The 228913-nt window shown below is 40.1% G+C and overlaps 2 protein-coding genes across 4 annotated transcripts; one reads left to right on the top strand and one right to left on the bottom strand.

Moving 5' to 3' along the window:
• Positions 1 to 80975: 80975 nt before the first annotated feature.
• Positions 80976 to 114729, bottom strand: PTCD2 (pentatricopeptide repeat domain 2). Of its 3 annotated transcripts, XM_049865399.1 has the most exons (10): positions 114547 to 114729; positions 111603 to 111695; positions 107953 to 108082; positions 103236 to 103353; positions 99692 to 99770; positions 98981 to 99072; positions 95925 to 96038; positions 94832 to 94906; positions 87357 to 87470; positions 80976 to 81911 (listed from the first exon to the last, which is right to left on the bottom strand). In XM_049865399.1, exons 1-10 carry the CDS (start codon positions 114656 to 114658, stop codon positions 81687 to 81689), a joined length of 1152 nt encoding a protein of 383 aa, XP_049721356.1. In that variant the 5' UTR covers positions 114659 to 114729; the 3' UTR covers positions 80976 to 81686. The 3 variants fall into 3 exon arrangements, with proteins under 3 accessions (XP_049721356.1, XP_049721374.1, XP_049721365.1); XM_049865417.1 differs by lacking the exons at positions 103236 to 103353; positions 111603 to 111695; positions 114547 to 114729 and having other exon boundaries at positions 107953 to 108043; XM_049865408.1 differs by lacking the exons at positions 103236 to 103353; positions 107953 to 108082; positions 111603 to 111695; positions 114547 to 114729 and adding an exon at positions 100892 to 103229.
• MRPS27 (mitochondrial ribosomal protein S27) lies at positions 114697 to 210779 on the top strand. Its single transcript, XM_049865383.1, has 11 exons — positions 114697 to 114907; positions 121915 to 121992; positions 137262 to 137332; positions 141717 to 141775; positions 193053 to 193167; positions 196237 to 196315; positions 197214 to 197329; positions 201893 to 201995; positions 203567 to 203709; positions 205821 to 205991; positions 209351 to 210779. The coding sequence occupies exons 1-11, from the start codon at positions 114835 to 114837 to the stop codon at positions 209588 to 209590; spliced, it is 1248 nt and encodes a 415-aa protein (XP_049721340.1). The 5' UTR covers positions 114697 to 114834; the 3' UTR covers positions 209591 to 210779.
• Positions 210780 to 228913: the final 18134 nt, after the last annotated feature.

The following is a 228913-nucleotide window of genomic DNA, read 5'->3' as shown; positions in this document are numbered from 1 at the left end:
ATTTGCACAGATGAAACGGAAATATAACCTGAAGATCTGAATTGCACTCATTTAAAATAATTTGAGTATTATAAATTGGGCTCCAATAGTATCTTTGTGTATCCTATCCTCCTCCACAATTGAAGTTTCCCAGAAATATCCTTTCCATAATTCTCTGCATCTTTCACAACTTGCCTAAATCGCTGGTGGACTTAGACAATTTGATCATGAAAGTCAGTGATGCCAAGAGGTGGTTTGAAGGCTCTAGCCTCTCCATACCTATCAGCCCCATGTCCAAAACCTCCTTTATAGGAATTGTGTCCCCTCAAAAGATAAGTTGGAGCCCTAGACCCCAGTACCGATGAATGCGATCTCATTTGGAAATAGGGTCTTGGAGGATGTTAGCAATTATGTTAACACGAGATCATACTAGAGTAGGGTGAATTCTAATCCCATCTGAGTGATAGCCTGTAAGAAGAGAAGAGACACAGAGAAGCAGAGGGACAACGGCCATATGACAATGGAGTTTTGCTGTGGCTGCAAGCCAAGGAATGCCTGGGGCTACCAGGAGCTGAGAGAAACAAGAAAGGACCTTCCCCTAAAGCCCTCTAAGAAAATGTGGCTCTGGTGACACCCTGAATTCAGATAACTAACCTCAAGAACTATGAGACAACAAATTTCTGTTTTTATATGCCACCCAGTTTGTGGTATTTCGTTATGGCAGTCCTAGGAAACTAGTACATTCCTTGAAGCTTCCAAAAATAAATATACCATATAACTAAGTCTAGCTTCAGTTAAACCCCTAACTGCCTCGTCCAGCAACATTTGCATCCCTGAAACTAACCTATATAGACATCTGGGGGTGACTGCTGGCTTTGGCATACCATAAAGCAAGTCTACACATTTTGACTTTTTGACTTCTACTCAATGAGGGGAGCAGCTCCTAACTAGGGATCTAGAAGAAAGTCTCTTGATTTTTACTTTGGTTGCCAGGTTAAGAGAATGAGGGATGTTTCTTTCTTTGGAAACTGGGTTCTAACTCAGTCTGCCCAGCATTGTTAGCACAGGCTTCCCTATGCATGCCCCAGGTAGTCCTCATACAGAAGAATAGCGACAGCCTACCAGCCCCATTTGTAGTTAAAAAGGGCTTTCCTTATTCCTGTATTTTCTACTCTCTTCTTATGTTGTTCTTGAATCTCCGGACCATGAATTTAGCTCTTGTCCTTTTGACCCTTAGCACTCACTTCCTTAGACATTTCATCCTCAGCTTCTTCCACATCTAAATAAACCCAGAAAACTACTTTGCCCAGTGTTATGGATTGAATTGTATCCCCCCAAAATTATGTGTTGTTTTCATGAGTTGGAATCTACTTGTTAGCAACTAACAACAAACAACATACCTGTGGATGTAATCTCATTTGGGAATAGGGTTTTCTTTGTTATGCTAATGAGGCCATATCAGGGTAGAATGTGTCTTAAGCCAATCACCCTTGAGGTATAAAAGGAATAGGTTAGACACAGAAACAAGAATCAGAAACAGGGGACGATATATGCCACAGGAAGAATGCCAAGGAACCTAGGACAAACCCTGAAAAGAGACAAGAACCTTCCCTCAGAGCCAACAGAGAATGAACAACTTCCCCTAGAGAAAGCGCTCTGAATTTGGACTTCTAGCTTCCTGAACTGTGAGAAAATAAATTTCTGTTTGTTAAAGCCCCCACTTGTGGTATTTCTGTTATAGCAGCACTAAGAAACTAAAACACCCAAGACATGCCAGAGCCTGGGAGCCATCTTGTGGCTGCTTGCTTGGCCATTATCATATCTTGTGATATCATTAAAGACAGCTGAAAGGAAAGGAAAACTGAGTCATGGGTAAGTTTCAAATTTCCAGAAGAGGGAGTCTCTGAAATTAATAGGGCATTCCAATGGTAAAATGCAATGGGGCTCTTAACATATCTTGGCAGCTGTGACTTCTCCAGAGTCACCAACTTCTCTAACAAAATCCAAGCCTTTCTGGAGTTGATGATACCTGTATATGACATTTATTTAGGACTATTTGTGTGCCTGCCTTAGTTTCAAACACAGTATCTGGAGATTAGATGACTTTAAAAAAATAATCTCCCAGCTCAACTGTAATTCTGTTAGACAGAGAAGATCTCCAGAGTGCTATGAGAAAACTGATTAACAGGAAAAATTACAAAGGATTTTTGTTCTTTTCTATTATTATGTTACCTCCTTAATCATAGCCTTCCAACCACTATCTTTACTTCCTAAGATTTTGTCTTTGAACCAATAATCCTAAGAACTGTTCTTAACTTTTCCAATATCTATATGCCCAATGATTTTCTAGGCAGAAAATGTATTTTGTGGAACTGGTGGTCCCAGTGAGGGATAAGGAGAAATGACAACCCTGAAATGATGGGGGTGGATGGGAGTGGAAAATCTAAGAATAACTCTAAAATCAAACATTATAAAGGATACCAAGTATGAAAGAAAAATGAGACAGAGTATCAGGTGGTACATAGTCAGCACTTTTACAGAAGATGTTAATAATGCTATTGAGGGAGGAAAATTAATAATTGCAAGAGGAAATAATGGGAAAGATTTAGGAATCATATTTACAATTTCCAATGCATATGTATATATATCAAAGCCCAAAATATGATAGTGAAAGTAACTCAACATTTTGGTATAAGGTAAGTGCATTTGTTTGTCAATATTATTTCAAAAGGATTTGGGGCCACAGAGTCAGTAGAATCTCAGATACTGTTAAAACCCTGTCAAAAAGATTACTGGTAGTCCCAGGTCATCTGCTATTCACATACCTGCAGGAAATCTCATTCTGCTAAAACCAGAGCATTTCATAAATTCCTAATGCCTCTTACTAACATCTTTGCTCAGAATGCAGATGAATCAATAAAAGCAATACAGGCCCAGGCTTAATTCTGAGCAGAAAGGTAGAACTGATCAGTAAATTGGAAGTGAAGGGAACCTTGGGAGACAGTGGCTATAGTAGATATTTATTGTTCTTCAGCATTCTATGATGTATTCTCCCTACTACAGGTAATGACACGCCAGTTTCCTCTGAGGCATTACCGCCTCCCCATTGTGTGCAGGCTCATCGGACTTGTCAATTAGGGTGCTCTGCCTTCTCCTAGCCAAGGGGTGAACATTTGGCCTAAATTAGGCCATCCAGACTCACTGTCTCTCCTGGGATTTTTAATCTTAAATACATTGACTGAAGGATAGAGTAAAGCCTACTGAATGGACTCCTGGAGCCACCTGGTTCTGTCTGTGCAGAGCCTAGTTCTGAAGCTTCCCATCAATCTATGAGCTTCCTGATAACCTTTACAAAACTTCCACTTGTGTTTAACTTGGCCATAGTCTATTTCTACTGCTACCAACCTAATAACCTTATTGAATATGACATTCATACACTCTACATTTTGTGATAGCCCAGAGGAAAATATAGGGCACAATTAGGCATCTAGCTGAGGTTGTGAAAATTCAAAGAAGTTGATATGAATAGAGTCACTTAGGGTAAGTGGCCTAAGACTCTACCAAAAAAAGAAGAAAAAAAAAATGTGATAAAAATGATCTGGTGTAAAGGAAAAGAGAGAGGAACATAAGGATGTCAATGAGTTGCTAATTGGCCACTTCAGTGACATCAGATTATAAAAGATCATACACACACAAGATCAGAGAACAGTACATTACTAAGAGGGAAAAGAAAGATTGGCATAGAAGAGTAAAAATCATAGCTCAAAGCTGAACGTCAGAAAAAATGAATCAAAACTTACGAAAAAATCTAGAAGCATCAAAATGGCCTTTTGTAGCTACGACCAAAGCAAAAAATGTCTGGGACAGTGTACTGAGACTAATGTTCTAAGGCTAATGGTTGACAAGCGGAAAAATAGAACTTTTCACAACTCTCATTTTGCTTCTATCTTCTCTATGAAAGAGAAAGGTCTTCAAACCTGAAAGTGCAGAACAAACATGGTTAAAAAATAATTGAAGTCCAAGATAGGGGCTGAGAGAGTAAGAGGACAGCAAGCCTCTGTAAAAAAGACTTCAATTCTTCAGCCCTAGATGAATTCTGTCCCAATGTTCTGAGCCAACAAACCAAAGAAACTGCAGAAATGTTGTCAGTAAGTTTTGAAAAATCAAAAAGAATGAAAAAGATGCCTGAAAATTGGAGATAGGCAAATGACTTTATTTCTGAAAGGAGGTAAGGTAGTACAATATTGGATTTTGGAATCTAGGAACAGTCACCTTAAGGCAGAATGTCAGATCACAAAGCTGGTCACTGGCAGAGCTAGGATTTAAACTCTAGGTTTAAGTAACACTGGTTATTTGAGTGTTACAAGGCTTAGATTGTCACATCTGTGAACTGTATAGTGCTTATCACAACTTAAACAGATAAAACCCCTCATGCTATCCATCAGAATGAGATGAGGATAAAATGGGCTGAGTAAGAGTTCAAATATATGAATTTCTAACTGGTTGAAAAATGCTACCCAGTGAATGTTGAAAGATGACGCATTGCCTTCTGGAGAGCAGGATCACCGACTATGTCACAGGATTCTATTCTTGGCCATCATGTACAACATTTATCAATGTTGTTAGTTGCCGTTGAGTAAGCTCCAACTCATAGTGATCTTATGTATAATAAATGAAACATTGCCCAGTCCTGCGCCTACTTGATGATTATTGGTGTGCTAGAGTCCATTGTTCTGGCTACTGTGTATTTTAAGTGTCTGCCAACTCAGGGGGCTCATCTTCCAGCACTATGTTGGATAATATTCTGTTGTGATCCAAAAGGTTTTCAGTGACTAATTTTTGAAACTAGAAAGCCAGGCCTTTCTTTGTAGCCTGTTTTAGTCTGGAAACTCCACTAAAAACCTGTCCACCGCGGGTGACCCTGCAGATATTTAAAATGCTGGTGGCATAGCTTCCAACATCATTGCAACATACAAGCCACCACAGTATGACCAGTTGACACAGACAGGTGATACAAAAAGTTATACAAAAACACAGAAGCTACTTTATGGCTGACTCAAAACGAGGACAAATAGTTAATATATTGGACATAAAAAGAAATCTAAAAATCATCTCTAGGGTAATTTATATGCAGAAGTTTATTTATGGATAATTTGGAAAGATGTTTATTAAGGTTCTGGAAAGTATATATACCAAGATATTCAAAATGATTAACTCTGAGTGGGTGGTATAATAACATTTTTAATGTTTTTCTTTTTGTTCATCTGTATTTTATATTGACATTGTTTGTTGTGACAAGTATTCCTTTCATAATAAGAAACAATAATAAAAGAGATTTATTTCAAAAATAAAAAAAATTTCCCCATTGGTTGGAAAACGGAAAATGTAAAAACAAACCGGAGTAAGCTAACATAAATAACGCTCAAGTCCTGTGTCAAGTAAAAAATAGCTGTTACATAAGCATAAAATGGAGAAAAGACGGGCTCAAGAACAGTTTATTTGAAAAAGTTTTGGAATTCTTAATTGGACCTAAAGTCAATATGTGACAAAAGGGTAGACTCGTGCAACGGTAGCCAGTGTTGTTGTTGTTAGGTGCCATCAAGTTGCTTCCAACTCATAGCAACACTGTGTAAACAGAAGGAGACCCTGCCTAGTTCTGCATCATTGTTATGCTTGAGTTCATTGTTGCAGCCACTGTGTCAGTCCATCTCATTGAGGGTCCTTCTCTCTTTCGCTGACCCTCTACTTTACCAAGCATAATGTCTTTCTCCAGGGATGGATTCCTCCAGATAACATGTCCAAAGTATGTGAGATGAGTCTTACCATCCTTGCCTCTAAGGAGCACTTCGGCTGTATTTCTTCTAAGACAGATTTGTTGATTCTTTTGGCAGTCTGTAGTACATTCAATATTCTTCACCAACACAATTCAAGGGTGTCAATTCTTCTTCAGTCTTCCTTATTCATTGTCCAGCTTTCACATGAATATAAGGGGACTGAAAACACCATGGCTTGGGTCAGGCACACCTTAGTCCTTACAGTGACATCTTTGCTTTTTAGCGCTTTAAAGAGGTCTTTTGCAACAGATTTGCCCAATGCAATGCATCATTGAATTTTGTGACTGCTGCTTCCATGGGTGTTGATTATGGATCCAAGTAAAATGAAATCTTTGACAACTTCAATCTTTTCTCCATTTATCATGATGTTGCTTATTGGTCAAATTGTGAGGATTTTTGTTATCTTTATGTTGAGGTGTAATCCACACTGAAGGCTGTAGACTTTGATCTTCATCAGTAAGTGCTTCAAGTCCTCTTCTCTTTCAACAAGCAAGGCTGTGCCATCTGCATAACACAGGTTGTTAATGAGGATTGGTTCATCCAATCCTGATGCCACATTGTTCTTCATATAGTCCGGTTTCTCTGATTATTTGCTCAGCGTACAAATTGAATAAATGTGGTGAAAGAATACAACCCTGACGCACACCTTTCCTGATTTTAAGCCACGCGGTATCCTCTTGTTCTGTTTGAACAATTGCTTCTGTCTATGAATGGGTTCCTCATGAGCACAATTAAGTGTTCTGGAATTTCCATTCTTCACAATTTGCTATGATCCACACTGTTGAATGTCTTTGCATAGTCCATAAAATACAGGTAAACATCTTTCCAGTATTCTCTGCTTTCAGCCAAGATCCATCTGACATCAGCAATGATATCCCTCATTGCATGTCCACTTCTGAATTGGCTTGGATTTCCAGCAGTTTCCTTTCAGTGTACTGCTGCAATCACTTTTGAATGCTCTTCAGCAAAATTTTGCCTGTGTGTGATATTAATGATATTGTTCAATAATTCCCTCATTCGGTTGGGTCACCTTTCTTTGGAATAGGCATAAATGTGGGTCTCTTCTAGTCGATTGGCCAGGTATCTCTCTCCAAATTTCTCGGCATAGACTGGTGAGCACTTCCAGTGCTGCATCCATTTGTTGAAATATCTCAATTGGTATTTCCTCAATTCCTGGAGCCTTGTTTTTCACCAATGCCTTCAGTGCAGCTGGGACTTCTTCCTTCAGTACCATCAGTTCTTGATCATATGCTACCCCTGAAATGATTGAAAGCTGACCAATTATTTTGATACAGTCACTTTGTGTCCTCCTACCATCTTTTTTTGATTCTTCCTGTGTCATTCAGTATTTTGCCCATAGAATTCTTCACTATTGCAACTCGAGGCTTGAATTTTTTCTTCAGTTCTTTCAGCTTGAGAAATGCTGAGCATATTCTTCCCTTTGGGTTTTCTAACTCCAGGTCTATGCACATGTCATTATAATACTGTTGATCTTTCAAAGTTCTATCACGCAATCTCTGGCATCGTTTCTATCTCCAAGGCCAATCCTTTTTTTGCAACTTTCACATCTAATGACCAGTAATTATCAATGCATCTTGATTGCATGTTTGATCAATTTCAGACTGCAGAAATTGGTAAAAATCTTCGATTTCTGCATTTTTGGCCTTAGTCGTTGGTGCATAAATTTGAATAATAGTTGTATTAACAGATCTTCCTTGTAGCCATATGGATATTATCCTATCACTGGAAGCATTGTACTTCAGGATAGATCTTGAAATGTTCTTTTTGATAATGAATGCAATGCTATTCCTCTTCAATTTGTCATTTCCAGCATAGTGGACCATATGATTGTCTGGTTCAAAGTGGCTAGTACCAGTCCATTTCCACTCACTAATGCCACAATATCAATCCTTATGCATTCCCTTTCATTTTTGATGACTTCCAATTTTCCTAGATTCATACTTCGTACATTCCACATTCCAATTGTTAATGGATATTTGCTGCTGTTTCTTCTCATTTTGAGTAGTGCCATGTCAGCAAATGAAGGTCCCTAAAGCTCGATTCCATCCACATCATTAAGGCTGACTCTAATTTGAGGAGGCAGCTCTTCGCCAGTTGTGTTTTGAGTGCCGTCCAACCTGAGAGGCTTATCATCTGGCACAATGTTTCACTGCTATTCATAAGATTTTCACTGGCTAATTTTTTTTTTTTTTTTAGAACTGCCAGATCCTTTTCCCTAGTCTGTTTTAGTCTGGGGGGTAGCACATCTGAAACCTACCCACCATAGGTGACTGTGTTGGTATTTGAATACAGGTGACATAGCATCAAGCAACACACAATCCCCTACCATACAACAAACTGACAGGTGCGTGGGGGTAGATAGTATTACTAGAATATAAAAGCCTGGCAGAAAGGAGGTAGTGATCCAGTTGAATTGTGGTCACACCCCATATGAAGCACCGTATCCAGTTTTGAGCTCCATATTCTAAGATGGACATTGATAGCCTAGAGAAAGATCAGAGAACCATCTGAACAGTGACAGATTTGGAAAACATCTCTCCTGAGGACATCTGACCTAAGTTAACTGTTCTAGGCCAGAAAAGGCTTAGGGGGTGGTATGTGGCAGCTGTCACAGTTCAGTCAGTAGTTGGTCAGGCCAAGCTAGAGTCCAAAACCAGAGAAACCCACCATGGAGTGGCTACGATTGGGGAATTTTCTGGCATCTGGGAGCTCAGGGAGGTCAATGGAGAACAGAAATATCTTGCAGATGTCAGCAGGCAGTAGTCTAGGAAAGCAAGTAGTAATAGGGGCACCTGAGAGCTGGCACTGAAGGCCCAGCAATAATCCGGTAGATTTAGAGGGAAAAGAGAACTGTCTAGTTCCTCAGGAGCTGGGGTAACAGGCAGGGAGCAATGAAAGCAACTCAAAAATAGGGATCAAGAGAAGAATTCAGTTAGCACTGAGATAAAAGTTGGGATCGACTCGATGGCAACAGGTTTAGTCACAAGGTATAAGACAAAGAATATAACTTAGTGCAGTGGCTCTCAAATATGGTATTCAGACTAACAGCATCAGCATTACTTAGGATCTTGTTAGAAATGCAAATTCTCAGGCCCACCCAAGGCTCACATGATCTTTGCGATTCCAGTGGGCAGTCAAGTTTGAGAACCAATGACTTAGTACTTAAGCACATGGACTCTAGAGTCAGAGTGCCTGGCAGAATCCAAACTCTGCCAGTTAGCTAGCAGTGTGACCTCAGTTTCCTTGTTTGTAAAATGGGAATAAAAATAGCACCTACCTTATAGGGTAGTTGGGAGGATTAAATGACATATATGTGTAAAGTACTTAGAATGGTGACCGTGGTACATAGAAGAATTATATAAGTGTTAGCTAAAATATTGTTCTTATTATTAGTCATTAGAACTAGGATACATAAGTGAAATAGAACCACCCGTAATATTGCTTGACTAAACCACAGAGGTTGGAACTCAAGGATCTTTTTAGCTGGGCCCCTCACTGTAGACCAGTAAGTTGTTGTAATTGTAGAAACCGGAGAAGGTGGGGCAGGGAGCCACAAGGGCAGGTGTAAGAACTGGCTTCAAATGTTTGAAGGGCGGTGCTCCCTTACTCCGTATTTCTCCTGAAAAACACTAGGGCTAAAGGATGGAATTTAGAACTTTTTTTTAGTTAATATAAGGAAGAACTTTAAAGCTGTTAGAAATGTCCAGGAATGAAATGAGCCTCTTCCAAAATAAGAAAACTCTTTCTTACCCTATGTACGTAGTCTGAGACTGGATAGTCGTTTGCGAAACATATCATAAATCAGATTTCTAAATGGGGAGGAAAGTTAGAGTCTCGAAGATTTCTTCCACTTTTTAGAATCTAGGAGTCTAGGTCTTTGAGCATTTAGAAATGCAATAGATCCCTGTCTCCTCCTGATACATGTCATTTCTCTTAGCATAAATTCTCTTCCTACCCCCTCTCCCTGCCACTTTTTCCCTTTGGCTCACGTTCGGCTCTGGAATTCGTTTCAGCTCTGGAATCCAGATGTGACCTGATTTTGAGCCTGGAATGAGTTATTATGTAACAGGGTGAGTTATTATAATATTAATTTTTGCCTTTTTGTTTTTATTCTCATCACTCCAGATTTTTTGAAAGAAACAAAAGGGATTTTACCCTCCTCTCCCCACAACTAAACGCTAGGCAGTCAAGCCTTTATTCTTACCTTCAAGAGGGAGTATGCTTCAGTGATTCAGTGATGCGACTCGCACGCACGCACACACACACGCACACAAGAAAAGCTGTGAACACAAGGAAGGCAACCCCAAAGAGGCCTTATTTTCAAAGGTCTCTGGGGTTGCCTGCGGGTGCAGAAAGCACTTTGTGTTTTGAAGATAACAGAGGGGAGTGTTTCTTAAAGCAGGTCATTGCTTCCAGGATACTAGGAAAGAGGACACAAGGATACTAGGAGCCCTAGCGGCTCAGTGGTTAAGAGTTTGGCTGCTAACCAAAAGGTCGGCAGTTGGAATTCACCAGCCGCTCCTTGGAAACCTTATAGGGCAGTTCTACTCTGTCCTATGTGGTCGCTATGAGTTGGAACTGACTTGATGGCAGATAACAACAATAACAGGAAAGAGGCAGATTCATCGGGGGAGGTGAGGTAACCCAGAGTTTAGGAGTGAGGCCTTTACCACCCCTGTGAGCACCAAGGGGCATGGGCATCCAGTAGAATCTAGAACTACAACAGCCCATTGGGCAAGAGCTGGATCCTCAACAGAGATGTAGTAACTTTCAGAGGTGCCACCAGAGGTAGAGAGAGAGAGAAGACCCAGCTTCTTCCCATCCCCAGCTTCCCACCAGCGCCTCACAAGGGCCAGGTGACCTGGGAGCCTGAAACAAGAGATCTGCAGGGATCAGCCCACTGAGATTCAGAGCAAAACAGGGGGAGGCAGAGCAACTATCCTGAGGACAGACAGACCAAGACTGGCACAGGTGGCGTGGAATATTAAGGGTTTTGATACATTGGTTTCCAGAAAGGTCTGCCAATTTACACTCTACTGTTGTAAATGAAAGCCTGTCTCATGACACCTTTGCTAGTATTGAGTATTTTCATTTAATAAATAATATTTTCCTCTAATTACCAAGGCAATACATATTCATTGTAGGAAAATTGGAAACTAGAAAAATACTAAAATCCCCTCTAAACTTACCACTTAGAGACAAACAGTATTAATATTTAGAGTCATATTCTAGTCCTTTTTCTAAGCGTATATTTATTTCCAGACCTCTCCTTCTCTTTCTGTCTCTCCCTGTCTCTCTCTCTTTGTGTGTGTGTGTGTGTATGTACAGTCATGTGCTGCATACATCCTACCACATACACATCCCTGATCTCATAAGGTTTTTTTTTTTTTTTTAAGGGAAAGCAGCTTTCCTTTTGTTTATTTCCCCCAGTGGTTTAAAAGACACCAAACCCAGAGTGAATGAGCAGTCGGGCTCCATGTTGCATCCCAATCGCCCGCAGCTCCTTCTCCTCCACCTCCTCCTCCTCCTGGCTTCATTCAACCGCCCAGCAGCGGTGCAGCAGTTCACTCCCTGCTTAGAGCAGCACCTGCCACGCCTCCTACGTTCTTGCCAGTGGTCCTGACAGGGGCAGCTGGCCAGGCCTGGAGGGCTCATGGGCACCCAGCTCCAGGCAGTGGCAACTGCACACGACCAGGAAGCGGCTGCACCAACAGGGAAGTTGCAGCCAGGGCTGCCATCGCCAGCAGCGCTCCCAGCACCCACACACCCTCTCCCCTCCCAGTCCCCGCGGTCACCTCTCCATGCCTCCATGCCCCCCCGCCCTGCTCCCAAACCTGTGCAAAGTCCCAAACCAGCTGCTAGAGCCGCCCCTGTCCAGCTGGCAGTCGCACCTCCTGTATCCAGTGGATACAGCTCTCAGGCTTTGTCCTGCAGCAGGCAGCAGTAGGAACTGTGGGGGCACTCCTGCTCCTCGGGCTAGGGGAACAGCAGCCAGGGCTAGGCAACCTGTGGTATTGGCACAACGACCAAATCACCTGATGTCCTTTTTCACAGAATGTGTCACGGATGTTAAGCAATGCATGATTGTATATATACTCATATGCACACATCTATACATATATACACATATAGTATAAAAACCAGTTGCTGTCAAGTCGATCCGGACTCATAGCGACCCTAAAGGACAGAGTGGAACTGCCCCAGAGAGTTTCCAAGGAGCACCTGGTGGATTCAAACTGTTGAACTTTTTGGTTAGCAGCTTTAGCCTTAGCTCTTAACCACTATGCCACCAGGGTTTCCCACATATAGTATACACACGTATATTTTTAAAATTTTATTTATCCATTATTGTACTTTAGATGAAAATTTACAGAACAAACTAGCTCCTCATTAAACAATTAGTAAAGAATTGTTTTATGACATTGTTTGCCAACTCCATGACACGCCAACACTCCCCATTCTTGACCTTGGGTTCCCAATCACCAGCTTTCCTGTCCCCTCCTGCCTTCTAGTTCTTGCCCCTGGGCTGGTGTGCCCCTTTAGTCTCGTTTTGTTTTATGGGCCTGTCTAGTTTTTGGCTGAAGGGCGAACCTCAGAAGTAACTTCATTACTGAGTTAAAAGGATGTCTGGGGGCCATACTCTCAGGGTTTTTCTAGTCTCTGTCAGGCCAGTAAGTCTGGTCTTTTCTTGTGAGTTAGAATTTTGTTCTACATTTTACTCCAGCTCTGCCTGGGACCCTGTATCAAGAGCAGTCGGTGCTGGCAGCTGGGCACCATCTAGTTGTGCTGGACTCAGTCTGGTGGAGGCTGTGGTAGTTGTGGTTCATTAGTCCTTTGGACTAATCTTTCCGTTGCGTTTTTGGTTTTCTTCATTCTCCCTTGCTCCAGACAAATTGAGGCCAGTGGAGTATCTTAGATGGCAGCTCAGAAGCTTTTAAGACTCCAGACACTACTCACCAAAGTAGAATGTAGAATATTTCCTTTATAAGCTATGTTATGCCACTTGAGCTAGATGTTCCCTGAGAACATGGTCCCTACAGCTTTCAGCCCAGTAATTGGGTCCCTCAGGGAGTCTGGATGTGTCTATGGAGCATCCACGACCTTGCCTTGGACAAGTTGTGCTGGCTTCCCCAGTATTGTGTACTGTCTTACCCTTCACCAAAGTTACCACTCATCTTTTTTTTTCTTTTTGAATTGTGCTTTAGGTGAAAGTTTACAGCTCAAGTTAATTTCTCATACAAAAATTTATACACATTATAGTGATCAACACTAGTTGCAATCACTATATGAAATACACCCCCCTATCTACCCTTTTTTTTTCATCTACCCTGGTTTCCACTTCTATCCAACCAGTTCCTGTCCCTTCCTACCTTCTCATCCTGCCTCCAGATAGTACCTGCCCATTTGGCCTTGTACACACACATATTTTTTATGAAGTTATATGTATTCTATACATAATATTTGGTAGCTTCACTTTTAATCTTAACAATGTATTGAAAAAATAAAATAAAAATCATTTTAACATTAAATTACATTTGACATCTGTTTTGGCACCCCACGTGGCTCCAGAGCTGTGCTCTTTATACTACACTGTATTCCTTTCATATTCGGATCTGTAAATAGCCCATAGAGCCTGACTGTAGGTCCCCTGAGGGCACACACTTCATTTAATTTATCACTATAGCCCCTACAACTGTATTTCTCAAATTGTGGTGCTGTACCCACTGTTTTCAAATGGGTTTTTATAGTATAAATGTCTATTTGGAGCATCAATTTATTCAAGATTTTAGAGAAAAATACCATTTTATATTAAAACAGAATCTGATATATTATGGAATAGAATGAAAAATTGATAGAAATATTAAGATAAAACAGAACTTGAGTGAGATATCATGCTTGCAGCAGTCACCGTCAATTAAACACCACCACCTCCAATCTGTGTGGCTTCCCTTGACTCCTCTGTGACCTTAGGAGTACTTCCCTGGGAAATTTTGAGAAATATTATAGCACTGCAAAGTGCCTCATACACACAGTTGGTGCTCAGTAAACATTCTAGGAATGAATGGAATTAGGTATTACAGTAAAACCTGTGAGAGTTGGAACTTGCCTTGTTTTTCCAGATCTCCCAAGTTTTCTGCCTTTGAGAGTGTGCAATCTTACCACTTTTATTGTTCTCTATCAGTGGAAAATATTTGAGTTTTCCTTCTCTGACAGGTTTCCACCTTATACTGGTTCTGGCTTTTCCAGATTTTTCCATAATTTCCTTATTGTAGGTAAAACAAAAATTGCTGTTTACAAGAGTGTTCATTTTATTTCTGAACTTTAGAGCTTCTCCTGAACTTGATATTTGCTTTCCTGGATCCTTGAACTTACATCACTGTTAACATATATAATAGTACAACTCAAAAACCCAGCAAGGGACTACCACAGACCCTGTCTGCTCATCCCCTGACTTAGTGATTCAGCCTGCTGGGTGGCAAAATTTGGGAAGACGGTTTCTTCCCAGCTTCATACCCTCAAGTCTTGCGCAGTTCCAGGCTTGTTGTAGTAGGGACTCGATAGATAACTGTATTTTTGAATGGTTAGAGAATGAGTACACAAATGCTCTCTATGAGACTACCCACATCAGCACCATCAACATTATATTGTTGTTGTTGTTAGGTGCAGTTGAGTCCGTTCCAACTCATAGCGACCCTAAGCACAATAGAACGAAACACTGCCTGGTCCTGTGCCATCCTCACAATCATTGCTATGTTTGAGCCCATTGTTGCAGCCGCCGCGTCAGTCTATCTCGCTGAGGACCTTCTTCTTTTTCACTGGCCCTCTACCTTACCAAGCATGATGTCTTCCTCCTGATAACATGTCCAAAGAACGTGAGAAAAAGTCTCACCATTCTCGCTTCCAAGGAACACTCTGGCTTTACTCCTTCCAAGACAGATTTACCTGTTCGTTCTTCGGCAATACATGGTATATTCAACATTCTTCGCCAATACCATAATTCAAAGGCATCAGTTTTTCTTTGGTCTTCCTTATTCATTGTCCTGCTTTCACATGCACGTGAGGCGATTGAAAATATGGCTTAGACCAGGTGCACCTTAGTCCTCAAAATGACATCTTTCCTTTTTAACACTTTAAAGAGGTCTTTTGCAGCAGATTTGTCAAACACAATACATTGTTCGATTTCTTGACTGCTTCTTCCATAGGCATTGATTGTGGATCCAAGTAAAAATAAAATCCTTGACAACTTCAATCTTTTCTCTGTTTATCATGATGTTACTTATTGTTCCCGTTGTGAGGTTTTTTGTTTTCTTTATGCTGAGGTGTAATCCATACTGAAGGCTGTCGTCTTTGATTTTAATCAGAAAGTGCTTCAAGTCCTGTTCTCTTTCATTCAGGAAGCAAGGTTGTGTGATCTGCATATCACAGGCTGTTATTGAGTCTTCCACCAACCCTGATGTCATGTTCTTCTTCATATAGTGCAGCTTCTTGGATTATTTGTTCAACATACAGGTTGAATAAATATGGTGAAAGGATACCATCCTGATGCACACCTTTCCTGATTTTAAATCATGCAGTACACCCTTGTTCTGTTTAAACGACTATCTCTTGATCTATTCACAGGTTTCACATGAGCACAATTAAGTGTTCTGAGATTCCAATTCTTTGAAATGTTATCCATAATTTGTTATGATCCACACAGTCAAATTTCTTTGCATAGTCGATAAAACACAGGTAAATATCTTTCTGATATTCTCTGCTTTCAGCCAAGGTCCCCCTGACATCAGCAATGATATCCCTTGTTCCACATCCTCTTCAACATTAAATAGACTCAAAAATAAGATATGGAATAATTTTCTCACAGATGAAGACAATAAAGTTACTATCCCTGACAGTGTCCTCAGAAGCAAGACTTGTTTGTCTCATGTTCTAAAAGATGGCACAGATGCTGGAGTTTACTTTTCCTATGGGAAGTAGCTTCCCTAGATCTGTCTTTAAACACATTTCAAATAAAAAAAATTCATTAACACATCTAGGATTCAAACTGAAGGCCAAGATGGCCTTAAGTAAATAAAAGCCTATAGGCTCCTGCAGAAAGGAAGCAGAGGAAGTGGTTTGCTTACATTTATTTACAGACATTTGGGCCAGAGTAGCAGCTTGTCCTTGGCCCTAGCACTCAGGCTCCTTCTAGGCACAGTATCAGAGGTTCAGGCAAATCAAAGGCAAAGACTGCCTTTGAGTTTCTATCGCTGGACTCCTGATTTGTATTTTACTTCCCCACATTCGTAAAGTGATGACAGAAAGACCTCATGGTCACTACGTGAGATATGAGACACTTTGCAACTTTGATGAGCTTTTGAAATAATTTCCAGCTACTTGTTTTCCATGAAACATAGCTACAGTCTGCCAATATTGCTTGGTATCATTGGCAGACCAAGCCGTAGCCACTTACCAATGGAAATAATATGGGAAATGGGTGCTTTCAGGTATTTCATAGGTAAGGAGGGGCTCACAAGATCGACAAGACTGGATAAAGGGACATAGAATCAAGATGTGGTAGTTGCAGAAATGTAGCTCACCAAAAGTGAGGGAGGAGGACCAATGGTGATTTGTACTTCTGATACCCTCAGCTGTTCTTTTCTGGGTATGACCTAGAGTTAGCTGCTCACACGTGTTTTTTTGTTCTTCCCATTTTTAGTCTAAACTGTTCAATGGGAAACATCACCAATCAATATCTAGGCTAATAGGCCCCCAACACATAGACATAGGTTGGAAGTGCTGGGGCCTTTTCAAGCCAGTTGCCACTGTTCCATGTTCCTTTTTTTCACTCCAGCATTTCTATAATTGACTGAGACTCCCAGCAGAAGGAAAATATAGGTCCTTTTCCCTGTCTTCTCAGTGAAAACATCACCATTAACCATTTCCCTCCACCCAAAGATTCTAAGAATTAAGAGAATGTAAGAAGGGTTCCACTTTATAAAAAAAAAAAAAAAGTCTTAGACTAGGCAATTCATCCTTTCCACAAATATTTATTGACCGCTTGTCCCATCCCAGGTTTTGTTCTAGGTACTGGAGGTGCAAAAAGCGAACAACATAAATTTCCTGCTCTCATGGTGCTTACAATGTAGTAAGGAGAGACTGGCAAAACTCTTAATATTCCATGCCACCTGTGCCAGTCTTGGTCTGTCTGTCTCTCCTCAGGGTAGTTCTCTGCCTCCCTCTGCTTTGCTCTGAATCTCAGTGGGCTGATCCCTACAGATCTCATGTTTCAGGCTCCCAGGTCACCTGGCCATTTGGAGGTACTGGTGGGAAGCTGGACATGGGAAGAAGCTGGGTCTTCTCTCTCTCTCTACCTCTGGTGGCACCTCTGAAAGTTACTACATCTCTGCTGAGGATCCAGCTCTTGTCCAAGGGGCTGTTGTAGTTCTAGATTCTACTGGATGCCCACACCTCTTGGTGCTTACAGGGGCGGGTAGAAGCCTCACTCCTAAACTCTGGGTGTCTCATCTCCCCGTGATGGCTCCCCAGCCTCTTCCTGCACCTGTGTAATCAATTCTCTGCATTAATCCCCCACAGTTATAAAAACTTTAGGGTGTTTTCTGTTTCCCTGGTTGGATTCTAATTGATACTGTAACTGATTCATATTTACTTCTAGTCATCTATTACAGAGAAATAATCAGAGAAGGTGACATCAAAAATTTATGTAAAAGGACACTCACTGTAGTATTACCATTTGGAAAAAAATAGAAATGGCACAAATGTCCAAAGGAAGCCAATGATTGATAAAGTGTGGTATATTTACATGGTAAAATAATATATAGTCATTGGAAATGATGTTTCAAAAGAACTGGAATTATCCAAGATAACACTCATATATACATTTTGTCTATCTAAATATTAACAGATAAGTCTTAAGGAGAGAGCTTGCAGGTTCCTGGGCCCCGCTGTACATATTCTGATGCAATAGGTCTGGCTTAGCACCCAGCAATGTTCCTAGAGTGCTTAGCCATCCACCATCAACAGGTGACTGGCTTCTCAGCCAATTACAATTGAACTCTAATCTTGTTCCCTGAGAAAGTTTAAATGATTTAAGGAGGAGAGAGCTGAAGTCACGTTTCTTGGTTTCCACTCTCAAGTAGCCTCAGACTTGGAAAGAGCCTTAATTTCAAGCTAATTGACCCGTCAATCTTACTTAGAAGAAATTGGTTTCCTTTGATCAGAGATGGGAAGATAGCATTGAAGCTAAAAGAGGCGTTTGCCAGCTTCTGTCTTAGATAAGGCTCTTCTGGTGCCAAATTGCAGAAACCAACCCTGGTAATCTTAAACGTAAGTAAGTAAATAGGTAAATAAACACACACACACAGACAGACAGGCAGAAGTTAACACACAAAATCCAAGGAAGATCTAAACAACCAAGACTAGGGAAGGGCTGGACCCTAGGCAGCTCCAGTCATTAACATTAGCAGCAGTGCTAGGCCTCTACCCTCACTCCACAGTATGGACTTCTGAGATCTGCGCCTCTCAGTTCAAAATTCCAAATTCATCAGAGACAAAATCAGATTGGCTCCACTTAGGCCTTGGGACCCTAGACCAATCAGCTATGGCTAAGAAAGAATACGGCGTCGAGATTCCAACAAAACAGTAGGGGCCCATCCATGTGAAGGGGGAGGGGGCCAGTTCTCAAAGAAAGAGAAATGAGAAAGTGATAACTGCCCCAAGAGGTCTTTACTCTCCTGAATCCCTTCCCCAGACTAAGTCAGCAGTAGCACAGGCCGATTTGTTGACTGTCCTAGCCCTTAGTCCTTGGCTCTGAAAACATATCTAACCATTTCTGTATTTTTTTCCCAGTCTTCTATACTACCAATTCACACTCCTCTAGACCAACCTATTTCTCATTTGTCTCCTGGGTTTCTTTTCCCCACAAGTCCCACCCATATGAAATCTGAATTCTTGTTTATACTGCACTTATATGCCTCTGTGAAATCCCCTTTCTGGAGGGGAACTCCTTTAGGATCAATGAGATGATAGAGCTCTTTGAATAAATGACACCAGGAAATCAGTCAGTAAGTCCCGGTTTGGGTTATTTTCTAGTGGCAGTGATGGGTCAGGTTGAGTCATCCATATTCTTGTTCAGTTTCCCGTGTGACCTCTATTGTACATTGGCAAGTGAACTGACTAATGAGGGGGAGAGTATAGTTTTTGTCTACAAAATAAAGCTTTATCCAGTAGAAAAGCTGGGTGGCCAGTACAGGGAGAAAAAAACTAATATAAGCACACCACCACCAGACTCTAAACAGAACTAGTTACCAGTTCTGAAAATAACTTATGTCTATACCAAGTCAACTCCCTTCTCCCGATTTCTCCTTCAAGGGTGAGCTGACTACATTGTTAAAAACCAAAGCAGTTTTCTTGGGTACCTCCATACTTTATTCTTTCTCTTAAGAGTCATGATAAAAAAAAAAAAAAATTTTTTTTTTTTTTTTTGATAAGGAGACACAAAATTTGGACATGTTATCCTCTGAACTGAAACACATAATAGGAGATGTTTAGCTTGCACTGACTGTGTGATATTGGAGCCAGTTACATAACCTCTCTGTGACTATTTTCTCCTCAGTAAGATGGAATAATAGTCCCTTCCTCAAGTGAATGTTGAAAGGATTACATAAGTATTTTGAAAAATTAAGTGGTTTCTGGCACGTGGTTAATTGCTCAATAAATATTAGCCATTACAACCATTCCCTGGCACCCTCTGGCAGTGTTTGGTACACCGTTTCTGTGGAAGTGTGCTGCATTGTAAATATTAGTTTACACGTCTGCCTCTACCCCTAGACCAGGAGCACTGTGTGGAAGTACTTTGTTACATGTGTTCCTAGCACCCAAAGAGCCCATGAATGCTGAATGGATGCAGGAAAGATTGCTGGAGAACCAGGATGTGTCATCAGGACTGGCATATAGTAAAGAAAACTAACCCCAAGGTTCTGTAGCCTGTGTAAAGAGTGAATGTGTTAACTAGAGAGTTTGCCCAAAGATATAGAGAGGGGATGGAGAGGACACTAGTGAATCAGTATCCAGAGAAATGGAACTAATAGGAGATATATATAGATATAAAAATATATATATATATATGTATAAATCAAACCTGTTGCTGTGGAGTCGAATTCGACTCCTAGCGACCCTATTAGACAGAGTAGAACTGTCCCAGAGAGTTTCCAAGGAGTTCCTGGTGGATTCGAATTTCTGACCTTTTGGTTAGTATCTGTAGCTCTTAACCACTACTCCACCAGGGTTTCCTATATATATATACACACAAGCATATATATATGTGTGTATATATACATATACACATATGGAATGGTTAAATATATTAATTTACTAATATGTTATTTTTAAAATTATATATTTAACCAAGGACCCCTACTGGCACAGTGGCTAATTGTTCGGCTGCTAACTGAAAGGAAGGAGGTTCAAACCCACCAGCCACTCTATGGGAGAAAGATGTGGCAATCTGCTTCCTTAAAGATTACAGCCTTGGAAATTCTATGGGGCCGTTCTATTCTGTCCTATACGGTTGCTATGAGTCGAAATCAAATTGACAGCAATGGGTTTTATGTATTTAACTATATATACAGAGAGAGACAGAAAGAGAGACAGAGATATTTATTTTAAGGAATTGCCTCACTCAGCTCCGGGGTGGGGTGGGGAGGCTGGCAAGTCTGAAATTTGTAGGGCATGTCAACAGCCTGGAAACTCAACTAGGATTCCTAGGTTAAAGTCTTGAGGCTAAATTTTTTCTTCTCCCGGAAACCTCAGTTTTTGCTCTTGAGGTTTTCAACTGATTGGATGAGGCCCACCCGCATTGTCAAAGGCAATCTCCTTTACTTAAAGTCAACTGATGTAAAACGTTAATCATGTCTACAAAATGCCTTCACAGTAACATCTAGATTGGTATTTCACTAAACACATTGGGCACCATAGCCTAGCCAAGCTAACAGATAAAATTAAGCATCACAAGTAATTAGGGATGTTATACGACCTTGGACAACAAGTAACCTTGGTAGCCTATGGAGAGGGGAGGAGCTGGGTAGTTGATGGATACGGGCTGGTGGAAGACTCAATTGTATGCCCTTTGAAACTTTATAATATTGAACCATACGAATATATCTGCTTGTTCAAAAAGCACATTAAGAAGTTAAACAAAAGAATTCCTTACTTTCACATTTAGTGATTTCCTGAAGTCTCTTAGATGCCTATGGTTAGTTATATTCACGTTTGTGACCAAATCAGTTCAAAAATTGCATTCTAGTTAATCTATCCTTAAGGATATTTACTTTCTAATGCTCTTTTAAGCCTCTTCCCACTCGATTATTGATTTCCACATTTACATTTTTTAATCGCGATAAATTTTTTTTAGGGAAACATCTTTGAGTTTGAAAAGGAACAAGATAGTTCCAATGATGGCCGTATTTTTATTTTCCTGAGAGCAGGGAAGTGGGAGACATGAAGCAAAAGCAAAAAGAAAAGAGGAACTTCTTCCAGTACATGCTTTCTGTTTCCATTCATCGTGAAATCATCCTGAAAATTGGTTGAACTTTTTGTTATTGAACTTTGCCCTAAATCTCTAGTCACCTAAGTAAAGTAAGTGATTCTTATCTCAGATATTTAACAGACCATTCAATTTATAGAAGACTCTGTCCTGATGCCATTTCATTCCTTGGCATGGAGTGTGTGGTCTACAGCCCCATCTCCTTTGGGGCCTCAGGGTGGGACTGAGACAAACAGGGAAGATCAAGAGTGAAGGTCAAGTGCTTCAAGGTCGCCCGCCTTTACCTCCAGTAGCCTTCCCCCTTCTCATGGTGCCTCCTGCCTCATGCTGCCCCTCACTTCTACCCTTCCAGGGCCACCCCTCCCCCCAACATCGGCACACAGATACAGGCACTCACACGTGCGCGGTGCCTCCAGCCTATAGCAGTGGCTGTCAGATGTGAGTGTGCATCGAAGTCACCTGGATGTTAAAACACAGATTCTGGGCCCATCACCAGAGTTTCTTCTGATCCAAAAGGTCTGGGACAGAGCCCAAGAATTTGCACTTCTAACAAGTTCCAGGTGATAGTGATATTGCTGGTCTGGGAATCACAGTTTGAGAACCACTAATTTATATCTTTCACTTCTACAAATCTGGTCGTCACTTAGAAAAGATCTGTATCTCCTGAGGTTCACCCTTCAACCAAAGATTAGACAGGCCCATAAATCAAAACAAGACTAAATGGGCACATCAACCCATGGGCAAGAACTAGAAGATAGGAGGGTACAGGAAAGCTGGTAATGGGGAACTCAAGGTTGAGAGAGGGAGAGTGTGGACACATCATGGGGTTGGCAACCAAAGTCACAAAACAGTATGTGTATTAACCGTTCAATGAGAAACTAATTTGCCCTGTAAACCTTCATCTAAAGCACAATATATTAAAAAAAAAAAAAAAAATCCTTATCTAATTAATGAATTAATTCTAGTATAGTGGGGCGAGCTTGGGTTTTGGCAGAAGGTAAACCCAGGTTCACAGACAGATGCTGTCCTTTATTATCTGTGTGATGCTGGATCAGGAGTCTTAACATCCCTCAGTCTCAATTTTCTTATCTGTAAAATGGGAGTACTAATACCTACCTTGTATAATTAAAAAACATGACTTGTGTAATAGATCTAGACCACATTAGATATTTGGCGAATGTCAGTTTCTTTTCATCCACTCCCTTTCCTGTGGTAAAGGGCTGGTTACCACTCAAAGTGTTATCCCATGAGGAATACCCAGAATGACAATACCAATTGCTTACATTTGTGCAACTCTTTACATTTAAAAAAAAAAAATAAGGTCATATACATTATCTTCTGAGGCCTGAGAATCTACATTTTTAACAAACACACAAGATAATTTTTATGTACACCAAAGTTTGAAAGCAACTAATATTTCATTTAGTCATGAACAGAACCCTGAAAGATAGTATTATTAATCTGATTTTATAGATGAGAAAACTGAGACTCAAAGAGACTTAAGTGATTTGTCACAATAACAGAGGTAGGTCCCAAATCTTTGGTTCCTGAATCCAGTTCTTCAATACAAAGATAAAAATCTTTAACAGGGGTATTTTAGGCCTCAGAGACAGGAAAATGGGGTAGATTATTTTTGCCTAGAAGACAGCTATTGTTGGTACCACCTAATGCCTGATGGGTGATTTGCATGGAAAGTTGGAAATTGCTGATTGGTCAGCTCACATTTGGCATTGTCTGAGTATGTGGCACCTATAATGTTAACAAGAAAGGATGCACCTGATCCAAGTGTCCTGCGGCCTTTCAACTCTGAATGGCTGAGTAAGTGCCAATTGGCTTTCTGGGATGGAATATTTAGTGATCCTGCTGATAGACAAGCTTCCCCCTTTTTCATTCTTCCTTCTATAGCTCGATCCTAATAAGGGAAGGATGCAGTCACTTCTAAATGTGGTTCTGGAAAAATTTTAACCCAGGAAAGAACAAATCCTGGCTTAGACCTTTACAAGTAGGGATGGCCATCAGCCAACAAACCACCAAGTTGGGTTATTTATACTGTAAAAGGAAATAATTTACTTGCAAGCTACCTCATTGCAGCTTCTGCCTAATCCAAAACATTATCTAAAAAAAAACTAAAGCCAGAGTTGAAATTAGCAAAACAAAATATTTAGTGGGCATCCACATGGCTTTCTATCATAAATGTGAAATTCCATGCAGTTACCTAAAATAGAGGCTCACTGTTTAAGTGGCCATTTTCTTTTCATTTTTTTTTTTTTTTATTGTACTTTAGATGAAAGTTTACAGAACAAACTAGCTTCTCATTAAACAATTAGTAAACATATTGTTTTGTGACATCTGTTGACAACCCCACGACACATCAACACTCTCCCCTTCCTGATCTTGGGTTCCCTATTACCAGCTTTCCTGTTCCCTCCTGCCTTCTCATCCTTATCCCTGGGCTGGTGTGCCCCTTTAGTTTTGTTTTATGGGCTTGTCTAACCTTTGGCTGGAGGGTGAACCTCAGGAGTGACTTTATTTCTGAGCTAAAAGGGTTAAGTGGTCATTTTTAATTGAGATTAACTTGATTCTCTCCCTGACCTTCTCACCCCGGAACTCTTCTTGAGCACGTGTAAGGAATGTTCCTCTGGAGTCTGTCCATAGAGTTTTTGTATTTACTTATTTTGAGTAAAGGATGCTTAAGAGAGAAAGCTAACTATACACAAGGGCAGAGAAACTAGCCAAGGGAGATATTAATCTCAAAATCAGTACAAAGAAGTCTACAACTAGAAATGAGTTTTTTGTATCTAAGGACTCTCAGACCTACATGGTTGTGACAGCAAAATCACGTAAGCCCAAAATTTCCCCATGAGTTTTGGAAGAGAAGCCCACTTTCCCATCAAAGAAATGGAGCATATCCTCTTCTATTTCCATCTGGAGCCAGACACACGGTATATATAAATTTTTTTTTTTCCTAATGCAATTGCTCCAAGAATTCACAATAAGCCACACTAGGAATATGAGAAGTTAGATCCAACGCTTATGGAAAGACCTTGAATAAGGTTACTTTTGCTAGACTGTAAAATACTTTAGAGTTCAAAACCACTTTTTTACCCTCTTTTTACAGGTGAGCATGAGCCTAGATTGAAGTGAGTAGTAATGGCCTCTTGAGGGAACTATTGCTGTTGCTGTTGGTTGCCGTCCAGTCTATTCTAACTCATGACGATCCCATGTGTGCAGCATAGAACTGCTTCAAAGGGTTTTCAAGGCTGTGACCTTTTGGAAGCAGATTGCTAGGTCTTACTCTGAGGTGACTCTGGGTGGGTTTGAATCACCAACCTTTTGGTTAATAGCCCAGCGTCTAGCTATTTGCATCACCCAGAGACTTCTCTTGAAAGAACTAAAAAATAAAAAAAAACCATTGCTGTCAAGTTGATTCTGACTCGTAGCAACGTTATAGGAGAGGGTAGAACTGCCCCACAGTGTTTCCAAGCCTGCAATCTTTAATGGAAGCAGACTACCACATCTTTTTCCCATGGAGTGGCTGGTGGGTTCAAACCAACAACCTTTTGGTTAGCAGCTGAGCACTTTAATCACTGCACCACCAGGGCTCCTTTGAGGGAACTAAAAACCAAAAAAACTCATTGCTATCAAGTCAATCCCAACTCATAGTGACCCTACAGAACAGAGTAGAACTGCCCCATTGGTTTTCCAAGGCTGTACATCTTTATGGAAGCAGGCTGCCACACCTTTCTCCCAGAGAGCAGCCAGTGAGCTCAATAGCCAACCTTTGGGTTAGCAGCTGAGCTTTAACCACTAGGCAAACAGGGCTCCTGTTGAGGGTACTAGTAACTGTGAAATAGACCTTTTTTTTTTTTCACAACATAAAATCAAAAACCAAACCCATTGCCGTCAAGTCAATTCTGACTCATAGCGGCCCTACAGTAGAACTGCCCCATAGGGTTTCCAGGGAGTGGGTGGTGGATTTGAACTGCTGACCTAACATAGACATGGCTAATTTGTGGTGTTCACAGGCCATGATGAAATCAAATCAGAAACATTAACACCAATTTCTGAAGTCTAACTGAAGACCCAGAGCAAGAGTTTATGAGCCAGGTGAGAGGATGAACACAAAGACAAAGATACCACCTGGGAATATTCTTAAGATCATAAAACTATAAATCACAAGCTGAATTTTCTTTACGCATTGTGAGTTTCTCCTGTTGGAAATGAAAGTTTGCAAGAGGAAAGCCAACCAGCTCAGTCGTTTGATATTCAAAGTAGAACTTGTCCCAAATGTAGACAAACCCACTCATCTTGAGCTATCTCCTTAAAGGTGTGCTGCTCCCTAACCAAGAGGGTTACATAAGCCATTGAAATCCAGTCAGAGAATCCAAGAAAAGAGGTAAGTCAGGGTCTTTCTTATTGATTTCAGAGCAATTTTACTTACACCTGGACCTGTAATGATTTGGATTATAGAATTCTGGACTTAAACTCAGGCCCAAGCAAATCTGAAGCATACCATGACAAGGAAAACAAAAATGGAAAGGGTAGGTGTGTTGGACAATACAAACAAGCAATTTATGTGTAATCCATAAATGCGAGCAATGGATTCATTTATTCATTCACTCTCTTGTTCCTTCATTCAATAAATGTTTATTGAGTTCCTGGTCAGAGCAGAATCCTAGGTTGTGATATTCATAGATATCTTCATACTTTGTGTACAGCACTAGGGGTACAAGGTACAGTCCCTGCCTTCAAGGCGCTCACAGTGTAGTGCAGGAAAGGGACAAGTGGTCATTGATCACATATAGAGTGGAAAGAATTAAGATGGAATGGTAAGCACCAGCTAGTAGTGGAGCTTACAGGTGGACACATCCCAGCCTAGCAGTATCAACAGCACCCACCTGGAGCAGATTGCAACTGAGAAGGCTCTGAAAGAGCAGACAGAATTTAGCCAGGCTGAGAGGAGGAGGGAGAGCAGTGTAGTGTGAGAATGCAGCAAATGAAAATGCAAAGAAATGACAGAAGAGGCTAAACAGGAGGAGCCATTTTGGATCAGCTGAGTGGTCAGGGGAAAGAAGAGAATTGCCAGGAAAGGAAGAGGAGAGAGGGGCAGAAGTGAGGAAAGAAAAAAAAAAAACCATAAAACCCATCCAATTTCCATAGAGTTGATTCTGACTTACTTTGACCCTATCCATGTGTTACAGTTAGAGCTCCTTTTCCCATGGCGCTGCTGGGTAAGTTTGAATCACCAACCTTCAGGTTAGCAGCCCAGTGCAAACCGACTGGACCACCCAGGGACCAATGGGTAAAAAAAAGGGGAGAGTAAAGAAGGAGAGGAGAGAGGAGAGGGATGGATGTAGCCAGAGCCCTAAGCTGCCTTGGCTGTCATCCTCCCCGTGGCCTACTGATCATAGTCCCCTGGGTTTCTGCATGTGGGTCTTTTCCTGTGTTAGTATGTGACTGCAGTTCCTTACAACTAAAAAAATTCTGACCAAAACCGTTGCTTCATGCCATATTGAGTTGATTTTGACTCATGGTGACCCCGTGTGTTACAGAGTAGAGCTGCTCCATAGGGTTTTCTTGGTTGTAAGCTTTTTTTCTTTCTTTCTTTCCTTTTATTGTGCTTTAAGTGTAAGTTTACAAATTAAGTTAATCTCTCATACAAAAATTTATATACACACTGCTATGTACTCCTAGTTGCCCTCCCCCAATGAGACAGCACACCCCTTCTCTCCACCCTGTATTCCGTGTCCATTCAGCCAGCTCTGTTCCCCTCTGCCTTCTCATCTGGCTCCAGACAGGAGCTGCCCACGTATTCCCATGTGTCCACTTAAGCCAAGAAGCTCACTCCTCACCAGTATCATTTTCTATCTTATAGTTCAGTCCAATCCCTGTCTGAAGAGTTGGCTTCAGGAATGGTTCCAGTCTTGGGCTAATAGAAGGCCTGGTAACCACGACCTTCAGACTCCTTCTAGTCTCAGTCAGACAATTAAGTCAGGTCTTTTTACGAGAATTCGAGGTCTGCATCCCACAGCTCTCCTGCTCCATCAGGGATTCTCTGTTGTGTTCCCTGTCAGGGCAGTCATCAGTTGTAGCTGGGCACCATCTAGTTCTTCTGGTCTCAGGCTGATGTAGTCTCTGATTTATGTGGCCCTTTCTGTCTCTTGGGCTCATAATTACCTTGTGTCTTTGGTGTTCTTCATTCTGCTTTGCCCCAGGTGGGTCGAGACCAATTGATGATGCATCTTAGATGGCCGCTTGCTAGCGTTTAAGACCCCAGAAGCAACTCACTGAAGTGGGATGCAGAATGTTTTCTTAATAGATTTTATTATGCCAATTGACCTAGATGTTCCCTGAAACTATGGTCCCCAAATCCCCGCCACTGCTATGCTGGCCTTTGTCTTGGTTGCAATCTTTATGGAAGCAGACTGCCAGGCCTTTTCTTCCACAGTGCCACTGGGTGGGTTCAAATTGCTGACCTTCTAGTTGCCAGCAGAGTGCAAACCATTTGCACCACCCAGAGACCTAACCAAAACAGGGGTTCTTGATATTCAACAGACTGAAATGCAAGTAGGTCTCTTTATTTTTAAATCAGCTAGTAAGCACATGGTTTATAAAGAGCTGTTCAACTAAACTTTGCCATTTTGATAATCTGGGTACAAACAGCTACTCAGGACTGGGGTTGGAAACATCTAGCTTTGCCACTTTATTTACTGCCACTTTGGGGCCCTGGTGGCATAGTGGTTAAGAGCTCGGCTGCTAACCAAAAGATTGGTAGTTCAAATCCACCAGCCACTCCTTGGAAACCCTATGGGCCAGTTCTACTTTGTCCTATAGGGTCACTGTGAGTCAGAATGGACTCAACAGCAGTGGGTTTTATTAAGTACTCCTCTGCTTCTTACTACTTGAAAAACGCTCGCTGTAAATTCCTCCCTTCAAGCCAACTCAATAGTTGAACATCCAAACTAGGGGAAATACTGGTTGCTAACTTTTCAAAGCCAGGCTTCAACCTAATGATGCAACATAATTATCGGGGAAAGTGCTGTGAAAGACATTAAAAAAAGTAAATAACAAAAAAGCATTATATCTTCCCAGATAGCATCTTTATCTTCACAACACCTATACGTCAAAAAAATCTAGTTTAGCCAATAATAACTGCTTAACAACAATAATAACAAGAACAGCTTAACTTTATTTTGGAGAATTATTTCTTTTCTCTTCGCTTTACCACTTCCTATTCAATCATTGTCTATTAAATGTTTTCACACCACACTCAGAAACCGATAACACAATGTAACTGAACGTAAACATCTCTAATCTACCCCTTTCTTAAAGTTTTGTTCCTCATTTTTCTTCCCACTTCCCCTTAAGGAGGATTTTTCTCTCTTTCCTAAATGGGCTTAAACCCATAATCAGTCCTGTGAATACTTATCCAGGATCTTTTTGCATGCAAAATGACTTTAATGCTTTAATCCCAACACAAGATCTCCAAAAATAAAGAGGCCATCTTTGAGGAAAGAAAGAAATTCTAGGAAGCCTAGTTACAAATCATTAAAAGGCTCTGCAAATAATTGTACCTACAAACTAAAGCACAGAATTTCCTTCGCCATGTCCTCTAAATATAATCATATCCCCAACTCTGAAGGATCAGCACTATATCCTTGGGATCACTAATGTCCCTCCTCTCAGGTCATGTTTTCTAGGGTCTGTTTAATCTTCTCTTAGCATCAACAACGTTTATCCATCTCACCGTTCACTTGCCTATATGTTGAATGGCTTGTGCACAAGGGCTTATACTTGCACATCCAGCAACCAAATGTCCCCAACTGTCTTCATTTTCACTGCCAGCCGTGGGAGACATTTGCCACCATCCTGCTGAAACTTTTCACATTCCTTCAGTGAACCGTTTCCCATGGTGTGTGAACCACATTCTATCGCTACTTCTCTCTGGAGGTTTCAATTCTTAAAATTTGGTAATACTGAATCTCTTCTTAATTTCCCCCCAAGAAATTGAATTCCTCTCTCTGGGTACACTTTTCTCTCAGAATTTTTTTTTTTAAAAACCTCGTTCCATGTTCTCTTTACATAGGCGTTATCCCTTTCTACCAATTTAAAATAGCAAGGTAGAGGCTAATTCTCTTTCTCCAACTTTCCTTTCAGATCTTAAAACAGCTGAAGAAATTTTGTCCTGTTTATTTAGTTCTAGTCAAAATATGTTTAAACCAAACTATTAAGCAGTGGTTACCCCCGAGGAGTGAGAGATGGGGGTGGTGAGGATTCTGAAGGGAGTGAGGTGTCTTTACTTTTTATTTTATCTATGTATCTATTGCTTATAGTTTTTATTTCAATATTGTATTACTTTTGTAATGAAAAATATTTCTATTATTTAAAAATACCCTTATATTATTCAAAAAGGAAAATAATTTCTACCCAGTGCTTTTAAAACTCCTCTAAATTTTTTTTTCTAATATTATGATGGAGTCCCCAGGTGGTGCAAATAGTTAACATGCTCAGCTGCTAACCAAAAGATTGGCAAGATTGGCAATTTGAGTCTACCCAGAGGCGCTTCAGAAGAAAGGCCTGCTGATCTACTTCAGAAAACAGCCACTGAAAACCCAGTGGTACTCAGTTCTACTCGGACGCACAAGGGGCCGCCATGACTTGGAATCAACCCAATGGCAACTGGTTTTATTTATTTATTAATGTTGATGTTATGGTTATATTATAGTTAATGGTTAATGTTATGGTTATAAAAGTTTCCATAACTGAAGACTTACTCGCTGAAAAGGAGAGGGAACAGAGATAGTGAGAGACTGTGAGGCTGGGGAGGGAGCATTGCTCAAAGTCAGCATTCCCTCTGTTTGTAAACTGGAGCATCTGACCAAGCTCCATGAGCATCAAATGATGAAGGTTGAACATGGAGAGCACTTAGGTTCTTATGAGACAAAACTTTAAGTTACTTCGACGTCCCTTCAGAAACTCCTCATTCAAAAGGAAAATTTGGTTCTTAGTTTTTCCTCTATACAGTTTGATATACTCAGAAATTTTTTAAAATAAGCACGTTGCTCCTGTAATTAAGTGCGCATGCGCACGCACACCAATAAATGAGGAAGGGAAGGAAGAAATAGTCTGGAAGAACACATTCCAAAATGTCAGCTCTGGCTAATGGAATTCTAAGCAGTCTACGTTTATGCAGATACTTTATGATTTGTTGTTGGTGGACTTTTTGCAACTAGTGTGTATTATATTTATCTTCAGAATATATAATACAACTCATTAATTTACACACAGATAGACACACACATAAATAGTTCTTCATCCATAACACAAAGAGGGCTCTGGCAGGGGCCCCATTACCTAGAAATAGAGTCTCATTTATCTACTTTCTCCTTTCTCTCCCCCGAGGCTGACTTTTGAGTAGGCACAAGTATTATTTAAAGAACTCCCTTACATATAAAAACACACACGCACACATCCCAAACTCAACTCCCATTCTCCTGATGTTAGTAAATTTTACTAGAATTCTTTCCTAATATCTGGCACTAAGGTGGAGGCCCTGGGTGGTACAAATGGTTAACACACTCAGCTGCTAACCAAAAGGTTGGTGGTTTGAATGAACTCTGAGGGACTCCAGAGGAAAGGTCTGGAGATTTACTTCTGAAAACTCGGCCACTGAAAACTCTGTGGAGCACAGTTCTACTCTGACACACATGGGGTCACCAAGGATTGGATACACTAAGGTATCCATCAGGGTCCCAGCATGAAACCAGAGGGCAGGGAACCTATTGATGCAATCCATACAGGACAGCCTCCCAGGGCCCAGAGCAGGGCAGTGAAAGGTGAAGAAAGGAGATAGAAGAACAAGCAGAAAATATCCAGCAAAGGTGTGAATGGTGGTTATTTTGGTAGTTATATTTTTATAGAAAATCATATTCAAGCATTGAAGCATATATTTAAAACTCAGTCACAACTGTTATACACTCTATGAATAATTCTGGCTGTTGGGACTAAGCTGCTAGACAGTAACTAGATTTGCAGGCCCAGAGAATTGGGGGAAAGCTGCCAGTCTCCAGAATATTCTTTAACTGGGTCACCGTTTTCTACCAAGCCCAGTACCGGTCCAGGCTCTTTAAGCGATGTGTCTCTCAGTTGCCTTTTTGATTCTTATAACAAATTTGCAAACCTCTGGGCCTTTCCAAATTTTATCACTCTGTCTAACATTTCAACCTGAAAGTCACACATCCCAGTATCACATTCCAAAATACTGACTTTTCCTAAATTGCTATTTAAAGGAGATTGTATCTACAGAATTAAACTAGTCTTCATTTTTTTTCTTTCATATACATATATATATGTATATATATATATATTTTTACATGTGAATTTTTCACGTTTGCATGGGTTTTAAGGAAGGAATTTTTCATTTCTGCTTTCTTACCTCATTTAAAATGCCTTCCCTCTTGTAACTTTTGGGCATCTCTCCACCATATCAGCCACCTTCAGATCTCTTCTGGACACTCTCCCCCTGGCGAGTAGAGCCTACCTTCTAGGAAAAGCTTTTTCTCATAGTGGAATCATAAGCAAGAAAAAGCCTCACACATTATTTACACTGACTCCTTCATTTTACAGATGAGAAAATTTCCTCCTGCTGTTTTCCCTTGTTAATGGCAGGGCTGAGCTTCAACTAATCTCTTCCTTTTCCATTTGTTTCCTGGTGTCATTTACCTTTCAGTTAGAGTCTAAGATCTCCTATACTTCTAATAACTTAAGATTTTATACTCACACACATATATGTACTGCATGTGTGTGCGTGTGTGTATGTATGTATCTACACACACACGCACACACATATCGTTTTCTTCTTCCAGACAGTCTTTCCCATATTCTATTTACCAGATCAGAGGACTGATGATGTTGAGACTTCTCTTTCTCTTAGTGTCTGGTTAGGTTTAGGACAGGAATGTATAATTTCGCCATGAATCATTGTTTTAATCTCTAGCCTTCTGGGACATAATTGTCTCAAACTCTTGCCACACCTCAGTGTGATTGCCCCAGAACTTTCCTGGATCTGTGCGGTAGACTGCATTGTGTTCCTATGTGCAGCAAGCACCTTCACACCACCACAAGAATGCCTTCACCTGATCCTTACAAATTGCTGTGAATTGGAACAATTGTTCCCATTTCAAAGGGAAAATAACAAAGGCTTTGAGACCGAGTGACTGTCCCAGGTTAACTCAGCTAGTTGAAGGCAGAGCTGGGCTATAAGCCTGAATTTTCTGACTCCAACTTTTTCCACATCATTTTTTTAAAATATGTATATTATTTATTGGAGCTCTGTTTTTTCTTTCTTTTACATCCTCCACCATCAGGAAAGAGGTAAGAGAATGACAGGGAAAAAAAGACCACCAGTCCTTCCCCTTTTCTTACCTAAAGTCAAGGACCCCCCCAAAGGCCTCTGCTTTTTCTTTTCTTTTCCCCAAAAAGAATCAAGAGCATTAGTTTTTCCCCACTTCTTTTCTTCCTGCTCTAACATCTACCTGTTGATGTTCATTTAATGTTAGGTTTACTGTAACATTTCTCTAATAATTTTCATGCTGTGTTTTAGGGCTTTTCCCCCACCGTTATTCACCCTTCGTTTTTCTCCATTCTCAAAACAATGTACTAGAGATTATGCCTACCCGAAAACTCTTCCTTATTGCTATTTTGTTTCAGTAAAATAATTCCAGGCAACTTTGGGGGACAGCTAAGGGAATAGAGAGAAGTATACATTCCTAGATACCATCTGTGATATGCAGGTGACACCACCTTGCTTGGTGAAAGCAAAGAGGGCTTGAAGCACTTACTGATCAAAAGTAAAGACTACAGCCTTCAGTACAGATTACACCTCAACATAAAGACAGCAAAAATCCTCACAACTGGACCAATAAGCAACATCATGGTAAACAGAGAAAATACGCTGACGTTGTCAAGGATTTCATTTTACCTGAATCCACAATCAACGCCCATGGAAGTAGCAGTCAATACATCCAGTGATGTGTTGCATTGGGCAAATTTACTGCAAAAGATCTCTTTAAAGTGTTAAAAAGCAAAGATGTCACTATAAGGACTAAGCTGCACCTGACCCAAGCCATGGTGTTTCCAATCACCTCATATGCATGTGAAAGCAGGACAATGAATGAGGAAGACCAAAGAAGAATTGATGCCTTTGAATTGTGGTGTTGGCGAAGAATACTGAATATACCATGGACTGCCAGAAAATGAACAAACCTATCTTGGAAGAAGTATAGCCAGAATGCTCGTTAGAAGCAAGAATGGTGAGACTTCGTCTCACATACTTTGGACTTATTATCAGGAGGGATCAGTCCCTGGAGAAGGATATCATGCTTGGTAAAATAGACGGTCAGTGGGAAAAAAACAAAGACCTTCAACAAGATGGATTGACACAGTGGCTGTGACAATGGGCTCAATCAGAATAACAACTCTGAGGATGGCCCAGAACCCAGGAGTATTTTGTTTTGTTATACATAGGGTTGCTATGAGTCAACAGGACCTAATACAACAACAACAAGGCACCAGTTTATAATGAAACTGTAAAAATAAATTCAGTCACACTAAAAGTGTGATCCATATAAGAAAATATTGTAAGGTTAGTTCCCTGGGACATCCCAGTTAATTGGCCTAATAACATGTTTAGTGCTTCTATTCTACCTCCTAGTTTGTTGCATAGTGCCTGATGTTTAAAAGCTTGTAAGCTGCCATTCAAGACAAAACGATTGGTCTCTATTCACCTGGAGCAACAGAGGAAAAAAGAAAGTTAGGAATAGGAGGAAGAAATGAAATACATGGCTAATTGCCTCCATGAATATATGCTTCCTTTGCCATGAGACCAGATGAACTGGATGGTGCCCAGCTACCAATACTAAACATTTTGATCAAAGATTCTATAGAAGAATCCTGATCAAAAGAGGCAAAGCGCAGAATAGAATTTCAAATTCTCATGGATTCCAGACTTTCTGGGGCCACACAGGCTGGATGAGCCCCCAAAACTATTGCTCTGAGATAATCTTTAAACCTTAAACCAAAAATATTCCCCCAAGTCTTTTTAAAAACCAAATAATAGTCTAGCTTAACTCATAAAGAATGTCTGCCCTGAGAATTGTGCACTTTCAAGATCTATCTTTATGGGATCAAATTGACAACAGCAACTTGAAAGACTAGATAGGAAATGTAGGGAGCAGTGAGTTTATACCAATGAAGGAGGAACAACTTAGAAAAGGAAGGTAACAGTGATTGCACAACTTGAAAAATGTTATCAGTGTCACTGAATTGTACAAGTAGAACTGTTGCTCTGGTGTATGTTTTGTTGTGTATGTTCTCAACAACAACAAAATACATAAAATTTTTAAAAAAGAAGAAAAAAATTCTATCAGCCTCAGGATTAAAGAAAAGAAGAAGAAAATATTGATAAATTGGATTTCATCAATATTTAAAACTTTTGCATTTCAAAATACATCACTAACCAAATAAAAATACAAATCACAGATTGGGAGAAAATATTCCTAAATCATGTATCTGATAAAGGACTTGTATCTAGCCTATATAAAGAACTCTAAGAAGATAACCACATTAAAAAATGAGCAAAAGATTTGAATAGATACTTCACCAAAGAAGATATAGGAATGTTTAATAAGCATATGAAAAGATGTTCAATGTCATTACCCATTAAGGAAATGCAAGTTAAAACCACCGTGAGTTACTAGTTCACACGCACTAGAATGGTTAAACTAAAAAAGAGAGTGACAAGTGTTGGAGAAGAAGTAGAGAAATAGGAACCCTCATTCACTGCTCAGAGAAGCATAAAATAGTGCAGCCACTTAGGAAAATGGTTTGATAATTTCTTAAAAAGCTAAACATAAACTTACCATAACCAAGTTGCCATCGAGTCTCCCGACTCATAACAACCCTACAGAACAGAGTAGAACTACCCCATAGGGTTTCCAAGGAGTGGCTGGTGGATTCGAACTGCCAACCTTTTGGTTAGCAGCCAAATTCCTAACCACTGGACTGCAAGGAATCCAAACTTACCATAACTTACCATATATCCTAGCAATTCTACTCCAAAATATCCACCCTAGAGAAATGAACTCGTACATCTACACAAAGACTTGTATTAATGCTCATAGCTATATCATTCATAATAGGCAAACGTTATGAAACTGAAAGAAACCAGACACAAAAGAGCACATATTGTCTTTGTGCACTCACAAGAGCTAAGACAAACAAGTAGTGAAAAGAGGCTTCATATTTTGCCTCTGTCAGGGTCAACTTTTTTCGTCAAAACCTGTGTTCTCTATCACCTACCAGGTTGGCCTTCTTCCCACAAAGTGAGCTTTAGCCTATTTAGTTTGCCATCTGCCCTAAGCCCATTCAAACCTCAGGTGGCCTGCATTTAAAAAAGCCAAAAACCAAACCCAGTGCCGTCAAGTCAATTCCAACTCATAGCGATCCTATAGGACAGAGTAGAACTGCCCCACAGAGTTTCCAAGGAGCGATCTGTGCTGTTATAGTAATGAGAATTATCCGCCTGGAAAAGGGGCCAGTATGGCTGGGGAAGCCAGACTAGAAATGGCTGATGGACAGAGTCTCCCTGTTTGGGCTTTAAGTAGCTGGAATAACATTACATTTCCTTGTCAGACTATCTATACAATTGTTATTTGCACATAATTCATAACTGGGCTTTGTGCTGTACACCTGAGGGTTTACCTATCACTTACCAGATATGCTGAACCAGGTGCAGTCATTTCTAAGGGACCTGGAGTCACTCCATCTATTTAAGGATATTTTGGGTAGCTCTACCACGAAATATGATAAACTGATTTTAGAAGTTAACTTATAATCAATATGTTGAAGAAGAACAAACCTTATGATATAATCATCAAGCGAATTTGTCTTTGGCCACATTATCTCCTTAAACTCACTCCGTGGGGCTAGTTCTTCTCCAGTCCCTGAAAGAAATCTTAATCTCCTGACGTTTCTGGTTACTACTGTCTGAGACAGCTTATTGTCTCAACTCAGTGACTAAAATGTCCAGTCCTATATGATCATTGAAAATCTAAGTCTGGTTTAAAGTTGAGACCGTCCTCTCCCTTCCATGGCTGACCTCCAGCTTCTTCTGGCTGAAACCCTTCTTCCCCTCAGATAAATCACTTTGACAGAATGTATTCCATACCAACTCTCTGTAGTGTGGACCATCATGTTTATTGGAAACCCTCATGGTTCCCTTTACTTTCTTCCTTTTGAGTCCCAAACTCTGGGAGAACAGATCGATCACAACACAGCATGAAAATCATCTTTGCTTCTGGGGTCAGAGCATCTCTCACTTTTGGGTTCCCCCAAACTGCAGAAGACACATTTTTAGCTTTCTGAGTAGTGTCTTTGAAACCTGTCTCTCTCGAGGTGAAGGGAAGGGAGAATCAACCCCTTGGCCCCCTGTCCTCCTTTCTGGAACAGATATAGGGAATTAGTCCTCCATATTGATTCTAACTCTTCTGTGCTTTCCTGTGCTGAAAAATTGAAAACAATGATTTTCAGATTCCTTTGTAGCTAGGGCTCTAGGTGCAAACTAGGTTCTGTTGACTGAAGGTACTTGGAAGCAGAGTAGAGCTGGTGGGGACAGTTGGCGAAGCTCTTCCCACTGCATACAAGGTCATGGAGATGGAGATAGTATTTTTCTGCATCTGTGATCCAGTGTCCAAACATTATCTTCATGGACATTAAGTGACAGTCGCACAGTCATGGCAGAGGTTTTCTTATCCTGGGGTCACAGCTATGGCAGTATGATCTTGACATAAACAGTTCTAGTGGTGGCGTTTTAACTCCCCACTTTCTGGATGCTGGCCAAGGTCGCAGCTTCCTGGGAACCGTCGTCCTGTTGTGAAAGTCATTTCTATAGACTTAGCCTGAAATCCACTCCTCCAGCCCTTCTAAACTTTCCTCACACTAAACTTCTTGTAGTAAACCTCATTCTGATTAAAATACCTAAAGTGGTTTCTATTTCCTGCAACTGAACCCTGACTAAAACACCTCCCCTTGGAGAAGTGAGTGGAGAATATAATTTACATCAACAACTCTTTCCCCAAATCCTCTGGACAAATCCACTAAGAATAAATCTGCTGTCCTTTACCCCCATTTGTTTTATACTCTCATAGTGGATGAAGAATTTAAGATCATTTCATCAGCTTTGTGTCTTGGTCTGCCATCCCCTGTGGATCTTGATGCCTTTGCTGGAGCTTCCATTTTCACCTCCCCTTACTAACTCTCTGAGGGCAGTCCTTATTTTCAGCTCTTGTAGAGCACTTCTCTAGAGCTCGTATGTTTTTATCATGTTTTATTACATGAAAAGGACCCAATATATATTTTGCTCACAATGAAGATAACTTCTTTATGTATCTTTATATACACGCAAATCCATTGAGTACTTTACTGGATTAACGACAATGTTAATTTTCCTAAATTTTGTTGACTAGACGTTTAAGTGCTTGACTACTATCCAAAACGTTGGTGGGTCGAACCCACCCCAAGTGTCTAGAAGAAAGGCCTGGCAATCTGCTTTCAAAAGATCATAGCCCTATGGAACAGAGTTCTACTCTGAAACACATGTGGTCTCCACAAGTTGGAACGGACTAGACAGCAACGTTTTTTCTTTTTTCTTTGGCCCAGCCTCAGGAACAGGCAGAGGTGTAGGAAAATTTGAGGGATCTGAGAAAAACAATTTCCCTTCCAGAATTGTCACCCGACTAACTAGCGGTACACCCCTAAGAGACTGATTCCTTGTCTTGGGTTTTGTTCCCTGACAAAATGCAGATAGCCGGGTCATTGTTAAGCCATATTTTCCAGATGTACCTTATGTGAGTTCATTGGAAGCTGCCCTCAGAGCAAGTTTTGATGAGAAGGGAACAGAGAGAACATGAACTCCTCTGCAGTCAAAATGAATAAATGCACTGTTTGGAAGGATTTGGCTTCCTCCATTACCGCAAGTCACCCCCTACAAAATAAGAGGAATTGTGTTTAAGAGGAATAAGCTTTCCCTTAGTATTATGTAGAGTGTTAATAAAAGCATCTTTTGAAAACTTTGTTGTTTGCCTTGATTTCTAACATAATCTACTCCAAATGGTTTGCTTGCTTGACAGATGCAACATAGAGATTCAGACCTCTAGCCTCTCTTTCTAACCAACTTGCTGGCCCTATGTTGTTGTTGCTGAGTAGATTCTGACTCATGGAGACCCTATGGGTGCAGAGTAGAGCTGCTCCACAGGGTTTTCAAGGCTGTGACCTGTCAGAAGTAGATCTCCAGGCCTATCTTCCAAGGAGCCTCTGGGTGGGTTTGAACCACCAACCTTTTGGCTTGTAGTCAAGTGCTTAATTGTTTGTACCACCTGCCCCTAAGCCCCTCCAATATAAGAATTATAGATCAGCTGCTGTGGCTCAGGATATTAGAGGGTGGGGAACAGGTAGATGGATCCCTCCAAGGTGGAAGAAAGATGAGGATGGGGAAGGCTAGGACCTCCTTCACAATTGTGCCTGGGGCAACATACATTGTTTCTGTAGCCAGCATTGACATGAACCCCAAAATAACTCTGTGAAAAACTACTGCTCTCCTAAAGCTTGCAGCATGCTTCTTTTTTCTGATCTGAATCATAGCAATGTTCTCTGACTCATCTGCCAGCATTTAATCAAAGTTTCACAATATCCTTCCTATGTGAATACTTTCTGGCTTCTCCCTTAAATTTTATTTTGGCAACAGATTATCCTTTGAAAAAATGGCTCCAGGATCTCCTGCATTCCAAGGATATCCATCCAGTTCCTCAGCCCCTCTTGTGACCTCCCTCTTCTCTGCTGAGAGCCTCTGACAAAATCACCAATTCCCTTTGTCCTGCCCTCTTCCCTTGCCTGTTGTGTCACTTTCCTGCCTCCTTTCCTTGCATTATTTTCTCCACTAAAAGTTTCTTGCCCCTTTTGGCTCCTCTCTGATCCCCCAGGGGACAGTGGCCTTCACTTGCTAGCAAGCAGGGCTTTGAACCGGTTCAAACTAGTTCAGTCATGGCTAAACAGGAAGAGACCTGAATTTTTTTAAGTTTGGATGAAGTGGAACAATAATGCAAAAGGGAAAGCCCTGGAATGGGAGACTGAGAAGGGGCGTAGTGAGCCCTTTCAGGGGCCTGATGTGGAAGGTTGGACTATGGGCAGGGAATACACCAGGCTGAGACTCAGCCTGAATGCTCAGTGGCCGTGTGACCTTAAATGAGTTCCTCAACATCTCAGGGCCTCAGTTTTCTGTAAATGCAAATAGTTCACAATCATATCAATGGTTGGCTTAAAAGTATTCAGAAAAAATCCTATCATAGCAACTTCCATTACATAGAAAATTTCTGTATTTAAAAGTAATTTGCTAAATGTTTACCAGTGTTATTGCTGTTAGTTGCTATAGAATTGGCTCCAACTCATTCGACTTTATGTGTAACAGAACAAAACTTCGCCCAATCCAGCACCATCTCTGTGATCTTTGATGTGTTCTAGCCCGTTGTTCAGGCTATTGTGTCAACCCATCTCATTGACAGTTTCCCTCATTTTTGCTGAAACTCCACTTTGCCAACTGGTAAACTAAATGATGTCTATTCAAAGGACAAGCCCTGGTGACACAGTGGTTATGCGTTCGGCTATTAACCAAAAGGTCAGTAGTGGGAATCTACCAGCCGCTCCCTGGAAACCTTATGGGGCAGCTCTTCTCTGTCCTGTGCAATTGCTGAGTCAGAGTTGACTTGACGGCAATGGCAACGGGTTTGTTTTTGGTTTATTCAAAGGACAACGATGCAGTCATTAAAATGCATGCAGTGACTCTTTGGGCACTGACATGGAACGATGTCTAGAAAGTAAAGAAAGCAATTTCCAGAGCAATATGTCTAGTATAATCCCTATTTTAAAAAGTATATATTATTACGTTATCTATCACATGTAAGTTTGCCTGTGATTAGAAAAAATCTTAAAGGATACAGGCCACACTTTACAATGGTTACCTTGGGTGGAGGGTGAGGTATATGAACTAAGGAAAGGAGCTTTAATTTTCTTAATTCTCTGTTCCTATATCATTTGAAATTTTTACAAGCATTTCTTCAATAACTATATGGCACCAATTTTGAATCATTTTGAGGAAGCAGTTTCCATACCGTGGCTCAGTGTTCTGTTGATACATTTAAAATCCTGTAAAACAAATTGTCTAACATCATAAGAATTTTCCTTTGGGCCCCCTTCACAAAACTGTCATCTAGTCTTAAAAGTAGATACATAGGTAGATAGGTAGGGAGGGAGGGAGGGAATGAGGGAGGGAGGTAGACAGACAGACAGTCAGATAACTTCACTCATCTGCCCTATGGAAAAATGAGAGCTGAACTGATCCCAACTTTTCGTTCTGCCTTCAAATAGCAATCATTCTTCAAGCCTTCTGACTTCTCGCCACCCCAAATATCTCAATCACCTAAGCGAAATTGACTTCTACTCCCAAATCCTAACAAGCCAAAAATTTCAAGGCCCAGGGAGAGAAAATGGAGTTCAAGGCTGAGATGAAGTGGAGGTTCTGAGTTTTTTTTTGTTTTTTTTTTTTCCTCTTATTAAGTTCAAACTACAGTATGCTGTTTTATACGATTAATTCCTTACCTAGAGAACAGGCCCACGTTCTGCCTTATAGACTATAGTTTCAGTAGATTGATTTTTTCAAGTGATTTATTTCAACCCGATTATATTTGTTGCCAAGGAATTTAGATGTCACATGAAGTTTACTAGAGTGGGATTTTACTTATCTTATATTACCAAATGAAGCCATTTCCCTCTGATCCTATTCACTGGTGGAATTGCTGTGAACTCATTTTGTTCATGGCTAGCTAAGACAATGCATGGACTGTTAAAACAGTGACACACACACATACATGTGAACCCACACACATGTGAACCCACACACATATGCACACACATGCATACATACATGGTCTTCATTCATCACATCCTCCCAGGATAGTCTGATACATCTTTGGTAACAGACCTCTCCTGCAGCACCCAGTGCCCCCTAGGAGGAAAGGAGTAAGAATAAATTAGGAGTGTGATTTTGTCCTTCTTCCCTCATTGTACCATCCAGTCTATTTTAAGACTGCTGGACATAAACAGGCCTGGTACCCACATGACTCAGCCTCTTCTAATTACAGACAGCAGGAGCCTGTTTGGCAGGGGAATCTGTCACAGTTTCTGAGTTCCAATGGTTATGGCTGGTGCGGGTGTCCTCTCCTTCCCATGTATGAGGATTTGATGGAAATTACATGTCAATCGTGTGCATTTATGTGAAAATGGGACATTATTTGTTCCACAGGGGCAGTGCGCTTCTTGAAGACAACATCAACGTTAAAACACTCAATTATCTTTATTTTTAAAAAGCAGTTATTTGAACTATGAGATATTTTTATTTATGCATTTTTAGATTTACACCACTTTTCTGCCTAAGGACCCCCACCTCCCCTGTCACCACCTTTATAGAGGCCACCTTCTCATGTCTCACCTGGACTACTGTCGTGTCTCCCAACTGGTCTCCCTGCTTCTGTTCTGGCCCCACCACACCCCATTCTCCACAAAAGATGCTAACTATCATTTTAAAATGCAAATCAGGTCCAATCTCAAACTGGTTTACAAACACTTCAATGGCTTCCCACTGCACTTTGGATAAACTAGAACCTCCTTTGCAAGTGCTGATGGGTCCTGCTCCCTCCCCACAGCATTCGGGCTCTCTGACACTTCCTAGACCACATCAAGCTCTTCCTGCCTCAGCACTTTGCACTTCTTTCCTCTGCCTGCAATGTCATCCCTCTGCTCTTCATTTGACTAGCTTCTTCTCTTTCTTCAACTCAAAGTTCTCCTCAGAGCCGCGCCCTCCTCCCTAACCGTTAACCAAAGCTTCCGCCTCCATTACTCTCCTTTATAGCTTCCTTTTTATTTCCTGTTTTAATACTTTGTTTTTGTTGCTGTTAGCCACCACCGAGTTGGCCCAGGCTCATGGTGACCCCATGTACAATGGAACAGAATGTTGGCTGGTCCTGTGCTGTGATTCCCATAATCAGTTTGTGGATCATCAGACTGTTGTGATCCATAGGATTTTCGTCGGCTGATTTTCAGAAGTAGGTCACCAGGCCTTTCTTTCTAGTCCGTCTTAGTCTGGAAGCTCCACTGAAACCTGTTCAGCATCATAGCAACACCGAAACCACCACTGACAGATAGGTGCTGGCTGTGTCTATTACTTGTTTATTCTCTCTCTCCTCAGTTGACTGAAACTTCCGTGTGGGAGTGGACCATTAGTGCTTCATCCCTAATGCCTGGTTCAGGAATCCTTGAAGCTCCTTTGGGGAGTCCAGATTATGAACTTCTACCATATCATCAGCATGAGTTATTGCTAACAAAATTTGCCTTAACGTTCTCATTAACATCATCAAATTTTATTGACCAATTTGCCAACATTAGTCTAAAATCTGTTAACTCTTACTCAAAATCTATAAGTAAAGCTTTTAAGTAAACATCAAGGAAACTAGGATACAGAAAACAGCCAGTTTTAAGAGAAGAGTTTGCTTAGATTAGCTCTCCTTCAGTTCGAGGAGTGCGATAGCTGATTTTCGTGATGGAAAAAGATCAGGGAGCAGTTTGATAGGACAGGATGCAGACACATTACTCATCTCTCCCAAATCAAATGGTTTCACAATGACCACATTATTTTATTTCAAACAATGGGAATTCCACAATCATTGGCGCATCTATATTCAACAATAATAAGGAAAATATCTTAATGTTCTCTTAAAACTCTCTGTGTTGATACCTTCCATTCACATGAACAACACCTGTGATTTCTTTTTTGTGTTCACAAATGTAAACTATTAAAACAACCAGAGTTTAATTTTTTTTTTTTTTAATTTGTGCTCCATAGGTTTTCTTTTTCTTTTTAACTGTTCTTTAGGTGAAAATTTACAGCTCAAGTTAATTTCTCATTCAAATATTTATATACATATTTTTTGTGACATTCGTTGCAATCCCTATAATGTGACAGCACTCTCCCCCTTTCCACCCTGGGTTCCCTTTGTCCATTCATCCATCCTGTTCCTGCCTTCTCGTCCTCCTTTTGGATGGGAGCTGTCCATTTGATCTCATATATTTGATTGAACTAAGAAGCACGTGCCTCACGTGTATTAATTTTTTGTTTCATAGGCCTGTCTAATCTTTGCCTGAAAAGTAGGCTTCGGGAATGGTTTCAGTTCTGGGTTAACAGAGCATCCGGAGGCCATACTTTTGGGAGTTCCTCCAGACTCTGTTAGTTCATTAAGTCTGGTCTTCTTACATGAATTTGAATTCCATTCTACATTTTTCTCCTGCTCTGTCCGGAACTCTCAGTTGTATTCCCTTTCAGGGCGGTCATTGGTGATAGATGGGCACCATCTAGTTCTTCTGGTCTAAGAGTTTAAATTTCTTTATATTTCAACAGTAAAATTATTTGTGCTCTTGTGAGGATTTTGTCAAAGTCATGACTAAATTATTGTTATTTTATGGGAATTTATATTCAAAATAGGTAAAATTAAGCACAAAGCTCTTAAAAGACGTACTTTACATTGGCTACATAATTCCACAGTTTTGAAACAAAACAGCAATGAGTGTTGCCTCTGACATAATCAAAGGCTAAGTAAGAAAAAATTCTGTAGTGACTCCCACATAACTAATCAGTTGGACTGATATATGTTTATTGAGCTCTAACTAGGGCCTAAGCACTGAGCATCAGAAAACACAAGAAGCATAATCCTTGACTTCAAAACTTAAATTTAGGGGGAAAAGTTACACAGAGGTTATCACATTTTACATTTATTATTTTTCTAACTACTTATTTAATAACATTTAATAAGCTCTTGCTAGTACCAAATTCTCTGCAAAGATTTTACAGGCCTTATCTCATTTAATCCTCACAACAACCCGACATATACTTAATTACATAGAATTGAACATTTAAGACAACTGAGGCTCAGAGCAGTTAATTGACTTGCTTACTGACACATAGCTAGTAAGTGGCAAAGCTAGGATTTCATCCAAATCTGTCTGACTCAAAACCATGACATGGTTGGGGGGTAATATGTAGGCTTCTCCCAGGAATACGGAAATAAGATCAGATAATAAGATGAGAACATGAATTTCATAAGGGATTGACCGTGTCCGTTTCATTTCCGATTTTATCCCCAGGACATAGGACAGTGCCTGGCACACAATAGGTCTTTGGTGACTATTTTTTGAATGAGTAAGTGAATGAATAAATGATTGGCCTCTGACAATCAAGGTTTGAAAACAACAGATTCTAGCTCAGATCAGAGCGATATGTAAAATTTGGTGAAGATCTGATTGAGTGTATTATAATCTTAGAATAAAGATTTAAATCAGTTAGCAGAGGGGTTGATTAGTCTTGGAAACATTAAAAAAAAAAATCTGTGGAGACAAAAGATGTAGGCTCCGTTTGATAATCCTATTTCTAAATCAATTTCATAAGTTTGTTTAATGAAAAATCATCCCTAAAAGATGAAATATCCTTCTCTTGGTATGTAGATACAATCGGTCCTTGAGGTGGAGAGATACAAGCCTAGACCTAGGGCTGAAGTAAATTCACAGAAGGAAGTTTCTTGGGAGTGGGCATATTGGGATTTCCCCAAGAGATTCAAGACCTTGACAACTATGTCAACTGTAAGTAGTTCAGAGGAGAGAAACATCTAGGAAGCTGTAATAGAATGGATTGGCTATGTGCAGAAGATGAATTAGGTTACATTTGTAGGTCCTCATTCCCCAAGTCATCCTGAATGGTGGTCTTGAAATAGCAAGCAGAGTATTTAATACACAGTACAGATAGGTATACCCAGGGACTAGTAGGATGTAGGCATGGAGTTGGCACCCCACAAATGTTGGTGAAAATGTTTACTGGGCACAAATATTAACACAATACAGAGAGTCTGAGAAGGCTGTTGGTGACTTTGTCAAGAGCAGTTATGGAGAGAGGCCAGCCTGGTATGATGAGCTGAAGAGAGACTGGAAGGTGAACAAATGGTTATGAAGAGGAGAAGAGAGATCAGACAATAGCTAAAGAGAGGTGTGGGGCCAGAATATGACCTGGCAAAGTAACATCATCCTTGGGTCTAGTTAGCCATTTTAGTGCTAGAAGTAATTTTATTCTCATTCAGGGATTCCTAGAATGTCCATGAAAGAGCTTGGCAGGAGAAGGGGGGACTAGGAGGGTTTCCATTAGATATGTGATCCTCCTGAAAGTGTACAAAGATCTGGATTTGTGTGTATTTTTCTGGAGAGAGGATACATAGGATCATGACTCAAAAGTGTTTATGAGCCACTGATCTCATCTATTGCCTTCAATTACAATATGGGAAAACCAAGGCTCAAGAAGCGAAGTGATTGGTCCAAGGTCACACAGTTACTTAGGAGCCATAACTGTATCTAGAACATAGATTACCTGATCTTTGAACTTCTTCCTAAAAGCCGCCTGTGGAGAACAATGTGGTGTCCTACAAGGAGCAAGTCAGGCTGCCTTCTGAAATTCACATACACAGAGGTTACAGGGGTGTGTTTAGTCAGTACAGTTTCACTAAGAAAAAAACAATTCTCAAATCTCAGTGGCTTAACACAATTAAAGCTTTATCTACTGCCCCATCACATCTGATATGAATTGTGAGGCTTTCCTCCAAGTGATGGTGCAGGGACCCCAGCATCTTCTGTCAAGCAACTCTACCATCTTGGAGTCATTTATTTTCAGGCAGGCAGGTGAGGAAGAAGGAGGGCATGGAGGATCAAGAAGGGTGTTTCACGGTTTCACTTCCACCCACATTCCATAAGCTACACCTCAGTCCTGTAGTTTCAACCAACTACAAGGGAGGCTGAAAAAGTCATCTTCCTATATATGCAGTAGAGTGACCAACCATTCCAGTTTTCCTGAGACAATATTAGGTTTAGCATTGAAACTCCAACATCCCAGGAAACCCCTCAACCCTAGGAAAACCAGGACAGTTAATCACTCTGGTGCTGGAAGAAGTGGAAGTGGCTTTAGTGAGCATCTAACAATCATAGGGTATTTGACAGAGCCAATAAGTAGTGTTACTCATTCCCCATTTAACTTCTGAAACAATTAAATAAAACAAGAAGGAGATGGGGGCGGGAATCACTTTTATCACTGATAAAGCTAGATCAGAGAACAAGCCTTTATCTCTGGACAAAGGGGCTCCCTAATGCTGAACCCCAGAATGAGACAGAATTTCTCACCAGTCACAGGCAGTGCTGGACATTCCCACACGGGAAGCTGACTCTGATGGAGCATAGGAGAAATCTTGCTCTCTGTGAGCAGGTCTGTCACCAAAAGAACAATGGAGCTGACCTTTGTACATCCAGTTTATTTTTCCCAGACTTACTGCGAAGCCACCCCACTTCCCTGGGTGGTGAAGAAGGGTCAGGGTGTGAGTGAAGGCAAAGAGAAAGGAACGTTATAGTAATTGATATTCCTTCACAAGGAAAGAAACTCCAGACATGGAAAAGAAACATTCCCATGAAACAAGGAGTAAATTCTCAGTGTAATAGTGTGACTTGAGAGCTAGAAACACCCAGGATAGCAACCAAGGTGAACTCAAGATGATAGGACTGGAATGTCATTGTATTCTACTGAGCAGAAACTTAACTGTATCCTATGCTATTTGAAAATAGATGCATGTACAGGAAAGATCAGATGTTGTTAGTTGCCGTTGAGTCAATTCTGACTCATGGCCACCCCATGTGTGTAGAGTAGAACTACTCCTTAGGCTTTTCAAGGCTGTAAACTTTCAGAAGCAGATCATCAGGCCTGTCTTCTGAAGGGCCTCTAAGTGGGTTCAAACTGTCAACCTTTCAGCTAATAGTTGAGTGCTTACCCGTTCGCGCTACCCAGGGACTCCAGGTATAGACTAAAAAAAAGAAAATGACTTCCGAGCAGCGAGAAAAGCCCTGGTAGCGCAGTGGTTAAGAGGTACGGCTGCTAACCAAAAGACTGGCTGTCTGAATCTACCAGCCACTCCTTGGAAACACTATGGGACAGCTCTTCTCTGTCCTGTACGGTCACTATGAGTCAGAGCCAACTCAATGGCAATGGGTTTTTTGTTTTTGGTTAGAGCAGTGAGAAGCTGGATGAACCTATCTTAGTGGGCTGTATCTGTGAGGGAGAGAGAACGGGAGGCCCTTTAGGGCATCATGAACATTGATACTATGGAGCCAGTTTCTCTTGTTTTGATTCCACATCCAGCAAGCAACCGTCTGATAAACTATCCCCCACAATGATATATTTTTTATTACAAATTAATGAATCAGCATTCTGGCTTGTATATATCAGTCTGTATGACCTTGGTTAACGTCTGTGGTTCCAAACAGGAGAGATCCTCCATCAGTATACTGAACAAATCAGGCTCTGTGTCTGTAAGGCTGAAGGCGAGACCTTAGACCATTGTTAACTGCCTTAAGATAAACGCCACTTCGAAAGACCCCTGGACAGACAACCAGGAGCTCTCCTAGAGGTACACCACTGTGCCACAATGGAGCCAACCTTTTAAACTGACATTATCAAAGCATGCATAACTACAGGAAAATAAATCCCAGTTCTAGAGTAAAAGAAGATTGTCAACTACACAGTCCAACATAGAAGTTATGCTATGGTATGTGATGTGGAGTGGGGAGAGGAAAGGGAGGAGAAGCAAAATTCATTGGACACCTATGTTGTTTTATGCAGGTACTACGTACTTACCTTGGTTTGGACCCACCCAGCAGCTCCGCAGAGGAAAGAACTGGCAATCTGTTCCCATAAAGGTTACAGTCTACAAAACCCTATGGTCTGTTGTATTTTGTCACATGGGATTGCTGTGAGTCAAAAATCTACTCGAGAGCACCTAACAGGGACAATTATCCTCAATAATAATAGGAATAACCAGAAAACTAGAGGCTTGGGGAGGTTAAGTAAATTGGCCAGAGTCATACAACTGCTAACTCTCAGGGGTGGTATTCAAACCCAGGCTAATTCAAAGAGAAATAATAACAGTAAGAAGAGATAATTCGTGTAAAAATAGAAAAGTACCCTTGTTACCTAAAAGAGATTTTTCTGTCTTACCTCAAGTTCTTTTTAAAAATATTCAGTAGATTCATGCTGTTTGGAATGATTTTGGGGTCTTGCCTGAAGGTCAGGAAATAATAAGCTAAATGAGAAACTCTGGGATAAACAGAGGTCATAAAGCACTAAGTTTTTATGCAAATAATATACACTTTCTATGTTTGTTTGCCAACCGTGCCCTCCCCCCATGAAGTATTTTCATAAGCACTGCTATGCCAATTTTTTTTACACGTTTCTGTAAAAAAGAAATTAGCACAGTGGCCTCATGAAAATATCTCGGGGGGGAGGGCAAGGTTGGCAAAAAAACAGAAGGTGTGTGTTATTTGCATAAAAAATATGGTGTATTTCCTTATCCTGCCTCCCTTGCCACAACGTCTGTTTGAATAATCAATATATAGATAACGATGCTTGCAGAAGTGATGGAAACTCAGTATTTATATGAACTGGTTTCCCTTGTGGAAACTTGGGTTTGGGGTTTTGTAAACAGATTAAATTCCAAATTCAAATTGCTGCACTGCAGCTTATTAAATATTCACTTTATATAAATAAATAGATGCATTATTTACAACAAGGCAGATAAAATATTTACACTGTTTTTCTCAAGAGCCGCTGGCTGGAGTCACCTTCTTTCTGGGCCAGAGAATAAGATGAAATTAATCTTTTGGGGTGGATATCCTAATAGGGGCCTAACTTGAACTAGGAAGCCACCTTCAGTTTATGCCAAACTCCAGGGTGCAGCCTTATTTTTATCTAAGCTTTATCCTTGGCCTCTGACATTGTCTTGTCCCTCATCTATGTTCCTGAAACAGTCATCTGGCATTTGGTGTAGAATCACTTGGAATTTCAAAATGCAGATTTCAGTTTTCTGTCCCACCCACTCTGAAATCTGTGTTTTTAACCAACTTCCCAGATAATTGTGATCACTAAAAGATTCAAAGCTGTTGTCTAATTCTTTCAGGCTCCAGACCAGGAACCAAGTTTTTGTTTTTTCTCAAAGGCCAAGTCAGCTTATAGCTCTTCTTGGCATATCCAGTAAACTTCCTGCATCTGGAAGCAAGAGACAGGGCCTTTTCAAGTCCTTCTGTACTGGGTCAATTTTTGTGGGCCATGAACATTTTTGCGGCCCATGAACATTTTTGTTAACATTTGCGGGACACCAACTCCGGGCCCACATTCTACTAGTGCCTGGGTGTACCTATCTGTACTGTGTATTGCATCCTCTGCTTGCTAGTGCAAGACCACCATTCAGGATGACTTTGGGAATGAGGGCCTGTAAATGTAATCTAGTTCATCTCCTCCATAGCCAACCCAATCTACTCCAGCTTCCCAGATGTGTCTCTCCTCTGAACTCTTACAGTATTTACAGTTGACGTAGTTGTCAAGGTCCTGTGTCTCCTGTGGAAACGCCAATATGCCCTAAGAAAGAACATTATACAACAGACTTGGCCAACATGAATCTGATTCACATAAGTCAGGGAAGAAGAATTCAAAACTGTAAATTAAATTTCTCTCTTCCGTAGCAAAATGATTATAAGTCAGGAGTGCAAAATTTTCTATCTTCAGGAAAACATAAAAGATCTTTGGGGAAATGGGAACTCTAGTATATTGCTGCTACTCGAACGATGTCTGGTAAAAAAGTTGTCTTGAGCCTCATCCTAGACTCAATAGGAGTTTGGACTTCGTCTTGTGAGCTCTAAGAAGACACTGAGGGGTTAAAGCAGAGAAAAGGCTTGATCCCACTTTGAATTTTCAAACCTTAGTCCAGCTGCAAGGTGGAGTATAGACTGGTGGGGCAAGGAAGACCAGATACAAGGCTGTGGCCATGGTCCAGGTGAGAGAGGGTGTTGACATGAGGTGTATGCATTTGGGAGACACTTAGGACAGAGAGCAAACCCTGGTGGCGTAGTGGTTAAGACTTATGGCTGCTAAACAAAAGGTTGGCAGTTTGAATCCACCAGGCACTCCTTGGAAACCCAATGGGGCAGTTCTACTCTGTCCTATAGGGTTGCTATGAGTCGGAATTGACTTGATGGCAACAGGTTTGGTTTTTTTGGTTTTAGGACAGAGAATGGACAGAGCCTGGAGACTTCACTGGATTGAGGGGTGGGAGAGGTAATAGAAAGGAAGAAGTTAAGGACAGGACGACCCTCCCGTGTTGAGATGGGATGCACTATTATGAACATCACACATCACTGAAGAACTCAGATTATAACCCAGCAGTTCTGATGTCCAAGGTTTTTCAAATACATTATACTCCTTGGTTTGCATAAGACCAACTAAGTGATGGAGTTTTATTTGTTTGCTTCATTTTACAATTAAGAAAAGAAGCTCCTATGATTTTTTTTTTTTTTGGACTGGGGTGTTTGATAATATAAAGGAAATTAAAATTTTTATTTTCTAGGTACTTAAACACTGAGTTTCCACCCATCTGTCAAATGGAAGCTTGCATGTCGCTGTGATGCTGAACAGGTTTCATCTGAGCTTTCAGACTAAGACAGACTGGGAAGAACGGCCTGGTGATCTACTTAGAAAAGTCAGCCAATGAAAACCCTAAGAATCACAAAGGTCAGATCTCATTGCACGTGGGGTTGCCATGGGTCAAGGGCTGACTCAATGGCAGCTAACAACACCAACAATATCTAAGTTCCTACCGGACTTATTTCTCTGTTTAAGCTCTCTTAGAGGTTGGGCAATGAACCAAAGCTTCAACTTTTATTCCATAGAACTGAAAATATGTAAGACTCCAAACCTGAAATTTGGAAGTAAGCACTATATTTTTATCAAAGAGCAAATCATGTGCTCCTTGTCTTCTCTCACTCATTCCCTCCCACTCTAGGCTTTCCTGAGATGGTTTATTTGGAGAGTGTTAGTCCCCAGGTTGGTGATCTCTAACTAGAACCAGAGGAAATGAACCAAAATAGTAGCCCTGATTGCCTGTATTTAGTGCGTGTGTGTTTTCTTAATTGAAAAATAATTAAAATTATTATCATTATTAAAAATTCAAGCAATCAATGCATAATACAGAAAGGGAAAATATTCTGCCATCTCACTCCCAGAAATACGCATGTTAACAGTTTTGTGTGTACGTGCCCAGATTCATGCACTAACATAAGATTGCTAGGAATTAGTCAGGCCTTGAGTGGTGACCCCAGGGTTCCAGGCAGAGAGGCAGCATGTACTTGAGTTTGGAAATAAAAGAACAAAGGACACATTAGAGAAGCTGGAGGTTCAGTGTGCCCCTGGGTCATGGAGGGTGAGGCAGGAGTGGTGAGAAGCGAGGGGTGGAGTCAGGCAGGGACCTTGCAGAGCACCTGTATGTGTGCTTTCCTGTCTATGTACGTACGTAGGTGCGTATGTGTGCCTGCACGTGGGCACCTATGCACCTTCTGAACAAATTAGGCTATAGGTCGGAATCAACTCCACAGCAATGTTTTTTTTTAATGTGTTCTCTAAGGAGTCCTGGTTGCTCAGTGGTTAAGTGCTCAGCTGCTAACTGAAAGGTCAACAGTTCGAACCAGCCAGCGGCTCCCTGGGAGAAAAAAACCTGATGATAAGCTCCTGTAACGATTACAGCCTAGGAAGTCCTATACCCTACTGCCATCGGGTCGATTCCGACTCATAAACCCTATGGGGCACTTCTATCTTGTCCTATAGGGTTGTTGTGAGATGGAATCATTCAAAGACACATAACAACAACAAGGATGATGCATTCGCTAAAGGAGCCGTGGGTGATGCAAATGATTTGTTCTCAGTGACTGCAAATTCACCCAGCACTGCCGGAGAAGCCTGTGATCTGCTTCGATAAAGGTCCCAGTCGAGAAAACCGTATAGAGCACAGTTCTGCTCTGTAACACATGTGCTTGCCATGAGTCAGAATCAGTGTGAGAGCAACGGGTAGATGTTGTCTAACAAAACTTGTTTTCCACATGGGGAAAACATTGCATTTAAAAATAGTTCATCCTTTTTAAAACAGCTTGTCATATTCTATATTTGGATATAAAAAATTATTTGACCAATCTGCTGTTCATGTGAGTAGTTTCCAGTTTTTACTATTACGAGTAAATGAACATTACTGTGTACCATAGAGGTATACATGAAGGCAGGACCAATATTGCTAGGTCAATGGACATGCATATTTAAATTTTTACACTACCTCTTGTGTACAAGATTGCCTATTCCTTACATACCAGCACTGTTGGTGGTGGTGTTAGGTGCCAGGGAGTCAATTTCAAGTTCAAAAACCAAACCTGTTACCATCGAGTCAATTCTGACTCACAGCGACCCTATAGGACAGAATAGAAGGCTGTAATCTTTACAGAAGCGGTTGCCACCTCTTTCTCCCAATGAGAGGCTGGTGGGTTCAAATCACTGACCTTTCAGTTAACAGCCGATTACATAACCACCACACCACCAGGGCTCCTTATAGTGACTAGATGCTGTTTATTATTTGTTGTCAACCTAATGGCCAAAATATCTCATTTTAAACTTTAAGTGTTATTGAGGTTGAACCTCTTCAGCTATTTGTTGCCTCCAGGTTTTTATCTGCGAATTACCAGTTCATGCATTTTGTATCTGATTACTTTAGGTCAATCTTTCTTCTGCTTCCAATAAAAATGTTACTGTATTGTACTTACATTTTACCAGAGTGTTTGCGAAACAATGAAAATCAATGACCTTCAGTATCTTGGAGTCATCCATGTCTTTATGTTTTTAATGAAATCGAAGGGTTCTAATTTTCTATTATAAACTAGCCATATTTGCTCCTGGCCTTTTTCTTTTGGTCTGTACTGCCTTGGGGAGTCCCTGGGTGGTGCAAATCGTTAAGCTGTTCAGCTGCTAACATAAAAGTTGGAGTTTCAAATTCAGCCAGAGATGTCTTAGAAGAAAGGCCTAGTGGTCTACTGAAAACTCAGCCATCGAAACCCTATGGCACACAGCTCTACCCTGACACACATGGGGTTGCCGTGAGTTGGAATCAGCTCCATGGCAACTGGTTTTATTTTTTTAGTACCGCCTTGATCCAGGGAACCTCAAACTCCTAATTACCCCTGTTAACCTTTTTAAGAAAGGACATTTAAACTGCCCCTAAGGAATGTTTTGGGATTCATACTTTCTTTTTCTACTTATAAAACCAGTCGTCCCTGGAGTTGATTCCAACTCATGGTGATGCATGTGTGTCAGTGTAGAACAGTGACCCATAGGATCTTCAGTGACTGATTTCTTCCAAGGCATCTCTGAGTGGACTTGAGCCACCAACCTTTCAGGAGCAACCAAGTGAGTTACTATTTGCAGCACCCAGGGACTCCTTCTATTTATAGACTTATGGTCTTGTGGGAAGGAGACGTATTTTTTCTTTTGAATATGGCATGTCTTCCTGTTTAGTCATCACAGTTCTCCATTACCAGCCCTGACCTTGTGCCACCAGAAATCCAAATTAGTCCACATGTGGGCTCCGTTTTAGAGTTTACTGAAACTCATACCAGATTTCGTCCCACATTCTTTATGCTTAGTCTCTAGTTGGGCAAAATGGAAGAAGAAAGCTCTCCTAGAAGTTTGTCACATTGCTTTCTGGACTGTCAAGGGTGAGACAGAAAAGCAAGGTTAGAAGTTTTAAATACATATGTAAGGTTCCACTGGAATCGTAGATTGGAGAGCATTTAGCATTCTTAGAACACAGAATTTGGAGTGAAATGCCTTTTAGGTGAGGCACAAACCAACTCCCTCGTTTTACAGGTAAGGTCCAGGTCATATGGCCAGTGAGTGGCAGAGGTGAAGTGGAGGTTTCTTGACTCCTGGTCCAGAATCTTTCTTCTCCTAGGATGCGTCCTGTCCTAATCTAATTGGAACAAATAATTTACTTAGAAGATTCATATATTATTAATCCTGGAAGTCACGTTAGTGATTGCCTATCACAAAGGAGGAAACTCGGTCTCGGAGAGATGAAGTGACTTGCTTAGGGTCACAGGGCTACTAGGTGTACACTAATCACAAGGCTACTAAGTGGCACATCTTCTCATTGCTGAAAACGATGTTCTCTACCGAGTCACTTCAGCATCCCTCCCCAGAAGTGGCCTGAGTCCTCAAAGCAGGTGGAAACATTTTTTAAGTATCAGTGTGGTGGCTGCCTCAGAAGTGAAGTAGTGAGAGGCTACCTCCTCTGAATTCTCTGAGAAAACGCTAGTCTGCCCTTTACGGTGGGCTAACCCTGCACTTCGCATCTTATTGAAGAAGAAATAAGCCCTGTGGTCCTGTTGGGTTTGTTCCTTGTGTTTTCCGAGTTGATGCATTTTATTTTTATAGTAAAAATATGTCATTGCTTTCCTACTGTTTAAATTAGGTTCTTTTGTTTTTAAGGAATACTGATGTAAGCTAGCTTGAGAAAAGGGGGTTTTATTACAGGAACTGAGATAGTTCCAGGACTGAGGCAGCCCGAGGGGCTGGGAGCTTCAGGGACCCACTAGGCGCTCTATCTCTTTCTCATGGCTTCTCACTTCTCCTTGTGCTTCTGCCCAGTTCTCCTCTCTCTCCTAAGTGGCTGATTCTGCTCATTAGGGGTTTCTGTACTTACTTAACTCTGGCTTGCTCACAGCTTCTGCTGGCCACGTCCCTGATCCTCCCTCAGGGTACTCGTACAGTTTCTGCCCTTGCTGCCACTGGCTCATTCCTTTTGTGTTTTCTAGTTCCAGTTCTTGAAAGATAGAGGATCTGATTGGTTCAACTCATCTATTTGTACTAGGGCATACTAAAAAAATTTTAAAAAACCTCCAACCAGTTGCTGTCGAGTTGATTCCAACTCATGGTTACCCAGTGTCTTGCAGGGTAGAACTGCACTCCATATTTTCAAGGTTGTGACCTTTCAGAAGCAGATAGTCAGGCCTTTCTTCTGAGGCACCTCTGAGTAAGCTTGAACTGCCAACATTTTGGTTAGTAGTTGAGCTCTTAACCATTTGCAACACCTAGGTGCTCCATAAATAAATAAATCTAAGTTTCACTCTTTGGATTCATACCTTAGAGTTCATGGTCGGTAAACGAGGGAAGAAGGAGAATATTCCAGGTGAAGAGAATGGAGACCATCACAGGTAAAGGTGTAACAATAACAAAAAAACCCAAACCCATTGCCGTGGAATCAATTTTGACTGGTGATAACCTTATGTGTTACAGAGTAGAACTGCTTCACAGGATTTTCTTGGTCTTTACAGAAGCACAGAAACAGATTACTGGGCCTTTCTTCCACAGCACCTCCAGGTGGGTTCAAACCACCAACTTTTACGTTTGTGGCACCCAGGACCTAAGCAAAGATGTAAAGTTGGGCAAGTATAAAGTGGTGCAGAGCCCATCAACTGCAGGCACAGATTCCTGCTGGGGCTAGGAGGAGATTAAATATCAGAAGCAGCCAGATTCTTGCACAACATAGAGACCAGGCTAGGGTGTAACTGATATTTTTGGAGGCCTTGGGGACTCATGGAAGGCAAGGTGCGCTGTGACCAAGGCAGCTGTTTAGATTAGAAGGATCAGCCTAGAGACAAGTGCCAGATGGATTGGAATAGGGAAAGTCTAGAGATGTTTTATAGGCACACGGAGCTGTAGTGGCCCCTGTAATCTAAAGAAATGTGTCACAGCTGGCTGCATCTTCTCAAGCAGGGACCCCTTGTCAAGTTCTCTATGTTTCCTTCTTCTCTGTGACAATCACAAGCTTGGCAGTGTCAGCCCCCTCGATGAGAACTGAGTTCTGCTATAAGCCATCACTTTTGATGGAGAGAATGCTGTTAATGTCCCTTACTACATCCTGTTCGAAGCTCCAAAATGCTGCATTTATTTGATTTTTAAAAACAGAACTACTCCAAAGGGTAGTGAGCACTGAGAGGGTAAGGCTGTGGTAGAAATTTCCCCTGAAAGTCTTAACCGCCGGTGAGATTTTTGTGTATGTATCAATCATACCATTTCCATCCTCATTCTCTGTTCCTGTCACTCCAAGTATGAGAAGAAAAAGACTGCGAATAAAGGAGAAGTTCCTAGGACTTTACCTTCCATTTCTCCTTTTTCTTTTCCATAGTACACTTACCATGAAATGACTTGTAAGAAGTTGTAGTCAATTAGGTTAAGGTATTTGTAGCTTTGTCTTGGGAAGAGTGGAAATCAGCAAACTTTATCCCTCTCCCTCCCCTGCATTTTATAGCTATCGAGAACATTTATATAATCTGGGCATGTCGATAACACGACATTGGCTCTGAAACATGTCGTTCTGCCACCAGAAGTTAAGCGTCAAGTGTGGAGGTGAATTACTTCGTCAATTTTATTGTTGAGAAACTGGAGAGCGAGTTTAACCCCTAAGCCCTGAGGGGGTCAGTAATAACATGGTGGAAAACCCAAGGGATAAAAATGATGACACATTTGCCTGCCTTTTCCTTTTGCCCCAGGCTCAGTTTGAAGCCTTTCTTCCTTGACATCTTTGAAATAATAAAATTACAACCTTGATAAAATCAGAGAAAACTCCTCTGTGTAAAATTTAAGTTGGTGATCCTCCCCTCAACCAATGAAATACTAATCAGATCAAATACCTTAATTTTTTTTTAATGTGTAAGGCACTGTGTTAGGAGCACAAACTGAATTATTTGGCCTTAAGAGTGTTGTTGTGTGCTGTTGAGTTGATTCTAATTCATAGCAACCCTGAAGGACAGAGTAGAAGTGCCCCATAGTGTTTCCCAGGCTGTAACCTGTAGGGGAGTGGATCGCCAGGTCTTTTCTCCCAGGGCCTCACTGAGTGCTTAGCCTCTGCACCACCAGGGCTCCTTCCTTAAGAATGTAGCGACAGAGAAATAGTCAACAATAGTGGTAACAGGCTGCTTTGAAACAGAGGTGAGTTGTTAAAATTTCAAATTCTGTTTAATGACTCCAAGGCACATTTTACCCAGTAGTTTTTTTGCCAAGTGCTAAAATCAACTCATTGCATTCTCCAGGGCTTAAAGCATAGGCCATTAGATGTTTCAAACAACACAATGCCAAAGCATTCATAAAAAGACACAAAGCAGGCTCAGGCTATTAAGTCATGGGGCTTTGCTGTCAGGCATGGATGAAGGCCAGATGCTGGGAGATCCTCAAACTAGCTATAAGGTGCCCTGGCAATTAGGAGTACCACGCCCTCCTTTTGGCTCCATCAGCAGCTGGGTTGGGTGGACATAGGGTTATTAGGGTCTCAGACTGAAATCGTGAGAGACATACATGCCAAACAGAATTTAGTTGGTCAATGCAAGCTTTGTGAAGGGTACTGTTTACTATCTAGTTCAAATTCAGGAGGATCTTGGTGGGTCTAATCTATATATTTTAACCTCTGGGAATTCTGTAGGAGCACTGGTGTTGCAGCAGTTAAGATCTTGGCTGCTAACTGAAGGTCAGAAGTTTGAACCCATCTGCTGCTCCATGGGAGAAAGATATGGCAGTTGCTTCCATAAAGTTTACAGCCTTGGAAACACATCGGCAGTTCTACTCTGTCCTGTAGGATCGCTATAAGTCAGAGTCAACTTGATGGCAAGGGGTTCGGGGGTTTTTTTTTTTGTCTGTTTATTTTTTGGTGGAAATTCTGTGAGCCAGGACTGACTGGCTACAGTTGAGCTAATAACTCTGTGGTGTTTAAGCTTCCTGGAAAAAAAAAGTGGGAATGTTGGGATTTGGGAACAAAGAGAGGCTAAGTCTGTGCCAGCGTTTCAGGAGGGAGCGCTCCAAGTAGGCAGGGAACTTACTGAGGTGAAGGAGGGACAGCTATTCCCCATCTTGCGATACTCATTTTCATAGTCAAGGAATGTTTTGAGTATCACAGGTCTATGTCTTCCTGCCCAGGAACTTGTAAATACCTGCATATGGGCCTTAAAAGTCTGTAGTAACTTGAGGGTAAGACAATTCAAGATTATTTGGGAAAAAAAAAAATGTATTTGCTTGGGGCCTGGGTACGAACCCTCTAGTTTTAAGAAGAATAGAGCAGAGCATGGACTGCAAGAGAATTGGGGACAGCAGGAAAGAATGAAAACAATTCTTGAGAAATGGAGCACCCGAAGCAGCAGCAAAGACTCTAGGGAGACACCAGGGACCACTGGGGAAGGGAAAGGACTGGGGGCTTAGAGTTACAGTAACACAACCCTGTGGGAGCTCTGGGCCAAATACCTCTGTGCCATCATCCAAACTTTGAATATCGCCAAGGTCTGTATAGCCTGAGAAAAACAAGGGTTTCTCTCAATACTTGGTGAAATATTGACTAAAAATGTCACTATTTTCATCAAAATTTTGTGATGTGACAGGCTTGGGAAGGTGAACACAAGAGCATGGTCGGGGGGTATGCTAATTGCTGGCATGGGGGGCAAAAGGAGAAGAGAGTCTAAGATTATCTCTTGGAGTCAGAATTTGGGGGGAATGACTTACATGCCTGACACAGTTAAATAACATTAGAATATCTGATTCTATGTCCAGTGATTCTCCAAAGTTTGTTTGATGTGGCAGATAGCCCAAGAGGACTGTTTCACTTTCTTCAGGTCAGATGTGGATCTTAAGACTCTAAGGAGCTGAGAAAGTCTACCTTAGTTACCTCCTCAGCTTTGAGGAACAGGAGGACCCAATTTGATCAAACCCAGCCTTCCTGCCTCAAACCTCCTGTGAACTTAGATCAGTCGAGAACCAGAATTGGCAATGTAGGAGGTCTCTCTTTACTGATACTCATACAAACACTTACAACAATAGTGCATTAGTTATTTCCTGTTGTGTAACAAATTACCCCCAAATTTAGCAGCTTAAAACAACAATAAACATTTCTCTCACACAGTTTCTGTAGGTCAGGAATTTGGGAGCAGCTTAACTGAGTATTTCTGGCTCAGAATTTCTTATGAGGTTGATGTCAGCGAGGGCTGCAGTCATTTGAAAGCCTGGCTGGGGCTAGAGGATTCTTTTCTAAGATAGCTCACTCATACAGAAGGTAACTTGATGCTGGCTATTGGCAGAAGCCTTAGTTCCTTCCCACATGAACTTTTCCATAGGGCTGCTTGGGTGTTCTCTTGACATGGCATCTAGCTTCACCCAGAGCATGTGATCCAAGAGAAAGCAAGGCAGAAAGAAGCCTCAATAATTTTATGATCTAGCTTCAGAAGTCATACTCTTGTCATTTCTCTGATGTCCTACTGGCTATATAGATCAGCTCTATTCAATGTGTGTATGTGTCGGGGAAGCGCTACAAGACGGTGTGAATACCAGGGGGTGAGTGTCATTAGGGCCCATCTTAGAGGAGGCTGGGTATCATAAAAGACACCATCTATGAGAGCGTGCTGTGAGACAGGCACCTTGCCAAGCACTTTGTATACGATACCCCTTGAGGGTCATTATCTTATTATCTCCATCTTACAGGAGAGGAATCTGAGGCTTAGAGATAGTAAATTACTTACCAACGTTTTTCCATGTCCAGCTTGCCCTCAATTTGCACACCTAAGGAATTAGGTTTAGGTCCTGTTTTCATTCTGCAAACAAGCATTGAGTGCCTAAGATGATGAGACAGGCCCTGTGCTAGGCTCTGGGAACACAAAAACAGACCCAGGCCCTGACCTTAGTCTAGAAGGGAAGGCTAACTTGTTCTGAGTAGTAAGGGCATCAAGGCATTTAGATGAGTTACAAGCATAGAGACAGCACTGCGTTTAAGGTATAGCGGGGCTCATGGAGGGAATAATCTATTGTCGGTAGGAATGGGTCAGAAAAGGCTTCTTAGAGAAGGTGATGCTTGAGGTAAGTCTTAAGAGGGGTCAGGCACATTCTCAACTGTGAATGCACCACTACGTTTAGGCCTAGGGTAAGACTGGGAAGTTCCAACTGATTCCTATGGAACACACCCATCTTTATCTCCTATGTTTTTGTACATCTATGTTTGGTGAAGCCAGATGACACTTTACAATATGGTCTGCTGAATGGAGCCATGGGGGTCTCAAATCAGGAGACTCAAGTTTTACTCCCTGTTTTTCCATTAACCCCTGTGTGGCCTGCATATTTACATATGCCTCAGTTCCAAGTTCTCTTAAATTGGGATAAAATGATCTTCCATTAAAACATCATGGGAAGAAATGGTTGTGAGGATCCAATAAGATCAAAGGTGTAAATGCTGTTGAAAACTTCAAAGCTTTATTTTCAAAATGATCTGAAGTGGTGAACTAGTTCCTCTGCAGCACATTTCTTACCTCTGCCACCCACCCTACCCCCACCATACAAAGAAGGGACGTCATTTTTAAAATAAAATCTTTTTCTTTTTTATGGTGATAGATATATACATAACAAAACATTTGCCATCTCAACAGTCTTTACATGTACAACTCAGTGACATTAATTTCGTTCATCATATTGTGCAACTATTACCATTATCCATTTCCAGATTTTTCTTTCACCTTTAACAGAAGCTCATTGCCTCCTAAGCAATGATTTCCCCTTTTCCCTGCCTTCCCACCCACCTCTGGTAACCACTAATAATCTTGGGTCTGTATACACTTGCCTATTCTAGATATTTCATGTTATTCTAGATATTTCATGTTAATAGAATCATGGAGAATAAGGAATCAACAGCTCTGGAGAATGTGTGATGCACTAGACTACCTCTGAAAAAATTTAGAGAAGCTTCAATTATCCATCTGAAGTTGTGTTGCTGAAAAAGTTGGATGATGGGGGGAAAGAGAGACAAGTATAATATTTGAGATTGTGAGAGTGTGCTTTGTACAGCTCTCTCTGGACTAATATCAGATGGATAACACTTTATGATTCACTGTTACCATACATTTCATTTTGTTTGAAAGGTTGAACATATTCTTTTCTGATAATGTGCAAATCTTGTGCCTTATTATTATTGCAAAGCAAATGAGGAGCAATATTTTACCTATGACTATCCCTTTAATATATATATATATTTCTATACACATACATACATACATACATACATACATATATATATATATATGAAAACCACAGTTTGCAGTTCTGGGGAAAAAAAAGATTAGGAATGCCAAATACTCTTAATCTGAACTAGATGCTTATGGGATACAATTCAACGTAGAGGTGACCACTACCGTCCCCCATGTCTTAGTTTACTGCTGCTGCTATAACAGAAATACCACAAATGGGTGGCTTTAAAGGGCAGAAATGTATGTTTTCACAGGTCTGGAGGCTAAAAGTCCAAATCAGGGTCTTGGCCATGTTTATCTTTCCTTGTTGGTAGCCCAGACTGTTCCTTGGCAATCCTCACATGGCATCTGTCTTCCTGTGTGTGTGTATGTGTATGTGTGTATCTTTGTATCTAATCTGCTCTTTTTACAACCCAAAAATGATTAGTTTTAGAACCCATCCTACTGATTATGTACAGAGACAGCTGTGCAGTTGTGGAATTCACAACTATTCAGGCTGGCAAAATATAGACAGCTTCAAAGAAACCCAAAACCAGAGCATCACTCTTAGCTGCTGCAGAGAGACTGCCATCAGCTGTCTTAGCAGTCTGGCCCACCCCTCTGACCTTTACACCGAGGAGTGTGAGGCTCTAGTTGTGAAGAAGCTACAAGAAATTACAATGCATGTTATCTGGGCAACGCTGGTATTTGCAGCTATTCAACTGTTGGGCGTGCCATGTGTATGCATTGTGTTGTGCAGAGTAGAGATCCTGCTGATGAGCTCCTCATCACCGATGGAACCAATACATAGCAGCAAATTCAAACCTGAGCTTTTTAGTCTTATTCTGATTTGGAAGGTGAATTGAGCAGGTCTGCCGCTCTTAGCCTCCTGGGTTGTTTTGGTTAAAGCACAACATGTACTGATATTCAACACAGCAGCCTGGCTCTTCCTTTGCCTACCTACCTACCCTTCTACCCGGGCCTTTCTTTTCCCTTGTTCTGGCTGATTATCCATGTCCCTAAGTTTTTAAGTATGGTGGTAAATGTTCTAATTTCAGAACTATTTGCGAATTGTATAGTGTGGTAGAATTAAAGGAGGATGTGGGCCTGCTTTTGTTACCTCCAAGCACTAATGGGGCTGATTCTGAAGTACCACTGGACCTGTTCAGTCTTTACAATGAAGAATTCTTGGCTGAAGGTGTTGGAAGGGAAGGGGAAGAAGTCAGCTGTCTGGTTAGAATTAATACCAGATAGTACCCCTCATCAGTGTCCTTTTAAAAAATGTATACTGTAGCCCAATAAGATAGCAATTGTACAAAATGGGTAAAATAGAGTTTGGAATCATATGGTATATATCTTGGTTCATCTTCAAAATCAGAGACTGATCTTTGAAACTAGTAGTTTTTAATCAAAGCTAACTTTATAGGAGGAGTATAATGTACACACTGTTTTAAAACAATTAGTGTGTGTGTTTTATGATTGAGTCCATTCATCATAAGTCTTAAACTCATTTGGAAATAATGTACCCATGTAGACTAGCAAAATAGTAAGTAGATGTGATCTCAGTTATAAATAGAAAATTTTATTTCACTAAATTCTGTATCACTCCTCAGGGTGAGGGGGGAAGAAATGATTAGATTTAGAACCCACCCTACTCATAACAAAGAAACTGCTATTTCTAAACAGGATTACATCCACAGGTATAGGGTTGGATTCTAACACACATTTTGGTGAGAACACAGTATAGTATCATGCATACCCTGGGTCGCCATCATCATGACAATCATCATTATAGTTGAATGACTAGATATTTAGGGCAAGTAAAAAACTCTCCGCAATAGTGATTATTTCATGTAACTGTGAATCTTGTGGTATTATTTGTATGAATAATACACACAGGATATTGATTTCTTTTAGAATCAAGTCACTTTCATCGTATTATGCTCTCTTCTCCTTCTCTTAGCTGCAGACTGGCAAAGCTAGCCCCACAACACTGTTAGGCTCTCCTTTACCACTTCAGTGAGGCCTTTTCACCTACACAAGGGCGTCAGACACAATGTTATGCCTTGTATACACCTCAAAGCACACTGGCAAAGCTGCCCCAATATCCCTCAAGTTATGAGAACATTTTCTCTTTTCTACTAAGGAGGCTCAGCCAGTTCTGGGGTAAAATCTGGTAATCCTGGATTGGGAAGTGAAGATTACCTTGTTCTGTAGAAAGTGAAAGAGGAATTGAAGCAAGGAAGGTGAAGCTGTACGTGTACTTCCAGAGTATGGACTTTGTCCTCTTCCCTTGAGCACTCCTTCTATCATGAGTGGTCAAGGCCTTGTTGCCTAGCACATTTTTTAAAATATGGCTTTAAGGACTTTACTATGGTTAGAAGAAGACACGGGAATCCATAATATTCTTCAGATACTACTTTTTTGTTTTGCTTTCTTTTTAATTAACATATAGTAAAATTAACTTTTTTCTTGGCATACAGTTTCTTGAGTTTTAACACATGTATAAAGCCAGTTTCTATCAAGTTGACTTTGACTTGTGGTGACCCCATGTGCGTCAGAGCAGAACTGTGCTTCATGCATATTCCACTCTCTGCCTGCAATGCCCTTCCCACTTCTATTTACTTAGAGAACTCATCCTTAGAAGTCACCATCTTTGGATGGGACAAGGTCTTTCCTTACAGTTTCCATAGCACCTGGTGATTACCTGTAACATGGCATTCTTGAGCGCCTTTGAATTTGTTGTTCTCTCATCATTGCCATCTTCTGCACAGAGTCCAATGCTTGGCACAAGTTGGTGCTCAATAAATATTTGTTGAATTAATAAAAACATTTTCCAGATACATTTGGATTTCTACAGTTAAGTATGAAAGTAGACAAAGACAATAAGTCAATGAATGAGAGTGGCTGTGGTCTAATAAAACTTCACAAAAACAGGTAGCAAGCATGATCCGGCCCTCAAGCTGTAGCCTGACAATTCCTTTACTAGAAAGAAGACAATAACAAACAATAAAATAATTAAATAAATATAAAATTCAAATAGTAAGAAGTGGTGTTAAAAGGGGGGGGCAGGATAAGGGATACTGAGGAAGAGAGGTGCAATTCAGACTAGGTGGTCAGGGAAGGCCTTTCTGAGAAGATGGCATTTGATCAGATGCCTGACTGAAGTGAAGCAGCAACCCAGAAGAACATCAAGTGCAAAGGCCCTGAAGCAGGAATGTGCTGAGGGTCTTCAATGGACAGTAAGGAGGTCTGTGTGGGAGAAAATGCAAGTAAGGGAAAGGCAGAGGTTGGAGAGTTCAGTGGGGCCAAATCATGTTACCATATGGACTTTGGAGTTGATTCTCAGTGGAATGGGAAGCCAATGGAGGTCTTGAAAGGGAAAGACATGTTCTGAGTTTTCACACAGATCAAGCAGAAGGGGTCAGGGTGACTTCTCACAGCTCCTACTTGTCCACACGGTGAGTATGGCTGAATTAGTAAAAGGTGCCCCTTCCTATGGGAAGAGCAGCCTTGGAGTTTAGCCTCCACTCATTCCCTTAGCCAAATGCCTTTGCCTGGGTTATGACTTGCACAACTGTGTATCATGATCCTTGGTCTTAGGTGCTGCTGAGGTTATTTAAGAAACCCAAACCAAATGGTATTCATGAGACTTTCTAAGACTTTGATATATTTGGTATGCAAATTATTGACCTTAAGGCAGTCATTTCTGGGGCCACAGCTTAGTGTTTCAGGGCAAATGGGAGGGTACTTAACTTTAGGGGTGCCCCTTCTCTTTCACCTGGAAGGAGACTCAGCCAATTCCTGAGACCTTTCACCACTAGGACAAGCATTTCCCTTTATTCTTCATTTTGAGGTAATGCAAAGAAGCATTAAAAAAAAAAAAAAAAATGCTAAGAAGCATAGACGAGGGAAATAGGGCAGAGAGTAAGCAGCATAGATCTCTCTCTCTCAGTTATGGAAACTTGTATAAAAGGAACCTTGTGGCAATAATGATAGTTTTCATTTCCTGTTCTCTGTTAAACTACAGGTTGCCAGGAATGCATTGTCCACATTTGCATACAGGTTAAATTTCTCAAAATTTGAGTCACTGCAGCGTAGTAACAGTGGGGAATGTGAAACAAAGGCTTGAGCTTCGCTGCCATACTGTTTATTGTCTATGGGTAAATTTCTTTAGAAATTGGTGTGGTCCTATCAGATCTGATGGGAACAAATTCAGTTGTGAGCTCCCTGTTTGTTAGCTGGTCTTCCTTTCACTTATTATTTTGTATGGAGAGTATGATGGAGAAGAGGAAGAAATGAAAGGTATCATGAAATGAAAGACATCATCATCATTAAACACAAGTGATAATAGATGACTCCAGGGACTTCCATAATAACTTTAGACAAACTCATCAGGGACCAACATCTTTTACTTTCCTAATGTGCTTCTGAAGGTTCTGATACCAGGAACAAAACAGTACTTTCCAAACACCGTGGACTTCACCTAAAAATGTTATCAACTGAGTCGTAATGATCATTGTGGTTAATGCTTTTCCCAATGTTGTCTTAATTAGTCGTACAATTTCCCCTAGTCTCACACGCATGTAAACTTTTACTTCTTACTCAGGAATTAGATTGAGCATCATTTATTCGTTTATTGATTCCAAGAATGAGAGAATGGGATCAATTTAAAAATGAAACTTTTTCTCCTAGCTGCTACAGGCAAATACAATCTGGTTACAATCCGGTTACCTCAATTTAAAACAATAAGGATGAAAATGATGGGATAATATGATTAATTTAATGGTAATAAGCATTTCTAAACTTTAAGTAGAGGGTGAGAGATATAGTCCCAGAGTTGGACTTTAAACCTAAATCTGAACTTAATGGATGGTAGGAGGTATCTGAATATCAAGCTAGAAATGTTGAACTGGCAAGCACATTTTGTTATTTTTAATCTGCCCTCTCTGTTTTCCAGGCAAAATGGATCCTTGCCAAATACTGTCCAGGTACCAAACTCTGTCTTTGTTATCTAGTGCTGCTATAAAAGAAATACCACAAGCGGATAGCTTTAACAAAGAGAAATTTATTCTCTCACAGTCTAGTAGGCTACAAGTCCAAATTCAGGGCTTCAGTTCCAAGGGAAGGCTTTCTCTCTCTGTTGGCTCTGGAGGAAGGTCCTTGTCATCAATCTTTCCCTAGTGGAGGAACTTCACAGCCCAGGGACCCTGGGCCCAAAGGACGCACTATTCCCCCGGCTCTTGTTTCCTGGTGGCGTGAGGTCCCCGTGTTTCTCTGCTCGCTTCTTTCTTTTATATCTCAAAAGAGATTGATTTAAGACACAATGTAATCTTGTAGATTGAGTCCTTTCTCATTAACATCACAGATGTAAGATTCACAACACATAGGAAAATCACAGCAGATGACAAAATGGTGGACAATCATACAATACTGGGAATCATGGCCTAGCCAAGTTGACAGATATTTTGCGGGGACACAATTCAATCTGTAACACCTTCTACAGGATATAGCCCATGCACAGCTGGTGAGGAAAATTGTTAGATTGGTTGCTTGCTTTTCTCAACTTGGCCTTTTCAGATCTTCTCCCCTGAAATAAAGTAAAACCCAGAGTTTTATGGTAGAGGGAAAACAGGACTGAAAGCAAACCTGGCTTCTCCTAAGTTCCAGTAAAGTAGCCTCCACTCTGAGTCAGTGAGTGAAACAGCAAGAACACAGGAAGCCAAACTCCGTCACCAAGGAACCTGAAATAGGGACCTACAGTGTTTTTTCAAAGGGAGACACATTAACAAAATGATGGGAAAACACAAAATACAAGAACAGAGAAAGAAGAAAGAGGAAGTAGAATTCAAGGAGGAAAAAAAAAATCATAAGACATTAGTTTATTGAAATGTGAACAAAAGGCAAAATTGAACCCAGCCCGCTCCAGCCCAATTTGCTTGCTAAGACATCAGTCAGCTCAATGACATGCAGACTCATTTTACCTACTTTTCTCAGAAACTCTAAAATGGAATCAGAAAATTTGCTACTTGGGGACAGCAACAGTGTGCTGGTCATTTTTGTATCCCCCTCTGTACCTACCTAGGTGTTCTGCGCATAAGAGGATTTCAAGAGTTAAATAATTGATAACTTGTAAGTGATATCTATACTTGCCCAGTGACAGGTGGAATTTAGATAGTTTGGAGAATAAAAAGAGGTTTCTAAGAAGTATCTGCATAGTTCATATGAATAAAAGATTATAACTTTGAGTCCAACCCATGGTCCACTGAGTTCAATATTGTTACTCTGAGGGGTATAACAAAGGCCGTGGAATGGCAGCAGTACAGGAGTCCAGAGCTGCCATTCATATGAGTTGATTCACTGATGAACTGCTCTACTCTTCACTCTGTCAGGACTGACCCTTCATGAGTGAGCTTCATGCTACTGATTCTTTACTTGCAAAGTAGGCGCTATGCCTTAGTGATAGCACCTACTCCCTGTGCAATACGGTAGGACACTGCCTTAGTAAGGGCCCTCCCACCACCTCTAACATCTTAATGAGATAAAGTGAGACTTGGTTCAGGCTGTTCAACTCCCAAATCATAAAGGAGTTTGACCAAAGGACCACCCACCAGATTTTTTTTTTTAACTTACAAGTGAAATAAATCTCAGAAAATATGTAGAGAATAAGCATCTACGCAAGAGGATTTTTCCCAACTCTGTCTCTCAATACTTTTATTCCTGACCTGGTACACTCAAGTCATACGAACTCAGTGGGTCCCATTTTGAGTAATTAGCAGTTTATTTCTTCTCTTACCCCCACCAGCTATTGTAAGAGTCTTTTCCAGGTACTTCTGGTGGTTCCCACGAGTTATCTATTGAATATTCATCAGCAAGTCATCTTTACTACCAAGGGCATCTGCCATTTTCCTCCTCCCTGGCTCTGGTCTCTGTCAGGGATATCTTTCTTGGAATCCCAATCTCACTACAATTACTACGCTGTGAAGTCTCAATGTATATTAAAGGTTTGTGATAATGGAAAATTTATCTTCAATCTATTCCTGTTGTTGTTGTTAGGTGCTGTTGAGTTGGCTATGACTTATAGTGACCCTATTACAACAGAATGAAACACTGGCCTGTCCTGCACCATCCTCACAATCATCGTTATGCTTGAGCCCATTGCTGCAGCCACCGTGTCAATCCATATTGTTGAGGATCTTCCTTTTTTTCACTGACCCTGTACTTTATCAAGCATGATGTCCTTCTCCAAGGACTGATCCCTCCTGACAATATGTCCAAAGTATGTAAGATGCAGTCTCACCATCCTTGCTTCTAAGGAGCATTTTGGTTGTACTTCTTCCAAGACAGATTTGTTTGTTCTTTTGGCAATCCATGATATATTCGATATTCTTCGCCAACACAATTCAAAGGCATCAATTCTTCTTCAGTCTTCCTTATTCATCGTCCAGCTTTCACATGCATACAAAACAATTGAAAACACCATGGCTTGGGTCAGATGTACCTTCGTCCCTTAAGTGACTTCTATTCCCATGAACAGGCAATGATAAATACACTAAGATATCACAATTTCTTTCACATAAAATGAAGAAAGTTCCAAGAGTTAGCACATTCCTGAACATGGTCAGGTTGACTACCATCTGAAAAGGGTAGAGAGGCAACTAAATAATTAAAAGCCTAATTTATTTTCATTTCTCTCACATGTCAATGTGATTTATAGCAAATAAGGGCAGTTAATTGTGGTTTTTCTCTTCTTAGTTTAGGAAGAAACCCTTTCCCAAGTGGGACAAATGACTGTCCTTTTCTTTCGTAAGGAGCTGAGTTGGGTGTTTTCAAATGAAACATCCAGCACACGCGCACCCACACAAACACACTCGCATTGGTACAATTTCTACAGAGGATCAACCTCATTGTTTTCTTCCATCTAAACACATCCCTCCAACACAGGGTAATTCTAAACCTGAGTGAAGGTGATATTCTTTGTCTCCCATCAAGTCTACAGTTCCTGTCTAGCGGGCAGTAAGAACCTCTGTTCTCTCTGAATTCTAGAAATGGAAGATGCATTTGAAAACCGGCACCTTTTAAAAATAGTGTCTCTAGGCGCCCTCTGCTGTCTACTAGTGATAATGCAAAGCACAAGGTCTGCCAAGGATTACTAAACACACACGCACATTTACATACATCACACATATATTTTAACGTTTTTTTGCTCCATGGTCCCTTTGAGGATCTGCTGAATCAGCACTATGAGCTGCCTGCCCTGGAAAGTGTACACACAGGTACACACAAACATACATACACACATTGCAGCTATTTGGGTAGGCCATGCATTCAAGGAGATGAAAACATGAGCTCTGGAATCAGACCGCCTGGTTCAAACACTGTGCTTTCCCACTCCCTAGAGTCATAGCCATGAGCAAGTAATGTCATCTGTAAAATGGGGTAATAGTACTTCACGGGTTTTCAGGAGGATTAAACGAGATAATGTACACAAAGTGCTTTGTACAGAGCCTGGCAAATGGTCTTTTTATACGTTAGCTTTCTTTTTCTTTTATGAACCTTAGCATAAAAAGCCTTGATTTTATTGTCATTGTTGAATTCGTTATTATCCACATACCAAAGCAGATTATGCTAATCTACATTGGAAATGAAGTTTCTTCTGTTTATTATAGACAGAGGCAAACCTCTGGCCCCAAAGTTTCATGTTGAGTTGCTTGGTTCTCTCCCGGCTTCTCACCTGGCAGCATTCACAGGTGGCCACCCTATACCAGATGCAACCAGAACATACTCTTCAAATTACCTTTCATTAATCCAGTAACTCCCAGCTCTGAAAGTGGACATTGCCTTAACCCCCCTGAACTTTAATGGCTACATTATATGTCACCTGTGATGCGGTGGGATTTCCCCTCTCCCCCCAAGGTTCTGTTGCTTAGTTGCCAGGAATGTGACTTGTGTTCATGGATTCAAAGTCAAATCGAGGTGTAGGGCAGTCAGTTTGCCTGGGAGAACACCTTCCTTCATGATGTCACACGTAATTCCGCAGGATGATCTTGCTGTCTGGGAGTGAAGGAGATTTGGGGGATTAAATGACGGGGTGATGCTGGGCTCTTTGGTGTGGACAGCTTGGCTTGACCTGGGACAGGAAAAAGGAATCAGAGAAAATGAAGGATTTAAGCATCCCTCCACTGGGTGGCGCAAATGGTTAAGTGCTCGACTACCAGCTATAAACGTTGATGGTTCAAAACCACCCATAGGGACCTTGGAAGACAGGCCTGGTGATCTGTTTCTGAAAGTTCACAGCCTAGAAACTCTATGGAGCAGTTCTACTCTGTACACACTAGGGTCACCAGGAGTCAGAATTGACTTGATGGCAACTAACAACTATTGCTCTGAGAATGCACTTCTCAGGCAGGCCACCATTCACAGGCCATGCTGCTTGCTGTCTGGCAGGCTGACTTAGAGGTCCTGGTTCTCCTCTCAGGGCCTGATCAAATGTGGCCCCCTCTTCCGTCCCTAAGCAGCCAGCTTTGGAGTGTTTCAGCTGCAGGGTAGTGATTAGCAGCCAAGAGTGTGGTTCTTTTCTTTCCCTCTGGGCCTTCTCTCCCCAGTCCTACCTTTAATCCATGAGGTAATCCTGCCTCTGAGCCCCTGGAGGCTATAGCCCTTGAAGAAGGACCCACTGAGCAAGGCGGGCAGGTGCGTAGAGTGAGCAACTCAGCTGTACTTTGACGCTCGTTCATTAGCAGCTTACAAGTTTCACCTGGCACTTTTATACCCACCCCAATCACTTCTTTCTTAGATTAGTCGAGTGCCTGGATTTCCCCCCATGAATTCAGAACTGGAAGATAGAGGGGCTCTGGTCCAGGATATTAATGCACTAGTCCACTTAGGGGCCCCGGGCCTACAGGCCAAGTCAATCTACTTGTCTTGAGTCTTGACTCTGCCTTATGTAAAACTGGGATGGAAATAGTCACCAGTTTATTGAAAAGTTGTGAAGTTCCTGAAGTATATTATGGCAGATGGTACATATTAATTAACATGTGCCATAATATACTAATTCATTCTTTAAAAAAATATTAAGGCCCTATTATACAGTAGTATGCTAAATAGGCGTTTTGGGGTCAAACAAAAGGAATGTAGGATATTTTGTCCCAGGAGAGGATAGATATACTTAGGAGGAAAATGTCCTGTAACAACACAAGGCAATGTACTTTAAGTGTCAAAATGTGTCACGTACACAATTGTTGTTGCTGTTAGGTGCCATCAAGTTGGTTACAACTCCTAGCCACCCTATGTACAACAGAATGAAACACAGCCCGGTCCTGTGCCATCCTCATAATCATTGTTATGCTTGAGCCCATTGCTGTAGCCACTGTGTCAATCCATCTCATTGAGAGTCTCCCTCTTTTTTGCTGACCCTCTACTTTACCAAGTACGATGTCCTTCAGGGACTGATCCCTCCTGATAATGTGTCCAAAGCATATGAGACAAAGTCTCATCATCCTTGCTTCTAAGGAGCATTCTGGCTATACTTTTTCCAAGACAGATTTGCTCATTCTTTTGGCAGTCCATGGTATATTCAATATACTTTGCCAACACCATAATTCAAAGGCATCAGTTTTTCCGTCCTCCTTATTGTCCAGCTTTCGCATACATATGAAGCAATTGAAAACACCATGGCTTGGGTCAGGAGCACCTTAGTCCTTAAAGTGACATCTTTGCTTTTTAACATTTTAAAGAGATCTTTTGCAGCAAATTTGCCCAATGCAATGCACCATTGGGTTTCTTGGCTGCTGCTTCCATGGGTGTTGATTGTGGATCCAAATAAAATGAAATCCTTGACAACTTCAATCTTTTCTCTGTTTATCATGATGTTGCTTATTAGTCCAGTTGTGAAGGTTTTTGTTTTCTTTACATTGAGGTGTAATCCATGCTGAAGGCTGTGGTCTTTGAACTTCCTCAGTAAGTGCTTCAAGTCCTCTTCATTTTCAGCAAGCAAGGTTGTGTCGTCTGCATAATGCAGGTTGTTAATGAGTCTTCCTTCAATCCTAATGCCTTGTTCTTCTGCATGTAATTCCGCTTCTTGGACTATTTGCTCAGCATACAGATTGAATAAGTATAGTGAAAGGATACAACGTTGACCCACGCCTTTCCTGACTTTTAAACCACACGGTATCCCCTTGTTCTGTTCGAACGACTGCCTCTTGACCTATGTACAGGTTCCTCATGAGCACAATTAAAAAAAAAAAAAAAAATTTTTTTTTTTTTTTTTTTAAGTGTTCTGGAATTCCCATCCTTCACAATGTTATCCGTAATTCGTCACGACCTACCCAGTCGAATGCCTTTGCATAGTCAAAAAAAACACAGGTAAACATCTTTCTGGTATTCTCTGCTTTCAACCAGGATCCATCTGACATCAGCAATGATCTTCCTGGTTCCATGTCCTCTTCTGAATCCAGGTTGAGTTTCTGGCAGTTTCCTGTTGATGCACTCCTACAGCTGCTTTTGAATGATCTTTAGCAAAATTTTACTTGAATGTGGTATTAGTGATATTATTTGATAATTTCCACTTTCAGTGGGATCACCTTTCTTGGGAATAGGCGTAAACATGGATCTCTTCTAGTTGGTTGGCCAGGTAGCTGTCTTCCAAATTTCTTGGCATAGATGAGTGAGCACCTCCAGCGCTGCATCTGTTTGTTGAAACATGTCAATTAATATTCCATCAATTCCTAGAATCTTGTTTTTCGCCAATGCCTTCAATGCAGCTTGGACTTCTTCCTTCGGTATCATTGGTTCCTGATCATATGCTACCTCCTGAAATGGCTGAATGTTGACCAATTCTTTTTGGTGTAGTGACTCTGTGTAGTCCTTCCATCTTCTTTTGATGCTTCCTGTGTTGTTTAATATTTTCCCCAAAGAATCCTTCAATATTGCAACTGGAGGCTTGAATTTTTCCTTCAGTTCTCACCATATATGTCTTCTTACTATATATGTCCTCATATCCCTCTGGACTATTCCATTAGAACTCTGCATTTATCCCAATTGCAATTATGTAGTTATTTGCCTAGTTATCCATTTAATGTCTGTTTCTCTTATAGAATGCAGGTTTCATAAGAGCAGAGGGCATTTCTTAATACCCTTGTTTTGACTTCATGTTAATGAATAAAAAATATTTCAATCATAAATACACCAACATCAACCATTTTTTGTTGAGAAGATATCTTTGAGCTAATGTCATTTAAACCTATTTAATTCCTTGATCCATTTTGTATGCAATAGTCAAACCATTTCCTTTTTAAAAATACCATTTTTACTTTTTTCTGACATTTCCATTGGGATCAATTTTAAAGCAAAGTTTTGGTTCACCATACAGTTTTCTATGCATATCAAATTTTACTGAACATAATTTTAGCCACTTTTTTTTTAATGGCTATTTTGTCTAACGAGTTTAATTTCTCAAGTCAAATTTGTACATGGAAATGTTATAAAATAAATTTGAATCTTGGGTTATTTTAGTCAAGCCCTGTGCAGTTTTAGCCTTATGTTGCCTGAGTTCGTACGGATTTCTTTGCATATTTACTTTTTAAAGCAATAAATAGATATATTTTTTCACTGACCTTAAATCATGATGCTCTGGGACTCCTACTTCAATGAATTCAGCAGAGGGCTTGGAGTAAGAGTGAGGCAACTGCAGGGTGAGGGAACTTGTGAGTAAAAGCAAATAATAGAAGCCGCAGACCTCAGAAGTGGGTGGCAGCAGGACCCTCTAAAAGGCCTGCTAGGACTTTCCACTGCTCCTTCCTTCCATAACCAAAGGCAAAGATGACCCAGAGAATGGCTCTGAAGCCCAAACCTCCCTTCCGTAGGAAGAAACTCAAACTCCTCTTAAACCAGTGGTTCTTAAAGTGTGGTTTCTGGGCTAGCAGCAGCAGCAGCAGCACTTGAGAACATATTAGGGACGCAAATTCTTGGGCCCTACCCCAGATCTGTTGTTGTTAGGTGCCCTTGAGTCAGTTCCAACTCATAGTGACCCTATGTACAATGAAACAAAACACATTGTCAGTGTTGCGCCATCCTCACATTGTTGCTGTTTGAGTCTATTGTTGTAGCCACTGTGTCAGTCCATCTCATTCAGAGTCCTCCTCTTTTTCAGACCCTCTACTTTACCAAGCATGATGTCTTTCTCCAGGGACTGGGCCCTCCTGATATCATGTCCAAAGTATGTGAGACAAAGTCTCACCATTTTGAATCAGAAACCCTGAGAATGGGGCCCAGCAACCTGTGTTTTAACAGGCTCTCCAGGTGATTCTGATATGTGTAAAAGTTTGAGAACCACAGCCTTATATCTGGCTACCATCTCTGCTATGAAAGGGATGGATTGAATATTTACCTAAAAGAAATCGAAGACTAAAATATCCTTAAAACAAGATCAAGTCTCCCATTGATTCCCGTCTCAGTTTGTAAATACAAACAAAATTTTCTACTGCAAAGACATAGTGGCATCTACAATTTGCCTACCTGAATTATAGCAGTAAATCATTGCCTCCTGTCATAGATTGAATTGTGTCCCCCAAAATATGGGTATCAGTTTGGCTGGGCCATGATTCCCAGTATTGTGTGATTGTCCACCATTTTGTCATCTGATATGATTTTCCTATGTGTTGTAAATCCTATCACTATGATGCCAATAAGATGGATTAGCGGTGGTTATATTGATGAGATCTACAAGGTTAGATAGTTTCTAAAGCCAATTTCTTTTGAGATATAAAAGCGAGAAGTGAGCAGACAGGCATGGGAACCTCATACCACCAAGGAAACAGCACTGGGAGAAGACTGTGTCCTTTGGACCTGGGGTCCCTGTGACTGAGAAGCTCCTTAACCAGGGGAAGATTGATGACAAGGACCTTCCTCCAGAGCCAACAGAGAGAGAAAGACTTCTGCCGAAGCCGATGCCCTGAATTCAGATTTCTAACCTCCTAGACCGTGAGAGAATAAACTTCTGTTTGTTGAAGCCATCTGTTTGTGGTATTTCTGTTATAGCAGCACTAGATGACTAAGACACCTCCCCACTACAATTTCCCGGTAATATTCATTATATGAATTGGTTAAAAGCTTGTATTTATTTCTTGAGTCATTCTCAACAAAACTGTCAGCAAAAATTGCCCAGGATTGGTCTATTCTTCGGTAGGACTTTGATCACTCTGTAATGAATGCAGGTGACTGGGCCAAAATGTCCTTGTTGTCAAAATGGCAGGATAAAAATGTTCTGCCTTGGAAAGGGATCTTGTTTGTCTTTTACCTGTGGAATCTCAAGCGCTTCACAGTGCCTTGCCCTTTGTAGATGCTCAGTATAGACTTGGTGAATGAATGAATGAAGAATCCTTGAGCATTGGAGCAGTTTGAGAAAACCTCATGGAAAAAAAAATGACACATAAATTGGACCTGGAAAAAGGAGTAGGACAGGACGGACAGAGAGGACATTTTCGGTGATGAAAAGGATACATAATGGGCTGAGCAAAAACTTGGAGTTAGGTCTAAATGTGGAGTGTTTGGGACTGAGTGAACAATACTGGAAAAAAATTCTGTTCACGGGGGGATTATGATGACCACCAACATCAGTAAATAACATAGCAATAATACAAATAAGTTAGTGAATGAAATGAGTGCTAATCCTCTGCTATGTTTCCTGCCGTATTAGGTACTGGGCAAACAATGGAAAACAAGAGAGACATGACACCTTGAATCTAGAAAAGAACAGAAAATGGGCAATGCGAGGAGTGTGAGAAGGGCTTTGATAAGTGAAGTGCTGGGGCATATAGGTAACTCATCTAACCTGGACTTGGGGGTAGGTTGGTACAGAAAGCCTTCCTGCCTGAAAAAATGTCTAAACTGAGACCCAAAAGATGAGGAGGAGTTTGCTAGAGCAAAAGAAAAATTCTGTTGATATTTCTGAGCAAGACGAAGAGCTCATTTGTTTACAGAATTCCTCAAACAGGTCCAAACATTCTGAATGCTATCGACAGTAACAGTAACAATAGTTAAAAGTTGTATAGCACTTACTATGTACCAGGCACTGTTCCGCTTACTTTACAATTTATCATCTCATCTTATCCTCACACCAATCCTATGATGTAGTTACTACTATTATCCCCATTTAACAACTGAGGAAACTGAGGCACACAGAAGTCATGTCATTGATCCATGGAAACATTAAGTGGTGGGAACCCTTAGTATGGTATCTCTGAAGAGATTCTCTTTCTTCCCCTTAGTGTCTTAGTACTGGTGTAATGGAAATACCACAAGCGCATGGCTTTAACAGAAATTTATTTTCTCACGGTTTAGGAGGCTTGAAGTCCAAATTCAGGGCACCAGCTCTAGGGGAAGGCTCGCTCTCTGTCAGCTCTGGAGGAAGGTCCTTGTCTCTTTTCAGCTTCTGATCCTCATTTCCTTGGTGATCTTCATGAGGCATGTATCTTCCCTTCATTTGTGCTTCCTTCTCTGTGTCTCATAACAACTCATAGCAGCCCCATAAAGTAGAACTGCTCCATAAGGTTACCAAGGAGTGGCTGGTAGATTTGAACTGCTGACCTATATTGGTTAGCAGCTAAGCTCTTAACCACTACACCACCAGGGCTCCTATGAGTTCGAATTGACTCAATGGCAATAAGTTTGAATTTTGGTTTCTTCTGTGCCTAATCTGCTCTTCCCCCATGTGTTTGTCAGTTTGTCATACTGTGGGGGCTTACGTGTTGCTGTGATGCTGGAAGCTATGCCACTGGTATTCAGATACCAGCAGGGTCACCCATGGCAGACAGGTTTCAGCTGAGCTTCCAGATTAAGACAGACTAGGAAGAAGGATCTGGCAGTCTACTTCTGAAAAGAATTTAGCCAGTGAAAACCTTACGAATAGCAGCGGAACTTTGTCTGACATAGTGCCAGAAGATTAGACTCCAGGTTGGAAGGCACTCAAAAGACTGGGGCAGAGCTGCCTCCTCAAAGTAGAGTCAACCTTAATGATGTGGATGGAGTAAGGCTTACAGGACCTTCATCTGCTGATGTGGCACAATTCAAAATGAGAAGAAACAGCTGCAAACATCCATTAATAATTGGAACCTGGAATGTATGAAGTATGAATCTAGAAAAATTGGAAATAGTAAAAAAATGAAATGGAATGCATAAACATTGATATCCTAGCCATTAGTGAGCTAAAAGGGACTGGTATTGGCCATTTTGAATCTGACAATTATATGGTCTATTATGCTGGGAATGACAACTTGAAGAGGAATGGTGTTGCATTCATCGTCAAAAAGAACATTTCAAGATCTATCCTGAAGTACAACGCTGTCGGTGACAATACCTATACGCCTACAAGGAAGACCAGTTACTAAAATTACTATTCAAACTTATGCACCAACCACTGTGGAACAGACCATCAGTTGCTCATATACAAGTTCATGTTGAAACTGAAGAAATTAGAACAAGTCGACAAGAGCCAAAGTATGACCTTGAGTATATCCCATCTGAATTTAGAGATCATCTCAATAGATTTGACGCAGTGAACACTAATGACCCAAGACCAGGCGAGTTGTGGAATGACATCAAGGACATCATACATAAAGAAAGAGGTCATTAAAAACACAGGAAAGAAAGACCAGAATGGATCTCAGAGAGACTCTGAAACTTGCTCTTGAACGTCGAGCAGCTGAAGCAAAAGGAAGAAATGATGAAGTAAAAGAACTCAACAGAAGATTTCAAAGGGTGGCTCGAGAAAACAAAGTAAACTATTATAATGACATGTGCAAAGAGCTAGAGATGGAAAACCAAAAGGAAAGAACATGCTTAGCATTTCTCAAGCTGAAAGAACTGAAGAAAAAATTCAAGCCTCAAGTTGCAATAGTGAAGGATTCTGCAGGGAAAATATTAAACGATGCAAGAAGCATCAAAAGAAGATGGAGGGAATATATAGTCACTATACCAAAAAGAATTGGTTGACATTCAAGCATCTCAAGAGGAACTGATGGTACTGAAGGAAGAAGTCCAAGCTGCTCTGAAGACAATGGGGAAAAACAAGACTCCAGGAATTGACAGAACATCAACTGAGATGCTTCAACAAACAGATGCAGCTCTGAAAATGCTCACTTGTCTATGCCAAGAAATTTGGAAAACAGCTTCCTGGCCAACTGACTGGAAGAGATCCATACTTATGCCTATTCCGAAGAAAGGTGATCCAACTGAGTGTGGAAATTATTGAGCAATATCATTAATATCACACATAGGCGATATTTTGCTGAAGATCATTCAAAAGTGGCTGCAGCAGTATATCAACAGAGAACTGCCAGAAATTCAGGCCAGATTCAGAAGAGGACGTGGAACCAAGGATATCATTGCTGATGTCAGGTGGATCGTGGTCGAAAGCAGAGAATACCAGAAGGATGTTTACCTGTGTTTTATTGACTATGCGAAGGCATTCAACTGTGTGGATCATAACAAATTATGGATAGCACTTTGAAGAATGGTAATTCCAGAACACTTAATTGTGCTCATGAGGAACCTATACATAGGTCAAGAAGTAGTTGTTGGGTCAGAACAAGGGGATACTGCATAGCTTAAAGTCAGGAAAAGTGTGCATCAGGGTTGTATCCTTTCACCACACCTATTCAATCTGTATGCTGAGCAAATAATTTGAGAAGCTGGACTATATGAAGAACAGGGAATCATGACTGAAGGAAGACTCATTTACAACCTGCATTATGCAGATGACACAATCTTACTTGCTGAAAGTGAAGACTTGAAACACTCACTGATGAAGATCAAAGACCACAGCCTTCAGTATGGATCACACCTCAACATAAAAAAAAAAAAAAAAAAAAACCCTCACAACTGGACCAATAAACAGCAACATAATAAATGGAAAAAAAGATTGAGGTTGTCAAAGATTTCATTTTACTTGGATCCACAATCAACAGCCATGGAAGCAGCAATCAAGAAATTAAAAGATGCATTGCATTGGGCAAATCTGCTGCAAATGACCTCTTTAAAGTGTTGAAAAGCAAAGACGTCACCTTGAGGACTAATGTGTGCCTGACCCAAGCCATGGTATTTTCAATCGCATCATATGCTTTTGAAAGCTGGACAATGAATAAGGAAGACTGGAGAAGAATTGACACCTCTGAGTTGTGGTGTTGGCAAAGAATATGGATTGCCAAAAGAATGAACAAATCTGTCTTGGAAAAAGTACAACCGGAATGCTCCTTAGAAGGACGTGGAGGCTGTGTCTTACATACTTTGGACATGTTGTCAGCATCAGTCCCTGGAGAAGGACATCATGCTTGATAAAGTACAGGGTCAGTGGAAAAGCGGAAGACCTTTAATGAGATGTACTGACACAGTGGCTGCAACAACGGACTCAACCATAAAAATGATTGCGAGCACGGCGCAGGACCATGCAGTGTTTTGTTCTGTGGCACACAGGGTTGCTATGAGTTGGAACCCACTCAACAGCACCTAACAACAACAACAACAACCATCTGCTCTTTTTAAATTTTAAAGGTGATTGCTTTAAAACATACCTTACACTGGTATGTTCTCACTAACATTAACAACAAAGTCCTATTCCGAAATGGGATTATATCCACAGGCATAGAAATTCAGGATTCACAACACATATTTTGGAGGGAGACACAATTTAATCCATAACATTCCACTCTTTGGCCTCCCGAAAATTAACGTCCTTAGTATAGTGTCTTTGAAGAGATTCTCCTTCACCTCCAATGAGACATAATGCAGTATGATGGGAAGGACTAGTAATCTGGATTTTAATCTCAGTTCCACTTCAATTTAGTTATGCCAACTTGAAGAAGTAATTTTCTCCACCTTAAAAGATGAGGGATTACTCCTACTCTAAAATTTGAGTCTACGAACAATCCTTGCCTCAGAACAACAATGAAGTTAAAGTAAGCACCTCAGTTTTCGAAGTAGCGCTCAAGGACGAGTGCAGTATTCTTGGCAGATGTATGCAAAGGCTTTGAACATCACTTTGGGCCTTCAGAAACAAAAGGCACAGCTGAGGTGGGTTCATTGTGTATGTCTCTTTAGCACATCAGTGACCAGATATGGTGACACTCACCAGATACTATATTTCAAACCATCAAGTGATGAACCCACAGGAACAGGAGGAAGCTTTGTCCTGTTCCTGACACATTTATTTTTACAACAAAATAAGGCATCCAAAGAGAGAAAACATCTTTAACAAAGGAGATGAACTACAGGAACAAATATTTATGACCCACAGAGAGAACGTGGCAATACAGAGGCACTTATTTTTACTGGCACTTATTTTGAAAAGCACAAGTCTTGCTTGTGACCAAAGCAGTAATCATTTAAATTGGGCTTACTTATCAGTTCTGAAAGCTAAATTCCAGTTCTGTTTGTGTTTCTGAGAAAATAAAACAAACATCATCCCAGGAAGTTTTTTAGGAACCTTTTTATTTCTTATTTTTGAGAAAATTTGACCCGACTGAACCTTGATGAAAATTTTAAATCAATATACAGATATACACAGGCACTATTATTTTGCAGCTGGAAAAATGAGGAACCAAGTGCCTTACACAGAGTCACTGATATAAATAGTAGAAGCAGTGAGAAAATCCTGGGCTATTTCCCAACATGGTACAATAGGTTTTGCAGATTTGAACTGCCGACCCCTTGGTTAGCAGCAGTAGCACTTAACCACTACGCCACCAGGGTTTCCAGTAGGGTTTCAGATCTCCCGAATTAAGCAAAGGTATAATTTGCAAGGAACTGCTCCCCTGAAAATCAGTCAGTCAGAGTTGGCCATACTCATAGCTGGATGTGAAATTCATTCCTGATAGTGCTTGCAGGGCTCCACTCTAGTACAGGAAGCTGGACTGGGAAACAGGTCCACATTCCTTCAAGGATACTCGGCACTTTACACAGGCAAAGCCTCGTTTCTAAGGGAGCTGAGTTTTCTGCATGCTTGTATCTCGGCTGCTCACAGTGGCACACTTATTAACTTCTCAGATCAGCATGCCAGCATTTAATAAACTTGGAGATTTAGGGAGAAGACCAACTGTCAGGATAATGTCCACTGAAGATGAGATGCCTGATTTCTTAGGAAGCCAATGACTGACTAGAAGCAGGGGTCTCTCCACTTCGGTGGTTTGAAACTAGGGTTACTCAGCCAACAGGGACTGACTGAGTGGCTGGAAAGTCCGAAGGTTGAATGTTCTCTTGTTTACCAGCACCATGTGGGATGTCCTGCCCCTGGGGGTGTGGCACAGCATAGCATCCAAAGTGTGCGTGGTGACCCGGCCAGATATGTGCAGTTTTCTATAGATCTCATCGAACGTGGCCCGAAGGCTGGGGATATCCTTCACTTTTTCCCTCACTGCGGCTAGCTGGAAAAAAGCAAGAAGGACAGATCATTACATCTCTCTGAGATTCTTCCTCATTCTTTGCTCCTGTTCTCATCCTCCAAAAAGCAGAGCTATACCTATATAAAAATGTATAGTGTACACCCAAAGTGGTGAAAATGAAGGTACTGGGGGACACAGATATTCTACAAGCTACATACAAAATTCAAAATCAGCACTTGAAAATCACACCTAATATTATATAAAATGAAGGTTAGATTAACAATACAATGAATTGCACCAAGGGAAAGGGGTCAAATAGCAATGGAATCCATTTGGCAGTGGTCAGGTGAAAGGTATTTGGAATTCATTCTAGAAGTCACTGGAGGGTTTAAAGCAGGACACGATCTGATTTAGTTTAAAAGCTGTATAGAGATTGGAGTGGAGGGGGACAGGAAGGTGGAGATTAATCAGGAGGCCCCCACTGTGGCTCAGAAGAGAGATGATGCTGGTTTAGTTTGGGAAAAGGATAGTAAAGATGGAGAAACAGATGTATGTGAGGTATACTTTGGGGGTTAAGCTGAAAGGATTTACCGTGTAAGTGGTAAAGGAAAGGGAGGAGCCAAAGATAGCTTCCCAATTTGGGCTTTAATATCTTGGCGATGGGTGATATCCTTTACTGACACGGGGAAGACAAGGCGGACCAGATCTGGAGGGGAAAAATCAAGAGTTCTGTTTTGGACATGACTGAGATGCCTGAGAAACACCTATGTGGACATGACAGGAACACTGCGGAATATACAAGTCTGGGGCATGGAGAAGAGGTCTATACCAGGGTATAAAGATTAGAATCATAAGCACATGAGTGCTACTCATTTGTACAAAAATGGGAAAGCTCAAAATTAGGATGTGAAGCTACTTTCTGAAAAAAGCCAACATTTTGCTTAGTTCAATCTTTGTCATGAATCCAACATAACATTTCTTGATGAGAATTTAATTGGGATCAAGATTCCTAACAAACTCTTTGGTCTATGTTCATCTTCTAAATATATCATAATCCTATTTGCTACCTGAACATCTTCTTTTCCAGTGACAAATTTGAAAAGCACAAGCCTTGCCTGTCACCAAAGCAGTAATCACTTACATTTGGCTTACTTGTCAGTTCTGAAGGCTAAATTCTAGTTTTGTTTGTATTGCTGAGAAAATAAAGCATTATTCTGAGACCCCTCAGCGAACAGCTTGATGAGTCACATAACTCCATTAGCTTCTGAACTAGTTCTAAATATGTGTACATGTTCTTTTTTTTTTATAAAGCTCTGCATTTTACAAATACATACATGTATCTACAATACATAATGTTCCACTGCTATTCATAAAGTTTTCAGTGGCTAATTCTTTTCAGAAGTAGACGGCCAGGTCCTTCTTCCTAGTCTGTCCTAGTCTGGAAGCTCAGCTGAAACCTGTCCTCCATGTGTGACTCTGCTGGTATCTAAATACCAGTGGCATAGCTTCCAGCATCACAGCAACAGGCAAGCCCCTGCAGTATGACAAACTGACAGAGATGTGGGGATTACATCTCAGCATAAAGAAAACAAAATCCTCACAATTGGACCAATAAGCAACATCATGATAAACGGAGAAAAGCTTGCAGTTGTCAAGGGTTTCATTTTACTTGGATCCATAATTAACACCCATGGAAGCAGCTATCAAGAAATCAAAAGACACATTGAACTGGGCAAATCTGCTGCAAAGGACCTCTTTAAGGTGTTGAAAAGCAAAGATATCACCTTGAAAACTAAGGTACGCCTGACTCAAACCATGGTATTTTCAATTTCATCATACGCATGTGAAAGCTGGACAATGAATAAGTAAGACTGAAAAAGAATTGACACCTTTGAATTGTGGTGTTGGCGAAGAATATTGAATATACTACGGACTGCCAAAAGAACGAACAAATCTCTCTTGGAGGAAGTGAACCAGAATGCTCCTTAGAAGCAAGGATAGTGAGACTGTGTCTTACACTTTGGACATGTTGTCAGGAAGGATCAGTCCCTGGAGAAGGGCATCATGCTTGGTAAAGCACAGGGTCAGTGGAAAAAGAGGAAGACCCTCAACGAGGTGGACTGACACTGTGGCTGCAACAACGGGCTCAAACATAACAATGATTGTAAGGATGGCGCAGGACCAGGCAGTGTTTCCTTCTGTCGTGCCTAGGGTCACTATGAGTCGGAACCGACTCGACAGCGGCTAACAACAACATACAATATACATATGTATACATAAAAACATTTACAAATATAGTGTTATTAAAAATGAGCTATGTGTAGAGATTAGACTATAAACTATCTATCATATAATCCAAAAACCATTGCCATCAAGTCAATTCCATCTTATAGCAACCCTATAGGACAGAGGAGAGCTGCCACATAAGGCTTCCAAGGCTATAATCTTTATGGAAGCAAACTGCCACATCTTTCTCCCATGGAGCTGCTGGTGGGTTTGAACTGCTGATCTTTCAGTTAGTAGCTGAGTGTTTAATCACTGCACCAGGGTTCCTTAAACTATCATATAAAAAACCAAACCCATTGTCATCGATTTGATTCCGACTCATAGCGACCCTGTAAGACAGAGTAGAACTGCCCTACAGGGCCTCCAAGGAGCGGCTGGTGTATTCAAGCTGCTGAGCTTTTGGTTAGCAGCCGAGTTCTTGGACACTGCACCACGAGGACTCTAAACTATCACACAGGTGATATTAAAAGTAGGGTATTAAGAAGAATTGCCTATTTAGTGCTCATGTTCAAGGTGAAATGACTTAAGGTGCAGCATACAGCTTCCAAAAGAAGCAAAGCAAACGTGCCAAGTGGGAGGTAAACTGATCTAACTGTATCTACTGCCTCAGTTCTCGTATGCCACTAGAGAAATATTAAAGGGAACCATTCCACAATTTAAGTAGAAAAGAAATTGTAACACATTTGTTTGTTAGTTTAAAAAATAAATTAATGAAGAAATAGTGAATATTTTAGTGGATTCAGTAACAGCACTGCAGCAAATCAACAATTCTTTTCAATATTCCTCTGGTGGTATAACAGCACCTACACGATAATTTATAGTCTAATCTCCACATTGAGCACATTTTTAATAACACTATATTTGTAAATATTTGTACATATAAGTATGCATATTGTATATATATGTATGTATTTGTAAAATGCAGAGCTTATAAAAATAGAACACTCCTCATGCAATCTCACATACATGTGTTTAGAACAAGCTCCAAGCTCCTGGAATTATGTGACTCATCAAGATGTTCCCTGAGGGGTCCCACTATAACCAGGGAAATAACACTGAACTAGAGGGTGACTTTTCTAAGAAAAATCAGTCTTATAGGCTTTAGGGGAAAAATCAAATTAGAAAAACAAAATAGATTTTTTCAATGGTTTATGCGGATTCTTTAGTCATACAAATGCATGACAGCATACTGACGGGCCAGGTCTCAGGAATGATTAGCATCAGTGCTGTTGGGAACATTTAAGCTCTGTCAGTATGACACGTACACATATGTAACTGTGTGCTTTAAAACCTGTTTATACTTCCAGTTCCCTTAAGCCCAAACCCAAATGCACTGCTGTTGAGTCGATTCCGACTCATAGCAACCCTTTCAAAATACACTCCAAAAGAATTTGGGTCGGTCACAACCTACAGAGCTTTCAAATAGAAAGAAGCTATAAATTTAATCATAACCAGAGTTAGTCAGTTTCCCTACAAATTCCTTTTGACAGCAGGAAGAAACCTATGGGTGGAAGTGAGGAAATGGGACAGGGCCATGAAAGCCTTATTGTGGCAGAGGAGCAGAAAGAAGCCACCTGTTCCCTATTGCCAATCCTGCTGTCTCAGATGTCAGTCTGGACCAGTACTAGAAAACGCAAGGGAACGAAGATCAACTGACAGGTCGCTTAGTCAAAATAACAATACCAGCATTATTACCAATAATATGATCATTGTAAATAATCTATGATTTCTTTACAGCTCTTTCTTTCTTTAAGGAACCCTGGTGGCAAAATGGTTAAGTGCTCAGCTGCTAACTAAAAGGTCTGTGGTTCAAACCCACCAGCAGCTCAAACCCACCAACAGCTCCACAGAAGAAAAGACCCGACAATTTGCTCCTGTAAAGATTACAGCCTAGGAAACCCTATGAGGCAGTTCTGCTCTGTGATATAGGGTCACTGAGTCAGAATTGACTCGATGGCACACAACAACAAAGAAATGTACAAATTACTATTATTTCAAATGACTTGGAATGATTCTTTTTGTAAGGTTAAGTCATCAGTGTGGCATTTGTTTCATTTCGCTTTCAATTTTTAGCAATTGCCTTTTTCTCTTTATTTTTATTTAATTTTGTTTTATAACTCTGTAAAGCCTTTACACGGTTCCAAAGTCAAATACACAAACAAGGTACATTCACAGAAATAGCTTCCATCACTCACCCCTCAATCTCTTACAAATAATTGTTTCTATTAAGTTTTGATTTAAAACACACACATACACACATATGTATGCATTATACCCCTTCTTAAAGCATACCATACACACTGTTTTGCATCTTGCTCTTTTCACTTAATAACATATTGTACTAATCCATGGATATAGTGACCCATACCACTGTATGTAGGTATTCCTCATTTCTTTTTACAGCTACATAGCAGCCCTTTGTGTAGATGTACCCTAGGTTTTTCAATTGGTCCTCTATGGATAGAAATTGAGGTTGCTTCCAGGCCTTTGATATTGCAAATGATCTGCAACAAATATCCTTGTACAGACAATATCCTATATTTTTCCCAGTGTATACTTGAAATATATTCTGAGAAATGGGTTGGTTAAGTCAAAAGGTAAATATATTTGTAACAGGGCTTCAAACCAGTTCGTTCCAGTTCAAACCCCTGCTGGGAATTTGCATTTTCACCCCAGATATACTGAATCAGAATCTACAGTTTAACAAGATCCCTAGGTGATTCTTTTGCGAAATAAATTTTGAAAACCACTGCTCTACTAGTGGTTCTCAGAACTGGTCCCTGAGCAGCAGCATTAGCATCAACCAGGAACTTATTAAAAATGCAAATTCTCAGCAGGGGTTTGAATCAGAACCGACCAGTCCAAAACCCTGATTTGTAGTTTTCCTAGATATTGCTAAGTGCCTGTCCACAGGGGCTGTACCAGTCTACGTTCCCCCTACAGCACAGGATGTGGTGCCCGTTCCCTAGGGCCTCACCAACAGAATGCTGTCAAACTTCAGACTTCTGCTAATCTAAGGTATGAGAAATGGCATCACAGGGTAGTCGTAGTTTGCATTTTTCTCAATATTAGCAAGGTTGAGCATCTTTTAAAATGTTTAAGAGCCATTCACATTTCTTTTTTTTAGTGAACTCTGACCAGATCTCTTGCCCATTTTTCTTTAGGGCTGTTGAGTGATTTCTGCATCAATTGCATACTCACCACTTCTTCTGAAAACTCTTGTTTTTTCACAAAGCTTGATAAATTTCCTTTTGCAGCATCCTTTAGTATCTCCATCAGGGTTTCCAACATATTTGAGTGGATATGGATGATAATCTGAATAAAAGAAAAAATTATCAAATACAGTACCGAGCCAGTATTTTCACTGTTGAGAAATGTAGCATTAGACACGTTGATGCTATTTCTTAATTCACAGGCTTGGACAAGTTCAAAAGATGCCTTGAATGTATGCCCATCAGCCAAAACTTGCTTTCCAACTTAAAAACTTGCTTAAGAACTAAATGAGAGGAAGCAGGGTAAAAGAGAAAGAGCATGATTTTGGAAAATGGCAGACTTGGGCTAGAATCCCAGCACTGCAACTACCAGCCACAGGACTGCACCAGGTACTTAACCTCTGATTTCTAATTTCCTCAGCTGTAAAATGGGGAAAAGACCTATGGATTCCATATTTTAGGTAATTATGAACATTAAATAAAACACCAACACACACAGGAGGTAGCCAGTAGACATTCACATTAGGTCTTCCTCTCCATCCCCTCTAGATTTGGTGGATAAGACAATCAGACAATCTCATAAGATTGGCTGTGGGGCAAATAGTACCTTAAAATTTTTTGGGGGGGGTGCTATGGGTTAGGAAATTGCAGACCACGGGTTACTGCTGGCATAAAGTGGAAGCCAGCTGAAGTCTTCAAGAGGCACTCCTATCTGCACTATGTGTATTCAGAAACTTTCAAAACTGGATACTGTACTTTGCTTTTGAAAATGATACCACTAAACACTTTCCACCAGATAGGCACAACTAACCCAAGAAAAAAGCAACGTATCTCCCTCCTGATTAACAACATTCACTATTAAAATTTGAAAAATACAAAAAAGGTTTAAAGAAAATAACTACAAAAATGACAATAACTCAGAGCTCACCAACCCATGTTAACTGCTGTTTATAATTTGAAAAATTATCTTCAAAATATATTATTTTTTCTCAAAATTTGACCCTTTTGGCCAATATAATGAACATTTTCTTATACATTTCAGGAAAAAAGCCTCATTTTTAATGTATGCATAAATTCATATGAAAATATACCGGACTTTATTATATCAATCAACGTGTACATTTTAACAACTGACTAGCTTCTTATATACTTGATTTCCAGAAATGAAATTATTCAGTCGGAGGGTATAAACAACCTGAACTTGGTTGGGCAGTGGTCTGTTCCCTTGAGGGCAAAGACAAGTCAGCCATGTTGACTGCTGTATCTCCAGTGCCTGGCACCCAGTATGCACTCAATAAATAGTAAGAAGGGGAGGATGAGGCCCCCAGCAATTTATAAGGATAAAGCTCCTGGAGCCCCATGCCAGAAACTGTTAGTGATGTGCTCCCAGAAGATTTCAACTTTTCTTCGTAAGTTTTCCCAACTTCTCTCCCTGTCTCCAGCAACCACCTGATTCGGAAGGGATTTCAAGATTAAGGTTCAATACCTGGAAGTACACTGATGAAGGGCAATATAGGTGAGGCACTCACTGGTGGAGGGCAAAAGAGAATGTTTATAAAGCTAAGGGCTTGCCTCAAGTCTCAGGGTGTGGTTAAGGAATGCCAAAGCAGGGCAGAGCACATTGCTTTTATATCGCAAATTTTCAAACAAAAGGGTGGGAAAACTGAATTATCAAGGAGCAGGGGAAAAGGTGGTAGGAAAAACTATTTAAAGAACACATACTTCCTGCCCCCCTGATCTTCTGAACCCTCAGGAAATGAGGACAGGTCACTGCGTACCTTTTGATCAAAGGAAGGAACAGAGGCCCTGAACATGTAGAAATCTGCATTTCTTGTTTATTTTATGAGTTTGCTATATTTGAATTGGAATATCATAGTGTGGTAGGGTGGCTGGATGGTGCCAACAGTTAAGCACTTGACTACTAGCCAAAAGGTTCATGGTTAGAACCTACTCAGAGGTGCCTAGGAAGGCTTGGTGATCTGTTTCCAAAAAGTCACAGCCTTGAGAACCCTATGGAGTAGTTCTCCTCAGCATACATGGGGTCACCATGAGTCGGAACAGGCTTGATGGCAACTAACAACAACATCATAGTAGAGACTGACAGCTGCCTAACCAATGTCCATTCTCCCATTCTCTTTTGATATCGGAACTTCCTAAAGTTAACTGATGCTGTCATGTGATGTGCAGAACTTAATGACTGTATGCCCCAGGTTTCTGTGCAACTAGGTAGAGAGGTGTGATCATGGGACTAAGTTCTGGCTAACAACATATAAGGGCAAGTTGTTGGTTCAGGGATTTGGGAAAGCATCTTGAAAAGGGACCAACTTTTTTATCCTCCCCCATTCTTTCTACTTCTTGCTGGAACAGAGATGTAATAGATGGAAGTCATGTGCTTAGGATGGTAGAGTGGAAACACAGAAGGAGGCTGTGTCCCTGAAGACAGCTTGGAAAGCCACACCAAACCCGGACTGGTCTGTGATATAAAAGCAATGTTGACACTACCTCTGGTTGTCTACACAGAAGAAAAGTAAAGCCTCTAATTTGTACAGGCTCTTTCTTTCTTTCTTTTTGAGCCTATGTTGCTCCCAACTAAATGCAATTAACTTATACATACGGGTGAGACACTGCCATAAAGGGATTTATATGAAATAAGTCTTTGTCTCCTTTCCTACCCAGGCAGCATACCAGACTTCCCAGCAGGAACTAGAGCTTTATAGTAACCTTAGTGAGTAGGAGAAAGGGGCATTAAAATATTCACCTGTGTTAACAAATAAATAAGAAAATAAATAAAAAATAACTACTTGTCAATCCCCCTGAAAGAGCAAGGTAAATTCAATTCCAAAATGGGTCTCCATTTGGAGACGTGCCCGATTTCCACAGAAATGATAAAAATTCATATAGAATCAGTGGAAATCTACCCATGTTGGTCTCTGATACTCCCAGACATATTTAAAAGTAGAATTTAAAAGTAAACTTTGATACTGAGCAGCACTGCTAAAGACGGACTATAGTTCTTTCTTTCAAGACTGATAGGTTTAAATTCAGATCGAAAGGGCAGAGTAGATACGCGTGTGTCACGGTGAGATCATCTGCTAAATCAAGGCAGTACGAGGCAAGTTATTAGCTGGGAAAATGAGAAACCAGACCCTCTGAGTCACATTGGCAGCAAGAACAATTTAGATGAAAAGAAAATTAAGTAGAGGGAGAAAATTAAGTAAGTTCAAATTCCAGTTGGCAGCAGCTAAAGATTTTAGCATAAGGCGTTCATTTTTAAAGTAGATCAGAAAAAAGGAAAAAAAAAACTTCATTATTTTCTGCTAATACTCAGTGAACAGACTGCTTGCCTCTTTCTCAGATTTCCATTTCTTAATAATTATCAAACTGCCTTTAGGATTCCAAGGGGATGACTCAGCCTTGGAGAAGCTAGGTTACATTAAATCACTTAAAAAAAAATTGCTCTAATAACAGAGATCCAGAATCTGAAAGATTATTAAACTTGAGAATGGCAACCATGTCTTTCTCATCATCCTGGAGGGAGATGAAATAGGGTTATATTTAAATATGACAAATTTAGATCGGAAAATTGGAAGAATTTCCGGAGTGAGAATTTTTAAACAATAAAACTATAAGTTTCTTGACGGTGGATAATTCTGTGACCCAACTCAGGGAGAAGCTGATTCATATTCAGGATCAACACAAGGTCCTATGTGGTCCTTGCCCAAAACATGCCCATTCTGATATGTTTATTCCCTGACTCTCCTTTCCCGCCACTGCCTCACTCTCCCCACCATCTTGGGAATTCTCCTACTGTGAAGGGACACTTTCACTCTCAGCAGATTCATGTTTTATTTCTACACAGTGCTTCCTCGTTTGACAAAAATCACTACTAGATGCTCATAACAACTGTGAAAGATGGCAAGGATTTAAACAGACGAGGAATTTAAGTCTAAGGAAGTAGAACACATGCATTAAGGACAGATCATGTTTTCTGACATTCAGTCCTGCATTCTTTGCATTATTCAGGAAGAGCAGCTAGTCTCAGCCCTGTGCATCTCACCTCTGCACATCTGAAGTGGTGGGAAAACCCTAGGCTTAAGAGCCAAACAGATTTGTTTGTGTTAATAACCCAACTCTGCTCTTTAATTAGCTGTGAGAACATGGGTAAGTTACTTACCCTTTGAACCTTAGTTTTCCACAGCTACCATTTTTTTGGTTTACCATATGGAGAAATATCGTTCTGACACGGTCATATAACGTGAACTAACAAATGTAAAGAACCCACATCATACCTTATTAAATGTCTAATTAAAATCCTGCCTATCTAATTCTCTTCAATTTTTCACCACAAATCCTCACTGATCCCCCTCGAGACCTCACTTCAAGTCTAGGAAAAGCAACTAATGATCCACATAAAACATCTCTCACCACATTCACTCGTATTTCTTTCCTACATGACGTGATGCACCACTTGGATAGCTTTAGCTTTAGTGGAAGAATCTCTTGCTAATCCTAGCAATTCCACTTCTGTCTAATCATAAAAGTGGTGCCAGCCACTCAGAGCAGACTGTGTTTATTAGGAAACAGAGACAAAGACAAAAGCCATTTGGTGTCTGCCGTTAAGACCAGGCTTACCACTCTGTTCAGCTTACCAGTATCACTGGCTCAGCGACCTGAACTTCTGCACTCTGGGCCTTTGCCAGCCTGGGCCTCCCAGATCTCAGCTAGCTTGGGAATCGTTATGTGGACCCACCTCCTCTGATCTGCAGTGTCAGCAACTGAATTATGTCCTCCAAAAAATATGTGTATCAATTTGGCTGGGCCATGATTCCTGGTATTGCGTGATTTTCCTATATGTTGTAAATCCTGCCTCTATGAAGTTAATGAGGGAGGATGCCCAGCAGTTGTGTTAGTGAGGCAGGACTCAAGAATGGATTGTGTCTTGAGGCAATCTCTCCAGATATAAAAGAAAGAAGCAAGCAGAGAGACAGGGGGACCTCATACCACCAAGAAAGCAGTGCCAGGAGCAGAGTGCATCCTTTAGACCTGGGTTCCTGCACAGAGAAGCTCCTAGTCTAGGGGAAGATTGACGAGAAAGACCTTCCTCCAGAGCCAACAGAGACAGCAAGGCTCCCTCTGGAGCTGATACCCTGAATTTGGACTTTTAGCCTACTTACTGTGAGAAAATTAACTTCACTTTGTTAAAGCCATCCACTTGTGGTATTTCTGTTATAGCTGCACGAGATAACTAAGACATGCAGTTTCTGCTTAATCCCATAGGCCGGCCTGGTTCCAGGTCCCCAGACTCAGAATAGTAGCTTTCTGCAGCAGGCTATGACAGGTAGGCTATCAGCCCTCTTGGATTTCCATACACTGGTGCTATTTCTTCCCTATCTTTTTCTGATGCTTCCTCTGCCTCTCCATTAATGTCTTCTACACTCATTCCTGGGTCCTCCTACTTCCCTTTCTTTGTGGCAGTCATCAGTTCATATCAGATCCATCCCAGGCTTTATATAGATGAGGTCTTAACTGACAGCTCTGACACTCACTTCCTGTCCAGGTTCATGCCCTTTACAAACTGCAAAATCCCTTTTGGATATTTTTCTAGTGTGAGTGTATAATAAAGTTTAATATTTTCCCTTCCAAACTCTCTCTTCTTTTTTTTTGGTTCTCTGTTATCACTATTTCTACCTTCTGAGTTCCCCAGGATCTTCTCATGTGGAAGGCAGTTTAAAAAGTCAATGTTAGGTCAAATATAAGGTATTCTGATCTCAGATTTCTTGGCTGACTTTGTTCTCCAAAGTTCACCTTTATTAAAGGCTTATCTAGCCCTTATCTTAAAAGTCTCTAGCTCTACACCCTTCTCTTTCATTGTCCTCTGGACACTGATCTGGGGGTGATATTTGAGGATACCCACTATGGGCAGAACTGAAAATCCTCATTATCTTCAAGTGTTACTACTGCTTTTCAGAAACTTGGAGTTATACCTAATTCCTATTCACTGGATTCTAGGATTTGTTACAAACAAATATTCCTTTTTATTTAACATACCTCATTTCAAATAATACTACAAGTGCTAGCAAACGTTCATTAAACACTGACTACATACCAGGTACTGTGCTAACTACTTTATATGTATTATTTCTTTCAATTCTTACAACAAAAGAATAAGTACTATTTCTACTGCTGTTTGAGATAAAAGGAAACGGGGGTCCACAGAAGTTAAGCAACTTGCCTAAGGACACAGAGCTAGCAAGAGACGGTTAAAATTAACAGCTTACATTTAAAAGAACCCTCACCAAAACCAGTCCCCCAAAAATGCCCTTCCATCTCTGTCTCCATTACCTCTCACAGCCCTGTCCTTCAGAGCACTGTGCAAAGACAATTTCCTCCCTAAGCTCTGCTGTTTACTCCTGCTGACCAGCTCCGTCTTTCCCTTCATTCCCAATCTTGGAATACTGCATCAGCCGTGACCTGTTACCCTGGTTCACATCACACTGGTGTTTACACATTTCTGCTCTTTTGGAAGTGTTTTCTTTATCTTGACCCCCTGTCTGTTTCAGGAGACTCTAAGTTCCTGAAAGCGAGGGGCTTTTCTTCTGTACTCTCCAGAACACAGATGTACTTGGCATACAAGCAGAGCCTGAACTGGGGTTGGCTGAGTGGGGGCTGTGGTGACTTTAATGAAAAGACAGCCTGTTTCATTGGTCCAGGAAGGTGTAGGTGACTTGCTGCTCAAAAACTGGCAGCGGTAACAGGATATGCTTTGAACTCTATTACTGGAGTGGATCCTGTGACTCTGTGAGGAATTTTTTTGTTTTGTTTTTCTTTCAGTTTTAGGGATTAAGGTTTTGTATGTCTTATCTGTATGAGCGCAGCCTCCTTGCTGACCCAGACATTAAGGCCTCAAACAAGTGACACACATGTGGCTCAGATAAGCTCTCAGTCAATGGGGCAGATAGACCATGGCAAATTGGAAACATATTAAGAATAAAAATAGCTAAGGCTTCTTGAGAGCTTACCACGCTTCAGGCTCTATTTCATGCACCTGAGGTGTATTAACTCACTGATCACAATGACCTGTAAGTTAGGTACCACCAATGGCATACAATTAGCACACAGCTTTTTCTCAAGGTCCAGTAAAGAGACCGGAGAGTACACCTCATTCTCTCCCTTGTCTCTACATCTACAGCATTCTGCAGCTCTATTTAAACACTTACTCAACCATGTCTGGTATCTGAACATATCTACTTTTCCCACCAATTTATAAATCCTGGAAGAATGAGATGTGTTGACTCCACTCACAGGACCTACAATATAACTTTTACATAAAGTAGTTCAATGAACGATTGTCCGTTCAAACTAAATGAAGGCCTCGAGAGATCAGGTCAATGTACCCAGACAAAAAGTCTAAATACCATTTTATTCATTTCAAATCTTAGTTTAAACCATAAGAAAGTCACTTACATTTAAATTCATGCAGGTCATGGTTTCTGGCTTCATGATTTGAGAAAAAATGGACATAGCTTTTGCCACTTGGTTCTGGAAGGGAAAAAAAAATGTCATAGCCTAAATCATATATTACTCTGCTATTATAAGGATCCCTGAAAGAAGTCAAGAAATTCCTGTTCATGGGGCCCCAAGGGGTTGAAGTTCATAAAGAAAATCAAGTTTTTTGGGTACTCCAAAATGAACACTCCATAAAATGTTTCACCCAGCAGCACATAATTGAATGCTTTAACAATCTGCCTGAATCCAGTTTTTAAGATAAAGGCATAAAGTTGGTATTTCTCTTTCTCCCACTGGAATCAGCCCAAACAAACAAACCAAGAATGAGAAGCACGTTCGACATCACTAGAAACCTCAAGTCAGAGAAGAGGCAGTAGCACTGCCAAAACACTGGTGAGGGAGCATGTAAAGTATTTCACATTTTCTTAGGCCTCGCTTGGAAAAGGACAGCCCTGAGGAGGGGCCCTGCAAGAGAGGGCTGTTCCAGGGTTGCAGCTGTAACTCTGTCCTCCGTGTGGTAGGATCTCAGGGAAGTCCTCTCTTCTCTCTGGACCTCAGTTGCCTCAATCTGCCAGTGAGAGGGATAGGCTAAATGATCATTAATGCCTCTTTCAAATAAGAGTATTTGGGTCTAGCTAAGGGAAATATGATGGACTCCACTTCTAAAATGCAGCGATTCAGCAGTCCTGATTCATCTGAGGTGAATTCAGCTCTGGAGAGCATTCAAATTAAATTACTCTCCGAGAACATTAAATATTAAATTGATCATTTGCAATTTCCATTTTAGTTACTTGAGCAATTTCTCTCAGAGTGCTGATTAGAATCAATCTAACCCAGCCCCTTCTAAACAGAAATACATGTTAGGTCCTCAACCAGAGATGGAGGCGTACTTTGGAGGCAGAAGTGTGGATGTAGGCTGCCATGGCACCAAAGCCATTGGTCTCTTCGTGGGAACTTTTCCTTCAAGATACAGTCAGAAGGAAAAATAATAAAACTAAGAATGAATGAAAGTAGTAAACTCCTGCCCAGTCATGTGCACCCGAATCCTCACCTGATTCAGAGCTAATGCCACAGCGAAACACGAAGCTCTCCTGGGGAGAACGTCTCCTTTTATTAGGGCTTCTTCTCTTAATGTAGCGCAGATCTTGAAAGACTCAGGGCTATTCTGTGAGGAGACAGGATTGCTTAATGATGCCAAGAACCTTTTAGTTTAATAAACAGTCCTCAGTATTTCATATTTCCTTTAGCAAGAAATTCCCCAAGCCTATCTCAAGCCACTTAAGATTAAGCCCTAAAAGAGACTATTTGCAAATAGACCAGGTTATTTACATACTAGCAGCTAAAAATTTAAATTAACATTATTTTTAAAGTTCTGTCAATATTCTGCAGTTCTGGCAGTTTTCACCTGCAAATATAAAAGTTTCTTTGGTTTCTATACACAAGTACCATAATACAATGTGTAAAGAGTCAGCCTGCTTGTATATTCAAGAGTGCAGTAAAGCTCAGCAACACTAGGAAATGCTTCCTGGGGGAATTTCCAATCGAAAAATACCCATGTAACCCAAATACTTGAAAATATGAACACTAATTTGAACATAAGCTATGAACGAATTTCATGAAAAGAGAATCTTAAAAAAAAAAAAAAATCCAAGAATATGACTGAAACACAAACCAGCAGGAGAGCAACGGTAAAACTGAATCCTCTTCCTTTAGACATGCTGAAGGTAGAGAAGCCTTATGAGAGCATCAGCTTTGCATCTTGGTTTTCATCTGTCATGACATGACTCACAATACAAATTCTCAAAATAAAGTCTGAATTTGATGAGAGAGGACAGTTCTCAGGATTGGCTTGGAATCTGTGATGGCTGACCAACTCAATTCATCAACTACAGTCTCCACTGAGCAAAATAAGTTATTCTTGGGCACAACACAGGGGAGAAAAGTCCTTTAGCCCTTCCTACACAACAGAATTAAATTCTTTCCACTTCCTTATACACTCAGGGAGGAGTGCTTAAGTAGATACACATCACTTCAGCCTTTGGGCCCCAGGCCAGAAAACTGGGCGTCACAGGCTCAATAACTGATGTTTAAGAGCTGTTTTGTTTGCTTTCTATTTCACAGAATCACAGCATGGTATAATTGGAAATTATGGTATAATTGTCCCAGAGGACAGCAAACTGTGATCCTGAGGCCACATTCAGCCTGTGGCTGTAAATGGTTTTTACATTTTTTTTTTATTATTAACTTTTATTGAGCTTCAAGTGAACATTTACAAATCAAGTCAGTCTGTCACATGTAAGTTTATATACATCTTACTCCGTACTCCCACTTGCTCTCCCCCTAATGAGTCAGCCCTTCCAGTCTCTCCTTTCATGACAATTTTGCCAGCTTCCAACTCTCTCTATCCTCCCATCCCCCCTCCAGACAGGAGATGCCAACACAGTCTCAAGTGTCCACCTGATATAATTAGCTCACTCTTCATCAGCATCTCTCTCCTACCCACTGTCCAGTCCCTTTCATGTCTGAAGAGTTGTCTTCGGGAATGGTTCCTGTCCTGGACCAACAGAAGGTTTGGGGACCATGACCACCGGGATTCCTCTACTCACAGTCAGACCATTAAGTATGGTCTTTTTATGAGAATTTAGGGTCTGCATCCCACTGATCTCCTGCTCCCTCAGGAGTTCTCTATTGTGCTCCCTGTCAGGGCAGTCATCGACTGTGGCCGGGCACCAACTAGTTCTTCTGGTCTCAGGATGATGTAGGTCTCTGGTTCATGTGGCCCTTTCTGTCTCTTGGGCTCTTGGTTGTCGTGTAACCTTGGTGTTCTTCATTCTCCTTTGCTCCAGGTGGGTTGAGACCAATTGCTGCATCTTAGATGGCTGCTTGTTAGCATTTAAGACCCCAGATGCCACATTTCAAAGTGGGATGCAGAATGTTTTCATAATAGAATTATTTTGCCAATTGAGTTAGAAGTCCCCTTAAACCATGGTCCCCAAACCCCCACCCTTGCTCCGCTGACCTTTGAAGCATTCATTTTATCCCGGAAACTTCTTTGCTTTTGGTCCAGTCCAATTGAGCTGACCTTCCATGTATTGAGTGTTGTCCTTCCCTTCACCTAAAGCAGTTCTTATCCACTAATTAATCAATAAAAAACCCTCTCCCACCCTCCCTCCCTCCCCCCCTCGTAACCACAAAAGTATGTGGGGTTTTACATTTTTAAAGGCTTATAAAAACGAAAACAAAGAAGAATATGTGACAGAGACCCTATATGGCAGAGACCATGTGTGGCATCCAAAGCTTAACATATTCACTATCTGGCCCTTCACAGAAAAAGTTTGCTGACCCAAACTCAAGCCCATCATTCCACAAATGAGTAACCTTAGATAAGTGACCAGTTCAAAACTATATAAACCAGTTAATGCTAAAGTTGAGACTAGACCCCAAGTTTCCCAATTTCTGGTTCAGTTTTCTTTCCACTGTAACCCATTAAGTCATGGTCTCAAGCAAATAGCAAATAACTCATTTTAATGTAACAAACATGTATTGAAGATCTACTGTGTATGGGGTACTGTGTTAGGTGCTTGGATACAAAGATGCTTCAAGGAGCTAACACTCTAACAGAGGGGGATGAAAAGTACATCTACTTAGCACAACATCAGGCAGTGTTGTAAGTACCCTGAATGTGATACCAATACAGCACAATCAAGGGATATCTGGGGCAGAGAGAGGTCGCTTCCAGTTTAGATGATCATAGAAAACTTCACAGATGAGTATGAGGTGGCCCTCTAGTTTGCCACTGAAGGATGGTAAGATTACCATGGGGTGAGGACAACAGTGAAGACTGGTCTAGCAGAGTCCAGCATTAGCTCTGTAGCAAGACAACTCTAAAGTAGGGCTCAAACACCAAGAGGCTGTCTCTTGTCCTTATCTATATTTCCAGCTTTTCCCATGATAAAACTGTCTGACATAGCTAACTTAAGTTTTATAAAAATGAATACATTTAAAATTAGAATGTTTGCACCAGTTGGAAAGCAGACCTCAGAGTAACTGATCCTCTCTCAAACACTACCCACAAAAGCTCTGAAAGTTAAGGGGAGAGAGTCTTACCAGTTTGTAGCAAATTGCAAAAGCAAGGATATAGGTATCTTTGCTGAATTTCACATCTTGATTTTTCATTTCTATCAGTACTTCCAACGCACCTGCCAAAAGTCAGGAGTGGGCCAGCAGTGTTAAATGTGTCAGAGCAAGTTCAGACTCCTCTATTGTAGGCCCCAGAGCTCTAATCTGTTTAGCAGCATTAGCTGAAAAGTATATTTCAGCACAATAAAAGCTATTTGTCAAAGTCATTTAGCCAAAAAACCAAAAACCAAACCCAGTGCTGTTGAGTCGATTCAGACTCACAGCGACCCTATAGGACAGACTAGAACTGCCCCACACAGTTTCCAAGGAGTGCCTGGTGGATTCGAACTGCCAGCCCTTTGGTTAGTAGCTGTAGCACTTAACCGCTATGCCACCAGGGTTTCCAGTCATTTAGCAATTAACTAAGTTTCAAAATAAATATTGAGATCATGCAGAAAGAACTAGTATTTTAAATCCTGCTACAACTTCAGCATAAGTAAAATCTGGCATGATTAGTTTAAGGCACGCCATGCAATGCAATATTGTTTTCAGATTTAAAGAATGAGGTCTCCATAACTCAGCCACTAATCCGGAATACAAGGGTCATTTCTGCGTGGCTCATTTTTTTTTTTTTTTCTTCTAATTATTATGCCAGCAAAGACAGCAGAATTTCTAGCAAATATACATTGGAGTACTTACTTTTATATTTGCCTTTGATAAATAGCATATCCATCAAAATATTGAATGATGTGGAGTCTGGAAAGAAACCTTGTAAATGCTAGAGAAGAAAAACAATACAGCTTGGTTAAAAGTTACAACTATAAAGGTGATACTTATATTTCATCTTAACCATCCAGGATTTATTTTTCTTTACCTTTATTCTTCTGGCCTCCTGAATTCCCTAATAAATCTCTGATATACTAAGAATTAATTTTTTTAAAAAACATAAAATGCTGCCTACTCTCTTGGCTGCCATGCCTTTGGGAACGGGCATGCGGAACACAAGACAAGAGGCATGGGAAGAGATCTCTGGGTTTCAGAAATACAGCAAAGAACGCCTTCATGAAATGTGGCTCTGCTATGTTTAGGGGAAAAGAGACAAGCCAATTCAACCGGCAGGGCTAGTCCTGGAACTTGGGTACCACAAACTTAACATAAGATGGAACCTAAAAATATACTCGAGGACTAAGACAGGACGGTCTTGTGCAACTAGATCCTCTTTTGGCAAACAGATAATGTAATTGTTTATTCACTTTTTGAAATACTTCATTAAAATAGTGGTTCTCAACCTTTTTCTTCTAACATGTTTTATGGCATGCTAGCATGCATGACATGTGATATGCAAATGTGCCATTAAATGTCTTGCTCAAGTTTGTTCTTTTTTGAGATCCTGCAAGTCAGACTCTGTTCTAGGGGCTGAGAATAAAGAGTTGATGAACAAAACATACATTCTGCTCTTAAATTCTAGCAGGGCTATAGTAATCAGACAATGAACAAGTAAATAAAACAAGTGACAGAAATAAAAATATACTTTCAGATATCAATCAGGGCTATGAAGAATGATGACACAGGATAAAGGGAGAGGGACGATGGGTGGAAGTTGGTCAGGCAAGGCTCTTTGGGAAGAAACCTTTCATGGACTGAATTGTGTCCCCCCCCCCCAAAATACGTATTAACTTGGTTAGGCCATGATTCACAGTATTGTGTGGTTGTCCTCCATTTTGTGATTTTAATTTTATGTTAAAGAGGATTAGGATGGGATGGTTATACCCTTACAAAGGTCATATCCCTGATCCAATGTAAAGGAAGTTTCCCTGGGGTGTGCCCTGTACTGCCTTTTTTTATCTTACAAGATATTAAAAGGAAAGAGAAGCAAGCAGAGAGTTGGGGACCTCATACCACCAAGAAGGCATTGAGGGAGCAGAACTCGTCCTTTGGGCCCAGGGGCCCTGCTCGGAGAAGCTCCTAGTCCAGCGGAAGACTGATGAGAAGGCTGACAGAGAGAAAGCCTTCCCCTGGTGCTGACGCCTTCAATTTGGACTTCAGGCCTACTTTACTGTAAGGAAATAAATTTCTCTTTGTTAAAGCCATCCATATGTGATATTTTTGTTATAGCAGCACTAGATGACTAAGAGAAAGCCTGAATGAAATAAAGGAGAAAAGCTCAATGATGAGGGTGTAGGGCATTCTAGTTAGAGGGACCAACAGAAGCAAAGGCCCTGGGGCAGGGCCGTGAACTTGGTATGTCAGAAAAATCGAAGACAGTCCAGCATGGAGTGAGCAAGAAGGAAAGAGTGGTAGGGGATGAGAGAGCATAAATAGCAAGGGGTCTGAGTTTTAGTCTAAAGTGTGATGGGAAGCCACCAGAGCAACCTTATCCAACAGAAAGATAATGCGAGTCACAAATGCAAGCCACGTATTCTAAATGTTCCGGTAGCCACATTAAAAGAAATAGACGAAATTAGTTTTAATACCAAAAAGTAAAACCAAACCCGCTGCTGTTGAGTTGATCCCTACTCACAGTGACCCTACAAGACAGAGTAGAACTGCCCCATAGAGTTTCTAAGGAGTGCCGGGTAGATTCGAACTGCTGACCTTTTGGTAGCAGCTGTAGCACTTAACCACTAATATGTTATTTAACCCACTAGATCCCAAATAATGTAATTTCAACATGTAATCAATATGAAAAATTATTGACGAGCTATTTTGCATTCTCTTTCATAACAAGTATTTGAAATTTATTAAGTATTTTATACATGCAGCACACGTAGCCACATTTTAAGGGCTCAGTGGGCGCACACGGCTAGTGGCTACTGTAGTGACAGGGCAGCAACACAGGGTGTTGAATGGGGCCACAGTTACAGAAGCAGGATTAGGCTTTAGGTCACCTGGCTCTAATGCAGTTCATTCCAATACTCCAGGGAACATATTTATACATTTATACATGAATTTTTCATACACAGGTAGACTAAAAAAAAAAAATTCTCATTTTTTTCTTTTAATCATAAAAATTAACACACGCTTGTTGTAAAATAGTCAAACAATACAAAAATGTATAAAGTAAAAAGTATTTTCTATAATTTTAACCCTTAAAGATAACCAGTGATTTGGTGTATATTCTTCCAGATTTTTAATACATATATACAAATACGTAAATATGCATATTTCTTTTTTAGGAAAAAAAAGGATCAAATTATCTGTACTTTCTAAAAACCACCTTTTTTTCTGCTTACTTATATATTCGGGTCTTCTTTCTAATACACAGGTATCCTTAAAGAGGAGCAAGCCTATAGCAAAAATTTCACCATGAACAGACAACTTTATATGAAAAGGAATAAAAGACAGAAGGACAGTTAGTTATGGAGGTTCCTAATAACACTAAAACGTACATGATGGTCAGCGCTGGCCTCCAATCTAACAAATGCTTCTGACCTTGGATGAGATTATAATGTCACTAGGACCCAGTTTTCACATCTATAAATAAAGATAATAATAGTATCTGCCTCACTAGGTGGCGTAGTAGTTAAGTGCTATGGCTGCTAACCAAAGGGTTGGCAGTTCAAATCTGCCAGGCACTCCCTGGAAACTCTATGGGGCAGTTCTACCCTGTTCTATAGGGTCGCTATGAGTCGGAATCGACTCGACAGCACTGGGTTTGGTTTTTTGGTTTGGTCACTAGGGCTGTTGTAGAAAACAAATGGAATAAAACATGTATAAAGTGCTGCTTAATAAACACAATGCCAAGGATGTAGTGAATATTCAATAAATGGTGCTTATAATGATTGTTTTTAGGAAAAGAACACCAAACTATGTGATGTATTTGAAAAGTGGAAAGCACTTTACAAATGTAAAGTCTTCAAGTACAAAACAAAGATAGAAGCACACGTAAAGGGTAGGAAAGGCATCTTAAAATGGCAGCCAGTCTTCCACTATCTCCCATTTAAAGCTATTAAAAAGAGAGGGTGTCAGTCCCCAGTTGACCCACATCCAAGGTAGGTAGATATCTTATGATCTGTATGACTGATGTTCTAAAGAGATCTACGCCTCTTCAGAGAAACTGACTCCAAGGGAGCTTTAAAAATGCAGGGAAGAGCTGATCCATTCAATCCAGTGGCCCCTCTTGGAAAACATAATCCAGAAATAACATGTATGGTAGAGATGCCTTTCCTCACATCACCAAAAATACCCCATCCTCAGCACAAGGAGATCGCCCTGGAAAGGAAAACAATCAGTAAAGAATAACCTGGTCTTTGATGAGCTCCAGGGCAGATTCCTCAAGATCCAACTCATAACAGAGCCTCATGAAGAGTGGTCCAAACTTATAATTCCCCAAACTGACATTTCTGTTCTCTGCATGGTACCTGGTAATCAAAACAATTCAATGAGCCAACAGGTGGGATGCACAGACCATGGCAGTTGCTCTGCTAGGTGTTGGAGACACAATGAAGAATAAAGTACTCTTGTAGTCTGGAGGGGTGGAAGTGCAGACTTGAAAAGAATGAGGAATTCTGGAGTAGAAGTATACCAGGCATTAAAACAAACAAACAAAAAAACCACATACACACACAAACAGGGTTTGTTAGAGGCTGACATCGCTTATAAAATAAAAGGAAGGAAAAACATACATTTTAATCATCTTCTAAATCACCAGTAGTCTTCCTAGGACCAAGTATGGGCATATTAGGGAAAAGCAGGGGTCTGGCATCATTAAGAGCATTTGAATGGCACCATGTTTTTATACGGGCCTCGCCTAGAGGGAGCAAATGAAGAAGTAGGCTCTGTCCTCCTTACAGCTGGCTTCATCCCCATGTAGGACAGCAGACAACCAACAGATGCATTTTATAATTTACAGCAATTTCTGTTTTTCTAAGCTAGGGGAAGGAATATACGTGTGCTACAATCATCAGGCTGAACAAGTCAAATTCAGTTTTGAAATTCTGAGTTTTAGGAAAAAGGCTATTTCAAAGACAGTGATCTTTTATATGTGGCTTGAGATTTCTACAATTCTGCCAGTCTGCCAATGAGCCCTGGCGGCAAAACGGTTAAGCACTCAGCTGCTAAAAGAAAGGTTGGTGGTTCGAACCTACCAGTAGCTTCGTGAAAGAAAAGACCTGGTGGTCTGCTTCTGTAAAGATTTCAGCCTAGGAAACCCTATGTGACAGTTCTACTCTGTCACATAGAGTCGCTATGAGTTGGACTCAGCTCGATGGCACCCAACGGTAGCAGCCGGTTAGAACTACAGAACTGTATGTTGCTAGTGGAAACTTACTTTCACAAACCAACTCCTTCCGCTTTAGACACTAGGAAGACAATCTGGTGACACCTCATGAAGAAGCACCTCATGATTAATTAATTACTTGTAAATCAGATTTTAGGAAGATTCATTATTTAAGAATGAATGTCAAACACCACGGGAAATACTCTGACTTTAAAAATAAAATAGTTCTTTTTACTGTCTGTTAAAATGGCATTATTAGAATAGCATTATGTCTAAACAAATATACTACCAAATAAAATGATAACGTATACTTTTTTAGGTACATTTCATAATTATAGAAGCTACAGAAAATATGCGTTTCTTCACTATAGCACTTATGAATAAACTACTAAAAGACAATATAGTGTAGTGCTAAGGGTTCAGACTCTGGCTCCAAACTGAATGAGTTCAAATCCTGGCCCTTTTACTTACTGTGTAACCTTGAGCAAATTAATTAACCACTCTGTGTCTCAGTTTCTTCACCTGCAAAATGGAGATAAGAGGAATACCCAACTCAAAGAGTTTTTTGTGAGGATTAAATGAGATAATGTGCCTGGCACAGTATCTTCAATATTTGCTGGCTCATAAAATTTAAGACAGACTGGGTGTCATGGATTGAATTGTGTCCCCCCAAAAATACGAGTCAACTTGGTTAGGCCATGATCCCCAGTATTGTGTGGTTGTCCTCCATTTTGTGATTGTAATTTTATGTTAAGAGGATTAGGATAGGATTGTAACAGCTACCCTTACTCAGTTCACCTCCCTGATCCAGTATAAAGGGAGTTTCCTGGGGTGTGGGCTGCACCACCTTTTATAGCTCAAGAGATAAAAGGAAAAGGAGGCAAGCAGAGAGTTAGGGACCTCATATCACCAAGAAAGCAGCACTGGGAGCAGAGCGCATCCTTTGGACCTGAGGTCCCTGCGCCTGAGAAGCTACTCGACCAGGGGAAGATTGATGATGGGGTATCTTCCTCCAGAGCCAACAGAGAGAGAAAGCTGTCCCCTGGGGCCGACACCCTGAATTTGGACTTTAACCTACTAGACTGTGAGACAATAAATTTTTCTTTGTTGAAGCCATCCACTTGTGGTATTTCTGTTATAGCAGCACTAGATAACTAAGACACTGGGGAATACATCTTTAAAACCAATATTACTTTAGCCTCATGAGCTACTTGTGCTAGATTAAAAACAAAATAAAGCAAAAACAAAACAGGCTTCCCAATTTAAATGATACTGATACTAATAAAGTGCTAGAAAGTCACTGAGATAATGTATAACCTTCTTCTTGACAAGAAGCATTCAAGTAGGAGGATTTAAAATCCCCCTATAAACTAAACAACAATATTTGGTCAAGATTATGAGGAGATTACGTTGCTCCCAATTTTTAGCTCATTCTGGTTCATTATGTACTCTTCTTTCCCACCCGTGGGCTGCCTGTCTCAGGAAGAGAGAGAACAGGTTGGTTAGGTCATGGATCCACCATCTTCCCACTTGTCCAGCTGTCCACAAGTAGAGGAAAAGGACAACTGGGTAGAGAGTTATTAGCATCAATAAAGGAATTATGAGTCACACTTTGAATGTTTATGATAAAAATAAGAGCGGAAGGAGTGTTAAGAATTTTTATACTGTTTTGCTACTCTTACAAACATCTAATAGCTTTGTGTAGTAAAAAGAGGGGTGAGAGGGAGACAGGCCGAGGGTGTCAAACAATTCAACTTTAAGAAACTTAAATAACTGAATTAGATTTGTTGATACATATGACTGTAAATTAGCATAGCCCTTTTGGAAAATAATGTGGCCATTGTGCTGGCAAGCTTTAAAATGTTAATACCCTCCAATCTCAAAAATAAAATAAAGAGTATACCTTATTCATAAAGTTGCTCAACATGGCGTTATTTATACTGGTGAAAAATTGGAAATAATTTAGATGGGGAACCATAGAGGCATGGTTCATTAAATTACCTAACATACCATGCAATACTGTATAGCCACTAAAAGTATGAGTCCTAAGTATATGATTAATTAACAAGGAAAAACATTTACGCTATAATACTAATTTAGGAAACTAGGAAATATGGTAATGATTACAACCACGTAAAATAAAGCCTTCCAAAACACCAAAATCTTTGTATAAACAAAATGTGTGATAAAATATATCAAAATAGTAACAGTGGTTTCTTAGGTGTAGTAGAGAGGCTCCAAAGATGGCCACCATCAACCCTTTCCTTCCTCCCCATACAGTGCTGCTCCATCCCTGCAGAGGTGGAGTCTACTCCCCCTTCCCTTGAATCTGGGCTGCCTTGACAAAGGGAAGGCAACAGAAGTGAAGCTGTGCCAATTCTGGGTAGCTTTACAAGGCCTGGCAGCTTCCACTTCTCCTATGTGCCAATGCACTCAAGCTAGACTAATGAATGGTGAGACACTACAAGGAGAAAGAGGCCATACTGAGGAGCAGGAGGCATCAGAAATGTGAGTGAAGCTTTCCTGGACCTCCTACCATAGCCTAATTGCCAGGTGACTATAGATGAGGACTGATTTTAGCTGATACCAATACAGAACTGCTCAGTTGGGCCATGCTTGGATTCCTGACCCACAGAATTGTGAGAAGTAATAAGTAATTGTTTTAAGCCATTAAGTTTTGGTATGGTTTGTTATGCAGCAACAAACAACTGAAACACCAGCATTTGTGATAATGTTTTTCTTCCTTCTTTTTTGGTGATTTTTGATGAATTTTGTGTAATTTCATTTTTCCTTTTCCTTTTAAAAATAACATTTTTTCATATTATAAAATTAATAATGTCCAACGTAGACAAATTTGAGAAATCAGAAAAGTATATGTTTAGATAAAATATAATCTATAATTCCTAGAGAACTATGGTTAACTTTTGGTATATAGTCTGGTCTTTTATAATGAATTTTTTGTGTTTTTCTCTATATAAATGTACACATAAATGCAGGTGCACATACACAAGTATCTCTTTAAAGAATGGAGAAGGGAAGCAATGAACTTAATTTCAGAAATCGAGCCTACTGATTTGGTGCCATACCTCTCACTGGTAAGCTAAACATCTGCTGGGTTTTCTAACAGCAGGCTACGATTACAGTGAGTTCCTTCTGACATGGGAAACTCAGATAATAGTTCAGAGAGGTATACTGGGCATAAAACTGGAGGAGAGAGAATAGTGAGGAGTCCCCTGAAGTGATCCAAGTGAGACACGTGGAGGGCTGAACTAAGATACTGGTAATGTGGATAGAGAGGAGAGGGCTAGAGGTAAGAGAGACTAAGGAAGTGGAAGAGGAGAGGCAAATGAGATAAGGGAAAAGGAACTCCCAGGTATCTGTCCTTCGTAAGTGGTCAGTGAGACAGAAAACACAGGAAGAGGAACACGTTGGTATATGTTGGATCTGAAGACCTAGAGAACATGTAAGTGGAGATGGTGAATAAGCTGGTGATTTCTTTGGGCACGAATTACCTGCTTTTCTATTCTCAACACCTGGCACACAGTAGGAACCCAATAAGTGTCTGCCGAATGAATGAATGAATATAAAGGTCTGGAGCTCAAGTCAGGCACTTGGACAAACAATTTGGAAGTCATCGGTGAAGAAGTGACAGCTGAATTCTTGGCAGTGGAAGAGACTGCTCAGGAAAAGGAAAAGAATGAACTGAGATGAGGGCTGGCAGGATTCTAGGGAAACTCCTTACCTGTAAATGACATTTTTAGCCAGCTGTATATCACCCTGAGAGTCACACAAATGAAGCAAGGTTTTCAGCTCCTCCTTTAAGATGAGTTTGTTCTGGGCCAACTTCTCTTCCAAGTTTTTAAAATAGGTTTCTGGAAGAAAACACAGTATGGTGGCCATCACTCGGGCTGACTGGAATTGCCAGGAGGCTACCCTGAGGAAGATGGGACACCTGAACCTGGCTCAGTGCAAAGGGGCTCGGAGGGGGGCTCACAGACATGCACTTCCCTCTCCAGCTCACCTCCTCTAGGGCAGTGTGTCAGAACATGGCTCTGAACCAAAGCATCTATGTCATATGGGGTACAGTCCCAGGTCCCACTCAAGACTCTACAAGACAGAATCTCTGGGGTCTCTGGTGTGTCTGTGTGTGCGGAAACACAAGAATACACATTTTCTACTTGCTGGGAAATTTTTACGCATACTTAACTCTGAGAAATACTGCCCCAGAAGCTGAGCCCAAATAACTGAATCTATGAGAGATACATGAGGAAAAAAAAAAGAGAAAACATAACCAAGGTACCCATACTATCAACTGGCAGGACACCAAGCAATAAAGCTGAAAGGAAAATGTGAATTGAAGATGGGTTTACCCACAGTGTTTGACCCATGTGATCCAGGAACACTTCACATTTCTTTCATTTGATTCAACTTGACCTCTCTTTCATTCCTCTTGGTGCTCATTACTCAATTGTGAGAAAACATGCCACAGCTCTGCGTAATGCACAGGGGGTAGAAGACAGTCTCTAAACAGCAGCAAACTCCACATTTAGCACAGACTCATTTCAAGGTGGTCAATCTATCCTTGTCCCTTGTCATTTCTGCAAAGAACTTATGATCTCTGATCAACTGTGGGGACAGTCAAACACCAATGAAAACACAGCCTCTTGGGATTGGGACGGAGCTGTATTCTTGCCAGAATGTGGAGTGAGATGGAAGGCAGGCACTAAGCAAGCATCTGCCTTCCGGTAGGCAAGGCTGTTCTCAGCATCAGAAGCTGCCAAGAAAAGTCTACAGGGTTTGTCCCAATGCCCAGAGCACTGAAGGAATGCTGCTTACAGGAGCTGTACAATATACATAGAAAACATAAGAACTGCAGGCTGAGGCAGACACTATTCTCAATTTAAAAGAAGGCCCACTAGGTCTGAGACAGTGCAGTGGATCTTCCCATCTTTACTTGTATAACCACATGACGGTTAAAGATTTTAGTGCTGGATGGATCCGAGCTGATGTCTAGGCTCTGTCACTTGGATGGTGTGGGTGAGAGATCTTAGCATCTGTGAGACCTGATTCCTCTTGTGTAACGTAAGGATCAAGGCACCTACCTCAACAGGGTGTCCTGAGATAATGTATGGAAAGCATTGAGCACAGGGCCTAGCACATAATAACTGCTAATAAATCAGACATTATTGCTTTCATTTTCATTCTCTCTGTCACTTGTTAGATTTAAGAGGATTTATTCTATTAAATATTTCTGAACAATTTCCAATCTAAAAGATTTCAGAGATGACTCTACATCTTTTCCCCCTTAATCCTTTTAGTAAGTCTTAAGAACCCAAAATTTCAACAGATTTGTATTTTAAAACAAATCAATCAAAATATAAGTGCTTATCATATATTCATACTCAATGGTATCCTTCTCTGTGTATAACACAAGGACGGACAAGATATGGTTCCTACCCTCAACATGCTTAGAGTTTATTTGGGAAGAAAAGATACATTTCTATGAAGCTATCTGAAAGCAATGATGGACAGGCGATACGTGACTGGTTATAAGCAAAAGAGGAGAAGAGAGGTAAGTGGCAGGAACAGACCAGGTTTGGTGGAAGCGGAGGGATACTAGTAAGGAAGGGGGCTGGATAGGATTGGATAACCAGGGGGCACACCAGGTATGGGATCCGTATAGACTTGAGAATGAACTCGGCAAGCATGAAAGGTGGTGAGGGGAGAATTTTGACTAGATTAACTAGGAAATCGTATTGGACTCCAGGAAGATAGGGTCCATTTATGCAAGAGCTAGGAAGCCAGTGGGGTGAGTTTGTACATGATGTGGTGTGCAACATAGCACCACTGCAGATTCTTAAAGTGAGGAAGTGTTGACAGGGTTTTATAAAGATCAGGCCACAGTGGAGTAGATTGGCACTGACTACATTAACTGCCTTACAAAACACATGTACAACCTTCACAGCCTGTTGAAGACTACAACAAGTCGTATAGCGGCTAGACTAGGACATGGAGCCCTAACTCTGCAAACCTCCCATTGCTTCAAAATACATGGTTGAAAAGGGAAGACAGAAGTAAAATCTAGATTGATTCTACAGAACTGGAGATTAATATATTGTCGCCCACTTCTAACGTATATATTCTTGTTCCGTAGGTGGTATTAGATAATAATATGATTAGAGGAGTGGCGAAGGAAGACTGATTTCTGGAAGACTGGACTTCAAGGGAATGCTAGGTGCTCATATATACTAGGCAGTGAGATGAAGGGCCTATAGCTGAGACATCAGTAGGAACAAACAACTGAGTTCTTTAAAGAGATGAGAAACTTGCTTATGTTTATAAAGAAATATGAAGTACTGGGAAAAACTCAGTGTGCAGGAGGGAGGGAATAAACACAAAACTTCTCGTATGTTGGAAAGGAATAGACTAGGGTTGTGGTACTGTTGGTTTTTTGTTTGTTTTGTTTCAGCTTTTTATAATAAACATTTTCAAACATACCCAGAGTAGGAAGATCGTACAAAGAACCCCCGCGTACCCATAACCCAGCCTCAACAATTATCAAAATGTTGCTGATTTTGCTGGTGGCTAAATGGTCAAGATTTTGGCTGCTAACCAAAAGGTTGGCAGTTCGATTCCACCAGCCACTCCTTGGAAACTCTAAGGGGCAGTTCCGCTCTGTCCTATAGGGTCACTACGAGTCAGAGTTGACTCAACAGCAACAGGTTTGGTTTGGTACCACCCTTCTTAATCCCGCTGGATTTTTTCAAAGTAAATCCTAGACTTCTTGTTAGGCAAGTTTCTCCTCTTTTTAAAGAAATCTTTCTTTGATCCTATTGACTTTCCCAGCATGGAAAGGGAAATATCAAAATGTAGTATCACACATAGTAAACTGTTTTGTGTCATTTTATTTCATTTATATACAGGTAAGTATGCACGTACTGGTGTTGCAGTGTAAAATATATTTTTTGCTGAGATTGCATCAAAGGAATTTGAAAGCCAGTCATCTGGTGCAGTTCTTCTTAACTTTATTGCAGATATGAATTGTCTGGGGTGTGAGGTTTTGCATTCTACCAACCTCCAAGGTGATGCCTGTCCTGATGGTCCTCAAACCACACTTTGAGTGGCATGGATTTAGAGAGGACTGGTTACAGCACTAGCTTTAGTATTTTTTCCTGCAATCTTGGGGAAGGAATTAAGAGGACAGCTGTAGACTCTGCAATAGCAGAGAGCAAGATGAAAAGTAAATATAAGGTCAGACTAGGAAACTTAGAATAAATGGTTCCAAGTTTTTCTATGGGACATGAGTTCATTGAGGGAGAGAATGAATAGGGAAAAAGACAGGAAACCTGAATGACAGATAAATGAAAGAATTGACAAAATAGATTCTATTACCTTTGGTGCCAGGGAGATTATGTGCAACAGTCACCTTCTCATGCTGAAATTCTCTTAATTTCATAATACCATCTGTTAGTAGGTATCGTTTAGCTAGAAATTAGGGGAAAAAAAAGTCATTTTGATTGCTTTATACTTAACAAACAACATGATAGGGTATGATTGAATCTTTTTAATTAACTGATCTTATCTCTACCTATTATAAGCCGTCTAGCCAGGTTTATAGCAACCCCTCAGACAGCAATCCTGATGGGAAGAAACATCTCCAAACTACCAGGGAATGCAGTCCTCAGCCAAGCAAGTTTTGTATGTGTGTATGTGAGATACGTTTACATACATACATATATATATACACATATACATGTATATAAAAAAATATACACATATATATATACATATACACACGTGAGAGGAAGAGAGGATAAGTTACTATGTCAGAATCATCTAGGGAGCTTTTCAAAGCTATACATGTTGATGTTTTCCTCCCCCAATTCTAATATATGTACATCTAGCAGGAGCCCTGGTGGCGCATTGATTAAGCATTGGCTGTGTCAAAAACCTAAATTTTTTAAAGAAACACCAAAAATTAGTGTAACAGAATATATTTATTGCGAGTAGATACCATTCGAATAGGGCATTGTCACCAGAACAAGTCAGGAAGGTGCTCTGAGGTCACTGTTAGGTTAATTTCTCAGAAGATAACATCAAAGTACAGGACAGGGTATGGAAACAGTCACCAAGGACATGCCATACACCCTAAAACAGCCTCTAGTCAGACCCTGGAGTTCCTGCTTCTGGAAGTTGGCTGCACATAGTTAATTTTCCAAAAGAACCCAACGCTCTGCTAAGCTGCTCTTACTAAGCTATTGTTCCACCTGAAGGTGACTCCAGGGAACCAGTTCTATCAAGGTTCAAAAGGACACATAAAGGTAGATGGCCTGTGTGGCTCACCCCAATTCCATGATACGAGAAATCTAGATTCCAGGAGAATCAAAGTGATTTTTTCAGCTGCTAACTGAAAGGTTGGCAGTTTGAGCCCACCAGTGTCTCCACAGAAGAGACCTGGTCATCTGCTTTCATAAAGACTACAGCCTACGAAACCCTATGCAGTAATTCTACCCTGTCCTAAAGGGTCACTATGAGCCTGTCAGAATTGACTCAGTGGCACACAATAACTATTGAACGAATGTTATACTGATCCATAAGGATATGAAGATGAACAAGACTTCAGGAACTCATGGTGTATCAAGAAAAATAAGCATGCAAATAAACATATTAGAGTAACATTGATAAATGCAGCAATTGAGCTATGTTCAAGGCATGGAGTAGTAGTACTAAGGAGCTAGTAATTAACTGTGTATGGGGTAGAGTTGACAGGAAACCGGGATTTAAAGAACAAATAGGTATTCACCAGCTGGGTAAGGGGTAACAAGGGCATTAAAAAAAAAAAAACAAAAATGAAAAACCACAGATAGTCCCTGACTTGTCATGGGGTTCCATTCCCACAACTCCCACAGTCCTGACGTAAGTCGAATACCTCTCTTTTTTTTTAGTTTTCATTATTATTGCCTTTCGTTATCAGTATCTTTATAAATTTAACCTTTGAATATCTTCAAGTTAACATCTGAGAATGATAACATCAGCACTTTAAGAGCTGCAACACTGTATTATGTATTACTAACAAAAAGATGTACCAAAAAAAAAAAGATGACCTTAAGTGCCATTCTTTGCAACTCCAGTGGGTTGTAAGTCAGTCAGGGACTATCTGGATATTTTTTAAATGAAGGTGCAAAACAGGCATCTGTAGTTTTGGTTTTGGCTGCTAACCAAAAAGTCACTTCAAATCCATCAGCCACTCTTTGGAAACACTATGGGGCAGTTCCACTCTGTTCTATAGGGTCACTATGAATCGGAACTGACTAGACGGCAACAGGTTTGGTTTTTGGAGAAAAGCACGTAGTGTAGTAGAAAAACCTACAGTGTGACCTTTGGAATTCCCAGTTTTGTCATTCGTGAAACAGGGGTTTATGACCTCTTAGGTCTGGTTCGAGATATACTCAAGACACACCTGAAATCACTGACCACATCTTAGTAGAGAAGGCGGATTTGGGAAACATGCTTTCTTTAGGATACATGAGGTAAAATGGGGTGTCGCTTGTACAAAAAATCACCCACCAGAAGGCTCTGTGTGCTGCAATAGCTGAAAACATAAAAAAATAAAAACCCATTGCTGTGGAGTCGATTCGGACTCATACCGACCCTGTAGCAATAACAACTTAGCAATAAAAATAGCTGCTTATTTATGGAAAGTGAAGTGGATGCTACTGTGGTGTTGTTGCCTGTGACCTTGGACAAAATGCTTAACCTGTTTCCTCTCATGCAAAAGGAAAAAAGAATTCTCCGCTGGGTGTTGTGAGGATGAAAGGAAGTAATGTATGTATGTAAAATACCTTACACCAATGCCTGGAACAAAGTTGAAGAATTTTTATTATTGCTCACTAGCATTTTTAAATTTACTTCTTCCCCTAAGGATGTTAAGGAATAATTTTATAAATAAAAAAACATGTTTAGGGTCGTTCAGAATGTTAGTTGCTGAGCTGGGACTCCAATTTTGGGGAGTCTAAGGCCTCTGTTCCCCAAACCTGCAGAAAAGTACACCCACGAGGGACAGGGGGTCTCGGAGAGTAACGTCGTCTCATCTAGGGAATACTACAGTCCAAAGGTCAAGACGCCACCCCAGCCAGCTTTCGGTCCTTTGGCACGCGTTGGTCACGGCACCCAGGTGTAACCAGACAGCAAGGACTTGCCCGCCAGCTCCAGGCCAGTGAGTGACGCAGACATTGCTGTTACGCCTTCAAAGTGACGCCCGCTGGTGTCTAAGGATCCCTTCTCTCCCATCCCTCCTCCTTCCACAATTTGCCCAGCAGGCCTGGGGCCGCGATACCTCCGAGAGGACACCGGCAGCAGCAGGAGCAGGAGCCGCCCACACCGGGATACACCCAACTTCGCTGCGCCTGTAGCAGAAGTTGCTTGGAAGGCCGAGACGCCGCAGCCATGCTGTCGTGGGCCGCACCAACTGCGGGAGTCGGGAAGGGGACCCAGTGTCGGCCCTACAGCCCAGAGGGCCGAATGGGATTCGTCCAACCCCGCGCGCCCAGCGAGGTCGGCCTGTAACCCCGCCCCTTTCTCTGCCCGCAACCCCCGGCCGTCCTTCCCCTTGGTACGCTCCAAGATGGCGGCTTCCATACTGCGGCGTGGGTTTTTCCTGGTGCGGAAAGTGGCTCTGCCTCAGTTCTCCCCGGCAGGTTGGTGGCTGCTGCTTTAGTGGGGCTGCTTCATTAGGCCCTGAGAACTCTGTCCCTTGAGTAACAGGAATCATAGATTTTCGAAATGACATGAAATGCATCTGAGGTCTGGTTGCCAGAGGAGCCATTTGGGGGTATTTGTAGCGCAGAAAAGGAAGGTAGTCTCTGACCCACCTCTGCCCCCAATATAATAGTGCCAGCCTGTCCAAAGGTGTGAAGAGCAAAGAAAGGTTATAGTATGAGGGACGTTGCATATGATTTGCTGGATTTGTGTGTTAGGGTGGTCGTCTTTTTGCTGACCATGAAAAATACAAATGTTCCCACCCCTGGGACTGTCAACTTTTTCTCCCTGCTGAGGCTGCGCTTCCTTGGAGGGGGTTCAGATCAACCTTTCCGGTTGCGTCCCAACACACGCACACTTGGCTGGACCGTAGTCTTCACGTCGTCGAAGAATTTTTCAGTACTGATCTCACTTTACTTGATGACCTTGGGAACAGTTTTCGGTTTTTTTGGTCTTGCTTCAGTTCACCACGTGTAGACAATAAATGTTAATAGTTAACGTCTAGAGTACTTTGGTATTTGAGTTGAAAGGCTGCCCACTCATGAACAACTTGGTGGGTTTGTTGATGAAAATATTGGGAATTTTTTCAGAAAGCATTTACAGAAGCCAAATTTGCAATGATTTTAACCACATAATCCTGAAAGGCATGCCTAATTATGTGATTAAAATGTAATAATAACATTCATTGTTTTGAATGCCCATTATCTCCTCTTTCCAGCCTGTAAAAAACCCCCGTTCTAACCCCTGTAAAAAAGCAGCATGCACTTTTGCTCACACTTTCTAGGAATAGCCACTAAATTTCAACTTGAAACCTCATAGTTGGCCGCTAGAAGTTTTCTGAGGATTAAGTGGTTGACCTAGCTGTTGAAGATGGTTAATGACACACATTACCAAAAGCATTAAGCGCTTGGTTAAGTGCTTGGCTGCTAACCTAAAGGTTGGTGGTTCGAACCCACCAGCCACTCTGAGAAGAAAGATGCAGCAGTCTCCTTCTGTAAAGATTACGGCCTTGGAAATCCTGTAGGGCAGCTCTACTCTGTCCTATAGGGTCAATATGAGTTGGCATTGACTAGTCGGTAATGGGTATCACTATTGACAGCTCATTTCTATGTTTGTCATAGATATCTATTAGGAAAATTTTCCATTTGCCAAATTTAAAGTCTTCATTCTTATATCGATTTTCTTTTGTTCTACACTCAACGGAGATGGAGAATCATTACTAGTTGTTCTTTGTTAGTAGGTGCCATCAAGTCTGTTCTGACTCATACCAACTCTATATACAGCAGAATGAAACATTGCCCAGTCCTAAGCCATGCTCACAATCATTTTTCTTGAGCCCATTGTTGTAGCCACTGTGTCAATCCATCTCATTAAGGGTCTTCCTCTTTTTGGCTGACCCTATATCTTACCAAGCATGATGTCCTTCTGATAACATGTCCAAGCATGAATGATCCCTCCTGATAACATGTCCAAGGTATGAAAGACAGTCTTACCAGCCTTGCTTCTAAAGAACATTCTGGTTGTACTCCTTTTAAGACAGATTTATTCATTCTTTTAGCAGTCCGTGTTATAGTCAGTATTCTTCATCAACACAATTCAAAGGCGTCAGTTTCTTCTTTGGTCTTCCTTATTCTTTGTCCAGCTTTCGCATGCATATGAGACAATTGAAAACATCATGGCTTGAGTCAGGTGCACCTTAGTCCTTAAAGTGACATCTTTGCTTTTCAAAATTTTAAAGAGGTCTTTTGCAGCAGATTTCCTCAATGTAATCTGTCGTTTGATCTCTTGACTGCTGCTTCCATGGGTATAGATTGTGGATCCAAGTAAAATGAGATCTTTGACAACTTCAATCTTTTCTCCATTTATCTTGATGTTGGTTATCGGTCCAGTCATGAGGATTTTTGTTTTCTTTATGTTGAGGTGTAATACATACTGAAGGCTGTGGTCTTTGATCTTCATCAGTAGGTGCTTCAAGTCCGCTTCACTTTCAGCAGACAAGGTTGTGTCATCAGCATAACACAGGTTGTTAATGAGTCTTCCTCCAATCCTGATGCCCTGTTCTTCTTCATATAGTCTGACTTTGCAAATTATTTGCTTATACATATTGAATAGGAATGGTGAAAGATACAACCCTAATGCACACCTTCCTGAGTTTAAACCATGCAGTATCCCCTTGTTCTGTTTGAATGATTGCCTCTTGATCCATGTACAGATTCCTCATGAGCACGATTAAGTATCCTGGAATTCCCATTCTTTGCAATGTTATCCGTAACCTGTTATGATCCACACAGTCGAATGCCTTAGCATAGTCAATAAAACACAGGTAAACATCTTTCTGGTATTCTCTGCTTTCAGCCCCGATCCATCTGACATCAGCAGTGATATCCCTCATTCCACGTCCTCTTCTGAATCCAGTTTGGCTTTCTGGCAGTTCCCTGTCAATATACTGCTGGAGCTGCTTTTGAATGATCTTCAGCAAAATTTTACCTACATGTGATACTAATGATATTGTTCAATAATTTCCCCATTCTGCTGGGTTACCTTTCTTGGGAATAGGCATAAATATGGATCTCTTCCAGTCATTTAGTCAGGAAGCTGTTTTCCAAATTTCTTGGCATAGATGAGGGAACATTTCCAGTGTTGCATCCATTTGTTGAAACATCTCAGTTGGTATTCTGTCAGTTCCTGGAGCGTTGGTTTTCACCAGTGCCTTCAGTGCAGTTTGGACTTCTTCATTCAGTACCATCAGTTCCTGATCATATGTCACCTTCTGAAATGATGGAACATCGACCAATTCTTTTTGGTATAGTGACTGTCTGCTTTGGTGCCTCTGGTGTCATTTAGTATTTTCCCTGTGGGATCCTTCAGTATTATAACCTGAGGCTCGAATTTTTTCTTCAGTTCTTGAGAAATGCCGAGCATGTTCTGCCCTTTGAAATCTTCTGTTCAACTCTTTTCCTTCATTTTTTCTTCCTTTTGCTTTCGCTATTGGACAGTCAAGAGCAAGTTTCAGAGTCTCTGCTGACATCCATTTTGGTCTTTCCTCTCTATTCTGTCTTTTTAATGAACGCTTGCTTTCTTCATGTATGATGTCCTTGATGTCATTTCACAACTCATCTGATCATTGGTCAGTAGCGTTCAACACATCAAATCTGTTCTTGAGATGGTCTCTAAATTATGTGGGATATACTCAAGATCATACTTTGGCTCTGGTGGACTTGTTCTGTTGCTGGCTGTTCTATGCCTTTCATTCATCAAGAATGAACAGGTAAGACACAGAGAATTTTCCACACAAGCAAAGCATTATTGAAGAGGCTTGCAAGTGGAGACGAGGAGGGCCTAGGCAACGCTTACCCCCCATCTCTCAGAACAAAGAACTTGCATGAGTTTTTAAAGGTTTTTGAGTGGGAAGGGGTTTATGTTTTTTCATAGGTATAGGCAGGGTTTTCCGTCAAGTGGCCCATCTGGGCAGGGATATGTTAACTACAGTGCACACCGCAGCAGCTTTCTAAGATGGCTTCAAGGTGGCTCCTATCCCAGAGGCTTCTGGGATTCATAGCAGGACTTATTATATGGGGTGCTGTGCTTGCACAGTCTGTCGATCCCTGAGTTCAATTCCCCGGATTCGACTGTAGCTCTCTGTAGCCCCTGTTGCAGGGTCACATAGCAGCCAGAGGTGGATGTTCTGTGCGTGGTTCCATCTGGTTGCTGTGGAAAAAAGCAGCTTTGAGAAAATCTATGAACTTTATTGTTAGGTTGCCTTGACTCATTGTTTCAGGGTGTGTTTAGTCTGTTGGTGATTATCCCTTATCATCTATTTGCAGCTTCAGTTATATACAAGGTTAAAGCTGACCTTAGGGCCTCAGAATTCCCTGTCTTTGTTCTAATTTTCTTCAATTTCAACTTGAACTTGCATCTGAGCAATTGATGATCTGTTTCGCAGTTGACCCCTGGCCTTATTGTGATTGATGATATTGAGCTTTTCCATTGTCTCTTTCCATAGATGTAGTTGATTTGATTCCTGTATATTCCATCTTGTTGTTTTTAGGTGCCATGGAGTCAGTTCCAATTCATAGTGACCCTGTGTACAACAGAACAAAATACTGCCCAGTCCTGCGCCATCCTCACAGTCATTGTTATACTTAAGCCCATTGTTGTAGCCACTGTGTCAATCCATCTCATTGAGGGTCTTCCTCTTTTTCACTGACCCTCTGCTTTTCCAAGCATGATGTCCTTCTCCAGGGACTGATCCCTCCTGACAACATGTCCAAAGTGTGAGACATAGTCTTGCTATCCTTGTTTCTAAGGAGCATTCTGGTTGTACTTCTTCCAAGAAAGATTTGTTCATTTTTTTGGCAATTCATGGTATATTCAATATTTTTCTCCAGCACCACAATTCAAAGGCATCAGTTCTTCTTTATTCATTGTACAGCTTTCACATGCATAGGAGGCAATTGAAAACACCATGGCTTGGGTCAAGCGCACCTTAGTCTTCAAGGTGACGTCTTCGCTTTTCAACACTTTAAAGACGCCTTTTGCAGCAGATTTGCACAACACGATGCCTCTTATGTTTGCTTGACTGCTGCTTCCATGGGTGTTGATTGTGGATCCAAGTAAAATGAAATCCTTGACAACTTCAATCTTTTCTCCATTTATCATGATGTTGCTTATTGGCCCGGTTTTGAGGATTTTTGTTTTCCTTATGTTGAGGTGTAATTCATACTGAAGGCCATGGTCTTTGATTCTACAGTAAGCGCTTCAATTCCTCCTCACTTTCAGTAAGCAAGGTTGTGTCGTCTGCATAACACAGGTTGTTAATGAGTCTTCCAGCAACCCTGATGCCCTGTTCTTCTTCCTAAAGTCCAGCTTCTTGGATTATTTGCTCAGCGTACAGATTGAATAGGTATGGTGAAAGGATACAACCCTGACACATGCCTTGCCTGACTTTAAATAATGTAGTACCCCCTTGTTCTGTTCCAACAATTTTCAGTTGATCTATGTACAGGTTCCTCCTGAGCACAATTAAGTGTCCACATGTATAGTCACCGTTCGTATTGGCGAAAAAAGGTATTTGCAATGAAGATGTTGTTGGTCTTGCAAAATTCTGTCATGTAATCTTCCGCATCGTTTCTGTCACCAAGGCCATATTTTCCAACTACTGATCCTTCCTTGTTTCCAACTTTTGCATTCTAATCACCAGTATTTATCAGTGTATCCTGATTGCATGTTTGATTGATTTCAGACTGCGGAAGTTGGTAAAAATCTTCAATTTCTTTATCTTTGGCCTTAGTGGTTAGTGTGTCAATTTGAATAATAGTCGTATTGATTGGTCTTCCTTATAGGCATATGGATGTTTTCCTATCACTGACAGCGTTGTACTTCAGGATAGATCTTGAAATATTCCTTTTGACAATGAAAGCAATGCCATTCCTCTTGAAGTTGTTATTCCTGGCATAGTAGACCATATGGTTGTCCAATTCAGAACAGCCAGTATCAGTCCTTTTCAGCTCACTAATGCCTAGGATATTGATGTTTTTGGGTTCCATTTCATTTTTGATGACGTCCAGTTTTCCTAGATTCATACTTCATACATTCCAATTATCAATGGATGTTTGCAGCTATCTTTTGTCATTTTGAGTCATGCCACATCAGCAAATGAAGGTCCTGAAAGCTTGACTCCATCTACGTCATTAAGGTCGACTTTACTTTGAGGGGAAACCCTGGTGGCATAGTGGTTAAGTGCTACAGCTGCTAGCCAAAAGGCCGGCAGTTTGAATCCACCAGACCCTTCTTGGAAACTCTGTGGGGCAGTTCTACTCTGTCCTGTAGGGTCACTATGAATCGGAATCAACTCAATAGCAATGGGTTTGGTTTGGTTTTTTTGGTTTTACTTTGAGGGGGCAGCTCTTCCCCAGTAGTGTTTTGAGTGCCTTCCAACCTTAGGGGCTCATCTTCTGGCACTATGTCAGAGTGCTTCATTGCTATTCATAAGGTTTTCACTGGCTAATTCTTTTCAGAAGTACACTGCTGGGTCCTTCTTCATAGTCTTAGTCTGGAAGCTTAGCTGAAACTGCCATGGGTGACTCTGCTGATACTTGAATACCGGTGGAATAGTTTCCAGCATCACAGTACAACAAACTGACAGACATGTAGGGGCATTACTACTTTTTCTTTTAAAACAAAGAGAAAAAGTTCAGATGACTGATTGCAAATATTTTATTCCATTTTGTGGGTTGCCCTTCTACTCTTTTGATGGTATCCTTTGAAGCACGAAAGTTTTTAATTTTTGTGAAGTTGCCGTTCTTTGTCATTCATTCATTGAACTCATGTTTATTGAACACTATCCTATGCCAAGTATTGTGCCAGGTGCTGGGAATACAGCTTTGTCACCTTGTGCATTACCCCAAGTTTGATGTACTGAGTTTCTCTCATTTACCACTGGGGTGCTGAGTCACTGGGTAAATTATTGCTCTTGCATTATGTGAAATGGAGGTAAATATGCTGATCCAAGTCATACTTGCATCCTTTTTGCTTTAGGGTTGACTAATGATTGTAAAGCATTTGAATAATGAGCTAAGCAACAGCCCAGGAATTGTTTTGGGTTCTAAGAAAGAGTTTTAGGGCTCATCTAGGCTATAATTGAGTGGAAATAAATGGCTCCAAGCCCTGAAGTTATAGGAACAGAATTACCAGCATAAAATTACCCATAAGATCATTGTAAAATTTTTCAGTTTTTCTGTGTATTTTACTTTCTAGATGTTGAATGCATTTTGTTGTGAATGGAGTTGTGAACTATGCAGTGTTGGTTGCAGTATATTACTAGAATCTTTAAAATATATAATCTAGTAAATTGAAAATATGACAAAAATATGTTTAATAAAGATAGATATGTAAAATGAAACTATTGTGAAGCCTTGTTTGTTGAGATAATTGTCTTTTTCCTCAGAAAAAAGGTGGCTGCTTTCTGCGGCATATGTGGATAGCCAGAAATGGGAAGCAAGAGAAAAAGAACAATGTCACCTTGGTAGGTACCTGTCAGTCTATGGTATGTGTCGTTTTCAGTCACTGATGTGTGTGTATATATATATATACATATACACATACACGTGATGTATGTATGAAATGATGCTTTCATGATGATCCAATCCAGGTAAACACATTCTTTAAAAGAATTAGACGGTTATTTCACACATGAAAAATCATTTTCTCTGTCCTACAAATTTTTGATATTTCATATTTGCCTTAAATAGCCTCCCTAAGTTAGGTAAACAGTTCTTTTCTTTCTTGTTTTCTTTCCATTCTTATCATATACAGTTGATTCTCATTATTTGCAGCAGTTACGTTCTGTAAAGCCTCCGTGAGTGTTGAATTAGCTAATACTGAACCATTGCCCCCAGCAGAAATACAGGGTTAGGTTCTGTGAGCCTCTGGTCACATTTTTGTCAACCAATAAGTACATAATCTTGTTTTATATGTGTTTCTGTTTAAAGACACCCTATTTAATATATATTATTGATTCATTAATATTGAGCTTATGGCCAACAGCACTATAATTAATGCTTGGATGAAGCTTATTTAACACATGTATTTTCCCCATAAGGCACATCACAGCCTTCTTGTACTTAGTAGCATTAGGCAGAGCTTCAGCACCGTTTTAAAAAGCGAAATCACCAACAAAAAGCACAAAAATGGGAAAAACATGACACTAAATAGACCAGAAAAAGGACACTTGTTTATAGTGTGAGAGCTGAAACAAGAAGTCAAAGTGGAACGTGCTCATTGGGCACGCACATGTCTTCAAATGACTGCCAAAGCACTGCGAGTATTGCTTTTAGGGTTAGTGAGTAGGCAAATTCACAAATAGAGAATCCATGAACGATGAGAATCGACGGTAGCCTTTCTATTTTACGTTCTCTGCAGAGAAAAATAAATATTTCACACTTTCATCCTTTTCTATTGTCAGTCTCTTCATTTTTTTTAACTCCTTTTGTAGTCTCAGAGCTCTCTTCAGTTCTTCTTCATTACATTACAGTGATAGATTTGAAGCAGTTTTTAGTTTCTTATAAGCCATTTAGAGAAGATAGTTGTCTAACATCTTCGCAGATAGTAGGCTCCTGATTAGTCATGCTTTCGTTTTCCTATTCCCTGTGTCGTATCACAAAGATACTGCAGCATTTCTTTATTTATTTATTTATTTATTTTATTGTGCTTTAGATGAAGGTTTATGGTGCCAATTAGTTTCTCATTAAACAATTAATACACATATTGTTTTGTGACATTAGTTGCCAACCCCACAACATGTCAACACTCACCCCTTCTCAACCTTTGGTTCCTCATTATCAGCTTTCCTGTCCCCTTCTGCCTTCTTGTTCTTGCCCCTGGGCTGGTGTGCCCATTTAGTCTCATTTTGTTTTATGGGCCTGTCTAATCTTTGGCTGAAGGGTGAACCTCAGAAGTGACTTCAGTACTGAGTTGAAAGAGTATCCGGGAGTATTATTGGGGTTTTTCCAGTGTCTGTCAGATCAGTAAGTCTGGTCTTTTTTTGTGAGTTAGAGCGTTGTTCTACATTTTTCTCCAGCCCTGTCCAGGATCCTCTATTGTGATCCCTATCAGACCAGTCAGTGGTGGGAGCCAGGTACCATCTAGTAGTGCTGGACTCAGTCTGGTGGAGGCTATGGTACTTGTGGTCCATTAGTCCTTCGGACTAATCTTTCCCTTGTGTCTGGTTTTCTTCATTCTCCCTTGCTCCAGACAGGGTGGGACCAGTGGAGTATCTTAGAAGGCCTCACACAAGCTTTTAAGACCCCCAGATGCTACTCACCAAAGTAGGATGTAGAACATTTTCTTTATAAACTATGTTATGCCAATTGAGCTAGGTGTTCCCCGAGACCATGGTTCCCCACAGCCCTCAGCCAAGTAATTTGATCTCTCAGGAAGTTTGAATGTGTCTATGAAGCTTCCATGACCTTGACTTGGTCAAGTTATGCCGGCTTCTCCAATATGGTGTACTGTCTTACTCATCACCAGAGTTACCACTAGCCTATTATCTATTTAGTGTTTTTCCCTCTACTCTCTCGTAAACCTCAAAAATTATTTCTTTTTTTTATGTAAACCTTTTCATGAACTTTTAAAATAGTGGTCTCATACAATATTTGTCCTTTTGTGATTGATTTATTTTACTCAGCATAATGCCTCCCAGATTCATCCATGTAGTGAGATGTGCAGGTTCATTATTGTTCCTTATTGTTGCATAGTTTTCCATCGTATGTATGTACCATAGTTTGTTTATCCAGTCATCTGTTGATGGGCATTTAGGTTGTTTCCAGCTTTTTGCTATTGCAAATAATGTGCAGCACTTCTTTTATGAAAAAACCAAGACCTAAAAGAAATCACTGACCTTATGAGCACTTTATAAAAAATGTACATACTTAGACTTTTGATTCTGCCTGCTCCTTAACAAATAAACATCATTAAAACCAAAAAACAAACAAACCCATTGCCGTGGAGTCAATTCCAACTCATAGCAACACTATAGTACCAAGTAGAACTGCTCCATAGGGTTTCCAAGGAGCAGCTGGTGGATTTGAACTGCCAACCTTTTGGTTCACAGCTGCACTCTTAACCATTGTGCCACCAGGGCTCCATAGGTTTGAACCTCCAACCTTTTGGTTAGCAGTTGTCTGATTCTCACTTTTTTAAGACCCAGCATAGCCTTTTTATAATAAATATTTTTAATGCCCTTCTTTTATTTTCCTGAAATGCAACTTACAGGTAGTATAACTTATTTATGTATATCATAAAAATCAATATAATTCCCTAAACTGATACAAAAGTCCCTGTGCATGGGGTCACCATTAGTTGGGGGCTGACTTGATAGCAACGAACAACAACAAACAAGAAATAATATGTATTTCAACATATAAATAAATGCTTAGGCAAAACTACACTGGAAAAGCACAGTGAAGTGGCTAGATGCTTGCACTTAAATGCAGAGTCACTTTGAACATGACAGGTACAAATGCAGATGGAGACAGGTGTGTTGCACTGGCAAAATCAAATACCAGGAGTGGCATTATCATGAGTGATATAATTTTGTTTACAGAATGGTAAACAACTCTTGATAAAAGTTCTGAACGCATCAGTGTTTACTTCCCTCAATTTACATGGTAGTTGATTTATAGAACAGTCAGCTTATTTTCATATTATTAAAAAGAACTGATTTTATGCAAAATGGAATTCATGATAAACAGGTTTTTTGTTGTTGGTGTAGGAATGTCTGCCATGTCATAAATGGCATGGTATATGGGTAACTTTTTAAAACTTTCTACTTGGAAATAATTTTAAACTTAGAAAAACTGCAAGAATAATACAAACATCACTTACATACCGTTTACCCAGACTCACCTATTGTTATCATTTTGACCCATTTAATTTTACTTTTTTGTTCTCTCTCTATGCATATGTACTTTTTTTTTTAACCATTTGAGAGTTTGTTTTGTATATCATTGCCTTTTCAGTCTTAATTCTTCAGTATATATTACCTGAGATGAGGATATTCTGTTATATAACTACAGCACAGTTAGCAATTTTAGTAAATTTAGCATGATACAATAGTTTATTATTCATATCCCAATTCTGTCAGTTGACCCAGTAATGTCTTTTATAGCATTTCCTCTCCAATTCAGCCTAGGATCACATATTGCCTTTAGTTGCCTTGCCTCATTAGTCTCCTTTCACCTGGAGCAGTTCTTCTTCCTTTCTTATGACGCTGACTTTTTTTTTTTTTTTAAAGAAAATGGTCTTTTCATTCAAATAAAATGTTAGTCTTTTTTGGAGGAGCCCTCGTGGTACAGTGGTCAAAACGCTTGGCTGCCAGCCAAAAGGTTGGTGGTTCGAACCCACCAGCCACTCTGCAGAAAACAAAGATATGGCAGTAGGCTTCTGTAAAGATTACACCCTTGGAAACCCTATGAGGCAGTTCTTCTCTGTCTTGTACGGTCGCTGTAAGTCAGATTGATTCGTCGGCAGTGGGTTTGATCCTCTTTTTGAGTTTGTCTGACACTTTCTCACAATTAGATTCAAGTTATTGTGTCTTTCTCAGGGTATCACATCTGGAGACACATCTGTCCATATGCCCTTACTGGTGATGTTTAGCACCCAGTCAAGTGTATCAGATTTCTCTGCTGTATAGTTACTGTTTTTTCTCTCGGTTGACTTATTGGCGGTCTGTGGGGAGACACTTTAATACCATGCGGAAATATTCTGCTACTCATCAAAAGATTTCCCCTAGATTTAGCATCTGTTGATGTTTCTTGCCTCAGTCAATCTTTACTGTGATGGTTGCAAAATGGTGATGAGCAATCACTCCACGTGTACGAGTTAGCACTCACTATTCTACTGTAAGCCAGAGTGCTGCCTTCTCTTTTTCTCCTTATCTATTATCAGTATGGTCTTGTGGATTTGTGGATTTTTTTAGTGATTCATTATCATCCTTAATTATTTTGTTGGTCAGATTGTCCCAGATTTGGCCAATAGGAGCCATTTCAAGCTAGCTCCTGTCTTCTCTGTCTTTATTATTGAACTTCCCTGCTTTCTGGCATAACAAGATATCCACGGGCTCGTCTTGTACCTTTCCTGCCCCCACCTGGGACCAACTGTTTCTTCAAGAAGTCCTTGTTCCTTTTAGTGATGAATGGTATTAAAAGCCCAAATTCTGGGTGCAAGGTATCCTCATTGCTACTGTGAAATCTTTGCTTCTTGGCCCATTCAGTGTACAGAGTTAGGAGAAATATGTATGCATATATATATATAAACATACATATATGCACATGCATGTGTATACGCATACATATATATTTTAGAAACAATGAGTTCATACCTACCCCTCCAATTCCAGTTCATCCCCACAAGGTCTGTCTTGCCTTTCTCTATTCTGTATATCTCCCTTCTTCCATACTGAGATCCTTGGCTCCCAATGGGGACAATGTTTTGATTTATGGGACAGTCTCAGGAATTGCAGGTCATCTAATTTCACTGTTGTCTGCCCATTAAATGCCAATAATGCCCTCCAGTCTTTTTGACAGTCAAAAAGTTGTAAATATCTAAAATGCCCCCTAAAGCCAGTACTACTCATTTTGGGGACCACAGTCCTAGTGATGAGACCAACATGGACCCAAATCTATTGCAAGGCTATTGTGTGCTATGTATGAATCGTAAGCAAAGTGCTATGGAAGTATCAGTTGCCATTGATTCTGACTCATGGCGACTCCATGACCACATGTGTGTCAGGGTACAACTGTGCCCCACAGGGTTTTCAGTGGCTGATTTTCTGGAAGTAGAGTGTTAGGCCTTTCTTTTGAGGCACTTCTTGGTAGACTCAACCTCCAACCTTTTGATTAGCAACTGAGCACATTAACTAGTTGCGCTACAGAGAAGGGAACCATCAATTCCTCAAAGCTAAGTGTTAACACTTTTCTAAGTATAAATGGAAGGTTAGGAAACAATGAGACCACTTCAGTGTTGCACTGAGTCAGATGCTGGATAAAGTCAGTTCTCTGTTATTCGGAGACAAATCCAGGGGAACGTTGTCAGGGCAACCTGAGTGAGCAGCGGAATGACCATGATTCTGTGCATTCTGCAGTGCAGAGATATCATGGAGGTCATTGTCTCATTTACTCTGTTCAGACTGGTATACTTGGGAAGGCAGTACTATCATTTACTGATATTCCCTTGCCACTGTGCCAGTTTCCTATGCCTACCATACCCTAAGGCCTGAATCTCTATCCTGTCAGAATTGATTTTTCCTTCCCCTCTATTCTTACAGCACTTTGTACCTTCCCTATGTGCTGTGAAGTGAACTTTGGAGGCAGGTGTCTGGGTTTGAATCCCAGCTGTGCCAGATTTCAGCTATGTCACTTAACCTTGGTTTTTTGTATCTGTAAATTAGAGATGATGATAACGCCTGCCTCAGTTATGTTACCCATATATCCAGAAATATGTTGAATGAGTGAGTGCTTTGGCCTCTTGATTTTACCCGCTACATACGCGGTAAATTAAGGTTCTTGAACTCAAGCTGCTTGACAGGAGAGGGCCTTTTGAAAGTGTAAGACTATTAAAACTAATTTTTCTACTGTGTAAACCCGTTGCTGTGGAGTCGATTCTGGCTCATAGCGACCCTACAGGACAGAGTAGAACTGCCACACAGGGTATCCAAGGAGCAGCTGGTTAGACTGGAACTGCTGACCTTTTGGTTAGCAGCCGAGCTCTTAATCACTGCGCCACTGGGGCTCCTTTCTACTATGTCGTAGAAAGTAATTCTGTTACCTCTTCTCCTTAAAACAAAGAAAAACTTTTTGCTTTTAAGCGATATTACTGCATGTGTTTCCTAATTTTTATTTGCGTCTTTGGGTTCAGGTAATGGCAATGAGATAAGGCAGAAAGCAGTGGTCAGGGGGACGCGCCTGTTGCTGTATCCCTGAAGACTAGGCAGCAGATGGCAGTGTGGTCTCTGCAGAAACAGTGCAGCCCCTTGCAGATCAGCAGGGTGTATCCGCGCAGGTCCTCCGGGAAGCTCTCCCCAGTGCGGGGATGTGCTCAGCATGTGGAGCGCTGTGATTGGACGCTGTGGCCAGGAGGGCTGTGAGGTGCCTGGTGCGGGCTCACTGATTGGGGGGAGGACGGAGGACGATATGAGGCATTAATTACGCTCGGCCCCATTGGAGAGCGTGAGTGGGAGGAGGGCGGGGTGCCAGAGAGAGGGAAGGTGCGCAGTGTGTGGGTGTGGGGCTTTGATTTACTTAAGTGATTTCACCTCCACGCAGGGCGAATACTGCGGAGGGAATGTTCCTTCGGAATGGCAAGTGCCCTTCCGGGGAGCGAGTGCGTTCTCTCTTCAGTCTCATTAGTGGTTTTCTGCTAGAGTTTTCGGGGATGGCTAATGGAGACCTTCCAGTCCCCAGTATAAGGGTAATTTTTTACTACCAAGATTTTGATTGACGCCAGTAGTATTATTGGTGTAGCTACACTCTGCAGTCAAAGGGCCAAACAGACCCTGAATGCAGAGCCAGCCCTTTTACATAAGTCAAAATGCAGCCTTCATTCAGTGCTGGTCTTATGCCACGTCCTGTGCTAAGCAGTCGCAGGCACCATCTCATTTAATGCTCACAACAGCGGCCTAAAGTAGCTTCTGTTATTCCAGATGGTGACATTTGCTTGAATTTGCTTGGGGTCATAGTATTCAGTTGCCTTTCTGCTAAAAAATACCTTTCTCAGTGATCGTTGTGGTAGCTGAAATTCTGCCACGGCATCTTTTCTTTGCATTAAGGCAGTGGATTTCTTTCTTTGCATTAAATACTGTTTTATTGCAGTGAAATATACATACTGAAAAGTGCACAAATCATAATGCATAGATTGATCAACTGTCCAAGTGAACAAACCTGTGCAAGAAATAGAACATTCATAGCCTTCCAGAAGCCCTGCTCAGTCACTACCCCCATTCTCTTCAAAGGTTACCACTATCCTGACTTCTACTACCATTGGATAATTTTTTTACAAAAAGTTTTATAACAGAAAATTTAAAACATGCATAAGTACAGAGGATAGTATGAGGAATCTTCTTTACCCATCACTTGATTTCAACAACTATCAGTTCATAGCCAGCCTTTGTATCCTTTCTACCTCCACTCATTCCCCCATCCGGATCCATTGGATTATTTTGAAGCAAATCCCAGACAGCATATCATTTCATAAATATTTCAATATATGTCTCGAAAAAGTAAGGACTTTTTTATCATTATTCCATCTAAAATATTAATACCCCTTAAATATCGTCAGATATCCAGTCAATATTCATATATTCCCAATTGTCTCATAAATATTTTTGTAAATAATTTGTTTGAATCAGGATCCAAATTAAAAAAACCCAAAAACCAAGGAGCGCCTGATGGATTTGAACTGCCAACCTTTTGGTTAGCAGCCGTAGCTCTGAACCACTACACCACCAGGGTTTCCTCTAGAAGATAAGGATTTTTAAAAAAGTACAACTGTAATACCATTCTCATATCTAATAGTTACTCCTTAGCATTATCAAATATTCAGTCAATGTTCACATTTCCCCAAATGTCTTATAAATTTTTTTGAAAATTTTCAGTTGAAATGGGATCCAGATAAGGTCCATACATTGCAGTGTGCTGAGATGTCTCCTAAATCTATAGGTTTCGCTCTCCCTTTCTTGCAGTTTTATTTGTTGAAGAAACCAGGTCTTTAGTCGTATAGAGTTTTCTACATTCCGAATTTTCTGATTTCATCCCCATGGTGTTATTCAACATGTTTCTCTACCTTCCTTCTATCATTTATTACTTGGAAGATTTTTGTAAGAGAATTTTCCTTCATCAGCAATGTAGTTATCCTGAGGTGTAGTTCATACAGAAGAGGCAGTTTTCAAATTAATGAGTTGGTTCCCTAGTATCCTCCAAAGGTTGCCAGTGAGGTTTTTCTTTTTCTTTAATTTATGAATGCATGGATTTAAGCATTTGAGGTATTTTAATCCATTGCAGTTTTTTTTTTTTTTTTTTTTAATTGATAGGGTGTTCTCCAACTGTGCTCTGCAGAACCTTGGGAGTTCTTGGGCTTTCCAACTTCAGTCAAATTTCAGTTTTTGACTGTTTATGTACTGGGGTTACCTTTGACTAAAATAAACACTGAATTCAAGCATTGCTTCTGAAATTTTTCTACTAACATGCAAGCATATTGGGGAGGTGCTGTGGTTAAGAGCTAGGGCTGCTAACCAAAGTGCCAGCAGTTCAGATCTACCAGCTGCTCCTTGGAAACTCTATGGGGCAGTTCCGTTCAGTCCTATAGGGTCGCTATGAGTCAGAATTGACTCCACAGCAACGAGTGGAGGATTATCAGCATTGACCAAGTAGTAGCTATTGAATTACAGCATAGAGCCCACAGTGACTAGGACACAGGAGAAAAACCATTTTGGAGACGGGAGGGCAGGTCTGATGGAGACATTTGGAGCCCTGAGTTGGGGTTAGGGGTGTTGGGGGTAGGTGTGACCTTGGCCTTAAGTTTGCTTGAGTTAGCCTGTGTAGGGACCAAGAGCCCAGGTGACTTGAGTTGAATTAGATTCTTCATTCCTACTGAACTAAGTTTTTTTTTTCTGATTTTTTTCAGTTTATAAGTTATTACAAAGTAAGGGACATATTTTGATTTGGTTTGCTTTTTTTTTTTTACTCACTTACCACATCCAGAGAGAGTATTATACCATTGACATTTTTGAATTCAGGCAGAAACCAAGCACTATAGTCCTCTCTGACAGACATTTCTCCCATTAACTGAAGTTTAGTTTTGCTGTGTCATCTCAGTGGTGGAAATGTTTGGCTTGGTGCAGTAATTTTTCAGATCCTGCTCTTGGGCCTGATGGAGATTTTCTGAAGCCTGCTTTCCTAACTTTTGTCAGGTCGATATTTGCATCCCTGTGACATCTGTTCATTTACTAGGGTTCCTATTTACTGTCTGCTGGCTATTCTAGAGATGGGACTGACTTGTCCTTTGTACTCTTATTTGCTTAGTATATAGGTACACAAAACTGGCTCTTACATTTTTCCTTTTTTGGATCCATTTGCTTTAAAGCTTCCAGTGACAGACAAATAGGAAGAAATCTAAAAATCTATATCCAAATCGGTTCCTGTATTAGATTTTCCTACTTCCTTTTATTCTATGCATGCTATAGTTAGTATTTGTCTTTTAAAATATGATAAACAAATAAAATTTCAGCCTGTCTTTTCCAAGGCCACTTCTAGGAAGTACAATAATACCTCGTATGTAGTTCTTTATTACGTAAATTAGGCAAGATGCAGATATGGCCATAACTTAGAGCTAGTGTTGACCGAATGGGTAAAGATAATGTACAGTTATATTACAAATCATGAAAAACTGAAATTGTCTATGATTTCTCCCCAGAGGCCCACAGGCTTCAACAGAGGCTCCATCTTTCCTATAGGGACCTTCCCCATCACAACTTTAGCCTACAGATCCACGCTCTTATAAGAGGCTTCTTTTACAGCACATCTCTACTACTAGTTTTGCAAGGCTTAGGGAGATTGCCATTTTTTTTTCTGAGAATTGTATGCACTTTGAAGCTGTATTATTTTGATATACAGCAGGTTAAATTTATATTCCTATAATGCAATGACCCACCTAATCTGTGAAAAATAGTGCTTTTTGTCTTTATGTTTATTATGTCTGATATTAACATAGCTTGCACCAGCTTTTTTTGACTAGTTTGTCTACCGTATTTTTCCATGAATTTAGTTTCAACTCTTCTGTGTCCATGTTTTATATAGCTAGTTTTGTATTTTTAACAAGTCTGATAATCATTACCTTTTAACTAGAAAGTATCATATTTACATTGTCATTTTATGATTACTGATATAAGTAGATTTATTTCTGTCATTACTTCCTGAATTGTCCTACCTTTCTTGTTTGTTCGTTTTTGTGTTTGTGTGTTTTTAACCCCTCTACTTATCTGGAAATTATTTACTCTATTTCTACTCTTCTAAAGGTGGTTATCCTATAACTTTTAACGTGTATATTTAACTTAAATTCTAATGTTAATCACATTCTGCTATCTTTTAGATAGTATATTTAGATAGCATTACACACACACCCCTAACGATATATTACTCTCCAATCTTAGCCATCACACATCTCAAGTCTACTTTTAGGGGTCATTTTCCTTCTTCCTAACACACATCCTTTAGAAGTCCCTTTAATGATTTTTTGTTGCTGGTAAATTCTCTGTTTATGTCTGTCTAAAAATGTCTGTATTTTGCCTTTATTCTTCAAAGATAGTTTTGCTGTGTGTGTGATTCTAGGTTGATAGTATTTACTCTTACTACTTTGAACATCTTTTGGCTTTCGTTGTTCCTATTGAGAAAACACCTGTTGGTATAATTGTGTTTTCTTTGTAAGTTATCTTTTCCTTCTGGCTTATTTTAGGATCCTCTTATTCTTCACTTTAAGTATAATGTATTATGGTATGACTTCAGTTTTAGGTATTTGACCTGACTTTATGTATTTCCTGAATCCGAAGACTCGTATCTTTTATCAAATCTAAAAAATTATCAGCTATTATCATATATTTTTTTCCACATTCTCTTTATTAACTTTTTTTGAGAATTCAATCAAATGTATATTAGACCTTCTTATTCTGTCTTCTGTATCTCCTAACTCCTCTTTCATATTTTCCATCTTTATATGTCTTTGTTGCATTCTGGGTAATTTCTTTCAGATCTACCTTTCAGTTTACTAATTCTTGGCCTCACTTGCTCTTTATGTATCGAGTTTCTGTTTTACAGCTTTGCCGAGGTATACTTTACATCTGATAAATTTTGACGTAGTACATATATATATGTCCTTGAAATCATCACCACAATTAAGGTAATGAGCTTATCTGTCACCCCCAAAGTTTTCTCCTACTCCTTTTTAATCCTGTCATCCTACATTTTTCCCTCCTCCTGAAAGCCTCTAGGCAACCGCTGAAATGTTTTCTGTCACTATAGTTTAGTTTGTATTTTCTAGAATTTTATGTAAATGAAATCATACAGCATGTGCTCTTGTTTTGTTTGGCTTCTTTCTTTCACCCTGTGTTTGCTTTTCCTAGGTTCCTGAGAGCACTTTCAAATCAAGACCACTTTAGACAATATTCTCAGTTTGGTATATTTTGGATCACATAACCAAAAACCAGTTGCCATTGAATCCATTCCAACTCATAGTGACCCTACAGGACAGAGTAAAACTGCCCCATAGGGTTTCCAGGGAGTGGCTGGTAGATTCCAACTGCTGACCTTTTGGCTAACAACTGTAGCTCTTCACCACTATTCCACCAGGGCTCGCGTAGGATGCGTGAATTAACAACCTAAAGAGGCATATGGGTTGACTTTGTAGTTTAGAGAAACCTTAGGGGACAACTGTACTTGCTGTTTGTTTACCTTTGCAAGGTGCATTTTCTTGTAGTTCAGCTTTTTACTATAGGTATAGCTTTTTTTTTTTTTTTTTTTATAGCACTAGGTGGTCCTGGCTTTACTTAAAGACCTCTGAAACAGCTTCTCATCTTACAAAGGCCTTGGTTTTATCTTCTGTCCCCGATAAAATTGAAGGTCTCTGTCACTGGAAATCTGCAAACACTCTTAGGGTAGCTGCTACCCTCCTTATTCCCTTAGATACTCAAGGTTTGTGTTCCCACATACCTTTGGCCTCTGACAATTACATCTGCACTTTAGAAAGCTCGGTCATATATTTGGAAAAAAATCTTTTAAATATTTTATTGAGTGTTTTATTTTTAGTATAGGAGAATTTTTAAAAAATGGTATTTAGTCTACCTTATTCCAGAAGCGGAATTCCATAAAATATCCTCTTTGAGCTAAGTATTAATATCAAAGACTTATTTTGTGTTCCTTCTGTGGTCATTCTCAAACATAACTGACTCTAGTGCTTGATTGGCTTGATCACAGTCTCCTGGGGGCAGCTGTTTAAAATTTTGAATTCCCATAGCCTCGCCCCAAACCTATGGAATCAGAATCACTCTCTAGGCTCTAGATATGAGGCCTAGGAATCTGATATTTTATGTCCTTAGGTCAACAACAGTATTGTGTTGCCTTCAAGCAAGAAGGGCATTTATATGCATTTATTATATGTGTGTTTATATGTATATTTATATAGAGAGAGATACATAGATACACATATGTAAAATATATACATTTCATTTTGGGGCATACTTTCATATTGTCTATACAGCTTAAGTTTTGTTAAAAATAAAAATTTCAGATCAGTTTTCCCATTTAGCCTTTGTTGTCCTCAGCCACCAGCTGCCATATGTATTCCTGAGTAGCTGAGTGGAAGGCAAGAAAGCATGTCGTTTGGCACATCCCATAAACAAAACCTGGACGTCTGCTGGCCCTCACTGAAATGTGAAGTGTCACTTTGCCGCAGCAGAGTCCAGAAGCCTGCAGCGCTGCCCTCTGTGCCGCAGCTGCCCCAGCTTTGCTGGCCATCCCCGCTCTGTGCAGTTTTCTGCCTCATTCATCACGTCAGTGCTCTAATGTGCGGTGATTGGTCACATATTACATTTAGCAGCAAACCTTTCTCTGACTTGCAATATGCAAATGTTATTCATAAGATCCAGGTCCTGCAGCTATTGTCTTTTGAGGTCCTAGCTGATTTCACTTGACTGAAGAGGCCTTGGTGTGAAGATGCCTTGGTATGAAGGGTTAAAATGGAACCATGAGTTAGCACACTTCAGAGGTGACCAGTGAAGCTAACTCAGCCCAGTGTTTGGTTATACATTTCTGTGCTGTGTGAAACTCACAAGGAAACAGAATCCTGTGTGATTTTAGTTAATTAAACTAGTGGATTCTTATCTTGCCTTTTTTCGTTAAGGTATAAACTTTGAGTAAAGCGAGCTGACTCCATAATTACCTGTCATCTCCAAACAAGAGCCTTCATTATGAAGTGATTGTGAAGATTTGGAGCCATTAGAGAGCTGTTTAATATCTATTTTGTGAGCAAGTAGATTTAAGACTATTAATTTGCCTTAGTGTGAACAGGTTTTAGGAACTTTTTTTTTTTAATATTCTTTAATAACCTGGCATCAGTTCCTTTAAGACAGTCATAAAAAAATCACTAATTACTTTTGCATTATATCAGGTTTTAGGGGTTTCGCAAAATTGTTTTCCCCTAGTAGCTACTGTCATTGAGAAAATTGTCCTAGGGAATCTGTTGTCGTCAAGTCGATTCCCACCCAGAGCAACCTGCAGAGAGACTGGTGGGTTCAAACCGCGGGCCTTTCAGTTAGCAGCCTACCACTTCCCCACTGCATCACCAGGGCTCCTGTCCTGGGATAGGAGAGAGGAAAAAAATGGTTAGAATGTGTTAAAAAAAAAAAAAAAAAAAGTGTAGTTATATTATAGTACTAAATACCCAGCAACAGTTTTTCAGCAAAAACTTTTTAATTGATTACCTCTTGAGTGTCTCTTTATTGCTTAATACTAATTTTTTCCACCGGGGAGTGAAAAATAACTTGGAAATTCAAGCAGTTTATTTTTTCTCCCTTCCTTTTTCTCCTCTTTCCCTCTTTGTTCCTTCCTTTTGTTCATTTCTTAAGATATTTACTGAGCGCCTTTTATGGCATTTTCCTCAGGACTGAAAATATATCAATAAATTAAGTTCTTGCCTTCATGAATTTTACTTCTTGTGTAAGAGACAGATTATGTAGACATTTGTCATAAAAGTATTTCGGATTTTATCCTAAGTATGGTGAGAAGTCATTGGCTAGTTGAGACAAAAGAATAACAGGATCTGATTACCTTTTAAAAGGATCGGTCAGACTATATGAAGGATAGAGACAATAACTGAAGCAAGGTGAGGAATATTGATGGCTTAGCAGTGGAGGGGATGAGGAATATATATTTATATTTCAAATGTGGAGCCTATAAATTTGCCAACAGGTTGGTTATAGATTGTGAAAAAGAACAGGGGTCAAGAGGGACACCTAGGTTTTGGCTTGAGTAAACCAGTTAATGTTACCATTTACTGAGGTGAGAAAGCTTGGGGAAAAGCCGGTTTGGGGCAGAAGGTTGGGGAATTAATGGGATATATAATGTTTAGATACCTATTAGATGCCCAAATGGAGATGCCTCGTGCAGTTGGAAATACAAGTCTGGAGTTAAAGGCAGGATTCAAGGCAGGCATATCTACATATGGAATCTGAAATAAAAGTGTAATTTCAGACATACCAAGTATACCTATGGATGTTCTGCTAAAATGAACCAAAATAGGAATAGTTCAGGCTGAAAATCATTAAGGACCGCCAGGGTGCCTTTCTGGTTGATTCAGAGAATGTATAAAAGTCATTTGATAAATTTTAATTTTTTCGAACAGCTGGTATATTTACCTGGTTCGTAGTACAAGGAATAAATGTGTAAGCCTCCCTTGGCTTCCTCCCGTGGCACACTTGTGTCTCCTTTCAGAGATACTTCATTTTTAAAAACTGAATATATGTTAGGATTTTTCAATAATCCTTACTCCAATTAATCGTTTTAAAAATGTCCCTAATATTCCTTTATTCTTGTTAATTTATATAAAAATAATTTCTAAAAAAGAACAAGAAAGAGCGTCTGTTTTAATATTAATTTCATAATGTTGGCAACCATCTGGCATGAGTTCTGTTAGATTTTTCTTAGGAAATATGTCTATTTAACAAGAGTCTTTTTTTCTTCTTTGTCTTCACAGCTGATCTAGCATCTTTAATGGATAAAACATATGAGAGAAAGTTACCTGTTAGTTCTTTGACAATATCACGGGTAAGAAAATTTAAATACATATATATATATTTTTTTTAAAAGAAGAAGAAAAAGGAAGAATGGAAGAAAGCCTCTTTATGTAGATCCAGAAAACCAAACCTGTTTCCATCGAGTCAATTCCGACTCATAGCAACCCTGTAGGACAGAGTAGAACTGCCCCGTAGGGTTTCCAAGGAGCAGCTGTTGGATTTGAACTGCTGACCTTTGTGGTTAGCAGCTGAGCTCTTAACCACTATGCCATCAGGGTTTCCCTTTATATAGATGAGGGTGTATAAAGAAACAATACCCTTTATAGGAAATATATTTTTCCAGAGTATGTTATATCTTTGCAGTTACTAATAGATATGGTGAGGTAGTGTCATAGATTGAATTGTGTCCCCCCAAAATATATGTATCAATTTGGGTAGGCCATGATTCCCAGTATTGTATGATTGTCCACCATTTTTTCATCTGGTGTGATTTTCCTGTGTGTTGCAAATCCTGTCTCTATGATGTTAGTGAGATGGGATCAGTGGCTTTTATGTTAATGAGGCAGGACTCAAATCTACAAGATTAGATTATGTCTTAAGCCAATCTCTTTTGAGGTATAAAAGAGAAACAAGCAGAGAGACACAGGGACTTAATACCACCAAGAAAGAAGCACTGGGAGCATAGCGCGTCCTTTGGACCCAGGGTCCTTGCGCTGAGAAGCTCCTCGACCAGGGGAAGATTAATAATGAGGACCTTCCCCCAGAGCCAACAAGGAGAGAAAGCCTTCCCCCGGAGCTGGCACCCTGAATTCAGACTTCTAGCCTCCTAGACTGTGAGAGAATAAATTTCTCTTTGTTAAAGCCATCCAGTTTTGGTTTTTCTGCTGTAGTAGCACTAGATAACCAAGACAGGTAGCAAATGTCTTTGGCTGAATTAAAATGTAATAAATTTACCACACTCTGATGTCAGTAATCACTTTTCTATGTCTGATTTATCTTAATATTTTTCCAGGATATGATACTCTGGTCTACTATACCATGATTTTTTTTTTTAAAGAGTTGATGCATTTTTCAAAGTAATACTATTTATTTGTTAATGTTAGAGGTGTTTTTGTTACCTAAAAAAAAAAAAAAAAATTTTTTTTTTTTTTTTTAAGAAGGTCTATAAAGAATGCATGTTAATGTTAAGCTGCTATAGAGTGATGGAGTGGAGAATAATATTAGGCTAAGAATCAGGAACAGTAATTGATAAAAACCAAACCAAACCCATTGCCTTAGAGTTGATTCTGACTCATAAAGACCCTATACCAAAAAACCAAACCCACTGCTGTCGAGTCGATTCCGACTTATAGCGACCCTTTAGTAATCATTATTTAACATCTTCTATGCCAGCTATTGCACTGGGTTCTTAACCTACGTTATCTCTGTTAATTCCTACAGTAGCCATTTGAAATAAATGTTTTCTCAGTTTTATACATAAGGCTCAGAATGATTGAATAGCTTGTCCAAGTTCCACAGTTCACAAGTGGAAAAGCTGGAGTTCAAACCCAGATCCCTGTGACATCAAAATTCTTTTCTTATGACTCCCTCAAATATATCTGGTCTTGTCTTTACCATGAATTTACTTTGTGACATTGAGTAGCATGGCCTCTCTCAATTTCCTCCTTTCCAGTATGGGGACATTAGCAGGGTTTTGAACCTGTTTGTACTAGTTCAGTCATGGCCAAAAAAATGAAACCAGAAGAGACCTGAATTTTTTAAATTTGAGTGATCCAGAGCCATAAACAGAACAGGAAAAATTATGGGTCGAAGTCCTGGAATGGGAGACTTGGAAGAGGCATAGTGAGCCTTTTCAGGAGCCTGATGAGTGAGATTGAGTTATTGCCAGAACTTAGGACAGGGTCTATAAGTCCCCTGTTTTATTCCCTCTCCCTCTTTGTGAGGTTTTAATTTTATTCCCAACATGTATCATCTCCTACTTGATCTTTTTTGCCCCTGAGCCTCTACTTCAGGGTAGAATCCATCCTTGTAATAGTCCTTTTTATTTGTTTATTTGATCTATAATTAAAGAATATACTCAGGAGTGTTATGGTACGAAGGGAGATTGTGTTGGTAGAGAAATCACAGATTGACTGGTTCATAAGCAGAACTTAAATTGGAGTAGGAAAAATAATTACATGATTGAATTCTTGGATGAAAATTTGAGTTTTCATCTCTTGGGCCATGTTTTTTTAGCCATCAAAGCCTTCATCCTTTCAGCCATTGTGTTCCCATGTATTTGGAATGTGGAATATAGAGAAAAGATAAAAGAAAATATTAATGACTATAAACATAACTAATAAAAGAGCTGAACAGAAGATTTCAAAGGGTGGCTCGAGAAGACAGAGTAAAGTATTATAATGACATGCGCAAAGACCTGGAATTAGAAAACCAAAAGACAAGAACAGGCTTAGCATTTCTCACCTAAAAGAACTAAAGAAAAAATCCAAGCCTCAAGTTGCAATATTGAAGGATTCTACAGACAAAAAATTGATTGACACAGGAAGCATAAAAAGGAGATGGGAGGAATACACTAAGTCACTGTACCAAAAAGAATTGGACAATGATGAACCGTTTCAGGAGGTAGCATATGATCAAGAATCGATGGTACTAAAGGAAGAAGTCCAAGCTGCGCTGAAGGCATTGGTGAAAAACAAGGCTTCAGGAATTGATGGAATACCGATTGAGGTGTTTCAACAAGGGGATGCAGCACTGGAGGTGCTCACTCAACTATGCCAGGAGATTTGAAGACAGTTACCTGGCCAACCAATTGGAAGAGATCCGTATTTGTGCCCATTCCAAAGAAAGGTAATCCAGCAGAATGCAGAAATTATCAAACAATATTACTAATATCACACACAAGTCAGCTTTCCTGGAGATAAATCAGAAGTGATTGTAGCAGTACATTAACAGGGAACTACCAGAAATTTCAAGCCAGATTTAGAAGAGGGCATGGAACAAGGGATTTTGTTGCTGATGTCAGATGGATCCTGGCTGAAAACAGAGAATACCAGAAAGATGTTTACCTGTACTTTATTGACTATGCAAAGGTATTTGACTGTGTGGATCATAACAAATTATGGATAACACTTTGAAGAATGGGAATTCCAGAACACTTAATTGTGCTTATGTGGAACCTGTACATAGACGAAGAGGCAGTCTTTCAAACAGAACAAGGGGATACCGCATGATTAAAATCAAGAAAGGTGTGCATCAGGGCTGCATCCTTTCGCCATACTTATTCAGTCTGTATGCTGAGCAAATAATCTGAGAGGCTAGACTATATGAAGAAGAACGTGGCATCAGGTTTAGAGGAAGACCCATTAACTTGTGATAATGCAGATGACACAACCTTGCTTGCTGCAAGTGAAGAGGACTTGAAATACTGATGAAGATCAAAGACCACAGCCTTCAGTACAGATTACACCTCAACATACAGAAAACAAATATCCTCACAACTCGACCAATTAGGAACATCATGATAAACAGAGAAAAGATTGAAGTCGTCAAAGATTTCATTTTACTTGGATCCACAATAAGCACCCATGGAAACAACGGTCAAGAAATGAGATGACGTATTACAGTGAACAAACCTGCTGCAAAAGACCTCTTTAAAGTGCTAAAAAGCAAAGATGTCACCTTGAAAACTAAAGTACGTCTGACCCAAGCCATGGTATTTTCAATCACCTTATATGCATGTGAAAGTTAGGCAATGAGTAAAAAGACCAAAGAAGAATTGATGCCTTTGAATTATGGTGTTGGCAAGGAATATTGAATATACCATGGACTGCCAGAAGAATGAACAAATCTGCCTTGGGAGAAGTACAGCCAGAATGTTCATTAGAAGCAAGGATGGCAAGACTTCATCTCACATATATTGGACATGTTATCAGAAGGGACCAGTCCCTGGAAAAGGATATCATACTTGGTAGAATGTCAGTGAAAAAGAGGAGGAACATCAGTGAGATGGATTGACACAGTGGCTCCAACAGTGAGTTCAAACATAGCAACAACTGTGAGCATAACAAAGGATTATGAGGATAACAAAGGACCAGGTGGTGTTTCCTTCTGTTGTTCTTAGGGTCACTATGAGTCGGAACCAACTCAATGTTCCCTAACAACAGCAGTTACAAATATAGCATGAGAAACTCTCTTGTTCAGAGCAGGGTTCATGTTTAGCTTTCAGTCAGTTTTTCTGTTCAAGGTTGTTGTATATTCTTTGTTTACATTAGCATAAAAGGGTTTTAAGGATGGAGCCGCAACATGTGAACATTGTTCCAATAAAATAGGTGTTTTCTTTAAGTTCAGTGTGTCAGCTAGGCCTAATGTATGGCATAATTTGTACTTAATCTAGGGTTTCTTTTTCTCTCTTTTAGTTTGTAGACAACATTTCATCTCGAGAAGAAATAGACCATGCAGAATATTACCTTTACAAGTAAGATTTGTATTTCGTTTAGCTATATACTCATAATATGGATCTTTGCAAACAGCTGTCTTCATCTTGCTGTTTAAAATATTAATGGATAAATATGTAAATACCAGAAGACTCTTGGTTTCAGGCTTTTTTTTTTTAAGTTCCCATCAGTCTTGAGATGCAGCATTTCAAGAAAGGGCTAGCCAGAGTATGTTTTCTGTAGTCAGGTACCAAGACATTGTCTCTGCCTTTTTCTTGTATCTCCTGGCTATCCAATGTATATGCTGTTCTTTCCGAATTACTGTCTTGGGAATCAAGAGACCCGTGGCCCAGGGCCTGTCTCTGTCACTCCGTAGTTATGTGGCTTTAGAAAATTCATTCCACTTCTTGGCCTCATTTTCCTTATCTGTAGAAAGATTCGTGTGAGTCATTTAAGTTCAAATAATTTTTTCAGTTTCTAACAGCGTGTTCAGTTCTTCCTCTGCCGTTGGTACTTTTCCATGTTTTTTTGTATTTTGAAGCTTCTCATTGGTTTCTACTTTAGTTAAAAGACATTTTACTGTTCATTTTTGATAAATACCCATTTACATTCTCTTTGCCCTGCCATTTTCCTTTTAGCTTCTCTTTCTTGGCTATAAAATGGAATTTAAAATATTAAATATCTGTGCTCTATTAGGAACGCAGTAAAGCTGTTATCTTAAGGGAAGGAGCGATTAGTTATTCATTGATTAGAACTCTGCATATAATTCATATATAAATTAAGATTAGTTTTATCTTGAATATTCCACCTTTTTTTCTATTATTAATATTCCTGGTTTAGCAGATTCTGTTAATTTTTTCATATATTTAGGCTTCTTATATAAATACAAATATTTCACTAGAACCATAATATAAGTAAAATTTCAATCATATTTCCTATCGTAAAGTTTTTGATAGACTGTGTTAAGCATTTGAGTCAAGGTTCCTTAAAAAAAAAATGTAAGACTTCTATGATAAGATTTAGAAGAGTAGCTAGGTTTCTTTGTTCTAACACAGTTCCACTGTTTCTTCTCAAAACACATTAATTATGGATTCCCAGTGGAGGGTAAGAAAGGATACGGAAAAAATAATTGGCTATCTTTTTTTTTGCCCTGGAAACTATATTGTTTACTGACTGTAGTGAGTGCCATGGTTAAATCGTGAGGTCCCTTAAATATAGACCTTTTATACGGTCTTTGTTCTGACTAGAATTAATTGAAAGAAATCTTACTTATTAAATCCAATCTGTTTAATAACAGTGGAAGGTAAGAAGGAGAGGGATAAAATACTATAGCATATCATAACATTGTATCATTCATTACCCTAGCCAAGTCATCCAGTTCATTAAACACGAACTGTTATAACTTCGTGGTAACTAGGCATCTACGAGATACACATATTTTTTTTTTTAATTAACATTAAGATCTAATAAGAATATATTTTCATTTCACACTATTATCTATTTTCATAAATCTGTTTCAATGATAGGTTTTTAAGTGCATATGTATATTTTTTAAACAAGGATGGTTATTTATTTAAATTATAAATGCTATACAATGACATGGAAAGAATTAAAACAGTAAAAAGAAAGTACTATTAAAAAGAAAAAGTTACCCTTTCCCATTCTTTAATTCCAACCCCATTTTGCTGAGATAACTATTTTAAATTGTTCTGATTTTTTGTTCTTTTAATTGTTACCAACATGAACCTTAACAGTATACACAAAGAGCTCTCTTTGATGGAATATGTCTGTTAAGTCCTTAGACAATATCTGTTGCTGCCTTGCTGTAAAAAATGAATTGTAGTGCACATAAACTAGCTTCTACCTCTCCTCTCTCATCGCTTGATTTTTGTTTGTTGCTTATTTTATTTCTTTCAGCATTTTCTTTAACCATAAATAATATTCTTAAACTGATAGTTTTGGTTTTAACTAAAGTGTTTTATACTGGAAAGGTAATTCAGGTGCATGGTTTAAAATTTTCAACATAAAAAAACAAACAATGAAAAGTAGATCTTTTTTTTTAAAAAAAACATATTCCCAGTCGTGTTTATTCACCTCTGAAGACAACTGTTTCTTGACTCTCCTTCTGTTATTAGTTTGTGCATATACAGACATATATGTGTAATCATATGTGTATTTTTTATTTAATTTTTTGAATGGGAAGTGCATTTACATGATTAAAATTCAAAGTAAGATATGCAGTGTAAACATTTCCATTCCTGTCCCCTATTTTAAACACAAAAGGTGATATATATGTGTATGTATATTTATATACATAATTAATACCTTGCTTTTTAAGCTTGTGTCATGGAGATGTCTCCATCTCAGTTGCTGCTGCTGCTGTTTATTTTTTTAAGAACCACGATCTTAGCTTTCCCTACTATGATAGATTTTCTTTTGGAACTTGTCAGCTAGAGGCCAATGTTATTTTATGGTGAATAATGGAAGCTTATGTATAGTTTGCTTTTATCAGTATCTCTTTGCTGGACTATTTAGTCATTAATTCTAAGCTCAGGACTACTCAAGTCAATGAGTGCTGTGCACACACAGACAAGTGTGCCCCTGAGGCAGCTCTGTGTCTCCATTTTGGGGAGATAAACCTGCGTGTCACCAGTAAAATTGTGGCATCAGTAAAAGCCGTTATTTTCATGGTTATAACAAGCTTTAACAATTCCTATATTAGTATTTGATTGCTGCATTAATGAAATGTGAACTCGAGCCATAAAAATTTCTTCTTTCCACGTGGCATCCTCATCTTCATTCACAGTGTTTGCAAATTACATTTTTAAAGGCTTATTTAGGCTTTCAAATCATTTTGGAACCATTGCAAGCTTAAAGATGCATGAAATTAAACTTGCTCCCTTTTTTTAAGAGCATCAATAATCAGAACTGATTATTTAATCTGCAACATAATGATAATCCCTGAAGGGTAAATAATAGAAATTTATAACATATACAGCATGTATTCTCTATATTAAAAATATAACTTTTTAAAATTATCCTTTTGGTTTTTAGCAAAAATATGGGGAATGCTGAATTAATTGTCATACAGTAAGAAGAAACTGTGCAGAATTCCACGGGAAGGCCTGTTTTTCTCAGAATACAGCTCTCTGCGTTGTCATGGAGAATAGCATGCCACATGGTAATGACAGCAAGTCAAGGTTGCATGGCAAACTGACTGCTGCCAACACATTTGTCCACGTTCTACCTTGGCCTGCAGCACCTTTCCTCAGCTGCTTAGCTGACCTGGCAGATACCAGGCATCCCTAGTTGGAGGCGGATGGCAGGTCAGGAATAGCTAGGGTAAGGCAGATGGCAGCCTGCATGTCTCCTGGTCCCGGTTGGCAGCCAGCCTGAAAAGGGAGCACCAAAATAGCTTCATTTTTCAATAAGCAAAAATATCCCAATGGTTCCTTGGGAGATGAGAGCTCTACTCCTCAGGCCTATGTCGCAGGAATCCATTTCTGCCTGTAGAGGGAGGGAGAGGCGGGAGTTTATTAGGAGGGAACAGCATGCTTGAGTTAAAACACTAGTAATTTTCGTTTGAGGCCATAGAGATTATGTTTTACAGCCATGAAAGGATATTTTAAATTTCTCCGTCAGCATATTGCCAGATCTCGTTATGTTTGAGCATTATTAAGAAAAGAATAAGAGCCCAATGGGAAATAAAGGATGTTTAGAGTATTTTTTTAGTAACACTTCTATACTTTAACATTTCAGATGCTTTATTTAGTTCTTATTTGCTGATTCTTACCAAAGACCTGGGAGATAGTCTGTTACTACTAATGGCTCTTTATTAGAAAATAGCAGATTGTCACGGGTGTAGTACATGCCTTGCCAAAGACCCATGGGAGTTTTGTGATGAGTTAGTATTAGAACTCTCAGCCTCCTTCCTTTAAACTTCGCACTTCTCTTCCCACTGGTCTTAGTGTTTCAGCCTGGAGCTCGGTCACAGTAGGGCGTGGAAGCGAACCTTCAAGGGGGTCTATCCTGCCTTTGGCTCAAACATTCCACCTAACTTTTCTCTGGTGTGAATAGGTCCCCAGGAGTCTCTTGTCCTAGGAGTCCATATTAGTTCATGCAGCTATGAACATTCATGTACAAATGTATGCTTTCACTTCTTGGAGGTAAATATCTAGCAGTGAAATAGCTGGAGCATATGGTAGGTATGTGTTTAACTTTTTAAGAAACTGCCAAATTTTTTTCCAAAGTGGTTATACCATCTTACATTTCCAACAGCAGTTCAGTTCGTCAACATTTTTGCCAACGCACTTAGCCATTCTAATAGGTGGTATCTCATTGTGGTTTTAATTTGTGTTTCCCTAATGGCTGAAGAAGTTGAGCATGTTTTCATGTGCTTATCTGCCATCCATATATCTTCTTTGGTAAAGTGTCCGTTCATATCTTTTGCTCCTTGTATAATGAGTTGTTTGTTTTCTTCTTATTGCATTTTGAGAATTCTTTTCTAACAGTCTGTGGTTTGACTTTTCATTCTCTTGTTTTTCGAAGAGCAGTTTTTTTTTTTTTAATAAAGTTCAACTTGTCAATCTTTCCTTTTATTGAGCATACTTTTGGTGTCATATCTAAGAAATCTTTGCCTAATCTAGTGCCTTAAGATTTCCTCCATTGTTTTCTTTTAGAAATTTTATAGTTTAAGGTTTTATAGTTACGTCTATGATCCATTTTGATTTTGGGTTTTTTTTTTTTTATATGGTACAAGGTAAGAATCAAAGTTAATTTATTTATTTTTGCATAAGAATATTCAGTTGCTTGAACACCATTTGGGAGTTAGGATTTGAACTTTCTCCATTGAATTGCCTTTGTTGAAAATCAGGTGTTCATATATGTGTGGGTCTGGTTTTGGACTGTGTTTCCTCCTGGGGAGGAGGACAGTACAGAAGAAACACTTGCCTAACAGATTTAATTTTTCTTGTCCCACAAGCTGATGCTTACCTTTTTTTTAACATCATGGTTTAGTCAGTATTTTTAAGTGTTAACAAAGCCACAGATTATTGGAATTATATTGTTCCCCCCCACTGAGGAGCTGAGAGTAGATAGTAGACATTTTCAGTTCTTGATTGCTAGAAGCAGATTGTTTATATTGAATCTTTGATTTGGGTGTCTCTTCTTCATTGACCTGTTGACATTCTCTTATTCTTTTCTTTCTAAAGCCTTATATTGACCTAGTTGGCAACTCCGTCTTTACTTTAGCTGAAATTACAAGGGAGGGTCATTTAAACCAGACCCTTCCTGGGTATGGGAAATGGATGCAAGGAAAACAGCAGACTTAGAAGAGAATCCGCCTAACTGGCTCCATCACTTCTCAGCAAACTGTAGCAAGATGGGAGAGGCAGATTGATTTTTAGTTCCTTTTGAACGAGGTCTTTTTAATGCAGCTGTCATTTTCTTTAAGTCATTGTGCATTCCCAGAACATTGGATGCATCCATATTCAATTACCAGTGTTAAAAAAATGAAAGAAAACGCGTTCTAAAGCTAGGTCATATTTACATTTCAGTTCATCAGCTTTCTTGAAATATCCATGATTCTTCCCATTGTTATGGATAATCTAGAATTGCTATGACATGCTGATTATCATAATATTACCACTGGATTGAGAGATCCTAAGACAATATAAAATTTTGGTTGAGGTGTCACATAAATAGACTTCTATCTGAATCATAATAAAGAACAACTCTGTATAATGAGGCTATCTCTGTCTCCTGATTGACAATTCATACTAACAGTACAACAAATTTTATTAAAAGAAAAATTGCTAGAATACATAAATACACTACGTACTGTTTAATGTTGCTGTCAAGTTGTTTCCAGCTCACGGTGATTTCATGTGTGTCAGAGTAAAATTGTGCTCTAGAGGGTTTTCAATGGCTGATTTTTTGGAAATAAATCACCAGGCCTTTCTTCTGAGGCACCTGTGGGTAGACTTGAACCTCTAACCTTTCAGTTAGCAGCTGAGTGCTTTAACTGTTTATACCACCCAAGGACTCTGGATATTGTCTACTTAGTAATTTGTTTGGCACACTGTAGTCCCTAAAATAAATACAACATTAAATAATCATAAAATTGATATGTTTTGTTAAAATTTGTTTTGACGTTTTCATTTTTTACAAAAAGTACATTTGTTTTTCAAAAGAACTCTAGGTGCTTAGACTGGTTGCTTTAATGACTTTCTTCTCAAATCTGATTACAAAATCGAGATTTCTACACCTGGAAGATAAGTAGATGCTAGTGACCAAAAAAAAAAACCTCTTAGAAAAAAATGTTAAATTTTTAACTGCCAAAAAAGCTATAGTAGAAGGATCAATCACAGTAAAAATTTTAAAATCCAAACAGAAAAATTTAGGCAATTTTTATTTATTATACAGACCCTGGTGGCGTAGTAGTTAAGAGCTACGGCTGAAAACCAAAGGGTCAGCAGTTTGAATCCTCCAGGCGCTCCTTGGAAACTCTATGGGGCAGCTCTACTCTGTCCTGTAGGGTTGCTATGAGTTGGAATCGACTCGATGGCACTGGGTTTGGTTTTGTTGGTTTATATTTTATTTACAGATACCTCAACAATTAATATTTGCTTTAAAAAGTGCTAGATACAGCATAGCATACTTCTTTAGGTTATAACAGTAAATAAGCTTCCATTTTAATGACTACAATGGCAAACTTAATAGCTTGTCAAACTCATTAAAAAAACATTTTTACCCCGCCCACATGGTTGGGATCTTTCATTGTGTCCAGTTCTCCTCTAGTATATGTGTATACGTGTGTGTGTTTGTCTTCTAATATACCTAATATATATGTATGTATAAACACACACATACACAATACATTACTAATGTAGGGAAAATAGAAATAAGATCAAGAAGTATGTATTGAATACCTAGTATACATTTAGAAACAAGAAGAATAAGAGGGAGGATTGCAAGTGATATGAAGGAAGATTGATTTTGTGAAAGTCAGTAATCATTCTTTTTCTACTGAAGGTTAATTTAAACCCCAGCAGAATTTGAGATAGAAGTAAATTAAGATAGATTTCATGGCTATAAGACATGATTCTCAGCTCTGTTTATAAGGGAAGTTCTGAAGCCAATAGAAGGCTTAAGACAAGCATTTTTTAACTCAATAGAACTTTGGTGTGCTCAAAGGAAGGATGTGGTATATTCAGTACAACAAAAGATTATAGTTTATGGTTGGGGATAACTAGATACATGAAACCATTCAGGATCAACCAAACCTAGGGTATAATAAATGGGCAAACTGATTGCTTTTATGTACCACAATGTGTGTTTTAGATAAAATCTGCTTTGGACAGGCTAAAAGAGGAAGAATTGATGCCATTATCAGCAGACATTCATAAAAGAGTTAGAACTTGAGATGGCCTTGAGGATTGGATGAGTAGAGGAAACAGGGGGTAGTATTCAGGACAGAACAGGCAGTATAGAAGTTAGAAGAGTAGGGTGAGAACTGGCTTCATGGGGATGACAGGAGACTGTTCTAACCAGAGACGATGGGGCCTCTCGAGGGAGAAGTGAGAAATAAGGCAGGCAGATTACAGAGGGAATAAAATGCAGGCAGGGAAGAGGTGAGAGTTTAAAATCTGTCATTATCATATATCGCTATTGGATGTATTAATTAGCTCAGTTTCTATAGAGAGAATGTTGGCAACATCTGTCAAAATTACAAAGGCACATACTCTTTGCCCAGTAATTCCACCTCTAGGAATTGAGCCTCTTGATATGCTTACATGAAATAACATATGCACAAAGGTATCAGTTGCAAAAAGTAAAACATTATGCCCAACAATAGAGATGTGGTTAAATTAATTATTCTACAGACATACAGTGGAATACTGTACAGTGACTGAAAGGAATGAGGCAGCCTTATTTGTATTTGTACTTCAGACATTAAGCGAAAACAGCAAGATGCAGAACTTTGTATAGTATGTTACCACTGTATTGTGTGTGTATGTAATACGTGTGTATGTGCTTTGATGCATCTGAATGTATATTTAGTATACATGTGTGTTTATGTGCATGTATGCACACGTATACATAGATATAGATAGTTCATAGAATGTCTGTGTAATAATGCACACCTACACACAAAAACTGTTACTACTCATACAAAAAATGTTAACTTGGTTTCCTCTAGGGAAGAAATTTAGGTGACTTCTTACAGAGTTATCTTTTGTACCTTTTTGAATTTTATATCATGGGTGTATGCTATTTATTAAAAAAAAAATGTTTTAAAGGTTCTTCAAGGTACGATGTTATCAGATTCTTGAGAAGTTTTTTATAATAAAAGTATTTCAGGATGGTGAATAACAGGGTGGGCTTTGAACTGAAAGGGGTAAGTGTTAGAGGGAAATTGTGTGTGCATGAGGTAATAAAAATCCTCTCCTATGGCGGTTGACAGTGAAATGAAGAGAGATAGGTATTGTACATAAAAAATTGTACATAGGAGGGGAAAAATCAATCAACAGAACTAATGACAGGTTGAATGTGAAGACAAAAAACAGAGTTGGTCAAAGACAAACTGGAAATTGAACCTCAGTTAATGAGGAAATGGCTAGTCCATTCATAGAATTGCTGAAGTGGAAACGTATTTAGACAATAGCAAGAAGGTGGGTTTTTCTTTTGCCTTTCATGTTACACATACACATGTTCAAGTTTGCTGCATCACATGTTGACTACTGACCACACTTGGACTGTTTGTGAGGAATACCACAGACCTTTGGTGTAAGAACACCTGCCAAAACGTACCCTTGAGGTCTTCCTGTTGTCCTGGCACTAACTGGTGATTAGACTAGGTAATCTCTGAGATCCTGCCAACTTTCAGAATATATGAAAATGAAGCCTCGGAAGACTAAGCAGTTTCCTTAGAGCTGTGTGACAAGTCTAAGCTGTAGCTGTGAATAAAGGCTTGACTTCAAGTTCAGAAGCTCATCAGTTAGACCCTCGTATCTTTTGTGCCAGCCCTTTTTCCTGAGGCAGTCTTGGTAATAAACCAGAAGATATATACTCACTGAATACTTAAATAACTTAACAAAATGACATAGAGTTAATAAAATCTGGAGAAAACCTAGCATATAAAGAAATTCAACAGTAAAATGTATTATCATGGGGAAAAAAAAGTACTGAAGAGACTCTGAAGGTGTCAGAAGGGGAGGAAACGGTAAGATGTCCTGGATTTTAGGACCAGTTTAGTTCCCACTTTGATCTGTGACTTGAAACTAATCAGTGAACTCACTGGAGTCAACTTCCTAGTTAAGCAAATGACCTTGATACCTCCTGAGACACTTCCCATATTTAAAATTCTGTGTTTCTCAAGTCTCACTGATATAGAAACTAGACTTATCCCCAGAAGCCTCAGACTTTGGAAGTGTGCAGTTCTGGTCTTTGTTTAGTTTCTCACTCGGAACTTCGTTCACTTAAACTGTCTGATTGATATTTTCCCACCTTAACCACAAATATCAAAAGAAAAACTAATGTAAAATTAAACAACATTTTTTCGTCTCTTACGAATTTGGGGTAAGGCTTCATTTAATATCTTATTTGTAGATAAAACCAAACCAAATCCATTGCCATTGAGTCAATTCCGACTCATAGTGACCCTACAGGACAGAGTAGAACTTGCCTGTAGAAATTCCAAGGAGCGACTGGTGGATTCGAAATGCCGATCTTTTGGTGAGCAGCTGAGCTCTTAACCACTGTGCCACCAGGGCTCCTATTGTAAATACTTTTGATAGATTTCTTGAGGTGAGAAAGTTGGATGTTCACTCACATTTTCCAGGAAACTAATTTTTGTGCAATATGTATTTGACATTTCCTTGTCATCATTCTCTGAAAGGCTCACAAAGCACATATTTGTGTGTGTGTGTTACAATAAAACTATTGACACTGAAATGTGAATTTCATAATTATTTTCACATGTCACTAATATTTTTCTGTTTCTTTCCCTGACCATTTAAAAGTATAAAAACCATCCTTAGCTCATGGGCTGTTGAAGAAAGGCAGCAGGCTAGATTTGCCCCATTGGCCGTAGTTTGCCAGCCCCTGGTGCTTGTTTGCTGAAACATATGAGGACTTTGCTTCATGGGTGGGATATAAGAGAACACAGAGCAAGGAATTTTCCTCTCAAACAGCTACAAGATAGCATGAATCCTGAGGAGAAGTACATTTGATCTTGTAAGCCCCCAAAAGTTCTAGCATTCACAATTGCACCATAAACACAAAAATGTCAAGACACGTAGTTCCACCTTTGGAATCCTGAGCTAGGCATGCAGATAAAAATGTTCCCTTCCCAGAACTTTTGCTGTCAGCAGTACCCAAGTCCCTGTCTCCCCAGGTGTCTACAAGCAGTGCCTGGTGAAGGCTGGATGAGGTGGGTCTGTGAGCTACGAGTGTGCCACCTCTCCCCACCATTGCCCTTGGAAGCTGCCTGGGAAGTTGGAGGCTGCAATGCTGGAACCCAATCTTATTTTCCCAGTGCCGAGAAGGACAGTGCTGTAAAGCACATATTTTTGATACCTTGGGTATAATTGGGATTAAAAAGAAGAGGACTAAAATAATCCCATTCTAAAGACTGTAGAATCCATTGTGGATTAAAGCTAAAAAAAAAAAAAAAAAAAAAAACTCTTACAGCCTCAAATAAAAAATGAATTCTAAATTCTTTTTCTGTAGTATGAAAATCTTTGATCCAAAAAACCTACTGGCTATTGTCAGGACTCTGAAGTCATGATCAAGGTATCAGGAACTGCAGCTGTAGGGCAGCGAAAAAGACTAAAATATAGTCATATTTATTAAACAGAGACTTCAGTAGACTTTTGTATGCAAGGCACTTTGATTTAAAGATAATTAAGAGATCTTTCCAGGAGCTGGTACAATACTTAAGGGAGAGATAAGTAGTTAAGCAGAAGCTTCAAGAAGAGATTTGTGGGAACAGAAGTTTCGGTTGATTGCATCATGATTTTTGAGGCCAAAGGCAAATAAATTTTTGAGCATTTCCAGATGCCGTGTGTCTAGGCAAGAGGACATTTGGGAGCTAGAAGTATTTGATGTGTATTTTCTTTAGTGATCTTGGCTGCTATTGTGTTCGTAATAGATTTCAAGTTACATTTGTTTTTGCCAGTCAGATTTTATATTTTGAAGTCTATTCTGTTCTTCTTGTTAATTACAATGCCAGTTTCAAGGCAAATGGCGTCACCATTTCATAGTTCTGCCGGCAGGTCTTCCAACTCCAGGACTCTTTCCCTTATAGTACGTGAACAGTATATTTATTTTACACTGGCTGTTACATGGCTTGGTGATAGATGCTGAATCTCATTATTCTTCATTGTTAAATGCCCTGGCAGAAGTTTTGATGGAAGAACACTGAAATTATTTGTTAAAATGAAAACTTTATGGATCTCGTACATGCAGATTATTACAGTCCTCCATTTGCTAATAGCAAGTAATAGCAGTTAACATGCATGGCACACTTACAAAGTGCTTTCAGACTCCAGCCCAGTAGACTGCTGTTGTCTGAGTATACCGTTCCCTCCCTCCATTTCCTTCTAATGGAATACAATCTGTCTTTTAAGGCCTATTCCAAATTCTGCCATATCCATAAACTTGCCCTGATTTCTGCCATTTGAATGTGATCTCTGTTTCCCTTGATCCTTCTACAGAATTTTATTTTGTCTATCCAAGGGTGCTTACCTTAGTCTCTTGTCTTTTGGCTGATCAAAATCATGTCTTTCTTATTTTTTCGTACTTGAGAAGTGGTCTAGTGTGAGTGGTAAGAGCATGGGCTCTGGAGCCAGGTTGCCTAGATTCGAACCCCAGGTGTGCCATCTACTAGCTGTATGACTTATTTATAGTCTCTCTCAGTTTCCTCGTCCCTAAAGCAAGGATTGAAATAGTGCCTGTGTCTTAGAATAGTTATAAGACTTAAAGGAGTTAATACACTAAAATGGTGCTTAGGATAATCTTGGAACAAAGTAGGTCAGCTCTCAATAAATTTTAGCTTTAATATTGGCTATACTAGATTTTAACGTCTTGATATTCCTTCCCCATACTTTCTCTCCTGAGGGAAAATGTATTCTGAACCCCAGTTTGTTTAGGTTTCCAAGACTATATTCCCCAACCATCTTTGCCATCCTTTACCCAAAAGTTATCAAGGTACAAGGGTTATTGGAGCTTCAAGGATAATGAACATTATCCTTGTTCGTTATGAACACTAGTATTTCAGCTCCCAGCTGGAAGGGGCATCACGTTTTTGGAGGGGCTGCCTCATCCTAAAGGACAACTATTTGAAGCTCTCATAGAATTATACTCATATCACTGAGTTTACAGCAGCTAAATACCAGAAGGGGGCAGCAGAAACTCATCAGCTTCCCATCTGTGGAGAAGGAAAAGTCTAAAGATGATTCTCAGGAGAATCCTGCACCCAAACTGATCTCTGACACGATGTTATCGAATCAATTATTAATAAGTAGTAGACTCTAAAAGAGAGGTTTGTTCTGAGAACTGGCAGCATGACAGGAACACATTTAAACAGTTGAAATAGAAATTCAGGTGCTGCTTCCCGTGGTTTTAGCTCTGATAGCTGGAGTGCCCAAGAGCAGCTTAGAATAACTAAAGCTGTTAATGTTGTCAGCATTCTCCGCTGTTTGTTTTATTTTATTATTTTGTTTTCTCAGCTGTAGGAAACTGAGTAAGTTTCTAACTGTATAGCCTACTGTTATGTGGGGAACTAGGCTAACTGCTATGGTTCTGCAGGTTAAAATAGAATATACAGCTTGTCTGTAATTTTTTTAAAGTATTCCTTGCTTATTAAAAAATAATTACTAATTTTTTTACATCTTACATACAAAAAAAATTTTTAAGGAAAAACTGCTCACTTTTTTTTTAGTGCCAGACTTTTTATGATACCTTTCCATTTTATTTGTTTTAAACTTAGTTGAAACTGACTCTCAATTTTCATCTATAAATTCAATGCGGTTCCAACCAAAATCTCAGCAGAATTTTTGTGGAACCTGAGAAGAATATCCTGAAATTCAAATGAAAGAATAAATAAAACAGTTTTTAAAAGACTAAAATAAAAGTGATTGGCCTACCAGGTAGATAGCAAGACTTATTAGAAAGTCGTGGTAATTAAAAATGAGATGGCTTAGACTGAGAAAAATAGACCAGTGTATAGAGTACCCAAAAAAAACCAAATAGGGAGCCCCAAAATGGATTTACACATATATGGAATCTGGAAAGTATCACACATCAAAAGGGAAAGAATGGATTAATTAATAAATGGTGCTTGGACAATTGATTATATGAAAAAAATATTAACCCTTCACATCAAAACACACATGCATGCATAAACATTTTTTAAAGATAGGTTAAGGACCTAAATAGAAGCAGCAAAACATAAAGCTTAGAAGGCAATATATGAAAATATTAATATTTGTATGACATTGGGAGCACTGGAGAATTTATTGAACAAGACACAAAAATCATAACTGTTAAAAGATTGTTAAATTTAATACATTAAAATTAAAAACTTCTGAACCACAAAAGACACCATTAACAAAAGACCATGGTAAAGATTGGCAGTGCATGTAACTGACAAACATTATTCAGAATACATCTGGATAATCAATAAAGTATTCCAATAGAGAAATTCACAGAATAAGAAGCCAGAATGGACATAAATATATGAAAAGATGCTCACTCTTACTAATAATCAGAAAAGTTACAAATTAAAATGATATACATTTTTACACTTACCAGATGCAAAAATGGAAAGGTTTGATAGTAATAATTGTGGCAAAGAAGAGGAGCAACAGGAACTTGGATTCACAACTGGTGGGAGTTTAAAATTATATAACCACTTTAAAGACCAGTTTGTCAAATGAACTAAAAGTGAAGGTGTATGTGGTTTTCTACTCAGCATTCTACTTCTAGGTATTTATGTTAAAGAAACTCTGGCATGTCCAAGGATTAAGTTACAAGAATGTTCATTGTAGTGTTGTTCATCATAGTAAACACTACACACAACTTAAATGTCCATCAACAGGAAAAGAGAAAATTAAAGTGTGGTGGACTCTTTGAGTGGGATGCCATACAACAGTGAGAAAGAATGAACTATACGTATCAGCATGGTTATCTCAAAAACATAATGAGTGAAAAAAGCAAGGTGAAGAACTATATAGTTCATGCAGCTTGTAAACATGCGAAGCAGTACTATAGTTTATATGGGTACATGTTTAAAGCATAATATGCGGTCAAGTCGATTCCGACTCATAGTGACCCTGTAGGACAGAGTAGAACTGCCCCATAGGGTTTCCAAGGCTGTAAATCTTCACAGAAGCGGACTGCCACTTCTTCCTCACATGGAATAGGCTGGTGGGTTCAAACTGCCGACCTTCTGATAAGCAGCTGAGTGCTTTAACCACTGTACCACCACAGCTCCTAAGAGTGTTAAAAACCTGGTCAAGAATGATAAGCACTAATAATCTCAGTAATCACAGTTCAGGATATCTTTTACCTGTGAAGAAGGAAGGTGGAATTGGAATAGGATCAGGAAGTGTATATGGGGGGTTCAACTATTAACTGTAATGCTCTATCCCTTTAAAAGGAAAAAAGTATGAAGCAAATGTGACAGTTTTAGAATTTGATGAAGGTAGGTGGTCCAGTTCATGGGTGTTATGTTCTCTGTGCTTTTCTGAATGTCGAATATTGTTCATGGTGTTTTCGTCTCTTCTCTTACCAGTCAGAACAATTGGTTTTCACATTTGTTGCAGATTTACTGGAGCATATTTGAGGCTAATTCTTTCTCACTTCGTCGTTGAAAAATCTTAATGTAGAACTGATGGCCCAGCTTGGGTCAGAGTCCACTTTGACAATAATATTAGGGTAATATGTTTGGGCCAGCTTGGGCCAGATGACTACCCCTGTATCAATCAGCTGTGAGGTAAGGTCATATAAGAACGGGGTAGCTTCTAAGGGATGCTAGATAATATTATAAGATGTTCACGATAAGCCTAATATGTAAATAATAAATATATTAATATCACAAAAGATACAACCTTAGAATGCTTTTCTTTTAAAACCTTTTTATTATGAGAAAATTGAAATATATAAAAAAGTAAACAGAATAGTATAATGTACTCATGTGTTCCTTATCCACACTCAACAAGTACCATTAGCTCCTAGTCCAACTTTTTTCATGTGTACCAGGGTTCAGCAAGTTTTCTCTAAAAGGCCAGATAGTAAATAATTTAGGTCTTGCAGGCCACACATAATCTCTGTTGCATAGTTGTTGTCTTTTTTCCCCTAACCTGTGTCGAAGGCCCCCAAGTCCCTCCCAGGTTCAGTGATTTATTAAGAGAACACACAGGGCCCAGCATACAGTTGGACTCACAGCTAAGACTTATTACAGCAGAAGGATCAAACAAAATCAGCAAAGGGAAAAGTGGGTGGGGCAAAGTCTGGAGGAAACCAAGCACAAGCTTCCAAAAGTTCCCCCTCTCTCTGTCTCCCCCAGTGGAGTCACACCGGACACACTTAATTTCACCAGTATTGAATTTTGACAACAGGTGAAATGTTTTCTACGGGAACCTCATTAGAAACTCAGTGCCCTAGGTTTTTACTGGGGGCTGGTCACATAGGCTCCCTCTGCCTAGCACATACCAATATTTCACACTCCCAGGTAAAAAATGGTGTTCAACACAAACTACATTGTTAATATGAACAGCTTACGCATAGTGAGCCACTCTTAACAGTTAGGGAATGGTAGGAACCCTCACGAAGTCCACCAAGGGCCAACTGTATAAGCAGGCCTTCTAATAATAGAAGTCTTCTACCTGCTATGTTAGTTTTAAAAATTGGGTAGTTTAAAAATCGGGCCACATTTGGGTCCTAGTTTGCCAGCCTTTTCTGTGTATCCTCACCTACTTCGCTGTCCTTAAACTTTTTTTTGGGGGGGGGGAGGTGTGGGCAAGGAGGAAGAAGAATGATGGGGACATATCATTCTTTTGTTTTGCTTTTGAGAGGAAAAAAGCAAAGACTAAGGCTTAAACTCCAGAGCTTTTTTATTTCTCAGCCTGGAGCTTGAGGAGGAACAATCTGTAGGATGGCTGTTTTATATCCCAGCTTGAGCCTAGGTGTAACTTTCATCAGCTCTGCAACAAATGCTGGATAACAACAGATGGTTGGCATGTGCTCCTTACTTACGGAGGTTTCAGAAGAAGAAAGCTGACCTTGTTAACTAGTAGACATTCGACTTGCATGGGTACTGTATATGGATACTGATAATTTGGCACTTTACTTAGGCGTTTCTCTTACATAACTGCAGTACAATGATCAAAATCAGGACATTTATCAGTAATACCATACTATAATCTAATACACAATTAGTATTCAAATTTTGTCAGCTGTCTCATTAATGTCCTTTATGGCTTTTTGTCCCTTGTCTGGAAACCAAGCCACATTACACTTACTTGTCATATCTCTTTAGTCTCCTTTAATCTGGAACAGGTCCTCAACCTTTTTTTTTTTTTTTTTCTTGACCTTGACATTTTTAAGAGTACAGGCCAGTTAATCTGTAGAATGTGCCTCAATTTAGGTTTCTCTGATATTTCCTAGGGAATTGATTCATGTTACACGTTTTGGGTAGGAGTACCACAGAAGTGATGTTGTGTCCTCTGTGGATTATTTTATGGAAGCATGTGCTGATGGGCCATCCTAGTTGGCCATGTCCATTACGATCCTTTTATTAAAGTGGTGTCTACTAGATTTCTTCACTGTAATTGTACTAAATTTTCCTTTTGTAATTAAGTAATTTGTGGGGAGATACTTTGAAACTATGTACATACTGTGTTTCTCATCAAACTTTGACCCACTAATGACATCTTTTGATGATTTTCTAAGTGCATCATTCCTTTTATATTTTAGTTGGCATTCTACTGTTTATTTATTTATTCAGGTATTTATTTCTGTCATAAGGACTCCAGATTTTAATCAGTGAGTTATAATCCATTACTTATTTTGATGCACAAATGTCCCAGATTTGGTCGGTGAGAGACCCTTCCAGCTGTCTCCTGTGCTGTTTTGATGTGTGCCTGTCACCCTTTTAGCATTTTCTTACTACCTAGCACAAAAACACATTCTAGTCTCATCTTTTACTTTCCTGCCCCATTTTCCCAAGGAGCTTGGATTCTTTTTAGTGGAGAATGATATTCAGAAGTCAAGATCTAGATGTCAGGTGTGCTTATAGCTATTGATTTGTCATTGCTCTCAGGCACTGTCAGTGGGTAGAGCTGGAAAATCAATCGTCTGTGTTTTTATTTAAAACCATCTCCTTGCTTATACCGTCAATCCCAGTCTAACACAGCAGGTTTCATTTTTGTTTTTCTCCCTCCCTAACTTTGTAGTAACCTTCTCTCATAGTGAGAACCCCGATTCCCATTATTCTTTGTCATGTATATGTTTTACAGATATTTTCTCCTAATATATGGTTGTTTAATTTACTTTCTAAATAAATTTTAGAGAATTTTTAATTTTGGTGAAATCTGATTTAGCCATCTTTTATGTTTATTATTTTCTGTGCCCTAAGTAATTATTGCCTACCCGTTGGTCATGAAGATATTCTCCTATGTATTTTTCTTAAAAGCTTTATAATTCTAGATTTTATATCTTAACTTAATTTTCTGTCTTGAGTTAATCCTTGTGTATGATGTGATAATTTTTTTTTTTCCATTAGAATGTTCCTATTTCCTCTGTTGGTCTGTTTGTCTATCCTAATGTCAGAACCACTCTCTTGATTACTGTAGCTTTATAGTTTTACTATTGTTCTGGCTATTTTAGGCTCTTAACCTTTCTATAAAATTTTTTTAATTATATTGCCAATTGTTACTGAAAAGGCCTGATGGGATTCTGATCAAGATTTTGATAAATCTGTATACACATTTGAGAATTAATAATTTTTTTTTTTTAATTGTCCTTTAGGTGAAAGTTTACAGCTCAAGTTAGTTTCTCATTCAAAAATTTGGGCAAATACTGTTTTGTGATATTGGTTGCAATCCCCACAATGTGACAATACTCTCCCCCTTTCCATCCCGGGTTCCCTGTGTCCATTTGTCCAGTTCCTGTTCCTTCCTGCCTTCTCATCTTCTCTTGGGCAGGAGTTGCCCATTTGGTCTCACATATTTGATTGAACTAAGAAGCACGTTCCTCACATGTGTTATTGTTTGTTTTATAGGCCTGTTTAATCTTTGTCTATAAAGTGGGCTTTGGGAGTGGCTTCAGTTCTGAGTGAGCAGAATGGCCAGGGGCCATAGTCTTGGGGGTTCCTCCAGTCTCTGTCAGACCAGTAGGTCTAGTCTTTTTTTGTCTTTGAATTTTGTTCTACATTTTTCTCCCACTCTGTCTGGGACTCTCTGCTGTGATCACTGTCAGAGCGATTGGTGGTAGTAGCCAGACACCATCTAGTTCTTCTGGGCTCAGGAGGATGGAGGCTCTGGGTCATGTGGTCCTTTAGTCTCTTGGGGGTATCTTAATAATTTTGAGTCTTCCAACCTATGATCATGATTTAAGTGTTCTTTTTTTTTTTTTTAATGTTTACTTTTTCTCAGTAATGTTTTATAAATTTCAGTGTAGGCATCTTGCAAGCCTTAAATTTATTTCTAAATATTTTATGGTTTTTTATGCTGTTGTAAGGGAAGTTATTGTATTAGATTTTATTTTCCATTTGTTTGCTATTATTGTGTAAAAATATAATTGATTTTGTATGTTGACCCTTTATCGTGAGTCTTTTTTATAAATTTACTCATTAGCTCTAGCAGATACTTTAGTAGGAAATTTTACATATCCAATCATCTTATCTGTGACTCGAAGCATATTTATGTCTTTCTTTCCAGATTTCATGCCATTTCTTTTTTTGTCTTATTGTACTAATCATATGCCAATACTGTGTTAAATAGAAGTAGTGGAAGCAGACAGCCTTGCTTTGCTCCTAATCTTAGGGAAAATGTTCCGTATTTCACCATTAAGAATGATGTTAGCAGTAGGTTTTTTGTATATGCCCTTCATCAAGTTGAGGAAGATATCCCCTTCGTCAAGTTGAGGAAGTTACCTTTTATTCCTAGTTTGCTAAGAGTTTTTTTTTTGTTTTGTTTTTTAATCATGAATGGGTGTTAACTTTCTTTAAATGCCTTTTCTGCAATTATAGAGATGATCATGTGGGTTTTCTCCTCTATTCTCGTAATATAATGAGTTACATTGACTGGTTTTCAAACGTTGAGCCAGTGTTGCATTACTGGGATAAACTCACAAGAATGTATTGTTAACTTGTTAACATTTGCTAGGGGTTTTTGTGTCTTTGTTGTCAGTTATAAAACAAAAAAAATTTTTTTTTTTTTTGTTATATTGGGCCTTAATTCTCTTTGCTTATAATGTTTCTGTATGGTGTTGGCATTAGGATTATGTGATATCATAAAATGTGTTGGGAAGTGTTCCCTCCTTTATTTTCTGAAAGAGATTATATAACATTTATATTATTTCTTCATTATTTGATAACATTCACCAGTGAAGCAACCTGGGCCTGGAGTTTTCTTAAGAAGAGTTTAAATTACAAATTAATGTTTTTTAAGAGATAAGCCTTCTCAATGTAGTTTTAATTTGCATTTCTTTCATTGTTGATGAGGTTGACATTTTTATATGCTTAAGAGTCGTTCATAATACTGTGAACTTTCTTTTCTTATCCTTTACCCCATCTTTCTATTAGGTCATGGTCTTTTTTAAACTGATGTTTAGGACCTCTCTTAATGTTTCAGGGCTATTTTGCTATATAGACATTTTTATTTCTTATGTAGTTGAATTTGTCAATCTTTTCTTTTATACCTTTTGCATTAGCCTAAGAATGGCATTCTCTATCCCAAGAAATAATCCCGTTTTCCTCTAGTGAATTAACGTTTTCTTTATGTTTTAAGAGAAAGTCCACAATTCTATTCACCTCTTTGCTCAACCTCCATTATCCCCCTTCCTCCTATGTTTAGCAACCTCAAGTTGCTAGAAATATTTTCCAAATACTTTTTTTGAATATTCCCTCCTTCCTGTACCTGATGGGGAGGCCTAGATGATGGTTTAAAGTCTCACATATGTTACCAAGACCTCAAGTAGCCTATAAGGCATCTTCATGCAAATTAGACAGGTACTTCCTTTTCTAGACAGATGAAGTAGGAGAAAAGTCTCTTTTTCTGAAAGATGTAGCCTTGTACCTGAACACACAGTTGTTAGGGCTCGTTTTAGCCTGTATTCACACCTTTGGGCAGTGCTCAAAATGAACCACTTTATAAGGCGAACCTGTATATAACAATCCTGAATTTAATCTTGCACCATGCAAATAATATAGTCAGTGAAAGGATTATTAGGAAAGCCGGATGCATGTTTCCCCCTTTGCCTCCTCTTCCCTGTATAAGCGCAAGCCCCAAAGCTGACTAGCTACATCATTCAACGTGCTTCCTTAAGTAGAAGTACTAATGACTGTGCATACTAACCCTCTGCATTTAGTGGTACTTAGACCGGGGAGAGTGGTGAATGAACCTCTCTAAAGTCTAGTTGGCCACCCATCAATTGGAGAGACATTGTGCGTTATGAAGAAAAAGATCAAACAATGTGATTGCTTGTAACTCTATAAAAGTTAAGTTTTATCATCTCTTTTTTTTTTAATTATCTTCATGTAACAGCCTACAAAATTAAAAGGGCAGCTATTTTTGCCCCTCAAAAAAAAAAAAAATTTTTTTTTCTCATAGATGAAGGGAGTAAGCCAGAGGAGAAACTTTTCCAAGGTCAAAAAGCTAGTGAGTGACAGAAAAGAGCCTTGATCCCAAATGTTTTAAAGTTCCAGGTTCTTCCTCCAAAGCTGAAGGAACACTTATTTCCCATATCACCCAATCTTAGAAAAAATGTCATCAGTTCCGCAGTGATCCAGGGAGGTTAAATTTAAATCATCACAAAATTGGGGGGGTATATATTTTGTCCTCCTGAAAGTATATTCTGGTATCTCTGGCATGCTCACATACCCTTCCCTAGTGGTGCCAAGTCACTGCCTACTCAGAGACACGGTGCAGAGAGAATAGTATCTTTTTTTAGGGATAGAGGCAAAAGTTGCCTAGTATTTATTTTGACTTGTTGGTAGAGATCTGAGCCTCTGGGCTTTTAGAAGATTGAAGGACAGTAATTTTGAGGGTAACGTTATATTCTGAAATAGTGCTATGATAAATTAAGCTTGTCATGTTTATAATTCTAAATTTTTTTATATTTTAATGAGCTAGCTTTTAGGTTTATTTTAGACTGCTCTTAGCTTTCAAGTCTCTGGACAGAATATGTGTTTAATGTCAAGTAGGGAAATTGTTGAGGCTGACCTTGATGCATATGTGGGCTGAGTTGGGGAGTCACTGTGAGATTTGTTTTTCATGCCTCTAAAAAATCCTTGCCTACCTCTGTCCTTTCCTTTCTAAGTGTTTTCTTTGCAGATCGTAATCTTTTGGGCTCTACTGTTGAATCTTTTTGGCCGAGTATTTTGTAATGAGTCACAGTTCATTTGGATATTCATTTGGAAAGCAGTATCTGAGCACACTCCCCCCACCCTGGCCAGGATCCTGCTGTTTTATTGCTACAAGTGCAGATTCTTTTTAATTTGTTTTGGTATCTGCATCTTTGGCAGCAGTAAATTTGATTTTGACTGCAGACATTTTTGACTTTGGACAAAATGTGTTTCTGGAGAATCACCAATGTAAGGTGAACTTCAGAGGATAAAGACTATGACTTATTTGATTTGGGATTCCCAGCACTTATCCACGCCTGGAACGTAGCAGAACCTCAATAAATACTTGTTGAGTTAATGACTGAATGAAGTCTTTATAAAAACCAAACCAGATATAAAATCCTGATTGTGTATACATTATCTTCCTCTTTTCAGACATCATTTGAGCCCGTTTAATGAACACGGATTTTTTTTTTTTTTTTTAGGCTTTGAAACATAGAGTGTCAGTCTAAGGAGTTAGTGCGGTTAACAGTGAGCACTGGAAGACTCCATGTGGCTCTACCAAAATGGTTATAGTCTGAATTCTAGTCAAGTTAGTTAACCTTGCTGACCTCGGTTTTCTCACCTTTTAAATAAAGATAGAAAGTTATGTAGGAATCACTGAGCTTATACATGTAGAAATGCTCTGGAAAGTTAAAGCATTCTACAGATACAAACAGGCATTGCTCTCAGTGAATGGTCCCTAGAACCCTGAGGCCACACTTCGGAAAGATCTGGCTGCCCTTTTTGCTGTAAGATTCAGCATGTTTTCTACTGTACGTGAACCCAGTGGTTACACATCCCACATTTCTGGCTATGTATTGCTACTGCTCCTGTAGTTCAGTAACATTTTCCTCATCATTTCTCTGACTATAGTTAGGAACTGAGTCAGCAGCAGATTACATACCAATCAACACCAACCCATTGCTGTTGAGTCGATTCCGACTCCTAGCAGCCCTATATGAAACCTACCCCATAAGGTTTCAGCTGGTACATTCAAACTGCCGTCCTTTTGGTTAGCAACCATAGCTCTTAACCACCGAACCACCAGTGTCCAGCAGATACATAAAAAAATACATGGCACCAGTTTGGGGACATTCACTTACATTCAAATCCAGGCCTCAGGAAGGTTGTTTTTTAGTTACTTTACTCAGGTTAGTAGTTGGGGTAGTTATGTGTATACTGTATCTAGTGATCCTTGAAGGAGGTTGACAGAGATACCCACTCTCTCAATACATTCGGAGTGGGCCAGAGAAGGAAGGCATGGGCCTTAGAAATAGGAGAAGGAGGCACTGTGAATATCTGATTTTCTGGGCCCAGGGTCTTTTTAGTTCCTTGAGGATAGAGGGACTGCTACATAGCTGGACATTCGTACTCTCTCAGAATGTCACCTCTTTCTGTTGTTCTTCATGGGTTACTTTTAATATCCCGGTATTTTGTCTTCCGGTTTTTTGTTTGTTTGTTGTTTAATCCCTCTACCAATGCCTGTTGCCTTTCCCTCCACACTCTTGTATCTTCCCCTTCTCTTTGCTATGGGATATGATCCCAAGTCAGACTCTAACCTGTTTTCTATTTTTATTTCTAGCACCTTCAAAGAAGAGAAAAAAAAAATTAACAAATTTCAAATCAGAATCTTGCTTTTAATTTAGTATACTAATTGTTAGTTTAAGGTAACTGTACCTTAGTTAAATTCATTAATATCATAAGTCTACTTGAATGTCATTCTCTTAGTTTTTGTGGCAGAACCAGACTCCTCCAATTAACATAGTAGATGTGGCTTGTGTTTTACAAGTTATATTCATGGCTTCTTGGATTTGTAATCCCCAGTTGTAAAATAGAGATGTGATCTTCATCATCTACTTTCTCTGTAACTCTATGTGACACCTGTCCAAGTAAACTTCCTTTATTGAGGTGAGAAAGCTATGGGACTCTTATGTTCTGACAGTCCTCAGTGAATTCACCATCTCCTACCAGACTAGAAGCTAGAAGAAGACTAAAGTGATTGTCCAACCCCCCTCAAGGCATAGCCCTGTTCTCGATGCCACGTACTTCAAGGATAGCCCAGATCGTTTATGTAATTTGGCTCCAGCCTACTTTTCCAGCCAGATATCACCAGTCCCTAGCATAAGCTGCTGTACACTTACAGAATTCTCTTTCCTGGCTCATTCAGTATTGCTCAGCAAATATTAAATTGAATTTCCTCTATAAACCAGGCCCTGGGGATTCATTTTTTTCTCTTTAAGAGTCTGCCAAATCTTAAGTGCCCAGTCTCCATGAATTCATTTCAAATTACTCTGGCCGAAATGACCCCCTGACTTGCACACCAGTAGCATTTAGTTTGTATTACTCAGGTTACATTGGTCACATGTGGCATAGCTTTGTGATATTATCACATTTGTGAGATTACCAGCTTTCTGAGAACAGAAACTTTGTCTAATAAAACTTCATAATTACCAAAGAGCTTTAATAAGGACCCTGCAACAAATAGTAATTACCTGTTAAATAAATAAGCATTTGCAACTCTTCGCCTTCCTAAGATCTTGTTAGCATCTCAAGCTGTAAGATTAAAATCGTTTTCTCCAGCTCTTCCAGCCCTCTCATTTTTATGTCTGACTCCTCCTCACCTTCTAATTGCTCCTTCAGCCAGTGTTTGCTTTGTTTGCCTCTCATACTTATTTCCTTCTCTAAGCCTACTACCTGCTTCATTTTTCCCTCTGTCTTCGTTACACTTGATTCTTGACATCTCCAGCTAACTTTTCCCACCAAGTGGAACAAACTAGACATTTGGTATCCTTTGTTTTCATGTGAAGTTTGGAAATTGGTATGTCATTCTTTCCTGAAAATTATATAATTACAACAGCATGTATGTCAATGAGAAGAGCTTTCATAAAAACATTTATATCGAAGCCATTAAATTTTGGGGTATTATACGTAACCAACAAACCAGTTGCCTTCGAGCCCATTCTGACTCATGGTGACCCCATGTGTGTCAGAGGAGAACTGTGCTCCATTTGGCTTTCAATAGCTTGATTTTTTTTGGAAGTAGATTGCCAGGCAGCCTACTTTCTTCCAAGGCACCTCTGGGTGGACTCAAACCTCCAAGCTTTTGGTTAGCAGCCAAGTGCTGTTAATAGTTTGCGTCACCAGAGACTCATATAATGCAGACCTTTTATTAGAATGTACTTTAGATATTAAGATATTAATTATTATTATTTAGATATTATCTCCATTTACGATCCAGTAGCCAGTGCAGTGAGAATGGTGGTAGCTTTTGTCTATCCTCCTCCCCCATTCAACAAACTTATATAATGTTCCTCCTGAGCACAATGCTGGGTGTAATACACAGATACTGAACAATGCCAGCACTCAAAGATCTTAGGATCTAATGATCTATTAATTCCTTCTGTTACTGATATAGGAAGGCCCTAGGAGATAATCAATGGAAAATGCTTTCTTTTGTTACAACCCAGGGCCTGCCTTTCATACCATGAAACATGGTACCTTATTTACCAAGGCGGGGGGGGGAAGACATATTTGATTTTTTTCTGGATATATGGGAAACCCAGTCATGAAAATGAACCAAATAGAAGTTCGTTCAGTACTTAGCAAGTTTTTCAGACACAGGCTTAAAGTCCTGTCGCTTCGTCCCTGGCAAAATTCCTGTGAAGTATACATCCTTCCTTCCATGTGCTAGATGGAGCTATCTCCCCCTTTTCTTCTATCACCCCCATTGAGGTTGGTGCCATATTTCCCTCCAGACCCACAGGTTGGAGAGTTGGTTACTATTGGTCATAGTATAGAAGTTTTCATTTGAGACTTAGTTATCCTCTAATGAGGTGTCCAACAGTAGTCCAGAAGTAGCCCTGTTGCATTTATTTTTATAGCTCTAGCATTTAACAATCCCTAGTACATTGGGTACTTACTGTTTGCTGAACTCTTATTGCTGAGTTTTGGATTGCTTTTTTGAGTTTGTTTGTGGGGTTTTTGGGGAAGAGAGGATGCAACAAGGTAAGAGACCCCACAGAAAACCTTACTGAATAGAGAGAATAATAGTAAAGCAAGAATTTTATACCAGCCTTCATTTGAGTACTGACCACATGATGATATGTTGTGACTGAGTCTAGACAAAACCTTTTCAGAAGATACTCTTATTCTCATTTTATAGACGAGAATGCCTAAAACTTGCCTAAAAATTTACTAGGGATTGGCAATCCAGAGATTGAAACCCAGGTTCTTTTCCTCAAAAGCCCAAGTTTTTAACTTGGCCATGCCACTATTCCCAAATCAAGGTTAGGGAGTATAGTATACATGGTTATGTATGTTTAAACTTGCTGGCTAGAGAGGGTTAGGGGCAGGAGGGTTGGTGTTTTTTATAGATATAAAAATGCACATAATTTGCATTTGTACTGCCACAACTGATGTCTGCTCTGACAGCCGTCATCTGATCGTGGGACTCTTCAGCAGTCATGACGCAGCCTTAGAACCTGTCTCAATATAGCACTCTAGGCAGCTACTACCAACAAATGGAAATTGGCCCACAAATGAGATCTTTTATGTTGTACTTGTATTAAAACCGTGATGGAGAGCTGGGTAATGGGCAATTGACAGAGGAGAAGTTGTGGGTCATGATAACTAGTCCTTATTCTGCTGCATATGGTACAAACATTACATAGCCAATCCCTACTCAACAATTCTCTCCTAATACTCAGAATTCTATATGAGATTCAGAGCTATTACTACAGAAGAGTATCTATTTTTATTTTTCTACTCCTGTTCTTGTTCTACTCTCATAATCTAGTATAAAAATATAATGGAGTGGGAGAAGTGCGTAACAGTTGTTGGGTTTTTTGTTTGTTTTTTTGTTTTTTCCTCTATGTATCTATAGCAGTGGGGTATTTTTTTTTTTTTTTTTACATTACACTTTCCTGATCAGCATTTGAATCACAGCAGTGTAGCAATTTTTCAGAAGCATGTGGAATGGAAGGTACCACTTAAATGTAAATGATTTAGTTAATTATTGTAGAAAGTGATATGAAATTTGACATTTTGTTGCCCTGGAAACACAGCCCAGCCTCCCATGTATATTTTGAACCATGTAACTACTTGTAACAACATTTAACTATTTGACTGTTTTACAGTTAGACTACATCCTTTTGTGCCTGATACGTATTTTATTATGTAGTGATTTTACCTTCTCTCTCAATGGATATCCATTTCATTATCATACTGTTCTTAGCACAGAAAGAAAAAGAGAAAAAGAATGTAGAGTAAGGAGCAGAGATGCCCTCTTCCCTTTCTGATTAGTATGTTGTGGTAAATCTAAAACTTTACTCTCCATCGTACATATTGGAAGTGTAGCCTTGTTTGACTCTGGTGACGGCAGCCTAAAAGTAAATGTGATTGTCTTGAAATTATGAATCAGTAGATAGAAAAGAGAAATAAAACAGTAGGGAAAGTAAAGATAAAAGCCTGGAAAACAGGAAATATAACTTAAGAAATGTATAATGAGAAGGTATTTTTAAGGCATTCTTGTATTCTTACTAGGAGCCCGGTGGTACAGTGGTTAAGCATACAGCTACTAACAGGAAGGTCAGTGGTTCAAATCTACCAGCTGCTCTGCAGACAAAGATGTGGCAGTCTGCTTCCGTAAAGCCTAGGAAACCCTGTGGAGCAGTTCTAGTCTATCCTATAGGGTCTTTCTGAGTCAGAATCACTTGACAGCAACAGTTGTGTTTTGTTTTGTTTTGTTTTTTTTCTCCCAATACTCTTACACCAGAAAAAATTCCAGGTAAACATTTAAATTTAAAAAGTGAAACCATTTAAGTCTGTGAAAATAAAATAGGTAAATGTTTTTTTAATCTTGGAGCATGGAGACCTTTATGACCTAAATGTGACATAAATCTCAGAAATCATAATAAAAGGCAACAATTATACATGTAGAAATTGTTGAGATGGCATATGTTTTGTTATATATATTTTCACGACAATAAAAATTTTTTTAAAAATTAACCAATTTGTCCATATGAAAATTTAATAAGTAAGCTGTGTCAGAATACCCTCATTTTAAGTAAAATGATATAAGAAATTGAGAAATAGTGATTACAATATTCATTGTTTATTAATACCCTTAATAAACAAAGAGTTCAAGAACATCAATAATAGAAAGACAGATGTTGCAAAATAGGAAGGAAAAAAAAAAATAAGGCAATTCTAGAAAGGACAGCAAACAGCCAGTAAACGTAGGAAAAGCTGTTCAGCCTTACCACTAAATAAAATATGCAAATAACATAAATAACTTTCTGCCTGTTATTTTGCTATAAAGATTAAAAGTTTAACAATGCCAATTCTTGTGGAAACAGATATTCCAAAAAAACACTGCTAGAGGCATAAATTGGTACAACTTTTTTGAAGGAATTTATCCTAAGGAGAAATTTGTACATATGTCAAGGAAATTAACTGAGCTTTTTAACAGAGAAAAAAGTTGATGCATCCTAAATGCCCATTATTAGAGAATTGACTAAATAAACCATGGAAAACCAACTTTCTATGGTGAGAATTCAAGTGATTTTTACTTCTCTGGACTCGTCTATAATGATTAAATTTACAAGAAAATTATTATATTTATAATGAGGAAAGATAGTTTCTCACAACTTAAAAAAGGTTTTTAAATGGATGCTTGTGAAGAAGCCACTGGGGAAATTGGATTTTCAGATTGACTGGAATAAAGGCCAACAGATATTCAGGAGGTCTGGTAGTAGAATTTTCTGGTTTAGGTGATCTTAGTGGCTAGAGGAACCACCACTGGAGATCAAGAATACAGAAAGAAGAAGCGTGGTTGGAGGAAAAAGGTAGATATAATATGCTCAGTTCTGAATATAGTATATTAAGGAGCCACACAAATGGACATGTCCAGGAGGGAATAGAATATATACGTCTGCAGCTAAGGGAGATGTTTGGGCAGAGATATAGATTCAGTAGTCATCTGTAACTAAGCTATATTTGGAAGTCATACAAATCTTATTTTTTCTTCCCATCAAAGCCTGGAATATGAGTTTTTTGTTTTTCTTCTGAAACAAGATATCAAAAGAAGATTTAAAAAAAAAAAAAACTCAGCTTCCAGGAAAAGAATTTTCATAAAAGCCATTCACATGAATCTGCATGGGAGCAGGGAAGTCACCACCATGTCTGATCCAATTGATTCAGGATTGTGGCTGAATGTAGCTGGCATAGTGGTCAGTTTCCCCCTAGTAGTCCTCTGTGAGAGAAAAGACAGACTTGCCAGCTAGAAAAAAATTAGACCATCTGCAGTAAAGGAAGAAAAAAAATATTCTGAGCACTTGTGAGCCTCCCGAGGCATGGTTATATTATAGATTCAAGTCTGTTTGAGCTGTTCAAGATCATCTAATTCAACCCCCTCATTTTGCAGAGATGGAAACTGTAACAGAGAAGGAATAAAAGACTTTCCCAAAGGCACATAGCTATTTGTAATAGGACTGGCAGGTGTACAGTTCTATGAGAATTCCAACAAAAATCATTACAATTATAAAATAAAATTGGATAGTGGGTGGCAGATCACAGCTGAAACTTCAGGTGCCTGAGGTACCTCGTAGGCTATTCTCCTGCCTGTCAGTGGTATATAAAGAAATGATTGCACATCTACTCTACTTATTCTTTGCATTTGTATTTCTTTAAAAAATCATCTTAGGAACCACCGTAAATCCTGAGGTTACCACAAATGGCATATCTGGCTGTTCTGTACAGGAACAAACCTCAGCATCTAATAAGAACGGTCTAGTAATGTCTTCTGGTGGAGCTAATGCGTTCATTTGTAAGGAGTCTCACAGTGTTTTCATCTTATTCTTGAGTTGTGCTAACGTAGTGTGAGTCGGTGTAGGGGCACTGAGTGTAGAACTGGTGGACATTTCATGAGAAAATAAGCATTATAGCAGACCCACTGTTTTGAGAATCACTTACAGATGTCTGGAAACCCTGGTGGTATAGTGGTTAAATGCTAACGGCTCCTAACCAAAGGGTCAGCAGTTCGAATCCGCCAGGCGCTCCTTGGAAACTCTATGGGGCAGTTCTACTCTGTCCTATAGGGTCGTTATGAGTCGGAATCTACTCGACAGTACTGGGTTTGGTTTTTTTTTTTTGGTACAGATGCCTAAAATCAGAGCAATTAGGATAATTCCTTCTCTGCTTTCTAAACTGCCTCCATTCTGTCTCATCCAGGTACTTCTGCTGTCCCACCCCCTGCAATGTTAAATGACTTCGGATAGCTGTTTGAGTGAGAAGAAAGAGGGCAATACATTAAGGCTCAGCTAATATGGTTTACATAATAAAATTGTCAAAGAGCCCTTGGCTGAGTTTGCATAATCATCCCAACACTTTGTTTATAAATGAAGAAGGTGAAACGGTTGGTTAGATAATTTCTAGAGACCCCCTTTCTAGCTCTACAATATTTTATAATAGGATATCAGCACAGGTTCTTTCTCCTATCTCCCCCCCCCCTTAAATTTTATTTTACTCATTCTTTTATTAATACCTTTATAGATATTTAAATTTTTGGAATGGCTATAGCTCTGCTTCTTAAATATAAGGTGCATATCATTTCCATTTGATAGCAGTTTCTTACTTGTGAGTATAGATATATACATTTGATAGCAGTTTCTTACTTGTGAGTATAGATATATACATGTAAGAGAACAAAACATACAATTTCATGATACATGGAATGTATCACATTCACAGATATACATGTCTATGATATCTTTACATGCATATAGTCATTGTATGCACATATTCATTGAAGGCGAAACCTGGTGGTGCGATGGTTAAGATCCCAGGCTGCTAACCAAAAGGTCAGCAGTTCAAATTCACTAGCAGCTCCTTGGAAATCCTCTGGGGCAGTTCTACTCTGTCCTATAGGGTCGCTATCAGTCGAAATTGACTCGACGGCAACAGGTAGTCATTGAAGGAACGTAATAATATGGTGGCATTTGATTGTCATTTGTGAATAATAGTGGAAACCTAAGGCCTGAAGTGATTGCTGAATATCCGTATGTAATATTACATTCCAGGATCAGGAGAGAAACAAGACAATGGCTTTCATTCAGTGTGATTCAAACCAAATTATTTTATCTCTGACTTCTGAAATAACAAAGTTTTCTAGCCAGACGAATGTCCCTTCTGCCAAAAGTTAATTATAATTCCAATAATAAACCCAGTGCCGTCGAGTCGATTCCAACTCATAGCGACCCTATAGGACAGAGTAGAACTGCCCCATAGAGTTTTCAAGGAGTGCCTGGCGAATTCGAACTGCCAACCCTTTGATTAGCAGCCCCAGCACTTAACCACTATGCCACCAGGGTTTCCAATTCCAATAATATAATAATAATAATATTATTTCCAATAATACCACCTGTTTTATTGTTGACACCCTGATTGGGGCATTGTTGTGTGCCGACAGCAAGTCAGTTCTCACTCTTAGCGACCCTATAAGGCAGAGTAGAACTGCCCCATAGGGTTTCCAAGGCTGTAATCTTTACGGAAGCAGATTGCCACATCTTTCTCCCGCAGATGGGCTGGTGGGTTCAAACCACCGACCTTCCAGTTAGCAGCCGAACACTTAACCACTGTGCCACCAGGGCTCCTTGACCGGGGCATTAGGAAGCCTCAATTGCTGTTAGGTAGTTAATAGAGACTTTACCACCCCACCCCCCACCCCCAAACCACCTAATTCTAGTATCAGGCAGCATAGCTTAGTGACTGGAATAATGTAGGCGTTTAAGAAAGGTTAGGTGCTGATTTTATCATTGAATACATCAGCTATGTGCTGTGTCACCTTGAGCGCCTAGAGAAAAGAATTGTGTGAGGAGGGGCATCAGGCAGTGGTAAAGTAGCTTCTCCCATAAGTGTTTGTATTGGGACAGGTTGGTACTAATTTAATATATAGGCTGTTAGAGCTTTCCCCATACCTGTTTTCCTTATTTCAGATGTATATGTGTATACTGGATATATGTCAAGAAATGTGTTATATTTTAGATGTGAAAGGTAAGCTTTTCTGTGTAGAGCTACTAAATCCTGAGTATTTTTTTGATGCAGTGAATAAAAATGTCATTCACATATCTTAGCAGTAGGGACATCTTTGAAGAAAAGAACAGTGGTAACCAAAAAGCAAAAGACCATTAAACATTTCAAATAGCAGTCCTGATATTTGAATGACCTAATTCACTAAAGTAGACTTTTTTAAATCAATGTTTTGAGTCTTTTTATCCCTTCAGTTGGTACATAATAAAATACACTCAATGACATGGCTGTGTGTAATATCCCATGTGGTATTTGCAAGGAATGAAAAATTTAATCATATTTGTTAGAGGAAGCAGTTGCTTTTGTGTGCTGTATTGCTCTATGATGCTGTAATACAAGTGGTTCTCCACAGTGTGCAAAAGGAAGAGATCATTTTTCCCTGTTTAACTGTAGTATTGAATTCCCTAAATTCTGACAATTTCCACCTCTTTCTGTTAGGCTGTGGCGGTCCCCTCCATGTAAGGAGAGGGCGTGGTATTTAGCTTTGTGTCAACCCTAAGGATGATAAATGGGGGTGGTTGTTTTATTTCCCTTTCTTCTGTCTGTCTGTTTTTCTACTGTTATTCCCTTCTGTTTTTCCTCCCTTCTGAGATTTTATGTGTATAATATATAGTCACACACACACAAGCAAGCCAGACTGTGGCATGATATATGCTCCCTAATTCTCCAGATTTTTTGAGAGCCTGCTATAGGAAGTTATCCCCTAAGTGCCTTGGTTCTCTGCTAGGCTTCAACCTAGATTAGATATTCCTGTTGTGTTGCTTTCATAATCTTGCTAGATCCATTCCTATAGGTTCTTCGCCCTTCAGATATAAATAAAATAAAACACTTGATTGTTTTTTTTTTTAATGGAATCATCATAGTGGGAATGTCCTGTAAATATGACTGAAATTTTACCCTTTAAATGAAGAAATGCAATATTACATTAATCACCTACCCTCTTAAAAGAGAAAATTTACCAATTTTGATTTAATTGTATTTCATTGCTCAGAGTAAGTAATCATGAATAGTGATATTTCATGTGATTATCTTTTCCTTACCCCTGGAAAAAAAGAGAGATAATATTATGCTTTAGGGACTTAGTATTTCTTAGTAACACTTAGCCTACCATTGCATTGGGCAAATCTGTTGCAAAAGACCTCTTTAAAGTGTTGAAAAGCAAAGATATCACCTCTTAGACTAAGGTGCACCTGACCCAAGCTATGGTGTTTTCAGTTACCTCATATGTGGACAAAAGCTGGATGATGAATAAGGAAGACCGAAGAAAAATCAATGCCTTTGAATTGTGGTGTTGACGAAGAATATTGAATATACCGTGGCCTGCAAAAAGAACGAACAAATCTGTCTTAGAAGAAGTACAGCTGGAATAATCCTCAGAAGCAAGGATGGCAAGACTACGTCTCACATACTTTGGACATGTTATCAAGAGTCATCAGTCCGTGGAGTAGGACATCATGCTTGGTAAAGTAGAAGGTCAAAGAAAAAGAGGAAGACCCTCAAGGAGATGAATTAACACAGTGACTGCAATAGTTGGCTTAAGCATAACAACTGTCATGAAGATAGCACAGGGCCGGACGGTGTTTTGTGCTGTAGTACATAGGGTAGCTGGGAGTTGGAACTGACTCGATGGCACCTAACAGCAACAACATGCCATCCGTGGACTGGAGTCTTAACATATGTACATTAGAAATAACTTTGGGTTACCTTGTATTTTATTTCTGCCACTATATAAATGTTTTCAATAAAACATTTTAGATTGAATAATTCAAAAGATAGTATGGTGACTTATTTTTGGGCTTCATTTAATGATGTTAGAGTTGAAAGGGTTGTTAAAGATCTGATCTACCCTTCCGTTTTGTAATTTATTGCAAGTGAATTCCAGAAGGGTTAAATGTCTTGCCCCAAGAAGTTTTTTTAAACAGAGGATTATTACTGCTAAAATTTACTTAAGTGTTGAAGTATATTGTACGTATCATCATTACTTTTAGATTTTCATATAGTTCTTAGATCAAACAGCCTATAGAAGTCTTCTGGTTAAAAGTGGCAGATTGAATATAAGTACTTATATTCATTTCTTCCTGAAATATCCACAAATATAGCAACAAAGGGATTTTTTTTTTTAAAGGCAAAAATCTATAAAATAGAATAAGAGAGGAGACAACAGAACAAAATTTTTGAAGCTAAAAAACAGATTGACAAGAGGTAATGGACTGACTTAGCAGAAAGAGAAAGCCAGAACTTAAAATTGGCAGCCCAGACCATAGGACCCCAGGAAGGTCCATAGATAAGAGGCAACAAATAATTCCCAAAGTAGAGACTTGAGTGGAGCTGAAAGCAGGAGGATTGATTGAAAGACTTCATAAAAAGTAGAGATTGTTTCTGTCCAATTCTTGCAGAAGACTGATGATTGTCTTTCTGGAAAAATCAAGCCAGGACCCTGGACTTAGAGATGCAAATCCTTTTTATTATACCCCTCAGGGAGGAGACTGGAGGAGTCTTCTCTGGGGAAACTGACCAGTCCAAAAGAAACGATCTATGGATTCTTTGGGAATCTCCGAACAAAATAACCCTGTTAGACTACCCTGGCAAAGGCATGAGATGAAAGATAAGAACCTAGTATCGTTTTTATTTCTACATCTTGCCATGCCATGTGCAGTTCTGGCGTCCAGAGTAATACATTTTTTATACAGCAAACCATCTAAATATGAGCCAACTCTTTCTGATATTCAACAACAACCATCAGCAGCCTGTTTCAAACACTAGAGGGAAAACCACCGATGATGGAGTCATTGAGAGCTCTTGGGGTAGTTTTTTATCTCCCTCAATTTATCCCCTTTCAATTTCAATTTCCTTCTCTGTAAAAAGGAAAAAGTGTATATAAAATACTTAGGATGATGCCTGCCACATAAGAAGTACTCAACACGTCATCGTCATCATCATCATTCTCAGTCTCCATTAAATAAAGATTTTGCACAAGTTGCCCAGAGAAAAATAAGTTTTCCTTCAGTATGATTTTTTTAAAAAGATCTAAATACTCAGTAAAGGCAAACTCTTTTGTATTCTATTCCATTTTATAAATATTTATTCATTTATTCATTGCCATTACAGACCGGTGAAAATGTAATTAGTACAAGTATTACTAATAAATTAGACTTTATTATGGTGGCAGGGGATTGTGGAAAACCCCAGAGATGATCTGACGCCATGGTCACAATAGCAACACCTCACTCTATCTCTCTCATTTTTTTGAGCCTGTTTTAACATAGAATCCTAAAAGACAGTGGTTGTGTCCACTTTTTTTTTTTCAACGTGAGAAAAACTTCGTGATAAAGTATTTGTTTTTCATCGATATTCCATGGTAGCCCTTTGCATGTGGCTGCTATTGTCAGCTCTGACCAGGTTTCTGAAAAGCGTGATGGCTCCATTGGGGCTGGGGGCGGGAGTGGGAGCTTTCAAACTTAAACTCTTTTTGAATTACCTGCGGAGCCCTGGTTGGCATAGTGGTTAAGAGCTCAGCTGCTAACCAAAAGGTTCCAGCCACCTCTTGGAGACCCCCTGGGGAAGTTCTGCTCTGTCCCAGAGGGTCACTATGAGTCAGAAGATTTGACGGCAATGGGTTCTAATAGAAAAGTGATGAAGAAGGCAGGGAGGTTCTTGTCTGCTGTGGGGGAGCAAAGATCCCAGACAGGGTAGCGACAGTAGCAAGTGCTGGAGCTACCTTGGATAGGTGGGCATGTTTTGCACAGATGCCTGTTTCTTTCTTCTGAGACTCTGTTCCAAGCACAGTTCAGAGCCATGGGCAGTGCTTGGCAGCTGCTCTTTTGAGTGGTTCAGTTTATCTTCAGTAGGTGTTCGTGTTGTTGTTAGTTGCCATCTAGTCCTCTTCAACATGGTGACCCTGTGTATAACAGAACAAAGCATTGCCTGGTCCTGTGGCATCTTCATGATTGTTGATATGTTGGTATTTACTCTAGGCTGGTGGGCACTGGGCTGATGGAGAACTCAAAGTAGAAATGTAAACACTATTGTATTCTAACTACAGGTAGTCCTCGACTTACAATGTATTCAACTTACGATGAATGGGACTTAACGACCATTTGTTTTTTTATTTTTACATCTTATCGTCAGTAATACATACTACATACAATGTTGCAGCATGTAATTTGGCAATGCTATTCTCAGACGTTCAAAGGTCAAATTTATAAAGATACTGATAATAAATGACAGTAATAGTGAAAAAAAAAATATTCAACTTACATCAGAAGCAACTTACGACGGGGTCTTTGGAACAGAACCTTGTTTTAAGTTGAGGACTACCTGTATGTCTTGCTAAGGTTGTGAGTATCAACCAGTCCAAGGGCAGAAGAGCACTAATAGGTAAATTAACTCCTGATTGGGTCACCCCTGCCTCAACCTTTCTCTGTCATAAATAAGATGAGAAGTCCTGTTACTGGTCACCAGGCTGACTGGCACACCCCTGCACTGGTTGGCTTTGAGCCTTTGTGATTGTGAAAAGCCTCTTTCCTCCCCTGTTTTGCCTCTCAGGACCTTATTTGAGACTTCTGTTAGAGAAATGAGAAATCTGCGATTCTTCACCTTCATATTGATCTTGTCAGGCATGTACTGCACATTCGTACCCAGTGCTGTGCAAGTCACCTACCGGGGGATGGAAATTGTCATAAGAGCTCACAGTTCTTGAGCACTCACCATGTGCTAATCATTCTGCTAAACAGTTTACACACTTTAGCTCCTTAATCTTCTGTCTGCCCATAGTTGTACCATATGAGGCGGGTATAACTTTTACTCCCATTATACAGATTAGGATGCTGAGGTCTTAAGAGTCAGCTTCCTCGCTAGGAGCCCTGATACATGGCATAAACAATATACAAAACATTACTAATAATGCACAAACACCAGAAGACAAACTAGATAACTGGGAGCTCCTAAGAATCAAACACCTATGCTCATCCAAAGACTTCACCAAAAGAGTAAAAAGATTACCTACAGACTGGGAAAAAGTTTTCAGCTATGACATTTCTGATAAGCATCTGATCTGTAAAATCTACATGATACTGCAAAAACTCAACTACAAAAAGACAAATAACCCAATTAAAAAATGGGGAAAAGATATGAACAGGCACTTCATTAAAGAAGACATTCAAGTAGCTAACAGATACATGAGGAAAAGCTCACGATCATTAGCCATTAGAGAAATGCAAATCAAAACTACAGTGAGATTCTGTTTCATTCCAACAAGGCTGGCATTAATCCAAAAAACACAAAATAATAAATGTTGGAGAGGTTGTGGAGAGACTGGAACATTTATACACTGCTGGTGAGAATGTAAAATGGTACAACCACTTTGGAAATGGATTTGGTGCTTCCTTAAAAAGCTGGAAATAGAACTACCGTATGATCCAGCAGTGCCACTCCTTGAAATATATCCTAGAGAAATAAGAGCCTTTACACGAACAGATATATACACACCCACGTTCACTGCAGCACTGTTTACAACAGCAAAAAGATGGAAGCAACCAAGGTGCCCATCAGTGGATGAATGGATAAATAAATTATGGTATAGTCACACAATGGCATACTATGCATCAATAAAGAACAATGATGAATCTGTGAAACATTTTATAACATGGAGGAATCTGGAGGCATTATGCTGAGTGAAATTAGTTCATTGCAAAAGGATAAATATTATATGAGACCACTATTATAATAACTGGAGAAATAGTTTTAACGAGAAGAAAATATTCTTTGATGGTTACAAGAGTGGGGAGGGAGGGAGATAGTAGACAAGAACTATTTTAGGTGAAGGGAAAGACAACACACAATACAGGAGAGGTCAGCACAACTGGATTAAACCAAAAGCAAAGACATTTCCTGAATATACTGAACGCTTCCAAGGCCAGCATAGCAGGAGTGGGGGTTTGGGGACCATGGTTTCAGGGGACATCCAGGTCAATTGGCATAATAAAATCTATTAAGAAAACATTCTGCATCCCACTTTGGAGAGTGGTGTCTGGGGTCTTAAATGCTAGCAAGCGGCCATCTAAGATGCATCAATTGGTCTCAGTCTACCTGGAGCAGAGAAGAATGAAGAACACAGAAGACACAAGGTAATTATGAGCCCAAGAGACAGAAAGGGCCACATAAACCAGAGACTACATCAGCCTGAGACCAGAAGAACTAGATGGTTCCCAGCTGTAACTGATGACTACCCTAACAGGGAACACAACAGAGAACCCCTGAGGAAGCAGGAGAGCAGTGTGGGATGCAGACCTCAAATTCTCATAAAAAGACCAGACTTAATGGTCTGACTGAGACTAGAAGGACCCCGGAGGTCATGGTGCCCAGACCTTCTGTTAGCCCAAGACAGGAACCATTCCCAAAGCCAACTCTTCAGACAGGGATTGGACTGGACTATGGGACAGAAAATGATGCTGATGAGGAGTGAGCTTCTCAGATCAAGTAGGCACATGAGACTATGTGGGCAGCTCCTGCATGGAGGGGAGATGAGAGGGCAGAGGAGGTCAGAAGCTGGCTGATTGGACACGAAAATAGTGAGTGGAGATAAAGAGCATGCTGTCTCATTAGGTGGAGAGCAACTAGGAGTATATAGCAAGGTGTGTATAAATTCTTGTATGAGAGACTGTCTTGATTTGTAAACTTTCACTTAAAGCACAATAAAAATTATTTAAAAAAAAATTTTTTTTTTAAGTTTCCTGAGGTTCCAAAGTGGGAACAGTTCTCTCTGATGCCAAATTTTGTATCTTTACTACTTCTATGCTACCAAAGACAGTTACACCACAGGCCTGAGCCTTAGGAAAGAGACACACTTAAAGCAATTAGTAAACAATACCAGACAGAACATCATCATCATCCAGTGCTAAATCAAGCCAACCGTAATAGTAGTAGTATTATTTATATACATGCTTAGTTCCAGAAGGGATTAAAAGCTGTCAGAACACTTACCTAATTCTCATTTGACGTTCATAGAAGCCTAGTGAGTAAGGCATTATCACCTCTATAGATGACAAAACTGATTCTCGGGGCAAGTGACCTCAGCAAGTCAGCAGTGAGTCAGAGCTGGGTTCTAATCAAACTTAGAGCAGCAATCAAGATTGCTTTATGCAGGATTTTTCTGGTGGCAGTGCTGGTTAGAGGTAGCATCCAATCCTCCCTTATGTCAGGTGGGGCCACAGTGGTTTTGTTCCTCCTGACTCTGTGGAAGCATACATTACTGGAGTTTGGCTCAGTGTCTGCCAGACAGACCCTTAAATGCAGGTAAGAAAAAAAAAATTTTTTTTTAAAAAGACAAACCAGCTGCCATTGAGTTGACTCTGACTCATGGTGACCCCATGTGTGTCACAGTAGAGCTATGTATGCTCCATAGGGTTTTTAATGGCTGGTTTTTCAGAAGTAGATCACCGAGCCTTTGTTTTGAGGCACCTGTGGGTGGACTCAGACCACCAGACTTGCAAAGTAGTAGTCAAGCGCTTAACCATTTGTGCTACCTGGGAAATCCGTGTACCTTAAAAGCTATAAGTGCTGTTTATGTAATTTGGAGCTGAGTTAATGGCCATAGAAGTTACACAATGAAAACTGAAAATGGAACCAGCATTTAGACCGGCAAGTTGCCAAAAAATAGGAACTGTATGCCACTTTAACGTACTCAAAACTGGGCACATCTCTAGGTAATAAAGTATAAAGACTTGCATGGGAATGATGGACACCAGCGTTCCTTCTCTGGGAAGGAGGTAAAGGAGCATAGCACTTTATATCTGTAACATTTTATTAAAAAAAAAAAGTCTGAAGAAACAAAGACTGGTAAGGATTATTGAGAAGAGGAGAAGAGAAAAGCTGGATTCATTTTTCTTTTGAGAGCCACCTGAAAATATTTTAGCACCGGGGTGTATGAAATAATGTTATATAAATGAGGAATTGCATATGATGCTTATGAATTAACTTGCTAAGCTTCTTGTAGATGTTCGAAAAATACATATTTTTTTTTTATTATCCCAGTCTAACCTCATACAAGACAAGGCGTAAATTTGGTTCATCTTTATAACCTGTGTCCAGTGTAGCATCTTGTCTCATAGTAGGTTGATGAATGATCTGATGCAGAAGAGAGCCGCTTTGTCCTCACCAGATGCTCCATTCTATTTTAATAAGTGATTCCATATAGGTACAGAAGTGGAACTATTCTTTCTCTAGTTTCTTTAACATTCAGCTTTTCTTTAATGGTATTCTATTAACAAACAAACCAAACCAGCTCCCTTGCTTGTTTGCCTAAAGTTAGCAAAGGGAACATCTTACCTGTTCCGTTAAGACTGCATTCATTGTAGCCGTCATGTCCATGTGGACAGTCTACATGCTACCACCTTTGAAATCCCACTTAATGTGCACTCAGAAAGGATGAGCTCCTGCCGCTTCCAGCTCACTGGCTGCAAGTGTCCGGCATACGAGCTAATGATGTTTAGGAAGCTAGGGAAGCAAAGTTAGTTTCATAGCGAGTTTCTTTCTCCTCTCCCACACAGCGCAGCTGTGATCTGCCACGCGATCGATAGCCTTAGCCCTTTTTAAGGTACAGGAGATGCTTCTCTGCGTCTCTGGATCACAGTGGCAAACAATGGGGACCTCTGCAATGGTATTTCACCTCCTTGGTGTTCGAACTTCGTCACTTAAGCCTGTCTGGAATCTAGTTAACTATTATTCATCAAAGCTTTTTTTTTTTTTTAAATAGTAGAAGTGGGAGGCGTGTAGAACCAGAGAGGAAAGACACTTTGCCAAGGACCTCTGTCTCCTTCCCCTTATGACTCATGCTTAGAAAAGCAGAGGGACTTTGGAAAGCTGCCTGCAGTCACAGGAGGCAGCTCTCCTGGCACTTGGAGACATTTTTAAAATTTTCTCAGGCAATAAAAGATGTTTTTCAAATTGTTCATTCCCTCCTTCTGGGCCAGCCTAAGAGCTTTTGTTTAGCTGAAGCATGGCAGTTTTAGGGAAGCTTTGCCAGCAAGAACAGATGACCCCAGACCTTTGTATTTGGTTGAGCTGTAAAGAAATAGCTCTTCACTGTTCAAAAATTTGTAATCATTCCTTGTTATGATTATTATCATATTAAAAGGAATTGTCTCTGGGCCCTAAGCCTTTTTACAATGTGAAGCTCATATTTGGTTATTCTTAAGAGTTTTCTTAGCATATATAATAGAAGTTGTTATCATTCCCACTTGAAATTGTAGTTGCCAGCATTCAGTCCCCATAATCTCTTGGTTTTAGGGAAGTGAGTGGCTTGTGAAATATACAATAGAGTCAGCTGTGCCCTGAGTGGCAATTTATTTATATTTGATTTACTGTTCATTTATTTGTATCACTGCCGTTTTATTGGGAGCTGCTCTGGGTTAATAGAAACTTGTAAATGACTGATGTTTTAATGAATGGATTTAGGCTTATTATTCTTTACAGTCATTACACTTATAGGAGCCATAGTGGCCCAGTGATTAAAGCAATCATCTGCTAGCTGAAAGGTTGGCGGTTTGAAACCACCAGTGGCTGCATGGTAGAAAGATGTGACAGTCTGCTTCCATAGAGATTTACAGCCTTGGAAATCCCATGGGGTCACTACTAGTCGGAATCGATTTTTGAGGGCAGTGGGTATTCTTTACAGTCATTACACTTAAGTGCTAGCAGGGGCCTCAAGAGTCTAGCCTAAGCCAGAGTTCAGATGTATTTTTTTTGGCCCAGATAGTGTGTGTTTTCAAAAATATAACAAGGTTGCCACTTTGCTTGCTTTGCACCTTTTGTCTTACATGATTTTTCATGCATTTCTAGTAACTGAATGGCTTCTGTAAACATTTGAGTTTGTGGTCCAGATAAGCCTCCCTCTGCAGTTTACAGCTGAAGGAACTGAAACCCTGAAGGTTTGAGTGACTTTTCAAAGTCAAACAGCTAATTCAGGTCAATTTCAGAACTATTTCACAGCCTAGGTATTCTTCTCTGGATTCTGTTTCTAAATTTAGAAGACGTGTCTATTTTTTGGTATGTTAGAGACCTTTTTAGAGACCATTGTGAAACTACAGAGGAACTACAGAGGTGCTTTCTCAAGACATTTTACAAATAAAAGATTGGAGAAGCAGTGGTGGGATAAGGAGCTTAGTTTAGGTCCTGTAGCTAACTGTGCTTATCATGGGTAAATCGTTTCATCTCACTGGACATCAGATTCCTCATCTCACTACACTTCAGATTCCTCATCTCAACAATTTCACATCACCTAGTGCAGGGCTTAGTAAGTAATAGGTTCTCAATAAATAGTTCAATGAACAGTGGATGTTGAAGCTCCCTACAGCACTAAATTATAGATTCAGTAATTCCGTATAAACTTTTCTTGTTTTCTCTACCCTCAGTTTATTTGGCCTATATGGCTTTCAAAGGCTCTTCCAATCCTGAAAGGAGTCTAAAATTTTTTTATTTAAAACTCATTAGGTGAATTTTTTGAACCATGGACTTTGTCTTCTGTCGTCGTCATTTTAGTTTCACTCTCCTATCAGCTTTTCTGTCCCTGAACTTAATGCACTGCGCAGGAAGGAGCCGAGTAGGGAGAACAAGTGAGGAGAAGGTGGCTTTCCAGAATTACCACATATCATTCCAATTCCTCTGCCATTTTTGGTCTCTTGTCTTGTTCAAAAAAGGTAGCATTCCCTCTTGGCTTCAACTCTGTTTATAATAGGCAGGATCATATTTCAAAACCAACAGTGGATTACTATTTTAAATTTAAATAACCCATTGCCCTCCATTTGATTCAGACTCATAGCGAACCCTATAGGACAGAGCAGAACTGCCCCATAGGATTTCCAAAGCTGAAATCTTTATGGAAACAGATTGCCACATCTTTCTCCCATGAAACGGCTGGTTGGTTCAAACTGCTGATTGGTTAGCAGCCAGGCATTTAATCATTGCACCATCACCACCCCCCAAAAAAACACCAAACTTGTTACTGTTGAGTCGATTCCAACTCATAGGGACCCTATAGGACATAGTAGAACTGTCCCATAGGGTTTCCAAGAAGCAGCTGGTAGATTTGAACTGCTGACCTTTTGGTTAGCAGCTGTAGCTCTTAAGGACTGCGCCACCAGGGCTCCTTAAATATAAACAACACCCATGGATTTCAGCGTACATTATTGGTATTTATACAGTCTTAGGAGGCCTACTCACTGTTGCCAAATCATCAAGCACCTAGTATTGTAGGACACAAAATGAAAGAAAGTTTGTCCTTTGTCTTATAAGAGCTTAAAGACTTGTCAGTAGAGTTACAGAAATGGAAATTGGCTACATACTTGGGCTGTCGAACTGGAAATAACTAGTCTTACCTTGTGGTATAAACAGAGAATTCTTAGGGACTCAGCTTTTTCATGCAACAGAATCAGAATGTTAAAAGCATTGAGATGCTTTTATCTAAAAAAGAATCTGACTCTTAAGAAATCCAGATTACGACTAGTTTCTCTTTCCTCGGAAACACCCGTAAAGAAATCCATAGTCTCACGCACAAACACAAAAATCTGCTCAACACTGGCCTCACTCTTCCTTGCGTATATCCTGATGCGCCTCATCCCCCAGGCCAGGCGTCTTTGCCTACACATTGCCTTAGTGGCAGACCTAATCCTGACAACTTTACTAAGCCTGGAACGGTCCAGAATTCTGATTTCTGTTCCTTCAATTTTCCTCCTTTTTTTTTTGCTTTCTCCTCTTTACCTTCCTCAGAATAATTCAGGTGTTCAGCCTACCAGTGGTTAATTAATATATGCGATTTTCCTGTCTTAGTCATTGTATTATTCATGATTTTGCAGAAGTTTTATCTGAAGCTCCTAACCAAAGCTCTAGAAGACATCAGGAAAGGTTTTCATTTTTTTTAAAACTGGCTCGTTCATTGCTCATAGGTTTCCTGCTCAAAACCACAAGATAGTTCCCTTATCTTGATTCATACCAAATGAGTTCCCACAACTTTATATGCTTTTATAAATAAGACTGGTTCCAAGATCCAATTTTCCTCAACTTTCCACTGTTCCTAGCCAAAGACCTTTCTCTTTAGCCCAGTTTTGGCCTTCAGTGACTGACTGCCTCCCAGTCATGCAGCTGACCCCTAAGCCAGTGTGTGCCCAGCTTTAAGTGAGTGGAGAAGCCCCACCTGGTGCTTCTGGCTTGAGTTCATCAGTGGGTCAGCTTTTGGCCACAAAGACAGCTATCTTCTGCTTGAGGAACATCACAAAAAAGGTACCTCTGCATCTGTGTAAATAATTTTTTTTTCTTCTCCCATTCTTCCTGCAAATAATCCTCCCCTGGCTATGCACATACAGTCTCCTTCCCTTGGGGGCTGATAAAAACAGGTTCAGGCTTCATGCAAAGAATCACTGGCTTCATTCTGACTGACTCCTTATCTTTACATAACCCTGAAAGTGAGAGAGAGAGAGAGCACGCATGTGTTCAGTAGAGCACAGAGTCCATTTATAGGTGTTTTTCTTTCTGTATCAGAAAGGGAGAGGTGTCATCTTTAGATAGTTTGGAGTTACAGGAACTGGGTAAACTTGCAGGGCTAGAATATGGATCACTGTGCCTGGCTCACGGTAGCTACTCAGTAAATACTTATTACATGAATGAGTAAGAAATACGTCTCCGAGATTGAGAGAGGCAGAGCTGGCAAAACAGCAGCCAGGCCAGAGAGAAGGGAGAGAGAAAATAACTTGGTGACATATGACCTACTTCTGATTGCTTCTGTTCTGTGAAAAGACATGGACATTAGAGTATCTCTCCTGGAGGAGCTTTCTCATACGTCATATTTATACCAGTGTGTTAACCAGGTGAAATGCTAATGACCTCATTTTTAAGCCCTGTGTCTGACAAATTCAGACTTTGATATCTAACAGGTCCTTCTGTTATCCATCTTCATTTCAAAAAATGTGTTATTATGCTGCATTTATTTAGCACTTCACATTTTCAAAATTCTATGCCTGTGTTATTCTTTACCAAAAACCCACTTACTTATCACCCTTTTTAGAATGGCAGGCAGCGATAGCAGAAGGTGAAATGACTGTATGAAGGACTCAGAGGAAACTACTTGCAAACTGAGTTTTAATTTTTTCAAATTCTTTTTGGAAATTGAAAGGATATGCATTATAAACCAACCAGCAGATAGAAAGTATGGTTTTATTATCTTATTTGTTTTTCTTCTTATAAAATTAGTAACTCTGAGGCCAGAAAGGGACCCAAGGAGGTTAGCTATATGAAATTTCCTTAAATGGACCCCCAAAACCTGAAGAGGTTGACTACAAAGGGACATTAAGGAATTCTCAGGGGTGATGGAACTGTTCTTATATCCTGATCATGGTAGTGTTTAAACAACTAAATGTGTTTGTCAAAGCTCAAAAACTATACACTGAAAAATGATTTTTTCTCTGCATACATTATATCTCAATAAACCTGACTTGAAAAGGTTGTTTTTTTTTTTTTTAATCTGCTTTGTGGAATAGATAGTGAATTCACTGGAAATGTTCAAGCTGGGACTCGTTCACCCTGTGCCAGGGATAGGAAGTGTTGGAGGGGGTCTTTGCATATGGTACCTTACTTAGTGCGGGCTTAGTATATATTTATGAAAATTAGCTGAAATTCTTCTTTAAGAATCTGTGCTCTCAAGCAGGAAAGAGATTTGGGGGGGGCAGTCCTTTTTATTTATATTTTTATCGTGCTTTAGATGAAGGTTTTTAGAGCAAATTAGCTTCTCATTAAACAGTTAATACACATTTTGTTTTGTGACATTGGCTGCCAACCCCTCAACATGTCAACACTCTCTCCTTCTCACCCTTGAATTCCCCATTTCCATTTGTTCAGCTTTCCTGTCCCCTCCTGCCTTCTTGCCCTTCCCCTGGGGCTGCTGTGCCCATTTAGTTTCATACACATGGTTGAGCTAAATGTATTATTGTTTGTTTTATGGGCCTATCTAATCTTTGGTTGAAGGGTGAACCTCAGGAGTGACTTCAGTACTAAGTTAAAAGGGTGTCCAGGTGCCATATGCTCAGGGTTTATCCAGTCTCTGTCATACCAGTAAGTCTCATCTTTTTATGTGAGTTAGAATTTTGTTCTACATTTTTCTCCAGCTCTGCCTGGGACCTCTATTGTGATCCCTTTCGAAACAGTCGGCGGTGGTAGCCCAGCATCATCTAGTTGTGCTGGACTCAGTTTGGTGGAGGCTGTGGTAGTTGTGGACCATTAGTCCTTTGGACTAATCTTTCCCTTGTGTCTTTGGTTTTCTTCATTCTCCCTTGCTCCAGATGGGGTGGGACCAGTGGAACATCTTAGATGGCCGCTCGTAAACTTTTAAGACCCCAGATGCTACTCACCAAAGTAGGATGTGGAATATTTTCTTTATAAACTGTGTTATGCCAATTGAGCTGGTCCCTAGCCCCCAACCCAGTAATTTGGTCTCTCAGGGAGGAAAGAGGTTTTAATTTCTCTAATTAATCACTGTTGTAACTTTAAATAGTGAAAAATGCCATTTTTATTTTGGGCAACTCATCAGTCAAGATCTATTTCTACAACACTGGCATTTTTATTATCAATTCCTATATTAGACTCTAGGAGCTCTGGTGGCTCAGTGGTTAAGTGCTTGGCTGCTAATCAGAAGGTTGGCAGTTTGAACCCACCAGCCCCTCCTCAGGAGAAAGATGTGTCAGTCTGCTTCCTTAAAGATTTACAGCCTTGGAAACCCTATCAGGCAGTTCTACCCTGTCCTATAGAATTGCTGAGTCATAATCGACTCGATGGCAGTGGATTATGCCCTTTTTGTGGTTCAGATTAGGATTCTTTAAGGTGATTCTAGATTCCTTTGGGACAGTTGGTGGTTGTGGTGGCTGCTGTCAAGTCAGTTCTTTCTCATGGCGGCCCCATGTGTGCAGAGTAGAACTGCATGCCATAGGGTTTTAAAGGCTGTGACCTTTCAGAAGCAGATCTCCAGGCCTGTCTTCCAAGGTGCCTCTGGATGGGTTCGAGCCACCAACCTTTCAGCTAGTAGTCAAGCGCTTCACCGTTTGTCCTACCCAGGGACTCCTCTGCCCTCTTTTTTAATTAAACATTTGGCAAAAATATATTCATTACAGAATTATCAAATTTTTATTTGTGGGAGTTGGGGGCAACTAATAATTGATAAAAGAAGAGTTTCCATCAGGAATCAAAGTGGATAGCAGTGATTGAATCAGATTGTTCTTTTTAAATAGTCACGTGACTCCCTTTTACTCTTTGATTCTGGTTTAGGGAAACTCTCAACCATTTTGATAATTGCAGACTTTGCTTCATTGATAAGATGACCAGTCCACACTACAAGCTTTAAAGCCAGTGTGGCTTCCTTCCTTCCCTTTATCCTCACCCAGCTCCGTATCTATCCAGCCAAGCAGCTGAGTTTTCCATCTGGAAAGCCTGTTGCCATAGGATACAGAATTCACGAGGGAGCGAGGAAAGCACATGTGTATGTTTAAGACTGGTGGCTCTCATAATCAGATAAACGTTGTGGAAAGCTTGCTCACTCATATGGAAGAGCCAGTGTTGCAGCTAAATGGTGGAGCCCCTGGGCTCTAGGCTCTGGCATATGAACGTTAGTCCTGCTCAGCCTGGAGCAGTGTTATTTGTGATATTGAAAGAGCTGATGAGCACTGGCACTTGTGCTTTTCAACCATAATAGAGCCTTTACTTGAATCCTCCTTCCTCTCCCACCCCCACCCCCACGCCCTCTTTATTTTTTGAAATGAGTTGGTCGCAAATAACAAGTCACAGCCTCTGGTGTTTTGTTTTTTTTTTCACTCTTAATTTCTTTTATATAACCTCCCCTCCCTTCTAAGAAATCTCTAAGGTTTCCAAGACTGTTGTCCCTGGGTCAGTTTTGCAGCCTTTGATTCTGTTTTCCTTCCTTCCCTGTGACATCAGTCTTGAATGAGCAACAGGGGAATATGCTGAAGAGTCCTGAATATGGCCTGATTTTTGAGGAGAGGAAGCTTCTCAGTTCCTGCCATTGGTTTGGCCATGATTTGGCTTCCTAGGCTAGTTCTGTCTTCACCTGGACACCCTATTCAGCACTGTGGACAGAGATCTCTTCAGCCAGGGGATACTGACTTTTAGAACTAGAGCTGGAGTTTGAGAGCACACTTCTTCACCTCCTGCTTCTCTTTTGTGTGTGCCTCCTTCCTCCAAGAAATGCACATGTCCTTAGATTGTTGTAAGTTTATTCATATTTGATAAAATAGAAGCTCAGAACATCTCTTCCCTTCATGAGCACAAGCATTGTTAGGTTATTTGAGATTCATTTGTTTATCTTGTCCACACTCACAAGGTTTGCCTAACTTGGCAGCCTGCTGGCCTGGGCAATAATAAAGCTTCTGTTGAGGTGAACAAACAGCTGATGGCATGGAGCACAGAGGGGACTCCTACAGTGGCCGTCTGTAATCTGCCAGGCTGGTGGTCAGAGCAGATGAGAACAAAGCCAGTCTGTTTGCAGGCAAATTGGAAAATCAATGTGTTGGTTGTGCTCTTGCCTATTTGCCTTTCTTCTGGCTGAAAGGGAGAATACTTGTCCAGCAGTCCTCAGAATCATTCCAGGCAAGTGCCCCTTCCGGGGACTTACCTGCCTGTCCTGTCACTGCTGGTAGTTCTGAAAAGGGCCCAAGTTCTTCCTGAACTGCTTATAAAGTCGTTGTCAAAGAAATTCTCAAACTCTCCATCCAAAATTGAGCCCTACTACCCCGATATTGTGTGTTGCTTATATTCTGGGTGACGACTCACACAGGTTGAGTGCTGATTTCCCTTTGTAACACTGATGGGGCCTTAGATGGGACTTCATTTGCTGCTCCACTGGGAAATGCAGGAATTGCACTTCAGGCAGCATATTTCATAAGGTGTGTGTGAGGCTTTTACTGTTCTTCCTAAATCTACTCAATGTTGTCACTTGAAAATGCCCTAGACATGGTTGTGTGTCTGGGTATGAGGTCTTAGAGAGCAGGGATCATACCAGGTAGCCCTGTTCCAGAGTGGGAGAGGGACGAGATTTATTAAAAGCCTCCATCTTGAGCCTGTTGACAAATTTCTCAAAAGGGGAGTGTGCGGAGATGATTATATTAGATGTGTAAAGTCTTAAGTAACTTTCCCTTTAGGCTCCTGAGGAATAAAGTCTGAGAAGGGAAGACTTTAAAAAGGAAAGACTTTTCTGTTCCTTGTTGTGTTGAAGTTAGACTCAAAAGGTTAGCAAATGACTTTAAGCAAATTTTAATTTGAGCTTTGAAAGTCTACAGCTAAGTTGTCTCTATCAATTCTTGTTCCAAGCCTGAAAACAATCTGCTGGTCATGAATAAGAGAAAAGAATGTTTGGTAGGGTATGGTCATGATGCTCTTATTTTAATGTCCATCGAAAAGACAAGCTCTAATGTTAGTGGTCATTAGAGACATCCTAAAGCAGAGGATTAGGTTTCAGATGAGGGCTAGGTTTTAAATGATTATAGGTAAAGAAAGTAATTGCCATTTTTTTATTTTGTTTGCTTGCTTCCTTGTTTTTTGGTTTTTTAATGTTTTGTTCTTTAGAAAAAAATGGACTAAACCTAGCAACCATTACAACTAGAAAAACCTCTAGCATCTAGGAGTCCCCCTTTTGTATCTTTAGCATTTATCATATCCTACCTTGTATTATTGTTAAACTATTTCTATATGTATATTTTGTGATGAGAGTACAAATGCCCCAGAGATTCTTCAGATATACCACAGATGTTAACAAAATGATGAGTAGGTAATACCATTTAATAAATGTGTTGACTGAAGCTTTTTTATTTACTAAATATTGACTGTAGGCCACGAGTAATGCCATGACAGGCACTACTTACCAGGGAGCATACAGGCTAAAGAGGAAGCATCACCACCATTTTCATTTTTTGGACTGGTATTCCACTTGACTTTTTTCTTTGAAAAGATAAAATTAACTTTTATTTGGCCTTAAAACTTTTAAATCTCCTATTTTTAAGAGTAACAGGAGAAGAGCTCGAGTAGCTTAACTATTGATTTGAAAACGTGAGGAAAAACATGAGATACTAGACAGTCTGTTTTGTTTAATCTCTGTGAGAAGACTTATTAGGTCTGGTATCTAGGGCACCTGTACAGTGCCTTTCTCTGGCCAGCTCACTCTCATCCTGAACATAATTTGACATCTTCCTATCTTTCTGCTTATAAAGGGGTGAATTCTGAGCAGAAAAATTGAGCGAAAGTTTATAGCCAAACCTAAGATACTCCAAAGAATGGGGAGAGCTAGATGGCCATATCTTATTTTTGCAAAATCTCTCACCAGAGCACTAATAAATAGCCTAAATTAATACTGCTTCTCACTTCCTCTCCTTTTCTTGGCTTCTGCTTTGGCAGGGAACCTATTCAGCAGGAAACTATCCCAACAGCAGGTAGCAGGAAATAGCAGGTGGCAGACTGAATTAATCAGCCTCCAAAATACACTAATATTAGCCTGTACCCTTGACTCTCAGATAAAGCACAGAATCTCTTAGCGCCATGTTTTTTTGTTTTGTTTTGTTTTTTCTTACCCTTTTTTTTGGTAAGAAAATAGTTCAATTTTAATGGGGCCCAGAAATTGACCTGTTTCCTGAATGGTTAAAGAAAACTTGAGGACTTCAGCTGACATGAGACCATATATGAAGATCTGCCCTAATTGAAACAGATACCAAAAAAGAGGGATCACAAACCCTCCCCACAGCTTGTTTGAGCTCTGAGTCTTTGGCCTAGACTCCAAGGGACAAGGAGAAGTAGCTTCAACCCCAGGTGTTACCAGTATGTGTGAATGCAAGGCAAGAACAGCATTCAGAATTTTCTCCAAGTACCATTCCTTTGTGGAAATTTATTAATAGATATACTTCAGCCTGGGCTGCTAAGACTTTCATGACCTGGGGATCTATAGGAAGGGAGAGGAGGTGGAAAGACTAAATGGAGCTAGAAGGAGGAGGAGGAATCGTGGATCCTGGAGGGCCTGATGTTAGACTTTGCCAGCCTGTTTGTTCAACTTTTTTTTTTCTTCTTTTTTGTTTTCTTTTGGTTCAATGAGGGGTGGCTCATTCTCGCCTAAGCACCCTAAGAAATGTTAAAATCACTCAAAGTTGATTTTCTCCAGAGTTACTGGGCTATTCTGTTTTTCATTTTTGTTTCAATCTGTTTTATTTTAAACTTCCAAAGTATCAGCTTCATATCTCTTTTCTGATGAAATATGTATTTCATTAATAGAGTGTTTTCCCCAAATCATTTTCCATAAATCTCTTTTTCTTATTAAGAGTTTGAAGCAGAGGGGTATTAAGTAAGGAATAAAATTTTCGTGATACTTTTGCTATTTGTCATTATTCTGCCTTTTCTTTCCCATTTCAGACTTTATAGTTAATGAGTTTCATTCTCAAGTTTTTAATGACTTTTGACTTTTCTGGCTGTTGGTCACCTTGATACACATGTGTAAACATCTGGGAGGAGGACCAGCTGATGGAAAATATGCTCTGACATTGACAGTTAAGAGTTAACATCAATTTTCTCTCTTCTTATGCTTTTTTTAGATTTAGACACAGCCCCAATTGCTGGTACCTGAGAGACTGGACTATCCACACTTGGATTAGGCAATGTCTAAAGTATGGTGCACAAGACAAAGCCTTATATACCCTTATTAATAAGGTGAGTGGTTTCCTGGCACCTCTAGCTTCTTTTCCTGAGTTTAGATGATTGTACCTATGACAGTACCGCAAAGAATGGTACAAGATTTTTTTTTTAATTATTTGCTCCCAGATATCTTTTTTGGAATTCCAGATGTCCTTTTTGGAAGGGGACTGGATATCAATTAATCTACAAATTAAAAATAAAAATTCCTATAGCTTCTGCTTTTCCAAACCTAGTGACTCAGAAATGGATAGGTGTCTTAGTTATCTACTGTTGCTATAACAGAAATACTGTAAGTGGATGGCGTTAAGCAACAAATTTATTTTCTCACAGTTTAGGAGGCTAGAAGTCTGAATTTAGGGTGCCGGCTCTAGGGGAAGGCTTTCTCTATATCAGCTCTGGAGGAAGATCCTTGTCTCTGAGCTTCTGCTCCTGGGCAGTCTTCATGTGGTGTGGCATCTCTCGTCCCTCAGGTCTGCTTCCTCACTTGCCTGTTTAATCTCTCTTATATCTCAGAAGAGATTAACTTAAGACACATCCTACACTTATGCTGTCTCATTAACATAGCAAAGAAAAGCCATTCCCAAATGAGATTATAACCGCAAGTATAGGGGTTAGGATTTACAACATATATTTTGGGGGGACACAATTCAATCCATAAAAATAGGTAAAAGCAAAAGGTAATCCAATCAGAAGAACTCTGCACCCGTGTCTATTTTATCCTTGATCTTTAAGCCTTGGATTTCTTGCCCGGTTCACTTTGGTGTGGTTTAGAGAAAAAGACAAGACCGTTTTTATTGGAATGTGATCTCCAGAGTATTCAGACTATCTTACACAGATAAAAAAGACAGTAATACTAGGTTATTCATAATGTATTGTAAAAACAGCTTGGGGCAGTGTCTGACCTCGTTTAACTTCACAAGGGGAAAGGAGAACCAAAACTAACAGCCCAAGGCTGATTCCTATGAGACAAGGGTCAGACATGCTCCCTCTCCCTGCCGTCTTTACCAATTCTGACACCAACTCTCCCTCCCACAGCACTCTCTACTTTTCTGCTGGATTCAATAATTCATTGCAATGTCCACACAGAACGCACAGACTGTGGGGTTTATCAGGGAAGCAACAGTTAACAATTCGGGCTCGAACACTCAGGATACACTTCTTCCATCCAGAACAGCCTCTTGCCAGCTGTGCTCACAGGCACTGCTCTCCCTGGCCAGAGGCACTCAGCTTTCTCTGTGGGCCGGGAAGCTCACCATGCTGGGTTTCTGTGGTCAGGTCTCTTCTGCCACTGCATCTCACTGTCTTCAAGGTTACGGCTTGCTCACTCCCTTGGTCTCCTGCTTCCAGGAGCTTCTGAGCACAGGGATCCCGGGTCCAAAAGATGTGCTGTCCACTCCTGGCTGTTCTTCCTTGGTGGTGGTAGGATCCTCCTCTCTGCTCTGAAATTAACTCTCTTTTAAGGCAAAACTGACCAGTCCCCTTGGTGGGCCTCAATTACCGTATCACAGTCCTGCCAAATCACCTGGGTGGGAGTTACAAGGCCATGGCTAGAGAAGCCATGCACGAAAGTAATTAATTGCACCTCATGTATCTTCCGAGCTCCCTGATTCCTCCCCTAAGGCCCAAGAACCTATTAGGATCTTTCTGAACATTATACTCCATCCAAGGGTTGAGTCTTCATTACCTGTGTAATATGAAATAAAGTCCAAAATAAACAAACGTTTAGAATAATACTGTGAGTTTTAAGCTACAACACTAGTTCATAACAAGATTTTAGCAATATTTTTTGAAAATGCTTCCAAAAGGCCAAAGCCATAAAAACTCTGTAAAGGCCAGTTCTACTCAGAAACACATGGAGTCGCCATGAGTTGGAATCAGCTCCATGGCAACTGAAAAAAAAAAAAAAAAAAGGTAAGGGGAGGGCTGGAAAGAGCTAGGTCCCTTGATGAGAACTGTTTAGGTGATGGCCTTGAATCTCAAGATGAGGAAACAGAAGGCCCAAGAACTGAGAATCACTGATCAGCTGATTTCTAAGACCCCTTCCAGGTCTAATGATTTATCATTGTAAAATATTTTCTTTTGCCCCGCCCTTAGGGATCAGTGCTGGTTTGTATGACTTCTTTGAGAAATACGGATACTGTCCATGGGGCACAATCTTTAAAGCAGTGGCTTTTTAAACTTTTTTTTTTTTTTCTTTTCAGCACCTGGGGGGATCCCATGCATGTCTATTAGTAACTGACTTAATTCAGCAGTGATTCGAAACTGGAGGTTGGGACCATATCTGAATCTCCTAAGGGAGTGGGTATAGTTTGAAAAAACTCCTCCCATGTTTCTGGTGGTTGGTGGGGATGAATGGGGCAGTGTGGCCACTGGTGGCCAATCCCACCGAAATAAGAACTTAAAACAAAAATGCAAAAATGTAACCTCATCTAGGTCATTGGTGGTCAAACTTGAATGTGCATGAAAATCACGTGGGAAGCTCACTAAAACTTCAGGTTTCTGGGCCCCATTCCCAGAGATTCTGATTCTGTGGTGCATTATTCAAAGCACTCCTACGAAATTCTGAAACAGGTGTTAAAGCCTCCACATTTTGAAAAATCTAGATTCTCAAATATTCAGTGGCTTCTGAATATAGATAGCATCCTAGGAGCGTGGTTAGTAGCCAATATTTTATTGGCATATTTCTTGGGCTTTAAAAACCAGCCTGAGGACTAGAAAATGTTGTATAATGTGTGCTTTGTCATGAGAGTTCATTTTTGCAATGATATTCACAGCTCAAAAGAAATCACTGCACCAGCAGTATTTTTTTTTTTTTGGTAGTATGATGAGATGTTAGAATTGAGCTTTGTTTTTCACATATCAATTCTCTTAAATATCAGACACCCACTCACAACTTTCTCATCCTGACCAGCAGTTCCAGCTACCAAAACTCATGAGTCACAGCTTCTATTTCACTGTCACAGATGCTGGAAAATGATAGTCAAATATTTTAAAGCTAATGGTGGCAAGTTTTATGCCAAATAATACGTAGGCATATATTATAGACCGAATTCAAGTGGAGATTTTTCTTTTTTCCCATTATAGGTTCAGTATGGAATTTTTCCAGATAATTTTACATTCAATATACTGATGGATTATTTCATAAAGAAAGAAAATTACAAAGGTAAGAAACCAAACCCAGGTCCAGTTATTATGGGTCTGCCAGCTCCTCAAGGGAAGTATGTACATGTAGGCACTTTCCTTCTTTTATATCTTGTTGTCATCTTTTTTACATGTCTATTTCAGTGAGAAATAGACGCATTAAAAAAAACAGAAATAGATGCATAGTTGATTTACCATACCACTTGGCCAGTTGTTCCTTTTTCATCTAAGTTTTCTCAAATTTATTTGTACTGTCCGTTTAGGCAGAGGTCAGTGAATTTATGTAGTTAAGCAATGTGCCTTTCCTGGGCTTCTGTGTCTGCTGAAGATTATAGTAATGTGGTTATTTACTTGACTGTTTTTATACCACCATTTGCCATGAGACCAACTTTGGTGTATTTAATCACAGTTCTCATAATATGTAAAATGTCAGACTGTACAATCAGTTGACTTACCCAGGAGAGAGCTGTGCACTAGCTATGAAGGTAAATCATCCACCTACCTGGACGTCAGTTTCCACACCTGTGAAATAAGTGGGTAGGTGACCTCTGAGGTCTTGTTACTCCCAAAATGCTCTGATCCAATGAAATTTATTTAAAATGGCTCCTAGCTTTCCACCACAGTAGGGAAGGCCAAGGAAGGGTGAGGATTGCAGCAGACTCCTACCCAGTGGTATAAAACACCTGATTTAGCCTTGTAGTGTGTACAATAGAAGCTAAAGGCTAGAAAAGACCTAGTTTATGGAAAAATGAGGACAGGGTTTATTTTTTAACTTCTTAATTCTATGTGTTTTCTACTTGCCCCACTTAAGAGTGTTTATCATTTGTAGTTTAACTAAAAAATGTTTATAATTAAATACAGATTTGATGGCATTACTTACAACTAATTTTACCTCATTTTTATTTTTATCTTCTTGCCAGATGCTTTATCGATAGTTTTTGAGATCATGATGCAAGAAGCCTTTGAAGTGCCTTCTACCCAGCTTCTCTCCCTCTATGTTTTATACCATAGCCTGGAAAAGAAGACAGACTTCAGTGTAAGTGATCTACTTTAAACCATTACTGAGAGCCTTAGAAAAAGCTGCTCAGAATTATGAGGTGGCCAGAGGAAAACCCTACCCTCAGAAAGTACAGCTCTGTGGCCATGCATAACCAGGAACAAGTGATCATGGTGTATCTATATATTTAGTTACAGGTTTCCAGTGAAGTCGAACTGGCTGTTTTCTCCACTTGTGGCAATTGCAAGTGAAAGTCTTTATGCACATTTTTGAAACTTGAGCTAGGCTGAGTGAGCCTCAGACATTCTGAAATGGGTAATGAATAATCCGTAAGAACTGGACATGGCATATCAAAGAAGCAGTGAGGCAGCTAACTGACCACAACCTCAGGTGTTAAATACTGATTATTTAACTTGAATCGGTATTTTCCTAAGGTTGCTCTGGCTCATGGTGTTCTGAAAGGTCCAGAATACCAAGTTTTGATTTCAGCTGTTAATTTAGGGCATTTAGTCATTTTTTATTGCTATTCTAAGAATAACAACAAATACAACTAATATTTAAATAGTATTTACCTTATACCAGATTGTGTTCTTGGCGCTTTAAATGTATTTATTCATTTAATCCTCACAACAACTCTATTCAGGCTAGAAGCCTGGGGCACAGTGATGTCACCTAGTCACCACCCACCTAGTAGATGGTGAAGCCAAATAGTCTGGCTCTACAGTATGTGCCATTAGCCTCAAATGTGACATCAAAACCTCCCAGTTTTGGTGGGAACTGAAAAGGTCATCTAGTCTAACCCACATTCTAAAGAATGCATGGTGTGTTTTGCCTGTCTAAGATGAGTGTCATGGCCTATGTATGATATAGCACATATTCATTAATTCAATAAATATTTATTAAGCACCTACTACATTCCATACATTACCATGTACTGTTTCCACAATGGTAAGCAAGTATCTACATTTCCTACATACAATCTAGGAAGAAGATGGAGATTTAAAAACAAAACAAGCAAGTACAGGTAGTTCCTGACTTACGACGTATTCAGGTTACAGCAAACTGCACCTAGGACCATCTGGATTTTTGTTTTCCTTGTACATCTTATTAATAATATATATGTATGTATTAAAATATATCTATAAGTTTATATGTAATGTTTCCAACCCCTGAAGACAAAGATCACATTTATAAAGATACTGATAATAAAAAGCAATAATAATGAAAACTTAAAAAAAAAAGGTATTTGACTTAGATCAGAACCGACTTTATGATGGAGCCATTGGAATGGAACCCCATCGTTAAGGCAGGGACTACCTGTACAGTATAAAATTACAACTCTCATCAGTGCTATAAGAAAAGAGGTTTATGAGAGGCCCATATTGTAGGGAGATTTTGTATTTTAAACCTAATGAGATAGGTTAGGAAAGGCTTCTTTAAGGAAATAATTCTTGGGTTACTATTTGAAGGATGAATGGGAATTAACTGGCTGAAAAAGAGAAGAATAATCCAAATAGAAGAAATTTGTTACTGTTAAGTCAGTTCTGACTCATAGCAACCCAACAGAAGGAAACAGCCCAGTCCTGTGCCATCCTCACAATTGGTGCCATATTTGAGCCCATTGTTGCAGCCACTGCATCAGTCCATCCCATTGAGGGTCTTTCTCTTTTTCACTGACCCTCTACTTTACCAAGCATGATGACCTCCAGGGAAGCCCTGTGGCAGAAAGAGCGTGGTAAGCAGAAAGGGGTTGAAAGAAGATAACCAACATGGCTACATAGAAGAATGATAGGGATACCATGAGTGAAATAAGGTTGAAGAATGTAGGCCATACTATCTCTTTTTGTCTTCATCCTAAAAATAGAAGCCATTGAAAAGCTGTGAGGAGAGTGGGGTAATGTGATCAGATTTGTGTTTTGAGAAGATCCCTTTGGCTGCAGTGTAGATAAGAGAGCAGGGTGGTGCCAGGATGACTGTGGTTAGACCAGTTAGGGTACTGTTACAGTAGTCCAAGCAAGAGACGGTGGTAGCTTGGGGGATAGGAAGTAGCTAGCAGGCATATTTGGAAGGCAGATAACATGACAAAGAGTTGGATATGGAAGCAGAGAAATAGTCAGATACTACCATCTCAGTTTCTAACTTGTGTGTCTAGATGGAAGGAATGCCATTTGTTTGCAAAGGGAACTCTGAAAAAGACCAAGTTTTGTGAAGAAAGTTATTAATTTGTCTCTGATTATATTGCATTTTAAGATGCCTTTGAGACATTCAAGAGATTTCAGGAGGGACTTTGGGAGCTTAATGGAAAGATCTGGGCTGAAGATTTGATTTTGGAGATTTAATTTATGCATTCATGTATAAGCATCTGCAGATGAGCCAGAGAGCAAAAGGAAGGAATATCAGGAATTCAGACCACAAAAACTGTGGGAAGAGAAGAGGGGGGTGTATAACGTAGAATGCTTCTGAAAGGAGAGGTGAAATGAGGACCTAAAAAAAGGTTCATTGAATTTAAAAAAAAAAAACCCAGTGCTGTCGATTCCGACTCATAGCGACCCTATAGAATAGAGTAGAACTGCCCCATAGAGTTTCCAAGGATCATTGAATTTAGTGACACTGAGTTTAGAGGCACTAAATAGTAACCCTTGTTTCCATGGAGTAATGGTGTAGGAAGCCAAATTGGAGTGATTATGGAGTGAGTTTAGAGGTGCAGAAATGGAGACAAAGAATATAGACAACTCTTCTGAGATGTCTAGCTATGAAGGGAGTGAAGGGAGGGTGAGTTGGACAATGAGAATTTGCTTTGGGAAAAACAGAAGCAGAAAATGGGAAAACCTAGAGTGCATTGATGAAGTATCACCTGATTTATACTATGTATAGTAGGTAAGGAAACCCTGGTGGTGTAATGGTTAAGAGGTACAGCTGCTAACCAAAAGGTCGGCAGTTCAAATCCACCAGGTGCTCCCTGGAAGCTCTGTGGGGTAGTTTTACCCTGTCCTGTAGGGTTGCTAAGAGTCAGAAATGACTTGACAGCGACGGGTTTGGTGTTTTTTTCTGGTTATAGTAGGTAAGGGCTTGGAAGAGATCTAATATTTTACATTAATACATAAATAGTTTATCATAAAAGCAGCAGTGGTTACAGTTATTCCCAGGTAATCATCAAAAAATCCCTAAGACATTCATCTGTTTGCTTGTTTTCATTCATCTTTTTAAAAGTCCTCTTACAATATCACCATCTCACTCACCATCAGCATCCCTGCTCAGTTCTTAGCATCGAGGATGGTTGTCCCTTATGGATTTTATCACTCATTTTAGCCCCTGTTGCATCTTGATACTGGAGGTCATGTTTTACCCCACCACAAAAAAAAAAAAAAAATGTTTTTAATACTCCTTATTTACTATTCTCTGGGCCTGCTTTTCATGCAGTTTATTTGAGGAAAATCAGACCTCCCTGGATTAGAGTGATTTGCTTTTTAAAGTGAAATGACCTGGTCCTTAATTATAGCTCTTTTGCTATCTGTGCTGCAGAAGTGCCTGGGGAGGTTTCATTTTTCTCCCAAGGTCTTTGCTTTTTTCAAAGGTTTAGAAAAACCTTGAGAAATTACATTTGTATTGCACAAAAGCCATTCACAGTAAAGAGGTTTGGGTGCCTATTAACACCTGGGACGCCTTCCTTCCACCCGGCTGCAATTGGCGCCTGCAAACCTCATTCATTCTCTACTTCATCCCTGACCTCTGCGGCAGAGACCAGAGCAGGGCAGCCTGAGCTTTGTGTTCTGTATTTGGAAGCGAGAGCAAGTGCTCTGGCACTGGCCAGTGTGTACTCACATGGACCAACAAGATCTCCTCACGTTGTCTAGGGGGTTGCCAAGGCTCTCCTCAGGGCCCTGTGTTCCCAGCCAGTCCCTGAGCCACTGCTGTTGCTAGTCAGCTGCAGGCTTAGCAATGCTGGTATTTGTGCCGCTTCTCTCCCTGCCGACCCCCATTTCTCAAAAGACTTCAATTTTATTGGTGTGTAATTTTGTATCCTGGGTTGAAAAAACTATCACTAAGTGTTTCTGATTGCCTAATTTGTTTTTGAGAGGCATAAATCTTTCTAAAAGGAACTTAACGGTGGAGTTTATTTTAACACCACGAAGAAGAAGGAGTCTTATCATCACTGAATTATTTAAAATTCTAAAGCTTACACCAGCATGTCATAGCAATGGAAGTGAGTGCCTGTGGGGCCGATGGTATGTTAAATCGCAGTTGGCTGTCTCAAGGCAACGTTGGTCTAAAATGTACTCTTTATTTTTGTTTTGGTTTTGGTTTTCTGATTGTAAATATAACTCTTACTCATTGCAGAAAATTTTGGAAATAATGAAAAGTAGAAAGAAAAAAAAAATCACTTATAATTTCACCTCCAAGAAATCTGTTAACACATACAACTCTTCTTTTCTCTGTTTTTATTTAAACATAAATACCTTTTATTTACAAAATTGGGATATTTATTGTATTTTTGCTTTCTTTATTTACTGCTACTCTTTTCTTCTGTGTCATTAAAAATCACATTTTTGCATAAACTATTCATTGCATGTATGGACCATGATCTGGAATGTTCTGTTGCAGTGGGAAGAGGAGAGGAACTTCGGTGCATCCCTGTTACTCCCAGGCCTAAAACAAGAGAACTCAGTGGGTTTGAGTTCGCAGTTGTATGGCTATGCCCTTCTTGGTAAGCTGTGTGAGCCTTACAGATATTTTCTATCATGAATAGAATTGATACATTCTTCTGCTTCATAATTAAATTCTAAATTGATTTAAATTTACTAGTGAATAAAGCCTAAAAATAAATAGACCTGAATGGCCTTACAGCAATGTAAGGTTTATAAATACGTGTTACTTCATTGCTCTTCCATCCTCTCTCGTAAGTAGATATGGATTTGAGGAAGCACCTGTTCTTGACCATGCACTGCGGCTGCTTGCCTTTGTTTTCTGAAAATCATCGGTGTTACAGCAGGCTGACTGCTTTTGAAGTTGATCTTTTTCAACAAAACGTAGTATGGCATTCTTGAATGCTGATGCTGATATAAACTGACACAGAGAGAGGAATTTCAGAGTTTATCAGACTAGCTAATAATTGACCACTCTTTTTAAAAATCACTTTTTCCTTATTTACCGTCTGCCATTGGTTCTGATTTGCATATTTTTTCATTTGCCTTCAGATTACCATTCAGGACTTTTATGCTACGTAGAGTGTTTAGGAAGCTGTCAGGGCTAGGAAAATGTGCTTTGTTGTTGTTCATGAGCAGAGGTCCTGGTCCTCTGGTCCTAGTCCTGGTAGCCACCAGATCAAAAGCTCTTTGCTGTCATTCTGTCCTGTGCTGTGCAGCCTCACTCAGCCCTGATGGCAGCAGCTGCCAAGGAGGTGACTGTAGTCCAGCCCCAAGCACCTTAAAGGTCTAAAATTAGCTGTCATCTGATAAGCTGTGTCTGTTTATGTGCTTCTGTAGCTTTCTCAAATCTTCCTTCCCAGGAAAGATAAGTAAAGGTAGATTTAAAACCTGGCAGCTCAGGGTGACACCCTTGGTCATTAGTGCAGAGCGGGTTCCTGCCACTCTCCGACCGGAGGGCCCTGCTGGCAGGTGTCTGCTTCTTGAGTTTCAGTTGTGATGATTTGAGGTGCTGAGAGAAGCACTCCTGTCCTGAAGGTCAAGAGGATGATGAGGTCTTTGTGATTTAAGAACTGATGGAGCTCAAATAAAGGAAAAAAGAGGAAGTTGATTTTTTTTTTTTTCTAGAAGGACAGTAGATTGAGTGTTTTGGAGCATTTTGAAAAATGTTAAACATTTCCTGGCAGGGAAAGTTGTTAGTGCTGACAAGATTTTCATTGGAGAAAAGTTCTGGGATTTCTTTTTCCGGGGAAAATTTTATTCTTGAAACAAAAATAGTGTTTCAGTTGTTAGATTCTTTTTTAAGGGTATTCCTACTTAGAGGCAGATATATCAACTTCTCTAAATTTCCCTCAATCCTATGATTCACACATTCTTATCAGTAATCTCCACCAGCCCAAATGAGAAAGAAGAAAACAAGTGTGCACAACTTTGCATTAAAAAATGTATACAGTTAATTTTACCACATTCTTCATTGCCCATCTGAAATTTCACCAGGTCCGTGGACGGAATGAGGCTCTTGGTACAGATTTGCAATGATCCTTCTTTGTTTGTAGAGCTGCCATGTGTCTTCATGTCCTCAGTCTCAGGGATGACCTGGCTGAGCATCCTTCGTTGTTGTTTTTGACCACAGGGAAGGTAGAATTGCGTCAAGGACTGCGGGCGGTGTACCACGACATGCCTCTAATTTGGAAACCAGGGTATCTCGACAGAGCCCTTCAAGTAATGGAGAAAGTGGCTTCCTCCCCAGAAAACGTAAAGCTCTGTAGAGAAGCGGTATGTTCCTCAGTTCTAATTCAGTGGGATTTAGCCATCTTCTGTTCTCCATAGTAAATCGAGCTTTGAATTTGTTTTCACTGTCCTTTCCCGTCCCCCTTTCTGTGTTTCAATAGAGTATGTATTTATGCAGCTTTAAAAGGAATGAAAAGCCATAAAGATTTTCAGTGCTGCTGACAAACAGGAATAGAAAATAAGGTTCATGTTGATTTTATAGTTCGTTGTCTAAAAGGGCGACTATTTCTTCCACCCTGAAGTTCAGACTGAGTTCAACAAAATACTGCCCACTCCACTGTTCCCCTTCTTCTCCAAAAAATGCTCAAGGAGACCTCAAGAGGGGGTATGATTTTATCTTAAATACTTTTGTCCATTCCTGTACCTTTAAGTAGTCACTGTTGACTACATAGTGTTTTCTTTTGTTTTCCTCCTTATAAACCCTCAAGAAATGAATCTGGGGACTGGAGATGGCACAGTCTTACGTTCCTTCCATTAAATTGTTCTGTGCTGAATGCATGGTGCTGAGGAGACCTCGATCTGATATTCCCTTCAAAGTTCTAAGGTGTTCACTTGGTCTGGACTAGGGAAGTATCCTCCCACCAGCCCCAAAGCTCATCTGTGTTAGTCACCTAGGGCTCTTGGTACTATGAAGGTCCTAGACTTAGCTTAGACTATAGGAAACATGGTATCTGACAGCCACATTACAAGCCTTACACCCCATAGGGAGCCATAGCACCTGCCCCTGTCCCAGCAGCGTTCATAGTCAAAACGAGGCCTAGAAAAACATTGGTTATTTTGTTACCAGTGTGTAAATGTTAGCTTTGAGCTGCTTATTTGTTTTGTCTTGACCCTGATCACTAGGATCACTTGGCTTTCATATCAATCATGAGATGCAAGTTTGGTGCCTATACTAGTGCCTCATACCAATGTCTAGTGAGTTGTTATGTACAACATGCGAACAAACAACTAAACACTGTCCAGTTCCATGCCATCATCACAATGGTTGCTATGTTTGGGCCCATTGTTGCAATCCATGTGGTAACAAAGGATACATGTTTCTAAAATGTATATTCATGTTTTAATCTTGCTTTAGTCAGTGCTAGTAATTGAAAACACAAAATTATATAGAAATCCTTTGCCACGAAAATGTTTCCTTCCATCCTGAGCAAGATTTGTAGGAAGTGTCTGACTTAATAGGAACGTGATTCAGATATCGGCAAGGACTGGATACGTCAGGTTTGGGTGTAATGTATTAAAACCCAGTAACCCAGTGCTGTCATATTAGTGGTACTAAAAGGCCTTGGGGTACCTTATGGATTTTTGTTCTAATATAACATAGACAGAATTAATCAGTATCCAAGTGGGTGCTTATGTGGGCCTTAATGTTGTCTCTATCCCGTCTCTGGTGGTTAGGTCCTCCCTGGGTCATGGGAGGTGCACTCCAGAGTAAAAGTGGTGGAGGGAGAGGCAAAACAAAAATAAACCCTCTGTTTTATAACTTACCTAATCTGTAAGTCCCAGAAATCACCTCATTAAAATGTATTTCATGTATGCTTCTCTGTTCTTTGCTCGCAGCTTATGTGAATTGCACTGATGCCTAATTTGTAGATACCCTATAAACGAAAATCTTTCTCTGAGAGAAGCTCTCACCCATATTCAGAGGCTTAACTCTGCCTTCAGAATGACTCTCTGTTGGTTGTAGCCTGTGGTGGTCTTTCCTTTTGTCCCAATTCCAAACTGACTGAGGAGGAAAGACAGAAGGAAGAGGTGCTTTAGTGTCCATCAAGCATAATTCTTAGACACCTACTTGGTTGTCTAAAAGTGAAATCCAATGCCATCATGCTCATTCATTTGCACAGATAATTCTGAGCTTGCTTATTTGTACCATTTGTTTTGTACTAAGTTTTCCACACCACCTGACAGGGTGTTCCTAATGTGAAATAATACAACCATTTATATTTCCCTACAATTTTACAAGAGAAATCTTCTCACGGTTTTTTTTTTTTTTTAGATCCTGTTATTTTCTCCTTTCTTTTACCTTCTCCAGCCTCTCTTCTCAATATGTTTTCAAGGCTGCAGGATGAGTAGCCCCTGACCCTCTTTCTGCTCTACAGCTCGGTGTGCTGGATGTAGTGCTGCAGGCTCTGACTTCTCCAGCCGATGGCTCTTCAGAGGAACAGTCCCAAAAAGGTGGAGACCACCAGGGAGCAGAAGACTTGGTAGAACATTTAGACATAGAGGAAACCGAACAGTCCAAGCTTCCCCAGTACCTGGAACAGTTTAATGTAAGTCGGTAGCAGAATTGAGTCTATCTTAGCTGTGCATTCAACATGCTTCTCTGCTGTGGTGATAGACAAGCAGTCCTTTCATGCATCAGTGTCACACACAGAGACATTAAAAGATGACATCAAAAATTACATTTTTATTGCTTCACACAGGAAGTGGTCTTAAAAGAAACAAATGGAATTTTTATGCTCCTTTTCGTACTTGAGATAATCGGTCACAGTTTTGTTCACTAGAGCTGCTTGTCATTTCCCACTCATCCGTGACGTGTGTCTGGTGATTGAAGGCCTGATGGGTGAGTGTTAGCTTGCCTACTCACAGCAATAGCCTGACTGCAACCCAGGGTGGGCAATATCCGATCATTTCTCCATATTGCATGAGATTTGCTTGATAACCCAGAAGCCCAGACAGAAATTTTAGGAAGCCACATTTGCGTATGATAGAGAGAAGATGATAATTGCAGGCGTCTTTTTTTGTTCATCTTCACCAGTTTTGTGATGTTCCCTGGGCCATTAGAAATACTCTATTGTCTAGGATGAAAGATGTAAATAAGTTTGCACTGTTTCTTTCCAGAACAGCCCTGAGCACTCAAGTCCTTCAGTAGTGTTCATCTGCACATCCCAAAATGCTTTGTGATCAGCATTAGGAAAGAAGAACCATGTCCAAGGTTTAAACTCTTGATTTCTTTCTTTACTGCAAAGAGAAAAAAAGTGCTGCCTGAGTGGGAATTCTTTGAATGTAGTAGAAAACCTTCCTATCCGTGCAGACTGACCTATTGTGTCATTTTGAGACAGAGACATGTAAACTTCACTAGATTATTACATTTAAATGTTTTCAGCGTATCGAATTAGCTATGGGAAACCTGTTTCCTCATTTTATAAGGAGGATTCTGTTGTATTTTTAGCAGCTGTTTCTACCAGTATTTCTCTGTTCATAAAGCTGAGGAAGAGAGGTTAGACAATTGAGCCTGAGAAAGAGAGGCTAGACAATTTTCCCAAGATATACCAGGAATTGACAGTAGAGCTAGATTGAAAATTTGCATACCCATCCTTTCCTCTTAATTTTGCCTGTAGATTTTGGAAAGGTTTTAAAACAAAAACCTACTTCACCCCATAGATGGTCATTCACATCAACCAGGGATGGCACACCATTCCAAAAAGGTGCAACCTCTTTCTCATGTTTCCTGTATAATTAGCCTCAGAGAATAAAAACCTGTGCCTACATTAAATTCTCAGCTCTCGCTCTTCCACAAATGCATTTTTATGAAAATCAAAAAAAAAGATTATGGCAGGAGGTCGAATGGAAAACACTAAATAGACAATAGATAAGTGATGACTTTGGTGAAGGGTAAGACACTACACAGTACCGGGGAAGCCAGCACAGCCTGTACAAGGCAAGGTCATGGAAGCTCCATAGACACATCCAAACTCCCTGAGGGACCAAATTGCTGGGCTGAGGGCTGTGGGGACCATGGTCTCAGGGAACATCTAGCTCAAATGCCATAATATAGTTTATAAAGAAAATGTGCTACGTTCTACTTCAGTGAGTAGTGTCTGGGGTCTTAAAAGCCTGTGAGCATCCGTCTAGGATTCCCCACTGGTCTCACCCCTTCGGAAGCAAGGAATAATGAAATAAACTAAAGATACAACGGAAAGATTAGTCCAAAGGACTACTGGAACATACCTACCACAGCCTCCACCAGACTGAAACCAATACAACTAGATGGTGCCGGGCTACCACCACTGACTGCTTTGACAAGGGACCGCGATAGAGGGTTCTGGACAGAGCTCGAGAAAAATGTAGAACAAAATTCTAACTCAAAAAGAAAGACCAGACTTACTGGTCTGACAGAGACTGAAGAAAGCCAGAGAGTCTGGCCCCCTGATACCCTTTTCACTCAGTAATGAAGTCACTCCTCATGTTTACCCTTCAGCCAAAGATTTTACAGGCTCATAAAACAAAATGAGACTAAAGGGGGACACCAGCCCAGGGGCAAGGACTAGAAGGCAGGAAGGCACAGGAAAGCTGGTAGTGGGGAACCCAAGGTCGGGAAGGTAGAGTGTTGACATGGGCTTGTTAACCAATGTCATAGAACAATATGTGTACTAACTGTTTAATGAGAAGCTAGTTGGCAAAAAAAAAAAAAAAAAAAGATGAATACTTATTGAATGCTAGCTGTGTGTTAGACACTATAGCTTTTCATTTATCTTCACAGAACCTCTGTGTGGCCGATATTGCTCTTCCCATGTTACATGACACCAAGGCTGAGAGAAACATAATAAGACTGGGTTTGAACAAAAGTTTGCTGACACAGAATTGAGTCCTAATTCTGATGTCCCAAGCCATCTCCTTGGCCTCAAACCACATGGAGAGTGATGTCAGAAAGAAATCATTTTACATTTCCTTTTCTTCCTGTGGCCTGGTTGTTATTAGAATGGCATCATTTCTTTGAGGTCCATTTTTATATGACTGACCCTTCTCAGTCAGCCTCTGGCCATTCCGTGAAGCCCATGGATACTACCTACCTTTCACCCCCGTTACCGGAGCAGACCTCATCACTATGCCAGTTCATTGTGTTTGTTTGTGGAACACAGGGACTTGTGGTATAAGCTACTGCTGGGGCCATAAATGGCTCTCTCTGCTGATTTTCATCTTGAAGTACTTAAGTAGAGGAATATTTTTAATACCTTACTTCTCTAGGGGTACGATACTGACCAAACCAAGCTGCCATTTCAGATGGGGCTGTATGTAAAGGCTGATCTGCTGTGGAACACAGCAGGTGGAAGCTTATAATAGTGCAGGCACTCCTGGGAGCTGTTTAGCATACCATTAGTAAGAAATCCTTGAAATCATTTCCATCTGTTGAAAGGAACACTGGTAGGGCAAACATTTATCCCAGTTATTCTGAAGGGAAAGATTTGAATAGGCTCCTGTTTATCATACGCTTCTGCATTTTATTTGCATCTTAGAATTCTTTGTTCTTGGCGTTTGCTGCTTGGTTTGGTGTAGTTAGAGTGGAAACATAGATTTGTTACACTGTGCTGTCTCTGTGGTTTAAAACAAGAAATTATACAGGGAGTCACAAGCATGTGAAGTGTCATTTACTGTTTGTGAGTAAAAGGAGGAGAGATCACATGTGGTGCATCTTAGCAAAATTGCTGGGCTAAGAAAATGGCAAAAGCTAAGTGTGTCTGGATGAAAGGCTGCCTAATAGACTCCTAGCAAAGCACCTTGTGCTGCAAGCAACACGCATGGATATTTTGTAAGTAACGATCTCTTCTCTTTTGCTCTCTCTTTTTCTCCCACCTGCTTCCCTTTTTTCCTCCGGTTTTTGTTTTGTTTTTTCCTTTATTTTCCGTAGGCCTTACATTCTAAGCTACAGGCTCTGGGCAAAGTTGAGTCAGAAAGCCTTTTGACTCTGACCACCCAGCTCATCAAGGACAAGCTCCCCACCTATGAAGCAGAGGACATCGCCAACTATGAGCAGAAACTGCAGCAGTGGCATCTGGAGCAAGTACAGTTGATTCAGAGGGAACGGGAGCAGAGGGAGAAAGCAAAACAGGAGTATCAGGCTCGGACAGCGGCAAAGGCATCTGTCTAACGTGGCCCCCCAGGGCCCCAGCCCCTCCTACAGGAACTTCACTAGGCCCCAACGTAGGATTCGTCGGTGACCACGACGGCAGCCTCAGCTTCCTCCGTATTTCTTCTGCTTTGCTTAAAGCAGGACACATGTGGTATCCAAGCCAGGATGCTCTACGTAGCTCTGATAGAGGAGCACACCTGGGGAGAGAGGGACAAAGGTATTACATGGGCAGGACTTCAAACCAAGAACGGCACATGGGCTTGTCAAACCCAGCCACTGTTTTGTATAGTATTTTCAAGGCCTTCACGTTTTTTTTTTTTCACATTACACTTGACATTGTGACTTTTGGCACTCTTCAGAACCTGTCTTTCAGGATTAAGTCTGAAGGGAAACCATCACAATGACTGCCCATCCAGATGTCAAGAGGGGCTGTGAAATTATGAGTATAGAAAGTGGTCATACTGGGACCTCCAGCTAAATACCTAAGCTCCTAATACCTAGTGCTGTGGTGGGAGGAGCTGTGTGACTGAAGTGTCAGATCTAAAGCACAGACTTTTGAATGGTCTTCTCTCTCCCCAGCCCAGGCACACTGGGCCAAGGGGACCTGCATGTCCTGAGACCCCAGTCTCCTGTCCATTGAGCTGGTTGTAGGGTGTTCACTCATTCCCACTTTGTCATTTCCACCATGCTTCGCTCTTCCAGACCAGAACCTGAGCTGCACAGAGAAATCCGTATGGGAGAGAACACAGGCCACGAACCTGCTTGATTTCAAATTTCAGTAACCCAAAGTGGTACCTTCAGAATGTAAGGTCTTTGGAAGAGAAAGGTAGCCCTAGCTGTGAAGCCTCCTCGACTTGGCTTCTCCATTATGTTGGGGTGACTTTTTTTTTGTCTGAAAGCATTGTCTTAGCTCTTTTATCAAGTAGATAAAATGAGCCTATTGTGTGTGCGCACACGTGCACAACTTGTGAATACACATTTCTGTTAGAGATGTTGGAGAGGATGAGGGCTGAGATAGGTCATGAGATGGAGATGTGAATAATTGTAAAACTGTGAGGAGGTAGAAAATTTCCTTCTGGTTTCTCCTCTGTGAAAGGGGTAGAGGGGCACCTTTTGCTTGCTATGTAATAATTTTGCCTTTAAGTACAATGGAGTATTTTTATTCACGATTGTGCTCTTTCATCAAGAACCTGTGGAAATAAATGTTGTAAGATTATTTTGGTATATTCTTTATTTTTGGGGAAAGGGAAGTAGAGACAAAGAATCTCACCATCATTATTTTTACTATGATTTTAAGAACGTATTTTCAACCCTCCTCCTCCATTAGACTGCAGCATTTAGTAAAATAACAGCAACGGCAAACATTTATTGAGGATTTACTGTGTGTCAGATACTATGCCAACAATTCAAACCTTATGAGGGAAGTACTGTTATCTCCATTTTATGAATGAGGAAACTGAAACTAAGCTGCCATTCCTCCTCACCCTGCATATTACCGCCATGTGTGTTGTGTTTAGTTGCCATTGAGTCAGTTCCGACTCATGGCGACCCATGTGTGCAGAGTAGAGCCGTGCTCCATAGGGTTTTCAAGGCTGTGACCTTTTGGAAGCAGATCGCCAGGCCTGTCTTCTGAAGCAACTCTGGGTGTGTTCAAACTGCCAACCTTTCGGCTAGTAGTTGAGCACTTAACCGTTTGCACCACCCAGGGAACCTACTGCCATGTATAACTACAGTAAATATCCAGCACCCAGGGCCCTTTAGACCAGCAAAGCTGAATCTTGTTTGGGTAGAGGGTAATGGCCAAAAATTAATTCTGGCATTTTAGTCTATTGACTGTTGCTGCCTGAAACCTGTTGCTTTGGGGTCAATTCTAAGTCATGGCAACCCCACGTGTTACAGAATAGAACTGTGCTCCGTAGGGTTTTCTTGGCGGTAATCTTTAAGGGGAAACCCTGGTGGTGTAGTGGTTAAGTGCAATGGCTACTAACCTAAAGGGTCGGCAGTTCAAATCCACCAGGCGCTCCTTGGAAACTCTATGGGGCAGTTCTACTCTGTCCTATAGGGTCGCTATGAGTTGGAATCGACTCGACGGCACGGGGTTTGTTTTTTTGTTTTTTGGTTTTTTTTCTTTTAATCTTTCAGGAAGCAGATCACCAGGTCGTTCTTCCACTGAGCTGCTGATTCAGTTCAAACCACCAACCTATAGGTTAAGAGTTGAGTGCAAACCATTTGCGCCACGTAGGGACCCTCTATCACTGCATGTCACATCTGCTTAATACTTGTAGCTTTTATTTTTGCCTCCATTCTTCCTCCCTATCTGTCCCTATTGCACTTCCAATCCTCCCAAAAAAGAGACCACTTCTGCCACTGTGCTGCTATCCCAGGAGGGATTTTCCTGTTTCCTGCTCCTCAGAATTCCTTCAACACTTGGGTCCCCACATCTCTAGGAATACTCCCCTTTGGGAATTCTTCTCCAAGTATACTCTCCTTTCCCCATGCTCTGATCTACTGAACTGTAGAATCTGCTCTCCCACTTCTTGATGATTGTGAGATCTGACGACATTGATCCTCTCTTTCCCTGGTACCACCCTCTGTATTTCCTCTGTGTGGAGAATACTTGGTACCCTGGCCTCTGGGGATGGTCTTAGCTATAATAAAGTATCTTCCCTCTAGCTGACCTATGAATCCTCCAGCCTCATATCACTAATCCAAGATCCTAGACCTTGAAGTCTCATTCTCCCAGTCTTGCTCTTCTCTCATACCATGACTCCTACTGAACCAGCTTCTCCCTCTCCCAGCCTGCAAACCCTTAGCCCTTGCTCAACTGCTCAAACCCTTGATCTCTAGAATTCTGACCCTATTTGCTTTCCTCCAGGCCTGGGCCCGGTGATCAGCCATCTCACTGAAGCTCTCATTGTACCTGTTGCTGTCGCGTCAATTCCAACGCATAGTGACCCAATAGAACAGAGTAGAACTGTCCCATAGGGTTTCCAAGGAGCAGCTGGTAGATTCGAACTGCAGACATTTTGGTTAGCTGTGGAGCTCTTAACCACGATGCCACCAGGGCTCTGAAGCTGTCATTAGCATCTTTAATTTCCTCTCCCTTTATCTAGACCTGCTTGCCATCCTTATACCCAAGTAGACTATTTGTTTCTTTCTGTTTGCTTCTGACCTACTAAGTGTAGGCATATAAAAACACGCTAGACTGATAAGTACCCCTACAAATTTATGGCTGTCCTTTCCAACTCAGTATTCTTTATATTTCATTGACTGTTTTTTTTTCCCAGCAGCTTGTCAAGCCCCAGACTCCTGCCCCCAGAATGTCTCTGTATCATATTTTTATCAAGAAAATTTCAGCCATACGGCACAACCTCAGTCTCCCTCCTTTCTGCCTCAACAGTTCTCCCTCCTTACCAGTTCTCTCCGTCATTTCTCCTACTTCCAAGTAATAGGTATCCCCTCTCTTCTTTCCAAGGTTGTCGTTGCTGTCGTTAGATGCCATCAAGTTGGTTCCAACTCATAGCGACCTTATGTACAACAGAACTAAACACTGCCCAGTCCTGCGCCATCCTGACTATCATTGTGTTCAAGCGCCCTGTAGCTACCTTGTCAATCCATCTCATCGAAGGTCTACCCTTTTTTTGCTGACCTTCTTCAGAGACTGGTCCCTCCTGTTAACACGTCCAAAGTATGTGAGACAAAGTCACACCATCCTTGCTTCCAAGGAGCACTTTGGCTGTATTTCTTCCAAGACAGGCTTGTTTCTTCTTCTGGCAGTCCATGGTATATTCAGTATTCTTTGCCAACAGAATAATTCAAAAGCATCAATTCTTTGGTCTTATTATTCATGGTCCAGCTTTGGCATGCATATAAGGTGATTGAACATATGGCCTGGGTCAGGCACACCTTAATCTTCAAAGTGGCATCTTTGCTTTTTAACACTTTAGAAGAGATCTTTTGCAGCCGATTTGCCAAATGAGATATACCAGTTGATTTCTTGACTGCTGCTTCCATGAGCGTTGACCATGGATCCAAGTAAAATGAAATCCTTGACAACGTCAGTCTTTTCTCCATTTATCATGATGTTACTTATTGGTCCAGTTGTGAGGATTTTCGTTTTCTTCATGTTGAGGTCTAATCCATACTGAAGGCTGTATGTAGTCTTTGATCTTCACCAGTAAGCGCTTTGAGTCCTCTTCGCTTTCAGCAAGCAATGTTGTGTCATCTGCGTATTGCAAGTAGTTAAGGAGACTTCCACAAATCCTGATGCCACATTCTTATTCATATAGCTTCTCAGGTTATTTGTTCAGCATACAGATTGCATAAGTATAGTGAAAGGATGCAACCCTGACGCACACCTTTCTTGATTTTAAACCATTCAGTATCCTCTTGCTCTATATGAATGACTGCATCTTAGTCTACGTAAAGGTTCCACATGAGCACAATTAAGTGTTCTGGAATTCCCATTCTTTGAAATGTTATCCATAATTTTATCATGAGCCACAGAGTCAAATGCCTTTGCATAGTCGATAAAACACAGGTAAACATCTTTCTGATATTCTCTACTTTCAGCCAAGGTCCATCTGACATCAACATTAATATCTCTCCTTCCATGTCCTCTTCTAAATCCAGCTTGAATTTCTGGCAGTTCCCTGTAGATGTACTGCTGCAACTGCTTTTGCATATTCTTCAACAAAATTTTCGTCATGTGTGGTATTAATGATATTGTTGTATAATTTCCTCATTCTGTTGAATCACCCTTTCTTTGGAATAGGCAAAAATATGGATCTCTTCCAGTCGGTTGGCCAGGTAGCTGTCTTCCAAATTTCTTGGCATAGATGAGTGTGCACTTCCAGCACTGAATCCAGTTGTTGAAACATCTCAGTTGGTCTTCCATCAATCCCTGAAGCCTTGTTTTTCGCCAGTGCCATCAGGGCAGTTTGGCCTTGTTCCTTCAGTACCATCGGTTCTCGATCATATGTTACCTCCCGAAATGGTTGAGAATCGACCAATTCTTTTTGTACAGGGACTCTGTGTATTCCTTCCATCTTTTTTTGATGTTTCCTGTGTCATTGATGTTTTGCCCAAAGAATCCTTCAGAATTGTAACTGGAGGCTTCAATTTTTTCTTTGATTCTTTCAGCTTGACAAATGCTGAGAGTGTTCTTCCTTTTTGGTTTTCTAACTACAGGTCTTTACACTTTTCATTATAATATTTTACTTTGTCTTCTCGAGTCACCCTTTGGAATCTTCTGTTCAGCTCTTTTATTCCTTCATTTCTTTCATTCCCTTTAGCTACTCTACATTCAACAGCAGCTTTCAGAGTCTCCTCTGACATCCATCTTGGTGTTTTCTTTGTTTCCTGTCTTTTTTAATGACCTCTTGCTTTCTTCATGTGTGATGTCCTTGATGTCATTCCACAACTCGTCTGGTCTTCACTCACTTGTGTTCAGTGGGTCTAATCTACTCTTGAGATGGTGTCTAAATTCAGGTGAGGTATATCTAAGGTCATATTTTGCCTCTCATGGACTTGCTTCAATTTTTCTTCAGCTTCAACTTGAACTTGAGTCTGAGCAAGTGACGGTCTGTTCCACAGTCGGCCCCTGGTCTTGTTCTGACTGATATTGAGCTTTTCTATCACCTCTTTCCACAGATGTAGTCGATTTGGTTCCTGTGTTTTCCACTTAGTGAGGTCAACATTTAGTCACCATTTATGTTGTTGAAAAAAAGGTATTTGCAATGAATGTCATTGGTCTTGCAAAATTCTATCATGCAATCTCCGGCATCATTTTTGTCACCTAGGCCATGTTTTCCAACCACCAATCCTTCTTTGTTTCCAACTTTTGCATTCCAGTCACCAGTAATTTTCAGTGTGTCTTGATTGCATATTTGATCAGTTGCAGACTGCAGAAGTTGGTAATCAGTTTCTTCAACTTTGGCCTTAGTGATTGGTACATAAATTTGAATAATAGTTGTATTAACTGGTCTTCCTTGTAGACGTATGGATATTATCCTGTCACTAACAGCATTGTACTTAAGGGTAGATTTTGAAATGTTCTTTTTAATGATGAACACGCCATACTTCAAATTGTCATTCCCGGCATAGTAGACCATGTGTTTGTCTGATTCAAAATGACCAGTACCAGTCCGTTTCAGCTCACTAATACCTAGGATAGTGATCTTTATGCATCCCATTTCATTTTTTACAACTGCCAGTTTTCTTAGATTCATACTTCCTACATTCCACGCTCTGATTATTAATGGATATTTGCAGCTATTCTCATTTTCAGTCATGCCTCATCTGCAGACGAAGGTTTCAAAATCTTGACTCCATCCACATCATTAAGGTTGACTCTACTCTGAGGAGGCAGCTCTTACCCAGTCATGTGTTGAGTGCCTTCCAACCTGAGGGGCTCATCTGGCATTGTATCAGACAATGTTTCGCTGTTCTTCATAAGATTTTAATTGGCCAATTTTTTCAGAAGTAGATGGCTAGGTCCTTCTTCTGAATCTGTCTTAGTTTGGAAATTCTGCTGAAACATGTCCACCAAGGGTGACCCTGCTGATATTTGAAATATCAATGGCAAAGCTTCAGTATCACAGCAACATGCAAGCCACCAGAGTACAACAAACTGACAAGCGCGTGCTAGAGGGTGGAAATTAATCCGACAAAAATTCAGGCACTTCCACCTCAGTGAAATTTCTAGGGGTCCAGTGGTGTGGGGCATGTCGAGATATTCCTTCTAAAGTGAAGGATAAGTTACTGTATCTAGACCCTCTCACAACTAAAAAAAGGCACAACACCTAGTGGGCCTCTTTGGATTTTAGAGGCAACATATCCCTCATTTGGGTGTGCTACTCTGGCCTATTTGTCAAGTGACTCAAAAAGCTGCTAGTTTTGAGTGGGGCCCATAACAAGAGAAGGCTCTGCAACAGGTTCAGGCTGTTAGGTTGGACTCTTCACTTGTGACCTTGATTCCAGGGCCATCCCTTTTCCACTGTGCATCATCTCTATGATTTCTTCTTCCAGGTCTACAGACCTCTTTCCCTTTCGAAAGCAGTAAACCTTATTTTTTATTATTATTTTATTGTGTTGTAGGTGAAAGTTTACAAAGCAAGTTAGGTTCCCATTTAGCAATTTTTATATGAATTTTTCTGGGATGTTGGTTAAGTTTTTTACAGTATGTCAGCATTCTCATTATTTCCATTCTGTTTGTTCTGTTTCCATTAATCTAGGTTCCCTGCCCCTCCTTGCCTTCTCATGTTTGCTTTAGGGTAAATATTGATCATTTGGTCTCATATAGTTGATTATTTAAGGGAGCACAGTACTCGCTATTGTTTGTTTTGTAAGTCAGTTGTTTATTTCATAAGCCAAGCTATTATTTGGATGAAAGGTGACCCCTGGGTGTGGCTTCAGTTCCAATTTCAAAGGGTGTTACAGGGTGACAGTCTCTGGGGTTCCTCTAGTCTCTATCGGTCCAGTAAGTCTGGCATTTTTTAGGAATTTGAGTTTTGTTCTGTGTTTTTCTCCTATGTGGGACCTTCTATTGTGTCCCCGGTAGTACTACTGTGTCCTGCCACTGCCACCAGTCAATCTACTATCACTCACCTTCCTTTTGTCACAGACTTGTAGGGTATCTACACTCACTAGTTGCTCGTTCACTGGACCCTAAGCTTGGCCATCCCCTTCACTGCTCTGCTGCACAGCACCGTCATCAACTGCAGTGATCCGTTTGCCCCCTTAAATGCTCTGTTGCATTTGGCACCCTGACCACCCCTGTACAAGCCAAGAGAGGCACCTGCAGCAGACACACTGTCTGTTCTAGCTCTGTCTTCTGTGTTCACAAGCACTTGTTAGGCATGTACTGAGTACGAGGCACCATGCTGAGTGCAGTGGAGTTGACAAAGATCAATAAACTAGATCCTACTCTCAAACAACAGAGACCAGTAAAGGAGAGAGACAGGCACGGTCACACCTCTTACTGCTCAGCTGAAAGGTATCATTACAGAGACACATACAGGGATGTGGGGTTCACAGGAAGAGACTTCAAGCCTGGAAATCAGAAAACTCTAATGAAGGGAAGTAATTACCCTCTGCCTTGTGCTTTAATTAGTCACATATGGTTGTCTCAAGCTGCCCTGGGTGGAGCTAGGAGTCTTCCTCTCCACCCAGTCTTGTGTAGAGTAGGTGTGTTCAAGAGAAATTTTTTTAGATTGAGCTAAAATAAACAATTCAATTAAACTTGTTTTAGCCCATACTCCACACCTACCCTGGAAAAACAAAGGCGGGGTGGTGGAGAGAAGAAGAAAAAAACAGTGGTGAAGCTCAAAAGCTAGCACCTTACCCTCCTCCAAGGAGCTGTGTTGCCATAGCATCAAGCCTTGCATTTTGTTGTCCTACCTTCAAGCTGGCCAGGGATGTCAGAGAGGTATGCGGGAAGGTTGCTGCAGATTGGACAAGTAGTCAGAAGCTTTGAAAAGAGGTGTATTAAAGCCATTTTTTCAATCAAAGTGAAAACGGCTAGCTTTAACATTCGATGCTTTTTTTTTTTTTTTTTGGTCCCTGGAAGTATAACCCAGCGTTCTCTTTGCTCCATCTATGTGTTGAGCTTTAGGAGAGACCCTTTTATTTTAACCACTGCAGAAGAGAGGACAAATAGCCGCTCTTTCAATACCAAAAATGAACCAGTTTTTGTCATGTTGGTGGAAGAAAAACTTAGTTTTGGGTATGAAAGGCATTTTTAGAAACTCATTGTGTCACTTAGGGCCTCCAGGAAGCAGATGGTGAGACAGGACTGAAAGCTGTTTATTGGGCAAGAGAAAAGGAGGTAGAAGTAGGAATGGGCAGGAAAGCCCTCAGATGAAGATGGAAATCTACATCTGTGAAAGGAGGGGGAGAGGAAGCACACCACCTGGCCTCTGTTGCTTTGGGAAGAGGAGGAACAGGCTGGGGGCATCGTCACCATTGCTGTCAGTGAGCCAAGGTGTGACTGCCTTTCCACCAGCAGTCTAGACCTTTCCACTCCAGCAAGCTCATTTCCTTGAAACTTTTAATCCTGTCCATGGTTTGCTACATCAATTCAGGTATTTCAGTTTTGCTCCAGGCTTCTCTGAGCCATCCTAGCAGCAAGTTTGCACTACCCTTTGGAGTCATTGTCCCAGTGTTAAACCTCTTGTCCACTTTGTGGATTCTGAATTAATTTTTCAGAACTAATATGGAGGAGGGGGAGACGGTTGGCACCAGACTTTAAACTCCATGAAGACAGGTACCGCATGTGCCTTGTTAATTATTATATCCCAGCACCAGGAACAGTAGCCACCGTGAGGTGAATGCTCAGATATTTGTGGAATGAATAACTTTTGTTGATGGAGTTGAAAGCCTTTCCGATTGAGCTCTAATTCCCCCACAGAAATACTGAGACACTAGAAGCCATTATTACTACACTGAAGGTTTAATGTCAAAGCGAGCCTCTTTGGATTCCTACAAAATACCATGTGGACCAAACAAAAGTTGAGCTCAGATGGGAGGTTCATGAAAAAAAATCAGGGTTTTTTGGAAGTATCCCTGTTTCTTATCTGTATCCCACTTACCCCCTTCAAAGCAGAAAGTTAAAAAAGTGATGAAACCATGGCTCAAATCTTATAATTCCTTTATAATAATCTTGTAATTATCCTTTCTAATAAAAGTATTTATCGGCTGCTATGAGTTGGAATCGACTTGACAGCAGTGGGTTTTGGGTTTGTTGGGAGCAACATATTAAACCTTTCAAGTGCATTATCTTATTTAATCCACAAGAATATAACTCATTATTATTACAGCTCCATTTTATATATAAGAAAGCAAAGGCTTAGAGAAATTAGTGAATATCCAAGCTCACCCTCAGTAAATTGGAGATTAATTGAAATAAGTCAAACCCAGATCTGATTTCTAAGGCTACAACCCCAAACTTGGAAGATCACTGTCTTAGTTTGGGTTCCCCCCAAAACAGACTGTCAAGCAGGAATTTGGGAGCAACTGCATTGGCCGGAGGTGATCCCAAGAAGCCATGTGAAGCAGGGAGAATTTGATACAGAAAAGGAAAGAAAGCCAATAAAAGTGCACCATGGAGTGCATCAGGCTCAGGGCTGCTGGAGACCTCCTGAGAGAATGTAGGACAGGCCTCAGCTGTTTGCACTGAGGGGCAGGAAGCAGAGAAATTCACCCATTAGCTCCCGTTGCCCCACTGGTTGGAGCACTCCTGTTGCAGTGCCAGCACGTTCCCATGATCAGAGTACACCCTCAGGCAGAGAGACCAGGAAGCCATGTCTCCACTATTGGGGGACCGTCTGCAGGTGACCTCAGGAGTAAGTCCAAGACAGTGGGGAGGTTTGCTTTCCAGGGGACATGAGGCAATGTCTGGAGGTATTTCTGATTGTCACAACTGATGCGCTGCTACTGGCATCCAGTGAGTAAAGGCCAGGGATGCTGCCAAACATCTTACAATGCACAGGGCAGCCCCACAACAAAGAATTATCCAGCCCAAAATGCCCATAGTGTCACGATTGAAAAAACCCTGGTCTAAGGGATAAGGAAGGAACCCTGGTGGTACAATGGTTAAGCGCTCAGCTGCTAACTGAAAGGTCAGCAGTTGGAACCCAGCAGCTGCTCTGTGGGAGAAAGGACTTAATGATCTGCTTCCATAAAGATTTCAGCCCAGAAAACCCTATAGGGCAGTTCTACTCTGTCCTATAGGGTCACTATGAGTCGGAATCAACTCAGTAGCACACAACTACAACAAGGGACATGGGTAAGGCACCACAAGGCTTTTGCAGTTGCATAGATCCAAGAATAATGTTTGTGCTAAATGCTTCATTTATAATTCTGATGCTTAGAAGAGCAATTAGTTGTTTCTTGTCTAACTCTGAATATAGGTATAAAAAATGCAGTGATGCAGGGTAGGCCATTACTTTTACCTAAACAAGAGCCATCATGGAAAATGGTAAAACATGGTTTATATGGTTTTGCTGTTTGGAGATTGGCAGAGAAAAACTTAGACTGCACAATGTTAAAACAGGTAAGGACGACTATCCAAAAAGGTATTGAAAGGGAGGGGAAAGGACTAAGGGAGAGGAGGGGGAGGAGACCAGAACTCTGTGCTCCCACTCCACTGAAGCAGAGGTTGGGAAGGGTTTTAAAGGATGAAGTGAGATGGTGAAAAAATACTAAATGTCATTAGGGCAGTCTAAGCAGTGGGGTATGTCAATCACATAGAGTCATCTCCTAGTTCCCTGTTAAGGGTAGATAGAGAATGTTCCATCTGGACTCCATAAGGGCAAGAGAGAAAGCAAGGTCAGGGGCCTAGATTCAGGAAGAAATCTGCCTAAAGTTTAGTCAAAATGAGGAAAATGCTAGTGCCATCTTGTCTAGCCATTTTCCATAAGACAAAAGGGTGGGAGGATGTCCAGGATCATGAGGCTTGGGTAAAATTCAACATTTTCGGGATATGTAACTGGGACCAGCTGTGTCTTGAGTTTCAGGACAAAGATGCTGTGATGTGACTTGCGTGAGTCAGCAGAAGCCAACTCCTTTCACACCCACTGGACTCACTGGACATGGAAGAAAGGGACGAAGCTTGAAGGGATCCCCAGAGCTTTGGTTTGAGTGAATCATAAAAGCAGAGAGTGTGGGGATGATTGTATTTTCATTAAATGGTAATTAATAATTCTCAAGGAGCTCAACTTTTCAAAATCTGAAAAAGGTAAATTTTTAAAACCCTGCTTTAGAAAAGGGGGAAAGAGGAGTTCTCGCTCACGTAATTATGTCAGGAAAACTGCCTTTTATTCTAAATAACAGCTTCTTAGTGGAAAATAACCATTTCTTTCCACATTGATTCGGCTTTTTCCCTGACATTGCGTACTACCATGAGGATGTTACAACGTGTATGGTAACAAGGAAGCCCAAACAAAAGATGGTGATGCCCCTGAGAGCGTGGCTGTAACCGCTGGGATCTTTGTTTAAAACAAAATAGTTACTTAGGCTTTGTGTTTATGTATGAATGTTAAGGATTCCAGATCTGAGCTGGGCATGTTCAGAAAACAAACGGTCGTTCTTTCCAAAAGCATCTGAAAGTAAATTCCATTATTGCTGGATCACAAACCATGGAGAAGACATATAAAGGATTTCTAAAAGAAGCATCATATGCTCTGATGTACCCAAGGGTAGGAGAATTTTATTTACTTTTTTGGCTCCCATAATGCTTCATCTCTATAGAATTTATGCTTTAATCCTTATAGTTAATACACCCAAGATAGTATGTGGAATAGAACAAGAATGCCCATTAAAAGTTTTCTCCGATGACAGTATGGTAGGCCATTGCCAGCATCAGTGTTTCCCAGGCTCCAGCTCTGCAGTAATTATGTACTTGCCTTGATTATAACAACCGCAGTGAAACCTGTAAGAGCTGGAAATTGACAGGACTGACTTGTTTTTCCAGCTCCCACAAGTTTTCTGCCTTTGATAGGGTGCAGTCTTAACACTTTTCTATCGCTCATTTTAATGGAAAATATTTGAGTTTTCCTTCTCTGACAGGCTTCCACTTACACAGATTCCAGTTTTTGCAGATTTTACTGTATATTAATAACAAATCATTGTTGAAAGCCCATTATCCTACCTAATTAAATACATCCTGTCGTCCTTCCAACAACCGTACAAGGCAGGAATTATTATCCTCATTTTGTAGAGGAGAAAACACTTATATGACTTGCCCAGGGGTGCACAATTAGTAAGTAGCAAGGGCAGTGTTTGCATCCAAGTTCGTCTGATCCCAAGCCTACTTTCCAACAACTACACCACATAACCGCTGTGTCAACCTGAGACTATATTCACTCATTCATTCAGCAAGCATTTATTGAACACCTACTATGTGCCGGGCACTGTTTAAAAAGTCACTCAGGATATAGAAAGGAACAAAAAAATTCTTTCCCTCCCAGCACTTACATTCTGTGGAAGGAGACAGATAATAAGCTAATCAGTCTATAATGTATCATATGGTGATAAGTGTTTTGGAGAAAAATAAAGCAAGGACGAGAAATAGAGAATGCTAGTTAAGTGGTGGAGGTGCAATTCAAAACAGGCTGGTTAGGGAAGGACTTGCTGAGAAGATGACATTGGAGCAAAGACCCAAGGGAGTGAGGTTGAGAGCCACGGAGTCACCTGGGGGGAAAGCACAGCAGACAAAGGAAACAGGCTGTGCAAAGGTCCTGAAATGGAAGCATTTCTGGCGTGTCTGAGGGATGATGAGGCTAGTATGGCTGGAGTAGAATGTGTAAGGCAAGGAGTAGGGGATAGGAGGTCAGAGAGAAGGGGCATAGGAAGGCACGGATTTTATAAGGCCTTCTAGCCTGTTAGTAAGGACTGGAGATAAGCAGCCACTTGAAATGTTTGAGCACTAGGTGGCATGACTCAGCTTAACGTTTTTTTAGAGGATTATTCTACTGTAGCTGCTGTGTGGAGAATCAGCTGCTCTGGAGGTTACCGACCATGTTTTCACAGCTGGTGAAGCAGTGCTTCAGAGGCTTGGTTCACAAGGTGATCAAAGACAGAAACAGGGAGATGAGTTAGGAGGCTACTGCAACAATCCCAGAGGAATGATGGTGGCTTGGGCATGGGTCTTAACAGTGAAAGCGGGAGGATGGGACTATTCTGATGTATTTGGAAGAGAGAGCCAGCAGAATTTGCTGACTGGCCAAGTTTTTTGACCTGAAAACTGGAATTACGCATTTGCCATTTGCTGAGGTGGAAAAGTCTAAGGGGAGAAGCAGGTTGGAGAGGGAGATCAGGGTTTGTTTGGGGACATGTTAAATTTTGTTTGGGGTATGTTAAAATTCCTTATTGGACATCCAAACAGATCTTAATAAAAAAAAAAAAAAAAAAGATCTTAATAGGCAGCAGGATATATGTGTTTGGAGATCAGAGAAGAGGTTCAGGCTGGAGATATAAGTGTACAAGTCATCTGTTTATACATGCATTTAAGTTCATGAGCCTACATTAATGCAGCATGCATTTCTGGCTTGTGTGGAGATCTTCTGAACCATGAAATAGAACTGTGCCTTTTGGTCTGTGGAGAGACCACCCCATGAACGAAGCCTGGTCAGCACTGCTCTATCATCTGTGAACACATCGCCAGAGAGTCAGCTAGAAGAACTGCTCATAGTAAAGGTACTGGATATGACCAAAACAGCCTGCATACAGGGCTCCAGTGTGTTTCCAAGACACACAGTATAAGACCAACGATGAAATGGTGACTTGGGGTTATACAAGAGGCCAAGAATTCATGAGTCAGGAGTGTGTTAGGAGATCATCGTTAAGGACACAAAAGCATCCAGAATGAGCACTACAATTTGCCTAGAAGACAGGAAAAAAAGAAACTGAGAGAAACCTACCTTCACCATACAGAAAAGGACTAGCTGGAAGGGAGTGAACTCTTCCCTGTTTTTTCTGGGCCTGGGTCTGGAAGGAATGGGAGGGAAGGTGGTATAAAGAACAGGGGGGGTTCAGGTAGGGTGACCTGGTTTGCCCAGGATTGAGAAATTTCCTGGGACTCGGGACTTTCAGTGCTAAAACCAAACTAGCACTGTCCTGGAAAAACCAGGATGGCTGGTCACCCTAGGTTCAGGCCAGAACTCGATAGTTTGGCAGTAGAATGGAAAATAACTATGGAAGTTTAGTCTGATAGACTTAAGTAAAATCTCTTAGTAATCCTTTCCTACCCTGAGGTCTAACATGCTTAACCCTTAGTTTCTAGAGAGATTTCAGAAGCCCTTCTGGCTAATAGTGACTTCTAATAAGATCAGTTAATGAACTCTATAGTTCGGAGGCACAATGTGAGGTCAAGGAGTGTGTGTGATAGATGAAGAGACATCATTATGACTCAGGACAGGCTACAGTGGCCTTTTGAGGCCAAAGAACCATCTCTGAAGTTTTGTGTGTGTGTTGTCATGTGGAAGCAACTGAGGCGCCAGGCCCTCCCACTCTATGTGCTCCCCAACATGTGCTGGCCCTGGTCTCCGTTGAGTCTTTGTGTGAGCTCTTTCCCCTGTCTGAAATGTGCTTTCTGCCCAGCACACACACACACACTCCAGCTTCGACGTCACTCTGACGCCTTGCCTAGGGTTACCTAAAGTTGCCCTTGAACTTTGGAATCTCATGCCACAATGTAGTACCATTCCGTCCTTGCTGGTCTGCCTTCCTCGGTCAGTTAAGGCAGCAGTTATGTTTTGTTGACCTTTACATCCCTGCAATAAAGTCCACTTCTGGATGCAGAGTAATGGTACAATAGTCATTTGAATGACTGAGGGGAATTTCTCCTCTTTTCAGGCACTCTTGTAAACTAAACAACCTTTAGTCCATGAGTCAAATCCACAGCACATTAATGTTATTTATATAGAACTTGGGTCCCTGAATGGCACAAATGGTTGGCACTCAACTACTAATCAAAATGTTGGCAGTTCTAACCCACCCAGCAGTGCTGCAGAAGAAAGACCTGGCAATCTGCTTCCACAAGGATTACAGCCAAGAAAACCCTATGGAGCTCAGTTCCACTTTATAACACATGGGTTCACCATGAGTTGGAACTGAATCAACAGCAACGGGTTTACTTGTTCTCCTAAATACAGAGCTTATTCTATAGTAGTGAGCAAGAAACTAATTAGGAGCTCAACCAAATGACAGACTACAGTAATTCCAAATGCAAATCAAAGTCATTTTAGACCCAGAATGGGGCCTATAATCCTACTTTCCAATCTCCTTCTCTTTGCTTTTATTGTAATGTTTACAAGAAACTTTTAAGAAAGCTTTGATACATTAGTATGCTAATATGCTTCCAAATTTTAAGAGCAAAATCTCTGAATTCTCTATGTTGTTGTTGTTAGTTGCCGCTGAGTTGACTCAAACTCACGGCGACCCCATGTGTGCAGAGTAGAAGTGCTCCATAGGGTTTTCAAGGCTGTGACCTTTCAGAAGCAAATCACCAGGCCTGTCTTCCAAGGCACCTATGGGTGAGTTCAAACCGCCAGCCAGCCTTTTGGCTAATAGTCAAGTGCGTAACCATTTTTGCCACCTAGGGACTTCTGAATTCTCTATAGCACCTCAATTTTGAAAACTCGCTCTTTCCAGAGTACTGATCGCCCGAGTGCACACATTGTGATTCTAGAGGCTGAGATCATATTTCTTCATCAACTCACCTACCCGTGTAGTCCCAGCATCACACTAAAGCTCTCTACAAAGGGCTCTGATATGCGTCTCTTATTGTCTCCACCTCTGGCTGTTCCTTGCGGGCATCCGTGAGGGGATCGGGAATCAGGGGTAACCTCAAGTGCCATGGGCTGTAATTATAGTCAGAGTAGAAGGCGGAACCCAGAACCACTGGAAGTTACCCACACTCACCTGAAAACGCACGCTGACAGTGGCACTTCAGAGTCGTTTGCTCTTGAATCTGCAGAACCTAACCTAGGATGGCACATCTATTGTGGCGACACTAGTGCTTGCTGTCACCTGAACCAGCTGGTTCAGAGCCTTTTCCACAACCAGAAACCACTTCAGTGTCCTTAGTGTCTCCAGCTCCACAAGCTCCGCCAGCCTGTAATCTGAAGAGGCTCAAGCATGATAAACCCACAAACAGGAAGAAACCTTTAACTTGAAATTCCTCAACCTGGCAAAATACTCTCCCCCATGATAAGCCTGGTAAGATGGAAGGAAACCTGTTTAAACATTAAATTCATGGCAGAAATAAGCAAAGAAGTTTATTGGAGAAGTTACATTTGATGACTGTGGTAAGAGGACCTCCCACTGCCTTTTTTTCTCTTGGGAGTTGGGTTTTGACACGTACGTTTTCATTTCACGTACGAAAAGGAAAGATGGAGATAATAACACATTGGGTGTAGTTAATGAGTGGTTCTTAGCCAACAACTTTGTAGAGCCCAGAATATCAGCCTTGAGACCATCAAATTTGACCCTCTTGTCAAAAGTCCCTCATTTTACAGATGAGGAAAGGAACAAAGGAAGGCCAGACAGGAAAAGTGACTGTGGTTTGCAGCTAGGTGCGGCAGAGCTAGGATTATTAGAACCCTGTGTCTGATGTCTTTTTATTTGTCGTTTGCACAGGAAACCTGCCCAATATCCTCCTTCAACTACACTGGTCTGTTTATTTATTTCAAGGTCAATGATGAGTTTAGCTATTTGCTCTGTTGTTGTTATTGTTAGTTGTCATTGAGTCAGCCCCACACTCATGGCGACCTATGCACAATGGGGTCATTCCCCACCCCCCGGAAGTAGATCTCCTGACCCTTCTTTCTAGTCCATCTTAGTTTGGAAGCGCCTCTGAAATCTGTTGAGCATCATACCAACTGTCCCATATGGAAGGCAAGAATTCTACCACTGAACCACCAGGGCCTCCTACTTTTTTTAAGCAATAATTCTAATTGTCCCTTCCCCTCACCTCCTAGTTTCTAACATTGGTATGTCCTTAAACCCTAAAATACTCAAGGGCTTGGCTAGTAGCAGTTGGATGAATGAGGAGCAGGCCCTCTTGCTCCTTGCCAAATGTCTGGATCCCCTGTGAGAAGACACTCATCTGCCATGAATGCCTCAGCTGCCTGGGTTGTGTGTGGGCGGAAAACCTCAACTCCCGAGGAGCCAAACTCAACAACACAAAGACAGCACACACATGAACTTTTGTCACTTTTGTATTTTATTGTGGAACTGAGATTTTTTTTTTTCTTTTTCCTTTTACATCAAATATCCTCAATGGAAGAGGGGATATTGCACACAAATATCATAAAAGCACTACATATTACTTTCACTGGAAACTAATTCTCTACATTAGATATGACTGGATAGGATAGAAGTGATGCAGGATTATAAGACATAATACCATACACAGCTGCAGACTGACACAAACACCATTCAGAACAAGAGAGAGGAGTGTGAGGGGCTTCTCAGGCGGGCTCAAGACCACTCCCTCCCAGGGGGAAGAGAAGGCTGCATGCAGCGCATCGGCGCTGTGCTCCCCAGGGCAGCCCAGCCTTGATGCCTCTTCTCGGTCGGTGGCTCCTGTTCTGAGAGCTCTGAATGAGGGCAGAGAAGCTGCTTATTTTTTCTCTTCCTTTTCAGTTTTTGATGCTGCCTTTTAAATTAGTAAAGTCACAGGTTTTTTTGTTTTTTGTTTTTAATAGCAAATAGTTTTAATACCAGGTGAATAACCTAATTGCTTTTGAAAAAATGCTCATCCCTAGGCTGCTTTTGGTGTGTTGTTCAGTTGGCTAAAAGATAAAAGCCTACAGTTCCTTTCATATGGGAACAAGATCTTTTCTTCTAAATCAGAAGCGCAAAAAAAAAAAAGTTATCATCCTAACTCACAATATCTTTACTGAGCAAGAGCCTCTTGTGACAGGTGACTAAAGAGAGGCAATAAAAGCAACTTCGGAATCGTAGAACAGCTCCAGAGAGCTGAAATTTGGGAACAGAGGGGAAACGCAAGATGGTAAAATTCCATTAGCAAATGATTAAATCTTATTAAAAGAGTATTGGAAAGCTCCTAAACTGCATAAGCTATTGGAGACACTTAAAACATTCATATACACTGGGGAAACCATTCACTATGATATGTAAGGTTTAAAAAAAAAATTTTTTTTTTAACTCCATGGGAAATGACGTTTAAAGAGGGAGTCAGTCATTGTATCCAGTCCCACCACAAGACTGAGAAAGCATGCACAGGGGTTGGGGTTCGGGAAAAGGGGTAGAATTGGTTAAAATTGAAAATGGAGGATCATCTCTAACATTTAGTCTCTGTAGAATTTTGTTTAAGAATACTACCAAAAAGGTCATGATCATGAGTGCTATCTCGATGGAATCCCATCATTTCAACAGAGTGTAAATTCTTTCCACTCAAATATTCAATCTGTACAATTGGAGTCAGTAATCAGTATCAAACAAAGCTCCTAGAAGTCTGTCAATCTTTTGCTCTCACCATGAATGTACATGGTACATTGTGATGGCTGTTACAAAACTAATCGTGTACGTATGAAACTAGCAAAATTAGGTTAGTCACAAGGTAGGAAAGGTGTCTAGAAGGACAGGAGCAAACTGTAATGCAAAGTTTGGTTTTCCTGGTTGGTCATCATTGGGAACAGTGGGTGGAGAAAGGTGCTGAAATATTTTCTAGGAAAAAGAGCCAGCTGACCAGTGACAGTTTTTGTACATTTTTTCCCATTAAATCCCATAGCAGAACAGAAAAAACAGGAGTCGGATAGAGTGGTTATAATTGAAGATGGGCTATAATTCTCCTAAAATGTTTGTACTTTTTAA

This window comes from Elephas maximus, chromosome 2, assembly GCF_024166365.1.
Source record: "Elephas maximus indicus isolate mEleMax1 chromosome 2, mEleMax1 primary haplotype, whole genome shotgun sequence".
Taxonomy (NCBI): domain Eukaryota; kingdom Metazoa; phylum Chordata; class Mammalia; order Proboscidea; family Elephantidae; genus Elephas; species Elephas maximus.
Note: the sequence above shows the minus strand (reverse complement) of the source record. Positions and strands in the feature narration are given on the sequence as shown.

What these genes read in the sequence shown, in the direction of transcription:
- PTCD2 (XM_049865399.1), bottom strand. Translation starts at nt 114,658, where the DNA reads ATGGCTGCGGCGTCTCGGCCTTCCAAGCAACTTCTGCTACAGGCGCAG. An exon ending in GCTAAAAATGTCATTTACAG is followed by an intron (nt 103,354 to 107,952) that starts GTAAGGAGTTTC and finishes TTTGATTACCAG; the next exon opens with GTACCATGCAGAGAACAGAA. An exon ending in TATCAAAGGCAAATATAAAA is followed by an intron (nt 99,073 to 99,691) that starts GTAAGTACTCCA and finishes GACTTTTGGCAG; the next exon opens with GTGCGTTGGAAGTACTGATA.
- MRPS27 (XM_049865383.1), top strand. Translation starts at nt 114,835, where the DNA reads ATGGCGGCTTCCATACTGCGGCGTGGGTTTTTCCTGGTGCGGAAAGTG. An exon ending in AAAGAAAGAAAATTACAAAG is followed by an intron (nt 196,316 to 197,213) that starts GTAAGAAACCAA and finishes TCTTCTTGCCAG; the next exon opens with ATGCTTTATCGATAGTTTTT. An exon ending in AGTACCTGGAACAGTTTAAT is followed by an intron (nt 205,992 to 209,350) that starts GTAAGTCGGTAG and finishes TATTTTCCGTAG; the next exon opens with GCCTTACATTCTAAGCTACA.